Source organism: Eptesicus fuscus, chromosome 13 (assembly GCF_027574615.1).
Source record: "Eptesicus fuscus isolate TK198812 chromosome 13, DD_ASM_mEF_20220401, whole genome shotgun sequence".
Lineage (NCBI taxonomy): Eukaryota > Metazoa > Chordata > Mammalia > Chiroptera > Vespertilionidae > Eptesicus > Eptesicus fuscus.
The window spans coordinates 41,142,667-41,384,427 of record NC_072485.1 but is presented as its reverse complement, the minus strand read 5'-3'; the positions used below and the strand labels follow the sequence as shown (position 1 = coordinate 41,384,427).

General features: G+C 41.8%; 2 protein-coding genes and 1 long non-coding RNA gene across 3 annotated transcripts; 2 read left to right on the top strand and 1 right to left on the bottom strand.

Annotated features, from left to right (window-relative positions):
- The first annotated feature begins 7,575 nt into the window (after nucleotides 1–7,575).
- Nucleotides 7,576–16,354, top strand: LOC129151141 (uncharacterized). Its single transcript, XR_008557914.1, has 2 exons — nucleotides 7,576–7,889; nucleotides 16,011–16,354. It is a non-coding gene; the product is annotated as an uncharacterized LOC129151141 (long non-coding RNA).
- A 3,115-nt stretch (nucleotides 16,355–19,469) lies between these two features.
- ATG16L2 (autophagy related 16 like 2) lies at nucleotides 19,470–33,818 on the top strand. The gene is made up of 18 exons (XM_028158235.2): nucleotides 19,470–19,618; nucleotides 21,236–21,335; nucleotides 22,338–22,440; nucleotides 26,369–26,442; nucleotides 26,718–26,969; nucleotides 27,105–27,170; nucleotides 27,497–27,613; nucleotides 28,668–28,730; nucleotides 29,305–29,413; nucleotides 29,785–29,890; nucleotides 30,822–30,892; nucleotides 31,161–31,232; nucleotides 31,349–31,469; nucleotides 31,771–31,876; nucleotides 32,651–32,800; nucleotides 32,989–33,036; nucleotides 33,161–33,262; nucleotides 33,577–33,818. The coding sequence occupies exons 1-18, from the start codon at nucleotides 19,501–19,503 to the stop codon at nucleotides 33,662–33,664; spliced, it is 1,866 nt and encodes a 621-aa protein (XP_028014036.2). The 5' UTR covers nucleotides 19,470–19,500; the 3' UTR covers nucleotides 33,665–33,818.
- Nucleotides 33,819–40,390: 6,572 nt separating this feature from the next.
- Nucleotides 40,391–241,473, bottom strand: FCHSD2 (FCH and double SH3 domains 2). Its single transcript, XM_054724870.1, has 20 exons — nucleotides 241,245–241,473; nucleotides 239,211–239,308; nucleotides 204,597–204,642; nucleotides 161,950–162,026; nucleotides 152,698–152,842; nucleotides 146,558–146,691; nucleotides 141,709–141,763; nucleotides 140,731–140,859; nucleotides 98,077–98,199; nucleotides 90,800–90,895; nucleotides 86,677–86,793; nucleotides 78,881–78,985; nucleotides 65,098–65,259; nucleotides 53,571–53,702; nucleotides 47,376–47,459; nucleotides 47,078–47,255; nucleotides 46,554–46,774; nucleotides 44,892–45,021; nucleotides 44,455–44,537; nucleotides 40,391–42,471 (listed from the first exon to the last, which is right to left on the bottom strand). The coding sequence occupies exons 1-20, from the start codon at nucleotides 241,263–241,265 to the stop codon at nucleotides 42,388–42,390; spliced, it is 2,220 nt and encodes a 739-aa protein (XP_054580845.1). The 5' UTR covers nucleotides 241,266–241,473; the 3' UTR covers nucleotides 40,391–42,387.
- Between the last annotated feature and the right edge of the window lie 288 nt (nucleotides 241,474–241,761).

Below are 241,761 nucleotides of genomic sequence, written 5' to 3'. Positions count from 1 at the left end.
AGGAAGTTGTGTGGGCTGCCAGGAAAGGGGCCTGGTCTGTCCCGTTGCTGGCGTCCTGGCCCTGGTTGAAGGGCCAGGCAACCTCATCCTTCTGAGGGGAGGGCCTAGAGTCAGGCAGATGGATCAGGGACATGTGACAGGAAACTCCATGGCTTTCAGAAGGCTGCATTGACCCAGCAATCGAACTGCCCAATAAACATCAGCAGCAGGGAGACCCAGTCTTGCGGGAAGGGACATGGGGGTTCATCTGGGCCTGAGAACCTCCCAAAGGGGGAGTCTCCATGGTTCTGCTGGGGGCCTTGCCCAAGGTAGCCTGTTTTTCTGTCAAATGGTGATGCTCAAGATGCCGCCCCACTGGGCTGAGGCAGGTAGGAGGTCTCTTTAATTATAAAGTCCTGCACTGGTGGTGGTGGGGTTATTATTAGACTAGAGGCCCGGTGCATGAAATTTGTGCAAGGGGGGGAGGGCCCTCAGCCCAGCCTGCACCCTCTCCAACCTGGGACCCCTCAGGGGGTGTCCGACTGCCAGTTTAGGCCCGATCCCTGTGGGACATCACTCTCATAATCCGGGACTACTGGCTCCCAACTGCTTGCTTGCCTGCCTGCCTGCCTGAATGCCCCTAACCGCTTCTGCCTGCCAGCCTGATCACCCCCTAACCACTCCCCTGTCAGCCTGATCAATGCCTAACTGCTCCCCTGCCGGACCAATTGCCCCCAACTGCCCTCCCCTGGCAGCCCGGTCAACTTTCAACTGCCCTCCCCTGCCAGCCCAGTCGCCCCCAACTGCCCTCCCCTACAGGCCCAGTCCCCCCCAATTGCACTCCCCTACAGGCCCAGTCCCCTCCAATTGCCCTCCCCTGCAGGCCCGGTCCCCCCCAATTGCCCTCCCCTGCAGGCCTGGTCCCCCCCAACTGCCCTCCCTCCCCTGCAGGCCTGGTCCCCCCCAATTGCCCTCCCCTGCAGGCCTGGTCCCCCCCAATTGCCCTCCCCTGCAGGTCTGGTCACCCCCCAACTGCCTTCCCCTGCTGGCCTGGTCACCCCTAACTGCCCTCCCCTGCAGGCCTGGTCTCCCCCAACTGCCCTCCATCCCCTGCAGGCCCGGTCGCCCCCAATTGCCCTCCCCTGTAGGCTTGGTCCCCCCGAACTGCCCTCCCTTGCTGGCCTGGTCACCCACAACTGCCCTCCCTTGCCGGCCTGGTCACCCACAACTGCCCTCCCTTGCCAGCCATCTTGTGGTGGCCATCTTGTGACCACATGGGGGCAGCCATCTTGTGACCACATGGGGATGGCCATCTTGTGACCACATGGGGGGCGGTCATCTTGTGCGAGGGCTTGATGGTCAATTTGCATATTACCTTTTTATTATATAGGATTCCTCCTTCCCCCTCAGCCCGGTTGCCTGGGCAGTAGGACCCTGCAGGCCCAGAGGGCAGCTCCCAGGACTCTAGCATTAGGGACTGGAGGGCATGGGGTGGGGGAAGGATGGGACAGATGTGGTGAAATCCCTTCTCAGCAGTCTAGCATAATGGCTAAGAGGTTGGCCAGAGAGACAAACTGTCTGGGTAGAACCTCTTACTGTGTGATCTAGAACAATTTACTGAATCTCTCTGTGTCTCAGTTTTCCCATTTCTAAAACAGGTAGACTAGTGTGGATTTACATCATTGCAACAGGGATGAAGTGAGTTCATGCACATGTGGTGTTCAGGCCCTGACTGGCACACAATGAGTGCTCAGTAAATGCCACAGCTGTTATCAGCTCTTTTCTTTTTTAAATGTGTTTTCTTTAAAAAAAAAAAATTGATTGATTTGAGAGAGACATCGACTTGTTGTTCCACTTATTTATGCATTCATTATTAGATTCTTTTTAAAAAAATATATTTTTTTATTGATTTCAGAGAGGAAGGGAGAGGGAGAGAGAGATAGAACCATCTCATCATTGATCGGCTGCCTCCTGCACGCCCCACACTAGGGATCGAGTCCACAACCCGGGCTTGTGTTCTTGACCAGAATTGAACCTGTTTCAGTCCACAGGTTGACACTCTATCCACTGAGCCAAACCAGCTAGGGCTCATTAGTTGATTCTTGTATGTACCCTTACCAGTGGTCAAACCCGAAACCTTTGTATATCAGAATTACGCTCTAACCAACTAAGCTACCTATCAGCTCTTGTCTCCTGAGCCCCTTATTCCTGTCTGGCATTGTTGTTGGGTTGTGCCACCATATTAGTAATCTTTAAACTTCCATTAATTTTCATGTATTCTCCCCAACATATCCTCTGACATAAGCAGGTTGAACTTGTCAAGAGAAGACAGCAATTCCAAGCTGGCTAGCTAAGCCTGCCGCCAGGAACCAGATAAGAAACCCAAGGACCACAACTAAGAAACCGGTTTGCTCCAGAAAGATCCAAGATGGATTCTGAAACCCCTTTCCAAAGGACCGTTTGAGGAAATTTCATTAGCATGCTAAAAAATCACACCCAGGGGTGGAGATTTAACATTAAAATGAGATGTGATATATGGCTAGGCATGTTCCAAGCATGTTTGGGGACAGCGCATGCTCCCTTGGAAATCTGGGAACTCCGTTGTTTCAGAAATCTCTGCCCCTGAGACTTCCTAACTCCCCCTCAGACCCTTTAAGACTTTCATAAGTCCCCAGAATCAGGAAGAAGGCATCATTAGAGCACAAGATCATCCTACTCCATTCCTGGGCCAAAGAATAAAGTTTCTGATCTGCTTTACTGAACACGGTTTTGGTCTATTTGGTGTGAGCAACAATGGGCAGAATGACCATGATTTCAAGTCCTTGACCCACAGGGATTGGTGACAACATCTGTGTCCAAGGCATGGCCTCTTTCCTATGTCTCTGATGCTCGACCTGAAGGCAGTACCTCCCTCTTCTCCTGAACTGGAGGAAACAAAACAGCCTGGGTTCACCCTGGCCAGTGTGGCTCAGGTGGTTGGGCATAGTCCTGTGCACTGAAAGGTTGCCAGAGTGATTGGTCAGGGCACATGCCCGGGTTTCAGACTCAATCCCCAGTAGGGGGCGTGCAGGAGGCAGCTGATCAATGATTGTCTCTCATCATTGATGTTTCTCTCCCTTCGTCTCTCTGAAATCAATAAAAAAATATATATTAAAAAACAACAACAACAACAAAAAAAGCCTGGGTTCACCTGGAGCCTGGGGGTTGAACAAAAAGCAGAGGAGGGCACTGTGACATGTTGTCCCCCTCCTTTACCCCCAATTCCAAACAGTTGTCAAAGGCCTGAGTCCCCTTTAAGAATTCTACACTCAGTGGCTCCTTGCATCCCCAGAGCACCCTCCTCAATGTCTGACAACTGGTTGCTAGGACAGCAGCAGGACACCGGGAGCTTGGCCATGCCCAGGCAGTGGGCTAGACAGGACTGAAATGTCCATACTCCAGAGGCTGGTTCACAGCTGGTATGAGGAAGGTTCGATAGGGGCTCTGAGAATGGGGCTAAAAGCTCTGCCCTAGGCCAGGGTTCATTCTGGGGCAAAGCCCACCACCTGGAATGGGCCTAAGCCAGGCTCCACTTTCCACAGGGCACGTGTTGGAAACCTCAGAGCTGGTGTATTAAGAATATGCAGATTATGGCCTGTTGAATGAGGGAACACAAGCCACCCACACTGGCGTCAGAGCTCCCACTTTGGAGAAGTGAAAACCCAGGGGCCCTTTTGATTGAAGGCCCAGTTTCAATACATTAACACTAAGGAAGTAGTCACAAGATTTATTACTTACAGATCCCAGACGTGAGGGAGCACAGTGAGGGGGAGGGAGGAAGGGCCGTTCTCTGTCCCAGGTCACGAGGGAGCAAGAGATAAAGAACCAGATAGCAAGAAGCACCCATTATCTATGAGGTGGTTGAAGCAAAGGCACTAATTTTTTCACAGGTTCAACTCTGAGTGGTCATTTAAAAATGTGCGTGGGAAAAGCAAGACAGGAACTTGTGGCAGGATCCTAAGCTCCAGGCCCTTATTTAAATGTCCAGACTCTGGGTGTGAGCAGGGTTGACATACTGTCAAATGCCTAGGCGGCAACACAAAATGACTGTTTTCTCATCACAAGGCACTGAGGTGCAGGCACCGCCTGCCAGCCACTGCCCCCTGCCCCGAGGCTCTGGGTCAGCAGCATCTCCACAGGGTTCCCCAGGGGAGGCTGCCTCCTTCAGCACCTTCTAAATTTAGGGCTCGGGCTCTGTGACTCATTCTTGAATCTGCTTTGCTCCCTCCTCCAGGATTGTGCTCCCACGGTATTTTCATCCTCTGCGGCCTCAGACGGATTAATAAGGCCCTAGAAATCCTGCAGCAGCCACCACACCCCAGTCCCCCACTCTCCCAACCCACCCCCACCCCCGCCCTGGATCCCTCAGGTCAGCTCTGGGCTTCTCTCTGACCAGATCTGTCTGCCTCCCTTTACCTTTCCAAACACTCACCTCCACCCTGCCACTCCCCAGCCAGAACCTACCCAGGGGGCCATATTGGGGGCTGACTCCCAGCAGGACTGTGGTGGCAGTGCGGAAGGAGAGAGGGAGCCAAGACCTGCCTCCCCCAAATTAGTTGCCAGGTAGAGTCTCACTCCCACCTTGGAGGCTCTTGGCGAGTTCTTGGCCTCTCTAGGTTTCTCTTTCCTCCTCTCTAAATAAGGGGTTTGAACCAGACCTCCATCACGGAGGTTTGGGCCGCAGTTGAAATGAGCACTGAGCCAGATCTCCACCTTCAAACAGGGTGGGGCAGGGGCAGGATATCTGACATTAGGCCCTGTATCCTGTCTAGGCTCCCCCCCTAGCCCTCCTCCCCTTTTGCTCTGGGGACACAGGCCAAGCCCCTGCCAGTAGCCTTTTTTTAAAAAATTCTTCATTGTTGAAAGTATTACATACGTCTCCTTTTTCCCCCATTGAACTCTCCCAGCCCACTCCCGCCCCCCAGCACAGGCCCTAACCCCCCTATTGTCTGTGTCCGTTAGTTATGCTTATATGTATGCATACAAGTCCTTTGGTTGATCTCTCACCCCTCCTCCCCCCGCCCTTCCCCTGCCTTCCCTCTGAGGTTTGATGGTCTGGTCCATGCTTCTGTCTCTGGATCTATTTTTGTAATCAGTTTATGTTGGCAGCCTTTTTTTTTTTTTTTTTTTCTTTACTTCTGCCCTGCCTGGAGGAAGGGTTGTGGATGACCCACACCCTGAAGGGGCTGGGAAGAGTATAGGGTCTGGTCCTGGTCTGACTGACCGGGGCTGTAATGACCAGCTTAACTCTAGACCTCAGGTTGTGGGGAAGGGAATCATGCTGCATGAGGAGGTGTAGACAGTGTAAACACTTGAGGTGCCGGTTCCCTGCCAGGTTACCGGTGCTAGAGGGTGCAATGGGGATGTGGGTTTCCCCCTTGACCCCAGACACATAGGCTCTCAGGGCACGGAGTGTAGGTGTCTGAGAGATGAGCATACCTGGGCTGCAGCATCTCTGCCCCTGCTTGGCTCCTGAAGAACTTTGTCTGCAGCTAGCCTCCACCCCGTGTTCATCAGTAACAACGGTGGCTAATGTTCACTGAGCTTGTAACATGTGCCTGGTGCTGTTGTATGCACTTAACACGTCTTAACTTCTTTAATTCACAGTTATACCTCGAGACAGCCCTGGATAAGGTTTCCTACCCCTCACCAACCCCCCCCCCCACCCCCTGCCCAGGACACTCTACAGACATTTCAATATTCAGAGAAGGGTAGTGACTGACACGAGGCCACAGCGTTAAGTCACTGGGAAGGCTGGTTATGAGCCAGGTTTGACTACAATCTTGGCTTCTGCTTGCTACCCCAAGGTGGCTCTGCCCCGAGTATACATTAGAGACTCTATAAATGTTTGATGAAGATGTTTGATCGCTGCCATGTAATGGAAAGAACCCTATCCTAGTTCAGTTGTACCCCCAACAACTGAACTTAAGAGAGTCCTTTCCTCCTTTAGCCTCAGTTCCCCCCCTCCCCCCAATGAAAACAGAGATTAGTGAAGACCCACAGAATTAGATACTTGGATGTGAGGAGGATCTTGGATTTCCATTTCTGCAAACACTTGCCTTTCATGACTTGCCGGAGGAGGAGGCCCCTTCTGCAACCAGACCTCAGGGTCTCCCAGCCCCTCCCCCCACCTACCTCCAGAACCTCTAAGTGCACTCCAGAGAGGAACACCTAGGTATAGCCCAGCTCTACCACTTCAGAGACAGAGAAAAGTTCACTTCCCTGCTGGGCATCTGCCTGATCCTGGGGGTGGTATGGTGTGTCCATGGTGCCACCTGGCTATTCCACCTGCCTGGGAGAGTGGTTCCTACAGCCTCAGTTCAATGTGCATCACTTTCTCTCCTCATGACTCAAGCCAGCCCGGGTATCAACTTCAGCCGCTGCTGGCCCCTCCTGGCGCCACCTGAGTGCCCAGTTCCTCCCATGTTCAGAAATAGAGCCCAGTACCCTCCTATTCCTCTCCACTCAGAGTCTGACCCCTTAGAACTACCCCCACATCTGTCCCACCTGGGCTCTTTCCCTTACCTGGGCCACTATCCTGAGAAGCAGGGTCTGTACAGATCCAGCTACACTGTTCTCTTTCTCCAGGATTCTCCAGATCTTTCTTAGTTTCCTGCTTCTTGTAGCCAGCTCAACAGAGCAGGGCCCTCTTCCATTAGACTTAGGTTGGGTAGAAGGATTGGAACTAGAGTCTCCTCCAGGCCCTCAGAGTAGTCTGTGTCTCTAAAACCGTATTCAACAATAACACTCATCCTTGGTGCAGGGAAAGGCTCCAGGACCAAAGGCAGGAGGGCTGGGCTGTAGCCCTTGCTCACAGACTGCTGAGACCTGTAGGGCAAGCTCCTGCCCCTTTGAGGCCCTCGGTTTTGCAATTTGTAGGAAGAGGAAATGGGCCCCTCAATCAGCAATCACCTGACTAATAATCTTTTGCCTTTATAGACTGCTTGGGAATTTAGTTTCACTCCTGCATCCGATTTGATCCTCCCAACAACCTACTTCCATTTACAAATGAGAAGGCTTAGGTTCCCAAGGGACCAGAATTACCCAAGGTCACACAGTAAGTCAGAGGCAGAGCCTGGGCTAGAGTCTGTGAATCCTGAACCATCCATCTCTGGTCCTTCGAACTCTGGCTATGTGACTTTCTCTGACCCGTTGCCTAATCTACAACAGGGCTGCTGTGAGGATCAAACTAAGGCAATGAAGGAAGCTGTGCTTTGCAAACCATAAGGAGAGGACAACAAAAAAAGACGGACAGTTACTAATTCTGTTATCTTGGCTAAGGCGCCCCCAGGTGTCCATCCCGGGTCGCTCTGCTTGCGCAGGCGCCCTTTGGTGTTTACAGAAGCCGCCAGGTCCTGCATTTGCGCCTGCGCTTCCAGCCGGGGCTGCCAAATGTCCTTAAGCTGCACGCTGTCGGCCGCGGCCGCAAGTACTGCAGTGAGCTCCCTGGGGCCCCTGTCAGCTCCGAGGCGTCCCCAAAGCCCAGCAGCAGCGGCGAGCTGAGAAATGGCAGGAAGAAGCAACAGCTCGGTCTCTAACCTCCTCTCCTGGGACTCCAGCATCTCCGTCACCGGTTCACTAAACCTCGGGTGCCGATTCTGGCGCCCCCTGACGGCAGACATGGCGGCTGCGGTGAATTAGACCAGAATGGCCCAAGCACTGCCTCGTGGGAGCCTTAGTTCAGGGCTAAAACCTTTTGGCGTTGGAACGCTGTAAAAACTACATTTCCCAGAAGCCCAAGAGACAGAGACGCGAAAGTCCCGGGGCATGGCGGGAGATGGAGTTTGGGGACAGCAGTGGGTTTGTGCTGGCGGAGAAACGAGTCAGAGCAGTTGAACTGCGTGCTCTGGTCTTCCGCTTGCGTGTTCAAGGTACGTAATACACAGTAGCTGTCATAGGAGGAGAGGAGTGTTGTTAGAGCCGAGTTTAGAAAGAATACTACTCATTACCAGTGTGCACATCCTCAGGGCTTTCACCCCCATAACTTCTTGGAGACTCCTCTCAACAGGCACCAACATCGCCGAGGGCTCTCAGTTCTCCTACTGAGGGTTGAATAGAACGTTTTTGGGGTGATCGAAATGTTCTCTATCTGTAATAATACAATAGGGACTAGTCTGTGGCTACCGAACACTTGACATGTGGCTAAGTGCCATGGAGAAATAGAAATACTTTATTTAGTTAACTTTATTCTTTAAATAATTTAAATTTAATTAACCACTTTTAATTAAATTTAAATAGCCACCTGTGGCTCGTGCCTACCCTATTGGACAGTGTCGCAGTAAACTAGACCTCTTGGCATTCAACACCAACAATCATCTTCCTGCTTTGTGAGACTTACACTCCAGTTTTCTTCCTGCCTACTCACTACTCTTTTATTTTGAAATTTTTGTTAAATTTATTGGGGTGACATTGGGTAATAGGATCATATAGGTTTCAAGTGCACAATTCTATTTACAAGATCTGTATATTGCACTGTGTGCCCACCACCCCAAGTCAAACCATCTTCCCTGGCCATATATTAGGCCCTACTCACTATTAATCTTTGCAGATTCCTTAGCTGTAAAATTTTTCCAGCTAAAATGTCATAGCACACTATCTGTTGAGTGACTACTTCTTTCTTACTCACTGAACAACTTGGTTTTCTAAAATCATAGACTATCAGAAACTTTGCTGTTTGAAATTATATAAGTAAGACTGAAACTCCAACCTGGAGGATCTAAATCACTAAGCAGACAGAGCTTACAACCCAGGAACAGAGATTCAGATAAGATTTCTGAACATAATATGCCACATTTACCTTAACTTTATTCTTTCCAGGCAAACAGTACTCTAGGTTCACTTAGCCATCCAGACCTGATGTTGGCCTCTTTACATACAGCTATTTGCTTTGAGCCATCAAAATACTGCTTTATTTAAAGGTCACCTAGCTTTTCCGTGCTGATAGCACTCTCGCAAACATGGTGAACATTCCTAAAACCTGCCGGACTTCCTGTAAGATGTGTGGCAAGCATCAGCCCCACAAAGTTACCCAGCTGGGCAAGGACTCTCTCTGCCCAGGGGAAGCGGCATCATGACAGGAAGCAGAGTGGCTATGGTGGGCAGACTAAGCCCATTTTCTGCAAAATGGCTAAAACTACAAAGATTGTGCTGAGGCTTAAATGTGGTGAGCCCAACTGCAGGTCTAAGAGAATGCTGGCTACTGAGAGATGCAAGCATTTTGAACTGGGAGATAAGAAGAGAAAGCGCCAAGTGATCCAGTTCTAAGCTTCATTTTTTTTTTCTTTTCTAAAGAATATATTTTTATAATAAAAATAAAATAAATATTTTTATTGATTTCAGAGAGAGGAAGGGAGAGGGAGAGAGAGATAGAAACGTCAATGAGAGAGAATCAATTGGCTGCCTCCTGCACGCCCCCTACTGGGGGATCAAGCCCGAAACCTGGGCAGGTGCCCTGACTGGGAAATCTGGTTCACGGGTCAATCAATGCTCAACCACCGAGCCACACCCGCCGGGCTAAGCTTCATATTTTGTTTTATTATGTGACAATACAATCTTGAGAATAAAAACAAACAAACAAACAAATAATAAATATCGCCTACCCTTCCCCTCTCTTAAGTCCTATGACTTACTTTTCCTTTGCGTTCAGTGGGACAGCACATGGTTCTTCTGGTGTGTTGTCTTCCTCATCGCAATGGATCAATAAACCTGGACTATGGGTTTGTCCCTGCGATCTTTGGCTGATTGGGCTGGAGCAGTCTGGACTACTGGTACCCTCCAGGTTCAGCCACTCCACATACTCTCTTTAGATAACCTAATTCACTTTCCTCCATATGCTGACGATTCCCCAGCTTCTAGCTCAGGCTTTTCTGCTGCCTCTGGGACACCTTCTGGTTGACTCACAGGTTCCTTAAACTCAGTGTGTTCAAAACTGAACTTTTTTTCGGGGGGGGGGGCTTGTAAGGGGGAGAGCAACCACTCTTACAACCACTCTTCACTACTGTGTTCCAAGTAAGAACTAGGCACTGACCACCTCTGACCGTGAGATGAGTGGGGACACTCCTCACCTGGGCCAGGCGCCACTTCACCCACTGTCCTCAAACTGCATCACACGGAACCAACTTTTTCACATACGTCAGTGTCCTAAGACCTTAGAGAGTTGGGAGGAGTCTGGGGTGGGGGCAGGAGGAGTGGGCAAGGACAGGTAGAAACTGGACCTGAATTTTTCTGCCCCTTCCTTGGCCCTTCAACCAGAGGGCAGAGCCTCGAGGAGGAGGCTGCGGAGGAGATTCCACCCGTCTCCTCTTTCTTTCTCTGTATCTCTCATGGTCCTCCTCCCTTGAAGCCCTTCCCGTCCGGATCCCTCCCCATCCAGTCCCCAGTCCCTTCTAGTGCCTTAGGAATTTCACCACCATCTGCCTTCACAGAGCCTGGGCCAGTGACGGACAACCTTTTGAGCTTGGTGTGTCAAACTTCACCAAAAAACTGAGCATAGAGGGAGGATAGGGGAGGTTGGGGGGAGAGGGGAGAGATCAACCAAAGGACTTGTGTGCATGCATATGAGCCTATCCAACGGTTAAGTTCAACAGGGGGTTGGGACATCCGTGGGGAGGGGTGTGGGATGGGAATGGGGGGATGAGGACAAATATGTGACACCTTAATCAATAAAGAAATTAAAAAAAAAAAAACTGAGCATAACTCGGGTAGTGTGTCCCTTTGAGGAAAAAACATTATTTCGCAATATTTATAGTTTAAAGAACATAAATGTATAATTGTTATATACAATTGTATTTAATAAACCTCAGCGGCCGCGTGTCATCAGAAATGGCTACGCGTGTCAGTGCTGACACGCGTGTCATGGGTTCGCCATCACTGGCCTAGGCCTTCCCCTTGAAGAGCTCTGTGGGGAGGCGGGTGTTTGGGGATGTGTGGTCTCTCTGCTGCTGGGAGGGAGGGAGGGAGGGTGAGTGCTGTAGGAGGAAGTTCCTTTGGGCTGTGCCTGGTTTTCTCCAGGCTGGAACCAAACACACTTCTACATCTTGAGGTTTTAACTTCTTTGTGAAGAACCCTCTTGCTACTTCACCCCCCATCCACTCTGCTACATCTCATCTTCCAAAGAAGACTGCGTTTCTCTTATTCACTTATAACTTTGACCTAACCTAGGAAATAAAAGGGTCCATCTTCCCCTTTTCTGCCATATCAAAGCATTTTTCACATCGGCCCATATGGAAGAATGCCCAAATCACAGGTTTCTCCCCGTGGTGGGTGCAGAATAGTAAGTGCCTGTGGCATGTAGGAAAGACCAGGGGTCCCAAGACCCCATTAATGACAGATGAACTCATTTCCCTCAAACCCTAAGTATTTTAACCATTTCACACTTTTAAGCTGTCTAATTTTTAGTTCTATATAATTTAATTTATAATCTTTGGTGGACCACTGGTTATAGACACAAATAACTAATTAAAGAAAGCATAAAAAATAAACCTGTAAATTTGCCTCAATGTGATTGTGACCTCAGATTCTTGCATTTATCTGAGAATAATGGGGGAGGGTGGATGGGTGGGAGGTAATCAACCAAGGACCTTGTATATGTATATGTATGGCCCATGGACACAGACAATGGGGTGGTGAGGGCTTGGGGGAGGATCAGGGGCGGGGTTTAGGGGATTTAAAAGGAACATGTAATACTTTAAACAATAAATAATTATTTTTTAAAAAGAAAAAAATATTGTTTTAACAGCTACTCTATTATTAAAATAACAGCAGCTCTGTAGGAACAATATGGCAGAAATACCCAAGGAAGCCAAATACTTTAGGTTTTATTTAAGCAGCTGTAATTTCTCTGGACAATTAAAAACTTCTGTTAAGGTATCTAGTGAGCATCTGTAAGGCCTTAATAAAATGAAAATTAAAAAAAAATTTTTTAAAAACTGATACAAAGCATATCCAGATGTCACCAAGACTGCAAAGCATGAATAGGAAAAAGAAAAAAGAAAAGTGATAATCATATCTTTTGGCTGTTCATGTACCGGGAATAAAAGGTAACCCACTCCCACAGGTGTCATTTGTGAAAACTGTTTGCAAACAGCAGTCTGAACCTTTTAGATAATAAATTAGAAACAAAAACTAAACATGTTAAAAAGAAACAAAAATAAATAAATGTGTTGGATTTCAAGAAATATTAGAAAGTATTTCAGCCATATGTTTCCAATGTTAGGACACACAGATCTAGCTCCTTTGTATTTCATTGAATTCCATCTTGTGGATGTACCATGACATATGCAACTATTTGTCCTGTCATACACTGCAGAGCAACTGCTGAGTCCAAGGGTGTGTGTGTGTGTGTGTGTGTGTGTGTGTGTGTGTGTGTGTGAGAGAGAGAGAGAGAGAGAGAGAGAGAGAGAGAGAGAGAGTCAAAGTGCTCTCCCAAAAAGTTAGACCTATTTATACTCCCACCAGGAGGAATGATGGATTCCACTTCCTCACATCCTAACCAACTCTGAATATTATTCCATTTCTTTTTTTAATTTTTAATTTTGAGAGTATGTCTATTAAAGCTGGGAACAGTGAAATGGAAAGTCTTGGGATAGAAGAGGCAACAGGAGAGCTGAGGTATGGCTGCGTTGGCTCACTGGCAAGTCACAGAAAAGAGGGCCTTGGGGATAGGTTCAGGGGGTAAGCCTGGGATGAGCTGCTGCTGCCTATTGCTCCCCTAGTTGCAAGTCTTGTGGGGAGCCTTAGAGTTGAGGAGATGCATGCCTGGGAGGGAAGAAAGGTATGGGTGTGCTCCTGAGAGGGACAGCTCGCCTTCAATTTCTTAATTTTTGCCAGTCTGATGAGTGAAAAAATGACCTCTTATTCATACTTTAACTTGCACTTCACTAATAATGCATAGTTTTATTTTTGTGGGCATTGTTTTATTTCTTTTGATAAAAGTCATGGTCCGTTTTTACAGGGGTTTTCTGTTCTTTAGTTGGCTGGTGGAAGTTCTTTATATCTTCTGGATTTTACTAATTGGCTATACAGTAGTCTTCCCTTATCTGAGGGGATACAATCCAAGACCCCCAGTGAATGCCTGGATAGTACTGAATTCACAATATACTATGTTTTTTCCTATACATACACAACCATGATAAAGTTTATGGCTTCTCTTTGGCATATCCAAATTGCTGCCATCATTACTCTCGTACTTCGGGGAAACTATTAAGGAAAATAAAGGTTATTTGAACATAAGCACTGTGATACCTTGACAGTTGGTCTGATAACCAAGATAGCTACTAAATAATTAATGGGGGGGAGCATATACAGCATGGATACCCTGGACAAAGAATGATGTACATCCTGGTGGGAAAGAGCAGGAAGGTGCAAGATTTATCATACTACTCAGAGGGTGTGTAATTTAAAACTTACGAATTGTTGTTTATTTCTGGAACTTTTCATTTAATATTTTTGGGTAACTGAAGCCATGGAAAGCAAAATGGTGGATGGGGGACTACTGTATATGTTCCAAGTATTTTCTCCTCAGTTATTGCTTCTCTTTTTACTTTTTATATAGTGTCTTTCTCTTTTTTTTTGAATGAGTTTTTGTTATGTGGTGGTAAAATATATATAACATAAAATGGCCATCTTAACCATTTTTAAGTGTACAATTCAGTGGCATTAATTGTATTCACAATGTTATGTAACTATCACTACTATTTCCAAAACTCTTTCATCAGCCCAAACAGAAATTATGTAAAAATTAAGCAATAACTTCTCATTTCTCCCTCCTCCCAGCGCCTGACAACCTCAATTTACTTTCTGTTTCCATTAATATGCCTATTGTATATATTTGATAAAGTGAAACCATATAATATTTGTCTTATTGTCTGTCTGACCTATTTCACATAGAATTTGTTTTTAAGTTTCATATATATTGTAGCATGTATCTAAATTTCATTCCTTTTTGTGGCTGAATAATATTCCATTATATGTACATATATACCACATTTTGTTTATCTGTTCATCATTTGAGTTGTTTCTATCTTTTGACTATTGTAAATAATGTTATGATGAACATGGGTATGCAAATATCTTTCTGAGTCCTTGCTTTCAATTTTTTTTTTTTTAATCCTGACCCAAGGACATGCTTAGAGAGAGGAAGGGAGGGAGAGAGAAACACTGATGTGAGAGAAATGATCTGTTGCTTTCCATACATGCCCAGGTATGTGCCCTGACCGGGAAGTGAACCAGCAACCTCTTGGTACACAGGACAATGCTCAACCAACTGAGCCACTCAGGGCAGGCCCTGTTTTCCGTTCTGGTGGATATATACCTAGGAGTGGAAATGCTGGGTCATATGGTAGTCCTACATTCAGCCTTTTGAGATACCACCTTCATCATAAATTAAATTCCTCCACAGGAGGGTACTTCTGGTCTCTATTCTGTTATGAGTCTTGCTTATTTCTGACTCAACAGCACACCATTTTCATTATAATAGTTTTTCCCTCATTCTTAAAAACATTTTTCTTGAGTATTCTTTTTGAGATGAATTTTAGAGACAACTTGTCAAGTTCCACAAAAAAAGATATCAATTGGTATATATTTAATTCATGATTTGTGTAAATTACAATTTTATTTTTAGTCTTCCCAACACCAAACATGTTATATATTCTCTTTCATTAGGTATTCTTTTATAACCTTCAGTTATTTTAATTGATCACATTATGATACAAACATTCAAGTTAATTTGTGTTGTTCATTTGTACTTTCCCCCCCCCTTGGGTATATTCCTAAGTATACTAGAGGCCTGGTGCACAAAATTCATGCATGGCGGGGCGGTCCCTCAGCCCGTCCTGCACCCTCTCGCAATCTGGGACCCCTCGGGGGATGTCTGACTGCCAGTTTAGGCCTGATCCCGCAGGGATCCTTGCAGAATCAGTCCTAAACTGGCAGTTGGATGTCCCCCTCGTAATCCGGGAGTGCTGGCTCCTAACTGCTCACTTGCCTGCCTGCCTGATTGGCCCTAACCACTCTGCTGCCTGCCTGCCTGATTGCCCCTAACTGCTTGCCTGCCTGCCTAATCACTCCTAACCACCTCTGCCTCTGCCCCCACTGCCTCCGCTTCGTCCGGAAGGATGTCCAGAATGACATCTGGAAGGTCGTTCCGCTGTCCCGGTCTAATTAGCATATTATGCTTTTATTGTTATAGATTAGTTTTAGTTGCTGTTGTGAATGACTTCATTTTTACTACCTTTTCTAATTGGATATCCCTGAGTTATATGTTAACACTGAATATATATATTATTCTAAATACTATTTATTGAAATTTTCCTACACGTTCACTAACACAGTTAAGCAGAGATCTAAGTATAAGACTGTAATATCACATAGTAAGAGCAAATAATTAGAAATAGTCTAAATGTTTATCAATAGAGGACTGATTAGGTAAACTATAGTCCATCCACACAATGAAATGCTTTATAGGCATAAAAGGAATAAAGTAGATCTATTTATTCTGATATGGAATGTTCTCTAAGATATTTTGAAAATATATTGTTATGTACAGAAGCAACATGTGCAACAGTGTATAAATGCTACATTTATGTTTTTTGTTGTTGTTAATCCTCACCTGAAGATATTTTTCCATTGATTTTTTAGGGAGAGTGGAAGAGAGAGGGAAAGACAGAGAGAAACATCGATGTGAGAGAAACACACCGATGGGTTGTCTCCTACATGATCCCTGACCAAGACCCAGGCGGCGAGGAGCCTGCAGCCAAGGTACATGCCCCTTGACTGGAATCATACCCGGGACCCTTTGGTCCTCAGGCCGATGCTCTATCCACTGAGCCACACCGGCTAGGGCTACATTTATGTTTTTAAATGTTTGTATATGCATACATATTTCTGGAAGGATACACACTGAATTATTAATGGTGATTATTCTAGAGAAGGAGACTGGGAAATTAGTGTGTGTCAGCAACAATGATGTGTTTACACCCATCTTTCTTTTCCAGGGAACACGGGAAGGCTACATTTCCCAACCTTCCTAGGTGATATGATCTCACCAGTGGGGATGGGGACAGAGGAATGTGTCACTTCGGCTCCAAGGCAATTAAGTGTCAGTGTGACTCTTTTCCCCACTCTCCTAACTCCCAACCTCTCTCTCATCTGAGAACTTTGATGGAGATACTGGCGGGAAGCCCCTTGGATCTGAGTACTGCTGGGGGAGAAGAGCACCCCAGCATTGTCTACCTCACATTGCGATGTATTGAGAAACCAGCCTTTGTTATGTTAAGCCACTGAAGTGTGAAGGTTTATTTGGTACAATATGCGGTGGATTAAAGATGGCCACACATTTTTTGACACGCCTTTCATTGGAAGCTGGAGTCTCTGTCTCCTGTCCTTGAATCTGGGCTGGCTGTGACTGTTTGATCAATGGAATGTTTGCTTTGAATGCTCCCTCTCAGAATGTAGCCACCATGCCCTGAGAAACCTAAGCCACCTGGAGGCCCAGCTCTAATTCTCCTTCTAGCTAACTGCCAACCTCTCTGGCCAGACAGATGAGAGAGCTGTCATTAGCAACCAAATCAGCTGTCTTCAGATGACTCCACTGCTGGTTGTGACTGCAACCACATTAGAGACGCCCAGCTGAGCTCTGCCAACACTCAGAATCATGAGATAGTAAGAAGTGGTCGCATTAAGTAATAGATGACCAAAAGACCACAGAACAGCCTGTCCTCTCCCAACAAGTATGAAAGTGTGGCAAAGGGCCTCACTCTTACGCTATTTGAATTTTCAGCTATGTCCATGTGATTTATTTTCAGTCAAAAATAGCTACAATTTTGAACTTAAAACTTCTAAGCACTGGGCCATGAAAACTGGTTTGGTATATTTTTGAAATCACAGCAACAGCAATAGTTACTGATCACCTACTCAGCTGGTGCCAGGGTCCATGATAGATGCTGAAGAAAGAGCTGTGATCAAGGCTGGCTTGATGCTGGCTCTCCTGAAACTTCCAGCCTGTTAGGAGATACAAATCATAAACAACTGAACAAACACAGAAACAAGATCCTTTTGGGGAGTGTTAATTGCTTTGGAAAGAAGAGCAACTCGATGATGTTGTAGGCCTTGGTTGGGATGGGGCTACTTCAGATTGGGTGAACAGGGAAGGTCCTCTGAAAGAAGGGGTAATGCCAGCTCCTAAAAGTTCTGGAGGGAAAGCGCCAGGAATAGGGGCAACCAGGGTGGTGCTGCCATGAGTTTGGCAGTGCTTTTAGCATTGTGAATAAAGCTTTCTAAACAGTAAAAAGAGAGGTCAGATATAAAGGCAGAAGCCAGATCAAGCAGGGTCTTGAAGGCCCCAGCCAGATGTTGTAGTTTGCTTTGAATATGCTGGGAAGTCTTAGGAGGGTTTTAAGTAATGATAACACAAACCGATTCAGGATTTTAAACAATCACTCTGGCTGCTGAAGATGTCTAACCCAAGTGCAAGTTTCCAACTATGTTCTTAAGAACATTAGGTCTCTAAAGCATGATATAATCACTTTTTATATTTATTGGTCATAGAATCATGGTTTTCGAACAAAATTAAATATAAACATCATGATAAATGTGAAAAATAGAAATTTGTCTTCATGTATTATGACTGTTATTTAAAATTCTATTTTAAGTGAACTTTATAATACAATATTTTATAGTCTAAAGATAGAAGATATTTGTAATCAAAATCTTTATTGCATACTATCAAAAAAATGACAAAATTATTTAAAATATCCCAGGAATGTTTTCTGAGTCAAAAAAGGGTTAGGAACCCCTGGCCCCAATGTGACCCCTCCCCTGAGAAGAGCACCTTTGCACCTCACAACTAGGCAGAGCCCTGTTAACCTTCCCTTCCAAGCCCACAGCCCCAGCTCCTCTGATGGTGTCCCTGGGCACCTCGAGTTAGTCAGTCCTAAATGGAATTCCTCACTGTTGCCAACTGGCTTTGGCCTCCATGGGTACCGTGCCCTTCCCCTGGGCATGCCTTCTAGTGAATGTTACCACCAGCCACCCACTCCTTCAACAGACAAGTTAGGTTTGGGCTGAGGCTGAGGACAGTGAAGCCTTAACTCCTTGCAGGGGCAGGGACGTTTTACTGGAGGAAGTGACCCATGAGCAGGAGCCAGGCTGACTAAGGAAAAGGTGTATTTTATTTTATTTTTATTTTAACATACTGATTTCAGAGAGAGAGAGAGGAGAGAGGAGAGAGAGAGAGAGAGAGAAACACCAATGATGAGAGAGTATCATCCATCACCTGCCTCCTGCACACCCCACACTGGGGATTGAGCCCACAATCCGGGCATGTGCCCTGACCAGGAATCAAACCGTGACCTCCTGGTTCTTAGGTCAAGGCTCAACCACTGAGCCACGCCTGCTGGACAGGAGGTGTTATACTACTCTCCGGGGCTATCACTGGCATTTACTGCTTTCCAAGTCCTGTGATGCATCATCTGCATCTCAACAAACCTGTCACCTCCAAGGCCTGTCTGGATCCTCAACGTTGCTCAGTTTCTCTAATTTCCCGGGAATGGAGAGGTCTGCATTCACTCACGGAGAGAGAGCAGGGCCTGCAGGGGCCTTACACAATGTACCTTGGGATGAACCTGGGCCCAATGAATTCCTCTTTTATTCTTCACACCAGCCTGTGTCTGCAGAGCTCTGGACAGGAGTCTTGCTGGACATAATTTTATTATAGTTCCCTGCAGTCCGTGATTTACTATCAAGTGTACCTGGAAGAGATGCTGCCATTCCAGAGGCCAATCAAATAAACTCCCGAATCCACTGAGAGTTTTTATGCCATGGAACCTTTATGCCAAGGCAGCACTTGTTCTTCCTGCTGCCTGTTCTTCCTCCTGGCCAACTATTTCATCCCTCACAACCCAACCCAAATGCCACCACCTCCAGAAAGCAGGGCCTCTTCCCTTCAGTTCCTTCCTCTGTGCTTTCTTACCCACTGTCTTACGGTGCGTGCCTGGTGTCTGTGTCGCCTCTGCTCGCAGACCTTGAGTGCCTCGAGGGCCAGGGCGGGCGTGAGGAGGCCTCCAGGTCCTGGCCCCGGAGCGCAGCCTGGCGCAGAGGGGGCGAGGGGGCGCGGGCAAGCATCTGCCGCTGTGAGCTCCGCAGCTGCTGTGGGGTTAAGGAGCTCGGGCCCTGGAGGCCCCGCCTGCGGACGCGCCCACAGGCATGGGGAGGCCGCCCCGGAGGCTCCATCCTCGAGTCCCGCTTACTACCTCGGGCAGCAATAGGAGCTCCGATTTAGGTGAGGAATTTTTAGGGGTCTCCTGACACTGGGGCGGCTTCCCCCACGATTGCGTCTCCCCCTCCAATATGCCCTTGGTACAGCCCGGGGATTCCCCGCCGCGGCCCTCCCCTTGTCGTCACGGAGTCCCCTGGAGGCCCCGCCCCAGCCCACCCGAGCCTTCGGAGGAGCCGTTGCCCGCGCGGGACAGGCGGGAGGGAGCGGCCATGGCGGGGCCCTGCGGCACCGGAGCGCCCGCCGCCCGCTGGAAAAGCCACATCGTGCGGCAGCTGCGGCAGCGGGACCGCACGCAGAAGGCACTCTTCCTGGAGCTGGTGCCGGCCTGTGAGTGCGCCCGCGGGGCGTGGATGATGGCTGTGGAGGGGATGGAGCTGCGGGAAAAGTGTGTCTGGTTTCTCCAGCGGTGACGCAAGTGCACCGATGCCTTCTGGTCTCCGAAGCCCGGGGCCTGCTGCGCTCCCATCTGTGACGCCCTGTCTCCGCACGGCCACATCCCTGCCCTTTCCAGTCCGGGCGCTGCGCAGAGCGCAGTCCTGGACGCAGCTCCTCCTCGTGCCGCTCGCTGCTCTCCTCGCCCCTCTGGGCCCGGCTCCGCTCCATGAGCTGTGCTTCCTAGGCACCGGTCAGCCAGTGTTGATTTTGTAGGGTCTCTTGTGCTTCCCCCTGCCGGGCGGTCCCTAAGGTAGAGCCTGGTCAGTCCATTTGGTCCCCACAGCCCAGTGAGAGAAGGTGGGACTGTCCAGAGCAACTACTTTTTAGCTGATTGAGGAAAGGAGTGAAACTGAATCTCTAGGGAGGAAGCTCCGAGTCTCGGGCTTTGCCACTGGTAGATGGTCCTGGCTCAGGTTTTTGGAGTGCCTCTGTGCCCAGCCAACCCTGGCCGGAGGGAGAAACGGAGGCCCCAGGCTGCAGGAGGGAGCTAGCTGAGCCCTGGAATCAGATGGTCAGAGTTGTTTCTGGGTCGCTGGTCAGGAAGGGGTAGGTAGATCAAGAGAGATAAACAGGCGTGCATCTGTGTGTAGGGCTTCTGGTCACTTCTCTAGCTCCATCACTGGGCCTAACCTTGGCTGAAGCTTCACCAACCCTCCCCCTCCAACCCTCCCCCCACCGGCTGCAAATGTGTGGGCCTGGGGAGACTCCAGAGGGCTGAAATCAGACACACTTCAAGTCCAGTCTTCTCTGTGGTCTTGGGCAGATCATATTCCTAAGCCTCAGATTTCCCACCCATAAGCTGGGCAAAACGGCATCTTTATTTAGACTTGCTGGGGGCCAGGGCAGTGCCCTGAGGGCTGGGCTGGGGTTTGGAGGTGAGACTTGGGGAGGGAAAGTTCTGTGGAGCTAGGCCTGGGCTTGTCACCTCCACCTTATCCTGGAATTGGTGAAAAAAGAGGAAGTGGCCTCGGTGGGGGTGGAGGAGGTGTGTTTCAGGGTCTGTAGCAGAAACTACCAAACTTGAGGAGGTCTGCTGGATGGGTGTGGGGGGAGGGAGGAGAGGAACCTTCCACCCACCAGGGGAAGTCAGGATTGTTTTTTCATCCAGAAAGTTAGAGCCCCTGGAGGGGAAGTAAGTCCATAGGCAGGTGGAGCTGTGTGTGTCATCACTCTCTGCGGCCAGGCCCTGCCCTGGGGCTGGGGGTTCAACCCTGGCCCCATCCTTTCTCAGGACCCTTCCCCAGTGGTGGTCCTCGTTCTTTGTCCCTGGGAGAGCAGGTCTTCTCCTGGGAGGGTCTGGAGGCTAGTGCTGTGAGGATGCTGTGCCAAGGCTGAAGGTCCTGGTGGAGCTGTATAAACACCCCTTAAAGGGGCAGAACCCGATCTGCCAGCAGCTCTCCCATTGGCACCCCTGGGCTCCTGCAGCCTTCCCAGCCAGGAAGGGAACCTTTATGCCTGGAGTCTGCTGGTAAGTGTCTTTGCCCCAGGTTCACCCTCTTGCACCCCTAGATAACCGTCTCCTAGAGAAGGCTGAACTGCTGGCCCGGTTCTCAGACAAGCTGCAGCCAGAGCCAAACGATGTCACTCCTGTTCCCTCCCAGGGCCCTTGGTGAGTGTATGGGTGTTTGTGGTTGTGGTCACAATGGGCTGCCTGTGCCTAGACCCTGCCCCCACTGCCCGTGCTGGGTTCATTCTCTCCCTGGCACCTCATTGGCCCCTGTCTGCTGCCCGGGGGAGGGGTATGTAAGCTCTTCAGCCTTCCCCAGGCAGCTGCTTTGAATGTTCTTCTCTCCTACCCATCTCAGTCCATCTCTGCATTTGTCCCATCTCTTTCCCTTCCCACCCCCACACTCATCTTTTCCCCTTTTCTGTCTTTATCTCTCTTGTCTTTTTTAAAAAATATATATTTTATTGATTTTTACAGAGAGGAGGGGAGAGGGATAGTTAGTTAGAAACATCGATGAGAGAGAAACATTGATCAGCTGCCTCCTGCACACCCCCTACTGGGGATGTGCCCGGCAACCAAGGTACATGCCCTTGACCAGAATTGAACCTGGGACCCTTCAGTCCACAGGCCGAGGCTCTATCCACTGAGCCAAACCGGTCAGGGCTCTCTTGTCTTTTTAAAAAATATATGTTTTTATTGATTTCAGAGAGAGGAAGGAAGAGGGAGAGAGAGAAACATCAACGATGATAGAAAATCATTGATTGGCTGCCTCCTGCACGCCCCCTACTGGGGATTGAACCCGGCCTAACCAACTGAGCCTCCCCAGCCAGGACTGGATCCCTATTCTTTACCCGATGCCTACAGAAAGGGTCTTGCTACCTATTCCAAAGAGGGAGTGAAGATGAGAATCAAGAATGGGTTGGGGCTCAGTGTTGGGAGGTGCTTCTTAAGAAGGGTCCTGACCATGGAAACCAAGGCTGGGGGGCTCCCGGAGCCGAGGAGTCATGGACAGCTCCAATTGCTGGAGATGTGCTCTTTCCTCTACTGGCTTTCTGGCTTCCACCTTCCTAGGAAAAAGTTCCTGATTCTGGTCTCAGGCTTTTCGTGCACGTCGCCCGGGTGAATGGAGGGACAATGAGCACCACTCTCTTGATTGGTTGGCAGGGAGGAGGAGTCGCGGTCTAACTCAGACCAAGTCCCATCACCAGACATTCTGAGGGTGAAATGGCAAGAGGAGAAGGAGGGACTTCGGCTGGTCTGTGGTGAGGTAGGCTGGGCAAGGGTCTGAGAAACAATGTAGTGGGGCCAGGATCTAGGATTTTGGGGGAAGGAAGATGCAGTCCAAGGGAGCCAGCAAAAGGGGGACAGTCCCCACGTCCAGTGCCTTGAGGCCAGACAGTCCGATGCTCTCTCGCTTGGCTCTGGCAGCCCAGGATGAAGTGGGCTCCAACAGCAGTTGGAGGAAGTGAGGTGAGAGTTCAGCCCTCTTGGTTCATAGGTTGACGTTCAACCACTGAGCCACGCTGGCCGGGTACTCTCCATTCTTTCAACACATATTTATTGACAATTGCTACATGCAAGGCACAGGAATGCAGTATAAACAAGACCCGGCCTTATGGAGGTTCAAGTCCACTGGAGGAGACTGATAGACCAGTAAACTCATGTCCAGTCAGCATGCCAAGTCACCTGCCTAACTAGTATGGGAATGGGGCTATGAATCCAGTGAGAGCCTCTTCCTCAGAGTCTTGTAGTTACAACTTGACATTGGAGAAGTGGTTCTCAAACATCTGAACCCCCTTCTGGGCTGTGAGCACCCCAAGGCCTGGAATGCTTTTTGTCTGCCTCCATTGTGTCCCTGGGGCTTGTCTCCACAGTCCATGCTAATGAATATCTGTAGACTGAGTGATGAATGAGGTAGATCATGCACCCCTCCATTAGCAGTCACAGGGCTGGAAACCTGGGGGCACCCCTGACCCTTCCCAGCCCTCTGTTCTGAGCTAGTCACCAGGTCATGGATCCTGCCTCGGAATCTATCAACTTGTTCCCTATTCCATATCTGGCCTGGTCCAAATTAACCTCATTCCACCTGGATGACTCCTCTCTTGGCATCCCCATCCATTCTTCATACAGCTCTCAGAGTGATATATTTTAATAATAAAAATGACTTCCATTAGTGAAAAAGTAATATATAATATGTTTGTTTTGAACATTTCAAGAGAACTGAAATCCATAGAATACAAAAAAAGAGCCTTTCATCACCTCTCCCCATTATCAGTTTGATACACACACACACACACACACACACACACACACACACACACACTAGATGCCCGGTGCACGAAATTCATGCACTCAGAAGGTGGTCCCTCAGCTGAGCCTGTGCCCTCTCGTAGTCTGGGAGCTTTTGGGGAATGTCCGACTGCCGGCTTAAGCTGTCAGTTGGACATCCTTAGCACTGCTGTGGAGGTGGGAGAGGCTCCCACCACCACCGCTGCACTCGCCAGCCATGAGTGTGACTTCTGGCTGAGCAGCGCTCCCCTTGTGGGTGCATACTGACCACCAGGGGTCAGCTTCTGCATTGAGCATCTGCCGCCTAGTGGTCAGTGCGCGTCATAGTGACCAGTTGTTCCACCGTTCAGTCTATTTGCACATTAGCCTTTTATTATATAGGATATTAGAGGCCCGGTGCATGAAAATTCATGCACTGGAGGGAGGGGTCCCTCAGCCTGGCCTGCCCCCTCTCACAGCCCGGGAGCCCTCAGGGGAGGGAGATAACCCGGTGATCAGGGGAAGGCGACGCCCCCATCACACCTCTGCTGCTGCCGCTGCTGGCAGCACAAGCCTCGGCTGGCCCTGGGTGGCCGGGCAGCCAACATTCGAGGCTTGCCTGCACCTTGGGCCGGCCCTGTGTGGCTGGGGGGCTGAGGGGATTGGGGGACTCTGGAGGCAGGTGCGTGGAGTGGCCAGGCTGAGGGGACTGGGTGCCATCATCTTGTGGCTGTGGGCGCCGCCATCTTTGAGGGCGTGACAGTCAATTAGCATATTCCCTCCTTATTGGCTGTGGGCACCTCCACTCTTTGTGAGGGTGTGATGGTCAATTAGCACCTTCCCTCTTTATTAGATAGGAGATACACACACACACACACACACACACACACACACACACACACATACACATCCTGCCACTCTCTTATCTCTGAGTTCATAGTTCCCTGTGTATGGGATACCTCCCACACCTCTTGCCCTCAGCACTCCCTCTCCTTCATTTCCTTAGTCACACACCAGTCAGCTCCCATCGGATATACCAAGGGTTGAGGAGGGGCTTTTTCTTTGTACTGTTTCACATTATCACAACAAACATGAATTATTACTATTATTTTAACTTTTTATTTTGAAATAATTATAGACTCACAGGAAGCTGCAGTGACAGTACAGAGAGGACCTGTGTGCCCTTTACCCAGTTTCCCCCATCGGTTATCTTCTGTAACTATAGCACACACAACCAGGGAGTTGATATTGGTATGAACTGTATGTAATTCTTTGTGATTTTGTCACGTGTAGATTTGTGTGAACATTAAGGTACGGCTCTATTTCATGATCAGAGATCTCTCTCTACCCTATTTTAGTCACAACTTATCCCTCTGCCCCAACCAGTCCTAACTCCTGTTAGCAACTAATCTGTTTTCCATCTCTATTATTTGAATTTTGAAAAGCATAAAAAAACCCCACAAAAACAAAACAAAACTGAGTACCAAGACATCAATGCGAGTAAATGACAGGTGAGGAAGTGGGAGCGGTGGTCAGATTGCTTAGTGGTGAAAGGAATTATGTTATAAACTGGGCCAGCCAGGCATGAAAGCAGGTCTCCCTGCCTGTGTGTGCTGGGCCCCTCCCCCAGGCCCACGCAGAGAGGGAGTGATGTCAGTGCAGGTGGACAGCACCAACCTTGCTCCTCAATCCGTCCCTCACCAGGCCCGCCCATGTGAGAACACAGGAACAGGTTACCAACAGAGCCCCAGCCTAGGCCACTTCCTCAGGTTCCTCTTGCCACACTGGTGGCAACTGCTTTTTCTGGAGCCTGTCTCTCCCACTGATCCCTCAGCTCCAAAAGGTGGGAGTTGAACTTGATCTCTGTGGCTTCCCCAGCTCCTGGCTCTGTTGAAGGACTGTTCAGTGAGGCAGATAAGATAACCCTCACCCCCACACTTGGGCTGTGGGAAAGCTCCAGTATTTATGCTGGGCCTGGTGCTCTTATAGTCCATTCCTGTTCTTAGCCTGTGTGCCTCTGCTCAGGGCTCCTTCTTACTCTGGGGGATCTGTTCAGAAGGCCAGGGGGACAGAATCCACAACCCTTAAAGCCATCCTGTAGACCAGCCCTTCACTTGGAGCATAATGTTAGGTGGCCTGGGTTCCAATATCAGCTCTGCCATTTATTATTATTTTTTATTTTTTATTTTTTTAAATATATATATTTTATTGATTTTTTACAGAGAGGAAGGGAGAGGGATAGAGAGTTAGAAACATCGATGAGAGGGAAACATCGATCAGCTGCCTCCTGCACACCCCCTACTGGGGATGTGCCCGCAACCCATGTACATGCCCTTGACCGGAATCGAACCTGGGACCTTTTGGTCCGCAGACCGATGCTCTATCCACTGAGCCAAACCGGTCTCGGCTCAGCTCTGCCATTTAGCTGTGTGACTTTGGGCAAGACACTTAACTTCTCTGTGTCAATGTCCTTCTCTGTAAAATGTGGAGAATGGCATCACCTACCTCATAGTGATGTTATGGGGATTAAGAGTTAATATGTGTAGAATGCTCAGCACAAGGCATGGAACACATAAGAGCTATATTAAAAAAATTTGCCATTATTTGAAAAATGATTTCTCATAATAATTCCGTATTACGCTATAAGGCAAGCACTATCATTCCCATTTTATAGGTGAGATAACAGAAGGTTGGGGTTAAATGACTACCCCAGGGTCACAGAGAAAATAAATGGCCATGCCAAGACTGACACGCAGGGATTAGACTTCAGAGCCCAAGTCCCTTCCATCGCTCCACGAAACAGCAGCGCATTCCATGCCAGATCCCAAGTCTACCTGCGCCCCAGCTTGCTTTTCAGTAAGGGAGCGGGTGGGTGGAGGAGCAGACCCTGGCTGACGCTCTACAAAGAGGCCTTTCACCGCCCCCAGATGGCCTACCAGGTGGTGGAAAAGACCGCAGCCCTGGGCGCCCTGGAGACCGAGCTGGAGGAGCGGCAGAGCAGGTGAGGCGCCGGCGGGCGAGCGCAGGGGAACCGCGCCCACCTCTGGGGGGGGGGCTCCGAGCCCGGGAGGGGGGACGGGTGACCCCGTGTGTCTCCAGCAGGGCCCGACAGCTTTCCCCTCGTCCCCAAACGCCCGGAGCCGCGGGACTCTGAGCGGGGAAGGCTGGGTGGGAGACTTGCCTTAGCTGCTTGGCTGGCGCGTGGCCGCGGGCAAGTCTGCCCCAGCTGAGACCCGGTCCCCCCGGGCACTGACGCTGGCTCGCCCCCTGCTCCAGGCTGGCGGCCCTGGAGGCTCAGGTGGTGCAGCTGCAGGAGGAGCGGGCCCAGCAAGTGAGGCAGGTGGACGTGCGGCGGGCGCGGAACGTGGCGCAGCGGGCGGCCTACGAGGCGCTGCGCCTGCAAGCCCGGCTCCAGGAGGCGGCACTGCGCAGGCTCGAGGAGGAGGCGCGCGACCTGCTGGAGCGGTTGGTGCAGCGCAAGGCGCGCGCGGCCGCCGAGCGCAACCTGCGCAACGAGCGCCGCGAGAGGTCAGAGGGCTGGGTCCCGTCCCCCGTCCCCCGTAAGGGAACCCCTTGCCCCTTCCCCAGGAAGGAGGACCCACGCACTCTGGGGAAGGGGGCAGCGTCCGGCGCCTGTGTACCAGGAAGTTTTTATACCCCCAGGGCCAAGCAGGCGCTGGTGTCCCAGGAGCTGAAGAAGGCTGCCAAGCGGACAGTGAGCATTAGCGAGTAAGAGCCTCAGATGCTGGCTCTGCCCCGTGCGATCTGGAGTGCCCTGCTCTTGTGCCGCTGCCTCCACTGATACCTTGCCCCACACCTGCCTGCGGCTACCCATATACGTGTGTACAGCCACGGTGGGGAGGGGGCACACAGACTGAGGCCGCAGGACGCGTGCAGACACGTGTGGTCGTAGAAGCCAGCGCGCGGCCCTGTCACGTGTGCGCCCACCCTGACCCCGTATCACGGGGTCTGCACATCTTCACCATGTGGGGCTCTGGGACAGGGAGGGGCTGGCCTGGTCCCTTGGCCTTTCTGAGCTCCATCTGCTCTCCCAGGAACCCAGACACCTTAGGCAATGGGATCAGGGAGAAGGCTGAGATGACTCTCACGCTGCCTGCTGAACCCGAGTTTCTAGAGAGGGAAGCTGGTGAGAAGAGGGAGAAGCCCTTCAGGTGAGGACTGGCCCAGAACTCTGAGCTGAGCCCCAGCCCGGATCTTCCAGTAGGACCTTGAGCCTACTCTTGGATTGGGAGGGGGCCTTGGAGAGACACTGGGGTACATACAGCTCAGACCTCCTAGGACAGGTCTGACCTCCAGTGCCACCTCAGGGACCCCAACCCTGTCCTCACTCCTTTCTTTCCTCCCCAGGACCAGACCTCTGGGGGTGGGGTGTCAGGCTGGTGAAAGGGTGTCACCAGGAGGGAACCTGTGGGCAGGGCCCGGGGCTCAGCTGTTGAAGGCATGTGTGTGCATACACAGGGATATGAGAGCACACGAGTGTGCAAGCCTGGGTGAGCATACTTGAATGCGTGTGAGACTCTGAGCACGTGTAGATAGATGTGAGCTCACACAGTGGGACCTGATTGGGGTTTCAGTCCTCTGGCCCCTCCCCTCAGTTTCCTCATTTGTCTGGATTTGCCTGGCATTGAGGCTGCCCTTCCCTGCCCCATTCCCCAGGCTGAAAGCTCTCCTGCAGCTCCTCCTTACAGGTCACTGGTGCCCAGGCCTCAGGGCAGCGAAGGAACGTTGGGGAGGGGCATGCGATCCTGGTCCCCAAAGCCCTTGGCAGTCCTGGAGAGCCAAGTCATCCCAGGACACTCCCTCTCCTTTAGCATTTTTGAGGCCTCAGCACATCTAGGTCCTCACATCGCCCTGCCCTCAGCCTTATGCTATTCCAGCCTGGAGACACCTTCACCCCCCCCCCCCCATAGGCCCCGCTCAGCCTCCCAGGAACTTTGGTTGGGGAACACTTGGGTGCTGAGGCAGTTCTTACCATCATGGTGAAAACTTTGGGAGACGTCATTGCCAACTCCCTGTCTGCCTCCATCTTCATGGGACTGCTCTGGGTCATGCCACTCTCTGGATCTTTGAGGAGCCAAGTTCTCATTGTGGGCTCCAGAAGCTATGAGCCCCAGAGCCCCGCAGAGAAGGGTCGAATAACTGCTGGTCGAATAAGGGACATCCCCCGGCCAGTCCCTTAGCACGTCTCTCTCGATTCTGCCCCAGGTCTGCCTCCGCCACCTCCCTGACGCTGTCCCGCTGTGTGGATGTGGTAAAGGGGCTCCTGCAGTAAGTGTGCGTGTGCACCGATGTGTGTGTGAAGGGATAGGGCCTCTTGGAGCCTTGTATGCAGCTTTTCAGACTTGGTCTGCGTGTGTACCTCAGTCTGTCCATCTGTGTTGCCCAGCAATCTGTGTGAGTCTCTGCTGAGCCCCGCAGGCAGAGCTGGGTGCATGGCCTCATCTTCAGCCCCTGCTCAGCTACCCTCCAGGCTGTCCCTCATTGCATTTCCTCACAGGGGACCAAGAGTTCCAGCCTGAGACTGCACAGGAGCTACCACTCAGTTGGGAAACTGAGGTTCAGAAATCTCAGGGACTCGTTAAGGGTCACAGAACCAAGGAGTGACAAGACCAGGGCTGAAACCCCAGCCCCAAGGTTTCTCTGCATCCATCCACTCTGCCGTCTCTGTGCATTTCTCTGTGCCCCTGCCATCTCCACACTGACCCCTGGGGTCAGAGGCCAGGTTGGGGACAGCGCTCCCTACGCCTCCTGGCCACGTTCTGCTGCCTTCTGTGTCTGCTTCCTGTTGTTACTGCCTCAGAGGAACTTACTGAATGCCCTCCTGACCCTCCTCTCCCCCCAGTTTCAAGAAGAGGAGAGGACACTCAATTGGGGGAGCGTTTGAGCAGCAATATCACAGCATCCCTGTGTGCGTGGCTGCCCGACTTCCTACCTGGGCTCAGGATGTGCTGGTGAGGAGGAGCTGGGCCACATGCGTAAGGTGCTGATATGGGGAGTGTGGGCCCCAGGAGTGGTCCAGGGAGGCCAGGGAAGCAGGGCTGGGCTCTTCAGCAGGAGCAGTTTTTCTGCCACAGCTTGTGGTGGGAGCCCCTCAGCCATTTATAATAGGGGCATGGGCTGGAGAGGGAGAGAGGAGGCTGGGAGCCCAAGAGGCTAGTCAGGAAGTATGGGGTATCAGCCAGGGGAGGCTGTTGGAGGGATCTAGGCAGGGATTATGAGACCCTACTGTGTGCACTAGTGCATGTGAGAGAGCCTGTGAGCATGCACAAAGAGGCCTGTGTGGCAAGGATCAGGGGCACCAATCTTTCCTTTTTTCCTACAGGATGCCCACCTTTCTGAGGTCAATGCAGTTCGTTTCGGTCCCAATGGCAGCCTCCTGGCCACTGGAGGGGCCGACCACCTCATTCACCTCTGGAATGTTGTGGGAGGTGAGGGTTCCTCCCCTGCAGGCCAACCCTATGCTTTCTCTCCAGACCACACCCTCAGCTTGTTTCTTGGACCTCTTCATGTTTCCTCATGTGGAATATTCTTATGGGCAGTGGCCAGATGATTCCTTGGCAAGAGTATTGAGCTTGCTTTTCTGAAGAAAGATAGAGTCTTCCAGCTTCTGGGGTCCAGGCCTGCAGGATGAGGAGGGCTGAGCTCACATGGTCCCTGTTAGGAGATGAGGGGTTCTCTAGGCCACTTCTTTTATTTCTTATTGATTTCAGAGAGGAAGGGGGTGGGGAGAGAGAGAGAGGTGGGGTGGGGTGGGGAGAAACATCAATGAATAGAGAGAATCATTGATCGGCCGCCTCCTGTATACCCCACACTGAGGACTGAGCCTGCAACCTGGGCATGTGCCCTGGCCAGGAATCTAACTGACTTCCTGGTTCAGAGATTGATGCTCAACCACTGAGACACACCACTGGGTACTAGGCCACTTCTGTTATCATTGGAACGCTCAGAACTCAGTAAGAAACCAATGTTAGTTACCTACCTTGGGCTCTGTGTGTGTGTGTGTGTGAGCGTGTGTGTGTGGGGAGAGGGGGGGGAGGGAGGGGGGGTGGGTATTGGGAAGTTAGAGCCAGCTCCTGGGGGCTTCCTTGAGGAGTCAGATCTCCAGCTGGCCTGGCCCTTGGCTTGCTGTGTGACCTAGGGACAGTCCCTTTTCTCTAGTCCTCTTTAGTGCTGTGAAATGACCAGCTATCCTCTGGCGCCCCCTGCTGGCAGATTGGGAAGGTGCAGCCCAGGCCCCCAGAACAGACCCAATTCTGTCCCTAAATTGGGAAAGATTGATTTTCTCATTCTCCATCTCAGCTCCTTGTTTTCGTGAGGTTAGTGACCTCATTGCACTGTATCTTCCCCTGGTTCCCCCAGGTCGCCTGGAGGCCAACCAAACTCTTGAAGGAGCTGGTAGCAGCATCACCAGTGTGGACTTTGACCCCTCGGTGAGAGGGCTTTGCCCCAGTAGCATGGGATGTTTCCTTCCCCCCAGTCTCTACCCTAGGCACCTGGGGGATCTTGGACTTAGAAGTACATGGGTATCATAGAACTGGGCCCTCAAGTCCTCCTCCTTGGGCCAGAGGCTCCTCTGCCTGCCTGGGGGACCTGGGTTGTGAGACGCCTCAAGGCGGCTCTGTCCCGGCTCTCTGGCCGGAGGGATGTTGCCTCTGGCCAGGCCCAGGTCTATGACCTCTCCTCCTCTCACCTCTCCAGGGCTCCCAGGTATTGGCAGCTACTTACAGTCAGGCTGCTCAGCTCTGGAAGGTGGGAGAGGCACAGTCCAAGGTGAGGTCTGACTGGGGAGGCCGCCTGGGGGTCAGGGTCATGCCTTGGGCCTAGAGGGGGGTGTTATGGACTCTTGGCCATGCCCTTGATCCATATTTGGGATGGGGGAGGGGTAGGAGACACTAACTGGACACACAGACAAGGTGACGGCTGCTAAATTCAAGCTAACGAGGCACCAGGCGGTGACTGGGAGCCGAGACCGGACGGTGAAGGAGTGGGACCTCGGCCGTGCCTACTGTGAGGCCCAGCCCCCCAACCCCCTGCCCACACCCTCCTCACCCCCAGGCTGGTCAATGAGGGACCCTGACCTGCTCTGGGAGTGTTTCCAAGAAGCACAGGCATTTGGTGTGACACCTCCCGAGGCCCCTCCTCCATCCCCCATTGGTGCTGTCAGTTTCTTGGTGACCCTGGGTTTTGGGCTGGGAAGCAGGGGGCCCGGGTTCTAGTTTGGGGAGGCTCCAGGGCTTCAGCTTCCCATATGTCTGTGGCTGGCTCCTGACTCTTCTCTGAGGCTGGGGCTCTGCTCCTTGTCCCCTAGGCTCGAGGACCATCGATGTCTTTTCCTACTGCAACGACGTGGTGTGTGGGGACCATATCATCATTAGTGGCCACAATGACCAGAAGATCCGGTTCTGGGACAGCAGGTGACAGGCTGTGCCTGGCGGAGGCGCAGGGGCAGGGCTCCCGTGTTCTCTTTCCTTTCTTTGGCCGTGGAGCCCTGGTGCTGGGCTTGGCCCCGGGAAGGCTTAGCTGCTGGACCTCTGCCACTCAGGGGTCCTCCTTCCACCCACAGGACTCTGCCTGGGCCTTGGCAGCCAAGACCTAGAAACCCCTTTTCCTATAGTCACCACTTTTTAATCAAAAGGAACAAAAGTTTTAGTTGTATTTTAAACCTAAGAGCCCAACACTGGGCTCGAATGGTAATAAAAGCCAGTGCCAGGCCTGCCCCAGGCTGCTCCTTACTGGTCTGCAGTGATTGCCCTTACTGGTCTGCCGTTGGACACCCTTGCTGTCTTTCGCGCGTGTTTCCTTTGGCCTTTTAAAAAAATAAATTGATTTCAGAGAGGAAGGGAGAGGGAAAGAGAGAAACATCAATGATGAGAGGGAATCATTGATTGGCTGCCTCCTGCACGCCCCACACTGGGCATGTGCCCTGACCGGGAACTGAACCATGACCTCTTGGTTCATAGGTTGACACTCAACCACTGAGCCATGCCAGCTGGGCCCCTCTGACCTTATTTTGGTGACCCACGGGCTTCAGGGGCTCTCCGGTCCCCGTTGGAGGGGGCTGGCTGCAGTGGGAGATGAGTCACTGTCAGCCGTGGCCCCAGTGCTCTGAGACCTGGGTGCCTCTGGACCAGGAGTGGCCCTGTCAGGGTGGGCTGCTCCTCATCCCCATCTCTGTCCTTGCTCCTTAGGGGGCCCCGCTGCACACAGGTCATCCCTGTGCAGGGCCGGGTCACCTCCCTGAGCCTCAGCCACGATCAGCTGCATCTGCTCAGCTGTTCCCGTGACAACACACTCAAGGTCATCGACCTGCGATTCAGCAATATCCGCCAGGTGTTCAGGTACCTGCCTCATGGCCTTGGCCTGTGGCTTTGGTTGGGGCAGTTCGGCCTCTTGTCCCCTATGAAAGGCTCCCCAGGGCCTGTCAACGGGGGCCCTCCCTTGAGGCCCTTCTGGACCAGGGCCTGCTGAGAGGTACCCGATCCCTTGACGGCCACCTCCATTCTGACCCAACTCTGTCTGTTCTCAGAGCTGATGGCTTCAAGTGCGGTTCTGACTGGACCAAAGCCGTGTTCAGGTGTGTATGTGAGAGCACATGCCTATGCCCAAGTGTGCCCCATCCGACTGTGTCTGTGTGTCAGTGTGCGTGGGTCCTCACCTCTGACCTCCTCTTCTCTCTTGCTGTGCCGGGGCCACTGCAGCCCAGACAGAAGCTTTGCGCTGGCCGGTTCCTGGGACGGAGCCCTGTATATCTGGGACGTAGACACTGGGAAACTGGAGAGTAGCCTGCGCGGACCCCACTGGTGAGCATGGCCACCACACCCACCTGCCTACGCTAGCCTCAGGACCCCTGCCGCCCCGGCTCCAGTCCCACCGAGCCCAGTTCAGGTTCTGACATGCTTGGGCCCTGGAGTCCCCAGCCCTTGTGTCCCTATCTTCCACCTCCCAGAGCCCTTTACTGTTCACAAGGTAACTTCTCACATGCACTTGGGTCCATCTTCACCGTAGTCCTGTGAGCCTCTTATAGGGAAGGAAATGGGGGCTCAGTAATGAGGGGCAGCGCCAGGCTGCAGGTCCACCTGGCACCCCCCTGAAGCCTGGCCCTCCCTCTCCTCAGCGCTGCTGTCAACGCCGTGGCCTGGTGCTGCTCTGGGAACCACGTGGTGAGCGTGGACCAGGCCAGGAAGGTTGTGCTCTGGCACTAGTGCCATGGCTTCCCCTGCCGGGGCTGGAGCTCTCATCTCAAGCCTGAAGCCAGAGAACAGCTTCCCCTTCTCCACTGAGCTCCAGGGCCAGTGGGCCAGTGAGGTGTGGGCGGGGTGCGGGCAGGGCGGGGTGGTCTCAGGGCATTTCGTAGGGAGGAAGGCCTGGCAGGACCTGGCCTGTTTGTTTAAAAACAAAGTGTGGGTTGGGGGGAGGGGGTATTACAGTACATTTTGTTTATCTCTGTCTCTTCACTTTCTCCGCCAAAAGTGGAAAAAAATTACATCTAAACTGGTGTCAGCTTGCCTCTTTGCAGCATTCAGGGAACAGAGAGGCCTTTGGGCTGGTGGCTCCAGGAAACCCAGGCTTGGCCCCCTTTCCTCCTTGGGCACAGGACTGGGCAGAGCTGGCCCGGCCTCCGTGCTACTCAAGTCTGAGAGGAGCCAGCATGAAGAAAGGCCAGAGGCAGCAAAGGGCAGTGATTCTTGGAGCCGTGGGAACTTCACCCTTGGTCCATGCTGGTCCCGAGGCCCAGCCAACACCCTGGGCCTTCCTTGGGGTACTCAGAGTAGACTGAGGCTGAGGAGGGGCCGTGGGAGTCCGAGGAGGGAGTAAGGGAGGCAGTCCGGAAGGGCCCTGGTAGAAAGGGTCCTAACGAATTTGAGAATGATGCCAAGTACTTGGGACACAGGCCTGCCTTTAGACCAGGCAAGTTCTTGCTCCAGAGGCAGAGCCCGAGTGGATGGGGAATGGTCTCTGTGTGTCTGGGAGGGTAGCAGTGGATTGGGCTTGCGCTTACATCGGCATCTGATTTAATCTTCACAATATGCTGGTGAAGTGCAAGGCAGACCCAACAGGGTAGAGCCTGGGGACCCCCTTTCCTTCATCCTCCTGGGGCATGGCGGAGGGGCCAGCAGGACAGCCACTGTCCGGAGTGATGAGGGCTGACCTGCGGGGATCTGCTCAGCTGAGAGTCAAAGGCTTCACTCTAGAACCTAAGTCTCCTCCCTTATCATCTTACAGAGTTTCCCTTGGGGATCTTTGCCTGTCCCAGGGTTTTGGAAACCATTTCCAGAATGGACAGCAGAGAGCTAAGGGCCTGGACTCCAGCCAGACTGTCTGGGTGGGAATCTCAGCTCCACTGTTGAGCAGTTGAATGATTTTGAGCAAGTTACTTAGCGACTTTGTGCCTTAGTTTCCTTCTCTGTAAAATGGGATGATCAAGGATTGTTGTAAGGCCCCAGTGTGCTGGTACTGGTATTTGTAGAGCTCCTGGCATATGTCAAAGACTGTGTGTTGGTTAAATACCCAAATCTGCTGACTCCCAGATCACTCACTGCTCTTGGCCGCCCAGCTGTCCCCTGAACTCTAGGTGAGATACCCAGCTGCCTCCTGGGCCTCGTCTCCCCCCACGTAAGCTCCTCTTCCCCTCACACTGCATATCCTCTGGCACCGAGGCCTGGGGCCACCGTGTCTCTTTCCTCCCCAACCCGGCTGCCACTGCAGGCCACCTTCTAGACCTGCTGTCACCCCACCAGCCCCCTCCTTGCCATGGTGACATTCTAAGGTGTCATGGCCACATGTTCAACCATTTGGAGTTCCCCTGCTGCCTGCAGAGAAACTCTTGGCCTGAATTTCAAAGCCCTTGAATCTACCCTGCTGGCCTCAGCTGCATCTTCATTTCCTTGCTACTCTGAATGTGTCTTACATGTGATTTTCTCTCTATTCAGACTTCTCTCCCCTCCAGTCCCCAATTCAAATTTGCCTCACTTGCCAGGCTGGCCAGGGGCCCGCCTCTGGTTTGTGCTCCAGTCTGTGTTTGCCTCCCTTGATCTTTAGCAGAGAACTCTTGGAAGAGACCAGGATGGGAAGTATTCCCTGGGGCCAGACCTGGCACAGAGAAAGCCTCAGGAAATGTTAAGTGGCTAAATTCTACTCATGGACTGCAAATCCAACAGTTGAAGACACTTGGAGTCCAGCATTCTTCGAATCTAAAATTCCCAGAGGCCCAGCCCGCATGCCCTGGCTCCAGGTGGCCAGCAGGAGTCACCAGCTGCCTAGTGTCTGCTGAGGCCACGCTGCCTCCTGGGATTCATGGCCAGAAAGACCAGCGCTTCCAGGAGCCACCATTGCCCAGTGCTTAAGTGTCAGGCCCTGTGCTCTGCACTTTCCCTGCGGTATCATTTTTTTAATCCTCACTCGAGTATATTTTTCCATTGATTTTAGAGAGAGTGGAAGAGAGAGGGAAAGATAGAGAAAATATCGATATGTGAGAAAAACATTGATTGGTTGCCTCCTGCATGCGCCCCGACCAGGGCCCAGGCCAGGGAAGAGCCTGCAACCCAGGTACGTGCCCTTGACCGGAATCGAACCCGGGACCCTTCAGTCCACAGGCCGACGCTCTATCCACGGAGCAAACCAGCTAGGGCATCCTGTGGTATCTTATTTGTTCCTCCCAACCACCTTGTGATGTAGGTATTTTACAGATAAGAAAATCGAGGCTCAGAGAGGTTACGTGATGTGAGGTCACACAGCTAGCACAGCTGGATTGTGACTATTATACTTAAAAAAACCCACCCAAAACCCAGAGAATTTGGGCTCCAGTTAGGCAGAGCTGCATGGCATCCCCCCATGCAGCTCTGCCATGTCCCAGTGGTGTACCCCCTGCCAGGGGGTGATTCCTCCCTGCATCTTCTTTTCCATTCTGGGCCCTGGGCCTGAGCTTGGAGGGTTAGTGTCTTTTGAAGTGAGGGACATGCAGGGCCACAGGAGTGAGGTAAACAGGAGGTTATCAGCTATCCCGTTTGGGGCAAGTCCCTCACAGGATTGCAGCGAAGACTGCTTAGATAACAGAAAAGGCGCTCAGGAAATGATCTGACTCAACCCCTGGGACAGCAACCCCTCCGCTCCCCTTAAGCCTCCTCTCCGTGGGCCAAACTGACAGCACACCCTTGGGGTACAGTGGCCTCACCTGAGGGAGCACACACACCTTCACTTACTTGGAAGGAATGCTTCCTGGAGGAGCCAGAGACGTTCCGGGAATGAGGTGGGCCTGGAGGAAGACCGGCTGGCAAAGGCCGAGTGGGGCAAATGCTCCCAGGGGGATGCGGCTGGGAAGGCTGCACCTGGTCTTTGCAGCCCCTGCTCGGTGGAGGTGGGGGTAGAGCCCTGGTGCTGAACACTGATCCAGGCTTTCAGTAGTTGGTCCTCAGGTTTTCAGTACTGAGTACTGTCCAGGTAGTACTCAGATGTTCAGGCTGCTTCCCAAGGAGGGGGCAGGGCCTTGTGCAGGGTAAGAACTCAGGCCTGTCCCTCTTTTCTGGAAACTGGACTCAGGTTCTGCAGAGGGGCTGGCCTGGTCTCCTGGGAAACCTCGGGCAAATCAGTGTCTTCCAGGGCATGCAGTGTCCTAGCTGAGTCCTCCCGCCCCACAACTCTGGGCCTCACCACAGGTGACCTCACCGAACAGCTCCTCCCTGGGCTGTCCTGCTGGTGTGAGTACTGCGTCCTCTGTCTGCCCTGCCCAATCTCAGACCTCATGAGCCTGAGACCCGAGAGGCAGAGACCCTAGTTTGGGGCTCCTACTGCCCCCTGGTCATCTTCCTGTCTGGGGAGACACTTGGCTCCAGTCTGCCATTTCTGAGTTTCCCCCTGGGTAACTGGAGCAGCCAGTTTGCTGACAGGACAAATAGCAGTTGGATAGATGTTCTCTGGAGGAATCCTGGCGGCCCCAGGCACGGACCCACCTGAGACTCAGACCACGTCAGTGCAAGGCTGTTTTCTTTCTCAGGATGCACATCCACTAGTCAAAATTATCATCAGCTTATCTGTACATCATCTTACTTGATCCTCCTGGATCTTAGGGCGTTTGTATTACCTTTTCATTCTCACTCTATAGGTGAGGAAAGCAAGCCTCAGCAAGGTGACGGGAGGAGCCTAGGTCCACAGCTCCGCGGGCGGCTCAGGGACTTGAATACGGGACGTTTGACTCGTCTTCCTTGCCCCTCACAGGAGCAAGTGGGTGATAAGAACGAAAAGAATGCTTAGGCGTTTAGCACACAGTGTGGAGGGGCTGTAGGTTCCCTTCTGTTCCGTTTCAGGATCGGATTCCAGGGAAACATTCCGCAGAAGTGCATTTGTTCTTTGGCCAGTGGGACCAGGAAAAGGGTCCAGGAACAAGACGCTCTTTGGCATCCACAGGGTTCTTGGCAGGTCAAGCAGTAACAGAGCAAACACAGGGAGAGTCTAGGGAGAGACATACCGGTTGTGTCAAGTTGTAGGACTTTGGGACACATGATAATTCTCCCCCTTAACTAACATTTCTGTAACGTGGCTCTATTTTTGTCATGAAAAACAACTTCAAAATGAGCAAAATAAATGCAAAGAGTCCAAGCAGCCAGACTCTGTCATAAGGCCACTCCGAGAGGTCCAGGCAGTTACTGGCCCCACGAGGAAAGCTGCAGCTGGGCTCCTTGGGCAGCCAGTGGAGCCTGGGATGCGATCCCAACCTGGAAACTGAGGGGTTGCTTTGTCTCAGGGGACAGTGCAGTGGCTTGGATTTTCCCATTTCTGGCCATCCGGAGAAGTCTCTGTGTGAGAGTCTGTTCTCAAATACTGCAGCCTTTTGGTGCGATATTCTCACTCTGCGTCTACAAAGAAAACGTATCTAGAACATTGAGAGTTGGATGAAGTCCTTGGAAATCACCTGTTTTCATGCCTTTTATAGCTGGGGGATGCAGCAGCTTGGAGGGAAAGGGCATCCACCGGATAACGCCCTCTCACTTGCGTCTGTGTCCGGCTTGTGGACGTGGGCTGTGGTGGAGGGTCAGAGAAGAAAGGGATCCAGGTGATGTGCTGTGAATCCAACCTGACTGCATTACAGTTAGTTCCTGTGATGCACGAGGCCAAAATGTAGCTCTGACATTAGGGTGGGGCAATTAGCTTAACTCTGTTCCTGAGTCACAGACTGATCCTCTGATGCCAACAGCAGTCTCAAAGGTGAGCAGCTTTCCATTAGCAGGTGAAGGCAGAAGATGGAAATGGCATTTAATGTGCACAACCCTTCTCATATTTACGGTAAAGCACTTTCACACACACCTCCCCTTGGGCCTTATGGCAACCTTGTGTTATCATGAGGCTGGAGGAGGAGCAAGCACTCTGAAGGAGAGGACGCTGAATGTGGAAGAGGTTAATGAGGAACGTTTGTGGTGACCACTGTGCTGCTCACTTTATGCGTCCTTCTTGGGTCCATAGTATTCCTCTCAGATGTCTGATGAGTATGCTGAGGCTCAGTTCCCACAGCGGTCAAAGAGGAGCCAGAATTTCACTCAGACCTTCTGACTCCAAAGTCCATGTTGTCACCTCCAATGCTGTTGTTGGACGTGTCAATGGATGCAATCATTTTGGAAGCCAATTTGGCAAAGTCTAAAAAAATTAGGTCTGGCCAGTGTGGTTAGAGCGTCAGCCCATGAACTGAAGGGTCATTGGTTCGATTCCAGTCAACCGGTTGGGGCTTGTGTGTGAGGCAACCAATTGATGGGCTCTCTCACACTGATGATTCTCTCCTCTCACTCCCTCTCTCTCTAAAATCAATGCTCTCTCTAAAAATCAATGGAAAAAATATCCTCCAGTGAGAAGTAACAACAAAAACATCTAAAAAAATTAAAAAACACAATACTTTTTTGACTCTCAAGTTACATATTTAGAAATTTACCCAATATTTTTACTGGAACAAATTTTAAAGAATTATGTACAAAGATGTTAATTTTAACTTTCTAATAGCAAATGGATGGATACAACCTAAACACTCATCACTATAGGAATGTTTAAATTATGACTAGACAGCTCTGGGCAGTGTGGCTTAGTTGGTTTGGCGTCATCCCATGCACCGGGAGGTTGCTGGTTCAATTCCTGGTCAAGGGCACACGCCTGGGTTGCAGGCTCAATTCCCTGTAGGGGGCGTGCAGGAGGCAGCCGATCTATGTTGCACTCTCACATTCATGTTTCTCTAAGAAAAATCAATAAAGTACTCTTAAAAAAAGTTATGCTCAGGTAATGGATTATAATGTAGCCTTCAAAAAGAATGAGGTAAACCTAAATGTATTATATAATCCCACATATATAAAAAGGCAATGTGTATAGGGGTATGAGTTTTATGGCCAGAAAATATCTGGGAGAATACATATCACGTGTGTGCAGCTCTGGAAAGAGGAGAGCTGTAGGCCTCTTCCCAAACATGCCGAGTCCTGACCCTCAATGTGGCCGGCTGGGAGCCAGAGGGCCTCAGCCTTTAACCAGGAATCCACCCATCCCTGCTTGATTCATTACTCCTTAGGGTGGAGGTTGAGGAGAGCGCAGAGGAGTTCAGAATTCCCACTTCCTAGAAGCCCGCAGTTACATCCTCTGAGAGGACTTCAGTGCTTTCTTGTTCTGCAGCTGCAGAATCAGCTCCATGCTCAGCTCCCTGAGCACACTGTCCTCCCCTCCCTTCTAGCACATGTCACACAGTACCGTCACGTGTGTACCTGTCCCCCACTCCCTGAGAAGGACCTTGAAAGCAAGATCACAACTTATTTGTTACTGTCTCTAGTATCCATGTTATACCTCACAGGTGGGTGTCATCAGGAACTGCTTGTCCCACGGATGGGTTAACAGATACCTCTATCTGTCACATGGTTAAAGAAGGGCCTAGGAGTGGGTCTTTAAAAGTAAACTTAGAAAACTTACTTCCATTTTTTTATTATTCAACATTTTATACATAATAAATACAAACTTTTTACAGCCACTTTACGTAAAGAAAGCACATCTGCACAGAGGCACTCCCTCTGAGCCGGGCCTGTGCACGGTGATGCTGGGTTACATGTCCTGGAGGGAGGAGTTCTTCTTAAAAAGGAGGCTTATTTTTACAACTTTGATTTTTTAAAATAAAATTAGCAGCTCTTCCAGAAAATATTTAAAATATAACAAAATTTCAAATAACCCTCTGAGAATGTGGAAAACCCAGATTCAAGGACAATTTGGCTAACTAGAGAGAGAATATAAGACTGGGTGGCAAGAACTGCCTTATTTAAGCACTTTGAAGATTTTTAAAGTGCTTTGAAGACATTTAACATGTAGGCAAAAATCTTAAAAAACCCACCCTTTTATTTTTTAAACTTAAGAATAAGTTTGATAACACAAAAAGACCTCAAATAGATCAACAGATTAAGAAATGCGAAAACAACAACAACAAAAAAACACAAAAAAAGAAACAAACCCCAAATCATGGAGAAAATTCAACAGTTGGTATTGTCACTGAAATGATCAAATGGCAGACTGAAATTTTCTTCAGCTATGACCTTAAAAATTCCCATGGGGACATTTGGCGAGCATTTCAAGTTCCTAGAGTCTTAGGAGTTTTCAAAGCATAATACAACTTTTAGATTAAATTTTGCAAATTTGATTGCTAAAAAAAAAAAAAAAAAAAAGCACCTGGCAAATATCCCTTCGTCCCTAGGTAACACACCCTACCTTCCATAGGAAGTGGAGAGCCGGCGGAGGGCTCTGGGACACCTGCTCTGTGGGCTTGTTGGCCCGTGGAGGAATTCCCCGTGGCTCTCCTCGTGATGCGGAGAACTTGTCTTTTCCTTGTCAATTTGCACTTGTGCAGGGTGTGCAGTCCTTTAGTCCTTTTTCATAGAAAGCTGGTTTCCTCCATGAGCCACAGGTTCTTCCTCCCAAGGAAATGTCAGTGGGACCTGGGAAGCGGCATTTTCTGTCAGGGTGACCGCTGGGCTGGGCCAGTCACAACCTGGCTGGCTGGGCCAGTACACTGACTTGGGAATAAAAACGATGCCAGCGGCTCTCCAGCAGAGAAGCTCAACAAGGCAAGTGTGTGTCCCCAATTTACCTAGACATTCAGATTCTAAGGATACTGGTCAGAAGAGTACGTGCTGCAAAAATTAAGATGAAAAATACCCAAATGCAAAAAGAACATTAAATCGGCTCATTTCAGATCTGGAAGCTCCATTTCTGCCTTAGCCGCAGCCTCCTTTCTACTACCCTATGTGATGGACAAGATTTGGCTGCTAGTTCAGCCCCTCCATATTAGCTCCACTAATACTAAATGAATGGCATAAATATTAATACAAAAGACACTGTTATTGTTTAAATCCATTAGTTGTGGTAGAGATGTGCATTAATGCAATTGGCGCTAGACTCAGGGCAGTCCACTTGTTTCTCAGTCTGGGGACTAACTGCGGGGAGGAGCCAGCCTCCCTGGAATCCCTCCTGCTTCCTTAGGTAGCCAACATGATCTGATTAAACTTTAACCAGACGAGCGAGAGCCACTTGAAGATGAGAATCTTTGCCACCTCCTGTGGCCACAGTAATATACTGTACGAGTGCACACCATCAGCATCTCTGTGACTGGGCCTGAACGAGGCCTGGTCCTGAGTCTCATATAAAAATGGACGCTGTTAGGCACGAGGGCTGTCCCTCTCTGTTTGGAGGGCCCGCTAGGATTTGTGCTATGGTTGGAGAGATGACATAGAAAATGACCAAAAAAAAGGCACAAAATATTCAACATGTGGGAGGAGTCCACCAGGCCACCCAGTCACATACAATCCTCCTGGTTTTTGCTCTGTTCAAGAGTCATCATCATCATGCAAAGGTGCCTAAAAAACAAGACTGGCCAAACTCCAAGCCTGACCTTGATTGTAGCAGTAATAGCCGGGCAAACCCATCATCACACCAGTGTGATTTCCACATCCTCCATCTTCTCTGCTGGCCTTCGGTGGTTCTGTGTAGGCGGAGGGGGAGCTGCCCGGACCTGAGCAGGAAACAATTACACAAACTGTCCATCAGCTTCTGGATTCAGTGCCTGAATGAAGCATCTAAACCCCAACCAGTCATTTATCCAAGGACATGGGCCCCCAGGGGGGGTCTCAGAAATGTTCTGAACTTATTCTGTCAACCTAATCTTCACTCTTTCCCACTGAGGAGGAGTTGTTCTGGATTACATGTGAAACCCGTGGATCAGGGTCTTGCCTAGCTGAAAGCCTCATGGGCACAAGAGTGACTGAGGCCCGAAAAGGCTCGTCCACAGCACAGGCTGGAGCGGGAAGTAAGAGCAGTGCCTGGAGAACTGAAAACCTTGGAGCATGTCCTTAGCAGGAGAGTTGCAAGAGAGAATACTGAAGAAGTAGCTGAGGTTAAGTCGTGAAATCTGAGCTTTACTCTGTAGGCAAAGAGGAGTCCTTGGTGGACTTTAAACAGCATTAGCAGAGTGTGGAAAGATGAGTTTGGTAACAGTTTGGAGAAAAGAGTGGAGGAGGGCAAAGGTATAATGTAGTCATCTGAATGAGAGTTGCTGTTAGCCTGAACTGCGCCAGCAGTGGGGAGTAGAGAAGTGGAAAGACTGACAGCTGTCTCTGAGGGAAACTTGGCACGATTTGGTGATGACTATTTGTGGGAGACCAGAGTACTTTTGGTATAGACACTCTGAGATGTCCACAAGTCTGAAGCTCAGGAAAGAGATCGGATTGGCAGTTATAAATCGGGGAGTTGTCAGTAAATAAACAGTTGTCAAAGCTGTGGCAGTAGATGACATTACCCAAGGAGAGTGAGTTTAATGACTTCCAGAGGATTCATGGACAGAATCCTAAGAAGCATCAGCAGAGATCAATGAAAAGGAAGGGCCAGAGAGGCAGAAAGCAAAGCAGGAAAGGGTGGTGCAACACATCAGCCCACTTCTCTCCAGTCTATATCTGCCGGCCCCTCCAGCCTCCTAATGGCTCCCCATGTCCATTCTGCCACCTTCCTCATTCCCTACTTAGCTGCCATAGGAGTGTTTTAAAAATGTAAAACCGGTCATATCACTGTCCTGCTTACAACCTTACAATTGGCTGCCTAGCACATTTAGGATCAAGAACCAAGTCCTTTACAAGACACTCAACAGAGCCAAAGGAAGCGAGTGGTTCAAGGAATACTGCCAAATGCTGACAAGGGGGTCCAGGAAAATAAAACTGCAAAGTATGTAGTGGACTAGCATGTGAAAGTCATGACCTGGGAAGAGCTGCTTCACAGTGAGGTGGGGGGTGGTGATGGCAGGCAGAGAGTGAGGAGTAAACAGAGGTGGTTATTTAAGAGTAGATTCTTTTGAACACAAGCTCTCAAACCTCAAAGGGCATGAAGTATATCTTATTTCATCTCAGTGCCCCTCAAAGTTGCAAATATAGGCCTGGAAGATAGGTTCTCAATAAATGCTTGCTGGAAAAAAAGTGCTTCTGTGTCACAATTAGACCATGTTGATGCTCACAGACCCTGTTACAATCTAAATACACTTTCACAGCCATCATCCTGAATCTCACCATGGCTCAGAAAAAAGTGCCAATGTAGACTGGACCTTCTAAGATGTGTTGATTTAAAAAAATATATATTTTTATTGATTTCAGAGAGAAAGGGAGAGGGAGAGAGAGATAGAAACATCAATGATGAGAGAGATCATTGATCGTTTGCCTCCTGCACCCCCCACACTGGGGATAAAGTCCGCAACCCAGGCATGTGCCCTGATTGGGAATCGAACCGTGACCCCCTGGTTCATAGGTCAACACTCTACCACTGAGCCACACCAGCCGGGCAGTGTGTTGATTTTTATACTCTTCCCTTTCAAGACCTTTTTACCTTCCCAAACCCTTCTTACCTTCATATGGGGGAATTAGTAACAAAACAAGGACCATGGGGAAACACTGATTTCTAATGTTCAGTTTGGAAGAACTATGCACTCTATAGCCCTCCCCGATAAGAGACTTACAGGTCGCAGCTTGCCATATGAGGTCTCAGGAGTTTGCCTTGGTGCCTGTGAGAAGCCCGGTGATTCGGCATGGACGCTATTTTCTAAGGGAAGGAACCAAAGAAGCTCATTTTATTTTTTCTTATTGATTTCAGAGAGGAAGGGAGAGGGAAAGTGAGATAGAAACATCAATAATGAGAGAGTATCACTGATTGGCTACCTCCTGCACACCCCCTACTGGGGATCCAGCCCCAAAACTGGGCATGTGCCCTTGACTGGAATCGAACCCGGGACCCTTCGGTCCGCAGGCCAACGCTCCATCCACTGAGCCAACCCGGCTAGGGCTATTTGTGGTTTTGAGCAATGAGAATGCTAATATAGATCTGTTTGCCCTTCAGGTGAACAAGTGAATTTCTGAATGAAAACCCATTTCAACCAGTGTCCAGGAGAACCCTTACCATTTGCTGAAGGAGAGCGGGGGAAGTACTGGGAGCTCCTCTTGTCTGGGCTGGGGTAGGGGCTGCTGGGAGGCTGGTCATACAGTGGTAGTGGCGGCAGGGAGCCGGGCGGCTTGGGGGATGGAGAGATCTGCCATGAAGGGAAGGGAGGTTACAAGTGCTTACTCAGGAAGGACAGACTAGCTTCTCTGACTGACTACTTCAGACAAATTACTTTTCTCTGGAGCTGAGTTATGACTGTTGATTTCTTTTGGTCAGATTCATGAGAAGCACATGAACCTGGACTAAACACCCCAAACCCCAATTTTGTGTTGCTTAAATCTTTTTCCTCTCATAGATCTCATCATACCATTGATTAGTTTATCTTAAATAGTTATCAAGTCAAATCATTCTCTAGAGTTCCATTAAAAACATACCAAATTAGTCAAGTCAGTAAATTCAATGAAGAACAAAAAAGGGGACAAGTTATATTTTTTTATATGTGTAAAAAATAAAATAACTGGCAGAGTTTCTGACTGCCCCAGGTTTCGTAGATGTCAGGCTAAGTGGTCATCCTATCTGATAAAGAGGGAATATGCTAACTGACCATCATGCCCTCACAAAGATGGCAGTGCCCCCAGCCAATAAGGAGGGAATATGCTAATTGGCTGCCACGCCCTCAAAGATGGTGGTGCCCACAGCCACAAGATGGTGATGCCATCCCCTCAGCCCCACCGGGGCGACAGGTGCGCGGCATGGCCGGGCCCACCCGCAGGCAGGTCCAGCCGCTCCGCACGCCTGTCTCCGGAGTCCCCCAGTCCCCTCAGCCCCCAAGCTGCCCAGGGCTGGCCCAAGGTGCAGGGTAGCCTTGGATGGTGGCTGCACAGCCGCCCAGGGCCGCCTGAGGCTCAGGTAACCAGGGCCCGCTGAGGCTTGCGCTGCCTGCAATGGCAGCAGCAGGGGTGTGATGGGGGTGTCACCTTCCCCTGATTGCCGGGTTGCCTCCCACCCCTGAGGGCTCCCGGACTGTGAGAGGGGGCAGGCTGGGCTGAGGGACACCCCCTCCAGTGCATGAATTTTCATGCATCGGGGCTCTAGTTATATCATGTGAACAAGACATGTTCCTTATGGTCCTGGACCTGCCAGGCTGCCATGATAGATCCAAATTAGGGGTTTCCTGTAAAGGCAAGTTTTGCTATAACGAGCTAAGCTTAGGGCCACATGAGTATAATGGGGCTTTGGCAGGCTCATCAATTCTCTGAAATGGACTGACAACCTGGGCTGGCAGGAGGCTCTGACAGCGAGGGAGAGAAAAAGCAAGCTAATATTTTTACTACATAAACCAACCACAGAGAGAATACAATCCCTCTCTGGTTTGTTTCTGTTTCTCCTCAAAACCATTCTTTTGTGTGTCACATACAATTTAGCATTTTGGTTAATGGATTCAGAGAATAGAATGTGGGAGCGGAGAGGTGTGACACAGCCTTTACAGAAGGGCCTTTACAGAAGGGCCTGACTGGTAAGTCCAACTTTCCCAAATTTGGTTTTGCAGAAACCTGACAACTGAGGACTGGAGTGGTGAGGGTGAGGCTGAGACCACAGCCCACTCCTGCATGGGTCCACAGACCCCGTGGGAGTCATTTTCTTTAAATATCTTACTCAGCTTTCTCTCTTCTCATGTACCTGAATCTCTCTCATCCCTGGAGTGTCACCATTTTCTGAGGCTGAAAGTTCTTCCACTAGCACCGATGGGAAAACTCCAATCCGCCCATTGAATTCTCCTTCCCAGAAGCCGTCGTCATCTTGGTTTTCTTTGTTCAAGATTCGGATAATTGCTCCCTCAGGAAAAGATAATTCGTCATCTGTCTGACCCTCGTAGTCATAAAGTGCTTTCACGAAACAGACTAGGTGGCAAGAGAGAGAAAAATGCAGTGAGAATGATGACAGCCAGGTTACTTGCGACCTCCCCTATGCTCATGTGAGGACTGAGAAAGAGCATCGTGCAGAGTAGGAGTAAAGCTGTAATTTTTACCCACTGAAGATCAACTTTAGGGTGCGACAATAAAGAATAAAAGTGGCCAAATAAAGGAAAACATGTTAGAGAATAGGAATGGAGTTGTGCTTTTAAATCTGCTGACGGTTGACTCCGGGGAAATACAGTCTAGGCCAAATGAGACAGATAAAGAGTGCCTTATTTCAGTCTTTACCACTGGCGTCTCCGTTGAGGCTGCCTGAAACGAGCTCGGCCTCCGTGGAGTTGCTGGATGTGTGTGACCGACTGTCCAAGGCAGCCAGGGACTGCAGCATGCTCAGGAGACTGCTGGAGGTGGGGAACTGGAGGTACTTTTCTGGCACATACCCCACTTGACCGACTTTGTTTCGAGCCTGAGTGAAAGACATGTGACAGAACAGGTTTGCACACACAATCTGGACAGAGCATAGCAAGAACCGAAACACACTCCTAAAAATGTCACAAGAAGGGGTGATATGAGCAAAGGAATATACCTTTACCCAGTCTTCCATATCTCCATCTTCAATCACTTCTAACACCTCATGTTCCTCAATGGTCAACTCATCTGGTTGAGAAGCCTGCAATTGTAGGATGGTCATGGACAAAATAAAAAAGGTTAGATAAAGAGAAGATGTGCGCTGATCATAACAAAAACTGGGGATCAAAATACTGAAATGATTTTGAAAACGTATCAAACACAAAAATTTAAGTGTTGTAAAACTATCATAATGAGGTGAAGTTTTACTTAAAAACAAACAAACAACTAAACAAAATAAAGCCATAACCAAAACTGGAGGAAGGGAGTCCTGCAGAGGCAAGAGGCTCAGTGAACACTGCGGTCTCGGGAAGTAGGGGAGCAGGGTTCCAGCTCCGGCTTCTGCATCTACGGTGAGTTATTCAACTTCTTGGTGTCTCCATTTCTTCAGTGACAATCCTGCCATTCTCAGGAGGATTGGGGAGGAATAAGCACAGAGCCACGATGGCTTGGGACACACAGGCAAAGGAGAAAGCACTGCATCAGAAACCAGAGGGCTACATGGAGGTGCATGCTGGGAAATGCGAGGAGCTATGTACATGGATTGGATGACAGCTTGAGCAGCACCTAGAGTTCATCTGGAATCACTGGCGAACTGTGGCCAAGAAAAGAAAGTTGTAGAAAAGGAAATGATTGAGATCTGTCAAAATTTGGATTTATGATGCTCCAACTTAACTGTGGGGACTGGGCTGACCCACTCAGGTGCTTCTGCACGAGCTGCTGACGGTGCCGGCTTCATTACCCCGACAGCAGGAGTTCCCTAGCACCAGCCACCCAGATGCTGACGGCCCCTGAGGCTGCAGAACCCGAGCACAAACCTCAGGGGCTCTGCAGAAGGGCTGGAGAGAGACTACGTGGCTTTGTTCCCTAAAGAGACTTGTCCGTCACCTGTTCACTGGGAGGGGGCTGCTGGCCTTTTCTGACTCTCCAGGGAACAATCTTAAAAGCTTCCCTCAAGTCCCAAGATCAGTTAAAACTATCACCTGAGACCACAGTCTCAAAGTGTGAAAAATCTCCAAATTACACAAGCAAAAACAAGACAAGAAAATGGGTCACTTCCTTAAGATTCATTTTCTATTTCATGTACATTAAAACATTTCATCAAACCCAGATTCTGAACATTGCTTGAGATGGAAAAATAGTATTGACAATAGCTGACCAATCACATAAGTATTTACTCCAGGACCAGAATGTTAAGTAAATTACCTCTGATCTCAAAATATGAGGGAAAAAAGCTCACTGGGTCGTCTTTTTTTTAATCCTCACCTGAAGACATGCTTAGAGAGAGGAAGGGAGACAGAGAGGGAGAGAGGAAGAGAGGGGAGAGAGGGAGAGAGGGGGAGAGAGAGAGAAAGAGACAAGGGGAGGGGGAGAGAGAGAGGGGGGAGAGGGGAGAGAGAGAGAGAGAGAGAGAGGGAGAGAGATCGATCGGTTGCCTTCCATACATGCCCTGACCTGGAATCGAACCGGCAACCTTCTGGTGCACAGGACTACTGAGCCACTCTAGCCAGGCCTCACTGGTTCTTGACAGCTTTCCCAAAGGAATTTCTTTGCTAACCTGAAACCACATTATACCTTGAATATACCAGCAAAAGGCACCTATATAACAAAGATATTTTTCCTAATTCCACGGCAAGACTTAAAAAGAGCCAACATGCTCCAGCTGGTGTTGCTAAGTGGTTAGAGTGTCAACCCATGCACCGAAGGGTCACAGGTTGGATTTCTGCTCAAGGATGTGTACCTGGGTTGCAGGTTCTATCCCCACCCAAGTTGGTGCATGTGCGGGAGGCAACCAATCCATGCTTCTCTCTCCACTCCACCCCCCCAACCCCCACCCCCCGCCCCACGCTCTCTAAAAACAAACAGAAAAAATGTCCTTGGGCGAGGATTAAAAATAACAACAACAACAACAAGTACCAAGAGCCAATCATAAGAACACCTTTAAATATACTGCTGTCACCCTGGCTGGGTAGCTCAGTTGGTTAGAGCGTCCAATATACCAAAGTTGAGAGTATGAGCCTCAGTCAGGGCACGTACAAGAATCAACCAATGGCCCTGGCTGGTGTGGCTCAGTTGGTTGGAGTGTTGTCCCATGCACCAGAAGGTCTATTCCCGGTCAGGGCATATACCTCGGTTGTGGGTTTGGTTGGGGCTTGAGGCACGTACAGGAGGCAACTGATTGATGTGTCTCTTCTACATCGATGCTTCTCTCTCTCTCTCTCTCTCAAAAAAAAAAAAATCAAGAATAATAATAAAAAGACTTTTATTGCTGTCCTTGTAAAAAAGTCATGGAGGTCCATGCAAGTTGTCCAACATTGTTATATAAGCAGACACCTTCTTGATCATACCACCTCCAAGAAGTGACCAATTCTTCTACCTGACAAGGTCAGGTGCTCTGCATGGCACCAAGGACCCTAGAGAGTCTGGTCTCCAGGTCTCTTGATGCTCTGGCCCTAGCACACTGGTCCTATTCCCTGAACACACCAGGTACCCTTGCCGCTATGCTTTTACCAGGCTGTTCCTTATTTCCAGCAGTCGCTGCTCCCTCTTTCCCATCCAGTGAATGGGTTTAGATTACTATGAGTCCAAGTCCAACTTCAGTCTGTAATTTTCAATTAGCTTCAGAATTTAGGCAAGTGACCATAAGACCTCTCTGAGCCTCAGTTTTCTTTTTATTCTTATTAGAATGTAAGCTCCATGAGAGCAAAGATTTTGTCTGTGTTGATCAATGCTAGATCCTTGAACTTAGTTTTTTAGGTACATGGAAGGTGCTCAAGTCATATTTGTTGGATTAATGGCTTGGGAAGGGATTAGAAAAAAATACTTATGGTGCCAGGCACACAGTTCTTCATAAACGGCAGCCACCATTATTACTCATGATCTGAGGCCCAGCTCATGTTTTCCCAGACTACCCACAAGGAGCTGGTTGCTTCTTCCGCCTGCTCTCATAAGGCTTTGCACATCCCTCTAACACCGACTACCATGGCATCATAGCTAGCTGTTCGCCCTTGTGGGCTTCCCACTAGAATGACTTACTTAAAGCAGGGAAGGTAATCTCCTCAACCCAACTAAAGACAGCAAATTGGTCGGTAAATGGTTATTAGTAAAGACATGGTCTCACACTGCCACCTAAAGTCCTAATATACAGTGACAGCCAAAACTCCAGAAGCAGCCATGCCCTCAATTACCCCCACTCTCTCTCTAAATTTCCTGTTTTCTTTTAAAACAATATGCTTTTTTCCCCCTGAAGACAAAAGTAATGTATGTCATTGTAAAAAAGCTGAAAATATGCATAATTGAGATGTTAAGGTATATACAATTTGGTATCTTCCTTGACATAGCATTTCTTATTACACAAAAAACTCATATTGAAATTTTCAATTATTTTCATAATATTGTTACATTATATCAGTAGTTAATATATTTAACTATTCCCTTATTGGATTGCCAACTTTGAGCTATTATAAAGTAGATGCTTTATAAAATGATGAAAGAACATTGTGTATCCAAAACATATTTCTATATTGTGGGTCATTTCCTTAGGATTTATGCTAGTAGGTTCAAAAGCTATGAGCATTTTATTTTCATTTTAAGTTTTTAATGAAAGTTGTATGTAATATTTATTCCTGCATCTTCTCAATTGTTTCTTCCTTGTATTATCCCTTTTCCTTTCCTACTTGGCAAGATTTAGCTTTACGTTTAAGGATCTTTTTGCGGTCTTTGTCCAGCTTTAGTCTAGTGATAACCACCTTGCTGGGGAGAATCATCCTTTCGGATGGGCATGGATCAAACATTGTACTTCTCTCTCAGCTCTTTGGAAAGAGGAGAAGACATAATCTTCCTTCGAATGCGGGAAGGTGCATTGAAATGCCTTTTACGGTTCTTGCTCCGGTCAGAAGTCACAAAGGGACTGAACTTCATTTTGACCGCTGGCGCTCCTAGGAAGGCCGAAAGAGGGAAGAGACCCACACGCTGTTTCCGGTTCTCTAGGAGCATTTTTAAAGTTTTTGAATCTGGTTCTTAAATACAGCTTTTCTTTATTTTCACAAGGTTAATCCAGGCCTTTTTGCTATTCTGGACTATAGGAATCACTATTGGGCTTATATTTAATCTCCATTCTAGCCTGTCCTCTATAGTTATCTATATCAGGATCAGGGTTACCGTCTTAAAAGCCCAGTCTGACTTTAGGACATCCAATGGCTCCTCCCAGGCAGGATAAAAGGCAAACCTAGGACCCTTCTCCACTTAAGGATCTCAAATTTTAATTCTGAAACTTCAAAGTAAATACAATATTGAGACACGGTGAGATGGGGAAACATTCTCAAAGCTAGTTTTATAATCTCTATAACAACTCTCCAAGTATCTCAGAAGATGATTTCAAATTTTCAAAAGATAATCTAAACAGTTTACATAAGAAAAAAACCCCCACCCCAACTCTTTCAGAAAAGAGGAAGTATTTTTAATTTAAATATACAATGAAAGGTTGTTAAAGTAAAAAGTCTGGAAATCACTGATATCGAGGAGTAAATACTGCCAACTTTTGGCTTATCCAGGGATGGGGATGGTGGGAGTGAGACTATCGCGTATATGATTGCTGAAGATTCTCTCCAGACCCTTCCTCTGTTGTTGTCCTCTAAGCACTGGGTTTCCATCAGCATGAAAGCCAGAGGAGGGTTCATTTGTTCATGCCTTTCTTACATCATTTATTTATTCCACAATTTTTTACTGAGTACCTACTATGTGCCAGGCACAGTCCTACATGCTGAAGACACATAGACAAGGTATACAGACACAGACCGGTTTCTGCCTCCATGAACTTTTAGTGGGGAGTCAGACAAAGAAGTGTAAAAACAAATAAGCTTAAGTGTAGTTGATGACAAATGCTATACAGTAGATAAAAGAGGGCAGAGGGCAAAGGGATAGAGAGGAGTGACTGAGCAGTCAGTTATGTATTTACGTGGTCAAGGGGAGACCTGAGGAGGCACTATTTGAACTGAGCCTCACTGAATAGCAGAGGGCAGTTAAACAAGATTTGGGAAAAGACAGTTCTAGGTAGAGGAACAGCAAGTGCAACGTTATCAAGACAGGAAGGAGCCTGGAGCCTTTGAAGACGGAAAGGCAGCCAGAGTGGCCAACGTATAGTGAGTGAGGGGTTAGGAGGGGGAAGGGTCTGGCGTGAAGCTAGGGAGACCGGCAGGGGCCAGACCAATCTAGTGAAGAGCTTGTTTTTCTAAATGTGATGGGAAGCTTAAAAGGGTTTCAGGCAGGGGAACAAAATAATCTCCTTTATGTGTTGAAGATAATTCTGGCTGCAGAATGGAAAATGGACTATTGGGAGGCAAGTATGAAGAAGGGATACCAATTACGAGTGGTTTTTTTCCATTTACTGTAATCAAAGCAATGACCTAGACCAAGATGGTGAAAAGGGAATGGATTCAGGATACATTTTGAAAGTGGACTCAATAGGACTGACTGATGGACTGGATGAGCGGAGTGAGGCAAAGAGAAAACGAGGGGAACTGAAACCCAGTTTACTGAGTAAAAACTTAATGTGCAAGCAGGGCAGGGGTGAGTGAGATTGAGAACTATTATACTAAACCAAGTTTGGATATTCTGGCATCTATTTATCCAGGTCCTTGCTTAATATGGAAACAAGAGTTGGTTATATCAAGATTAGGAAAGGTAAAGATGAACCACCTGCTTTGTAAAGAAATTTTATTTTAATACCAATTTGAGGATCACCTTAATAAAGGGTCTAGTGTTAAGCAGGCAACTGATAACAAGAGTTAAGAGTTCTATGTACTGAAAGTTTATCAGATGCCAGGCACTATGACAAGTGCTTTGCTATAAAAGTGTTATTTAATTTCAACTAGCCTTATAATATCACCCCCATACAATAGATAAGAAAACTGAGGCTCACAGAGACTAAGGGACTAGTGTGGTCATATAGCTCCTTAAGAGGCTGATACAGGATTTTAACCCAGGCAAATGACATCAGAGCCTAGACTCTTCACCATTATGTTATGTTGCCTCTAATATTAACTGAACACCAATTTTATGTTAAACACAGTATGAGAGGCTGGGCAGATACAGTTACATGTATCTTCAGAGCTGTTACAATTTAGTATGAGCAATGTGTTAGAGAAATACAAACCTTGTACGAATAAACAACTTTGCAGGTGAGTGGATAATTTCTTAAGGTGCCAGAGGGACTGGAACTGCTGTCATCAAAAACATCCATGTTGTCTTCAAACTCTTCTTCTTCTCTTTCAGTATCTGCATTAAGCTAGGAAAAATCAGAAGCCATTGGCTACCTTGAAAACTTCAAGAAAGTGGTTGAAAGCAAGAGAAATACTTAAAACCTGATTATTTCAAAATATTAACTTATTCAACTGCATCCTATAAATAAAAGCCTAATATGCTAAGTGTCTGGTCGTCCGTTCAACCAATCAAAGCGTAAAATGCTAATGATATGCTAAGGCTGCTCAACCACTCGCTATGATGTGCACTGACCACCAGGGGGCAGATGCTCTGACTGGTAGGTTAGCTTGCTGCTGGGGCCTGGCTGATCAGGCCTGAGTGAGCTGGGCCGGACATGCCCTAGAGCCTTCCTGCAGTCCCTCCCGGGCTGGCCAACCTCCCGCATCCCTCCCTGGCCCTGATCGTGCACTGGTGGGGACCCTCGGCCTGGTCTGTGCCCTCTCGCAATCTGGGACCCCTTGGGGGATGTCAGAGAGCTGGTTTTGGCCTGATCCCGCAGGCCAGGCTGAGGGACCCCACTGGTGCACAAATTCGTGCACCAGGACTCTAGAATAGAAATAAAAGTATCTATTCTCACTCGCATTTTTCATGTTATGAAAGGTCACAGGTTTTTAAAAACCAAGAGTAAATGTCTTTCAAATTTTTATCAGCATCCTTTCACTTTTCACTGTTAAACACCAACTAATAAAGACCTCTTACCATTTTAAACTGATCATATTGGGGAACATCAAAAAGATTTCTAAATGCTACCAAGGATGTAGAGAAACAGGCTTTCTTCTATGGATGATAAAAATGTAATTTGATATATTCCTTAAGAAAAATAACCTACCTACTGAAATAAAAATTAAACATACCACTGATCTAGCAATTTTACTTCTGTAAATCCATTAGAAATAAAAGCATTAGGATGTGGGACTATATAATCTAGGATGTTTACTGCAACATTGCATGTAGTATCAAAAGCCTGAACACAATCTATATGGTCATCAATAGAGGAATGTCCGGATAAACTGTGATGTGTCTATATTATAGATCAATAACACCAATTAAAAATGAGTTAGGGAATAGAAAGCCCAGAAATACACCCTCCCATATATGATTTGCTTTTCTACAAGGGTTCCAACACTATTCAATGGGGAAAGGACAGTCTTTTCAACAAATGGTACTGGGAAAATGAGATATCTACATGTGAAAGAGTGAAGTAGACCCTTACCTTATAAAAATTAACTCAAATTGATCAAAAACCTAAATGTAAGAGCTAAAACTATAAATCCCTAGAAGAAAACACAGGGGAAAAGCTTCATGACACTGGATTTGGCGATGATTGCTTGGATATGACACCAAAAGCACAAGTAATAAAAGAAAAAAAGATAGATTGGACTTGATCAAATAAAACACTTTTATGCATCAAAGGTCAGAGTAAAAAGGCAACCTACAAAATGGGAGAAAATATTTGCAAATCATATATCTGATAAGGGATTAATATCCAGAATAGTATATAAAGAATGCCTAAAACTCAACAGTAAAAAAACAACCCAATTCAAAATGGATAAAGGACCTAAAAAAACATTTCTCCAAAGAAGATATCCGAATGGGCAATAAGCACATGAAAAGATGTTCAACTTCACTAACCATTGGGGAAATGCAAATAAACACGTTACAACAAGGTATCACTTCACACCCATTAGGATGGCCATTATCAAAAGACAGGAAATAAGTGGAAAAACTGAAGCACCTGTGTACTGCTGTTAGGAATGTAAAATGGTGCAGTGCTGTGAAAAATGGTATGGAAGTTCCACAAAAAACGTAACATAGTATTACCATATGATCCAGCAATTTCACTTCTAGGTATATACCCCAAAGAATTTGAAAGCAGGGACTCGAATAGATATTTGTATGCCAATGTCAATAGCAGCATTATTTACAGTAGCCAAAAGGTGGAAGCAATCCAAGATGAATGGACAGACATACCAATGGAATATTATTCAGCTTTGAAAAGGAAGGGAATTATGACACATGCTACAATATGGGTGAACCTTGAGGACATTAATATTAAGTTAAATAAGCCAGCCACAAAAAGATAAAAACAGTACAATTCTACTTATATGAAGTACTTAGAATAGTCAAATTCACAGAGACATAAAGTAGAATTTTGGTTGCCAGAAATTGGGGTTTGGGGGGGGGGGAGGTGGAGTTTTACTTTTGAAAGATGAAAAGAGTTCTGGAGATGGATGATGGTTATGTCTGCACAACAACATGACTGTACTTAATGCAACTAAACTGTACACTTAAAAATGGTTTAAGTGGTCAATTTTATGTTATGTATATTTTACCACAAAAGGGGCATTTTTCCTTTTGAAATACAGCATGAGGAAAACAATTTTTAACGAAGTTTAAAAGTGTATTAGTCACCACAGCTAAAAGGCACATATTAATTAAAATGGTACAACATATAAAAAATGTATTTACCTAGAGTGCTGTCCATGATATTAAAGTGTAAATAATATTTATATAATCATAACTATCTGACAGGGGAAAGTAGAGTAAAAAGAGTAATGACTGGAGAACAGAGAGGTGACTGACTTGTTTTTTATATACTGTACTATCTGAACTATTAGAACAAGCATGTTTTACTTTTTAAACTAAAAATCCAATAAAGATGAAACAAAACCAGGCTTAAAGGTTTCTTTGTTTGTAGCTACATATAAGCACTTATTTGGCTACATTTTCCCGTTTAAACATTCAATGGCACCAAATGTTTGCACATTAAGGATATAAGGAATGAACAGTCAGAACTGGGCCTCACAGTAGAACAATTAATTAAAATATCAAATACCGACTATATGTTGAACACTATGCTAGGCTCTTAAATATGAAACGGAGGGCACCATCCATGCTTTGCAGGAGCTCACAATCCAAGTGGAAAACTACTGCAACTAAATGCTAAGTGCGTAGGGAAGTATGAATATGGAAGAGGTCACTGGAGAAGGTCAGAGATTTCCTGGATTTAATGAGTCAAAAAGGAGAGGCTGCCTTTATTGTTAAGTTCTACTTTTTAATAAATTAAAATGACTTCTCTTAAGTAATTATCACTAACGGACTCTCCTTTTAACTGCATTTCTCTAACAATATTCTACAGAATTTTTTTTTTTGTATGTGTGGGTTTCAGAAGATTAAATCATGCATATTTTCCATCCCATTTATTGGTTCCATTTCAAAATCCCTGTATATTCTCATTTATAACTACTATTGAAAATCTTCACAACCGAGTGAGGTAACTGTCCACCTCATCTTACAAACAATTCATCTACGGTCAGTCAGGTCGATGACCAAGTAGGCTCAAATCTTGACCTTTCAAATCACCTCAGGCTTATGATTCTACTATTTCCCAACAAGGCACTGTGTCTGTCATAGAGATGAGGATCATATGCTAGAAATTGCTTTCATATTCTAGTAAAGGTTATAGACATTAAAAAAACTGTTGCCATTACAAAACAAAACAAAACAACAAAAAACACACATACATCTTTAAAAACTAAAATTAAAGCCAATGTGGGTAGAACAAGTTTCCAAAAATATATAAGGAATGTTAATATGTACTGTGCTCTGGCACTGGGAATCAATCCAAAACATTTTATCTTGGCAACACTGTTTGATACTAAACATTCCGTCCTTCCCCTTTATATTCTGAGTTCACTTTTTGATTCTCATGAAAGGGAACGAAAGGTTGTAGCGACAGCAGTAAGGGTCACTGCCACGTGCCTTTTGCATTGCTCTGTTTCATAACAACTGCTCTCTTACCCTTTCCCCTTCCTGTCACCTGACAGAACTTCAATCACTATTCTTTCTAGCTGTACTAATATTTTCCCTTTCTTTGAAGTTGTAAAATGCTTACTCTTATTGCAAGGGCAGATAAGGACCTTTCTGAGTTGGTTTCAGTAGCCATCTTCTTGTACTTGGCAAAACAAGCTCTGAAAGGGCTTTAAGGTCCTATAATGAACTAGAAAGCAATGGGTCCTCTAGGTTCGACACACATGGGTTTGGATGCTGACTATGCCATTTACTTGTTGTGTGACTTTGGGAAAATTATTTAACTTCTCAGCTTAATCTCTATAATGGCGATAATACTTCTTCATATGAAAAGGTGTTCAACATTATTAATGAAATGCAAATTAACACTATAATGACATACTACCGAATACCTATTAGAATGTCTAAAATTAAAAAGACTGACCATACCAAGTGCTGGCAAGATTGTGGAACCACCGGTAACACCAGCATCCTACTGATGGGAATGTAAAATGGTACAACCACTCTGGAAAACAGTTTGGCAGCTTCTTAAAATGTTAACTATGTACCCACTATAATGTTGTCATCATAATTAGCTAGTTAATAATAGGAAGAGAGCAAAGGGGAGGCCAGGCGTGATAAGCATGGCCATCTGGGCAGCTTTACCAGGAAGCTACAGCTTCACGCTCCCCAGGAGCCACCGTCCACACCCTGTAGATCTCGGAGGAAAGGGCTCGAACAAAGCGGGAGACGGGTACATGCACAGCGAAGTTGGCGTGATGTAGGGAAGATGCTTGCCTGTCAGTCCAGCCTGGGGGGACAATGGATTGGGTAGACGGTGGCCCCCATCAGACATGCATGACATTTTGGAAAGTTAAGATCCTCAAAGCGTTCCCTCTCTCTTATTCACCTCTCAATCGTTCTTGCCCTCTCTTGCTCTGTGACCTGCACTGGCCCATGCACTTGCCTCTTCTCTCTCCATAGCCATGTGCCCTTAAGCAGCCACACGGCCAACGGCATGCAGACCCCACATGCAATGGACTACCGCTGGGAACACAAACTAAGCTAGCCAGATGCTGGACTTTAACATGGAGCAGAAACTGTGGGCAGTGGCCTTAACTCTGGCCCTGCTGAAGACAAGATTGGACTTCTCCCAGGAGGAGACAGACAGAGATGGGACCTTGGAGGGAACCCCCTTAATTTTACATCATCGATAAGGCTTTCCACAAAACCCCATCCTCCCGTGGGGGCCTCAGGAGATTCTTTTCCTCGGGGCACCTCAAGAGCTCCACTTCCACCGATAACATAACCCACTCAAAACATACGTTCAATGCAGTTTTTCTTGTCATAGCCCCATAACCCAAATGTCCATCATCATCAGGTGAATGGATAAACAAACTGTGGTATATTCATACAATGGAACACTACCCAGCAATGAAAAGATGGAACTACTGTACATGCATCATCATGGGATGATCCTCAAAATTATCATGCTGAGTGAAAGAAGCCAGACACCCCCCCCCCCAAAAAAAGTGTACACATTGTATGATTCTGTTTATATAAAATTCTAGGAAATTCAAACTAATCTATAGTGGCAGGGAGAAGATCAGTGGCTGATTGAGGTGCTGGAAGGAGCGTGAGGAAACAAAGTTCTCACTGGTGCATTCATATGTCAAAATGTACCTAACTGTATGCTTTAGATATGTACAGTCTATTTATGTCAATTATACCTCAGCAAAGCTGTTAAAAATATCAGTAAAGCTTCGAAATTTTAATGACAATTGGCCACATAGTACTTGAAAACGCTAGAAGACCACCAGCTATATTGAAAATAGGATGTTCTGCCCTAACCGGTTTGGCTCAGTGGATAGAGCCTCGGCCTGCGGACTGAAGGGTCCCAGGTTCGATTCCGGTCAGGGGCATGTACCTTGGTTGCGGGCACATCCCCAGTAGGGGGTGTGCAGGAGGCACCTGATCCATGTTTCTCTCTCATCGATGTTTCTAACTATCCCTCTCTCTTCCTCTCTGTAAAAGTCAATAAAATATATTAAAAAAAAAGAAAGAAAATAGGATGTTCAATGATGATTCAACAAATGCTTAAAAAAAAAGAAAAACAGGAATGCACAGCAATTAAAATGACTCATGATAACAGGTAGAGGGATAAAGGGTTAGCCACAGGGTCAGAAAGGACGGAAAAGAGCAGGGCTTTAGAGGCAGACACATCTGGGCTCAAATTCCTGCTCTCTCCACTTACTAGCTGTGTGCTCCTGGGTGAGATGTTTAACTCTTCTAAGTCCACCTCCTTGTCGGCAAACGCATTCAGAATTGTTGTGATCATTAACTGAAATAATGTAGGAATGGGCCTGACATAGTACCTGTTACAGAACAGATACTTTAATGATGTACAGTGAGCTCCCTACTTTTAGCAGTATTTTAAGCTTAGTTGGTACACCTGGATGGAGTAAACTGCTTATCTCCAGGTTCAGATGAATATTTTGAACAGGTACTACGTATAAGGATCTGTGTCAGGCACTTACAGCTAGGCAGAAAACCAAAGGACACAATACAGCTGGAGACACTTCTCTTAGAAGAGAAAGTCTCTACATCTTTTCAATGTCCACCGCTTGGTGTTAACGGTCACGAGACTGGTTCTCTCCATCTGTGGATACCACCTCAACAGACATACTCAGCTTGTGAATTCCCAGCAGCTAGCAAAGCATTTCATAAGCATTGCAGGCTCAATACACACTTACTGAATTAAACAAAGCTGATCCCAACTGGGAATTTGAAATGTCAGTTTCACTAAGAAAGGTGGGCTGTTTAAGTATAGAGTTTAATTTAGTCCAACAAAAAGACCACTGCCCATCTGGAAATAATGTAAACAAAAGTGACAGAAGATTTTTTCAGGTGTATTTTACAATATTCTACAGTCTACACTTATCACGTTACAAAAATCCATCATTTATTTTCTTTGGGATTAGCTCAGGTCAACAGATTTTCATATTTCAAAAACAAAGCCCATTGCACTGCAAGGACGATTAGGCATTGTTGAGGCAGATGGGAACCAAACTATCATCCTGAAGGCTAAACATATTTAATCTCTTTGCCTTTCAGAAACGTTATTATAGTCTACAGAGTGAGCGGAGTCAGAATTTACGTCGATGCCACGGTGCAAAATGCCTGGATTCCTAGAGAGGCTGCACAACTAAGCAGATGTCAGGATGCCCATGTTCAGTAGCCGGGAGAAGGGGCTGAAGACAAGAAAGTCACGTAAACAGTGTTAGCTACAGTTTGAGAATCTAAAGAAAAAATTAATAAAAGGAACAACAGGGCCCGGCTGGCGTGGCTCAGTAGTTGAGCGTCGACCTGTGAACCAGGAGGTCGTGGGTTCGATTCCCAGTCAGGGCACATGCCCAGGTTGCGGACTCAATCCCCAGTAGGGGTCGTGCAGGAGGCAGCCGATCCATCCATGATTCTCTCTCATCACTGATCTCTCTCTCTCTCTCTCTCTCTCTCTCTCTCTCTCTCTCCCTTCCTCTCTGAAATCAATTAAAATACATTAAAAAAAAAAAAGGAACAACAACAATAATAAACACCCAAGCTCAAACTGAAACAAAGAACTATAGACATCTGACCCAATAAATCTACTTCTAAGAATCTACATTACAGAAAAAATAAACCCAGCATGAAAAAAAGAAATATGTACACAAATGTTTTTTTAGAGTATTATTTAGACTACCTGGAGGCAATCTAAATATTGAACCTACATGGAACAGTTAAATGAATTACAGCACGCTTTCCTGATGGAATACTATACAGACGTAAAAAGGATGGTTATGAAGACCATTCAGCAATCTGGAATGTTAGTTGGAAAAATATGCAAAATTAACATTATTATGATAAATATGTTAAAAAAAAAGAATAGCAGAAAGAGAAAGAAATTACATCAAGTTGCTAACAGTAGTGTTATAAAGATGAGCTTTAGGTAATGTTTTTCACTATTATATTTTCTAATTATAGTCTAGTTATCTAACTTTTTCTATTCTAAAGTTAAGATAATTTCAAAATTAGGCTGTAAACTGGGTTTATGAGTAAGAGAAGGCAGGAAAATAAGAGAAGGGAGGGATGAGTGAAGGCTGACTGGGTCACTGGTAGCGATCCAATCATATGAAGCTGTGTGTAGGCTCCAGTTAACCATCAGTTGAATATAACAGTAGACTGCTCTCCTTTTAAAAAATGGTGCTATATTCTGTGAATCTTTGTCTCCCCCCCCCCACCCCCGCCGCCAAATCCTATATTCTGTACTACAGGATAACACAGAAGGCAAAGAGTTAATACCCAACTAAGTATAGTTCCTTCCTTATTTTATAAGGTAAATAGGCACGTAACCACCTTAACATCCATAAGGCACTTTACACTGCTGATGTCTAACAGCAGTATTTACCATGTTTTCCAGATGGAAGGGAATTCTAAACTTGATGACTAATGTTTCTGTTGGCATCTATAATGGAAGAAACAATTTAGTCCCCAGACTGTGCATTTGTGATTTATGCTCCTAGCCAGCTAGCTGTCAGTGTGAAGAGATAACTCCCTGTGAATAATTGCTGTCATTTAAAAGCAGGTTAAATAAATATTGAGGCTTCATTAAGCTATTTTGTGACTACATCTCTTCCTTATTTGTATTGTTAGTAGAGTTTCCACAAAATATATCCTTCAGCTGAAAGCGTGAAGACACAAGCTCCCCAAGACTGACCAGAGGAAAGGAAGAGTGAAAAGGGATTGATTGCAACAAGCTCCTTTCACAGGAGCTATGGTCTGTCTCTAAATGAGCTGGTGTCTTCGGACAGTTCTCAAAATACCCCATTTAATCACCACTCACTGCCCGACTGCACCCCTCACTGCCAGACACTGCACTAGGCACATCTTCATTTTCTTCCTTCACACTCAGAAGCCTTTTTAAAAAATCTCATTTTAAAGTTCTTCAAGGACTATCTCAAATGACATCTCCTTCTTGGACAAATGTCTTTCCTATTTTTCTGGTTGGTATTGAGCTTTACTGACGACTCTTTTACAAAATCACGAGATTTTGGAGTTAGAGGAGATCTTAGAATCATTTAACTTAACTTTCTTCCTGAAACCCAGAGAGAAGTGACTTTTTCCCAGGTGTGCAGATGAGTTAGGAGTAAGCAATTAAAAAAAAAATCTTTATTGTTGAAAGCATTACATAGGTCCCCCTTTTCACTTCCACTGACCCCTTCTAGCCCACCCCCAAAGCCCCTCTAGGCCTTCACCACCCTACTGTCTGTGTCCATGGGTTATGCATATATGCATACAAGTTCTCTGATTGATCTCTTCCCCCTCACCCCCCACCTCCACCTTCCCTCAGGAGTAAGCAATTTTGAGTTTGCCATACGGTCGCCCAGTCACACACTAGATCTATAAAAGCCTGTCTGCTCTTTGAGGAGAGAGACCACGTCTTGTTCATTTCTGATTTGCTCAGGAAGCAAGCACACAGTTAGGTGGTAAGCGCCAGCCCAGGTGATGTACTTAGAAAAGGTGCCAGTCCAAGGAAAAGCATGGGCTTGATTGGCTGCCAACAGAGCTGCTGATGAGGCCAAAAGCCAATCTGTGCCTGGAGTTAGCGGTCATCACAGCTCCTGTACAACAGAATAACCTGACGTAGACGGGAGTTTGGCTTTTAAAAGATGCAAGCTCTTCTAACCCCAAAGTCAAGTGGACGATGTGTGCTTATTTTCCCCCGCTGGGTTGCCAATAACAGTGAAATAAAAATAAACCTTCAATAGGTTATTTTTCCTTAAAATGCACATGCACACACAATCCTTTTTAAATGTGCAAGCAGAATGGTATGTAAAAAAATTGAGAAAACTTCTAGGAATGTTCTTAAATTTTGGCCAATTTCTCTAGCAAGGATGCCTTTTTAAATCTGAAGGGCACAAGCATTTAAATATGAAGGGCACTATGGCTATAGTGGGAAGTTGGAAGATTATAATTTTATTTTTTAGTTTGCCACTATTCCTTCCTTCCTTCCTTCCTTCCTTCCTTCCTTCCTTCCTTCCATCCATCCATCCATTTCTTCCTTCAACAGATGTTTACTGAATAGCTACTATGTGCCAGGCACTTTGCTCATGAATCAGGCAGGCATGGAGATTACATTCTAGAGAGAAAGACAGATAATAAAATCCAGTCAGCCGTTCAACCAATCAAAGCATAATGTGCTAATGATATGCTAAGGCTGCTCAACCACTTGCAATGACATGCACTGACCACTGGGGGCAGTCAGTTGACCACCGACCAGTTGCTATGATGTACACTAACCACCAGGGGCAGACGCTCTGACTGGTAGGTTAGCTTGCTGCTGGGGTCCAGCTGATTGGGACTGAGCGAGACAGGCAGGACATGCCCTGGAGCCCTCCTGCAGTCCTTCCCTGGCTGGCCAACCTCCTGCGTCCCTCCCCGGCCCAGATTGTGAACTGGTGGGGTCCCTTGGCCTGGCCTACGCCCTCTTGCAATCCGGGACCCCTTGGGGGATGTTGGAGAGCCGGTTTTGGCCCGATGGCAGAATGACCGGTTGCTATGATGTGCACTGACCACCAGGGGGCAGACACCCAATGCAGGAGCTGCCCCCTGGTAGTCAGTGGGCTCCCACAGGGGGAGTGCCACTCAGCCAGAAGCTGGGCTCACAGCTGGCCAAGCGGGGAGCAGGCCTAAGCTGTCAGTCGGATATCCCCTGAAGGCTCACGGACTGCGAGAGGGCAAAGGCTGGGCTGAGGGGCTCCCCAACCCCCAAGTACACGAATTTCATGCATCGGGCCTTTAGTAGATTGTAATAAATGCCACAAGGAAATAAACAGAAAGAGAATAATGGATGGGGAGGTATCAACAGGGATTACTTTAGTTTGGCCAGCCAGGTATCATTATGCCTACCTATATAATATCAGGCAAATCAGTGAACTCTTCTGGGATTCAGATCTCCAAAGTGAAAAACTAAGGTTTAACTTTAACTGAATGACATTGAGTGGAGCAAGCCCTGGACTTGAAAGTTTAAGCCTGAGTTCTGGCCTTGTTTTTAAGATACCGTCCTCCTGTGAAAGGCTCTGTGAGCAGAGGGTGAAAGCCCTTGTGAACTGAACAGACAAAGCCACAGATTCAGAGTGTTCCTATCCCTTCTTTAAGATTGTTTCCAACTCTCTGGATGTCTATTTTCATTTACACTAGAAAAGACTTCCGAGAACTTCAGAAATCCTAGATCAAAATTTTTACTTTGCTACTTCCAGACAAGAAGCATATCTATTTCATGAAATGGGATAATGACTATGGCAAAGCGACACTGATAAACCAACTAGGGAGAATATATTCTTCACTGAACATTTTTTAAGAGCACTATTCCCCTCCACCCCCACCCCCCTTTCTTTCTTACACTAAAGTTTAACTCAATCAGTGATAGGTTAAAGAAAAAAACAAAACAACAAACAAACAAAAACCAAACCACCAGCAAAACCATTATTTTTTTTTCTTTAAAATTTTGGCCATTATCAGGTTTGGCTACATAGTCAAAGAATATCCTCCTTCAGTGAAAGTTAGCCTATCAGATCCAAGAAGAGAAACCATACCGAGTGTAAAGTGCCATTATTGGTCACTGCAGGCAGGCGGGCCCATCGCTCGTTTTCCAGTTCTTCCATTACTTGGTTCATTGCACTCTTCAGCCACGTGTCCACAGAAATACCGATCTGCTTTAGCAGGTCCAGCCGGGCTTCAGCTTTTAACTTAATTATCTAAGAAAACCAAGAAAATGGTCAGAAATCAAGGCATTTTTTCTCTCAAGTTGATTTTGTTATTTCTGACATTAACTAGTACAATATTGACATTCACCAGCAATTCTGCCTTGGCACAGTTGTTAATTTTTCAACTGGAGAGACGGAGAGAGGGAAAGGTAGAAAGGCGGTGTGCAGGGGAGGGAACACAAGAACAGGAATCCGGCTGCTGACAATAGCAAAGGGCACACCTGCATCAACAAGGAACATCAAATATAACTTACGAATAGGAAGATACTGATGTGCTATAAAGTCTGCGTCCTTTTCTTCTTAATAAGGCTATGCCTCAGAACATCCTAAAATCTAGCATCTTCAACAGCCTTCTTCTATCCACCTCTTGGACTTTTTCTTCTCCTCTCTAATCCATTTTTTACAAGTCTGCAAATGATCTCATCATGTCACTCCTTGCCTAAAAATTTTTATGACTCCTGACTGCCTAGTGAGTAAAGATTTTAAATTAATTTATTATGCAGCTGTCAAAAATAGCAGAAATTGAGAATAAAACGTTCCTATTCTCCAAATTAAAGGGAAAGACTGCCTGTTTTGGCTCTTGTTCCAAGAGGTAAGCAAGGAATCATTGAACCAGTTTAAACCTGTCCCTGTAAAATGGCAATTTCTTTGCTCTAATAGCCATGCCTCTGAGAGGAGTCAGTCAGTGACAGGCAGCCAATCAACCAGAGCCTCACTCCAGTCGTCATCACCCCTGCGAATCTCTCTATCCACCACAGCTAAAAGTGAGCAATCTGTAAAACACTCCCTGTTTTGAAAATATGCCAATCTCTGAAATCCATACTTCTCAAAACCCTATATGTCAGTTCTACTTTGTTCAGAGAGATTGTATTTTGTAAGTATCATTCTCCTCTGCTTTAGCAAGTAGTACATTTAGCTTCATTGCTCCACAAATTATAGTGGTAGTCTCTTCCTCCAACCGTTGGAGGCTCCACTAAGGTAATTTTAAGGACCCTTACTTGATGGCCTTCTGTGGGACTCTTGGACAAACAAGTGTGCTCACTGAGCCCTTCTGGCACAAAATTTGATGGGGGAGTTGGTATCAAAAAGGATCTGAGCTCTGACTTATTTCACTGAGTTCTCATTGCTGAATTTATTTTGTATTCCAAAGATTTTTAGGCACATGTATTTTAAAGACTTGAGATCATTCCTATATCTTCTTTAAAAAAACGTTTAATTAGATCCTTTGCCCACTTTAAAATTAGGTTGTCTATTTATTATTTATTTATTTATTTACTTACTAGAGGTCCGGTGCACGAATTTCGTGCACCGCTGGCTCCTAACTGCTCGCCTGCCTGCCTGCCTGACCTCCCCTAACCCCTCTGCCTGCTGGCCTGATTGCCCCTAACTGCTCCCCTGCTGGCCTGATCATCCCTAACCACCTCTGCCTTGGCTCCTGCACCCGGGACCGTGGGCGTTTGCCTCGGCCAGCCGCAGGTGCTCGGGACCAGGGGTGGCTTCACCTGGGCTGGCCGCAGCTGCAGGTGCCCAGGCCCGGTTTTGTCAGGAAGGATGTCCAGAAGACGTCTGGTCTAATTAGCATATAACCCTTTTATTAGTATAGATGGCTTTTAATATATTTTTATTGATTTCAGAAAGGAAGGGAGAGGGAGAGAAACATCAATGATGAGAGAGAACCATTGATTGGCTGCTTCCTGCACACCCCTTACTGGGGACCGAGCCCATAAACTGGGCATGTGCCCTGACCAGGAATTGAACCATGACCTCCTGGTTCATAGGTCGATGCTCAACCACTGAGCCACACTGGCCAGGCTGGGTTGTCTTTTTATTTTGTCTCTGTCTTTTAATTGTAAGAGTTTTTATGTATTCTAAAGAAAAGTCTCTTATCAGATACATACTTTCCAAATATTCCCCCCCCCCACATCCTGTGGGTTTTTTACTTTCTTAATAGTGTCTTTTGAAGCACAAAAGTTTTCAGTTTTGATTAAGTCCAAGTTATATTGCTTTGGCTTTCAGTGCCATATCTAATACACTAATCCAAGGTCACAAAGATTTATCCCTATGGTTTCTTTTTCTTTTAATTTCTTTATTGATTAAGGTGTCACATATTTGTCCTCATCCCCCCATTCACATCCCACACCCCTCCCCACGGATGCCCCCACCCCCCTGTTGTCCTTAACCATTGGTTAGGCTCATATGCATGCACACAAGTCCTTTGGTTGATCTCTCCCCCCTACCCCCACTTCCCCTACCCTCCCTCTGAGGCCCGACAGTCCGATCGATGCCTCCTTGTTTCTGGGTCTGTTCTTGTTCATCAGTTTATGTTGTTCATCATTTCCCCTAGATGAGTGAGATCATGTGTTACTAGAAATATACTTATAAGAACCGAATGTGAGACAAGCAATAATAGTTATGCTGACAGGCAAATGAATCAGTCTGTAGTGAGTTTCTTTCTGGACCAACAGTTCTTTTGAGACCCAATTTCAATGTCCACCAGTTCCTTATGTGTACATGTCAGCACTGACCCTTCAGCTCTGGATGGTGGACAAATGGTGGTAATGCAGGTCCGACTCCCTCTGGTTTGGTCTCGCCCGGACCCAGGGGCACGGCTTCACCCGGACTCAGGGGCGCGTGGCCTCACCCGGACTCAGGGGCACGGCTTCACCCGGACCCAGGGGCACGTGGGCTCTCCCGGGCCCGGGACCCAGCCTCATCCGGACCCAGGGGCGCGTGGCCTCTCCTGTCCCTATGGTTTCTTGTAAGAGTTTTCTAGATTTAGCTGTTACACTTAGGTATTTGATAATTTGGGGTTAATTTTGGTATATGGTGTAAGATACAGGTCCAACTTCATTCTTTTGCATGTGTATATTCTGTTGTTTCAGCACCATTCCAGTATGTATTTTAAACCGATATAGGCACTGAAATGTTTAAAACAAACAAACAAACAATAAACAAAACAGAGTACCCTGCCTGGTGTGGCTAGGTTGGTTGAGCATTGTCCTGTGCACCAAAAGGTGGCCAGATAGGTTGTTGGTTTGATTCCTGGTCAGAGCACATGGCCAGGTTTTGGGTTCCATCTTAGTTGGGGTGCTTGTGGAAGGCAGTCGATCAATGTTTCTCTCTCTCTCTCTCTCTCTCTCTCTCTCCCCCCCTCCTTCTCCCTCTCCCTAAAAATCAATAAAAACATACTTAAAAAAAAAAGAGTGAACCAACAAACCCTTTCTTGGAAATCATAAATGTAAGCCATTCAGCTGCTAAAAAAAAGAAAGAGAAAATGAGAGAGAGAGAGAGAGATTAGTTTATTCTATTTTCTCAATAACAAGAAACCTAGTTTTTATAAGATTTATTTTTGCCAGTACTTTACCAAATAACTGACTACAGTTCCAGAATAAACATTACTATCTTTCTTTTAGAGTTTCAACTGTTTATATTTTAACAACTGTTCAAAAGCAGAATTTTCCAGTGTTTTCAAATGAATTTTGATGCTTTGCCAATGGATTACAATTTTGCAGAGTATAGCTGTCTGTAACTTGATGGCACTCTAGATACAACTTGACCAACTAATTTTTAGAACTTTAAAGAGACAGAGCTTTTTTAAATGATGTTTTGTAAAGCCAGATCCTTTAGGATACAATATCATGGTGTATGAACACTGCCAATTAACTGATTTTAATATAAAATGTAATATAAGCATATCTAAGTATCAAGCCATAGTTGAGTTTATAAAACTTTGATAGTTATAAAGTCTGTATATCTCATTTCATTTAATCCACACAACAATTCTGGGGATGAATATTATAACCTCTAGTTTACAGGTGAGAAAAACGATTTAACCAAGGTCATATTAATTGTGGTAAATTGTTATCCTCAATGAATCATGCCTCCTAGTGTCCATGTAGTCCCCTCCACATTAATTCTGGGCTTGTCCATCTGGTATGCTTTGGCTAATGGAACAAATGCAAATTTGATGCAAACAGAGGTTTGATGAGTGCTCTTAGGACTTCGTTTTTTTGGGAATGTGCTTCCATCATGTGAGGAAGCCCAGTGTTAGCCTATTTGAGGATGAAAGACCATATGGAAAACAAACACCTAGTCCTCTAGCAGACCCTCTAGCTGAATGCAGCTCAATGAGGAATCTCAAGCAAAACCTGCAAAACACACACACACACACATACACACACACACACAAACAAACACACAAAACAAAACAAAACAAAACAACACAAACAAAAAAACACACACAATCAACAGCCAGAATGGTGAGAGATAATAAATCATTGTTGTTTTGGTCATAAAGTTGGGTGTTTTCTTTTAAGATAGCAACAGATTATGGTGCTTGAATAGTTTAATTTCTAAATATCTGGGGATTTTCCAGCTATATTTTTGTTATTGATTTTTAATTTAATTCTGATGGGTCAGAGAACATATTTTGCTTGATAACAATTCTTTTAAACTTATTGACAGTGGTTTATGGTGTAGTATTTGAGCTTGTTGAATATTCCACATATACTTTAGAAGTGTGGTGGAGTGGTCTATAAATAGCAATTAGGTAAATTTTATTGACAGTATTGTTCAAGACTTCTATTTTCTTTACGAATTTTCTAGCTCCTTGTTCTATCAATTACAGAAGGGGATATTGTAGAATTGTCTATTTCTTTTTTCAGTTCTGTCCATTTTTGCTTCACATATTTTATAGCTCTATCATCAGTTACATACACATCTAGGATTGTTATGTCTTCTTAATAAACTGATCTTATTTTTAATCATTATGAATTATCACTCTTAATATTTCTTGTTCTGTAGTCCATTTTGTCTGATATTAATATAATCACTCCAATCCTATCTAATAAAGAGGGAATATGCTAATTGACCATCACGCCCTCACAAAGATGGAGGCACCCACAGCCAATAAGGAGGGAATATGCTAATTGACTGCCACGCCCAGTCCCCTCAGCCCCCCAGTGCCCAGGGCTGGCCTGAGGTGCAGGCAAGCCTCGGATGGCAGCTGCCCAGCCGCCCAGGGCTGGCCCGAGGTGCAGGCAAGTCTCGGATGGCAGCTGCCCAGCCGCCCAGGGCCGCCCGAGGCTCAGATAACCAAGGCCGGTCGAGGCTTGTGCTGCCGGCAGTGGCAGCAGCAGAGATGTGATGGGGGTGTCACCTTCCCCTGATCACCAGGTCACCTCCCACCCCTGAGGGCTCCTGGACTGTGAGAGGGGGCAGGCCGGGAGGAGAGACCCCTCTTCCAGTGCATGAATTTTCATGTACCGGGCCTCTAGTTTTCTAATAATTAGAATAACAGCTGAAATTTCTGCTCAGTTTTTTGTTTTCCAGCTCTTGCTTCTTGCCAAGCTCCTGGGAATTTCTGCTCTACATGTGTTTGGCTAAGGATTTGGGTGTTACTTATATTCAAATTTGAGGCCTCCCTGACATTCATCCTCAAACCAATAAGACTCTCTACTAGAATTCTAGTGTGCAGCCTTCAAAAAGAGCTGTATATGTCTAAGTATAGTCCCATTCTGTTAAGGATCAAGTCCTCTCCAGTTTGTTTGTTTTTTAAATTTATTTCAGAGAGAGGAAGAGAGAGGAATAGAAACATCAATGATGAGAGAAAGTCATTGATTGGCTGCCTCCTGCACACCCTCTCATGGGGAGCGAATCTTCAAACCCAGGCATATGCTCTGACTGGGAATCCTATATAATAAAGAGGTAATATGCAAATTGACTGTCAAGCCCTCGCACAAGATGGCCACCCCCATGTGGACATAAGATGGCCAGCAGGGGAGGGCAGTTGTGGGTGATCAGGCCAGCAGAGGAGGGCAGTTAGGGGTGATCGGGCCTGCAGGGGAGGGAGGACAGTTGCGGGGGGACCAGGCCTGCAGGGGAAGGCAGTTGAGGGCGACTGGGCCAGCAGGGGAGCAGTTAGATGTCGATCAGGCTGGCAGGGAGTGGTTAGGGGGTGATCAAGCTGGCAGGCAAAAGCGGTTAGGGGCAATCAGGCAGGCAGGCAGGCGAGCGGTTGGGAGCCAGGAGTCCTGGATTGTGAGAGGGATGTCCGACTGCAGGATCGCGCCTAAACCGGCAGTCGGACATCCCCTGAGCGGTCCCAGATTGGAGAGGGTGCAGGCTGGGCTGAGGGACACCCTCCCTTCCTCCCCCAGTGCACGAATTTTGTGCACCTGGCCTCTAGTTGAACTATAACTTTCTGGTTCATAAGTCATTGCTCAACCACTGAGCCACACCTGCCCGGCTCCTGTCCAGTTTTTATTTATTTAAAAAAATATTTTTTTAATTGATTTCAGAGAGGAAGGGAGAGATAGAAACATCAATGATGAGAGAGAATCACTGATCAGCTTGCCTCTTGCATGCCCCCTACAGAGGATGTAGCCCACAACTCAGGCATGTGCCCTTGACCGGAATCAAACCTGGGACCCTTTAGTCCTCAGGCCGACACTCTATCCACTGAACAAAACAAGCTAAGGCTCCTCTCCAGTTTTTATATGCTCTGGGTAATTTTCCAGTTCTACCAAATAAGTATTTTAAATATTTTTACTCCAGATTAATAATTACCTAAAAGAGGATATAAGCTATCCATTATTACCATAAGCAGAAATTCTTATAGAGATAGATTCTACATCCAAAGAGAACTACTAAGAAATCTTAAATTACACTCAGTAGTTTACTATCAGTAAATATTTACATTGTCATTTTGAAATTATTTAATATGTACTGCAGGATAAAGCAAATAAAATATTATGATAATATTATCAGGAACTAAGATTTTGTTTTTTGTTTTTGTTGATCCTCACCTGAGGATATTTTTCCATTGATTTTTAGAGAGTGGGAGGGAGAGGAAGAGCTAGAGAGAGACACACTGATTGGTTGCCTCCTGCATGCACCCCAACCACAGCCAGGTGTGGAGCCTGCAACCGAGGTATGTGCCCTTACCTGGGACCCTTCAGTCTGCAGGCCGACACTCTATCCACTGAGCCAAACCGGCTAGGGCTTAAATTTTAACTGGAAATATCAATCTGAATACATTATTTTTAAAAATTCCTAGTTGAAAACAACAAAGGGCCAAGAAACAAATACCACCCATAACAATAAGAACCTTTACAGTCTAGATGTTGGTGTCTAACTCCTAATCTCTATTAGAAGAAATCAGAACTCCTCGAAGAAGGAAAAATATAAGGTGAGCCTATGTCAGCTTGTCCTAAAAAGCAAGAATATGTTGGTAAACAGGAGATCCTGGGTTCGAATCCCAGCGGTGCCTCCAAAAAGAAAAAAAAAAAAAAGCAAGAATATGTTCAAAGGCTAATGGGAGTAATGGACATGGAAGTCAGCTTAACTGGACTCCCACTGGCCAAATTTAGATAATATGGGGCTTAAAAAAGCCCCAATGACAACTGTAATTGAAAGTATTCTAAATGAATAAATATCCATAATAAATTTAGACCCCATGAGAAGCAAAGAATAACTACAAGAGAAAGAACATCTACCGTGGAGCTGTAAACTGAAAAATTCCCAGAGCTTGTACAGGGCTGACAGATGTTATAGTTCTATCCAGTCAGAGTTTAGAGATCTTGTTGGATACCCATGGCATAAAAAGAAACTGCACGAAAAAAATGCATTAGTAATTGGGCTAAATTAACCTACTGGAAAGGCTACTGGAACCCAACCCAAACAAAGCTTAAAAACAAAAATCAATAGTTTTCAAAAGAAAAAGGAGAATCCAGACCTCAATAGCTAATTTTTCACAATTTCTAATATTCAGTAAAAAATGACTAAGTATTTGAATAGCAGAAAACATATAAGCCACAACCAAAGGAAAAATTAGCCAACAGAAAGAAAGCCAGATCACAGATATGATGTAATGGGCACACAAGGACTTTAAAGTTGCTTTTAGAAATATACTTAAAGATTTAAAGGAAAATATGAAGATAAACAGGAGTAAAGTGGAAGCTATAAGAAACCAAATAGAACTTATAGAGCTGAAAATATAATGTCTGAAATCAAAGTATACAGGATGTCCCTAACAGGTTATTCACTACTGAAGAAAAGATCAGTGAGCTTGAGTACATAGTAATAGTAACTCATCAAACTGAGATGAAGAGAGAAAATAAGGTTAGATAAACAATGTATGTGGGATCTTTGTGTGTGATGTCTAGAACTGTATCAAGTAATCTAATATACATGTTACTGGAGTTGAACTAATCTATGTGTCCAAAGGCAGATCAGTTGTGGCCTGGTCACAAGAGAACTTTTGGGGGTAATAGAAATATATATATTTTTTAGAAATATTTTTTATCTTGATTGTGGTGGTAGATATTTAGAGAGATGTATTTGTCAAAGCTTATCAAACTGTTTACTTGAAATGGTTACATTGTTTTAATATGTACATTATACCTCAACAGAATTAATTTTTAAAATTCCATGATACCATAATGATATTTAAGAGAGAAAAATGTCCACTTGCCACTACTGGAGGTGACTAGTACTTGCTAATTGCAATGGTAAAAAAAACAAAAAAAAACCTTAATTGTGGAAAGATCTAGTAGCACCACCTTAATTAAGTGACCACTCTTAGTTATCATTAATAGTGAGATAACTTGATAAAACATACGGTGATAAACAACACAGCATTTCTAGAAACCATTCTTGCCTAAACGGCCGGACTCTAATCCGGCCATTTTACAGACAGAATTAACTTCAATTACAGAGGATTACAGAATTAACTTCCATTTTACAGAATAGAAATAAACACATAAAGCCAATATTGTAAAATGTTAATAGCTGAATTTATCATGTTGGGAAATATATATTTACTTTTGATCTTTTTCTGTGTTTTGAAAAATTTTACAATAAAAACTGAAGAAAGTGATTAGCCAAGAGTCTGCTAACATACCATATTATAAGAGTACAGTGAAATCCCACAATAACAGGCCCTGAGGTAATGGGACTTTGGATATAATGTCAGTGGAAATTTTGTTTTAACAGCAGGCTCACCTTAGCATTTCATTAACCTTGCCGTAATGAAGCCTCACATTTTACACAACAAAACTTTTTAGACTTCTCTTAGAGCATTATGGCAAGGGTCTTACCATTTTGAGTTATTGAGGTATAAGGATGACATAATAATTTTCTTTGGAGGGGGGAACTGTATTATGATGATTTCATTGTTAAAGAATACACTTCGATGACTGTCATGAAGTCCTGGCTGGGCAAACAGTGGCATGTTCTAGAGGTAACTACACCCTACTCTGGACTTACTGGTTATAACCACTGTCTTGTCTACCTCAGCTGAAAACCCAGACACACGAGGCCTCAATCCCTGCTCTTCAATTCGTGGAAGATGCCAAAGCAAACTATGTAGGAGGCTTTCTCAGAGGAGAAGATGACTCTGTCTTCTCTGGAGACAAACCCTCTGCTTTGCTTTATGAGGCAGACAGCAACCCCAGACCACGGTCCGGTCGGGCCCTGCGCAGGCCTCAATGACTTAGTAATTTTGAATTCACAGTGTGCAACAGAACCTTATGAAATAATTTAAGAAAAAATGGTTGTCTTTGAAAATGTGTTTATATAGACAATAATTGATATTTTTGTTTTGTTAATTCATTTGATAACATGTACTTTGGCTTTCAAATGTACCTTCAATTCAGATCATAGACTATCGTTAACATCTTGGAGAAAGAATCATATAGTCTGTAGTTCCTCCTGCAGACCTTACACTAAATGTGAGTTACTAACAATTTCTGGGTATCTTTAACTTCTTACATCAACTTTTCCTCTTTGTGTTAAACATTTCACTGTCATAAGGAGAGAGAACTGCTTTCAAGCCAAATAAAAGGTACAATTTAAACATAAAAGTAATTGTGTTCTGGAACAACATAAGTTATGTACAGCTTCCAAAAAGATGGCTTTTAAAAAACTCTTGGCTTCTTGGTAAGCTGCTTTTAAAATAGGTATGATATGTCAGATGAAGAATGTGTGTGTGTCTGTATGACAAAGGAATTTCAAAAATTCAAATACCTAAATACCAGGTTAGGAAAACTGTTATTAAAGTGTAATTTAACCACTATTGCCACATTTCAATTCTTGAATTAATCAGGGGCCACCAACAGTAGCATTTCTAGTATGAATATTCTTGTGACCGCCAGAGAGATCATAACAATGACAATAGTTTGTTCATCACTGTATGTCTAACATACTCATCAGATCCTGGCTGGTTTGGCTCAGTGGATAGAGCATTGGCCTGCAGACTGAAGGGTCCTGGGTTCGATTCCGGTCAAGGGCACATGCCCCGGTTGTGGGACCGATCCCCAGTAGGGGGTGTGCAGGAGGTAACCAATCAATGATTCCTTCTCATCATTGATGTTTCTATCTCTCTCTCCCCTCTCGCTGCCTCTCTGAAATCAATAAAGATATGCCTAAAAAATAAAATAAAATACTCATCAGTATCTGGCACAGAGCAAGAACTGATTAAGTATTTGCCAAACTAATCAATTAGTGAATCTGCTCCCCAATTGATCAGCCAGTAATTAATTATATATAAAATAGAGAAATATGCTAATTAACCAGGATGCCATAACAGGTCGACTGGACAGGAGGAGGTTGCGCACGCAGCGGCGGGGCAGGGTGGCAGGGGCCTCTGTGCACCTGTGCTGGGGGAGGGCCTGATCAGCAGTGGCCGCGGCTGCTTCAAGGGCCGGAGAGGGAGGCAGGGCTAGACCAGCAGCGGCCGTGGCTGCTGCGGGGCCTGGGGATCGAGGCAGGGCAGGACCGGCAACTCGAGGGTGGGTGGTGCTGCGTGACTGGGCTCCTAGTTCACTATATAACTCCTATTCTTTTGAAAAGCACAAACCATTTATATTTTCAATTTCTTATGAATGGAAAAAATTTCTTTAATCTATTACTGAGCATCACAGAGGTTTTTATTCTAATGAGTAACGCTGAATGAAAACACAATGTAGAAAACACTGGATGAAGCAAATGAACCAACAGGGGAGGATAACACGCATGCTAGTAGGAGTTAAAAACAAACATGAAGGATATAATAGAATCTTATAGCTTTCTCCCTTTGGTGCAGGTACTTATAATAAATAAAGTAAATAACTACTGAATGAAAAGAGAAAATCCAATGCAAATATTATATAGGCAGAAGAAAGAAGGGGGGTATATCCAAAAATTGCATTAGGACAATCCTCTGAGTACTATCCCAGCACTACCCTCATAGTTGCCATCTAATTTTAGCTGAGTTATTCTCTGTATCTGACAAGTGGAAATCAAGTTAAGATAGCAAGATTAACTACATTTCACAGACATTCAAAACTGAGATAATGAACCTGGCGAAGACCATAATGAACTCATGGTCTTTTGCATGTTTCATATTTTGGTAAGAAAATTATTTTTGAGAATGCAGACTTAAATACTGGTATTGGGAGAGACATTTTGTTGTGGGAATCTCACTTCATATTTTTACCTTTAAGCTAACAAACACAGGGGAGTTTAGCATATTCATGGAAATAAAAGGTCATTCAGGCTAAATGTAGACTCCGTGTGACTGATACCTACTACCACTCTACGGGGAGGTTTGGTGGAGCTAGGATAGCAGACGGTGACACCAGGGATGGAGTCTGGAAATGGAAAATACAGGAGAGAACACACCCTTCAGAAAACTTCTGAGACTTGTTCCACCAAAGCTCAGAAAACTGGCTTCACCCAGAGTTTGAAGAAACAAACAAGAAAAGCTCTTCTACACAAGCCAATGTTTCTCAAACTAGGAAAGGACCTGCCAACAGCACTTGGCCAGCCCACGAGGGTAGTGGTTCAGTCCTGACCCTGAAGTCAGAGAGGAAAATGGCTATTTATTGGACGCCCTGCCCTCTTCACTATGGAGGCTGCAGATCGCCTGCCAGGAAAAAAGGCGAGTTGTGGTTACTCGGGCTTCTCTAGACCAGGCAGATGGCAAGCCGTTTCTGGTTCAGGTCACTTCCATGGGCTCGTGCCAGAAACATGCTCATATTTTCTATGTTTGCCTATGCTACCTCTCCACCACACCCTCCGCCCCCACCACTGGAACACGTCCTCAAAGCCTCTAGACCCTGAGGGGGTCTATGAAAACACTGGTTTAAACGAAGAATTCCGGGTACAGAGTCCAGGAGATGTTGGCCCAGAATCGTAAAGCTGCGCTGTGTCCCAGAGGAGCTTACTTTGTCACTGGGAAGATCTGACTGTTAGAAGGTGTTTCCCAATACCAAGCTCCGATCGGCCTCCTTCCTGTCTTCTTGTTTTGGTGCAAGTTCTGCCTTTTGAGGTGGCATGGCATAAATCTGTGCTATCCCCTTTCCCTGACTAATGAACTATTACTAATCTGTTAATACTCATCTTAAGTCCTTCTTCTTCTGTATTACCTGCCCCAACAACTCCTCCCAGTGACCCGTTTCTTCTGCATTTCTTAAGTGTTAAGTATGCTTCAGTGGACCACTCCTCGGCACTTGTGCTTTACAGCCTTGGTTATCTTTGGCATCCTTTATGCCTTCCTAACAAGACTGGAAATCCTCAGTTTTTCTTAAATATCTACTTCCACATCCCATCCATGGTGCACTGGGTAGATAGCTATATCCAAGTGTGCACAGGTCCTCCAGGAACTGGTCCTAACCACAATTAATTTATTTACTGTCTACCACATTTCCTTATAAAACTCTAATCAAATCTAACTGCCAAACTATAGCCTATGTCTTCCTCCTTTTCAAACAGGTTTTTTCTTTCCATCTTACCCTTTTCCCCTTGAAGTCAGGGAATATTAGCCCAGGGTACATGAACTTCTGGAAACTGTACATAAAAATGTTCCTTTATTTTTGGTGGGAGAGGGGGTTTCACATTTTCATACAACACTTAAAGGGTCCCATGACAAACCCCCCCCCGCCAATTAAAATCCACTGTTATAATTTTTTAAAAAATTCCCACCTGAGGATATGTTTATTGATTTTAGAGAGGGAGGGAAGGTGAGAGGGAGGGAGAAATATCGATGTGAGAGAGAAACATCGATTGGTTGCCCCCTGTAAGCACCCTGACTGGGGATGGAACCTGCAACCTGGGTATGTGCCCTGACCAGGAATTGAACCCACAACCTTTTGGTGTACAGGATGATGTTCCAACCAACGGAGCCACACCGGCCAAAGCTGTTGTAACTTTTTTGTCTTGTCTGCTTTTCTCTTCTTAAAAGCGCAGCTTATGCCCCTAGGTCCATGATTCCAGAGGACTTCCATATAGGGGAGGCTTTTCTAGGCTCTGAACTTATACATATTAACTTTCTATACCGTGAATTCGATTGATTTATTACATACATTGTGAAACCTTAAAATTAGTATCTTCATTGTGACTTTTTAAAATTTTATTTAATGTTTCATGACTGTAAACTTTTCTTAGCGGGTTTAGTGTCCTTTTGTTGTGTGTACCACCTCATATGAAGCAGTTACTAAAAAAATAATACTCTTGATACAGATGAAGATGGTGAATCATATTCAATATAATCAGTGTCTAGAAACTGAATTCTAAAGGTACATAGCACAGCTGAGACATTGATGAGGATGGGCAAAATGAGCTATCACCTCACCTCTGCTTTACGAATATTTTCTCTAGCTTCATCTATTTTCTGTTCCAGCTCTACTCGGCTTTGTTCTGATGCTGGAGCTCCATGACATTCCAGATCATCTAGAACCTGTTAAAGCAACAACAAAATAATGACTGATTTTTCTTAAAAGATTATTTAGATTATTTATTTATTTAAATATATTTTATTGATTTTACAGAGAGAAAGGGAGAAGAGTTAGAAACTTCGATGAGAGAGAAACACTTATCAACTGCCTCCTGTACGCCCCCTACTGGGGGTCAAGCCTGCAACCGAGGTACATGCCCTTGACCAGAATCGAACCCGGAACCCTTCAGTCAGGCCGACGCTCTATCTACTGAGCCAAATCGGCTAGGGCAGTATTTATATAATTTAAAACACTTTAGTGATGAGTGCGACTAGCTTTTTTTTTTTTTTTTTTTTTTGCGACTAGCTTTTTTAACCTTTAATTTTTTTCAGTTTTTATTTGTTAATTTTAAAAAAATCGAAAGAATTATAGATCCAAAAGAAGCTGCAAAAGTAGAACAGAGAGTACCTTCCCAGCCTCCCAAAATGGCAACAACTTGCATAAGTACAGTACAATATAAAAACCAGGAAATTCACATTGGTACAATCTATAAACCCTATTTGAACTACACATTTTGATATGCATACCTTTAATTTTTAAAAACTACACAAAGTGTTGTTGCTAAACAACTAATAAAAAATGGCAAAAACTGTTATACCTGCACACCTAACCATGTATCCGACTCCCCAAGATAACCACTGTCCCATCAATTTAAATGTATTTTTCAAACCATTTTCTATGTATTGCCTATATACTTGAATAGTTTGTTTTAAAAAAAAATTAAATGAGCTCTATTATCCTCTCAATTTGTCTAAAAAACCTTTTTATGTTTTTAAAAATAGACAGACTTCCTTCTCTAATCCATAGATTCAATAGTTTAACTGTACCATGCTCTTACTCTATTGCTATTTAAATTTGCAAATTTCTCAATACTATAAATAGTACCGTACAACCTAGTCAATGTACAAACAACCTGGTCAATGACTTCTTGAATACATATAGGAATCTTTATTTAAGATAAAAACAGAGGTGGAAATTGTACACCTTAATATTAACAGACATTACCAAATTGCCTACTCTTCTACATGTAGTATGTGAGATCATGTTCTTCGTATCTCACCAACACTGGATATGGTCAATTTTTGAAATGTTTGTCAATAAGCTATATAAATAAAGATCTCATTGTTTCAATTTTCATTTTTCTGTAATAGAGAGCATCATCTCAGATATTGCTAGCCATCTGTTATTTCTACTTTTATGAAGTTCATATCCTCTACACATTTTTCTGATTTTTATCATTATTTAAATATATTTCTTTCTAGGTATCAGTCTCTTTTTTGTTATTTATGTTACAAATATTTCCTCCTATTCCCTTTCTTTTAACTTTTCAAAGTTCTTTTGTTTTACAAAAGTTTTTAGTTTTTATGTTGTTGAGTTATCAGTCTTTTCCTTTATGGGTCCTGGGTTTTCTGTCTTGCTTAAGAAGCCATTTGTACTATACAAAAAAATTCTATATTTTTCCAGTTTTCAGTAATCTTTTGTTTAGCACTTAGGTCTTTAATTTTTCCAAAATTTATTTTGTATTTGGTGGAAAAGAAGAATCTAACCCCCCCCTCAAATACACAGACAATTACTCTAACACCATTTACTGAATAACCCTTTCTCCAAAGCTTTGAAATATCATTAACATGTTTTTTATTATAAAAAATTTCAAATATACTCAAAAGTAGAGAGACTAGTATGATGAACTCCCATATACTGATCACCATCATTCAATAGTTAAGAAGATTTTTCCACGTTAGTTTTATCTATTCTTTTTTTCTTAACTAAAGCATTTTAAATAAAATCGCAGATATCATATCATTTCACTCCTACATGCTTTTTTGGTAAGTCTCTAAAAGTATGAACTTTAAGACAAAAAAATATATATACCCACAATATTATTTCAAAAGTAATATTTCCTTGGTAGGCTCAATATGCTGTTCATTAAATTTCCCTGCTTGCTTCAATATGACTATTTACGATTGGTTGGTTCGAATCAGTATCTAAAGGTACACACACACACACACACACACACACACACACACATCATTTTCTTTGATATATTTTTTAACTCTTGGATGATGCCACAGTTTTAATTACTATGGTCATTACTGGAATATGTTAGTATGTGCTAAGTAAGGCACACAAGTCTCATTAATGTTGTTTTGTCTATTTTGTACATTAAAATAATCCAGATACATTTCAGAACCATTTTTTTCAAGTTTCTTTAAAAATATCTTTTATGGAGAAACCAAGATGGCAGCATAGGTAAACATCTGAAATTGCTGCCTCGCACAACCACTTCAAAACTACAACTAAAAGACAAAACGGACATCATCCAGAACCACAGAAAGGCTGGCTGAGTGGAAATTCTACAACTAGAAGGAAAGAGAAAAGCACACTGAGACTCAGAGGAGGTGCGGAAGTAAAGTGCAGACGTATGGAGGCGCATGTACGGAAATGGCTGGCGACTGAGGACGCGGTTGTCTTGTTCAAGTGGGAGGGAGACAAGCTCCCGACTGCTCTGAATTCCAGTACCTGGCAAGACTCTGGGGACCCAGAATCATACGGGGAGAAACTGGACTGCCTGGCATCGGGCAGAACTCGAGGGCGGCTTTCTCTCAGAGGTGCTTGCAGCGATTACCGAGGGACACTGAGACCAGAGGGCCTCTTAAGGCAAGGCTGAGGATCAGCCATAGCTGTTTGCTCTGCCCTGTTAATTCCCTGAGACCCTGTCCCACCCAAGCTGTGCGCAGAGGCTTTTGCATATGAATGGCCTGGCCCTTTGCAATCTAAAATTACCTAAAGAACTGCAGCTGGGTCAGAGAGACCCAGAACATCCAAAAGAAGGGCCAAGGCCCCACAGCTGCTTGCATTGCTTCACAGCTGGGCCTCATCTGGGCACCTCCAAACCCCAAACAAAGAAGAGGAATCTGCAGATCTCTCTGTAGCTCCTGCTGAGTGGCCTCAGGCAGAGGCTAAATTAGCACCTCCTTAGAGATCCAAGAGCCAGTGTACCCAGTGGTCAGAGTGGGACCATCCAGATTACAATTCCTCAGATCCATAAGAGACACACTCAGGGGGCAGACTCAGTGAGCACCAAAGCCCCACTGAAGCAAGTCTTGCCCCATAAGGGTGTCTCCAGCACAGAAGTTCTCCTATTGTAGACACAGCTGATACTCACAGCCAATTGGCCAGGAGGTCAATTCCTCCCAGTGGTACCAACAACAATCAAGGCTTAACTACAACAAGACTGTGCACACAGCCCACAAAGGGGTGCACCAAGAGTGTCCACCTCAGGTAATTGGGGAGGCTGAGCCACTGGGCCCTATAGGACACCTAGCACACAAAGCCACTCTATCAACACAGGGAAGCAGCCAAAATGTGGAGACAAAGAAACAGGTCACAAATGACAGAAATGGAGGAAAGCAAACTACTGGATATAGAGTTCAAAACCACAGTTATAAGGTTTTTTAAGAATTTTGTAGAAATGATACAGAGACAGTAAAGCATCAAACAGACTTTCAAATTACAGGGGGAAAGTTAGGGAGAGGTGGGGGAGATATGAAATCAAACGAAGGACTTGTATGCATGCATATAAGCATAAACAATGGACGCAAAACTCTGGGGGGTGAGGGCATGTATGGGTGTGGGGTGTGGGGGTAATGGTAAGATATGTACACATATAATACCTCAATAAAAAAAAAAAGAATTTTCTAGAAATGGCTGAGAAATTTAGTGAGACCCTCGAGGATATGAAAAAGGACCAACAGGAAATTAAGCATACACTGACTGAAATAAAGAATAATATACAGAGATCCAACAGCAGACTAGAGGAATGCAAGAATCAAGTCAAAGATTTGAAATATGAAGAAGCAAAAAACACCCAACCAGGAAAGCAAAAAGAATCCAAAAATATGAAGATAGTCTAAGGAGCCTCTTGGACAACTTCAAGCGTACTAACATCCGAATTATGGGGGTGCCAGAAGAAGAGAGAGAGCAAGATATTGAAAACCTATTTGAAGAAATAATGACAGAAAACTTCCCCTACGTGGTGAAAGAAATAGACTTATAAGTCCAGGAATCGCAGAGAATCCCAAACAAGAATCCAAAGAGGACCACACCAAGACACATCATAATTAAAATGCCAAGAGCAAAAGACAAAGAGAGAATATTAAAAGCAGCAAGAGAAAAACAGTCAATTACCTACAAGGGAGTACCCATACGATTGTCAGCTGATTTCTCAACAGAAACTATGCAGGCCAGAAGGGAGTGGCAAGAAATATTCAAAGTGATGAATAGCAAGAACCTACAACCAAGATTACTCTACCCAGCAAAGCTATCATTCAGAATTGAAGGTCAGATAAAGAGCTTCATAGATAAGAAAAAGCTAAAGGAGTTCATCACCGCCAAACCAGTATTATATGAAATGCTGAAAGGTATTCTTTAAGAAGAGGAAGAAGAAGAAAAAAGGTAAAGATAAAAATTATGAACAACAAATACATATCTATCAACAAGTGAATCTAAAAATGAAGTGAATTAAAAATCTGAGGAACAGAATAAACTGGTGAATATAATAGAATCAGGGGCATAGGAAAGGGAGTGGACTGACAATTCTCTGGGGGGAAAGGGGTGTGGGGGTGTGGGAAGAGACTGGACAAAAATCGTATACCTATGGATGAGGACAGTGTGTGTGGGGGGGTAAGGGCAGAGAGTGGGGTGGGAACTGGGTGGAGGGGAGCTATGGGGGGAAAAAGAGGAACAACTGTAATAATCTGAGCAATAAAGATTTATTTTAAAAATATCTTTTATTTTCAAATATCTTCTCCCATTCAGCTGATTGCCTTTCTGTTTTGTTGGCAGTTTCTTTCTCTGTGCAAAAGCTTTTTAGTTTGATATAGTCCCATTCATATATTTTTGCCTTTATGTCCTTGCCTTTGAGGTCAAATTAATAAAATCTTCCCTAAAACTAAGGTCTAAAAGTTTAGTACCCATGTTTTCTTCTATGTAATTTATTGTTTCAGGTCTTATATTTAGGTCTTTGATCCATTTTGAGTTAATTTTTGTATATGGGGACAAGCAGTTTCATTCTTTTGCATGGGACTCTTCAGTCTGCAGGCTGATGATCTATCCACTGAGCCAAACCGGCTAGGGCAGTGGTCGGCAAACTGCGGCTCGCGAGCCACATGCGGCTCTTTGGCCCCTTGAGTTTTTAGCAAAGGCCAGCTTAGGAGTACCCTAATTAAGTTAATTACAATGTACCTACCTATATAGTTTAAGCTCATGCAATTTGTTGTCAAAACCCAATTCCTTATAACTGAAACTGAGGTCCCTGTTTCCTCCCTGGCTATCAGCTGGGGGCTACATTTAGCTCCTAACTCTTATACTTAGGCCAGTTTTTCTGGTCCTGGTGCATGGGCTTAGAATCTGACTTCCTTTTGGCTCACCTCACTGCAGCCAAAGAAAGTTTTCTGCTTGTAAGGAGTCATGTGATTAGATTGAGCTCACTCAGATAATCCAGAATAACCTCCCTATTTTAAGATCTATAACTAATATATCTGTGAATTATCTTTCATATACATAGTTTCAGGGACTAGGGTGTAGACATCTTTGGTAACCTTTCTGTCTGCTACAATGATAATTACAGTACCCATCATTACCACTACTTTTCAGTTTCATAAGAGAATTTAGGCAGTGGTTAATAAATGAAAAATAAGGTGTTTAAATTTTAGGAAAAGGTACATCTGTCATTATTTATAGATTATGTGGTATGTACCTCCAAAAGTATGAGACCCAACTGTCAAACTATTAGAACTAATAGGAGTTCAGTGAGGTGCCCTAGCCCAGTGGTCAGCAAACTCCTTAGTCAACAGAGCCAAATATCAACAGTATAACGATTGAAATTTCTTTTGATAGCCAAATTTTTTAAACTTAAACTATATAGGTAGGTACATGTTATTAACTTAATTAGGGTACTCCTAAGCTGGCCTTTGCTAAAAACTCAAGGGGCCAAAGAGCCGCATGTGGCTCAAGAGCCGCAGTTTGCCAACCACTGGACTAAGGGATATTGAATTTTATCAGATGCTATTTTTGGTCAACTAAGAAAATAATCATAGAATTTTCATCTTTATTCTATAAATACAGGCTATTATATTGCTAAATTATCTCATGTTGAATCATGTTTGCACCCTAATTAGTCATGTGTTTAAAACACAACTGGATTCCTTTTTTATTAAAAATTTTTCAGCATTTGTTTGTTTATTTATTGATGAGGTGATATTTCATTGTGGTTTTAATTTGTATTTCTCTGATGATTAGTGACATTGAGCATCTTTTCATATGTCTATTGACCATCTGTATGTCCTCTTTGGAGAAGTGTTAATTCATATCCTTTGCCCATATTTTGATTGGATCATTTGTTTTTTTGGTGTTGAGTTGTATGAATTCTTTATAAATTTTGGATATGAATACCTTATTGGATGTATCAGTTGGCGAATAACTTCTCCCATTTAGTAAGTTGTCTTTTTGTCTTATTGGTTTCCTTTGCTGTGCAAAATGTTTTCAGTTTCATGTAGTACCATTTGTTTATTTTTTTTCTTAGATTATCTTGCCCAAGAAGAAATGTCAGAAAAAATATTGCTCAGTTTACTGCCTTTTTTTTTCTAGGAGTTTTATGATTTGAGTCTTACATTTAAGTATTGAATCCATTTTGAGTTTATTATAGTATACAGTATAAGATGTATGGATACACAGAAGAAAGGCCTAATATTGAAGATATTAATATATCATTTGTTGGTAAGTGAAACCATGGAAGAGCTCAAGACTGTCTATAATGAAATAAAGAAGAAGAAAAGAAGAAAGCCTAGTACAGAATCTAAGGAATTTGAATATTTAAGTGTGAGGTAGAGAAAAAACCTGTGAGAGAACCCAGGAATGGCAGAAGGAAAACCAGGCAGTTATGCCATAGATGACTAGAGAAGAGAATGTTTCAAGAGGAAGGGTGTTGTCAATTGTGACGAAGTTGACAATAGGTTAAGACAGAAATCAAAGTGTCCATTTTGTATTTAGCAACACAGACATCATTGGTGATTTTCACAAGTGCAGTCTTTGGGAAGCAGGGAAAGAAGGAAAAACTGGATGTGAAGGTTAAGAGTATAATGAAGATATAAATAAATGGAAATTGAGGAAAAATTTACTATATCTAATATAATTTCTTTGCGCTTTTAGTTCAGTCTTAATACATTTTCATGGAATCTACAATTGTGCCTTCAAAAAATTTGCTTGGAGATGAGAAGCCAAATTAAATTAAGCCCAAGCTGGTTTGGCTCAGTGGATAGAGCGTCGGCTGTGGACCAAAGGATCCCAGGTTCGGTTCTGGTCAAGGGCATCTACCTTGGTTGCAGGCTCCTCCCCGGCCCGGGCCTTGGTTGGAATACGTGCAGGAGGCAACCAATCGATGTGTTTCTCTCACATTGATATTTTTCTCGGTCTTTCCCTCTCTCTTCCACTCTCTAAAAATCAATGGAAAAATATCCTCAGGTGAGGATTAAAAAAACACACACCAAATTATGAAACACATATAGGATATTTCTCACCTTAATAAAAGTCAACTCTTTAAATTGGTTAGACATTTGGCGTAAGTTAAGTGTAGCCTGAACTCCATCACACTTACTCGCTGCTGGTGAACAATGTTCTTGTGCTCACGGGCCACACGTGTGGCCCATTTCCGAGCCTCCTTGTTTAGACTGTGCTCCTCGGTGGTGCCCGTTTCTGATTCTAATTGTCGGCTCTACAACACAGGAGGGAACAGAAAGAAAAGTACTGTTATTCTTACTGAAATCACAACCATTCTGTAGGTAGATCTGAGGGCCTCCACTTAATCAGCGGCACTCAAAACAGGAGCCGTGCTCCACTACCATAAACATTAACGGAAGACTAAGAGGAAAGTATGAAACCATAAATGACCACAGTATTTTGTCTTACATTGCTGAACATTAAAGCTTCATCTCTTAATACTACGGACTGATCCATTGGGGATGTGAAGAAAGCTGGTAAAGCAAAGAAAAGGAAAGGATTCATGCCAACCTACTATGGCACTAAAATAGTTGCACAGATGAAAATAGAAACAGCTCAATAGTTTTTTTTTTTTTTAATATATTTTATTGATTTTTCACAGAGAGAAAGGGAGAGGGATAGAGAGCCAGAAACATCGATGAGAGAGATACATCGACCAGCTGCCTCCTGCACACCCCCCACCGGGGATGTGCCCGCAACCAATGTACATGGCCTTGACCGGAATCGAACCTGGGACCCTTCAGTCCGCAGACCGACGCTCTAGCCACTGAGCCAAACCGGTTTCGGCGAAACAGCTCAATAGTTTTAATGGGATTATAGAAAGGTTCATTGGAAAAAGCGAAAAGAAACAATAATAACATCACAGACTCTCTGTCCCCGGAAGACACTGGGTTTAATTTAGTTTCAGGTCCATTACCAACTTACCACCAAACCTCAAACTAGCTTTTACCCTTCCTCTGGACTTTAGTGTCATGTGAAAGTTAGTGGTGCTAAATCAAATGATCACTAAGGGTTTCTTCTAGTCTTAAAATGCTGTGATTATGTTTCACAAAGAACAAACTGCAAAATCTAAATAAACAATAGTAATAGTTAACTCCTACTATTCAAGGCACTGTGGAAAGCGTTTCATATAAGGGTGGGACAAAAGTAGGTTTACAATTGTGAGTATGCAAAACACAGATTTTACTCTGTAAACCTACTTTTGCCCCACCCTGTCCTTTTACTTATTTTTATTAATATATTTTTATTGATTTCAGAGAGGAAGGGAGAGAGAGATGAAAACATTACTGATGAGAGAGGATCACTGACTGGCTGCTTCCTGCATGCCACCTACTGGGGATCGAGCCCGCAACCTGGATATGTGCCTTGACCGAGAATTGAGCCATGACCTTCTGGTTCATAGGTTGATGCTCAATCACTGAATAACACTGGCAGGGCCACCCTGTACTTTTATAACAACCTAATGAGATGGGTCATAAGCCAAAGCTCAGGGAGATTTAAGTAAAATTTCCAGTGTCTACCAGATATTAAATGTTAGAACTCTGATTATACAAATCTGGTTCCAGACTCAGCATTCTGAACCATTAAACTATTTTAACTTTCTCTAAACTTTTAAGAACTCATGAAAAAAATCTTTATTAAAATAATTAAGAAAAATTTTTTTCTTAACTATGAATTACCCAAAGAAAATTTTAATACAAAAAGAAGCGACATTGTAGAGTGGGAAGATAGTGCGCTCTCTGCACGCCAAGGAGGCTTAATGCTACCAACTCCAGGAGGAAACCAGAAAGCAAGTAAACAACCGCTCCATGCTCACGTGAAAGAACAGCACCAGTCCAAACCGAGTAAAAGGATTGTATTATTTGTGGGCAGTAAGAGTACTTAATTTACAACAAAACAAAAAGTACACACAAGAATATTTTGCAGTTAAAAACATTAAAAAATGATTATTCTAAAGACTTTTTCAATGGCTGACAATCTGGGATGACTTTTATAAAAGCATGGGCATTTGTCTTTTTCCGTTATGAAAAAAATAATTGCTCCCCAAGGGCTCAACATTTCTTCTCAGAAAACAGTAGCATGCAGAAGGAACATAAAAATTGCAATCAAGACAGTAATGTGCCACTAATTCACTGTCTGACTCTGGACAAGTCGCTTTTCCTTTCTAGGCTTCTGTTTCCCTTTTAATCAAGGCAAGATTAGCTCTAAGGTTCTTTTCAGCACTCCTGTTGAGGAATAAGGTGCTTCAAATAAGATGAAAATGAGAAGCTCAGTCTTCTCACTATAAACAGGAAATGAAATCCCTAAGGGAAAATGGAAAGCTCATCTTATGCATTCAGTGGCTCCTTACATATATAAGTTTCATCCCAATAGCATGCAAACCCACACATCCCATCGCTCCTATCCATGACCTACACCCCCATATACCTCGGCTATGGTCATTCCCAGAGCACTGACAGGGGAGAGCTCAATATCCACCACTTGGGAGGCTTTTAACCTCTGCCCAGTGAAGATTGCACAAGGACAGAAAACAGCAGTTAGAATAGGGCAAATGGGGACACAGCTAAGTGTCTAGAAACAAAAAAGAATTTAGTGTTGCAGTTAGGACAAGTAAGATGAGTGTCAATGTTATTCTGATTTCCTGAGGAAAATGAGCAAAGATAAAATAATCTCAAATTAGGCACAATTTTAAGTCAAGCTTGGCAAACTTGTCCATACTCTCTATCTTCCAGTGCTCTGCTTCATTCCTCCCAGGCTTCAAAGAAGGCAAATTATAGAACAATGTTACTGAATTAAGCAAAAGCTGATTGACTGAAAAAACAAAACAGCCCATCCAGTGTGGCTCAGTTGGTTGAGCATCATCCCATGCACCAAGAGGTCTCCGGTTAGATTCTGGGTGTCATTTTGGGCTTGGTCCCAGTGGGGGACATGCAGGAGGCAGCCAATTGACCATTCTCTCTCATTGATGTTCCTATCTCTCTCCCTCTCCTTCCTCTCTCTATACAACCAATAAAAACAACACCCCCCCCTCCCCAAAACAAGACCTACTACTATAAATGCAAGGGCTATGATCTAGAGGAAAATGCTTTTTTCCCTACATTTCTTTTATACAGCCACTAACAGGGCTACTTAAATTTTAGTAAGAAAAGTAATGAAGCCCTAGCCAATTTGGCTCAGTGGATAGAGCATCGGCCTGTGGACTGAAGGATCCTGGGTTCAAGTCTGGTCAAGGGCACATGCCTGGGTTGTTGGATCGATCCCCAGTAGGGGGCATGCAGGAGGCAACAGATCAATGATTCTCTCTCATCATTGATGTTTCTATCTCTCCCTCTCCCTTCCTCTCTGAAATCAATATAAATATACTTGGGGAAAAAAAAGAAAGAAAAGTAATGAAGAAACCTCTAGCACAGGTTTCTATTAAATGGATACCATTCAACTCTGATATAACTCCCCTGGTTTGATTCTAGGTTTACCAACTGATGTAAGCTGACTTGCGTTGTGGCCTGCTGACATTGAGATCATGTGCTAGAGATGCTGGCACATAAATATTTGCTGGATATGTGCTTTCTCACCTTGTAGAAGTTAAATTTTTATTTTTGGTTATCAAATTAGCTTTTCAGTGGTTTTTTTAAAATTCAAAAATGGAATTTTTCATAGATTAAACTCAAGAATAAAAAAGGATGATTGTCAGCTTTTTAAAAATTGCCAATTTGGCATCTATTGTTAATACCTTAACATTCTAAGAATTCTGAAAGACATTATAAAGGGCCTATAATTTTGTGCAAAACCAATAAAATATTTGCATGCATATATTCATTATTCTATTTATTAATTCTATTCTGGTTAAAATTTGACCACTGGAGTCTATGAAAGGATATATATGCAAAGAATTTCATGGATAGAAAGTATAATTTATATTTCAATTGAAAACCCCCCCAACCCTTTATTGAATATTTTTTCTTCTTCCCTAAGTTCAATTTTCAGCAATAACATCTCTTACAATTTAATCCAATTTAGTAGAAAGTTGTTAGCATAGTACTAGGTGTGTTAGTCACATTTGACAAAGAAGAAATGCCACAGTTTCTCTGCATCCTCACAGTTTGTTATAAAATTAATGAGACATATTCAACTTTTTCTGTCTGTCTTTTCCAAGGATAACAGTTATTTGAGCATGAACATAGCTTCAAAATGAATAATATGAAAATCTGGAATTTCCTTACAGTATCACTGTCACAAGGCTGGAACTGGAAGGGCTGGGGTTTGTGAAAAACAGCATTCTCTTGTAGAAACAGCTGAAAATTATAGTCCCGTACCACCTACAGAGAAAATAAAATACCTTTAAGTCTTTAATAAGGTTAAAATGATCAGTAATTACATTTTAAAGTTTAAGATTTATTCTTCTGGGTTTTCAAAAAATAAGAAATCCAACACTACATGATCAAAAAGAAATGATAATTACACTTTTTTTTTTCCATTTTAGGTAACAGTTGTTCCAACACTACATGATCAAAAAGAAATGATAATTACACTTTTTTTTTTTCCATTTTAGGTAACAGTTGTTCCTCAACTGTCCTATTTTCCCCAGAATCTAAATTTGGAAAGTACTAGTTTAGAAACTAGCCCAGATATTGAGACTAGACAATAATACTAATACCTGCCTATCTTTACTTTTGTCAATCTCATTGGTATAAAATAGAATCTTGCGGTTTTAATTTCCATTTCTTTGATTAATGATGAGGGTAAGCATCTGTATTAGTCTGCTAGGGCTGCCATAATGAAGTATCACTGGTGGCTTAAACAAGAGGAATTTATTTCCTCACAGTTCGGAGGCTATAAGTCCAAGATCAAGGTGTTTTCAGGGTTGGTTCCTACTGAGGCCTCTCTGCTTGCTGCGGATGGCCATCGTTTTCTGCCTGTTTATGTCCTAATCTACTCTTATAAGGCCACCATCTCCAGTCATGTTGGATTAGAGCCCACTCACATGACCTCATTTTACCTTAACAACCTCTTAAAGGCCCTAGCTCCAAATACAGTCACATACTGAGGTAATAGGCATTAAGACTGCAACATATGGATTTTAAGGGGACACAATTCAGCCCATAACAGCATCTTATTATATGACTAGAGGCCCGGTGCACAAAATTCGTGCACTTGGGGTGTCCCTCAGCCCGGCCTGTGCCCTCTTGCAGTCCGGGAGCCCTTGGGGGATGTCCATCAGTCAGACATCCTTAGTGCTGCCACAGAGGCAGAAGAGGCTCCCACCACCACTGCTGCACTTGCCAGCCGTGAGCCTGGCTTTTGGCTGAGTGGCGCCCCCCCCCCCCCCCCCCCCGTGGGAGCATACTGATCACTAGGGGGCAGCTCCTGCATTGAGTGTCTGCCCGCTGGTGGTCAATGCGCATCATTGCGACTGGTCGTTCCACCATTTGGTTGATCTGCATATTAGCCTTTTGTTATATAGGATAATAGCTATTTATATATTTTTTTTCTGTGGGATGCATGTTGTATGATGTATCAGTAGTTCACTCCTTTTTATGCACAATAATATTCCATTGTATGGATATATCATATTTTATTTATCTAATCATCAGTTGATGAGCATTTGGGTTGTTTCCATTTATTGGCTAGTATGAATAATGCAGAAGTGAAAACTAATGTACAAATTTTTGTTTGAACACTTGTCTTCAATTTTCTCGAAGTAGAAGTTCCAAGTCATATGGTAACTCTGTTTCACTCTTTTGAGGAACTGCCAAACTAGTTTCCACAGTGATTGCACCATTTTACATTTACTACAACGTAGAGGGTTCTAATTTCTCCACACCACTGGCAGTAATAGTTATTTTCTGAGTGTATTTGGTGTTTTTGTTTTAATTATTAAAGCCATCCTAGGAGGTGGGAAGTGGTATTTCATTGTGGTTTTGATTTGCATTTTTCTAAAAACGAATAATGTCAAGTATCTGCTTATTGTCCATTTGTATATATTCTTTGGAGAAATGTCTATTCAAGTGCTTTGCCCATTTTTAAATTGGTTCTTTTGTCTTTCTTGAATGCACAACAGCTATTAACTTGATGAAGTCCAATTATCTATTTTTTTCTTTTGTTCATGGTTTGATGTCAAATCTAAGAACACAATGCCAGATCCAAGGTTCTACAGATTTACCTCTGTGTTTTACTCTGTAGTTTTATAGGTCTAGGTCACAGATACACTTGGAGTTCATTTTTGTATATGGAGGTGGGTTTTCGATTTAATTCTTTGCATGTGGTTGTTGTCCCAGCACCTTTGTGGAAGAGGCTATTCTTTCTTCATCAAATGGCCTTGGAAACCTTGTCAAAAATCAACTGCCATAAATGTAGTGGTTTATTTCTGGAATCTCAATTCTATTTCATGGATCTATATGTCTATCCTTACGCCAGTACCACACTATCCTGATTCGTAACTTTGCAGTGAGTTTTGAAATACTGCCCCCAAAAGAGGCCATTGGAATTTTGATAGGGATTGTATTACTGAATCTGTAGATCACTTTGCGGAATATTGCAATATTAGCAATATAAAATCTAATCCATAAACATTTATTATTTCTATTTATTTAGGTCTTCTTTAATTAATTTCAGCAATATTTGGTAGTTTGCAATGTACAAGTCTTTCATGCTCTTGGTTAAATTTATTTCTAGGTATTTTATTTTCCAGATATGATTATAGCTGAAATTGTTTTCTTAATTTTTTTTGGTTCATTCATTAATGGAGTATAGAAACACAACTGATTTTTATGTTTTGATCTTGTCCCTGCAACTTTTGCTGAATTCGTTTATCAGTTCTAATACCTTTTTTTGGCTTCTATAGGATTTTCTATATAAATTATTTCACCTACAAACAGATAATTCTACTTCTTCCTTTTCAGATCAGATTGGGCATGTTCAGGATGGTATGGCAGTAGACTTCTTCCTTTTCAATCTGGATGCCTTCTATTTTTTTTTCTTGGCTAAGTCCCCTAATACCCCCAGTACGATGGTGAACAGCAATAGTAAAAGTGGGCATCCCTTATCTTGTTCCTGATATCAGCAGGAAAGCTTTCCACCTTTCACCAATGAGTATGATATTGGCTGGAGGTTCTTCCTAAATGCCTTTTATCATGTTAAGGAGGTTCCCTTTTACTCCTAATTTGCTGAGTGTTGTTTTTCTTAACCATAAAAGAGTGTTAAATTTTGTCAAAATCTCCTGTCTTTTTTGGTTGTTGATAATCCTCACCTCAGGTTATTTTTTCTGTTGATTTTTTACAGAGAGTGGAAGAGAGAGTAGAGATAGAGAGAGAGAAACATTGATGTGAGAGAGACACATCGATTAGTTGCCTCCCACACATGCCCCAACCAAGGCTGGGGATCCAGCAGTCAGAGGGCTGATGCTCTAACCACTTAGCAAACTGGCTAGGGCATTCCTGTGTCTTTTGAAATGATCATGTAGTTTTCCCCCGTACCTTTTATTAGGTTTACTTTTTTGGCGAGTCTTCAAGATATTAAGAATGGCAATATTAGACAATTTAATTTTAAAAGAAATATAGAATAACATTGTTATTTTCTGAATTGTTAAAAGAGCTACATTATTAATTAGTTTCCTGAAGGAGTTTCCTTAAGCAGACAGAAAGCGAGCACCCGTAAACAAACAAGAAAGGCCAGCAGAACTGTCTTTAGAGGTTACTATTCTAGAGAAAATATCTATGACAACATCTGCTTCAGTTACATATACAAAGCATTTCATAAAATATTAAGGAGAAAAGCAAGCTTCATAAATAATTAAAATTAAACACAAGCTCCTAGGGCTAGCTGTTTCCCTTTTGGAGATGGAAGATACAGGGTTCCACAACATGTATAGTGTGTCACTAGGAATAACCCCAAATAATGAAATAACTGTATATTTCAGAACATATACAGTCACAATTTAGATATGTGGGGAAGAATGGATTTCCTCCTCAAACGACAAAGGAATAATGATGTAGAATAAAAACCTAAAGGGTTTCTAAGTTCTTTCTGGATTATCAAATCACTGAATTGGTGGCTTTCAGCAGTACAACAAGAGCAGCATAACAGCTCTTTGTAACAGAAAAGTACATGGAATAGGTGTGAGCTCTTCTGGTACTTGGAACAAAAGGGCATATCTCCTAGCTACATCATTCTTATTAAATTTTTATTACTAGCATTTTCAATCTAAATATAAGAGCATCTCATTTATTTCTTATCCGTGGGGAGCAAGATACTCATATGAATAAATGTAGAGGAAAATAGAAGTTGATCTCTTTATGTCCAAATCAGGTTATACATTTTTAATTCATTTTCTATGAAAATAATATAAGCTAAAGACAGCAAATAGGATAGTAGTAGAGCATGGAAAAATACTGTGTGTGAGTGTGTGACCTCAGGCAAGCCATATAAACTTCCTGAGTCTGTTTTCCTCTTTATAAAATAGGCACGATAATGCCAATTTCAGAGGGTGTGCTAAAAACTGTTAAGTGCTATGTAAACTATTAGCTGTTTTTTAAGACTATACATTTACCTGTTTTATAAACTCAGGTAGTGTATCTAACCTAACTTATTCTTGAAAAAAGAGATTTTAATGAATTTGGTCAGAGGACAATCTCTCAGACAAATTTAGAATAAATGTAATAAAATAAAAATAAGATACAATTTCTAATAAAATTAGAAATAAATAATGTTACCCCACTACATGCTCACTGAATGGAAACTGGAAAAATTCACTTCTAGGTAACTCCTGGGTAAATGGGGGTGGGGTGGAGAACACAATAGGGTTGGGGGGCTGGTAAAAAAATAAAAAAGTACAAATTAGTAGTTACAAAAGTCATGGGGATGTAAAGTACAGTATAAGGAATATAGTTAATAATATTGTAATAACTAAGTATGATGCCAGCTGGGTACTGAAAATATTGGGGACATACTTTGTAAAGTGTATGATTGTCTAACCACTATGTTATACACCTCAAAATAATACAAAGTTGAATGTAAACTGTAATTGAAAAATAAAATATAAAAAAAAGAAAAACCAAAGAACCCTATATATTATAGAATGCTATTAAAGTAGAAAGATAAATTTTTTAGCCTTATGTGGATTTATTTAAAAACAAGGTTGAAAATATAGGACCCCAATATAAAAATAAGCCTTAAAAAGGATAAGATCATAAACTCTATAAAGTAGAAAGAAATAATGAATATAGAAGCAGACATTAAGGACACAGAAAACAATACTGAGAAGCAGAACAAAAGCTGGCCCTTGAAAAAAATTAAAAAGACTGTTAAGTCTGATCAAAATAAGAGAGAATGCAAACAATATTAAACACAAAAAGGGAGACAATTGTAGAAGCAAACAAGTTTATACACAAATTTATGCCATCAAATTTGATAAACGAAATGGACAATTATCTAGGAAAGTGTAAGTTACCAAAATGTACAAAAGAAAAAACAGAAAACCTGAGTGTACCAATAAATATAAACAATTTGATCACTAGTCAAAATTAACCACTCCACAAAAAGGAACAAAGCCAAGATGTTTTTATAGATTTTTTTTACTAATATTTTCTTATGCAAAATTTCAAATATACACACATTAAAATAAATGTATTAAAACATCCATGTACCCACTACCTAGATTTTTCAATTAATATTTTCCACATTTGCTTTCACATAACTATCTACCTATCCATCCATTCTTCTTTCAGTCTTTTATATCAGTCTTTTTATATCTTTTATTGGGTCCTGGGGAGGGAAAATATAGGAAAATAGAAATATGACAGGATTTCAAAGCAATAGACTAGTAACTTTACAGTTCCTTATCAACTTAACATTTTAAATGTTTTTCTTAAAACAGAATTAAAGCAATAGTACATGGAAAACAAGAATAAATACAAAAGGAGGTGTTCAAGAAGAAGAATCTGTGGCCCTCTTCTTTCCTATCTTTGGACATTAGCTCGTGAGATGGATACGATTGCTTTCCAAACAATTTCTTATGGTATTAGCTAATTCCCACTCTCCTTTCTAAAAAAGAGAATTGAACTGGCTCTTTTATTTTTATTAAAATTTGTTGATTTTAGAAAGTAAGAGAGAGAGAAATATCTGTCTGTTGTTCCACCTATTGGTTGCATGCATTGGTTGATTCTTGTATATGTCCTGACCAAAGATCGAAATCACAATACTGGAGGATCAGGTAATGCTCTAACCAATGGAGCAATCCAGCTATGGCTGATCTGTCTCTTAAAATAGCAGTTATAAAGTGAGTATCTGTTGACAAAGGCATGCATTCAATTAGAAAACATTTACTAGTTACAGGAACAATTTATCTTCCAAAGGACAGTTTCTCTTCTGCAAGAAATTTTAATCTGTCAGATCCTAAAGAAAAGCAGTTTCATTTATTTTCTCTGTACACAAGGTGACATGCCAGCAAAGTTGAGGGATCTCAATACTTTTGAATGGAAAGATTACCAAAGAATGACCATGCCCTGGCCAGTGTGGCTCAGTTGGTTGAAGTGTTGTCCTGTATTCTCCAGTTCAATTTCTGGTCAGAGCATATACCCAGGTTGCTGGTTCAATCCTCAGCTGGGTTGCGTGTGGAAGGTGGCCGATAGATGTTTCTCTCTCCGCAAATTTTATTTTTTTAACTGATTTTAGAGAGGGGAAGGAGGGAGGCCAGCGGTGGGGGTGGGGAGGGAGGAAGACAGAGAGAGAGAGAGAGAGAGAGAGAGAGAGAGAGAGAGAGAGAGAGAGAGAGAGAGACAGAGAGAGAGAGAGAGAGACAGAGAGACAGAGAGAGACAGAGAGAACATCAATTGGCTGCCTTGCCCCAACCAGGGATCAAACCCGCAACCTGGGTATATGCCCTGACCTAGAATGGAACCTTCTACCTTTCGGTATATGGGATGAGGCTCCAACCAATTGAGCCACAGAGGCTAGGGTTCGATGCTTCTCTCTCACATCAATGTTTCTCTCTCTCTCCCTCTTCCCTCCTTCTCTCTCTAAAAATAAATAAAATAAAAAAGAATGACAGCATTTAGATATAAGATTAATTTTGAAAACAAAACAAAACAGGATATTATAGTATTCATTCTTTATTGATTGTAAGATGCTTTTCCCCCTTAGTGCACCTTTATTATTCTTTGTACTGACACATGACCTTGTTTCCTCATATGCATGAATTGAGTGCATTCAATATTTGAGTGGAAGATAAATCTTTTTAAACCATTCTTCTCAAAAGCTATGTACATGGCAATGGACTGATGTCTTGAGCTAGACCATATCATCACTTCCCCTTTTGACCTTTGTGTCACCTCTTCAAGGAGAACAAAATACCCTCCAACTTTATTAGAAGGAATACTGTTTCCAGGAAATTTGTCTTTAAAGCATTCTTCAAATGTCATCTGTACCTTCATTTAGTTTGTATGTAAAAATATTTTAGATTCTAATATGGATAACATCACATATTGTACTAAAGGTAACTTACCTTGCTAGAGGTTTCTAATAAAAACTGGAATGTGTTCTGCACAGCTTGACATGCTTCTAGCTCAGTCCGGCTGAAGGCTATTAAATAATCCTTCAGGTGATCATAGACATTTCCATCAAGAGCCTGTAAAACAGGAATAAACAAAAACAAAAATTATGATAAAGCTTTGACACATAATGTTTACTGTCTATAAGGTAAGTTCAGTTTAAAATCTATTAATAGTAAATGAACAAAAGATACAGATTATTATGTATGAGTAAATGTAAGTGAACAATCATTTGGGAAAATGTTGAATCTCTCTAACAAGCAGAAACTAAAAAGGTAAAATCCAATATTGGTAAAGCCGTGGGAAAAGGATAAAACTTGAAGACAAAATGCTCGGGTTCTGACTTTTGCTCATCTGCCATTAGCTGTGTCAACTTCTGTTGCCACTTAGTGGGAAGAGGTGTGGGAGTTGAATGAAATTATGGACACGAGCCCAACTAAATGGCTCAGTGGTTGAGCATCGACCTACGAACCAGGAGGTCACAGTTCGATTCTGGTCAGGGCACATGCCTGGGTTGCGGGCTTGATCCCCAGTGGGGGGTGTGCAGGAGGCAGCCTATCAATGATTCTCTCTCATCATTGATGTTTCTATCTCTCTCTCCCCCTCCCTTCCTCTGAAATCAATAAAAACATATGTTAAAAAAAAAGTAATAATGGATGTGAAAGGATCCAGGCACAGTGCCTGAAACAGAGTAGACACTCAAAAACATTCATCTCCTCTTTTTTTCCTCAGCCATTATTGGCAGGATTATAAATTAGCATGTTCTTACTATAGAGCAGCCAGAGAGAAGACAATTGAAATAGTAAAAAAAGAAAAAGTGATTCAATTCCTGTTTTGGGAAAGAAACATTAGTGTAATGTCTATGAAGAGTTTATATTTGTTTAAGCATAGAAAAGGATTCTTTAAAACTAAAAAAAGGAGAGAAAACCACCAAATATGTGATAAATGATTAAGCTATGATATATATAGTGACTAAAATATATACAGCCACCAAAATAAAAACTATGTAAATTGTATAGATGAAAAAGTATGTATCAAATAATTTTAGGTTAAGGGAAAAGAACATATAGAATACATACATATAGCACCAACTATGGGAAAAATATTCAATAATTAAATCTTGCCAATCAATGGAAGTTTTCTTAAAAATTGAGGTAAAAACCACATACCATAAAAGTCACCATTTAAACTATTTTAAATAGTTAAATTCAGTGGTTTTTAGTACATTCACAATATTGTCTAACCATTACTACTATTTAATTTCAAGACATTTGCACCAACCACCCCCCGCCTCAGAAAAAAAATCCCATACCCATTAAGTGGTCACTCCCATTCGTCCTTTCCCCTAGCCTCTGGCAACCACTGATCTACTCCTTCTCTCTACTCATTTGCCTATTCTGAACATTTCATATACTATGTGGCCTTTTATGCCTGCCTCTGTCACTTAACATAATGTTCTAAAGGTTCATTGATGTACTTCTTTTTATGGCTGAGTAATATTCCATTAGATGGAGCCCCATATTTTACTTATTCATTCATTAGTTGGGGAACATTTGGGTTGTTTCCACTTTTTGGCTAATATGGATATTACTGCTATGATCATTTGTGTACAAGTTTTTGTTTGAACACCTGTTTCAAATTTTCTTCAGTATATACCTAGTAGTGAAATTGCTGGGTTCTATGGTAATTCTATACATCCCCACCAGCAATGTATAAAACTTCCAATTTCTCCACATCCTCGTCAACACTTATTTTTTAAAATTATTCATGCCATCCATTGTGGTTTTAACCTGCATTTATCTAATAACTAATACTGTTAAACATCTTTTCATGTGTTTACTGGCCATTGGTATATCAACTTTGGAAAAAGGTCTATTCAAGTCCTTTACTCATTTTTAAACTTGGTTGTTTGGTCTTTTGTTGATGAGTTGTAAGAGTTCTTTATATATTTGAATACTATTAATATATTTGGACACATGAATCTTATTAGATACTAGAGGTCCAATGCACAAAATTCATGCACTGGGCGGGGGGGGGGGGGTGCGTGGTCCCCTCAGCCGGCCTGCACCCTCTCACATTCCAGGAGCCCTCGGGGGATGTCTGACTGACGGCTTAGGCCTGTTCCCTGTCTCTGCCACCACCGCTGCGCTCGCCAGCCATGAGCCCGGCTTTTGGCTGAGTGGCGTTCCCCCTATGGGAGCGCACTGACCGGTCGTTCTGCCATTGGGCCGAAACCAGTTCTCTAACATCCCCCGAGGGGTCCCAGATTGTGAGAGGGTGCAGGCCAGGCCAAGGACCCCAACGGTGCATGATCAGGGACGGGGAGGGACGTGGGAGGTTGGCCAGTCAGGGAGGGACCACGGGAGGGTTCCAGGGTGTGTCCGGCCTGTGTTGCTCAGTCCTGAACAGCTGGACCCCAGCAGCAAACTAACCTACCAGTCGGAGCGTATGCCCCCTGCTGGTCAGTGCACATCATAGTGTCTGGTCGACCAGTGGACTGTATGCCCCTGGTGGTGAGTGCACGTCATAGCGAGCAGTTGAGCAGCCTTAGCATATCATTAGCATATTACGCTTTGATTGGTTGAATGGACGACTGGACACTTAGCATATTAGGCTTTTATTAGAGAGGATATGACTTTCTAATATATTCTCCCATTTTGTGAGCTATCTTTTCACTTTCTTTTTTTTTTTTCCTTACCCCCCACCCTCCCCTACCTTCCCTCTGAGGTTTAATCTTCACTTTCTTAATAGTGTCTAATATGCAAATTTTTTTATTTTGATGAAGTCTAATTTAGCTATTTTAATTTTGTTACTTGTGACTTGGTGGCATATCTAGAATCCTCAATGGAAGTTTTAGAGTAAAGAAATTCTTTCTACATCTTGTGTTTGGCTATTCCATTAAACTTTTACTATAAAACTGATTTTTTTAAAAATATACAAATTCTGTCCCGGAAGCCCTGAGCAATAAAGCTGCATGTACATTCTATAGAGCTTAAACCACTAGGTGGCACCATCAAGCACTTTAAATATAAGTAGTGCAAACTCCTTAAGATTCCTTTCCATGTAGTTACATAATATCCCCAGAGAGACTCCCAGTGTTAAGTCTGAATAAAAATTCTTGCCTTAGGACATGCTTTTCATGAATTTGCTATATATATAAAAGTATCTTCTGATACTTTTGCCTTAGAAATGCTCGTGGTAGGTGGTCATAACCTTGGGTTTGCAGGAAACCACTAGAGTATTTTATTAAATACTCGTATAGCAAATGGCAATATAGGGCATCATGAGCTCCTGCCTCCAGAGTTTCTGATTCAGTAGTGGGGGTGTCACCTGATAATTTGTATTTTCTAACAACTTGCTGCTGGTCTAGAGACCATAATTTGAGAACTACTGGACTATTCAGTCATTTTGGCTGATTAAGTTGTCTGTATAGACCTAGATCCTGGTGACAGTAGAAGCAAAGTGGCTGGAGGCAGAGAATTCTACTCTCCTGAGCAAGGAGGCAGATCAACTGCTGTTTTCAGTGGGAAATTTTGCTCTACTGCAGAATTAGAGGGGCAGCATGACGCAGCACGGGAAAGAACTGGAGGTCAGAAAAAGTTGGAAGTGAGTTAGAATCCCAGAACGTTCACTTGCCTCAGCACAGGATATTGTGAAGACTAAGTAAGGTAATGGAAATGGCACAACGTTAGTCTCCCTTCTTGCCTTGCTTAAAATCTTTACTGGATTAGCCACATGTTGGTAATTGTTAAAGCTGGGTAATGAGTACGTGGGGTCATTATACAACTCTTTTCACTATAGCGTATGTTGGAAATTTTCCACAAGAAAGTAAAAAGAAAACCTGAATATCAGAGTAGGAAGAAAAAAGTGAGGCCACAAAAAATTTTTTAAAATTAACTCCCACTGTATATTTGGAAAAGTCAAAATTCTTTATTTGGTATCTGATATCTAAGGCCCTTTAAAATCTAGTCCCAAACTACCTCATTAGCACCATCTCTCAGCACCATCTCTGAATTGTACTCTACATCCCAATCACACCGAGCCATTGTGGACAGTGACATTCACGTTCATATTTCCAGTTAAGTTACTCTTGACTGGAATGCCTTTCCTCCTCTGCTCTCCCATTTAAATAGCAATAATGATGGCTAAGACAGGCAACTCACATTTACTAATGGCTTACCATGTTCCAAATGCTTTATGAAACTGACTCAACCAGTTCCTCCATAGTGATTCCACAACCCTCTGTATAATGTATGCGTAGTTATTGCAAGTTATGGATTGAGTCTTACCCAGGCACAGTGCCTGGCAGATAGCAGATACTAAAAAATATTTACAGAATAAATGATTTACGCTAGAGCTTAATATAGCAACAAATATGCCCTGAATGAGTTACCTCACAGGCAAGCTACACCTGACACATTTTTAGTTAAGAGAAAAATGTACCATTAGTCATCATGTACCAGTAAAGGCTTCTCTTGCCTTCAGCAACCTGAGGAAGGCTTAATGCAACTTCATTAGGTGGGCCAAGTGACTGGAAGCTCTTGGACAGACAGGTTAATTTTAAAATGTTTCTTTCATCCTATTCAACACCTAGAATTTCCTAAATTTCAATGACCACATTTGCAGGGTTGCAGTATTCATTAACCTGAAAATGTGAGTTTTTCTGGTGGGTAAGAATAAGCTAGCTGGAGGTCTTCTGGCTGATATGGATTATTGCTAGTGTGCACAAAGTTAATGCAGGAGGTATGAAAATTAAGAAACTGTTGGATCAAAGCACAGGAAGTGGATGATTACCCTATGACTGGCTCCAGCCTCCTGCCTCAAGTTAAATGCAATTGTCTGAACCAGTTGTAGTGCCTAGAGATGAAGTTCAAAGCAATCCTGGGTAGTACTATCTCAACATGGTTTGTGATTAGAAGGCAGATTGCATAATATTTACATGGACTTTGGCTAAAAAGCCAATAATTAAAAAAAGAAGTAGTCCCCCAAAATAGAATGAAACACTGGGAATCACAGAAGAGAGCTTGAAAATGCTTTTTATAAACCCCTCCATCATATCATCACAGAGTACTTATCGATATCACAGTACTCAGTGCCTGTCTCATCTGGATTACTACAGCAATCTCCTGCTGTACCTCCTGCCGACCCATTTCCATACTGCAGCTATGAGAATGTTTCTAAATTGCATATTGGAACCATTTATATACATCTGATTTCACCAACAGAAGATTAGCTCCTTGAGAGCAGGCAGCACCTGTCTCTTCCCTTTATCTCTAACCTTAGCAGGGAAACCTACAACAAAAAATAAATGATTACTGAACTGAGAGAATTGGGAGCTACAAAAGCAGGCCCATAACTGTACAAGAGGGAAGGCACGGAAGGGAATGAGAAAATTCATTTTATCTTAATTGGGTCAGCTTTACTTTGGTAAAAAAATATGTAATTATTCAGACTGACTTAGATTTTGACCAGACACTATTTCCCTCCTGACTTTCTCACCTAGATACTAAACTGCCTGAGGCTGAACCATTCTCTTCTCCAACTGCTCTTCTTGTGTGTGTTCTAGCTCAGTGTGTCCACTACCTACTCACCGCCTACCCAAGCACTTGGAACTAAAGGTTTACTTTCTCCTCTGCCTTTTCCCCTGACATCCAGTTAATTACTACATATTTAAAAAATATATATATTTATATTAATTTCAGAGAGGAAGGGAGATAGAGATAGAAACATCAACGATGAGAGAGAATCACTGATCAGCTGCCTCCTGCACATCCCCCACTGGGGATCGAGCCTGAAACCCTGGCACGTGCCCTTGACCGGAATCGATCCTGGGACCCTTCAGTCCACAGGCTGACGCTCTATCCACTGAGCCAAACCAGCTAAATCTTGATTCTATTTCCTGAATATTGATCAAATCCAACCCCTCCTCCATCTCCACAGCGACTACCCTCCTGCCATCCTGTCTCATCTGGATTACTGCAGCCAGCTCCTGTTGCCAACCGCTTCTATATTGTGGCTAGGAAGATGTTTCTAAAGTGCATATTTTACTTGACTGCTCAACGATGTTCACTGGTTACCCATTACATTTAAGACAAAGTTTAAAAAAAATCACGATTTCATGATCTGGACTTGCCTTACCTCTTCAGCGTCTTCCCTCATTGTTCCCATTTTCCTTCCCATCACACTTTCTGTACAATGCACATCCTTTAGTTCCTCCAATATTACCTTTGCCTCTGAGTTTTCACATAGTTTTTTCCTCTTTTTGACTATTCTCTACCTTCTCTTTCTTGACTGCTCCATAGCTTCTCCTTTTTGGTTTAGCTAACTTTTCTCCTGAAGATCTTCACTCAATCATTAGCCATTCTGGGCACCCTTTTGTCTTTTTGCTGTATAACTCCTAATCACAGCATTCATCTTGCACCGGTGATGCCAATTTTCTCTCCTTTGGTTCGCTAAATTCCATGAAGGGAGGGATCATGTCTGTCTGTTTACTGTTGTGTTGTCTGTGTCGAGTGTAGGTTGTGACATACTGGTAAGTGCTTAATAAATATTTGCTCTGTTTAACAAATAATATAGCAATCAGAATTCACTTTGTTTTTTTAAAAAAGTGAACAAGCTCACACTTAAGTCCCATGACTGAAAAGTAAGCCTATTGATGTTATTAACATTGGTAAAGTTTTATAGAAGCTAAAGAAGAAGCTATTCTCGCAAACTTTGTACAATGCAGTAGTTTTGAGTATTTTTAGTAGTGGCATCTTTTTATATGGAATCTCAAGACATAAAACATATATGTCTCTGCACACTTTCTCTTTCTACCAAAAGATCCTGCTCTCTTGACCACAGGGGTGAACTTGCAGGCCATGCTGGTATGCAAGACAGAACACTGTTACTCCTCAGAGGTGGGCACTTGACCTAAATTAACATCCCTGGGATGGTAGATGAAAGATGAGTCCAAAATGGCCTATTCTTCCCACCAAATGACTATTCTTCACAACAAGTAGGGAAGTAGGAAAGACTTAAATCAACTTATAAGAAAACGCAGTGATGAGCAGTGAAGTAGGAAAGACTTAAACTAACTTATAAGAAAACGCGGTGATGAGCAATTTGGCAGAGTGAGGCTGGGAATGGGGTCAGTGGAGAGGGACAGGGAGCATCTCTGGATTGGGTGGTTTCTGAACAAGCACTGCCTTGTCCTTTTTGTGATTGGTTTACCTGAGCCAACACATTCCCATTTTGCTCAAGCTACTTTGAGTCGACTTTGTTATTTGCAATTAAGAGACTCCTTACTAAAGGTTTTGGATGATAACTGTAGCTTATATGAGCCCGACTATCTAAATTATTTCTTATAGATAATTAACTGCAATGAATAATAATCCAATAGCTTGCCTTACTAATATTGCTGGTTCTCTTCAATTAAAAAAAGCTAAGAGCTTAAAGTAGACAATTTTTATTTCAAAACTAAATCACAAACACAATTCAAAAGCTACATGTATTTCTTATAAAGTAAAGTAAGAAGTACTTAAAGCTTACAATAAATGATAAAAGTGTCACAACTATAAGGTGGACAAGGACATGCGTGGTGAAGAGTCATCTAAGCCCCACCCAGCATTTATATGAGCAAGGTACATGAATATGTGTACATGTTTATTCAAATTCAAATGAGATGTGCACAAACTTCAATTCCTATAGAGATCTGTGTCAAGAGCCATACATTTCATAATCAATGATACACTAGAATTAGCATGTATGCTCAAAAATGTCAGGAGAAGCCTTCTTTCAAGGTTTATACAAATATGAGTTAATCTGGCTACTATATGCGCTCCTTGGTGGTCTTCGCTATGAAAAATCTGATCGGTAACTCATCCAAATGTACATTTAAAACATAGTAAAACTTTTCCACCAACTTACACCATACACAAAAATAAACTCAAAATGGATAAAGGACTTAAATGTAAGACAGGAAACCATAAAAATTTTAGAAGAAGCCACAGGCAGCAAAATATCAGACATATGTCGTAGCAATATCTTTACCAATACAGCTCCTAGGGCAATGGAAACTAAGGAGAAAATAAACAAATGGGACTGCATCAAAATAAAAAGCTTCTGCACAGCAAAAGAAACCATCAATAAAACAACAAGAAAGCCCACTGAGTGGGAGAACATATTTGCCAACATTATCTCCAATAAGGGTTTAATCTCCACAATTTACAGGGTACTCATACAACTTAACAAAAGGAAGATAAACAATCCAGTCAAAAAATGGGCAAAGGACCTAAATAGATACTTTTCGAAAGAGGACATACAGAAGGCCAAGAGACATATGAAAACATGCTCAAAGTCACTAATCACCTGAGAGGTGCAAATCAAAACAACAATGAGGTACCATCTCACACCTGTCAGAATGGCTATCATCAACAAATCAACAAACAATAAGTGCTGGAGAGGATGCAGAGAAAAAGGAACCTCTTGCACTGCTGGTGGGAATGCAGACTGGTGCAGCCACTGTGGAGAACAGTATGGAGTTTCCTCAAAAAATTAAAAATGGAACTTCCATTTGACCCAGTAATCCCACTTCTAGGAATATATACCAAGAAACTAGAAACACCAGTCAGAAAGGATATATGCACCTGTATGTTCATAGCAGCACAATTTACAATAGCTATGATTTGGAAACAGCCTAATGCCCATCAGCAGATGAGTGGATTAAAACACTGTGGTACATCTACACAATGGAATACTATGCTGATGTAAAAAAGAAGGAATTCTTACCATTTGCAACAGCATGGCTGGAACTGGAGAGCATTATGCTAAGCGAAATAAGCCAGTCGGAGGAAGATAAATATCACACAATCTCACTCATTTGTGGAATATAATGAACAACATAAACTGATGAACAAAAATAGAACCAGAATCATAGAAGCATCGAACAGACTGTCCAACCTATAAGGGGAGGCGGGGGGTGCGGGGGTAATAGATCAACCAAAGGACTTGTATGCATGCATATGAGCATAACCAATGGACACAGATGGGGGGCGAGGGGGAGGCCAGCATGGACAGGGGGTGGGGCCGACTGGGCAGTGGTCAATGGGGGAAAAAAGAGAATTATGTAATACATTAAACAATAAAGAATTTAAATTAAAAGAAAATAAATAAATAAAATGGATGAGTAAGCCCCCCCCCCCCACCAAAAAAAAAACATAGTCAAACTTTTAAAAATTATTTGATTAAAGTACTAGGGAAAGGAGTCTGTAATATCTAAATTGAGAAACCATGAGGCCTTAAAGCAGCAATGTGCTTTAAAGATCTAACAGTGTTTTGGTAAAAGTTGCATGTGAATGCCTTTAAGCAGCCACGTTCCGTTACCTATAAACCACACACTCCCTTATATATGCTCTCTGTTCTCTTTACTCATTTGATCAACTTAATCTCTAAAATAAGTTGAGTTAGGCCCTGTCGGTGTGGCTCAGTGGTTGAGCATCGACGCAGGAACCAAGAGGTCACTGGTTTGATTCTGGTCAGGGCACATGCCCCAGCTCCATCCCCAGTAGGGGGCGTAAAGGAGGCAGACAATCCATGATGTTCCTCTCTCATTGGATGTTTCTATCTCTCTATCCCTCTCCCTTCCTCTCTCTCTAAAAATCAATAAAAACATATAAAAAAAAAAGAAATAAAATAAGGTGAGTTAGAACCCAAACTCAACAGTAAATGCTCAAAATAGTAAAAAAAATTGGGATATCCTAGAGACCAATTCAGAAACTTAGAATTCTAGGATGTTCCACTAGCTAAACGTTTAACAGGAAAGTGTAAATTCCTTGGAACTTCTGAGAGGAAATTATGAGGAACTAGGAGTTAGGAGGAAGAAAATGTGTCATCTTCCTAAGCATTTGATGCAATTTCCCTTTAAAGGAGAACTTTAAACAGTGGCCGCCTTATTCAGATCCTGAAAAAGCATGGATTCTGCAGTCACAGAGTTATGCCAAAACCTCTGGAGTTTCCTTAATGTAGCCTAGAAATGCAAACTGTTCTTTTTTTTAGAGCAATGGGCATTCTGAAACAGTCTTTGGTAAAAGTCAAGGATATAAGTATTAAAGTTATGAGAAATATGAACCATCTTAAAATTAAATCATGAAATTCTACAGTCCTCCCTTGTTGATGGAGAAAACAATGATTGTCTGCCCACACGTTTACCTTCCTGAGAAGACCCCAGGATGCAAAGAGAAAGTAGATTTTTACAAATTCAAAGAGATCAAAACAAGTACTGAACTACATCTGCATCATTGTAAATATCTGAACACATGGCTTAATTTATCAATTGATATAAAGTAAAATTAAAACATGATACCTAATTTTGTACTTGACTGTTTTATTTTAAAAGGACTGAGTTACTTCAGGTTCTAAGAAAGAGAAAATAAAAAAAGTTCTGTTTGTGAATTACAAAGCCAGGAAAAGAGAACACAATACCGCTGTTCTATACAGTCTACACCAAACATGTCAAACTCAAAGGCTAACACAGGCCAAGTAAACGAGGCATGTGGCCCGCGGGCCACAAGTTTGATATGCTTGGTCTACACTGTCCTGAGTTATTTACTAGCATGTATCATCTGCTTGTGAGTGTGTTAAAACCACCTCAATATTTATGTGGCAACCCTAAAGCATATGGTCCAGTAGAAAGCCTTGAACCATCTACGCTTGCATGCAAATATAGTTCTACCATTTACTAGCAATTTCACTCTGGGAAAACTCTGAACCATCTTGATCTTTAAATTCCTGATCTGATAGAGTCAAAAGAGCATGGTACTTGTAAAAAGATGGCTATTAAAATAATAAAGCTAAACCATTTCTATGTTCTACCCAAGAATTTCATTTATTTTCCTTTGGGTAAGGGATTTTGGTAACAGACTTGGATTTGAGTCTGGATTCTATTATGTATTTAAGCAGTCTAACCTCTCCTAGCTTCAGCTTTCTCATCTATAAAATACAGAAATAATAATTGTATCTCCTCACGAGGCTTATAAAATAGATATTTTCTAGTGTACACTTTTAATTCCCTTGCTGTTTCTTTTAATATATTTTTTGGAGTTATTTCGTGGTGATTGCCTGGGGATTACAATTAACATCTTAATTTAAAGCAAACTGGTTTGGATTAATGCGACAGTAATTTCAACGATATACAAAAGCTATGCTCCACCATAACTTTATTCTTTATTCTCTCCCTCCTCAGTGACATTACTGTCATACAAATATAACTTTATACATACTGGATAATCTCACTTGTCTAATCTTTATTTATTTTATTCTTATAATTAAAAACAATATTTTTGTTTCAGAGAGAAACGGAGAGGGAGACAGAGATAGAAACATCCATGATGAGAGAGAATCATGGATCGGTTGCCTCCTACACACCCAACACTGGGGATCGAGGCTGCAACCTGGGCAGGTGCCCTGACTGGGAATCGAAACTGGGACCCTCCAGTCCGCAGGCCAACATTCTATTCACTGAGCCAAACCAGCTAGGGCTTTATTCTTTAATTGTTTAAAATCCTTACCGCCTTCCGTACTGGGAATGGAACCCGTAGCCCAGGTATGTGCCCTATCTAGGACTTGACCTGGCAACCTTTCGGTGCACACTCAACCAACTGAGCCACTCTGGCCGAACCGAATAGTCTAATCTTTGAATCCACGGATTCTTTCTTTTGCCAGTTCCCTGCTGAACTCGTCTAGTGTGTTTTTATTTCCAATACTGTACTTTTCAACTCCAGAATTTCCATTTGGTTCCTTTTTTATAATTCCTATCTCTTTGTTGACATTCTCTCTGTTTTCATACATTTCAGACACTGTTTTCATACTTTCCTTTAGTTCTTTGGACATAGTTTCCTCTAGCCCTTTGGCATTTTAGGTGATTTAAGTGGACATGATTCCTTTAGCCTTTTGGCATTTTAGGTAATTGAAATCTTTGTCTAGTAAGTCCAATATATGGGATTCGTTGGGGTTAGTTTCTTTTGACACCTTTTATTCCTGTTGTATGGGCTAAACTTTCCAGTTTCTTTGCATGTCTTATTTTTCGTTAATAACTGGACATTTAAAATAATACAATGTGACAATTCTGGCAGATTCCTCTCTTTCTCCAGAAATTGTTGTTGCTGCTGTTTATTTAGTGACCATGTTTTATCTCTGTGTTTCAGGAAATTCCAGAATTTTGCAAGGAGCTTCACAGACTCCAAAAACACTTGAACATTTTAATATGCACCAATTTGACTACTTTTTAAATATACATGAATTTATTTTAGTTCCTCAGCCATTCATTGTTTTCCAACTTACCCTATTGTTAAAGATCAATTGTAATTTCTAACAAAACCAGTAGAATTAACAATAACTAATAAACTCTAGTATAATGTTAAAATTATGTGACAAAGGTGACTGACTTGACCAGATGAACTTAAAGCAGTACACTTCAAGAAACTTGGTTAAGATCTACTGGCTTGAGTATACCGCTTTAGGAAATCTCTTTTGCTTCTTGTCCCAAGCAGCAAATCTCTTTTATTCCTCACGTATACCCTGTATAGGAAAAAATAATTAGCTTTATAGTCCATAAATTTTGTGGGAATTTAAATTTTTTGGTTTTATTTTAATACTAGAGGCCTAGTGCACAAATTTGTGCACATTGGAAGTAAATTAATTAGAAGAATAATTTTAGAAGCCGGGGAGGAACCACAGGAGGTTGGCTCCAGGGCATGTCTGGCCTGTCTCACCCAATCCTGATCAGCCGGACTCCAGCAGCAAGCTAACATACCAGTCAGAGCATCTGCCCCCTGGTGGTCAGTGCGTGTCATAGCGACTGGTCGAGCGGTCAACCGATTAGTTGGACACTTAGCATATTAGGCTTTTATACATATAGATAAAATTTTTAAATAATATAACTTAACCCAGGATTACATGGACAATCACCTTGTATTGAAGTATTGCTATGGAATTTCTATGCCTATGCTTATGTTTATAATCAATGTGTCAAGCAGTTTTACTCCAATGGTCCTAGGTTAATGAGAATAAATCTTAAACTAAAACTGACCTTGAACTTAAATGCAAATGACATAGTGGCAACATTTGGAGATCAAATGACATCAGTGAATGCCATACTAACAAAGCAAAAAGGGTAGTGAGAGCCCATAGTAATTTTTGCCCATGAAAAAGAGGGTCCTAGATTACTCAAGGTAAAGTTTCATCACTGTTCCAATTTTTTATTCTACCTCAGGACTCTTTAGAAGGGTGTTCCTGCTGTTTAGTTAAATAGCATATTTCTGCTCACCAACCATACCACCCAAAGAGCAAAGAGGGGCTCTTTCTTAGTTGTGGTCCTAATGACCGATACATAGTAGTAATATGGGCACAGTTGCATGGCTGGAAGCAAAAGAACTGGAGGGCCCAAAGGCCTGACGGAGGAACCCTAAAGGCTGCTGGAAGAAACGACAATGTAAGTTCAGACTTTTTGGATATATAAACAATAAAAACATACATATCAGACTGTAAGCAGGACTGCTGCACACAGTTCTATTTTGGGAGAATTCTGGGCATTCCAATTTAGACTGAGAATTACCTCACACTCGTCTTTGGCTGTTATGTTGTTATTTTTTGCAGGTACTTATTTTTATTTGCTAAAATATCTCTAACAACTTAAAGCGGAAATGTGATTCAGTATCACGCAGTTACCATTTATAAACCAAGAGTGGAAAAAACTAAAGGGAGAAACATCAAAGGAGAGTAACAAAAAGAATAAGACTAATTTTTGCCTTGAAAATAGGGAAATAGTTTTAGTTACGCTTAACTAAGCATATATTAGAAACAAGGTTCTGCCTATTCACAGTGTCAACTGATTCTCTCATCACACCTACAACGCAGCATCCAAAAAACATCGACAGAAAACCTGAACTATAAAGCAGTTAAATTCTGCCGAAGTCACACAATTTAATAAGTTAACATTTTTTCTTTTTATTTAAATGGCATCTTTTATGTGCATTTTTTGATATTAAAAGTATTGAAGTACCAGAAAGTATTTAGCGTGAAGAATGTAGTCTTAGTTTTAGTTCAGGAAGTAATATCCCTGATGTTGGCAATATGAAAGTTCCTTACATTAAAATTTCAGGGAAGAGTTAAAATACATTTCTTGGACATATGGGACCATTAATGGAAAGAAAAGAGTCTGCTGCCCTTAGATGTTCCCATTGCTCTCTTCTGAACTATAATTGGTGGTTGCACTGAACCTGATCTGATCCTTTACAGCCTCAAGACAGCCTCTGACAGGAACAATCTTAGACATATGGTATATTCACATGTGACAACTAAATTACTTTGCACCTGAATTTTCTATGCGATTTGGAATACTATGACAAAAAAAACACACAACACCCTGTGGTAAACATAATAATAAATTATTCAATAGTTCAAGTCAATATAATATTTCTTGAGAACTCTGTGCCAAGAACTAGGCTAAGAGTTGAGTCTGTGTTTATATGTGTGTATTTGAGTACTTGACCATAAAGTATTTGGCCAAGTATTGGAGATATGCATGTAATATGAAGGTTTTAATTACACAGGGTGCTATAAGTGAGGCACCTAGACAAATATGGAGGTTTAAGGAAGATTTTCTGGAGGGAATGATGCCTTGAGAGTGCATTTTAAAATCCTTAAGAATTATAATTAGTCACAGTTTTTATTAAGAGAATGGTTCAGTTCTTAACTACTGAAATCAGTATTTATCAAAGCTTGCCTAAGTTTAATTTATCACTTTGATTATTTTTGTTTTCCTAGTATATCAATTACTAGGGTTTTAAATGGTTTTTCTGTTGTACTTTAAAGCAGACTTAAAATTGTAAATAGTTTCTAGAAAATATGTAAGGGTAAGAGCCACAGAAGTTTTGTTCTTTACACTTAATAAAAAATGGCCTCTGAGCTAAACATGTAAAGCAGCATATTTTTAAAGTTTAATACAGTCAGCCAAATTGTACTTTTTGGCTTCAGAGCTTTCAAGTACCGAGTCTGTGAAGAAAGAATTTGGCTTTTCTCATTATAAACATTCACATAGTCATACTGAAGTCAATTTCAGCAACCTCTGCTGTGCTCAGCAGTATTTGAATCATAGAAAAACATTAGCTGAGGACATTCAGGAAGGAAGGAAGGTCAAGAAAGACAGGATTCATTTCTCAGCAGCAATGACAGTAATTCCCCTTCTAAAAAAATTAAAACTAAACACTTTTCCCCTACTTAGTAAGATTACAGTTTCAATAGATTGTGCCTCAAATACCTTTCTATTTAGCTAATGCATTTAAAATTATAAGACAAAAATTAAGATTCTATTTTCTTTTCCCAAGTTTAATGGTACCTACAATTATAATTTAATTTTCTTTAAAAGTTATATAGGTCTACTCAGATTTTTAAAAGCTGCCTATTTGGTAAAAACATTCCAGTTCCTGTTAGATTTTAATCTTAAAAAAAAAAAACAAACTTCCCAACTTATAGGAAATCTATGAGATGGTGAGTGACTCTTTCTGTAAGCAAGTCGTAATGTTCCAGGGAGCTTCTTCAACAACATCTGTGGACTGCTTGTTCAGTTCCTGGCAAAAGCCCCTAGTGTTTTGTGTGACAGTCCTATAGCCTCTCTGCAGAAAGCGCAAACAAAGCCCAATTGAAAAGGCATTAAGGTCTAACATAGATGATTCTTAGCTCAAATTTCATAGAAGCAGGACAAATAAATTTGAGCCCTAAGTGGGAATCAGCTTTGTCATCACCCTTAGCCTTTTAAACTCATCACCAAAGACTGAAAGTTTCACAACAATATTTGATGGAATGAGACTTTGTCTGCACGTGGTCACATGCTATGCTGATCACAAATGAGCACACTTTTGATACTGAAAGGCCTTTTATAAAGCATGTTAGTATTTCAGTTGATGTGAACAGGTTTGATCAGATACATGAATGTCTCCCAAATGCAGTTTCTAAATATCATTTTGCTATTAAAGAAAATAATATATGTAATGAGGTTAGTACCATGTGTGGCAAGTAATAAATAGTTAATGAATGAATAAGTCTATTTTTCTATTTTTATTACCCCTTAGGGGGCCAGAGGCCATTCGGATCTTGTTCACTATTGTGTCTTCAGTAAATGGCACATAGAAGGCACCCAGTAAATATCTGTTAACTTATGAATGCATGAATGGTCTGAAATAAAAATGTTTGCTAACAGTACTGTATCCCCCATGTCTAAAGTAGTATCTAAGAGGATAACAAGTTATGTTGGATGTCAGTTTTGCTTGGTATAAAATATAGTCTCCAACTCTATTAATATGTCATTACTATCTTCAGCATTAACTATCTTGTTCTTTTAATGATCCACACTTTTTTTCGACTTGTAACTGGTCAAAGAGTTGTATAAATAGTACAAAATGAAAATGTTCAACTTATTAGTAAGCAAAAAATTTAAAAAATAAATTATTACACATTCACCCAAATCATTGCTCATATTTATCCTATATAATAAAAGGCTAATATGCAAATTGTCCTCAGGAGTTCGACTGACTGGGAGTTCGACCGCTCACTATGACGTGTGTTGACCACTAGAGGGTGACACAGAATGAAGGAAGGCCCCAGCTGCCAGCCGGCAGCCAGCAGCCAGGGGAAGGAAGGCCCCAGCTGGCAGCTGGAAGGCCCAATCGGCCCTGATTGCTGGCCAGGCCTAGGGACCCTACCTGTGCATGAATTTCATGCGCCGGGCCTCTAGTTTAATTATAAAACTCATTTTTTATAAGGTTGCCAGGAAATAGTACTTTTATACACTGCTTTTAGGAGTATAAATTGATATAATCTTTCTAGAAGGCAATGAGTCTATATGAAAAGTATAAAGAAATCTTTATTTTGACCAGTGGATGAATTTTAAAAAGATATCTTAAGAATGTTATCAAAGGGGTGTACAAAGATTTACATAAAATAATCTTTACTACAGATCTATAAAAGCAGAAAAAAGGGGCAAGAAAATTGTTGGCATATTAATGTAATAAAATACTATGTGGTCATTAAAATCACATTTTCAAGTGATATTTAAAGGCAGGAATAGTTCACAATGTATTTTATGTGAAAAAAAGTACTTATGCAAACAAAATTATACCACTTTTTAAGTATGTTTATGTAATAATATATGCACAGAAAAGATGAGAAGGATATGCCAAAATGACAGTAAGAATGGTTTGCTGCTGCATAGTGAAGTTAGAGTTATTTTATCTTTGGGTTTCTCTGTATGTTGTACATTTTCTTTTTTAAAATGAGAGAAAAAGAGTATTGGCTCAACTACAAACATGCTATAGAATGCTATGCTATATGCTTTGCTATTCATTTTATTTTTATTATAGCCATCATAATGGGTGTGAAGTAGTATCTCTCTTTATTAGCATTTCCCTAGTGACTAATGATGGTGAACATATTTTCATGTGCTTATTGACCATTTGTATTATCTCTGGTATAGAAACCAATGCTTCAGCATGGGAAAATATTGATTATAATGAATACTCAGTCATTAGACTTTGCCCAATGAAGTTCAACAACTCTTTTAGAACTTGTCATTATTGCACTCTGCCCCTTAGTGCCAAAAGTTCACCTATGACTTGACTTAAAGCAAGCCATCTTTTCCCTTTGTAAAGTTGTTTAGCCTTTATTCTAATTAATACAGAATTATTATCAAAATAAGTATCTTACAGCGGGATGTTGCTATAACAACAACAAAAAATAATATAGGTGGCATCTGCTAAGCAGTTGAGTAGCAAAACGTGAGAAAACAGATGTTGCAGACTGGGAAGCTGGTAGTGCTCACTATACCACGGCAAAACATCAGGTGGATACTATTGCCTGTGATAACATGAAAAGCAGAAAAGGATTATAGGTTATGCAGTTCTAGGGCAAAGTTTCTCAATCTTGGCACTTTGAGTTATATGTAAAGCACTTTCTACAAGGCTTGATACTTAGTTTAATAAATGCTAGCTGTTGTTGTTATTGTATTATACATTTTTAAAATTTGGGATTGTCATATCTCTCCCCATATTCTCACAGTGTTTGCCTTTGCTAGAATACTTAAAAATCTCCTCCCATACTAAGATCAGATATGTATTTTTTCATGTTTTTCTCTATTACATGTATCTTTCACAAATCTATAACTTGGCCTAATATTATGTAGGGATCAAATTTTTTCTTTTTCTAGAGAGCCTCAACATCATTGCCTTTAAAATCTGTTATTTTCCCACTGATTTGAAATTTGGCTTTTCAGAGATTGTTTATTAGTTCTTAATACCTGGCTGAAATCAATCATACTTGCAGAGGAAATGAGGCCAGAGTTCAATGTAGGAGATAAAGTTCTTACCCCATAAAACTTAGGGAAATTCTAGTTGACAAGAATAGTATAACAAACATACTCTTTCTTTCACTTAAAAGATAACTTTCAGAATCCACACACTGTTGGCCCTCTCAACAGGCACATGTTTATTTTTGGCAGGAACCAAAAAATAAAAATAAAAAAATCCCCAAATCTTCGGTATGTCTCCTGGTCTTACCAAATGAAGATAAAATTAGGGAGGGAGAGCACCCATGAATTTAATGCCTGGAAACTCCCTCCGGCTTTCATTTATATTGGTCTTGCTTGATCACTCAGGTGAAATAACTCTCTCTTCTCTATTTTAACACCAGAAAAATATGAGATCTGTAAGGGAAAACACTAATCTAATATTAGCCTTCAGTATTTTTAGAGCAAAAACAATTGCATACTTTTTGTTTAGTTGTGGTCACCAACTTTTACTATTTTGGTAAGAAAAATTTGGTTAAGATACATAGGAGTTTATTAATATAAACAAGACATTAAATTGTGTTAATTAGTGGAAGAGCAGGAAAGGTGGAAAGAGAAGTGAATATAATATTTAAAGTATACCTACTATATGCCAACCACTTACATAATTCATGAAAAAAACATAGTATTAGTCCTAGGAAGGCTTTCTTTACTTTATATATACATATAAATATATATGTGTATGTGTGTGTGTGCACACACACACACACACACATATACATGTGTGTGTATATATATATTTATATATGTATATGTGTGTATATGTGTATATATATGTATATATGTATATTTATTGATTTCAGAGGGAAGGAAAAGGGAGAGAGAGAGAGAGAGAGAGAAACAACAATGAGAAGAGAGAACCACTGATTGGCTGCCTCCTGCACGCCCTCCATTGGGGACCCAGCCTCCAACCCAGGCATGTGCTCTTGAGTGGAATCAAACCTGGGACCCTGCAGTCCACAGGCCGATGCTCTATTCACTGAGCCGAACCAGCTAGGGCAGGAAGGTTTTTTTGATGGCATTATCTGCTTTTTCTTAAGCCCAATAGCTCACCCTCTCAAGAGCCTTAGCTTACCCTGAAAGAAATAGAACTACTTCTCTACTAGTTTTAATACACTTCAACTTTCAAAATTTTTGTTATTGGAAGTAGAAAGAATAAGAGGAACTTATGAAGTTACTGTACTTCAGTAGAAATTTAAATAAATATGGTATTAGATATTAATAAAATAAAATATGCCAGAAAACTTAAGATGCCTAACAGTCTTGAGTCAGAAAGAAAGGTTAGAGTTGGGGAAGAAGGACACTCTTTGAGAAATGGTCTTGAGAGGGTCTGCCAAGCATTGGAAACTAAGACTGTAAGGTAAACTCCAGACCTCAGAAACATGGCTGGTGATGAGCATACTCCCATCAATTCCACTAATAGGTTCTTTTTCAAAATGTCTTTAATCTCTAATTCTGTTTTCTGAAACATTTATAATCTGAAAGTGAACTTTCTCTCTTAAAGCCAGATAACAGTTTATTTGACACTAATTTCCTTGTAAAACAAGCAAAACATCTATCTAATTTATAGCTATATAAAACAGATATCACTAATATATCACCCACATCAATGTATCAGACATGAAGGCACAAAAAATCATTCAACAAATGTTTATCAAGACTCTACTATGTGGCCCGGCCGGCATGGCTCGGTGGTTGAGCGTTGACCTATGAACCAGGAGGTCACACAGTTCGATTCCTGGTCAGGGCACATGCCCAGGTTGCAGGCTCAATCCCCAGTGTGGGGCGTGCAGGAGACTGCCCGATCGAAGACCTCTCTCATCATTGATGTTTCTCTCTTTCCTTCTACCTTCCTCTCTGAAATCAATAAAAATATTTTTTTAAAAAGAGTCTACTATTTGTTTGACATTATTCTAGGTGATGGGGATACTACATGAGAAACAAAACAGGAGAAACCAAGATGGCGGCATAGGTTAAACACCTAACCTGCAGCCGGGCACAACAATTTCAAAAATACAACTAGAGGTCAGAACGGACATCGTCCAGAACCACAGGAAAGTTGGTGGACTGAAATGCCCACAGCTGGAGGGAAGGAGAAGGCCACGGGGACAGTCGGGGAAGCCGTAAAAGCCTGAGGTATGGAGAAACGGGTGGAGACACGAGCACACGCGCCTGCGGGGAGGATGGAACCGGAGAGGAAGGGGCGGCTGATGACCTGGCCGGAGTTCACTGGCAGGAAGGAGATAAAGGCTCCGGAGTGCGCTGAGCACCGGCTCCGATTGCACTGAACCCCATTCCGGGCGAAACCCTGGGAAACTCACTCACTTTCGCAACTCCGCCGCCCCCGCCGGCCGCCCGGCCCGGGACGCTGGGGACGCCGCCACCGCGGCGGCGCCCGGAGCCCGGCGGCCTCCCAGCACCCGTCCCCGCCACGCAGCCCCCGCGCGCCTGGTGCCGCGGGCCGTGCGCCCCGCACACCGGACGGAGGCCCGGGCGCCCTCTCCGTGCACCTCCCGGCGACGCTAGACTTCAGTAGAGTTGACTCAATTCAAGGGATTAAGAAGTATAAATTGGGGGGACGCCGCGGCGGCGACGTCCGGACCACGGCGATGGCGGTGCCTGGAGCTCGGCGGCCGCCCAGCGCCCGTCCCAGCCGCGCGGCCCTCGCGTGCCTCGTTCCGCGGGACGTGTGCACCGCGCACCGGACGGAGGCCCGGGCGCCCTTTCCGTGCACCTCCCGGCGGCGCTAGACTTCAGTAGAGTTGACTGAAATGAAGGGATTAAGAAGTACAAATTGAGAAGTTTGAAAAAGATGGCGGCGGAGGTTAAAGGCTGTTCTGTTGCCTCGCACCCAGCGAAATCGGAGGGGATGAGGTGTGCCCAGCAATCAGTGTTTGCTGCGCTGGAGTGCGGAACGAAGGGACTTAGATACATGGAAGGCAGAAGGACCAGACTCACAGCCATCGAGGCTCGCAGCACCATGGCCTGTTGGTGCCCTGAGACCCCGCCCCGCCCTGGGACCCGCCCCGCACGTTTTGAAGACCTGCCCCACAAGTCTTGCAGGCACACCTGCGCCCCAAGCAACGGCTTAAGCATGTGGGTGGCCTGCCCTCTGGCAGCGGACCAGATGATCTGCTGTTCTAGTCGGACTGCTCCAGGGCCACTCAGACAGGAGGAAGAAACTACAGTTTTTACTGTAATCCTTGCTGAGTGCCTAAGGCAGTAGCTGATCTACACCCCATTGGAGACCCAGAAACGAGGGCATCTAGTGGTCTGTGGGAGATGACACCAGATTTCAACCACGTGCATAAGGGACACATTCAACGGGAATATTCAGTGAGCGCCAAAGCTTTGCTGCACCAAGACCCGGCCCATAAACGTGTCTCCTGCACAGCAACTCTTCCTTTATAGACAAAGAGCGCCCCCCCAGTGACACCAACAACAATCAAGACTTAACTATACAAAGGAGGACCAAGATGGAGGCATAGGGCGGAAGCCTGATTGTTGCCTACCACAACAACTTTGAGACTACGACAAGAGAGCAGAGCAGACACCATCCAAGACCACCATAGGGCTGGCTGAGTAGATGCTCTACAACTAGAATAAAAGAGGGGTATGTGGGATGATGCTGATGCCGGTGACCCAAAGACCACACTTTAAGAACTACAGCTCAGGCGACACAAAAGAACTATGGCTCAGGCGATACAACAGCGGCCTGGAACGTGCTCGGCGCAGTTCCCCCGGCAGTCTCCGGCTGAGGGGACGGCTCCACTGGCAGCCAAGTACGGACAGACGAGCCCCTATGAGACATAGGGTGGGAGACTCCGCGCTTGCTGACCTCTGAGTCCGTCAAGAATCTCAACGCCCCAGAAGCAGCCAGATGCGCATGCTCGGCGACCGGCCACCGATGCAGACCCAAGGGCCGACGCAGCGACGCCAGACTGGCCCACCGCCATGCACCGGGTGCACCGGAGCTTCGCCGAGCTGCCGCCCGACGAGTTCTGCAGCAGCCATACTGGAGCTCTGGAAGGATGGCCAGGGGAATTGCTGAGGGGGGATTGACCGGCAGGAATTGGGATCGGGAAGACGGGGCCCCGCTGAGACCCGGGTGCGGGCGGGGTTGCGCGCCTCTGGGCTCGGGTGTGGTCACACGCCTCTGGGTATAAGTGAGGCCTCACGTCCCTGGGTCTAGGTGAGGCCACATGCCCCTGGGTCCAGGTGAGGCCGGACTCCGGGTCCGGGTGAGGCCAAGTGCCCCTGGACCCGGATGACGCTGGATCCCGTGCCCGGGCGAGGCCAAGTGCCCCTGGGTCTGGGAGAGCCCACACACCCCTGGGTCCAGGCGAGACCATGTGTCCCTGGATCCGGGTAGGCCGCGTGCACCTAGGCCGGGTGAGCCCAAGTGGCCCTGGGTCTGGGAGAGGCCAAGCGTCCCTGGGTCCGGGTGAGACCATGTGTCCCTGGATCCGGGTGAGGCCTCGTGCACCTAGGCCCGGGTGAGGCCACGTGCCCCTGGGTCTGGGAGAGGCCAAGCGTCCCTGGGTCCGGGCGAGACCATGCGTCCCTGTATCCGGATGAGGCCTCGTGCACCTAGGCCCGGGTGAGCCCAAGTGGCCCTGGGTCTGGGAGAGGCCAAGCGTCCCTGGGTCCGGGTGAGACCATGTGTCCCTGGATCCGGGTGAGGCCTCGTGCACCTAGGCCCGGGTGAGCCCAAGTGGCCCTGGGTCTGGGAGAGGCCAAGCGTCCCTGGGTCCGGGTGAGACCATGTGTCCCTGGATCCGGATGAGGCCTCGTGCACCTAGGCCCGGGTGAGCCCAAGTGGCCCTGGGTCTGGGAGAGGCCAAGCGTCCCTGGGTCCGGGTGAGACCATGCGTCCCTGGATCCGGATGAGGCCTCGTGCACCTAGGCCCGGGTGAGCCCAAGTGGCCCTGGGTCTGGGAGAGGCCAAGTGTCCCTGGGTCCGGGTGAGACCATGTGTCCCAGGATCCGGGTGAGGCCTCGTGCACCTAGGCCCGGGTGAGCCCAAGTGGCCCTGGGTCTGGGAGAGGCCAAGCATCCCTAGGTCCGGATGAGACCATGTGTCCCAGGATCCGGGTGAGGCCTCGTGCACCTAGGCCCGGGTGAGCCCAAGTGGCCCTGGGTCTGGGAGAGGCCAAGCGTCCCTGGGTCCGGGTGAGACCATGTGTCCCTGGATCCGGGTGAGGCCTCGTGCACCTAGGCCCGGGTGAGCCCAAGTGGCCCTGGGTCTGGGAGAGGCCAAGCATCCCTGGGTCCGGGTGAGACCATGTGTCCCAGGATCCGGGTGAGGCCTCGTGCACCTAGGCCCGGGTGAGCCCAAGTGGCCCTGGGTCTGGGAGAGACCAAGCGTCCCTGGGTCCGGGTGAGACCATGTGTCCCAGGATCTGGGTGAGGCCTCGTGCACCTAGGCCCGGGTGAGCCCAAGTGGCCCTGGGTCTGGGAGAGGCCAAGCATCCCTAGGTCCGGGTGAGACCATGTGTCCCAGGATCCGGGTGAGGCCTTGTGCACCTAGGCCCGGGTGAGCCCAAGTGGCCCTGGGTCTGGGAGAGGCCAAGCGTCCCTGGGTCCGGGTGAGACCATGTGTCCCTGGATCCGGGTGAGGCCTCGTGCACCTAGGCCCGGGTGAGCCCAAGTGGCCCTGGGTCGGGGAGAGGCCAAGCGTCCCTGGGTCCGGGTGAGACCATGTGTCCCTGGATCCGGGTGAGGCCTCGTGCACCTAGGCCCGGGTGAGCCCAAGTGGCCCTGGGTCTGGGAGAGGCCAAGCGTCCCTGGGTCCGGGTGAGACCATGTGTCCCTGGATCCGGGTGAGGCCTCGTGCACCTAGGCCCGGGTGAGGCCACGTGCCCCTGGGTCTGGGAGAGGCCAAGCGTCCCTGGGTCCGGGCGAGACCATGCGTCCCTGTATCCGGATGAGGCCTCGTGCACCTAGGCCCGGGTGAGCCCAAGTGGCCCTGGGTCTGGGAGAGGCCAAGCGTCCCTGGGTCCGGGTGAGACCATGTGTCCCTGGATCCGGGTGAGGCCTCGTGCACCTAGGCCCGGGTGAGCCCAAGTGGCCCTGGGTCTGGGAGAGGCCAAGCGTCCCTGGGTCCGGGTGAGACCATGAGTCCCTGGATCCGGATGAGGCCTCGTGCACCTAGGCCCGGGTGAGCCCAAGTGGCCCTGGGTCTGGGAGAGGCCAAGCGTCCCTGGGTCCGGGTGAGACCATGCGTCCCTGGATCCGGATGAGGCCTCGTGCACCTAGGCCCGGGTGAGCCCAAGTGGCCCTGGGTCTGGGAGAGGCCAAGTGTCCCTGGGTCCGGGTGAGACCATGTGTCCCAGGATCCGGGTGAGGCCTCGTGCACCTAGGCCCGGGTGAGCCCAAGTGGCCCTGGGTCTGGGAGAGGCCAAGCATCCCTAGGTCCGGATGAGACCATGTGTCCCAGGATCCGGGTGAGGCCTCGTGCACCTAGGCCCGGGTGAGCCCAAGTGGCCCTGGGTCTGGGAGAGGCCAAGCGTCCCTGGGTCCGGGTGAGACCATGTGTCCCTGGATCCGGGTGAGGCCTCGTGCACCTAGGCCCGGGTGAGCCCAAGTGGCCCTGGGTCTGGGAGAGGCCAAGCATCCCTGGGTCCGGGTGAGACCATGTGTCCCAGGATCCAGGTGAGGCCTCGTGCACCTAGGCCCGGGTGAGCCCAAGTGGCCCTGGGTCTGGGAGAGACCAAGCGTCCCTGGGTCTGGGTGAGACCATGTGTCCCAGGATCTGGGTGAGGCCTCGTGCACCTAGGCCCGGGTGAGCCCAAGTGGCCCTGGGTCTGGGAGAGGCCAAGCATCCCTAGGTCCGGGTGAGACCATGTGTCCCAGGATCCGGGTGAGGCCTTGTGCACCTAGGCCCGGGTGAGCCCAAGTGGCCCTGGGTCTGGGAGAGGCCAAGCGTCCCTGGGTCCGGGTGAGACCATGTGTCCCTGGATCCGGGTGAGGCCTCGTGCACCTAGGCCCGGGTGAGCCCAAGTGGCCCTGGGTCGGGGAGAGGCCAAGCGTCCCTGGGTCCGGGTGAGACCATGTGTCCCTGGATCCGGGTGAGGCCTCGTGCACCTAGGCCCGGGTGAGCCCAAGTGGCCCTGGGTCTGGGAGAGGCCAAGCATCCCTGGGTCCGGGTGAGACCATGTGTCCCAGAATCCGGGTGAGGCCTCGTGCACCTAGGCCCGGGTGAGCCCAAGTGGCCCTGGGTCTGGGAGAGGCCAAGCGTCCCTGGATCCGGGTGAGACCATGCGTCCCTGGATTTGGGTGAGGCCTCGTGCACCTAGGCCCGGGTGAGCCCAAGTGGCCCTGGGTCTGGGAGTGGCCAAACGTTCCTGGGTCTGGGTGAGACCATGTGTCCCTGGATCCGGGTGAGGCCTCGTGCACCTAGGCCGGGGTGAGCCCAAGTGGCCCTGGGTCGGGGAGAGGCCAAGCGTCCCTGGGTCCGGGTGAGACCATGTGTCCCTGGATCCGGGTGAGGCCTCGTGCACCTAGGCCCGGGTGAGCCCAAGTGGCCCTGGGTCTGGGAGAGGCCAAGCGTCCCTGGGTCCGGGTGAGACCATGTGTCCCTGGATCCGGGTGAGGCCTCATGCACCTAGGCCCGGGTGAGCCCAAGTGGCCCTGGGTCTGGGAGAGGCCAAGCGTCCCTGGGTCCGGGTGAGACCATGTGTCCCTGGATCCGGATGAGGCCTCGTGCACCTAGGCCCGGGTGAGCCCAAGTGGCCCTGGGTCTGGGAGAGGCCAAGCGTCCCTGGGTCCGGGTGAGACCATGTGTCCCTGGATCCGGATGAGGCCTCGTGCACCTAGGCCCGGGTGAGCCCAAGTGGCCCTGGGTCTGGGAGTGGCCAAACGTTCCTGGGTCTGGGTGAGACCATGTGTCCCTGGATCCGAGTGAGGCCTCGTGAACCTAGGCCCGGGTGAGGCCACGTGCCCCTGGGTCTGGGAGAGGCCAAGCGTCCCTGGGTCCGGGTGAGACCATGCGTCCCTGGATCCGGATGAGGCCTCGTGCACCTAGGCCCGGGTGAGCCCAAGTGGCCCTGGGTCGGGGAGAGGCCAAGCGTCCCTGGGTCCGGGAGAGACCATGTGTCCCTGGATCCAGGTGAGGCCTTGTGCAACTAAGCCCGGGTGAGGCCACGTGCCCCTGGGTCTGGGAGAGGCCAAGCGTCCCTGGGTACGGGTGAAGCCAGATCCTGGGTCCGGGTGAGGCCGTGCGCCCCTGGATCCATCCGGGTGAGGCTGGGTCCCAGGCCCGGGTGAGACCACGCGCCCCTTGGGTATGGGTGAGGCCACGTGCCCCTTAGTCCAGGTGACGCCGTGCCCCTGTGTTCGGCCGAGACCAAGCCAGAGGGAGTCGGACCTCCATTACCACCATTTGTCCACCATCCAGAGCTGAGGGGTCAGTGCTGACATGTACACATAAGGAACTACTGGACATCGAAATTGGGTCTCAAAAGAACTGTTGGTCCAGGGGGAAGCTCGCTACAGATTGATTCATTTGCCTGTCAGCATAAATATTATTGCTCGTCTCACATTCAGTTCTTATTAGTATATATCTAGTGACATTTGATCTCGTTCATCTAGAGGAAATGATGAACAACATAGACTGAGGAACAAGAACAGAACCAGAAGCAAGGAGGCATCGATCGGACTATCGGGCCTCAGAGGGAGGATAGGGGAGGGTAGGGGGAGGGTGGGGGGAGGGGGAGAGTTCAACCAAAGGACCTGTATGCATGCATATAAGCCTATCCAACGGTTAAGTTCAACAGGGGATTGGGGCATGCGTGGGGAGAGGGGTGGGATGGGAATGGGGGGATGAGGACAAATATGTGACACCTTAATCAATAAAGAAATTAAAAAAATAAAAAAAATAAAAAAAAAAAAAAAAACAAAAAAAAAGAAACACACAAAAAAAAAAAAAAAAAAAAAAAAAAAAAAGAAACAAAACAAAAAAAACCGCAACAGACCCAAACCCCTGCTCTTAAATATAATGTCCGGTTGTAATAAGTGCAATAAACATAACCAAAGATGCCACCTTACATAGGGTCGTCTGGGAAAGCCTTACTAATAAAATCACATTTAACAAAGACCTGAATGAAGTAGGGAGTGGTGAGTTATGTGGATATCTGGGGGAACATCTTGCTCAGGAAATAACAAGGGCAAAGGTCCTCGGGTGAAGTTGCTGCAGAATGGTAATAAGACTAACATGGCAGAATTACAGTGAGGGAAAAGTGATAGACCTTAATAAGAATTCTGACTTTTAAACTGAGTGAGAAGAGAAGCTACCAGTAGGTTTTGAGCAAAGGAATGACATAATCTGAGATTTACATTCTAAAAGAATCACTTTAGCTATTGTGTACAGAACAGATATTGAAGGGTGGAAGCAGAGAGTTAGAAGACTCTTGCTACTGTGCACCTAAGATATAACAATGGTGGCTTGATTTAGAATAGCAGTGGTGGAGGTGTGGGCAAATACTTCTATTTAAAGGTAGAGATGAAGGAATTTACTTGACGGGATGGGTGTGGGGTTTGGAGAGGGGCGAAAAGGATGACACTATGGCTTTTTTCTGGCCTAAGCAATTGCAAGGATGTAGTTGCCATTACTGAGATTAGGAAGATTCAAAAGTAGTAAATTGGGAGGGAAAAATCAAAGGCTGAGTAGGTGGCCAGAGAATCAGGACATGAGTGATATACAAAGAGATTGACCAAGTAAGTAAATATGTTGAAGATAATGGGAGCCAAATCTCTCACTGTCAAAGAAGGGATTTACATACAAATATAGAAAAGAGAAGACTAGAAAGAATCCTGAGGTACTGGACTGGATTGGGACATCTCAATGTGCATTTATGTATATATAGATAGATGAGTAGATACAGAAATATAGCTATATATGTATACACACACACACACACACACACACACACACACACTAGAGGCCCAGTGCACAAAATTCATGCACGGGTAGGGTCCCTAGGCCTGGCCGACGATCAGGGCCAAAAGGGGCCTTCCTTCGTTCGGCGCCGCCCCCTGGTGGTCAGCGCACGTCGTAGCGAGCGATAGAACTCCTAGTCTCCCAGTCAAACTCCCATGGGGACACTTTGCATATTAGCCCCATATATATATATTTCCTAGCTCTGTCCACTGAGAGGGATGAGAAGCAATAATACCCAGCAGCAATGAGCACATCAAGTGCCCAGCTTTCAGTTTCTAAATACTAACTTCCACTAAGATGAAACAGGGATTCTTGAGGAAATGCTTGATTCCAGAATTGCGGTGAGGAAAGTAAATAAAAAGCCTGGAACATATTGCACCAGAGAGGAAATACTCCTAGAATGATGGGAACATTTGTGAAGGACAGGAGCCAATGTGAAGGGACTCCTACTGGTCAAATATAAAGAAATTTGAGCATCATAATAAAAAATAAAAGCAATAAATTTCAATCCAGTGACTAAAATAGAAATCCATAACCATGACAATATAAATAAATGAATGAAAAAATAGGGAAGACTAAAAACTTATTCCTTATCATAGAATGACAACTAATAAATGTAAAAGAAATGATGAAAATATTTCATGATTTGGCAGCCATCATAAAGAATTTCATCAAAGTATGCTAAGGCTGGGAAGGTTTGATGAGGAACAAGATATTCTCATAGTCTCTCCCCGCCCCCCCCCCCCAAATACTTACTATTGCATAAGAAAGAATGATGACTTTACAGTGGAAAAAACCTATTATACACAAAATTGACTAAGATTAACATCACCAGTGGCAGGACAAATTGACATCATGTGCCTCTTGATACAATGTACTGAGAAGAGCACAGCATCATTTCTGAGGTATCTCTGCCAAGAATGCATGACCTGAGATTGGACATGTAGCAATATTGCACAAACCCAGCCTGAGGAATAGCCTACAGCATCAAAGGCTCTTTAAAACTGTCAGTCATGAAAGACAGGAAAAAATGGAAAATCTCTTTCAGACTGAAGGAGACTAAAGAGAAATGACAACTAAATGTTCCTGGACAGGATCTCCAATCAGAAATGTATGGCGTTGGATGGGTACTAGATTTACTGGGGTAATCACTTTATAAGTTACATAAATGTGTAATCACTATATTGTACACACAAAATCAATATAATATTGTATGTCAACTGTAACTGATAAAAAAGATAATGTGCCCAAGCCGGTTTGGCCCATTGGATAGAACATTGGCCTGAAGATTAAAGGGTCCTAGGTTCGATTCTAGTCAAGGGTACATGCCTGGGTTGTGGGCTCGATCTCCAGTAGGGGGCGTGCAGGAGGCAGCCAATCAATGATTCTCTCTCATCATTGATGTTTCTATCTCTATCTCCATCTCCTTTCCTCTCTGAAATCAATAAAATAAAGAAAGAGAGATAATGTTTGAACAGCTGGTAAAATTTGGATTGTGTCTATGGCCTGGATGGTAGTGTTGCACTGATGTTGATTTCCTGATTTGGATGGCTGTAGGTTTGGATGGTTAGGTAGGAGAGTAGCTTTATTTGGGGGACATAAATTCTGGAGCAAAATAATAAAAACATTATAGTGTATAAATATAACTGACTTGTTTCCATCTTTGGAAATAAGAGCACTGGACTAGTCAGTTTCTCAGTTATTTTCCTGCTCTGACACACCTAAACATGACACTGCTTATCAGTATTAGTACCCTTGTACTTGGTGTGTGCATCATGGGTCTCTCTACATATTAGAATCTTGAGGGTGAGCAGATGGAGCACTAGAGCTCACTGAGATTTGAAGGACTAGATGGTCTCTAAGGTTCTGTCAAGACTCTTCACCCACTTCAGTAATTTTAATCTAGTTCAACTGTTACTCTTTCTCTTCCACTTCAAATATTCGGCAGTCCTTGTTCATCAGGAAGGCTCAGTCCCTTCTGAGATTAGCAATGCAGAGTGTCAGTGTAGATCTGTTTCTACAGTTGGTCAGGTGCCACACGAAATGATGAGTCTCCACACAAGGTGGGCCTGGTTTTAACATACTGCAAAGATGGCCACTTCAGAGTACATGCTCCCAATAGCCTTCAGTGTGTTTACTGAAATGAGCAATAAAAGTCTTTAATATTGTATGTCAGACACTGGTTCAAGTGAGATCCAGACAGGTTATGTAAATCAAATGTTGACTGGTAGAGGCAGAACTGTAATTCAAGTTCCTTTGATTCTAAGTTTCCAGGGATGGTTTTTTGTTTTGTTTTGTTTGGTGTCATCATACACCATGACCAAATGGGATTTATTCCTGGGATGCAAGGATGGTGCAATATCCGCAAATCAATAAATGTGATACATCACATAAACAAATTGAGAGATAAAAATCACATAATCATATCAATTGATGAAAAATAAGCATTTGACAAAATTTGAAACCCTTTCTTGATAAAAACTCTCAGCAAAGTGGGAATAAAGGGATCATTCCTCAATATAATAAAAGCCTTATATGACAAACCTACAGCCAATATCATATTCAATGGGCAAAAACTAAACCCATTTCCCCTAAGAACAGACACAAGACAGGGATGCCCACTCTCACCACTCCTGTTCAACATAGTACTGGAAGTGCTAGCCTTAGCAATCAAACAACAAGAAGAAATAAAAGGCATCAAATTGGAAAAGAAGAAGTAAAACTATCATTATTCGCAGGTGACATGACATTGTACATAGAAAACCCTAAAGACTCCATCAAAAAACCACTAGATTTAATAAGTGAATTTGGCAACATAGCAGGATACAAAATTAACACACAGAAATCTATGGGTTTTTTTTATAGATCAATAAGGAATTCACAGAAAGAGAAATAACAAAAACAATCCCATTTACCACTGCACCAAAAAAATTAAGACACCTAGGAATAAAGTTAACTGAGGTAAAAGACCTGTACTCGAAAACTACAGGACATTGAAAAAAGAGATAGAGGAAGACATAAACAAATGAAAGACTATACCGTGTTCATGGATTGGTAGAATCAACATCATTAAAATGTCCATACTACCCAAAGCAACCTATAGATTTAATGCAATCCCCATTAAAATACCAATGGCATATTTCACAGACCTAGAACAAACTCTCCAAAAATTCATATGGAACAAAAAAGACCCCAAGTAGCTGCAGTAATTTTGAGAAAGAAGAACAGAGTTGGAGGGATCACAATACCAGATATCAAGCTATATTACAAAGCCACTGTTCTCAAAATTGCCTGGTACTGGCACAAGAACAGACATATAGACCTAGAAATGGAACAGAACAGAGAACCCAGAAATCGACCCAAGCCATTAAGGTAAGAGCATACAATGGAATCAAGACAGTCTCTTCAATAAAGGGTGCTGGGAAAATTGGACAGATACATGCAAAAGATAAAACTAGACCACTACCTTCACCATACACAAAAATAAACTCAAAATGGATAAAGGACTTAAACGTAAAACGGGAAGCCATAAAAATCTTAGAAGAAGCCATAGGCAGCAAAATAGCAGACATATGTCCTAGCATATCTTTACTATAAAGCTCCTAGGGCAACGGAAACTAAGGAGAAAATAAATCTATGGGACTACATCAAAATGAAAAGTTCCTGGACAGCGAAAGAAACCATAAAAAAAAAAAAAAAAAAAAAAACAAGAAATCCCACTGTATGGAAGAACATATTTGCCAATGTTATATCGATAAAGGCTTAATATCCAAAATTTATAGGGAACTCGCACATCTTAACAAAAGGAAGATAAACAACCCAATAAAAAAAATGGGCAAAGGACTTAGACACTTCTCGAAAGTGGCCATACAGAAGGCCAAGAGACATATGAAAACATGCTCAAAGTCACTAATCATCTGAGAGATGCAAATCAAAACTACAATGAGATACCATCTCACATCTGTCAGAATGGCTATCATCAACAAATCAACAAAGGACAAGGGCTGTCGAGGATGTGGAGAAAAAGGAACCCTCGTGCACTGCTGTTGGGAATGCAGACTGGGGCAGCCACTGTGGAGAACAGTATGGAGTTTCCTCAAACAACTAAAAATGGAACTCCCATTTGACCCAGTAATCCCACTCCTAGGAATATATCCCAAGAAAACAGAAACACCAATCAGAAAGGACATATGCACCCTTACATTCATAGCAGCACAATTTACAATAGCTAAGATCTGGAAACAGCTTAAGTGCCTATCAGCAGATGAGTGGATTAAAAAACTGTGGTACATCTACAAAATGGAATACTATCTATAATAATAAAAGTGTAATATGCTAATTAGTCCTTCAGGATGAAGCTGGGGCTGCAAGGGAAGCCCGGGTCCCGAGAAAAGCCAGTGTTGGCAGCCAAGGGAAGGAAGTCCTACTCTTGCATGAATTTTGTGCATCGGGCCTCTAGTGCTGCTATAAAAAGAAAGAACATTTACCATTTGAAACAGCATGGATGGACATGGAGAGCATTATGCTAAGTGAAATAACCCAGTCGGAGAAAGATAAATATCACATGATCTCACTCATTTGTGGAATTTAATGAACAACATAAATTTATGAACAAAAATAGAGCCAGAGACATAGAAGCATCAATCAGACTGTCAAAAACTTCAGAGGAAAGGCAGGGGAGGGTGGAGGTGGGAGGTAAGAGATCAATCAAAGGACTTGTATGCATGTATCTACACCAGTGGTTGTCAACCTTTCTAATGCCGCGACCTTTTAATACAGTTCCTCATGTTGTGGTGACCCCCAACCATAAAATTATTTTCTTTGCTACTTCATAACTGTAATTTTGCTACTGTTAATGAATCATAATGTAAAATCAAATAAACGTATCCTTGGTAAGGATTAAAAAAATAATAAAAAAATAAAATACACTCTAGATGAAGGTAAGAAAGGCTGTAATAAAAAGAATTTCCAAGATATAAGAAGGCTGAGCCAGAAATTTGGGGCTAAGGCTAAAGAGAGTAAATTGTGGTTAGGGAGAAAGGCACACCTCTCACTTACAATGCGTTCTTACCTTTGATCTAAAGTACTTTGGTAAATTTGCTGTTAATTTTTCCTAATACTTACTTGTGTCAAGAGAATCACAAGTAGCCAAGCATGCTTTATGGAATTATAAACTTAGTTTATAAATTGCCATGGTCAGTTCAGTTTAGTTCACTACTGAGACAGAGCATGTCACATCACTTTCTACTCTATTTCAACTTGGTCTGTAAATGCTGTTTCTCTCTAAGAAGACTAAGCTCTTTGAGGGAAGAGGCTGCATCTGCTTCATCTCTACATCCTAAAGTATCTCATCCATTTAGACAGTCCCTAACAAGTATAATTACTGAAACCCAAGCATTCCATTCAATTACAGACCTTCAATTTTAGTCTAAGAGTTTCTTTTAACTGAAGGTAAAATCAAGGGACCACTGAGGGGTCTCTGAGACTCTTTTAAGGGTCTTGTAAGGGCAAAATTACTTGCATAATAATATTAAGACATTACCTGTCTTTTCCATCCCCATTCACTCAGAACTATAAGATAGTTTTCCAAAGGCCTTGAGAATGCAATTAGTCTATTTGCACTAATTGAGAATGCAATTAGTCTATTTGCACTTATGTATTCTCATGTCCTAAAATTTTCTCAGTTTAAATTTCTAACATAGTAACTATCAATAACTCTTTGGGTCTTTAATAATTTTTTAGAGTAAAAGGGGTTCTGAGAACAAACGTTTGAGAACCATTGGTATAAGCTCCTGATATTCAAAAAAAAGAATGGGAACAATTTATTAAAAAATATATTATATAAACTAAATGATGACTAGATTTATATTTTGACATGTTTTTCTTTAATAATTGTCAAATAAGTACATAAACTTTGAGGATTTTTACATTATTATTTTTTACTAAAAATGTACTTTAATTACATTAAAAACAACAGAGAAATAAACTTAATGTGCCTTCCTACCTGGAAAAGATTATTAAATAAATAGATTTATAATTTAAAAAGATAAAGACAATCACCAGGAACTAAAACACAAATCACACCAGGATGAAGTCATAACAGATCTTCTTATATTATTAATTTATTTTTTAATACTAGAGTTGCTAGATTGTAGAACTGCCATTATACTGGAATATCCTGATTTCAGCAGGCATTGCTGGAAGTGACTCTAGATGAGAGGCCATGTTACATAATGGTTTAAAGAAAGCACACAGGCTGAGTTCAAATTCCAGCTCTATTGCTCACTGCCTACCTGTGTGAACTGGGCAGTTTACTTAACCTTTTTGTGTCTCACTTATCTCTTCTGTAAAATAGAGATATTAACAGTATTTACCATAGAGAGTTGGTAGGTTAGTGAAAGGAGATCATTTAGATCAGTGCCTAGCATATACTAAGTGTTTTATAAGTACTTTTAATTATTATTGTCCTTTTTTATCACTTATAATATTTCCAATACTTAGAACAGTACTAGGCAAAAAGCAAACATGCAATAAAATTTCTTGAATTAATAAATGAATAATCATTTTTATTAATAGTGATAATGATAACCACTTTCCCATTTACTGTATGCTTGCTATATGTTAGGCAAAGTAGTAAGTATTTAATATACATTTACCGCATTTACTATTCCCTAAAGCAATTTGGGACACTTAGCAGTCCCATTTTACAGATGAGTTAATTGAGACTTACAAAAGGGAAATAATTTGCTCAAGGTTTCAAACTATTAAATGATAGAGCCAACAGTATGACTTACTCTAAAAGATTTGCTTACTCTAAAACTTCTCCTCTTTAACCATTATGTTATACTTACTTGTGAATAAGACTGAAAAAATGCAGATGAAAAAACTGTGTGGTTAACGATTTCTCAGTTGTTGAATAACAGTGGTTAATTAAAAGACGGGTAAACTTGGAAGTAAATTTTAGTAGCCAAGAAAGCACACACAGGGTTCTATCCATTTCAATGATTTTATCTAATCCATGGAAAAATAAATAGAAGGAAAGATTATCAAGTTTATAAATGATAAAAGATGGAGAGCACGCTCAATATTGTGAAGGACAGAATCAGGATTCAAATATATATTTCCAAAGATTGGAATGATGGAACAGAAATTAGTACTGGCATAAGAAATACAAAATATTCCTTGGGGAATCTATCTAAATACTTGTATTTAAATACTGACCCAATCTTGCTTTTTAGAATAATTAAAACAGGAGAATTTTTCATTGTGAATTTTACTTTACAAATAAATTCTCTCAGAATTTATGACATTCACTTTATTTTTTTTCTTTTCTTTTTTTAAATTTTTAATAAATCTTTATTGTTCAGATTATTACAGTTGTTCCTCTTCCCTACCCTCCCATAGCTCCCCTCCACCCGGTTCCCCCCCCAGCCCCCCCCCCCCCCCGCACTGTCCTCATCCATAGGTATACGATTTTTGTCGTCTCTTCCCTCACCCCCCACACTCCTTTCCCCCGAGAATTGTCAATCCACTCCTTTTCTATGCCCCTGATTCTATTATATTCACCAGTTTATTCTGTTCATCAGAATTTTTATTCACTTGATTTTTAGATTCACTTGTTGATAGATATGTATTTGTTGTTCATAATTTTTATCTTTACCTTTTTCTTCTTCTTCCTCTTCTTAAAGAATACCTTTCAGCATTTCATATAATACTGGTTTGGTGGTGATGAACTCCTTTAGCTTTTTCTTATCTGTGAAGCTCTTTATCTGACCTTCAATTCTGAATGATAGCTTTGCTGGGTAAAGTAATCTTGGTTGTAGGTTCTTGCTATTCATCACTTTGAATATCTCTTGCCACTCCCTTCTGGCCTGCATAGTTTCTGTTGAGCAATCAGCTGACAGTCATATGGGTACTCCCTTGTAGGTAACTAACTTTTTCTCTTGCTGCTTTTAATATTCTCTTGTCTTTTGCTCTTGGCATTTTAATTATGATGTGTCTTGGTGTGGGCCTCTTTGGATTCTTCTTGTTTGGGGTTTTCTGCGATTCCTGGACTTATAAGTCTATTTCTTTCACCAGGTAGGGGAAGTTTTCTGTCATTATTTCTTCAAATAGGTTTTCAATATCTTGCTCTCTCTCTCTTCTGGCACCCCCATAATTCGGATGTTGGTACGTTTGAAGTTGTCCCAGAGGCTCCTTACACTATCTTCATATTTTTGGATTCTTTTTGCTTTTCTGGTTTTTTGCTTCTTCGTATTTCAAATCTTTGACTTGATTCTTGCGTTCCTCTAGTCTGCTGTTGGATCTCTGAATATTATTCTTTATTTCAGTCAGTGTATGCTTAATTTCCTGTTGGTCCTTTTTCATATCCTCAAGGGTCTTGCTAAATTTCTCAGCCATTTCTAGAAAATTCTTGAAAAACCTTATAACCGTGGTTTTGAAATCCATATCCAGTAGTTTGCTTTCCTCCATTTCTGTCATTTGTGACCTGTTTCTTTGTTTCCACATTTTGGCTGCTTCCCTGTGTTGATGGAGTGGCTTTGTGTGCTAGGTGTCCTATAGGGCCTAGTGGCTCAGCCTCCCCAATTACCTGAGGTGGACACTCTTGGTGCACCCCTTTGTGGGCTGTGTGCACAGTCTTGTTGTAGTTAAGCCTTGATTGTTGTTGGTATCACTGGGAGGAATTGACCTCTGGGCCAATTGGCTGTGAGTATCAGCTGTGTCTACGATGGGAGTACTTCTGTGCTGGAGACACCCTTATGGGGAAAGACTTGCTTTAGTGGGGCTTTGGTGCTCACTGAGTCTGCCCCCTGAGTGTGTCCCTTATGGATCTGAGGAGTTGTAATCTGGATGGTTCCACTCTGACTACTGGGTACACTGGCTTTTGGATCTCTATGGAGGTGCTAATTTAGCCTCTGCCTGAGGCTACCCTGAAGGAGCTACGGAGAGATCTGCAGATTCCTCTTCTTTGTTTGGGGTTTGGAGGTGCCCAGACGAGGCCCAGCTGTGAAGCAATGCAAGCTGCTGTGGGGCCTTGGCCCTTCTTTTGGATGTTCTGGGTCTCTCTGACCCAGCTGCAGTTTTTAGGTAATTTTAGATTGCAAAGGGCCAGGCCATTCATATGCAAAAGCCTCTGCACACAGCTTGGGTGGGACGGGGTCTCAGGGTATCAACAGGGCAGAGCAAACAGCTATGGCTGATCCTCAGCCCTGCCCTAAGAGGCCCCAGGTCTCAGTGTCCCACGGTAATCGCTGCAAGCACCTCTGAGAGAAATCCGCCCTCGAGTTCTGCCCAATGCCAGACAGTCCAGTTTCTCCCAGTATGAGTCTGGGTCCCCAGAGTCTCACCCAGAACTGGAGTACAGAGCAGTCGGGAGCTTGTCTCCCACCCAATTGCGTCCTCAGTCGCCAGCCATTTCCGCGCATGTGCCTCCGTACCTCTGCACTTTACTTCCGCACCTCCTCTAAGTCTCAGTGTGCTTTTCTCTTTCCTTCTAGTTGTAGAATTTCCACTCAGCCAGCCTTCCTGTGGTTCTGGATGATGTCTGTTTTGCCTTTTAGTTGTAGTTTTGAAGTGGTTGTGAGAGGCAGCAATTTCAGGTGTTTACCTAAGCCGCCATCTTGGTTTCTCACCGACATTCACTTTATACTACTGCTTATTATATTATCTTTTACTATCAAGAAAATTGGAGTGCTATGAAAAGAACACAGCGTGATATCTAGGAAAGAACACAGGCTTTAAAGTCACAGAGACCTGGACATAAGTCCTGGCTATTACACATATTAGCTGAATCTCACTAAACATCTGCTATCTGATCTGTATAAAAACAGGGCTAGTATTTAGCTTAAAAGATATCATAAAAACTAAATAAAATAATGTATTTAAATCAAGGAAATAACATATTTAAAAGTACCTAACAAGTTAGATACCTAAACAGTTGCTCCACTCACACTCCCAAGCATTTAAGGCCTCTTCTACACTCTTCCCCCAACTCTAAAAAACACACACTATTTATTTAAAATATCAATAGAATTTCTGTTATGTAAAAAGACAATGTATAACATACTATATACCAAGCTTCAAAATTAACAAAAACACTTTTTTGTTAATTACTTCATTTGCTCCTCACAGAACCCAAAGGAGACAAAATAGTGCCGAATTATTCCCCATTTAACAAGGGAAGAGGAAACAGGCCTGACAAGCTAGTTCACATAAAGAGCTAATGGCACTGGCTCTGATGGCAGAGTCCTGCCAGAGTTAAATCCAGGCTTTGTCATAATTTCCTCATTTGTAAAATGGGAATAATTCATCCTGTGAAGATTAAAATAAGTTTGGTTATTCGTTCATTCATTCGTTCAATAATAGTAAAGACATTTAACACACATTATACAAGGTAGCTAGGATAAATTCTCAAATGACATAGACACAATCACTGTTCACATGGAATGTGTACAGTTAAGTGGGAGATAAGGTATCTGTCACATAATCACACAGATACACATAAAACTACAACTGTGTTAAGCACTTCAATTTATTAGATGATCGGACTGTGTGGGAGATAGAACCAGGTTAAGGAGCTCCATGGGAGTCTTCCTCAGAGAATGACACAAGAGGAGACCTGGAGAAGTAATGAAGGGAGCAAAGAGGGGGTTTGACCAGCCTAAGAGGACAGAGTTAAGGATACTGACATTAGGGTTTTCCCTACAAAGGTCCACCAGAACACCCTATTATGAAGCTTAAAGTTGCTAAAAACAGTCTAAAACAGAGATTATGCAGGGAGAAGAAAAATTTTAAAATAAATCCCTTTATTGATACTATCAGAATTAAAAAGATAAGATAAAGCACAAAAACCTGCTTTATATACAAAAGGAATATTCAAGAAACAAAAAACAACAACAACTGGATATTAAAACCATGTAGACAAAACCTAAAACACTTACGAAGAGTTGCACCAAGTTGAAGTCTCCAAGATAGTAGTGCACAATGACAAAGAAGGAAAATAAGAGAAAAAAGAAATATAAAGAATTAGGCCAGGATATCCCACATCTTAATAACAGGAGTTTCAGAAAAAGAAAACAAAAAGGGAGAATTAATAAAAGAATCAAAGGTCATACTGAGGATATTTCATAAGCTTCTAAAAAAAATTCATCAGATACAAAGAATCAAGAACCAGATGGTTTTGGATTCTCAATACCTAAACAGGAAACAAGAAAACAACAGAGTATTGACTTAAATATCTGAATAAAAATGGTTTTCAATCTTTAATTCTATACCCAAGTATTAGCAGAAAGTAATTACATTTTCATTAACATAGTATCTCAAAAACTTAGCTCTCATGTTCACTCTCTCAAGAAGGTACTGGAGGAGATATTCCCCAAAATAGAGTAAACCCAAGAGAAAAGAAGACACGTGATACAGAAAACTGAAGAGCCAACAGAGGAAAGAGGCAAAGGAAGACCTGAGAATAATTCCATTGCAGTGGACACAGGAGGGCAATTAATCCAGATTAGGGAAGCGCAACACAAAAGACAGACCTAATGAGGGCCATCATCACCAAATTCTCATCAACTGTTAACCTAAAAATAAAGAAAGATAAGGAGAAAATAGAATTATCAATTGTTTTTATTCTGAGAGGGCAAGAGGGGACGAGATATTATCCAAAAGATCATCTTTGAAAAGGAGGAATAACTGCTATTGTGACTCTTTGGAGTCTTGAACACAGATGGAGGCAGGTAATGAGACAATAATGGAGTTCTTCCTTTTAATGGCTTCTAGTTTCTCTGTAAACTAGAGTCCTGGTGCACGAAATACGTGCACAGGGGGGGGGTGTCCCTCAGCTCGGGCTGCACACTCTCGCAATCCAAGACCCCTTGGGGGATGTCTGACTGCCAGTTTAGGCCCAATCCTGCAGGGAGGATTGGGTTTAAACTGCCAGTCGGACATCCCTCTCACAATCCAGGACTGCTGGCTCCTAACCGCTCTTCTACCTGCCTGCCTGATTGCCCCTAACCACTCTGCCTGCCTGCCTGATTGCCCCTAACCACTTTGCCTGCCTGCCTGATCGCCCCTAACTGCCTCTGCCTTGGCCCCCTGCTGCCAAGGCTTCATCCAGAAGGACATCTGGAATGACATCCAGAAGGTCGTTTGGCTGTCTGGTCTAATTAGCATATTACGCTTTTATTATTATAGATTAGGAAGAAAGACCACATGCTACATGTGAAAGAAAGGGTAAGTTTGAGGTTTGAAGAGAAGGAAAAAGGCTGAAATAACTGTTAAAAATAGGAGGGAAAGTTAACTAGGGAAATATAGTAGGAAATCTGAGCAGTGTTAAGGGTCCATTTGAGACGGGTTCCACATTAATTTATGATCATGAATCTGTTGTCAAAAGATCTTCTTCAGTAGTATTTAGCTACTTAGAGGCAGATACAAAGAGGTTATCTGAGTTCATCTAGAGTTGGGATTTCATTTCATTTCACTTATAAGCTAGAGTGTTATTTAAATAATGTATTATGAACTCTAATCAGGAAAACGAGAAAGGATAATATACCTAAAGTGATTAAGATAATTCCGGGGTGACATCAAGCATTATAAAAAGAAAGATAGCTATTATTATTACTAACCAAGGTCCTCTAGCTGTAAGTGATTTTATTATTCTAATTGGTAATCATTTCTATCTCTCTCTTACCAGATTGAGCTCTTTGAGGATAAGGAGAGTGTCTTACTCATCTTTGCTTCTTCCCAAAGTCTAGTTCAGTAGCTACCATACTATAAACGAATATTAAATGTGTATGATTAAATTAATGAATCAAATCTTGGGCATCCAAGCTATTCACATAAATTTTTTTAAAAAGATTCTAGCTAGGGCAGTGGTCGGCAAACTCATTAGTCAACAGAGCCAAATATCAACAGTGCAACGATTGAAATTTCTTTTGAGAGCCAAATTTTTTAAACTTAAACTTCTTCTAATGCCACTTCTTCAAAATAGACTCACCCAGGCGGTGGTATTTTGTGGAAGAGCCACACTCAAGCGGCCAAAGAGCCACATGTGGCTCGCGAGCCGCGGTTTGCCGACCATGGAGCTAGGGCATTATAACCTTAACAACAATTCAAAAACTAGACATTTTCAAGAAAGGCACTAAAGGGCCAGCCACTCCACTGTCACTTCAATGACAGAAACTTACTAAGAGGCTAACAGCATGATTAATGGGAGTTTTCCAATACTGCAGACGATAGAATTAGCATGAGAAAGAAAATGAATTAACATGCACAACATGAAAATTAAGATATACTTTCTTATTTTTTTAGGAATAAGAACTGCCTCTATTTTTATCACTTCAGTACCCTATAACATTTCATGGAATGAATAATCTGAAGCAAAACCTACCCAAATGCTGATCAAATACATACATGCATGAGAGCAGACTGGGCCCATTAACCCTTTTTTTTTTTTTTTTTTTTGGCAGAGAGCAAATACCTAAAATAATACTGTACCTTTCTTTCCTGGTTTATCAAAGGCCATACATAGGATTTTAAGTAAGAGAACTTTTTTGGCTGTAGATTCAATTTAAAGAATCATAAAAGATTTTGTTTTTGCTTAAACTAATATAATGTTCATTTTAAAGTATTCAAAAAGGAAAAATACAGTTAACAGCTTTGATTTAATAGTAAAAGGATACAGAAAATCATAATCTTAAGTGAAACCTGTACTATATAATAAAAAGCTAATATGCAAATTGTTCCCTTGACTGGGAGTTTGACTGGGAGTTTGACCAGGGGACAGGGCGGCCCCTCCCCCCGGCCGGTCCGGCTGGATTGGCGAGGGCCAGCAGGACCCCACCCGTGCATGAATTCGTGCACCGGGCCAATGGTCTTTAATAAATAGGTTGTTTGAACCATATTATAATGGGAGGCCAAATCTCCAGTTGGTCCTTGTACGTCTGAAGCACTATGTAAGATACTAAAGCACCCAATAAGATACTAAAATGCCTAAACCTCTAGGTACATTTCATGGAATAATTTATATATTAATAACCTTTATACAGTAAATATCTGCTACTACTAGGGAATAATACAATCCTTTACTATGATTTTGCTTTAAACATGTTCATACACTAAAAATTAATTCAGAATTACCTAAAACAGAGATTACCCAAACAATATCAAGTATATTCCAACAAAATGCAAAGCAGCCTGGATGCTATTCTACAGACTCAATCCCATGTATTAAACACCCAATTCATCAGTTATTTTTGTCTTTAATGAAACCAATTACCACAGATATTAAGGCTGTTTTACCTTCATAATGTTAACTAAATCTGTTTGATAGTAGCGATCCTGGTGTGCATTTGCTGCTGCTAATGTAAGAAGATAATCATTCCTTGCGTGGGTAGCTTTGGAATTACACTCAGATCGCCGGGCTTTTAACTAAAACATAATACAAGAACAAAAATCAGTGCAAACTGGTATTACAGTGCAAAACATTACGTCTCTTAGTTGGCAATTAATGGCTCCTCAACAAGAGTAAAGGTCACGTGCAGAAACATTTATATGCATACAAAACTGTTCAACACTATTGAGGAAATAAGCAGAACTGTTGCATATGGTAAGAGTGTTGTTCAAATATTTGTTATTTACACTTAACATACTTCCAAAGCTTTTTAGAGAACTTTAAAGTATTTTGTGTGTTTTATCCAAATGGGAAAATAAAGGTTCCCAAATTAAGTACCTTATTGTTATTGTCAAAGACATGAGTAACTCTGTTGGAGTTAGAAAATTGTTTTTAAAAATTCAATACTACTACTGTGCCAAAAGAACTGCATGCCCGATGGGAGCCTGGCCACTAAGCTTACCTATCAAGTACTTCACCCCTGAGGGTCCCACAGGAAAAAAACCACTTGCATGTGGCCCAGAATTTCTGCTCAGGGTATACATATCAATGAAGTGGATTTTATAGAGCTTTCTAAAGCCCGTGGACTAAGTCTCTTGTACTAAGAATTAAAAACAAGGATGCCTAAGCAGATCAAGTACCTATCTGTAAAGCAATCTTGAGAAGCAAACACTGTCCAAAGTGTTGACACCTGGGTGAAATCCGCCCCCGCCCCCCCACCCCCCGACTGAACTGGGAAGAAAAGCTTTTCCCAAAGTTAATGACTTTAAAACACTTCCCTAAATTAGTTGAAAATAATTGACCTCCATCATCAAAAGACACAATTCTTTCATTTTATTTTTAAGATAAGGTTTCTCAATTGTGAAATACAGTTTTCAAAAACTCACCTTCACACTTGCCTTCTGTAAACTGATTCTTGATTGGAAAAGACTAAGTTTAGATCTGTTATAAAAAACAGAAAAGTATGGTTAATAAAATTATCAAATTTTATCATAAAGTGATTAAATATTATAACTACTAAATTTTTAAAAGTTACCCTTTTCCACAACACTATTTTAAAAGAGAACTAAAAAAATGGAAAACCAAGATCAGTGATTATTTTCCTTTATTTTACTACAGGAAGAATGTAATGTTACGGTGAAACAGGAAATAATGAGATTAATAAAATGAAATATCCTGAATGACAAAAAATCAACTAGATAAGTCCAATATAATGGTATTTGATAAAAAACAAGAGTCATCAAACTATAGGTAATGCCCATATTTTACAATTACTCATACTTTAGTTCCTACAAGGAAGCTTAAACCCAGGAATAACCAACCTATGGAGGCAAAGATTATCGGCTTTCAGGGCACTGTGTGATAGGCTGCAACAATGCCACGATGCAATCTAATATAATAAAATAGTAATACGCAAATTGACCGCACCTTCGCTACGCCCAAGCCATGCCCACCATCCAAAGCCACGCCCACCAGCCAATCAGGGTGAGTATGCAAATTACCCAACAAAGATGGCGGTTAATCTGCATACGCTGAGGGAGGGAGGAGTGAAGACTGAAGACAACTTAGAAGGAAGATGGAGGAAAAGCGGAAAGCAAGATGGCTGCCAGAGGGAAAGCCCGGGCGGGGCGGGGCGGGGCAGAACGCGGGTCGGGGCGGGGCAGAACGGGGCGGAGTGGGGTGGAGGGGCGGGGCGGGTGGCATCGGCGCGCGGGTGCAGGCGCGGCAGCTGCAACAGCGGCGGAAGCGGCAGCGCATGCGGCCGCTTGCAGGATTTTTCCTGCAAATGGGCTACTAGTCTACAGTATAATAGTGACCAGACTCTAGCAAGTCCTTAATTCCATTATTTCTCACATTAAAAGTTCTTGTTTGGGTGCCTGCCTATGTGCCCTCTTCACTCTTAATATAGCATTTGCAACACAATGAGAAAGTCCCTGGACTCTCTGCCCTATATGTTTGTTTGTTTTTATTAGTGCATGGATGTGCAATACTTTATTTTATAATCTCCTATTCTTGAACAGTTGGGTTATTTCCAACTTTTTGCTTTTATTTATTTATTTATTTATTTACACACACACACACACACACACACACACACAACACATATATTTTTTTCTTTATTGATTACGATATTACATATGTGTCCTTATCCCCCTATTGCCCCCCAACTCCCCCAACTCATGCCCTCACCACCCTGGTGTCTGTGTCCATTGGTTAAGCTTATATGCGTGCATAAAAGTCCTTTGGTTGATCTCTCCCCCTTACCCCCGCCATCCCCTAGCTTCCCTCTGAGATTTGACGGTCTGATCGATGCTTCTCTGTCTCTGGATCTGTTTTTGTTCATCAGTGTATGTTGCCCTATATGCGTTTTGTTCTGTTTTGTCTTCTCCCAACCTGGTGTCATGATTTCCCTCAATCCCTTTTAGTATGGGAGAGGAACCATAATCTAACAATTAGTAGTAAAAATATGTTGGCTTTACCCAAACAACCAGAGATAACAAGAAGAAAGTCAATAGACAACTGCTAAGAAACAATTAATACTCCTACAATCAGTAAAATGTGAAGCTGCAAAGTTTGTCTTGAATGCAGTGTCATGGTGATTGCCATGGAGAATTCAACACATGTGTTTGCAGCTTTGCCATGATATGAAGTACAGACCACAGGGCAAGCCAGTCCCTGCAGAACAAATGCGACGAGGATAGCAAAAGCAGCCTCTCACTTTTCTAATAAGAGAGAAACATTTAAAAAAAATTGGGTCCAAGATATTCCTGCTATTTTCTACCTTGCCATATTCATACTTCATGGGGGTTTGGTTTTTATCAATTATATTCGTATTCATTTTTATCTAGAAAAGCAAAGGCCACACACTTTAAAATTTTAGAGGGCCCATTCAGGTTTAAGAAAGACTGTTTTGGGGGTTCTCAATTATCCTTTTTTGTAGCCATTATCCAAATAGTCTGAGTTGTGTGTGGATTTTCCAATATAAGGTTTTAAATTTCTGGCTTCTGCTTCATTTATGAACCCTCATATAATTCTTGTATGGTACTAAAGTAGGTAATCGATAGAATAATACAGTCCCTGTCCTCAATGATTACTATCTAGAACAAATAAGTTATATATAATGAAATCTTCCTCATCTACCTTTTCAAATGTTAACATCACTTAGGGTTCCAACTCAACCTCCCATCTCATTTTATATATGATTTCATCTCTATACCTATCATCTGAAAGGCAATTAACCCCCAGATTCTCATCTGAGAATGAGTTATATGACTCCCTACCAAATACATTCACACCAATGGTCCCCAGGTTTTATAGAACCTTCATATCCAAATCGGAACTCACCTTTGCCTTCAAATGGTATCCCTCTTCCTTTGAGGTGCATATCTCTCCTAAAGTACACATCTCACCAACAGTCAAATTCATTTATCAAATTACATATAGTCCAGTTTTCACATCCCCATTCCTGATCTTCCTTTTCATCTTTACTTAGAAAAACCATATTCATTCTCCAAGACTCTGTCCAAACATCACTTCTATAAAGGTTTCCTTTTACATTAGGCAAAATGAATCTACTTTCCATGCTTACGTATTATCATACTAGAGGCCCGGTGCATGAAATTTGTGTACTGGGGGGGTGGGGGTGGGGAGGGTCTCTCAGCCCTGCTTGTGCCCGTCTCGCAGTCCAGCAGCCGTCAGTTGGACACCTTCAGCACTGCCACGGAGGTGGGAGAAGCTACCGCCACTGCCGCTGTGAGCCCAGCTTCTGGCTGAGCGGTGCTCCCCATGTAAGAGTGTCTGCCCCTCTGGTGGTCAGTGTGCATCATAGCAACCAGCTGTTCTGCCGTTCAGTCAATTTGCATATTAGCTTTTTATTATATAGGACAACTACTACAAATAAATTAGTTACTAGGTAAGTGACTTTAGGCACTTAGTTTCTTTAAGTTTACTGGGAATAAACAAATCATAAAATCACTTTTAAATATATTTGTCTTTAATTATAGGCTTTAAACTTCTTCAGGGCACAAAATTTAATCTTACTCATATCTGTACCCATAGCACCCAATATAAAGTAATTATTCAATAAACAAGTAGTGAGTGAGTAAAGATGAAAAGGCATTTCTTACTCTGAAGTTAATTTTCTAGAAAAGTTACACTCTGAACTAAAATGTCCAATTTCTGCCCTGGCTGGTTTGGCTCAATGGATAGAGTGTCGGCCTGCGGACAGAGGAGTCCTGGGTTCGATTCCGGTCAAGGGCACATGCCTGGGTTGCAGGCTTGATCCCCACTGGAGGAGGCACAGAAGGCAGCCAATCAATGATTCTCTTTCATCATTGATGTTTCTGTCTCTCTTTCCCTCTCCCTTCCTCTCTGAAATCAATAAAGATATTTTGGAAAGAAAAAAAAAAAGTCCAATTTGTATCCCCTTTGAATTTGGGCCATGTCAGAAGGCAGTTCCTTTCGATCAGCATCTGTGACCATTTGACCATGTCAAACCCACACTTCTCAGGAACAGCCTTCAACTATCCTCATTTTCACCCTGTAGGCCCTGCCTACAGGTATATAGGTATTTCTGTATGTGCTACAAATCAGTCAACTCTTTGTTCTAGAATCCCTTTGAATTTTAACAAACAAGTTCCATAACAGGATATTCCTAATGGAGATCACTTGATCTACAAAATTTTGATTCTTGTTGGGAAGATGGGTTCATTCCCTCTACAGGAAATATTTGTATGCTGACAAAAATAAAATAAGAAAGACAATACTTTAAATCAGGGAAACAGTAAATAGTAAATATATTTCCCATACTTTATGACTATTCAATTACCATCCCTCGGTAGTACATATACTTCCCAGGAGTCCTTAAATTTTCACAAGATACTTAGGAGACTGTTTAATTTCTTGCAGATAAAAACATATTAGGAAGACACCCCCCACACCTTACTAGTCTATACAAGTGTTCATAGCCTTTCTGATTTCATGACTCAGAGTTCAGACCCCTAGATTTTGCATCAGTGAGCACTGAGTGGGAGTCTTAGCTCTCCTCACAGACCTCTTCAGAGTCCCATTCTAGGATACAGGCTTATTTTTTCTTAAAAACTATCTTTTCTCAAGTTGTCATTGCAACTCTACTGCTTGCTTCATTAGCTCTTGCTATTACCAAATGCCAGTTCCTTCTTTTCCTAATTATTCTCAAAAGAATGAATTTGTAAATCACAAATACGGATGTAAAATTCACAAAGTTGCTGAAGCAGACATAAAAAAAAGTATACATATTAGAATTTCACATAAGAGGAAAACTGTGCCAGAGGCAGGGTCTCTACACTGAGGTCAGTGTCCGTGTTCACGTGATGTGTCCATGGTCCCTCCCTCAATGACATGCTGAGGACCAGGGATTTCCAACTACAACTGACTTAGAGTCTAGCATGAGAAAAATAAGGCTCTGAAACCCTGATATTCAGACACCATACCAACTTTAACTAGACTTTTGCTAAGATTTCAATACAATATTCATCTTCTTTAGTGTAAAAAGTGACTAATCAAATCTTCTCATTTGGCTATATGAAGTAAAATCAGCTAATATAAAAGAAAATTTTGATCTGAAGTACTCTTATAGGTCAGATGAAACCAACATAACCTAAGAATGAGTCTATGCCCAGTATTAATAGAAAACAAAGGATTGGCAAAAATAACATTTATTTGCATAATCACTTTTTCACAAATTCTAAAACATACTTTGCCTCGATGTCAGCTTTCTCTCGTACTGCATGAGCCATCTGTTCAGTCTCAAAGTACTTCTTTTTGCCTTTAGCTAAATCTTTCACTGTCTCTTGTAATTCAGTTTGGATCTTTGTCAACTGGTCCACACACTGTAAAATAAAGAGTTCAATTATTACGATTTTATTTTCAGGCTTACATAAATTAGTTTGTCCCAAGGACTGTGCACTATCCCCTTAGGATGGAAACCCAGGAGAAGAATCAGCACTCCTGGACTCCCTCAAATTGCAAATCAAGATCCAGTGAACAGCTGCTGACACTCCCACTTAAAGCAATGTATGATACAGTGTCACAGTTTGCTGAACAACTTTGTCCTGGAAAATAACCTCTGAGTGCTGATGACTGACAATGCATTATGCTTAGCACTTTATGGGCATTTTTACATTTAGTCCTTGAAACAACTCAGTGATCAAATTATTCATATGATTAGTCCCATTTTAAGATGGGGATACAAATAGGTTAAATAATTTACCCTAAGTCATACAGTGAGGAAGTAATTATACCATTTACCATATAAACTATTATGGTATCTATTCCAGTTTTGTGATAACCACGTTTTTAAGGTCTAATATAGAGATACTTTATCTTAAAATAGTAAGCTTTTAAAAATGTTGACATATCATTTACTTAATATATAACTCACCTTTTTAAAAGTATATAATGCAGTGGTTTTTAGTATATCCACAAGGATGTAAAACCATTATCACTAGTTCCAGAACATTTTAAACAACCAAAAACAAAAAAACAACAACAAAAAAAACTCGATACATTTACAAGTAACTCCCCATTTCCCCCTACCATAGCCCCTGCAACCACTAATCTACTTTCTGTTTCTATGAATTTCCTATTCCGGATATTTCTTATCAATGGGATCATAAAATATATGGCCTTATATGTCTCATTTCTTTCACTTAGCATAATGTTTTTAGGGTTCATCTATGTAATACCAAGCATTGATGCTTCTACACTTTTAATGGCTGAATAATATTTCATTGTAAAGATATAGTACTTAAATAGTAAGGTTTTTTTATCTTGCAGAAAAATCTTTCTTTCTCCTTAATTTTAAGTTCTTATCACATACAAACCTCTTGTTTAATAAATAATACCATGACAACCTGACAATCCCAGAGAGAAGTAATAAACATTCCAATAATGCCATGTTTGCAGGTGTGAAGAGCTGAGAGAATGCTCCATGGCTACAATTAGATATTAAGAACACAAACTGAAGCATGGTCTGAAAGATACAATTGTGTTTCATGGGAAAATGAAATCAATTATTTAAAAGAGGAACCAGGAGTAAGGCATATATGTCTATAATGTTCATCCAAACAAGCTTGGTCTCAGAAAAACTAATCAATGAAGGGAAGCCCAAGAGTCCTATAGTGATATATACACAACGAAAGGGTCTGCTAATCTATTTTGAGAGGAAACTAAACATAGTAGGTCAAAGGTTTTCCAGGGGACTACAACCATGGGGATAGGGTCTCAGTATATCCACACAAATTGAATACCATGGGTACCTATACATGAGCACATATGCACACGCACACACACACATGCGCGTGCACACACACACACACACACACAGCCACTCCTTACTTCCAATCCTTTGAAGAACAAGACAGCTCTCCTCAGTCATGGGTGACTAAACATCTAATGAAGATTACTTAATTCATTTTCATCTACCGTATAAAAGGGTATTAATTAGAGCTACCATATAACCCAATAATCCCTTCTCTGGGTATCTACCTGAAAAATTTGAAAATATTTATTTGTAAAGATATATGTAACCCTATGTTCACTGCAGCATTACTCACAGTAGACAATACGCGGAAACAACCTAAGTGTCCTTCGATGGATGACTGGATAAACCTGATGTGGTACATATGTATAATGGGATATACTCAGCCATAACAAAGGATAAAATACTAACATTTGAGATAATCTGGATGGATTTTGAGAGTATCACACTAAGTGAAATAAGCCAGGAAGAACAGTACAAGAACCATATGATTTCATTCATATGTGGGATATAAAAGAAAGCAACAAATGAACAAATAAAATAAGCTAACTCGTAGACACAGACAAGAGTATGGTGGTTACCAGAGGGGAAGAGGCTGGGTGAAGAGGGTAAAGGAGATCAAATATATGGTGACAGAAGGAGACTAGACTTTGGGTGGTGAGCACACAATGCGATATGCAGATGATGCACCAAGAACTGTACACTTGAAACTTACCTAAATATTACTGAACAATGCCACCCAAAAGGCTACTATTTTCTATATGTACCACAGTATCAGATGCACTGTGATAGTTCATATCTTTAAAAAGATTCTCAAAACTCTTACAAAACTCTGGTTGATTCTATTCCTACTTGCTTTTTCCCCTTTACATATGTTTCTAAGATACTAGTTATTAAACTACTAGTGATAGCCTATGTTTACACTGAAGAGATCGCTTGTAATCCTTTCTTCCCCTACAACCAAATGTTCTCCATCACCCAAGTGAACTATTTCAAGTCAGAGTAATTAGGGTTCTTCTTCAAAGGAAAGTGCTCTCTATGTAGCAAAATACCAAAAATATTTATTTTTTTAAAAAGTCATCAAACTTAATTTGCAAATGAAAAGATTACCTAGGGTTTTCTTTCCAACTTCTAAAATAAATTTCGTCTGTGGGAATCCATTTTTCTGGGGTGGACTAAGTTATATACTTAAAAAGAAGCTTAATGTTGCCTATGTTAAGGAAAGCCCAGCTCTCCCCCAAGAGTTATCAGCACTGAGCAGACAGAATTGAGTGTATAAGTTTACATTAAGGCTAAGGGATCATATAAAATGACGACAAACTTGGATATTATAATTTAGATCGTAGTAAAAAATTTTTTAAAAGTATGACCTCTGAGTATGACACAGAAAGAATATGACACAGAAGGATTACAAGCGATCTCTTAGATGGAGATAGGACAGGTGGGCTTGCTAATAACTTGAAAGCAGAAATAAAAATTAAAGTAACTTGGGCCAATACATCCAAGTCCTACAAACTAATAGGTTCTCTGACCTAGTAGTCATGTCCTGGAAATTTACCCTAAAAAAATAACTTAAAAGAACAAAGTTAACGTTTATTGCAGATTATTGGTATGATTAAACAGAGGAAATAAAGTAGCATAAATGAAAAATTCATTCAGAAATAATAAAAAATAAGCATAAAGGTTGTATAGAAATATGAGGAGTTTCAGTCAAGATGGAGGCATGGGTTAACACGATACTAGGAACCTCCATAATTACATCAAAATTACAACTAAATTAGAGAACAACCCTCATTCAGAACACCTGAAATATGGCTGAACAGAAGTCCTACAACTAAGAATATAAAGGAAAAGCCATATCAAGATGGGTAGGAGGGGCAGGGATACCGAATGGGCTGGTCCTACACCATGTGTGGTGGTTAAAAATCAGGAGAAATATCTCAACTTCAGAGGTCCTCCGCTAAGGAGCGAAGGGTCCCTGGGGCCCCACATCAGAACCTCCAACCTGGGGAAAAGTTTCAGCGCCAGGAAGAAAAGTCCCTATAACTTCTAGCTGTAAAAGCCAGTGGGGATTGAGGCTGAGGCAGACAAAGGTTGGCTGGAGTCCCAGGCAGTTCCTCTTAAAGGGCCCAGACTCACTTGCTCTGAGCTCCAGTGCTGGGGCAGCAGCTCCAAAGGCACCAGGGGAAGAACTGAATTGTCTGACTTCAGGGCAAGGGCTCAGGGGCAGCTTTCTCCCAGACAGCAGTGCTGGAAGAGGCCATTGTTCCTTTTCTGAGCCCTAACTCCACAGAGCCACCCGGCAGGCCCCATATCTGAGTATCCATCAACTAGGCTTACAATCAATGTTCACCCCAACCTGGTGATTCCCTGAGACCCTGACCCACCCAACTTGTGGGCCCACCCAAGCTATTACTAGTGGCTTTGCCATACAAACAGCTTCTCTTGGCTCATGCTTCAGACTTTTCTAAAATCTCCCAAATTAGCAGCATCTGGCCTCTGTGTGCTCCTAATTCCTGCTAAGTGGCCTCAGGCCTAGCACTAGTGGTAGCCAGCCTGAGAAGAAAAAGAAAATGTAGATGGTTTAGTTGTTCCTATATGGAGTTAGTTGTCATAAAGTTTGGGAGGTACAACTGGAGAAGCCAATTGCAGTGGCCATCTGCTGCTTTTGTTTGTGAATGTTCTTTGGGAATCCATCTCCATTTTCCTTTGGAGAATCTCTCTCCCCATTTTTAGTCCATGTAGTTTATATGAGGATTGTAACTCCTGACTGGAGTGGGTGGGCTGTGAGCCAAGATAACCCAATGAGTTTCAATTCTGGTGGTTTTGTTGGAACTACTAGGAAAATGGAAAACATGGAATGGCTAGCTATAAGATTTTAAAATCTGGCACTTTGGGGGCCACCTTGTGGAGAGAGTTGCTAAAGAATGAAGCCATTGGAAAAAGCAGAGCTAATGGATGGGAAGAAAAACTAAATTCTAATATCATTATTTGAGCACCTGGATCCACCCCACCTGGATTCCATCGATGTTGAAATTTATAAGCGAATACATTTTCATCTTGGCTTAAACCAGTTTGAAGTTGGTTTGTGTCATTTATAATCTCAGTCCTGACAGTTATGCCTAATATGTACCTAATGTTTAACAATTGCTTACATGAAACATAACATGATTATCAGCTATAATATAAAACAAGTTAATTCACATATAAGGGCTTGTCAAATCTCACTAAACATTCTTTGCTAAGGAATGTTGGTTACATTCAGGTCAGAGACTATTCTACCAATGGAAGAAAAAAAAGTAAAAGAGGTAAACTCTTTCAAAATATTCTGGTAGTGAAAAAGGTGGAACATTCCAGTAATTCAATTAGATTTGTTGAGTGCACTGGCTATTTGAAACATGGTATTGCCAGTTAGGAAGTTACAAGAGTATTCATTTTCTGTCTTTTCTCAGCATGCACAAATGGATATATATATATATATATATATATATATATATATATATATATATATATATATATATACACATTCAAAATATTTACTTTAAAATCAAAAGCACTGTTTGGTCAGTGGTTATATAATTTATTCACCATATTGTTGTAAAAAAGGTCTTTGATCAAAGATAAAACAAATGCATTCTTATAACATCTGTTAAGATCAACTGATATTATCTGACTGCTCAAAAGAGATTAAAATTTTATATACACACAACATACACTTAACATAGTTATTATGCTTTGACAAAAAGGAAGAATAGTTTTTGTTGCTTTTTGTTTGTACAAAAGTTCTGAAAATCCAACTGACAATTAGAATCAAAATACTGGATGGCTTTAAAACATTATATTCTTTTTTTTTTTAAACATTATATTCTTAAATAATTACCTTAATATTTTCTAAAGTACTGATATTTTCATTAGAAAAATTTAATTTCTTAGGTATCATGATAATCCCTATTTTTATAACTCTATTTCCAAAAATGACACAATTCAATCATCTATTTTCAATAGCAAGCCTTTCATAAAAATCACATTTAATAATGATTTTTCTGTGAATTTTTAATTTCTGCATAATCAAAGAAAGATCTATTCGAAAACTTTTACTTTTACATAATCTATATAATTAAACTTTAGAGCATATCATTTTTGGTAATAACTTTATATTTTGTCAAAAAGTGTCAACTTCTTTTAAATCATTATGCAAAATGGCTTTAATTGAAACTATGTTGAATTTTTTTAAGACTCAGTGAGATTAATAAATTTTAACTATTTTAATATACACCAAACTATACCAATGTTGTAAAACTAAGATCTATTTACTTAAGCTAAGTTGAAAATTAATATTTAAGTATTTACAGAACTTTAAGAATGTCCAGATTAAATTTACACTCACCATTGTCAGTTAATAAAACACAGTAGTTAGAAAGTACTTGTTGTAATCAGAAAACCGTGTTGAAATCAGAATCGTGACCAAATAGGAAAGCTCCAAGTATTAAATGCAATTTAATATAATCTTGCAGATTACAAATATAACACTGAGATATTAAAATGCATATAATAAAAGAACAAATAGAAACAATACCCTTTTTAGTTGCTGTTCTTTTAAGCTTCTCACTGTCCTTGCAGGCTCAGAAATGAAGTTTTTATAGTTTTCACATATATTGATCCGAGACTGGGCTACCTGCATTGTTCCCTCGAGAAAAGATTTCCAAACAGGATACATGCTCCTAAGTTCAAAGAGGGACAGAAAAGCATTAGGTAGGGAAGAGAAAAGTTGTCTAACCTTTTTCTTACGGGTTAACACTGACAAACAGAAAGAATGTTGTCTTTATAGTTAAAAGTGTATTTATACTGGTTTATAGGGAGCACTATTTTTAGAATACGTAAGTAGAAACACCGCATATACTCTATCTCTCTATGGCTTAACAATTGGCTGCTTTTACTAGTTATTCAGATTACTGGTGTAAAGTGATACAAGGATTGCAATTCCAGACAAAGCTAACACTATAAAAATCAGTCAATAATTCAGCCTGTAGGACTTTCATAGTCTCAGGGTCATCATTATGAATATCAAGTGTCATTATTTCAACAAGGTATTTTCTTAATTTTATAGATGAAGTAACTGAGACTCAGATTTAGAGAATTAAATCACACAAGAATGCAGCAGTACTGAAATACAGATGAAGGTTAGGTACATTCTATTTGAACTACATCATTATTACTCTCTCACACAAACTGATGCAGCTAGTGGGGGTGGAGAACAACTGCTCGTGTGCTGGAGAAGTCTATCTGTCTGACAAAAGAAGTCTATGGTATCATTGCTTAACATCTATTTCTCTGTTGTAATAATGCGTAGCCAGCATCACACTGTGGCTTGGCGTCATTTCAAGCAAATCCCATTACCTTTGCTTGATAAATGTGCTCAGCAATCTCTTGGTAAAGTCAAATAATTATTCACCTGTGTTTTTTTTTTTAGCCAACTTCCTTTTCAAACCTTCTCTTCTCCTTTGCTAAATGCCTTAGCCAGTTCTAGTATGACCTTACACTATCAACATATTTTATAACATATCAGAATAATGGATGGTAATTTGTTTTATAAAATGAGATACATGCACTGATAGACTACAACATTCATCTCCTCAGATTTCCTTTCCTATGCCACGTGGATTTTCGACTACAGCAATGTATAGGGCCATATGCTACATAAAATGCTAGCTGGGGAGGGTCCAATGGATGATTTGTGAAAACAAAAGAAATATTAGCTGGGCCCCTATCGTAATTAGAACTAAAAAAAACTTGAAACTATTTTTCAACCAAGGAAACAATTAATTTGTGTAAAGAATTAGTTTTTGTAACATGTCAAATGAATCGGTTTAGATGGAAATATTCATTTATTTAGATAAAAAATAAATAAATGAATCTTTGGAAGAAAGATTCAGTGTAACGTGCTAGCAAAAACTATCAGCATAAAAGCACTGATGGAGTTAAAGAACAGCAAAATCAATTTCCTCTAAGGCCTTACTGCATGACAATCAATGCAACCTGGGTGTGAACTCACACAGGACCTCCAAAGCAGTCCAAATAACTGATTTCCTCAAAGAATCAAAAGCTCAGCACTATGTTTTTATAATCTATTAATTTATATTAAAATACATTTTAAAATCCTAATAAAAATGAGAAAACACATATTTTGTTAATCTCACACAAAAATAGGTATAATTTTAATTCATTCACACCAGACTGCTATTGTGTTGGCTGTTGTCACTTTTTAAATTTAACAATCTAAGGGAAAAGCGGTCAGTGCCCCTGACTAAATAGTCAGGCACTGCATGTTTTAAAATTTTTTGCGGCGCATCCGTGTGCTGCAGCACACCAGTTGAAAAACGCTGACCTAGATGACTGTTGTTCATCCTTCAAATCTTGGCTTAAATGCAGCTTCCTTAGGAAAGTCTTTTATGATCACCACCAAGCCGACCCACAAACTCAGTCACTAAGACCCTCTCTGTTATTTGTTCACTTGTCTTGAGCATTTTTCCTTCAATTATAAACAGTGTTATGTCATTGTTTAAAGTCTGTCCTTCTCACTATAGTGAAAATTTCATGAAGGCAGGGGTGTATGTCTTTTTCACTATTATATTCCTAGGACCTAGCACATGGCCTACCATTTAGAAAGATTATAATAATTATGCAATGAATGAAAAAAAGAAATGGATGAATATATAAATTCATTTTATAATACTGTACAATGAGGCCTATACAATAAAAAAAATCTTTTCATTATACAGTTTAAAAGGAGATCTTTATAGAGTAACAGATCTACAGGAGGCAATCATATTCTCAACAATGAGATACCATGGGAAACACAGAATTCAGTTACTAGTCTGTCAGAAGACTTGGGTTCAAGTTCTAGTTTAAGCAATATAATCATATGTAACTTTTCACTTTACTTTCAGTTCCCCAACTGGCAAACAAAGCAATAACAAAAATACCTGCACAATGTAACTCACAGGGCTATTTTAACAATTAAATGCAAACGATGTGGCACACAGATTCTTTTAAATGAATAAATAGCAACAGTAGCAGAATTGTAAAAGAGAAGCACTTCTTGTTAACACAGTAGTGGTAGTTCTAAGCTAGTGGTGTTTTTCATTCTGATTGGGGAAAAATAATAATGGCTTGTAGAGTGATTTAAATTTTTTTATCTTATTTCACTATACGTTATGTTCACTTATACCACTTCATATAAGTAATTGTGAAGCAGAAGGAAAAGTATCAAGCATGTATGGTATTTTACTATTCTGCTCAGGTCAGGAAATGAGGCTCAAAATTACAAAAGAAAGGAAAGAAATTATTTTAAGAACCTATCACATGCTAGTCACTAAGTCATGTAGTTTACATTTATCATACCATTTAATCAGCATGATAACTTCGTAAGATAGGCATTATCTCCATTTTGCAGGAACATTTTGCAGGAAAAAAAAGTAAGACTTAGAAAGGTTGTGAAATTTTTCTAAGGCTATCCACTTGGAAATTGCACTCCCATGGTCATAACCTAGACTTTGCCATTACCAACAACTACCTCTTTGCTCTAACTCCAATTTAATTATCTATTTGCTGACCAATAACTCCTGTTAGCCCTCATTCCCTTTAGGATTTTGACTCTTAACAATTACTCAACCCCATCAGAACACCCACAATCCATTTGATCCTACCCCCTTCCCACAGTCTCTCAAACCTGTCATGATCTCCTTTCTCAGCTCCTTAACCTGCCTGGCTTCATGTCCACCATTACAATTACTTCCTCATGTACACTCTTACTGCCCTCGACCCCTCTTTTTTTCATCATTATAATCCACAAGTTCCAACACTGGTTAAATCCAAAATCCTGTTTATATCATATCGATGTCTGTGCAGCAGAACGTTGCTGAGAAAACCATAATCATGCTGCTTGTTCTCACTATAAATTGATGTCAATAAATTCTACTAGCGCCTCAGTGCACCCAGCAATCCTCTATTCCTCTAATCCACTTATTATCTCACTCTTCTAGATAACTATTTTCTACCTTCTCCTCTCATCTCAAACCCAGGCACAGAAATATAGCACCACACATCAAGCAGATTCTAGAAATGTGATAAGTTCATAATCTAAGATTAATTTATACAGTAACTGATAACAAGGAAAAAGCATGGTGTTTAATAAATAAGTATTCATCCTGGCCGGTGTGGCTCAGTGATTGAGCATCGGTCCATGAAGAAGGTCACGGCTTGATTCTTAGTGGGGGCTCATGCCTGGGTTATGGTCTCAACCCCTAGTGGGGGGCGTGCAGGGAGCAGCCGATTAAATGATTCCCTCGCATCACTGATGTTTCTATCTCTCTCTCCCTTACTCTCTGAAATCAACAAAAACATATTTTAAATAAATAAATAAATAAATAAATAAATAAATAAATAAATAGCATTCGGGTATTGTTGTTCTCGGTAGGAGGGGAGAGTATCCTGAGCCTAGGCAACCAGGAAGGCAGGGAGGATGACTGACTGAAGTTCAGCTGAGGTGTGATATGAACTGCAATACAACTGCAGCTTGATGTGCCCAAGGGTTGGGAACCAAGGATGAATGGAGAAATGGCAGACAAGGACAGAAAGGTAATTTGGAGCCAGGTTTCTCCATGGCTTTGAATATTTAAAAATTTTTATTTTATTTTATTTTATCCTATTGGGAAGGAGAAACAATAGAAGATTTTCAAGCCAGGGAGTAACAGTAGGCCTACAGATAGTTAGTGGTATTGTAACAAATGAAATTGTGAAAAGCAACGATCAAGCAGAGAAGCAGCAACTTAACATTCTTAAAAACAACAACAATATAAAAAGATCTAGAAAGAAGTGAAAGTTGGAGGCAGCTGACGTTTTGGTTCCCAAGATTGAAGACTTGATAAAGCATATGATCATTACTAGTTTATAGGCAATATTTAGAGATAGGGATATAAAGAGTACTTAAAGCCGTCACTAGAGAACTGAGGGAACTTTAAGAAACATTTACGTAGAAAGGACTTGCTATGGTTTGAATGTTTGTAAACTCTCCCACCCTCACCCCCGCAATTCATATGTGGAAATCCTAACCCCCAAAGGTGATGTTATTAGGAGATAAGGCTTTTGGGGACTGATTAGGTCATAAAGCAGATTCGTGTCCTGATAAGAGAGACCCCACAGAGCTCCCAAACCCTTCCCCCCATGTGAGAACAAACCAGAAGTTGGGAGGTTTGCAATTCAGAAAAGAGACTTCACTAGAACCTGACCATGTCTCGAACTTCCAGCCCGCAGAACTGTGAGAAATAGACTTCTGCTATTTATAAGCCACCCCGTCTGTGGAATTTTGTTATAGCAGCCTGGACAGACAAAGACAGAATGAAAACCTGTCCTCAAAGATTTAAAAAAAAAGAACCAAGAAAAAGTAGTGTTCCAGAAGTTCAGTTTCTAGGCAAATGGAGGTAGTTTAATGGCATTAAATGGTGCATGTATTATCAGGCTGGCAGTTTTTAAAAAAGACTTATCACATACCCTATTGGTAAAAATGAAAAGGAACAGGCAATTTGAAATCAAATATGAAGAAATGTAATATAGGGGGGGTGCAAAAATAGGTTTACAGTTGTTTGTATGGAAAAATAATACAGTAATTAACAAATAATAATACAAAATAAATTCTGTGTTTTGCATACTCACAACTGTAAACCTACTTTTGCCCCATCCCGTATATTGACACAGAGTTTATGAAGGATAATTTACAATACTAACATTTTAAATATATAACCCCTTTGACCCAGCATTTCCCCCTCTACAAATTTACCCTAAAAATACTTTCATAGTCCACAAAGACATAACTGTGTGCATACATGAGTTATCCACTGCAGCATTATTTTCAATAGTAATAAACTAAATAACCACCAACAGAGAAATGAATAACGAAACTACAATTTACTCATACTATGGCACCAGCACAGCCTGAATGTACTGGCAGAAAATCTCCTTAAGTGAGTGTATAAGCAGGGGAAAGGTAACGGAAACATCCTATATAATACAGAGCTAATATGCTAATTAGACCAGACAGCAGAACGACCTTCCTGAACGACCAGTGGGCAGGGGGCGGGGCCACCAGGCAGCCTGGGCCTCAAGGGCCAAGCCCCTTGTACATATTTTGTGCAGCGGGCCTCTAGTATGTATATAATGATTCCAGTTCTGTTAAAAACAGCAAAACTGTGTATGTTCATGTATGTATCACACCAGAAAATATGGAAGAAAAGACCACATGCTTTTAGCAGCAATTACTCTGGGGGAGTATAAATATGAGTGGAAGAAGCTTGGGAAAAGCGGAGATTACACTTTATACTGTTATACATGCTACAAACATGCATTTTTTGGGCAAGAATTTGTAAACTACCAATACAAATATAAAAAAAAGTTAAAAGGAAAATTTTAAATGACTAGAATGAAAACAAACTCTAATAAACACACAAAAAATTGGCAATTGCCATTCTCACTCTTGATCCTGATTTCTCTCTACTGTTTTTTCATAACAGTACAACCATCCTCTCAGATGCCTAAGTTAAAAAACCGAGGAGTCATTCTATAGTCCTTCCTCTTTCTCTTTTTCCCTCTACTGCATTCTTCAGCCAGCAGATACTGATCAAGTGCTTTCTATATTCCAAGAGCTATTTTAGATATTGAGAAACTACTTTATAGTTTCCTAACTATAGAAAATATTTTATAGTTTGTCTCAAAACAAATTAGACACACACACACACACACACACACACACACACACACACACACACACAAAACCCTCTGCCAAATCAATTCCAAATTCTCTAGCTTCAGTTTTCTAAGTATATCTGAAATTTCCCCCACAATCTACTTTCTACTATAATTTCCAGGGTTCAAGTACGAGACAAGGGATTAAATTCTTGCAATTCTATTCTTTACAAATTCTTCTTCACATCCCTCTAATCCACTTTCATACTATTACTAAGTGAGGCTGAACATGTGATTCCTCTTGTGGAAATTCTTCAATGGTTCTAAGAAACTGTGATATGTAAAGTCCGTCATGATGCCTATTTTTGTATCCTCCCCAAACTCCTCTCACCCTCCAACCCACGTACTTCACACCAGCCACACATAACTGCTCACTGTTACCTAACATTTATATTTTCTCATGCCTCCATGCTTTTAAGGAATTTTTCCTGCTTAGAATTCCTTTTGCACAACCCTGGCAAACTCCTGCACATCCTTTAAAATTCAGCTCTAGAAGCCTCATTTTCCTCTGCCGTTGCAATGCACCTATACTACTACTGAATACTACAACTGTTTATAGTGCCTGCTTCCTGTAAGCTCCTTCAGCACAGGCACCATTTCTTCTAGTCCAACCCTAAAATCTACTTCCACAGCTAGCATGTAACAGATATCTCACATCTATCTTATGGATAAAGAATGAATGAATGCATGTTTAAGTAGCTGTGTGACCATGAGTAATGCATATAACCTGACACTTAGTTTCACAGTATATAAAAAGACTATATAGTTTTTATGTATGTCATCGTCTCTATTTTTGTTTATTTCCCTGTCTTCCTTTATTATTCTACTAGAGGCTCAGTACACGAAATTCGTGCACAGTTGGGGTCCCTAGGCCTGGCCGGCGATCAAGACCAATCAGGTTCCCTGCCTTCCCCCCTCTCCTTCTTCCCTCGCTGCCTGTGTCTGCTGCCACCCACCCCCAGTTCCCTGTCCCAGCATGGGGCCCGGCCCTGATCGAATGATCAGGACCTGCCAGCTGAGGGGAGGGACCAGGAGAGTGGCCAGCAGGCCCCATTGGCAATCGGGGCCTGTGGATTGGGGGCAGCACCTGCATTGGGCATCTGCCCCCTGATGGTCAGTGCATATCATAGCAACTGGTCATTCCATCCTACGGTCGCTTAGACTTTTATATATATAGATGTAGCAACTATATGGATCTATTACTTATAGTATCACTAGAGGCCCGGTGTACAAAATTCGTGCATGGGGGGGGGGGGGGGAAGGTAGGTCCCTCAGCCTGACCTGCACCCTCTCCAATTCAGGAGCCCTCAGGGAATGTCCTGCTGATGGCTTAGGCCTGCTCCCCATGGTTCTCTGCTCTCTGCGGGGCCTGCCTGCTCCACACCACGGCGATGGCCAAGCAGGCCCTGCTGGGTGCTGTCTGCAGGCCATGCTTGCCTGCTCCTGGGTCCCTGCAGCAACGGCCAAGCAGGCCCTGCTGGGTGCTGCCTGCGGGCCACACTTGCCTGCTCCTGGGTTGCCCTGGCGATGGCCAAGCAGGCCCTGCTGGGTGCTGTCTGCGGGCCGCACTTGCCTGCTCCCGGGTTGCCCTGGCAACAGCCAAGCAGGCCCTGCTGGGTGCTGCCTGCGGGCCCGCTTGCCTGCTCATGGGTCGCCATGGCTACGGCCAAGTAGGCCCTGCTGTCTGCTGTCAAGCTGCGCAGCCGCCCTCGCCTCCCGGGGCCGGCGATGGTCCCAGGAGCCTGCGGGCGTGGCTTGGCATGGCTGCCCTCGCCTCCTGGGGCGGCGATGGTCCCGGAAGGGTGCGGGCTTGGCGCCCGTCCCCGGGACCCAGGCCACTTGGCACCTGTGTATGCAAATTAACCCACCATCTTTGTTGGGTTAATTTGCATACTCACTCCTGGTTGGCTGGTGGGCATCGCGGAGGTACGGTCAATTTGCATCTTTCTCTTCTATTAGTGTAGATGCTACCTTCTAAGTTATCAGTCATTCCTGCAATTGTGAAGAACTATTAGGGTTTCTCCTGTACTTTCAGTTTTCTAGCCCCATTAATAAATTATCTGAGGTTAAGATAATTATCTGATGATTTCATATACAGACTCAACCACACACTTTAATATGAGTTCTTAGTTACTCTGATTTTTCTGTTATTGTTTCATGGGCATTAGTCTTAACTCCAGCCAGACAGCAAACTCTGAAATCTATCTTTGACTTCTAGTTCCCACAACACTAAGTCTTGAGCACAAACGCCAATAAATACTTCTAAATTAATCTAAAAAAATATTAACTTCTAAACAAAATTATAAATACTTTAAAGATATCTATAGGTTACTGAGGACAGAATTTACGCTCTATTGTCATCTACCTTCTTTAAAACGTGTATGTGGGATATTGATTAGCCAATTTCTGGATACTTGTTTTTTAAATCAAACAATCAGTCAATTTGTTTTTAAGTAACAAACAAACTTAGAAACTCTTTTCTCTTAAACTCACAAAATCCCATCTTTCCAAATTTAGAATTTGTTTCAAAATAAAGAATCAGTGATCATGGTAGAACATTACTTGTTTCATTATTTCAATCTTGTTTCATTATTGTTGCAATGTGTTTCATCTATAGGTTGCTGAGGAAATAATGCCTCATTATCCTTTACTCTCTTAAATTCAATATGTGGGTATTAATTAATTTTAAAAATGTAATATTAGTCTAAGACATAAAAGATCTCTTTTATATAGATTACATATGTTGTGAAAGATTAACATTTTTGATAATTTTGAAATTACATCTAAAAACAGCAGAAAAAATAAGTTTTTTTTAAACTGGAATCTACATTACCCTCAAGTGACATGGCTCTCAGTGAAACCATTTTTTAAAAAACAACGGGCAAGGGTGTTGAAGGCCTGGAGCAGGGCAGAAACTGAGTAGAGGGGGGCAATGAGGGGGAAAGGGGGCACATCTGTAATACTCTCAACAATAAAGTCTTTAAAAAATAATAAATAAATAAAAACAATGGGCAAGAGCTACTTAAGTTACCTGTAATCATTCCGATCATCAGCTTTTATTCCAGGCCAATCTCTCTTCAGATATTGACTAGCCAACTTCTGGATACCCTGTTTAAAAAATACACATATTTTATAAAATAAGTATTGTGCCAAAAGGAGACTCTTTTCCTAAAATACAGTACTTAGCAAACCCCATCTTTCCAAATATAAATTCAATTCTGAAGTAAAGAATCAATGTTGAATGGTAGAACACTATAACTTATTTCATTATTGTTACAGTCTTCCCATCTTTATTTTAAGAAAAACAGTGAGTATAATTATGAGAAAACTGAAAATTGATATGCTTTTTACTTCACCAGCCATTGATACAAACTAGCTCTGGTATATCACAGGGAACACAACTGTCCACCTCCACAAAGCTCTGATTACACAGCTTGACATCTCAATTTCCTACCAGTCCTCTGCTGTCACATGTACTGCGTTTCTAAATTCCAGCAGCCAAATTTTCAAATACCAGGAAAGGTAGCAATACATTAAACTTGGAGCACACAAATACACATTGGCTTATAAAATAAACAAATATTCTAGACCAATACTTCTCAAGAGAGATTTAAAGGGGTTTTACTTTTTAAATAATACCATGGCACAAACCACTTCAACTGAAAAAGAAAATTGGCTTTACAAAGAAATATACCCAATTACTGTTATCAACACAACATGAACCTGAACAAAACAGGGTATTTATCTATAATGGGTATGGTGGGTATCAAGATTTGAACAGAGAAGACTATTTTGTTGGCAAGTGAGGTTAAACTACTCACTTTAAATACAGAATATATTACCTTTAGATGGGAACATACGTGGTCCTCTAACACTATACCAGGGACTGATGTAATGGATTAGAAATCATTAACTTTGGGATGCTCATCTCTATACATACAACTTTAAAAAGAATAGATAAAATGCTGAGATGAAGAACAATCACATTAATAGACTGCATACTCTAAGCAGAGGTTGCCCAAGAAAAATTAATGCTGCTCTCTCTCTATGGTACCTTTTCACTAAGGTCTGCTGCCAAATCAGTTTGGCTTCATTAAATCCATTGTTGGATTCTTCTTTTTACTATATCAATAGCCAAAGGGCAGTAGGAAATGTAGAGAAGCTCCTTGAATCTCAAGTTCCTCCTGAACTTGGTAAGAGTCTGGTTTCACTATTTCTAGGAACTGTGAATTCTGAGAAGTCACATAAAACTGCATATCCACAATACCAACACTTACATAACTTGTACTTTGGGAAACCCAATTAAGTCTTCCCTGAACATGTACAGTATTTTTTCACTTCTGCATCTTGTTCATACTGTTCCCTATTTTCAGAAAACATCTTTCCACCACTCCCATTCCTACTGGCTGAATTCTCACTGCCCCTCCTTTAAATTGATTTAAAAATTTTCAAAAGCATATATGAAAATGGGAGAAGTTTCATTGCCTATTATCTTTCTTTCTGCATTTACTAGCTTGAATTCTTTTTAAAGAACCATATCTCGTTGAACAATTTGGTTATCTCAGAGGAATGGCAAGATAAATATTTGATTGTCCAGTTTTGGTCCTAAGGTGAACAATGAATTTTTAAAGTAACATTATGAACTCATATACTTTGAGTAAAAGATGTGTTTGAATTTATTGTAGTCGTTACTCTTTTCATGCGCTAACTGTTACATCTGTGGTCAGTGGGAGTCCCCTCACGTTGGCTCCCATATCATGACCCCACCAGACTTTGAGAGTTTCTTTTATAGTTCTTATTATAGATCTTTAGTTAAGCTAGTTTTCCAAGGAATTCAGAGTCCTTTTAGGGAGAAACCACATTTAACCCTTTGCACTCGCTTGCTTTTTTCTCGATTCCTTTATTCTACTCGGGATTTAATTTTTTAAATACCCCAGATTTTACAAAGCGCGGCAGTAGAATAAAAAACTGGAGTTTCTTTTCATACAAACTTACTTATTTGGATTTTTTCATATTTCAAATTATTGATACATTCAAAGAGTAATTTTAATCTCGACATCCGAGTGCAAAAGGTTAAAGACCACAATTTAGGCACTTCCTTATCCTTTGGGTCTTACTTTGTACTTTTCTCTTAAGAGGCCTTTTCTAATCACTGTATACAAAGTAGCTCACCTTTCAGCCAGTTACTTTCTCATACTACCCTAATCATTCATAATCCTTATTACACTGTTACTGTCTGGTTTAAATCAACATTATACATCAGTGATGCTCAGATAAACATAAATACATATTATATGTCTACTGCACCAGTTTTTGTCTGTTTACTGACTATAAACTCCATCAGATAGAAATCTTGTCTTTTTAGAAAAAATCACTGTCTCTAGGCTATAGCAGCAAAGAGCCTAACATTTAGTAGATGGCAATAATATTCACTGACTGCATGAATAAATGCCACCTACATTATTTTATTTCTAATGTATAATGCCCAAACTCCTTTTGTGTTTTTGCCATTCTCAGTTAGAAATGTTTGGATCAAAATTTCCCTGGAGAAAAAATTTCCCTGGATCCTAATTTTCATATGCTCAAAGGGGGCGGGGTTGGGGGAGCAGGGAACTACATCAGATTTCTAAGCTTATGACCAGGTAGTTTTAATATAATAAATAATTTCCATAGTAAAATTAGAGTCAAATTTGACCTTCTCCACTATTGGAGGAAAACACGTATGTATACTAAAGAGCAATGAAAAAAACAACAACAGAAGTTTACTCCATACTTAGCACTACACATTACATTTTGTGAAGGTTCAAATGAGTCAAGTTCCCTGAATTCAAAGAACTCATAATATGTCAACAGATGTAAGAAGTAGATAAGGTAAAATGGGAGGCAATACATAGGTTACTGCCAAATAAATGGCAATATGTGCTATAAGTTCATAGATGAAGAAAAGATCATCTGAAATTTATTTAACAAATTACATCTAAATGATATGATAGTGACTTTCTCAGTTTAATCACTGCTAAAGTTGTTACAGAATACTTAATACAGAATATGAGATATAATGAGGACTGAATTATATAAAACAAATAAACCTAACAAGCATTTCAAAACATTTATTCCGAATGCAGACTGGTGCAGCCACTGTGGAGAACAGTATGGAGTTTCCTCAAAAAACTGAAAATGGAACTCCCATTTGACCCAGTAATCCCACTCCTGGGAATATATCCGAAGAAACTAGAAACACCAATCAGAAAGGATATATGCACCCCTATGTTCATAGCAGCACAATTCACCATAGCTAAGTGTTGGAAACAGATGACTGGATCAGAAAACTATGGTACATCTACACAATGGAATACTATGCTGCCATAAAAAAGAAGGAATTCTCATCATTTGCAGCAACCTGGTTGGAATTGGAGAACATTATGTTAAGTGAAATAAGCCAGTCAATGAAAGAAAAATACCACATGATCTCACTCATTTATGGGTAATAAAGAACATTATAAACTTGAACAAAAAGATAGATACAGAGACAGTAAAGCATCAAACAGACTGTCAAATTACAGGGGGAAAGTTAGGGAGAGGTGGGGGAGATAAGAGATCAATCAAAGGACTTGTATGCATGCATATAAGCATAACCAACGGATGCAAAACTCTGGGGGCTGAGGGCATATATGGGAGTGGGGTGGGGGGTGGCAATGGTAAGATATGTACACATATAATACCTTAATAAAAAATAAATAAATAAAAAATAAAAACAAAAAAAACATTTATTCCTCTGAACTCTGTTAGGCTTTGTTATAACCACAGGGAAATTTGACACTAAGAGTATACAGAATTTACTTAAGATCACATAATTAGTTAAATTTGAATTAGAATCCCTAGTTATTCTAAATCTTTGCCCTCTTTTCCCCAAATCCCACCATTTTAGCTTGGATTTTATCTAATTCTTTAAAGAATTCTTAAATTACTTTAACTTATCTTTTTTGTGCATTATAAGTCACAACAGCGAAGACTAGAGCTCTCCCCTACAAAGTTGAACTGTATTAAACTGAATGAGCCCTTCAGAGATGAGATGAGGGATTCATGAAATAGACAAACAGTGAGACCTTTAGATGAAAGACTTTATTCAAGTTAGTTCACAGAGGCAGGAATCAGAACTTCTGTGTGCTTCATGCAGCTGTTCAAGATCTCATCTGCATGGAAGCTCAAGAAATACTCCGTGGCCATTATAGGAAAAGTCCTAAATAACATTTCATGCCTCAGAAAGCATTCTATAGTTGTTTCCTTTTTATGTTACGCTTAAAGCTACATCTTATAAATAAAAGGTTTATTTATATAGAAATAAAATCTACCTCAATTAAGTGTCTAAGGAAAATAAAGGTATGACTGTTTTAAAAAGTGGGTTTTTTAAAAAATCACTCCCCCAGCCCACAACATTACTCTTTAAAACTGGTGCACTAGACACATAATATGTATTTATGTTCACCTGAGCATCACTGATATATAATGTTGATTTGATTTCCAAATACAGTTTACTCTGGAGCAGTGGTTTCCATAAAAAGTTACTATAAATATACTCTTTGGAACATCCAATAACATCCCATTTCAACTTTTTAAAAAGCCATCAGTGTCTGATGTAAGACTTGCTTTGTTTTATCTCTCAATATTGCTCTAACAAGTGAAGCAACACAAAGAAAGCCACTATTCAGTAGACACTAGGAAATGGACTGATAGCTTAACCTTCTGACCACTTACATCAGCAAGCTGAGCAGGAGTGTGCTCCATGGCTCTCGTGCAGGTTATTTTGTATCTATTTCTTCCCAACATACAGATGGCTCCACAAAATTATAGGAAACTATGATATCTATATACTATAACTTTCTGTCATAAAATTGCCAACATTATGCAAATTATGTTTAAGAATTAACAAGTCTACATAAGTTGGGTACTTCTCAAACTGATGTAAATTATACAATTACTAGAGGCCCGGTGCACAAAATTCATGCACGGGGGGGGGGGGGGGGCCCTCAGCCCAGCCTGCACCCTCTCCAATCTGGGATACCTCTCACAATCCAGGACTGCTGGCTCCCAACTGCTCACCTGCTTGCCTTCCTGATTGCCCCTAACCGCTTCTGCCTGCCAGCCTGATAACCACTCCCCTGCCAGCCTAATGCCTAACTGCTCCCCTGCCAGCCTGTTTGCCCCTAACTGCCGTCCCCTGCAGACCTGGTCACCCCTAACTGCCCTCCCCTGCAGACCTGGTCACCCCTAACTGCCCTCCCCTGCAGGCCTGGTCCCCCCCAACTGCTCTCCCCTGCAGGCCTGGGTCCCCCCCCCCCAACTGCCCTTCCCTGCAGGCCTGGTCGCCCCCAACTTCCCTCCTCTGCTGGCCTGGTCACCCCTAACTGCCCTCCCCTGCAGGCTTGATTGCCCCCAACTGCCCTCCCTTGCAGGCCTAGTCCCTCCCAACTGCCCTCCCCTGCTGGCCATCTTGTGGAGGCCATCTTGTGTCCACATGGGGGCAGGATCTTTGACCACATAGGGGCAGCCATCTTGTGTGTTGGAGTGATGGTCAATCTGCATATTACTCTTTTATTAGATAGGATAGAGGCCTGGTACAGGGGTGGGGGGCCAGCTGGTTTGCCCTGAAGGGCGTCCTGGATCAGGGTGGGGGTTCCCTTGGGGCATGGGGCAGCCTGGGCGAGGGGCCTGTGGTGGTGTGCAGGCTGGCCATGCCCCCCGGCAACCCAAGCAGAGGCCCTGGTATCTGGGATTTATTTATCTTCTACAATTGAAACTTTGAAGCCTTAAGCGGAGGCCAAGGCAGGCCAGGGTGTGCAGAAAGCTTGGCTTCCTCCATCGCCGGGGGTAACCCTAGCCTCCTGCTCTCTCCAGCTCCGTGGCCACAGCCATTTTTGTTGGGATTTATTTATCTTCTATAATTGAAACTTTGTAGCCTGGAGTGGAGGCTTGTGCCGGCAAGGGTGTGCGGAAAACTTGACTTCCTTCATCGCCAGAGAAACCCAAGCCTCCCTCCTGCTCTCTCCATGGCTGTAGCCATCTTGATTGGGTTAATTTGCATACTCGCTCCTGATTGGCTGGTGGGCGTGGCATGTGGGTGTAGTGGAGGTATGGTCAATTTGCATATTACTCTTTTATTAGATAGGATTGTCTTTATTATTCTTAAGTTACTTTAATAGTAATAGAGAACTTCACTCCCACCCTTGAGGAAACTTCTGAAATATTTTTTATTGTCCTATTTTTCATCCCACCTGCTTGTTTTTTAGTTATATCCCCAATTAGAAGATTACTGCTTGAGAAGATCCTGGGAAGACAGTGGCGTAAGAAGCACCAGGAATTTATCTCCTAAGCCAGACTCAGTAGCAGAATTTGTCTCATATAACAATTGGAACTCTGAGGAAGTTCATTTTGGCCTATCACTGTATTTAGCTTAGAAGTAGTTACCTCCCATCTCCCAGCCCAGTGGCAGGCAGCACTTGTTCCTGGAGCAGCCTATATGTAGGGTGAGCAATAAGGGCCCCATCCTCCAAATATTCGGGATCTGCACTCTGATCGCTGATTCTGATCAAGGAGGTGGAGACAGAGAGGTGGGCAGCCATTGTAGCACCCCTATTTGCCACTGAAGAAAAGTAAACAGAGCCTAAGGAACCTTTGGGACACCATCAAATGGACCAACACACACACTGAGGGGAGTACTAGAAGAAGAGGGAGGGGAAGGTACAGGGAGATTATATGAAGAAATAATGACAGAAATGTCCCCAACTTGACAAAAGATCATATAAAAAGCCAAGAAACTCAATGAATTCCAAGTAGGATGAACCCAGAGACCTACAGTGAGACACATTATAATCCCAGTGTCAAAAGCTAAGGACAAAGAGAAACACTTGAAAGCAGTAAGAAAGAAGCAAATTGCCATATAAGGGCTTGCCAATAAGATTATCAGCAGATTTCTCAACAGAAACTGGGAGGGCAGAAGACAGTGGGTCCAGATATTGAAAGTGCTAAAAGAAAGTGCCAATTAAAAATATTATATCCAGCAAAACAATCCTTCAAAAGTGAAGGGGAAATTAACTGACATGATTGTCTAGTGATGAAAAAGCTAAAAAAGGAGACAACAAAAGTGATCCTTTGGATTTTGACTTTATATAAGTGATTGGATGATGGTATCTCCCCCAGGGATTAATATACTGGTAGGCTATTTAATTACAGAAAGGGTCGTTGTATTATAATACAAACAATACTAGGTTTAGCAAAAGTATAAGAACAGAGAAAAAGCCACTATCTCTCCTAAAGTGAGATATGTCAGGAAATCTATGTAAACTTAAGTGCATTAGAATTAGATCTGAAAGAACAAATAGGAATTTGATCAACCGAAAAACGAAGAAGGGCTTGGCATAACTCAGGTAAAAACAAACAAACTGGTGATGTAAAAAATAGTAGGGGAAATGTGGGAGATGGGTTGGTGGAGTAAATTTTTACTTGTGAGCATCCAACTTGTTCTTTGAAACTTATGCTGACACACAGTGAATTCCTTTTGTAGTGCCCAGAGATATCTACTCTCAAAGCAGCTTTACATAAAGTTATTCTCTTTCTCTAAGAAAGATTCTCAATGTCTTTCTTTTCCTCATTTTAAAATAAAAGCGCCATTAATATCGTAATGCTTATAATAGAATCATAAAAATACATTTAAAAAGATATTTCCTTGGAACTGGGATGTATCATCTTGAGTTAATGCACTACACTTACATAAAACACATAGCGTCGCCTTCAATATACAGAAGAGACATAAAAGTCACCTGCCTGAAATATGGTTAGTTCTCTACTGAATATTATGATAATTTCATAAGAGAAAGTATGTGTATAAATCCTGTTGGACTTTAACAGAAAGGAAATGTTAAATGTTCAGTTTAGATAATGCTGTTGCTAACATGTGTATATAACTTGGAAGTTTGTTTAAAAGGTATACTCCCTTCAGGAGGCATAAGCTCAAATCTACCAGATGCCAGTTATTTAATCATTTTCTAGTTTACGTCAATGATCCCCCCTCCAGTCTTGTTTTCTCCTATAGAGTCCCTCCATTTATTCCCAAAGAAATTTGCCTGCAAGCTTTAACTAAGAGAAAACCTTATTAATTAAAAAGCACTGACTTAGCTTATCTCTACTATTTCGATAGTTTTTACTTCACGTTCCATTTTTCAGACCTAGATTGTTTAACCAAGAAATGACGGTTACACTTTTATGAATGTTTTTCCTTTCCCCCACATTTTGTGAATTTTTCTGTCCAAACTGCCGGAAGATACTAGTAAGAAAAAGCAAAATTTTTTCACTGTGTGTTACAGTCATCTTTTAATTAAGATTAATATTACTTGTTAGCAAAACTGACTTTGGCGGAATTAATTTTATAATATTTAACCATTATCAGCTGGAAAAGAAATTATGGCTTATCAAATTTTAGAGCAAAATGCATGTAACTTAAGCTTATTTAAATCATTAAGAAGTCACTATACATCATAAAATTTGTAATTTTAAAAATTTTTTTTGTTAAAGTCATATTTCAAGGCTTAGATTAATTGATACCTATTTGTATGACATGTATACCTCTCTGACATGAAGGTTTTAATTGGGGGAGAGGGGAAACAACCTAGTTGCTGGTGTTTTTAACAATAAGAAAAGTGTTAGATTAGTCAGCATGATTGAACTGCCCACTTGATCTCAAAGACAGCTGTAAAAGCAGTTCCTTCTTCAAAGCAGAACTGGAATGTATCAAATCAGCAAGCAAATAATTTCATGTGCTTGACCCTTAGTCATCTCAAAATAGTTTACTTTAGAGAATATCATCTGCAAATCAACTTAATCAGATGAAAACTGCTGTATAGTACAACACACAAAGGCAAACAGTAGAGTGCTGCTAAAAACCCCTTCATGTATATATGATCATTTTGTACACCCCCAAGAGTGTGAACAACCTACTCTAGAGACCACTGATTAGATCATGGGTTTTGGTCTCAGACATGACGTGTATTATCTGATCTCACCTTTTGTCTCATCATCTGTAAAATAAGGATAATACTTTTGTAGGTGAATAGATAAACCGCAGCACATCCAGACAATGGAATATTCTTCAGCACTAAAAAGAAATGAGCTATCAAGTTATAAGAAGACATGGAGGAAAATTAAGCACATGTTACTGTGTGAAAGAAGCTGGTCTGAAAGGCTACCTAATGTGCAATTCCAAAAAAGCAGAACTATGGAGACAGTAAAAGGATCAGTGGTTTCCCTGGGTTAGGTGGGTAGGAAGAAACAAATGGGGGAGTACAGAAGATTTTTAAGGCAGTGAAACTATTCTGTACGATGTAACAATGCTGGGCACATGTTGTTATACATTTGCCAAAACTCACATAATGTACAACATCAAAAGTTATCCCAATGGACTACATCAAAACAAAAAGTTTCTGCACAGCAAAAACAAACAAAACATCAACAACAACAAAAAACACATCAATAAAACAAAAAGGGAGCCCACTGTATGGGAGCCCATAGTTGACAATGATACATCTGATAAGGGGTTAATATCCAAAATATATAAGGAACTCATACAACTTAACAAAAGGAAGATAAACAATCCAATTAAAAAGTGGGCAAAGGACCTAAATAGACACTTCTCCAAAGTGGACATACAGATGGCCAGGAGACATATGAAAAAATGCTCAAAGTCACTGATCATCAGAGAGATGCAAATTAAAACGACAATGAGGTATCACCTCACACCTGTCAGAATGGCTACCATCAACAAATCAACAAATGGTAAGTGCTGGCGAGAATGTGGAGAAAAGGGAACCCTAGTACACTGCTGGTGGGAACGCAAACTGGTGCAGCCATTATAAAAAACAGTATGGCGTTTTCTCAAAAAATTAAATATGGAACTCGCGTCTGACCCAGTGATACCACTTGTAGGAATATATCCTAAGAAACCCGAAACACCAATCAGAAAGAATGTATGCACCGATGAGATCTGGAAACAGCCCGAGTGCGCATCAGTAGATGTGTGGATAAAAAAGCTGTGGTACATTTATACCATGGAAAACTATGAACCAGTAAAAAAGAAGAATCTCTTACCCTTTGAGACAGGATGGAGGGACCTGAGAGTATCATGCTAAGTGATATAAGTCAGTCAGAGAAAATAAGTATCACATGATCTCACTCATATGTGGAATCTAAGTTACAAAATAAACTGATGAACGAACATGGAAGCATGGAACAGAGTGCAGAATCTCAGAGGGAAGGCAGCGGAGGGTGGGTGGGTGGGTGAGAGGAAAGATCTTGTATGCATATATGCATAACCCATGAACACAGACATAAGATGGTGAAGGCCTGGGGCGTAATGGGAGAAAAAGGGTGACATATGTAATACTTTCAACAACAAAGAATTATTTTTTAAAAAGTTACCCCAATGTTGGTTTTGAGTGACAATGATGTGTCGATGTATATTCATTGGCTGTAACAAATGTACCACTCTGGTGTAGGTTGATAGTGGGGGCAGCTGTGCATGTGTGGGGACAGAGGATATATGGGAACTCTGTACTTCCTGCTCAAAATTACTGTAAAATTAAAACTGCTAAAAATTAAAGTAGATGTAAAACGTACAATACTATTTATCTCAAAAGATAGTTATGATAATCAAAGGAAATTAAATATACACAGTACCAGATATGCATATATAGGTACTAAATGTTTCCTAGCAGTATTCAATCTTTCATTCATTACTCTATATTTAATGAGAACTAAGAGAAGTGATCATTGTCACAACCATGTAAATTTTCCCCCAAAATAACTCTGGTAATTTTTTCAAATGTTACTAACTCACTGACCACTTATTTGATATTGAGACTTTTCTTATATAGTATGATTACAGGATCTTTCAATTACAAGTTAATTCTAACATGAAAAATTCAATTCAGTTGGTCATTATGTACAAGAAATACCAACACTATCACATGTAAGTTTTTAAAAAACTGAGAAATTTCCCATCATAGGCTGAATGTCGATGATTAACAAAATTAGTTAACATAGCAATGTGTGCATTATTAGGACAAAAACTTCCTAAGTGAGTAATGAGCCTAATTATCAAGGATAATTAATAATTATTCACTTATTTCAAGACCTTAGAAATTTTTTTCCTTTGTTAATTTTAAAATTTTAATTAATTATTCCACATAAGTGAATTGGACTCCTAGAAAACAGACAACATTTCATTTATAATTTATAGGATGACTACAAATCATTTTGAAGTTTCTTTTTAAATTCTCACATTCCTAATTAATATTCATGAGGATAATTTCACAAAAGCAGATACAAAACTATGCCAGAGGGGACATGGAAATATATACTTGTGCCAGTGAAATAGGCAGAAAATTTATCTCTCCCCAAAATGGAAGATTTAAGTTCAACACCAATATTTCCTAAATAGTTTTATAATATTTAATCAAATTATTCATTACTCAGAAATAACACTGGAGAAACAGATAATAATGTTGCACAAAGGCTGAGTTCATTTGTTCTGGACAGGTGGCCAGTCTGTAGCTCTGTGTCAGCAGCCCAAACCCGCCCACAATAGCCCTAAAGACGATTATGCAAATACCAGCCAACCCAGCTATTTTCCCAGGAACAGGAGAAGGGCTCCTAGAAGCTATAATTGTTCTGCAGTCATGTGGAAAAACAAGCAGGTTTTTTTCCTTTTTCTTTTTTTTCTGGAAGCAGAGTGTTTTCATTAAGGGCACAACTACAATATGTGTGAGATATACAAACTCACACATACACATACAAATACATCATGAAAAGACCTGGAAGAACCCTAAGTGTATATTTACTAAATGAAAGAAGGCTACATACTGGGCGGGGGGGCAGGGGGGGTATTATTAGTCTGTGCATGTATGTGTGTTAGTGTTTGAGGTATGCAGGATGCCTCCCAAAAAGTATACGTACTAACAGCTGATAGCACAATTTAAAAAAATGAAGTGTATTTTAATAAACACTACCTTTATAATTATTCAAAGTGTGTGTACACATATTTGGAGGACAGCCTATATCTCTCAAACACCAAACACAGCTTATTCCATGCTCTCCCCAAGCTCTCCTTGCTAGGTGGCTCTGCCTTCTTCACAACACCAAGTCTCCTCTGATGATTACACCTTTCCCCACCAATAAGATAGATACAGTAATGCACTGACTTTGAGCGCTGTATGAAACAAATATTCTCTGGCTAAGCTGAGGTAAAAACCATTCTTACTCCGCATATGTAATGGATTTTTCTTTTTCATCCAGGGGCAAAAGGAAACAGGATGAAGATAGAAACCCATCAGGTTTGAAGTGCAACATTGACGAGGGAACGCTGTTCCCTAGCATTTATTAATTAATGCTATCTCATCAAAGTTTTTGTTTTTGATTTTAATGAAAGTCATCAGAATCCTTAGTTTCTAAATAGCAGTTTTTAAAGTTACTCGTTTTAAAACGTGATTTTACAATTCCCTCTGGAATTAGTTATTTCAAATATTATTGCTGTTGGATTTTTGATTCTACAAGATTCAAAACCAGTATTTTTTCCCTTTTTCTTATCTATCTTGTCCCTCACTCCATAATCCTCTCCTCTATAAAATAAAGGGACATTACCTGCTTTATTTAGTAAGAAGCTAAGATGCTACTTCTTCATATATGGCACTTAATAGTTTCTAGAAATCATGTTATACTATTTAAGGGAGGATTTTTCTCAAATGCTTATAAACAGAGATTATAATATGCTTCATAGGTGTCAAATATATTATTTTAAAATAAGATACTACCAATTTTTAAGTGTTTAAGAATACATGTACTGTTAAGGTTAAACCAACCATAAGTAGATAACTTCTTTCACCTCCCTAGCATTACAGATATGAGATTTTAGGTAATATAAAAACACCACTGTCCATGACACAAATTCATACCCAAAACTATTTTTAAAATGACTTTGCTCCAGTTTTGAAATTATTATTCCTTGTGGTAAACTTACACAAAGTGTTTTGTTTACATTTCTTACAGCATTTATCATATCCTTACTTTAAAACACTCATTCATTCAATCATTCATTCCTTGGCCCTAAATTCAAACAGATGAGTAAGTCTGAGTAAGTCACAGTTTCTATATTCAAGGAACTTACACTCTAGTGAGAGAAAAACCTAATTGTTTAAAAATGTTTTCAGGCTGAGACCGGTTTGGCTCAGTGGATGGAGCGTCGGCCTGCGGATTCAGGGGTCCTGGGTTCGATTCTGGTCAGGGGCATGTGCCTTGGTTGTGGGCACATCCCCAGTGGGGTGTGTGCGGGAGGCAGCTGATCGATGTTTCTCTCTCATCAATGTTTCTGACTCTCTATAAAAAATCAATAAAATATATTTTAAAAAATTAAAAAAAAAATGTTTTCAGTGGTGGCCAATGTAACTCAATGATTAGATTGTCGGCCCTGGCACCAAAGGGTCTCGGGTTTGATTCCCAGTCAAGGGCACGTACTTGGGTTATAGGTTTAATCCCCAGTCCCAGTCAGGGCGTATGGAAGGCAACCAATTGATGTGTCTCTCTCTCTCTCTCTCTCTCTCTCTCTCTTCCACTCTCTCTCTAAAAATCAATGGAAAAAATATCCTTGGGTGAGGATTAACAAAAAAAAATGTTTTCAATACATTCTGATGCAGGTAAAGAATAGATACACAAAAGTGAATGTGGTATACTATATTTACTGTTCAAAAAATTTATAGGGAACTCATACATCTTAACCAAAGGAAGATAAAAAATCCAATTAAAAAGATGGGCAAGGAATTAAATAGACACTTTTCTAAAGTGGACATACAGAAGGCCAAGAGACACATGAAAACATGCTCAAAGTCACTAATCATCCGAGAGATGCAAATCAACAATGAGATACCATCTCACACCTGTCAGAATGGCTATCATCAACAAATCGACAAACGACAAGTGCTGGCAAAGATGCGGAGAAAAAGGAACCCTCGTGCACTGCTGGTGGGAATGCAGACTAGTGTAGCCATTGGCGTTTCCTCAAAAAATTAAAAATGGAACTGCCATTTGACCCACTAATCCCACTTCTAGGAATATATCCCAAGAAAACAGAAACACCAATCAGAAAGGATATATGCACCCTTATGTTCATAGCAGCACAATTTACAATAGCTAAGAACTGGAAACAGCCTAAGTGCCCATCAGCAGATGAGTGAATTAGAAAACTGTGGTACATCTATACAATGGAATACTACACTGCTGTAAAAAAAAAAAAAAAAGGAATTCTTACCATTTGCAACAGCATGGCTGGAACTGGAGAGCATTATGCTAAGTGAAATAAGCCAGTCAGAGAAAGATAAATATCACATGATCTCACTCATTTGTAGAATATAATGAACAACATAAACTGATGAACAAAAATAGAACCAGAGTCATAGAAGCATCGAACAGGCTGTCCAACCTATGAGGGAAGGCGGGGGATGAGGAGGTAAGAGATCAACCAAAGGACTTGTATGCATGCACATGAGCACAGCCAATGGACACAGATAACAGGGGGATGAGGGCATGTGTTGGGGGGTGGGGGTGGTCAGTGAAAGGTCAATGAGGAAAAAAGGAGACTCATGTAATACTTTAAACAATAAAGAATTTAAATTAAAAAAATTTACACGAGACTCATCGATCATACTGCCATTAAAGAAAATAAATAATCCTATATAATAAAGTGCTAATATGCAAATTGACCCCCATGCCCTCACAAGATGGCCACCCCATATCATCATAAGATGGCTGCCCCACATCACAAGATGGCCGCCACAAGATGGCTGCCCCCACGTTGTCACAAGATGGCCAGCAGGGGAGGGCAGTTGGGGAGGACCAGGCCTGCAGGGGAGGATAGTTGGGGGGGGGGAGACTAGGCCTGCAGGGGAGGACAGTTGGGGGCGACCGGGCCTACAGGGAAGGGCAGTTGGGGGCGATCAGGCCAGCAGGGGAGGGCAGTTGGGGGCAATCGGGCTGGCAGGGGAGCAGTCAGGTGTCAATCAGGCCGGCAGGGGAGCGGTTAGGGGGTGATCAGGCTGGCAGGCAGAAGCGGGTTAGGGGCAATCAGGCAGGCAGGCAGGTGAGTGGTTAGGATCCAGCAGTCCTGGATTGTGAGGGGGATGTTGGACTGCCGGTTTAGGACATCCGGCAGTCGGACATCCCCCAAGGGGTCCCAGACTGGAGAGGGTGCAGGCTGGGCTGAGGGACAACCCCTCCCTGCCAAGTGCATGAATTTCATGCACCAGGCCTCTAGTTTTAAATATTCACACAAGAAAACTCCAGGCCACATATGGCTTCACTATAAAAAACTTCCTAACAATGAAGAAACTTAGAGAAAGTCTTTAAGAAAGGGAAAGAGAATATTTCAACTCATTTTATAAAGCCTTGATATCAAAATTCAAGAAGAGCCGAAACCGGTTTGGCTCGGTGGATAGAGCGTCGGTCTGCGGACTGAAAGGTCCCAGGTTCGATTCCGGTCAAGGGCATGTACATTGGTTGTGGGCACATCCCCGGAAGGGGGTGTGCAGGAGGCAGCTGGTCGATGTTTCTCTCTCATCGATGTTTCTAACTCTCTATCCCTCTCCCTTCCTCTCTGTAAAAAATCAATAAAATGTATTTAAAAAAAAAAATTCAAGAAGAAAACATATCAGAAGAAAAATTACAGTCTTCACTCATGAACAAATGGCATCCAACAATATATTAAAAAGATAAAACATCAAGACTAAGTGAGTTTCACCCCAAGAATGCAAACTTGACTTAGCATTGGAAAAATCAATTAATATTATTTGCCACAAATTGAAAGTTAATCATGTAACTGTCTCAATAGATAAAACAATTGATAAATCCAAAATCACTCATGATAAAAATTCTTAGCAAACTAAGAATAGATGGGAATACCATAAGTTGATATTTAAAAAACTTTACAGCAAACATCACAGTAACTGATGAAGGGTTAAAAGATCTTCCTTTGAGGCCAGAAACAAGACGAGGATGTTGCTTTTACCACCTTCATTCAACACTGTACTGGAGGCCCTTGACAGTGAGATAAAGCTAGAAAAATAAATAAAAAGGTGCAGGCAGTCCTCACTTTCATGGTTCCAATATGCATAAATTTCAGTTACTTACAGGTTAGTTAAATTATCACTCCTCCAACAACAGTTTTGAATTCTAGTTACTCATATATTAAACTTGAGTAACTACATAGAGTACAGACTTGACTGCTAGCTCTTTGGTCCACAATTCACTGCAAATTACAGACGTGAATCATGATCAGTGACCAATCACTTCACTTCTTTCAGAGGCTGTCAGTGACTCCTCACTGTGCATCTGTTATTCAGTTCCCACACAGACAGCAAGGATGTAACTATGTTGCCTCTTTGTCTTACAGCGATAAACTCACATGACACTTTAGAAAAATGTATAATCAAAAGAGGGAGTTAGCCAACAAAGATGAAACTGCTGCAAAGAAACAAAGTGATAATGTTGGAGGGAAATTCTAACCAGATATAAATACAGCTATAGAAGAAATAGCTGACTATGGGCATGTTGATACCACTGCCATTTTAGAGATTGTAGCCAGGAAGTCAGAGGGTGAAGGTGAACATATTGACATAAATGAAAAAAAAAATGAGTGTGATGAAAAGGATGGACTTATCCCAGATGAATGCTGGTGGCAAAAAAAAAAAAATAAAAAAAATAACATTATAGAAACTCTCAGAAATATTTGAGGACATTGAAAGTGCAAAGGATAAAGTTGGAAGCTAACCCAAATATAGAAAAGACAATAACAATTCGCCAAGGCACATGATGCGAGAAAGGCAATCACTGATCCTTGCGTGGGGCTGCCAGTTTCTGGTTCTGCACTTAAGGAGCTTGCACATCACCACTCCACCCTAACAACAAGTAAAAAGCTGAAGAGACTGAAAAATCAACAACTCTTGATGGAGAGGTAAACTGCTGCCCCCTAGATTAGAGAGGGAGACAGGTGACTTAACAGGTGCAGAGACTCAAGAGCAGAAACCTCTTTGGGAACCGGAGCCAGGGTAGGAAGACATGAACTGTAATTGACCAATTGCGGGAGGCTCTATGTGAACAACTAAGAGTTAAACACTCCAGGGGGGCACAGTCATAGGGGGAACCCCACAATATTGTGAGAATTACCTCCAGGAGCTCTGATCAACTCCTGGTATAGCATACAACCACTTTGGGAAATTATCTAGTAAAATTTAAGACACAATTTAACCCTATGATTCGGCAATTCTACTCATAATACATGACATAGGAAAACTATTGCATATGTGCAACAGGAGTCATGTACAGAAACGATCACTTCTCATAAAAATCAATACATGGAAACAACTCAAATGTCTATCAACTGTGGTTTATACATACAACAGAAAGCTATGCAGTTGTGGAAATAAACAAATTATAGCAACATAAAATAAGATAGCTTGAATCTTATACACATACCGGGCCCTCTTGCAATCTGGGACCCCTCGGGGGATGTCGGAGAGCTGGTGTCAGCCTGATCCCCGCAGGCCAGGCTGAGGGACCCCACCGGTGCACAAATCCGTGCACCAGGCCTCTAGTAATTATGTACTAGTATTTAGTATACATTTCTATTGCTGGCATTTTAAAATTACACCCATTATGTTTCATAATTTAAAAAATTTCCTCATTATAAGTGACTATATCATTAAATCCTTTAAGAGATTAGATGGAATATATAAATTTATACATTTACACTAATATGCTAAATGGGAAGAATCTTATTTCCTAATTATGGTATTTTTCCACTTCCTTTCTTCCGTTGGTATATACATAGTAGACATTCAGTAAGAGCTTAATTAACTCAGAAAATGACACCACAGTACCAAAGCACAAGGTCACATGGATCACTTAAAAGGATCACTTTATAATAACATTAGATAAATTTAAGAATATAGGCTAGTGTCACAAGTCTTTAAAAAGATACAGCAGATTAATATTTAACATCTATATCAAATTTTACCTCTCTGCATCAAAGGTTCAATCACTAAAAGGCTCTATTCAGTAGTGAAAGCAAATATTATTAGTTTTCATAAGAAAGTATTCATCATTCTATCCAGTTTTCTGGGTAACTGACAAGTAATATATAATTTAAATTTTCTATTTGTTTAATTGCTCCTTCCTATCTTGGTTACCAGATCCACCAACCATTTATGTAATTAAAGGAATTAATCAGCTAAATTACACACAACTTTCATTGTTCTCTTAAAACAATGACCTAATGTACACAGTATGGAGAGATTAAATAATATTTTCTGATTAAAAAAAACTATTTCTGTATTTTTTTTCAATCAAACATGTGTCAGAGACTGCTAGCTTTACTGGAAAGTGAAAAAGGTCTCTTGCCTGAATTTCTGGAAGAACTTTTGAGAAGTCCCTCTGAATTGATTTTAAAAAGAAAAACAACCAATAAAAAGAATATGTGAATGGCAAATACAACGAAGTGCATTGCAAACAGCTATAAACATGAGAATATGCATAGATACGAGTGTTCAGAGAAATGAAACTTAAAATTATACAGTATTTCTGACCCAGCCTGGCAAAAAAAAATGTATGACTGGCAATATCTACTCCTGGTAAGGGTGAGATGCACCGGATTCTCCTGCTCAGTAGTCTTCCCTCATCCGATGTTCACATTCAGTAGTTTCAGTTACCCCTACCCACCGATCAGTCACTTAGTAGCCATGTAGGTCATCAGATCGACCTTTGACATATCACAGTACTTGTGTTAAAGTAACCCTTATTTTACTTAATAATGGCTTCAAAGCTCAAGTGTAGTGATGCTACCAATTCGGATTTGCCAAAGAGAATCCATAAAGTGCTTCCTTCAAGTGAAAAGTGGAAGTTCTTGACTTACTGGTAATAAGGAAAGAAAAAAAAGTCATATGCTGATGTGAGATAGAAAGACGGAATTTTCTATCTGTGAAACTGTGAAAAATGAAAAAGAAATTCATGCTAGTTTTGCTGAAAGATACCACATTCACATAACTTTTATTACAGTATAGTTATTCAATTTTATTATTATTGTTGTTAATCTCATACTGTGCCTAATTTATAAATTAAACTTTATCCTAGGTATGCATGTACAGTAGGTCCCCTTGTCTATGGCGATAAGGTTGAAGACCGCCAGTGGATGCATGAAACAGCGGACAGTACCAAACTCCATATATACTATGTATTTTTCCCTATATATGCATACCTTTTCAGTCAAAGGAAGCACTTTACAAGCGGCTTCTCTTTGGCATCATCACTACTCTTTTGTTTTGGGGCCATTATGAAGCAAAATAAGGGTCACTTGAACACAAGCACAGTGATACCACGACAGTCAGTCTGATAACCAGATGGGTACTAAGGGACTAACAGGAGGGTAGTGTGCACAGCACGGATACACTGGACAAAGGGATGATTCACACCCTGGAAGGGACGTAGCAGGGCTGCATGAGATTACCTCGTGCTACTCAGAATGGTGAGCAATTTAAAACTTAAGAATTGTTTATTTCTGCAATTTTCCATTTAATATTTTCAGATCACAGTTGACTGCGGGTAACTGAAACCACGGAAAGTGAAACCACAAATAATGAGGGCTATTGCATAGGAAAAAATGTATACATAGGGTTCGATATCTGCAGTTTCAGGAATCCACATGGGATCTTGGAACATATCCCCTGCACATACTGTAAAAGGGGACACTACTATGAATCATTAGTGGAAATATAAATTGCTGGGGTATTTAATAAGTTTTTAGAAAAAAGTTTTTAATTGTCTAATCTATTAATATCTATTAAAATTTTAATGCACATATGCTTTTCTGCAGGGATGTCATTTTTTAGAATTATTAAAAATGCTACCAATTCGGATTTGCCAAAGAGAATCCATAAAGTGCTTCCTTCAAGTGAAAAGGAATTATTAAAAACAAGTATAACAAGATAAATGAAAATGTTTATCGCAGTATTATTTTTTAACAATTTAAATCAATGTGGATGTTAAATAATTATACCCATAATATGAACTATGATACCACCAATAAAATTGAGATCTTTATTCACTTGAGAAAAATATCAAAAATAAAAATACTATTAAATATGAAAGACAAAATGTAGAATAAGTTTAAGTATGATGCTATGTTTTATAAAGAATAAAAAACTACATATTAGGTTAGGGAGAGGTGGGGAAGATAAGAGATCAATCAAAAGACTTGTATGCATGCATATAAGCATAACCAATGGACGCAAAACTCTGGGGGGTGAGGGCATATATGGGAGTGGGGTGAGGGGGCAATGGTAAGATATGTACACATATAATACCTTAATAGAAAAAATTGAAAAAAACAAAACAAAACAAAAACTACATATTAAATGAGTACACATAAAAGGAAAAGATTCATACCAAACATAAGGTGAATTTGAAAAGAAATTTAAAAAGACAACTCATTTTACCTGATATACTTCTATATTATTTGAATTATTAAAACCAAATTTTTAAAATTAAAAAAATTCTTATGAGCCTGGCCGGTCTGGCTCTGTGATTGAGCATCGTTGGCCCGTAAACCAAGAGGTCACGGTTTATTTCCAACTCAGGGTATGTGACTGGGTTGCAGGCTCGAGCCCCCAGTGGGGGGCATGCAGGAGGCAGACAGCCTAGTAATGATTCTCCCATCATTGATGTTTCTATCTCTCCTTTCCTCTCTCTGAAATCAATAAAAATACATTTTAAAAAATTCTTATGAAACACAGTTTAAATGTCTGACATGTGCCCAAATAATGGGACAGAAAGTTGTTATCTCATTTACTGTATTTTATCCAAGGTTATAAGAAAAGAATTCAATCATCCATAATATTAAATGACATGATATATACTTAAATTTATTTTCTGAGTGTAACTAGAAGAGGAAACGGAACACAAGCAATCTTATATTCTGCCTTGGATTCTTATCTTCAGATACAATAAAAAATACCAGCTATTGAGAGTACATATTCACTGCCAAAAATAATACAAAAAGTCCTGCAATAAAGTATTAAGCTATGAAGTAACATATAACTTATCTATAAAATTGTTCCATGATTTCTAGTGCAAATATTTATGTACCTTCCTCTATAAATAGAAATGGAACTCTTTTCTTTTCACTTGGCATCAATGTGATACCTACGAGTACTTTGTAGGAGCATGCTTTTCAAAATGCCATAAAACGTGTTGACTTTTTCATAACATGCAAAGCACTGAGCCTCTCAGAATTCACTCAGTATTTGCTAAATGATTGTATATACAAATGACACGGATGATGTAATCTCATTTCTGCTTAGCAACAACTGTTAGTTACTTATTAAGCCCACTATGTAGAGGAGGAAACGGTTTAAGTAACTTATTTAGGGTGTTTGAGTTAACAAATGATAGACCCAGAATTAGAATCCCAATATACTGGCACAGTGCATTAAACTCAATACCATGAAGCCGCACAGGAGTAAAATCGTGCTGTGGGTTCAGTATAGAATGGAGATCAGATTTAATGGCAATATATGTAAAAGAATTACTGGTTTTTTAGTTTAAGCTACCTAAAAGGATAATGCAACTTAGCCTATATTAACAGAAACCATAATATCACTGAGTGACCAATACATATGAAATACATTAGTAAAATTAAAAAAATAAAAACACATTAGAAACATTCTGCTCTTCTGAGCCAATCACATCTACAGGATCATTAAATTGGATTGTGATCTGAGTATCAATATCTGAGGAATAATGACAGAAAACAAGATAGATAAAAGGTTTAAAACAGGGTTGCACAGTCCATTCAAGTATAAATTGAATATAGAATTTCAGGACCAGAAAGACTATGAGTGGGACACACACCTACAGAAAGAGGTAAGAACAAGCATAAAAGTTGTCTTCAAATTCCTAAAAGACTATCATATATCCATGAAGCTGACCTGGAAGGGAAGATTTTTGCTCAATATAAATAGGAAATTTCTAACTAAATGATAAATGCTTTGAGATACAGTGAATTATGATCACTGAATTCAGAAAGAGGCTGCAAGGCCTGCAGTGGTTGGCAAATTTTTACTGTAAAGTGTCAGAGAGTAAGTACTTTTGGCTTTGCAGGCCATATGATCCCTGTGTCCATTCTGCCAACATAGCAAGAAAGCAACCACACGTAACCTGTAAACAAAGGAGTGTGATGACTACGGTTCAAGAGAACTTTACTTAAAAAACAGTGTCAGGCCAAGTGGCTATGGTTTGCCAACCCCTCCTCTATAGTAAAAAGAAAGAATAAATGTAAAGAGGTTGGAACACACAGTCTTTACACCACTTCCAACTCCAACTCCAAAGACCCATTAAAAGTCATTAAAGCAATTCAATGATATACAGAAATAGGTGAGACAAAAGGGATATTTTTATGTATACTGAGATATCACATACATATGTATAAGTATTTATAAACAATATACAGAAACAAGGTTGATAGTAACATAAATGGGATAGTCACCTTCATTAACACAGATTTGAGAGATAGTGGCTGGACATGCAAGACTCTTGAACAGGTCCTATTATGACAGGGCATTGACTAATCATAAAATGGACATAGGAACCCAGGCACCACCTTAATAATTTTTCAGTGTCAAGAACACATAAGGTATTAACATTAACTACGACCACAGTCCTTAAACAAGCTTTTCATGTCTACACAGGGAGACAAGAAGGACATATATGCAAACGACCTGCTTAAAATCCCTTTATGTTTGCTGGATATTATGTTTCCATACACAGACATGGGAAGAAATTTATTCTAATATATCTCAAACAAGGCAAAATCAACTTATAATTGGGTTTCACCAACAGCCCAGAATTTGTACCCTAGGAAGAGTAATAAAAAAGTCAGAACATCCCCCAATGGCCCCCAGTAATCCCTAGATCAAAGGTCCTCCAACTGTTTCTTACTGGTCCACAGCAGCATAAATACCAAAATGAAATACAGGTATTCAGATACTTTTATAACAATTTGATAGTGGTTAGTTTGTCAACCATAAGTCAAAAGATAAAACAACCTGAGAAAGTATAAACATTTATTTCCATAATATGTCATTTTATAATAAATTTAATATTTTCAGCTAAATTAAGTAGGTAAATAAGTATTTTCACCTGTAATTTACAGATAGCAAAAAACTTAACAGATCTTTTTCGACAAGGAAAGATACACCTTCTCTGAATGAGGCAGGAGTAGTAAATCAAATGGTAACAATGGAAGTTATTTGGAAACAAGAAAGAGCAAAAGTTCATTCTAATTTTACTTGTAAAATAAAACCATAAAACTGAAGTGGCATTTATATAGAAAACATAAAGAAGTTCAAAACAAACAAATTAATTTGAAAATGAAGAGTATTAAATTATAAAGCCAGAAAAAGCAGATGTTCCTTCTTTCACATATAAACCTTAGTGCTTTCTAAGCTTCTTATACTAGCTCTTCAGGAAACTAAAACTTAAAAAACAAAAACAAAAATCACCATGTATCTTGACATTAGGAAAACACTCCTTCAAAGATGTTTGTTTGGAAATATTCAGTGAATCTACAACAAAGAACCAATTAATTTTTTTAAAAAATATTTTATTTTATTTATTTTAGAGAGGAAGGGAGAGGGATAGAGAGATAGAAACATTGATGAGAGAAAAACATTGATTGGCTGCCTCCTGCACATCCCCTACTGGGGATCAAGCCCACAACCCATGCATGTGCCCTGACCAGGAATCAAACTGGTGACCTCTTGGTTCATGGGTCAATGCTCAACCACTGAACCACACTGGCCAGGCCAACAAATCAATTTCTTTTTTAAAAAAATATATTTTATTGATTTTTTACAGAGAGGAAGAGAGAGGGATAGAGAGTTAGAAACATCGATGAGAGAGAAACATCGATCAGCTGCCTCTTGCACACCCCCCACTGGGGATGTGCCCGCAACCAAGGCACATGCCCTTGACCAGAATCGAACCTGGGACCCTTGAGTCCGCAGGCCGACACTCTATCCACTGAGCCACACTGGCCAGGCCAACAAATCAATTTCTAATGATATTATAGTTTGATGCATTCAGGAGTTGGCTAATCATATGAAACCATAATTAATAGAACACACAAACCTAGCAAAGTATTTCTTATTGGACTTTCATAAGTGCAGAGAAAATATGGCAATTCCTTTAGTATATGCCAGATTTTAATATGATGGTGTTATACAGAATTTTAGTTTCATTGCTAAACATAACTAACTCTGAATTGTATAAATTTATGAAGGATTATGTAGTCAAAATGTGTTTTAGCGTTTAAATTTTGTGTAACAGTATATTCTGATGGTGCCAATGTAATGACAGAGACAGATTCTGCCCAGTAAGTCAGATTAGGGATTTTACTCCAGAGTGTAAATCAATGCACTGCTTTCTTCACCGAGAAACTCTTGGTATGATTAAAAAAACAACAACTCACCTGTCTAAACAGTATGCACAGTGACACAGATAATTGTGGATTACTTAAAGGTTAATACAATATATTAGAGAGTATTCTCCTCATTCACTGATCACATGGAAACTGATCATATAGTACTATTACTATATGCTGAGGTTCCATGATTATCAAGGAGAAATGTTCTGTTGAATATGAACAATGAAATGAACTCTTAGTGTTTCCACAAGATAAAAAAAATTTGGTACCAATGTTTTAAAGATGTGAATTGGGCAGCCAGACTTAATTTGTTTCACATATTTGATATTTTTAATGGTCTTCATGCTCCCATGTAAGGAAGGCATACACATGTTTCTCAATGGCCAACAAGATTAAAACAAAAAACTAAGTTAATAGGATGAAAGATCAGAGTTTCTACAGATACTTATGACATGTTCCTAATTTAACAATACGTTTCAATGAAGCATGTGTGATCAGATCTTATATATTTTTTGAAAGATTTTCACTATACACCTTACAAATTTTATAGAGCATTTCAATCTTTTTCTAATTAAAAAAATCCATATGTTGGAAATTTATGGATCAAAGATCCATTTATTTAATTGAAAGGCAATTTAAATTTTACTGTAACTCTATAGGATAAATTATATCAAATAATAAAAGACTGAAAAATGAATTCTGAAAATAAAAATTTACTTGCTTCAGCTTGGGAAAGGTTAGAAATGAATATCATGAGTTGGCTGAAATTCCTTTTAAATCTCTTCTTCAGTTCTCATGAACGTATCTCTGGTGAGTCTGGTTTCTCTACTTTGAATGTTGTTAAAGCATAGAAATAATTTACATATATATTATCTCATCAGTAATACTGTTGTTAATCCAACCTAGAAAAGATATATTAACTACAAGCAAATTTATTTGTTACATTACATTTTTATTTATATATACATTGTTTGTTTAGAGTGTACATACAAGCATTTAATAAATGGGAGTTGCAATCACTCAACTTTGTGTGTAGTCAGTACTGTGGAACGACCAAAAGTCATGACTGTACAGCAACTCTCTATTAATAGGCTAGAAAAGAATTTCAAGTAACAACATTTAGTTTTTCTAATTCTTTTCTTTTTCCTTATGTAACATAGTTTTAATTGTATTTGTTAAAATGTAACTTGTTATCCATTCTATCTAAAAATTTAACCTTGTATTTTGTCTTTTTAAATTTCATTTTTCCAGTAATCCATTTTTATTGTACTTTAGAAGTGTCCATCTACAAATTATTTGAAAGAAAAAAAGTCCTCACAATAGGTATTTTAAGAAGCGCAACTCTAGTACACAAGTTGGCAAATTATATCCTACTGTCTGTTTCTCTAAATGAAGTTTGTTTGAAACACAGTCTCATCTTTTTGCTTACCAATTGTCTATGGCAAAGTAGAGTAACTGTGGCAGAGACCATATGGTCTTCAATGCCTAAAATATTTATTATTTGGTCCTTTGCAAAAAAAGTGATTGCCAACCTTTGCTTTAGGTGGCCGAACATAATGTTGGGAAGGACTCTGTATTTTCCTCCCCCAATCATTCAGAAAACAGAGACATCACTGGAGCTCAGGACTCTTAAGATGATTAAGCATTTCTACCTGCAGACAGAGGGCTAGAAGACTGACGTTCAGACACTCTAGGTATTATCATTGATAGGGAATTAAAGGCCTGTGAACACCTTTACATCGTCTCTGTATCTTGGTATCCAGAATTGTAATTTGCATGTCTAATTTTGATTTAAAAGAATCAAAATCTGATCCACATAGAAGAAATACTATATCTGGAAGACCCAAATGGGTCTTCAAGCCAGACACACAAGAGTTCCAACTACAGGTGTGTGTGTGCGTGTGTGTGTGTGTGTGTGTGTGTGTGTGTACCTTCTCTGACTATAATTTTTATCTAACTGTACTTTCAAAACCTTTTATCCTATATAGATTTTAAGAAGTAACAATAATAACAGTAGAAAATATCATTTTAGTTTGATGTGCTTTGGACTTTGCTAGTTAGGTTCCAAACTTAAAATAACATTAAATCTATAATGGTTATCTAATTCAATGTCCATGATTTAATTATTTTAAGATAATAAAACTATTTTTGTAAAAAGTTATGCATAGAGTAGATCATTATATTCTTTCATGGGCTGGAAATGCAAAGTCTATAAAATAGAAGGATATCCTGTTATTCTGAGAACAATACCTCACTATTACACACCTCTCAAATAATTTCCTATTATGATTTTTTTGAATTCCATACAATATAAACCATATATACAATGAATACAAATTATTGAAAGCTGCTGAAAATATAAGTTGGGATTTGTTTTTAAACTTCCAACTTTATAACAATAAATAGTGCCCAAAATATTTTGAGCACTGATATCAAAGAGCCTATATATCAAGTATTTGAGTTCTTCTTTTCAAAAAGTTATGACCTATAAGAAATTATCCTATCTAATAAGAGTAATATGCAAATTACCCATCATTCCGCTACACCCACAAGCCACACCCACAAGCCAATCAGGAGCAAGTATGCAAATTAACCCCAACCAAGATGGCTGCAGCCATGGAGCGAGCAGGAGGGAGGCTTGGGTTTCCCCAGCGATGGAGTAAGCCAAGCTTTCCACACACCCTGGCGGGCCCAGGCCTCCACTCAAGGCTACAAAGTTTCAATTATAGAAGATAAATAAATCCCAACAAAAATGGCGGCATCCACGGAGCTGGAGAGAGCAGGAGGCTAGGGTTGCCCCCGGCGATGGAGGAAGCCAAGCTTCTGTAGCCCTGGCCTGTCTTGGCCTCTGCTTAAGGCTACAAAGTTTCAATTACAGAAAATAAATAAATCCCAACAGAAATGGCTGCCACCACGGAGCGAGCAGGAGGCTTGGCTCCACTCCAGGCTACAAAGTTTCAATTGTAGAAGATAAATAAATCCCAGATACCAGGGCCTCTGCTTGGGTCGCCAGGGGGCATGGCCAGCCTGCAAACCACCACAGGTCCCTCGCCCAGGCTGCCCCATGCCCCAAGGGACCTCCCACCCTGATCCAGGACACCCTTCAGGGCAAACCAGCCGACCCCCACCCGTGCACCAGGCCTCTATCCTATCTAGTAAAAGAATAATATGCAAATCGACCATCACTCCAACACACAAGATGGATGCCCCCATGTGGTCAAAGATGACTGCCCCCATGTGGACACAAGATGGCCTCCACAAGATGGCCAGCAGGGGAGGGCAGTTGTGGGCGATCAGGCCAGCAGGGGCGGGCAGTTGGGAGGGACCAGGCCTGCAAGGGAGGGCAGTTGGGGGGGGACCAGGCCTGCAGGGGAGGGTAGTTAGGGGTGACCAGGCTGGCAGAGGAGGAAAGTTGGGGGTGACCAGGCCTGCAGGGAAGGGCAGTTGTGGGGGGAGGGAACCCAGGCCTGCAGGGGAGAGCAGTTGAGGGGGACAGGCCTGCAGGAGAGGGCAGTTAGGGGTGACCAGGTCTGCAGGGGAGGGCAGTTAGGGGTGACAAGGCCTGCAGGGGAGGGCAGTTAGGGGCAAATAGGCTGGCAGGGGAGCAGTTAGGCATCAATCAGGCTGGCAGGGGAGTGGTTAGGGGGTGATCAGGCTGACAGGCAGAAGCGGTTAGGGGCAATCAGGCAGAGGCAGGCGAGCAGTTGGTAACCAGCAGTCCTGGATTGTGAGAGGGATGTCCAACTGCCCGTTTAGGCCCAATCCCACCTAACGGGCGGTTGGACATCCCTCAAGGGGTCCTAGATTGGAGAGGGTGCAGGCTGGGCTGAGGCCCCCCCCTGCACGAATTTTATGCACCGGGCCTCTAGTGTATATATAAAATGCTTTAAAATGTAAGAAAGTAAATGTCATTAAATGTATAGAAAAGTCTAATCCGCCCTAACCGGTTTGGCTCAGTGGATAGAGCGTCGGCCTGTGGAATCAAGGGTCCCAGGTTTGATTCCTGTCAAGGGCATGTACCTTGGTTGTGGGCACATCCCCAATAGGGGGTGTGCAGGAGGCATGATTGATGTTTCTAACTCTCTACCCCTCTCCCTTCCTCTCTGTAAAAAATCAATAAAATATATATTTTTTTTAAAAAGTCTAATCCTACTACCAGAAATATATAAAGTTTTTGCAAACTATTTTAATGCAAACTTCATAATGATTAATTTCTGAGAATATAAAGGAGTAGTTTACACTACAGGAGCTCTCAATTATTGGTAAAAAAAAAAAAAAAAAAAAAAGCTGAAATTTTAATTTCCAACACAGCAGACATGAAAAGAACATTCTTCATTTCACATATCAAATGTTACTTAAGCACTTATGATGTGCCAAATATTCTAAGAACTAGACATAAATCACGAGGGAAATATTATTCTGTATGGACATATTTATAGATGGGGAAGTGAGGTGTGGATGCTATCATGGAATGGTTCTTGGATAGTTGTTAATGGTTCCCTCTTTTAAAGTAAAAGCATTAGAACACCTCCTTCTTTCTCAGAAAAGTCAGGAAGCAAGCCAACTTTAGAGAATTAGAAAGGAAATAAGGTTAGGCTAGAGCCCTGGTCGGCAAACTGCGGCTCACGAGTCACATGCGGTTCTTTGGCCCCTTGAGTGTGGCTCTTCCACAAAATACCACGGCCTGGGCGAGTCTATTTTGAAGAAGTGGCGTTAGAAGAAGTTTACGTTTAAAAAATTTGGCACTCAAAAGAAATTTCAATCATTGTACTGTTGATATTTGGCTCTGTTGACTAATGAGTTTGCCGACCACTGGGCTAGAGTAATGTTGGTTTATAAAGCAAAATTTCTGTTCATTAACTTTTTCCCATACATCACAATAAAGGGTTGGATTGAGTTTTATTCAATTGGACATTATGGTTGGGACCAGCTGATTTAAAATACAGTCTAGCACTGGCTGGGTGGCTCAGTTGGCTGGAGTATCATCCTGTATACTAAAAGGTTGCAGGTTCAATTCCTCAGTCAGGGACATACCCAGGTTGCAGGTTCGATCCCCAGTCACAGTGCATACGGCAGCCAACCAATTGACATTTCTCTCTCCTTCTCTTTCCCTAACTCTCTCTAAAATCAATAAAAAACATATCAATACATACAATACAGTCTATGTGGCTTAAACAAAATTTACTCTGGCATGTTGTAGGGAGTGCATGAAAGATATAGGCAGTCCTACAATAGAACAACTGATTCTAAGATACAACAAACAAGAGATCTATGGGATTGTTGATTATAAATGACCTAACATACATATTAACAGGAAGAAGTAATTTCAGATATGAATCCCAAATTCAAACTCACCTGAACTAATGATTTAAAGTGCAGAAGTTTACCTCTATAGGCAATACTATGAAGCAGCATTCTAATGAGAAGCACTAAATGTGCCTTTGTTTAATAATGGATAATAATTATCCTAGGCAAAATCAGATGAGCTAGCTTTATTTGTTTATAGAGCTATTTCTCGATTAGATTAAGATTTACTGTGACACTAACCACATTCTTTTTACTTTTAAAAATATTAATTTTTATTGAATTTACTGAGGTGACATTCTATATAATAAAAGGATAATATGCGAATTGACCCTAACGGCAGAATGACGTTCAATGAGCTGCCCCCTGGTGGTCAGTGTGCGTCCACAAGGGGAGCGCTGCTCAGCCAGAAGCCGGCTCATGGCTAGCCAGCGCAGCGGCCGTGGCAGGAGCCTCTCCTGCCTCCGTGGCAGCACTAAGGATGTCCGACTAACGACTCAAGAAGCCATTAGTCAGACTTCCCCCGAAGGCTCCCAGGCTGCCATAGGGATGTCCAACTGCCAGCTTAGGCCTGATCCCCCGGGAAGCAGGCTTAAGCCATCAGTTGGACATCCCCTGAGGGGTCCCAGACTGCGAGAGGGCGCAGGCTGGGCTGAGGGGCACCCCCCCCCCCCCCCCGAGTGCACGAATTTTCATGCACCAGGCCTCTAGTTGCTTAATAAAATTATATAGGTTTCATCTGTATATTATAATCTGTGTTCATCACTCCAAGTCTTCTTCCTTCACCATTTATCCCCCCTATACCCTCTTCTACCTCCCTGTACCTTCCCTCCTCTAATGATTACCATACTGTTGTCTGTGTCTATGAGTTTGTTGGGTTTTGTGGCTTTGTTTTGTTTTTCTTATTGCCTCACTGCAATCCCCCTCTCCTCCGACAGCTGTCAGTCTATTCTCTCTCTCTGAGTCTATTTTTATTTTGTTTGTTAGTTTATTTTGTTCATTCGATTCCACATATAAGTGAAATCTTATGTTATTTGTCTTTCTCTGACTGGCTTATTTCACTTAGCATAATGCTCTCCAGGTCCATCCATGCTGTCCCAAAGGGTAAAATTTCCCTCTTTTTCACAGCTGCATAATATTCCATTGTGTAAATATACCACAGCTTTTTAAACATTTATCTGCTGATGGATGCTTGGGCTGCTTCCAAATCTTGGCTATTATAAATAACACTGCGATGAATGAACACAGGGGTGCATATATTCTTTCGAATTCGTGTTTCAGGTTCCTTCGAATATATTCCCAGAAGTGGAATTACTGGGTCATAAGGCGGTTCCATTTTTAATTTTTTATTCACTCCACAGTGCTTTTCACAGTGGCTGCACCAGTCTACATCCCACCAACAGTGCATGAGGGTTTCCTTTTTTCCACATCCTCATCAATGCTTATTTGTTGATTTATTAGTGATAGCCATTCTGGCAGGCAAGTGTGAGGTGATATCTCACTGGGGTTTTAGTTTGCATTTCTCTGATGATTCGTGATTGAGCACCTTTTCATATGTCTGTTGACCATCTGTAGGTCCTCTTTGGAGAAGTGTTGTCTATTCAGGTCCTTCGCCCATTTTTTAATTAGATTGTTTGTCTTCCTGGTGTTGAGTTGTCTAAGTTCTTTATATATTTTGGAAATTAACCCCTTATTAGATGTATTATTGGCAAATATGTGCTCCCATACAATGATACTACCCAAAGTAATTTATAGATTCAATGCAATTCCTATTAAAATACCAATGGCATATTTCACAGACCTAGAAAAAATATTCCAAGAATTTATATGGAACCAAAAATAGACCCGACTAGCCACAGAAATCATGAGAAAGAAGAACAAAGTTGGAGTTATCACAATACTGGATATCAAACTATACTACAAGGCCACTGTGATAAAAACATTCTGGTACTGGCATAAAAACAGGCATATAAACCAATGGAACCCCACAGAAAGGCCACCCTTTTATGGTCAATTAATATTTGACAAAGGAGGCAAAAGCAAACAATGGAGTAAAGTCTCTTCAATAAATGGTGCTGGGAAAATTGAACAGGTACGTGCAAAAAAATAACACTAGACCACCAACTCACACCATACACAAGAATGAACTCAAAATGTATAAAAGACTTAAATGTAGGACACAAGACCATAAAAATCCTAAAAGAAAAATAGGATTAAAACCGCTGACTCCCCATCCCTGGGTGCTGTTGCCATTTGGGGACTCAGCCCATCTGGTTTGCAGATGACCAATACATGTATAATCCTGTACCACTTTTGGCCTCGTGCGTTCCTCCTTCGGTGACCCTAACAAAAGGTTCTTTTTAAAAACGATGTGGAATATACTCATTCAAAGATTATCTAACACCACTACAAGCTTAACCCTAACCTCTATCTATGTTAATGAAAAAGGAGTTAATTTTTTTGTGATAAATTCATTAAATGAATGCAAATGTAACTACTAGTTTAAAGTTAAACCTCAAGAAAAATAACAACTGTTCAAGAAAGAATTTTAAACAAATGTCTAATTGTATAAGATTTAGTCATTCAGAAAGTTGAAGCATTTATTCATGTCTTCATATCTGCATATTTCTTACTATTGTCTGTCATAAGCAAATTCAAATGTAATATCATAAGAACTCATGATTTATTTTAAGATATCCTATATCATTTCATTCAATCTTCCTAATACCAAGAGTGTGGAAAATATCCAGGATAAGAAGGTTTTGTTTTTCCCTGTGCTCTGACCCAGAGGCAATGAAGGAATACATTTTAGTCAGTATTTTACAGGAGAAAGTCTAAGAAAGGCTTTGAGAAAAAAAAAAAATCAAACAATAAGTTCATGTTTCAAATGCACTGTCCACCCACCCTATTCAAAACCTATATGAATGAGATAAAAAAATTAAAACGAAACCTCAGAGGGAAGGTAGGGGAGGGTGGTGGTAAATTGCCCATACTTAGAAAGAAGGTTCAGATACTCTAAAGCAAAAGCAAAATAAGATTATTCTACGCTATAGGAAAACTTGCTCTACCTTTTAATTCAAGCTTTATAATCTTCATAAGTGTATACTGCACTACTCAACAAAGAGTAAAGTTTATTGTCTTAGTTTTGTGAATAGAAATTGCCAGGATATATGTCAAGGGAACTAAAATGGAGCCAGGAGGTCATGAAGAGGGTTGCCTTATGCTCATTCCACCTGTGAACTTTTGAACCAGCTGTAAGACCACATGCTGAACTTTAACTTCCGCCTCATGGGGGCATCTGCACTCTTCATCTTGGAAGGAGCCAATCCATTTCATTAGCCAGTATCCTTCCTTTGCATAAATGAGGTTATAACTCTTGAACTTTCATGCTTGCTGTAGAATCACATCCTGGAACTCAGTTACTCCAGAGTCTCGTCACCCAGACCTGAACAATCCTTTTTGAACTAGTCATCACAACGTGCTACTTCCACTCTCTCTAAAAATCACCAATGGAAAAGTATCTTCAGGTGAGGAAGAAGAAGGAGGAGGTGGAGGAGAAGGAGGAGGTAGAGGAGGAGGAGGAGGTAGAGGAGGAGGAGGAGCAGGAGGAGGGGGGGGAAGGAGGAGGAGGAGGAGGAGGAGGAGGAGGAGGGGGAGGGGGAGATTACATAAAGATCTACCAATTACTTTACTTCAACACTTCTGGAAGACACAGTTCCTTCCATTCTGGATCTGCTCTAAATAGAAAACATCTTTTGTTATCCTGATCTCTCTACCCCTTGTTCCTAGTTTTACACTTCAGAGTGACAAGAAATTAGTCATAGTCAATTCAACACATACACGAAGTTATAAATGCAGGCTGTTGAAAATCTGCAGTCCTTCAACCATTTTCACAAATAGCATGATTTCCAGACCTATACCATCCTTGGTCTTGTTCTGGATGCCCTTCAGTTTGCCAAGGTCTCTTTCAAAATGTGGTCAGAACTAAATTATTTAAGGGAAGGGGAGAAGACTCTGAGGAAGTTACTTTACTCGCACATCTATAAAATAAGAGTAACAGTTATTAGCCCAAAGGGTTATTGAAAAAAACGTAAATGAGTTAATGCACATAAAGTGCTTAGAACAGTGCCTGACACAAAACACCTCACGTATGTTGTTTAACCTATAATACAGAGGAAGTTAGAGTCCATAAGATATCCTGAAACTTATAGAGAGAGACTGAGACAGGGGAAGTATTAAAAAAAAAATCTTGGCTTTTGATCAATGGTTGGAACAGGGGATCCAAACTCAACCAGTGAATGAAGACATGTGCAGACCACTCTGTCCTATGTAAAGTGGGGGAGGGGGGAACATTAGCATAAAAAAAGGTTCAAAACCACAGCTCGAGTTTGAATTCTCCCCTCTACATACTCCGTGTTATCCTGGCTTAACACTAAATTAATACAAATGATATTTGGAGAGGAAAAGAATAAGGGACAGCATAAGCAATAATTTCCTTTCACTCATTTAAGATGTGTGCTGCAGAAGAGCTACGAAAAGACAAAACTTACTAGCAATTTTATGTACCCAAGAACACGAATATTTACTCATAGTCAGCATTTCTTCTTTTAATACAGTTTTTAAAATTTTAGAAACCAAACTATATCAAGTATTTTGAGAAAAAAAAATAGTCTTCTCTTCAAATGTATTTCTAACCATCACTGCAAGCTGAGGCACACAAAAATAAAATAATTTTTAAAAATAAGTATCAACATGAAGCCAGAAAATAACCCTCCATTTTCTCTCAAGATAGTTATCCTTATTGTTCTACATGACAAGGCTGGCAGAACAGCAAGCTCCAAGTATATAGTCCACCGTTTCCAATAAGTTTACCAATAATCCTTTAATAGCAATAGCCAGAGAGCTAACTGCACAAAGCTGAGTTAAGCTACATTTTAAACTTCTATGCTGACGAAATTTACCAAAAAAGAACCCTACCACATACACATAACACTAACTTTATGGGTAGTGTGCCCAACTCTTTATAAATGTATTTCTTAAAATAATAAAAACAGCAAAAACTTTAAGTGCACGAGTGTGATACCACAGGCTATTTGACAGGGTGTCCGTGCTTGCTCTGTGTTTGTCCTCAGGCAAGGAGCCGCCCTTAAAGTCCACAATCTTTTCCTGCTCTTTCTCTCCAGCCACAGTAACCTTTTGTATCCTTCCTTCACTAGAAGCATTCTGCCAAAGACTACAGGAAGTATATTAATACACAGAACTTGCCTTTAGCAGTTTCAGCTTGAGTACTGCAAATGATTGTACCAACACCTCAGTGGTTAGCTAACTGCCGTCAAAAGCCAGAGTTGATTTTACCCTAAAATTTAATTTTGTTTAGTGACATACATGACTCCTATACTTTCAGATATTCATTTGTTCTGTTTGTATAAATAGATATGCAACACATCTGTTATTTCTGGAGAATTACTAAATGAACTTCACAAACTATGCTTAAAAATAAACATTAATACTCTTTTAGGAAATGGAAAGTACCAAGAGACTTGAAAAAATTCAGGGCTCAAGTCCTTCAAGTGTAAATATTAGGTTACGTAATATTATTTTACTTTATTCTTGAGGTACTATTTCTCAAATTGCTGTCATATAAACAATCCCCCGTAAATTCTTTTTCTTTATAATATTTGTCTATTGGGCTGGCTCTCTAAATTTCACAAATAATACTCAACCTTTTTTTAAAAAAATATATTTTATTGATTTTTTACAGGGAGGAAGGGAGAGGGAGAGAGAGTTAGAAACATCGATGAGAGAGAAACATCCATCAGCTGCCTCTTGCACACCTCCCACTGGGGATGTGCCTGCAACCAAGGTACATGCCCTTGACCGGAATCGAACCTGGAGTCCGCAGGCCAATGCTCTATCCACTGAGCCAAACCGGTCAGGGCAATACTCAACCTTTTTGGCCAATCAATCCTTTGTATAGAGAATGACAACATAGACTACTAGCAATCTATACTAATAAAAGGATAATATGCTAATTTGACCAGGTCGACCAGCCATCTTCCAGATGTCCGACTTCCTTCCAGACAAAGCCATGGTGGTGGGGGCCGAGGCAGAGGCAGTTAGGGGCGAGATCAGGCCGGCAGGAGAGGACAGTTGGGGGCAAGATCAGACCAGCAGGGGAGGGCAGTTGGGGGCAAGATCAGGCTGGCAGAGGAGGGCACTTGGGGGTGAGATCAGGCCAGCAGGGGGGCAAGGTAGTGGTGATCAGGCCGGCAGGCAGAGGGGTTAGGGGCAATCAGGCAGGCGAGTGGTTGGGAGCCAGTCATCCCGGATTGTGAGAGGGATGTCTGACTGCTGGTTCGGGCCTAAACCGGCAGTCAGACATCCCCTGAGGGGTCCCAGATTGGAGAGGGTGCAGGCTGGGCTGAGGAACCCCCTCCATGCACAAATTTCGTGCACCAGGCCTCTAGTAATTCTATAAAGGTCATTTTTCTCAATTGACTATAATGCTATCAGTGGCTTTGAAGAGAAAGAAGTTAATATATTTAATCAAAAGATAACACACAACTATAGAATATAAACTCTATGAGTGCTAGGGCTTTTTTCTTTCTTTTTTGGGCACTGCTATAGTCATAGTACCTAGAAGAGTGCTCAATAAATATTCTCAACACATGAAAACTAGTCGATCTTAAAATAAACTTCTAACTTTAAAATAATCCTATCTAATAAAGACGGAATGTGATAATTGACCCTCACGCCATCACAAAGATGGTGGGCCCACAGCCAATAAGGAGGGAATATGCTAACTGACTGCCCTGCCCTCAAAGATGGCGATGCCCACAGCCAATAAGGAGGGAATATGCTAATTGACTGCCACGCCCTCAAAGATGGTGGCACCCACAGCCACAAGATGGCAGTGTCCAGTCCCCTCAGCCCCACCTTGCCGCACGCCTGCCTCCCGAGTCCCCCAGTCCCCGAACCCCCCAGCCACTCAGGGCCAGCCTGAGGTGCAGGCAAGCCTCGGATGGCAGCTGCCCAGCCATCCAGGGCCGTCCAAGTTTCAGGTAACCAGGGCCAGCCGAGGCTTGCGCTGCTGGCAGTGGAAGCAGCAGAAGTGTGATGGGGGCGTTGCCTCCCGCCCCTGAGGGCTCCTCGACTTTGAGAGGGGGCAGGCCGGGCTGAGAGACCCACCCCCTCCAGTGCATGAATTTTCATGCACTGGGCCTCTAATACTTTATAAAAAAAATTAAATGTAGTAAATCTTTTCAGAGCACAGATTCCCATTCATCTTAGCTATTGTAAATGAACTATATTGAGAATCAACCTATGAACCAGAAAGCCACAGTTCAATTATAGTCAGGGCACATGCCGATTACAGGCTAGCTCCCCAGTAGGGGGCATGCAGGAGGCAGATGATCAATGATTCTCTCCCTCTTCCTTTCTCTGTGAAATAAATTGGAAAAAAAAAGAAAAAAAAGAACCAAAACACATCACCATATTTTTAAAGACCATTTTAAAATTGACAGGGGAAATAAAAATTCCACAGCAGTTGCTCATATAAGTTGCAATTCAATTTTTTTGAAGTATTTGAATATTCTTGACTATTTAGATGATGTACCAATGACAAATAATAGCCAAACATATGAAACTTCCTGAAAAGAAAGCTTATCATGTAATTACCAAACATTATTATTAGATAACCAGTGGTCCAGTGCACGGATTCGTGCACACTGAAAGGAAATTAATTAGAAGAAATATTTTAATATCGTTATTCGCCCTTTCTCTATAACAGAAGTATCAACCAAATTCATGATTGACAATGACAGATCAAAACACACGTGTGCGATTGGCGCCAGCGAGAGCTTTATATGTATCGTACATGCATGTCAACTTAGCCTTTTATATGTATAGAATATAAATTAGACCTGCTTTCTGATGTAGCTAAACTTTTTTCAGTTCAGTGAAGCACCCCAACTTCTCTTTCAGCTAATTGTCAGCAACACAGCAGTAAACATCAACATGAAGCAGATTATCATTGTAGATCACACAGGGAGAACAAAGGGTAAAATACTTAACTGTAGCAGTGTTTGACTATATTCTACGCAGTGAGAAAACCTGAATTCATTCTCAAGGTCCACCATTTCTTACTTCTTTTCAGTCGGGTCAAGTTTCTAAACTTTCTAAATCTCCATTTTCCGGCTAGTGAAAAGAAAATAGAATTCCACCAAGTCTCGTATCTACCTACTCCAGGACTTTTGTGAGGATCAAATGAGAAGAGGCACAGGAAAATGCTTCACAGACATTCGGTTAAAGTGTAAAATGTTTGCACCTGGCTATAAAGCAAGTCCTGTTCCTGGGCTGAAGAAACTCCAAGGAGGCTAGTCACTAGGAAGAGGAAGCCGGGTGTTGCTATGTGATGCCATTACCCGGCGCCCACAGCCACTGTTTCCGGGCTGGGCTGTTGGCCGCATTTTGCGCCATTGGGTCTCAGAAGCTCTGGCTGTGATTTGGTGGGCTGTCGCTCCAGGGTGGTGGCGGGGCCTGTGTCCCACTTGGGGGAAGCCAAGTATTGGTTTGTCGGCGCAAGGTCTGTGGTGCCATTTATTTTTAAATGGTCAGTGTTCATCATGGCAGCTCCTACGTTGAGCGTCTACCCCCTGGTGGTCAGTGCGCGCCACAGCTACCAGTCAGATGGACACTTAGCCTTTCATATATATAGATAGGACTTAAAAAACACTGACTATAAAAAATAAGTTAGATTTCATTAAAATTAAGAACTTGTTTTCATCAAAAGAAACGGATAAAAAACAAACCACAAAACATAACATTTCTTCATGAGATTGAAGAGATATCTATAATACATACAAGGTAGGCAAAATTAGGTTTACAGTTCTAATACTAATAAATAATAATACAAGAATAAATTGTAGCCACTGTTCTCAAAACTGCCTAGTTTGGGCCAATTTCTGGGTTCTCTGTCCTAGACCAATGGAATAGGACAGAGAACCCAGAAATCAGCCCAAACTACTATGCTCAATTAATATTTGACAAAAGAGGCAAGAGCATACAATGGAGTCAAGATAGTCTCTTCAATAAATGGTGTTGGGAAAACTAGACAGATACATGCAAAAAAAAAAAAAAATGACACTAGATCACCTACTTACACCATACACAAAAATAAACTCAAAATGGATAAAGGACTTAAATGTAAGACTGGAAACCATAAAAATCTTAGAGGAACCCACAGGCAGCAAAATCTCAGACATATGCCGAAGCAGTATCTTCACCAATACAGCTCCTAGGGCAATGGAAACTAAAGAGAAAATAAACAAATGGGACTATATCAAAATAAAAAGCTTCTGCACAGCAAAAGAAACCATCAATAAAACAACAAGAAAGCCCACTGCATGGGAGAACATATTTGCCAATGTTATATCCGATAAGGATTTAATGTCCAAAATTTACAGGGAACTCATACAAATTAACAAAAGGAAGATAAACAACCCAGTCAAAAAATGGGCAAAGGGCCTAAATAGACACTTTTTGAAAGAGGACATACAAAAGGCCAAGAGACATATGAAACCATGCTCAAAGTCACTAATCATCCGAGAGATGCAAATGAAAACAACAATGAGGTACCATCTCACACCTGTCAGAATGGCTATCAACAACAAATCAACAAATGACAAGTGCTGGCGAGGATGTGGAGAAAAAGGAGCCCTCATGCACTGCTGGTGGGAATGCAGACTGGTGCAGCCACTGTGGAAAACAGTATGAAGTTTCCTCAAAAAAACTAAAAATGGAACTCCCATTTGACCCAGTGATCCCACTGCTAGGAATATATCCCAAGAAACTAGAAACACCAATCAGAAAGGGTATATGTACTCCTATGTTCATAGCAGCACAATTTACAATAGCTAAGATTTGGAAACAGCCTAAGTGCCCATCAGCAGATGAGTGGATTAGAAAACTGTGGTACATCTACACAATGGAATACTACGCTGCTATAAAAAGGAAGAAACTGCTACCATTTGCAACAGCATGGATGGACCTGGAGAGCATTATGCTAAGCGAAATAAGCCAGTCAGAGAAAGATAAATGTCATGTGATGTCACTCATTTGTGAGATATAATGAACAACATAAACTGATGAACAAAAACAGATCCAGAGACAGAGAAGCATCGATCAGACCGTCAAACCTCAGAGGGAAGTCAGGGGAAGGGGGTGGGAAGGGTAAGAGATCAATCAAAGGACTTGTATGCATGCATAAGCATAACCAATAGACACAGACACTAGGGGGGTGAGCGCACGAGCAGGGGCGGGGAGGGGAGAGGCAATGGGGGGATAAGGACACATATAATACCTTAATCAATAAAGAAAAAAAAAGAATAAATTGTGTTTCGTGTACTCACAACAGTAAACCTACTTTTGCCCACTCCTGTACATCTGACAAAGGATTCAAATGCAGAACATATAAACCAGTGATGGTGAACCTATGACACGCGTGTCAGCACCGACACGCGTAGACATTTCTGATGACACGCGGCCGCATGCTGAGGATGAAACATTTGCTGCTCCTGAGGATGAAACATTTGCGACTAGAGTCTTGGAGTTAGTTTTTTCCTCAAAGTGACACACTACCCAAGTTATGCTCAGTTTTTTGGCGAAGTTTGACACACCAACCTCAAAAGGTTGCCCATCACTGATATAAACACTATAAATCAATAAGAAAAAGGCCAATAAGTTCATTCTTCTCTAAATGAACCACCCAAATGTCCAATTAACATATGAAAAGTTCCTCAGCTTCATTAGTCATCTAGAAAATGCTCATCAAATCCACAATTCTTTACCCCAATTTACACCAGACAGGCTAAAATAAAAAACATGACAAGCCGAGACCGGTTTGGCTCAGTGGATAGAGTGTCGGCCTGCGGACTCAGGGGTCCCGGGTTCGATTCCGGTCAAGGGCATGTACCTTGGTTGCGGGCACATCCCCGGTGGGGGGTGTGCAGGAGGCAGCTGATCGATGTTTCTCTCTCATCGATGTTTCTGGCTTTCTGTCCCTCTCTCTTCCTCTCTGTAAAAAATCAATAAAATATATTTTTAAAAAAAAAAAAAAAAAAAAAAAAAAAAAACATGACAAAACCAAGGGTTTAAAGCAACTACAACTCTCATTCATTGCTGGTAGTTATTGCAACAATCACTTTGAAACCATTGCATAATATCTTCCAAAGCTGAACATATACCTTATGACACAGCAAATCCTCTCCTTAGAAATATACCCATTAGACAACATTCATAGTCTCCCAAAGACACATACAAGAATGTTCACAGAGGCACTATTCATAATGATTTCAGTCACAACAATAGCTATAATTAGAAAGACAGACAATGGTAGTACATGGTGTCCCCAAAAAATGTATACACACTTTAACAGCTGATAGCTCAATTTTGAAAATGAAATGTATTTTAATAAAACACTGCCTTTATAATTATTCAAAGTGTGTGTATACATTTGGGGGGGGGACGCCCTATATTTATGAGGATATAGAACAACTGGAACCTCCATACATTGCTGGTGAGAATGCAAAACTGTACCAGCAATTTGAAAAACAATTTGGTCATTTCTTAAAAAGTTAAACATAAACTTACCTAAGGACCTGGTAATTCCAATCCTAGGTATACACTCAAGATCCTAAGAACATATGTCCAAATAAAGACTAACATGTGAATGTCTACAGCAGCTTTATATATAACTAGAGGCCCAGTACATTAAATTCATTCACTGGGGAGGGGCTAGGGGGGGAGAGGAGTCCCTCAGCCCAGCCTGTGCCCTCTTGCAGTCCAGGACCCCTCGGGGGACGAAGGAGGTTGGCCAGCCAGGGAGGGACTGCGGGAAGGCTCCAGGGCGTGTCCGGCCCATCTCGCTCAGTCCCGATCAGCCAGACCCAGCCGTCGGAGCATCTGCTCCCTGGTGGTCAGTGCATGTCATAGCAAGCAGTTGAGTAGCCTTAGTATATCATTAGCATATTATGCTTTGATTGAACGGATGACAAGACACTTAGCATATTAGGCTTTTATTATGTAGGCTATCAATAGCAGCAGTAGCAATATTGGTTAGCATGTACAGCATTTCCTGGGTATTCATTTTTCCTTCTAATATTCTCCAGTATTTTTAAATGTTGTTATAAATACTAATTTTTTGAAGGGGGGATCACATTTTTTTGGGGGGTGGGGTCGATCAATTTTAGAATTCTACTTCACATAGAAAGTAATTGCTTACAAGGGCCAAATTTCCAAATTATGTTAAGTTGTTTTTGTCCAAGGAAGGGTGAGTTATTAATTTTTACATATCCATAAAATGATATATCAATATAATTTTTCTTGGCACATTTAGCTGTCAGATTCTAATTTAAAAAAAATTTTTAATGCTTAAATTTTCTGTGCCATACCATCCACTGAAAGCACACCATTCTCTATCAACAAGGACCTACTGAGAAAAAATACCTGATTGTACAAAAATAACAATTAACCTTTCATAAAACTGCAGAGAATTGGATATATATGGGAGAATAAATTATTATTCTTATTTATATTTATAAATACTTTAAGTGTTATCTTCATCCAAAAGGTTCAATTCATGGCCTTCTTTGTAGTCATGAAGATTCAAATGGTGTAAAAGGGGTTAGCCAGAAATATGAAGAAAAGGAGAATGCAGGGATACTAAGGCTTCTCTCCAACAAACATATCTGCCCTTGTACCTTAGAAAGAACAGGTATACCTAGGATGGGGACCTCCATATCCAAGCTTACCTGTGCATACTCTCTTTCAATAGCAGCCTTCTTCTGACTGAATGTCCTAAAAACACAAATAAAAATTCATTACCAAAAGTATTATAATAATGTCATGTAAATTTACCACCACACCCTCAAATTGTACCTGCTAAGCTGTGTTAAGAAAAGGAACAGTTTTCATTCATCTATGTGCCTAGGAATACTGCTGACATCACAGACTCTGGAGTCAGACAATCTACATTCAAATCCTAGCTCTACCACTTACTAGCTGTATGAACCTGGTCAAGTCACTTGACTTCTCTGTGCCTCAGTTTCCTCTTTGTAAAATGGGGATAGTAACAATACCCACCTTGCAGGGATAATGTAAAATTTAGTTAATTAAAATATATAAAGTGCTCAAAACAGTGTCTAGCACATAATAAATGCTATATAAATGTTAGCTACTGCTATTAGAATGGCTAGTGCATAGGAGGCACTAAAATAAAATTTACTAACTTAACCAATGTAGAGGGAACTATAGAAAACAAGTTTAAAATCAAATTCAGAGCAGCTTCTCATCATGAAAAAATAGTCAAATCATTTCCTTCTAACCAATTTTTTACAAGGGTTACAAAACAAAGTACGAGGCTACTACATGTGTGGTATGATGGGAGCACCCTTTCCATACCCGTATATTTCATAGATTCTACAGCAAACACTTTTCACATTTTAACATTTATTACATTGGGGTTCATCTTTTAATAATTATCGGTAGTATTTTCTTCTATGGTAACAGTAACGAAATAACAGTGTACCTTATAAACCATAGACAAGGTAGAGTCAATGATATATATATATAATATGCACAATTTACCTTGAATAGTCTGAGTAAAGACTTTCCTATGTGTGCCAGATATGTATGCTCTTAAAAGAACTTCATTAAGGCTGAGATATGAGAGCAAAAAGTGAAAAAATATAAAGAAAAGAGATTGAATAAGAAAAAAAGCAATAAGCCAAAATTCCCACTTTTAATTCAAATTATTTAAATGTACCAAAATGACTATTCATTTCTTATCTAAGAAATATAACTATTTAAGATCTTACTACATTTGTTTTGGGTGAATAACTATTATTTAGCCTTAAAAAGGTAGAAAACTGCCCGATTGGGTGGCTCCGTTGGTTGGAGCGTCGTCCTGTACACAACAAAAAAGTTGCAGGTTTGATTCCCAGGCAGGGCACATACCTGGGTTGAAGGTCTGACCCCCAGTTGGGGCGTATTGGGGAGGCAACTGATCGATGTTTCTCACTCTCTCCCTTCCTCTCTAAAGTCAGTGAACATATCCTAAGGTGAGGATTAAAAAAAAAAAAGGACAGAAACCCTCACAAATGCTATAATATGAAAACCTTGAGGATAGTATGCTAAGTGAAATAATTTAATCCAAAAAGACACTGTATGATTTATATGCGTTACTTGGAGTAGGGAAAAATCATATAGACAGAAAATAGAATACTGGTTGCCAAAGGCTTGGAGGGGGGTATCAGAGGAGTTATTATTTAATAGGCATAGAGTTTCAGTTTTGTAAGATAAAAAGTTCTGGAGATGAATGGTGAAGGGTGCAAAACAATATGAATGTCTTTAATACCATTAAACTGTACACTTAAAAACGGTTAAGGAAATAAATTTTATATTATGTGTATTTTGCCACTATAAAAAAAAAACATTTTCATTATGGGGTACTACACATTATAAAGCATTTAATAGCTCTTTAACCCTTTGCACTCGCTTGCTTTTTCTCGATTTCTGGTACTAATGCTAAACGTGTCGAGTCACACTCGACATCCGAGTGCAAAAGGTTAAAATACAATCAGTATAGTCTCCTTAAGAAGAAACACATAAACAATATTATATATATAAGTGTATATATACACACACACTGTATATATATCTTGTATTTTATATATATATATATATATAGATACACGGACATTTGTGGGTATTTGGGATTATATGTCTCTGTTTATATATATACTAGAGACCCGGTGCACGAATTTGTGCATGGGTGGGGTCCCTTGGCCTGGCCGGAGATTAGCAGCCGGGGGAAGGGACCACGGGAGGTTGGCTGGCTGGGGAAGGTTGACTGTGGGAGCGCACTGACCACCAGGGGGCAGCTCCTACATTGAGCGCCTTCCCCCTGGTGGTCAGTGTGCACCTGCCCCCTGGTTGTCCGGTCATAACCGTTGCTTAGGCTTTTATATATATAGATATATACAGAGAGAGAGAGATATCAAAATAATAATGCAAGTTTTGTCTGGGTAGTGGGATTACAGACTTTCACTTTCTTCTTTTCATTTTGCTTTCTATATTTTCTGATGTTTTACTAAAAATCTGTATTGTGTTTGAAGAAAATAGTGTCATGTTTACTTTTATTTTTTGTTCCACTGATTTTTAGAAAGAGTGGAAGAGAGAGGGAAAGACAGAGAGAAATATCGACGTGAGAAAAACACATCGACTGGTTGCCTCCTATATGCGCCCCGACCAGGGAGGAGCCTGAAACCGAGATACATGCCCTTGACCGAATCGAACCTGGGACCCTTTGGTCCACAGGCCGATGCTCTATCTACTGAGCCAAACCAGCTGGGGCTACTGTCCTTGTTTTTAAATAAATAAATGAACACTCACAAGCATATGCACACACCTTTTGATACCCATGTTATTTTACTAAAATTGGATTTAGATAACATGGTCATTTTAACAACATTAATAATTCCAATCCATGAACATGAAATATCATTCCATTTCTTTATGTCCTCTTCAATTTCTTTCAACGTCTTGCAGTTTTCAGTGTATTTCACTTCCTTTGTTAAGTTTATTCCTATATATTTTATCCTTTTTGTTGCACTTATAAATGGGATTATTTACTTCATTTCTCTGATTTTTCATTGTTAGTGAATAGATATGCAACTTATTTTTGTATATTGATTTTATATCCTACAACTTTATTGTATTTTTATTGTTTCTAATAGTCTTTTGGTGAAATCTTAACTGTTTTCTATATATAGAATCATGTCATGTGCAAATGGTAACAGTTTGGATGCCTTATATTTCATTCTCTAGCCTGACTGCTCAGGCTAGGACTTCCAGCACTACGTTGGATAACAGTGTGGATAGTGGGCATCTTGTCTTGTTCCTGATCTTAGAGTAAAAGCTTTCAATTCTTCACCACTGAATATGATATTAGCTGAGGCTTTGTCATATATGACCTTTATAATGTTGAGGTACTTTCCTCCTACACTCATTTCATTGAGTGTTTTAATCATAAATGGGTGTTGTATCTTGTCAAATTTTTTTTCTGCATCCACATATGATTTTTATCTTTTAGTTTGTTAAAGTGGTGCATCAACATTGATTGATTGGTATATGTTGAACCATCCTCGTGTCCCTGGAATACACCCCACTTGGTCACGTGTAGAGGGCTCCCTGGGAAGGCACATGGGCATTTCTTTAATTATTGTCAGCTGAACTCAGGGCGACAGGCAGAGCCGCACCCTGGGAACACGCTTTGCCAAAAAGGCAAGAGTGTTATCAGCTTGGCCTTCATTTCAGCCCAGGTGTCGGGGAGTGTGACTTTGATATGTAAATCCAGTCAAGCATCAGGAATGCTCAGGGCCTACTCAAGAATGCAAATAATCTCCTTTGATCCTAACTTTTGGTGAAACTTCCTGGTATTTGGGGGTATAAATAAACACACTGCCTCGGCTCTGGGTCCCTGTCCCTCCATCAGAGAGGATGGTGGTCCCACCCGGTCCCAGCTTTTTTTCTCCTATTGTCTCTTTCTTTCTTTTATTTCTCAATCCCCAGCCGCCTCCACTCAGAACCGGTTCATCTCTCTTTCCGTGCTGGACGCGGAAAAGGGAGATCCCCGCCATATCTGGCCCCCTGCCACAGTCATAATGTATTATCTTTTTAATGGACTGTTGTATTCGATTTCCTAATATTTTGTTTAGGATTTTAACATCTATGTTCATCAAAGATATTAGCCTGTAATTTTCTTTGTGTGTGTGTGTCCTGCCTAGTTTTGGAATCAGGAAAATGCTGGCCTCATGAAATAAGTTAGGAAAGTATGCCCTCTTCTTCAATTTTTGGAAGAATTTGAGAAGAATAGGTATCAAGTCTTCTTTGAATGTTTTGCAGAATTCACTGGAGAAGCCATCTTTTGTTTTTGGAAGGTTTTTGATTGATGTTGCATTTTCCTAACTACTGATTGCTTTATTTAGGTTGTCCAATTCTTCATGGTTCAGTCTACAAAAGTTATATATTTCTAAGAATTTGTTCATTTATTCTATATAATCGAATTTGGTGGCAATTAGCCTCTAATAGTATTATTATATAACCTTCAGTATTTCTGTGGTGTCCACTATAATTTCTCATCTTTCATTTGTGATTCTACTTACATTAGTTGAGTCTTTTTACCTAAAGCAATATATAAATTTAATGCAACCCCCATCAAAATCCAATGGCATTTTTCACAGAAATAGAAAAAAATCCTCAAATTTATATGGAACCACAAAAGACCCCAAAGAGCCAAAGCAATCCTGAAGAAAAAAGAGCAAGCCCGAAGATATCACACTCCCTGACTTCAAATTATACTATAAAGCTACAATAATCAAAACAGTATAGTATTGGCAGAAAAACAGACACACAGACCAATGGAACGGAATTGAGAGTCCAGAAATAAACCCAAACATATATGGGCAACTATTTTCAACAAAGGAGTCAAAAACATACAATCATCAAGAAAAGTCTCTTCAATAAATGGTGCTGGGAAAATTGGAAAGCCACATGCAAAAATATGAAACTAAATTGCTATCTGACACCATACACAAAAATTAACTCAAAATGGATTAAACGCTTAAATATAAAACCTAAAAGAGGAGAACCAAGATGGCAGCATAAGTAAACACTGGTACTTGGTACTCGCCACCTCCCACAACCACATCAAAATTACAACTACAATACAGAATCATCATTCAGAACCGCCTGAATGGAAGTCCTACAACTAGAGAATTAAACAAGAAAGCACATTGAGACTGGTAGGAGGGGCGGAGGTGTGGAATGGGATGGTCCAACCCCCACGTGTGGCATTTTTTTAATCAGGAGGGATATCTCTAAGGCCTCCTATGAGAAACAAGGGGCCCAGCTCCACACCAGACCCACATCCCAGGGTTGCAGAACTAGGAATAGAAGTCCCCATACCTTTGGGCTATAAAAACCAGCATGGATTGTGGCTGAGTGACACAAAGATTGCTGGAGTCCCAGGTATTCCTCTTAAAGAGCCCATGCATGAACTTACACAGTCCTGCTCCCTCTAAGCTCCGGTACCAGGCGGTGGCTTTGGGGGAATCCAGGGACATACAGGGAGGAACTGGACTTTCTGGAATCCGGGCAGGAACCTGGGGGTGGCTATCTCTCAGAAAGGGATGCTCGCTGGGGTCATTGTTCCTGTGCTAGGATCTCCTCTACTGCAGAGCTGACTGGCAGCCATATCTAAGTTTCCATCAGCATGGCCCTCACAGTTTGCTCTGTCTTGGTGATTCCGAGAATCCAATTTGCAGCCCCACCAAGCTGTATGCAGCGGCTTTTCCATGTGAATAGCCTATTTTGGCTCAGGCTTCAGACTTTGCTAAAATCTCTCAAACAAGCAGCTGCTGGTGTCAGCGTGTGCCAAACCTATCAATAAAAGACCCAACACTCAGCACTAGCACCAGCCTGCCTTGTTTCACTGCTGGGCCTTGCCTGGGCACCTCCTAGCCCAATACAAGTAGCAGCCATCTGCAGATCTCTCTGTAGCTCCTGCTGGAGTTGGATGGCCCCAGGCAGTGGCTGACTTTGCACCTCCTGTGAGGCTCCAGAGCAAGTATACCTGGTGGACAGCTTCAGACCATACCAGATTACAATTCTACACATCCACAAGTGACACACTCAAGGGGAAGACTCAATGAGCATGAAAGCCCCACTGAAGCAAGTCCTGCTCCATAGGGGTGTCTCCTGGACAGCAGTTCTTCCATTGCAGATGCTAACCCTCACAGCAAATTGGCCTAGAGGTCAATTCCTCCCAGTGACACCAACAACAATCAAGGTTCAACTACAATAAGACTGTGTACACAGCCCACACAGGGGCACACCTAGAGTGCCCAGCTCAGGTGATTGGGGAGGCTGAGCCCTATAGGACATCTACTACACAAGGCCACTCTACCAATTCCAGGAGACATAACAGCTCTACCTAATACAAAGAAACAAATATAGAGAAGCAGCCAAAATGCAGAGACAAAGAAACATATCACAAATGAAAGAAATGGAATCAAGCAAACTACTGGATACAGAGTTCAAATCAATGGTTAGAAGGTTACTCAAGGATCTTAATGAGAGCTTCAAGGGACTTAGTGAGACTTTCAAGGATCTCAGTGTGAATGTCAAAAGCATGAAAAAGGACCAGTCAGAAATTAAGCATACACTAACTGAAATAAAGAACAATTTACAGGGGAGGAATCAACAGTAGAGTAGAAGATTCCAAGAATCAAATCAACAATTTGGAATATGAGGAAGTAAAAAAACACCCAATCAGAAGAGCAAAAAGAAAAAAAGAATTAAAAAATATGAAGATAGTTACTGTAAGGAACCTCTGAGACAATTTCAAGCATACTGACATTCGCAATATGGGGGTGCCAGAAGGAAAAGAAAGATCAAGATATTGAAAACCGATTTGAAGAAATAATGACAACTTCTTCTATGTGGTGAAAGAAATGTTGAAGGGTATTCTTTAAGAAGAGGAAGGAGGAGGAGGAGGAAGAGGAAGAGGAGGAGGGAGAGGAGGTCGAGAAGGAGAAGGAGAAAAAGATTAAAAAAATATGAACAATAAAATGGCAATAAGTACCTATCTATCAACAATTGAATCTAAAAATCAAAATAAATGAAGAAGAAATCTAATGAACAAAATAAACTGATGAATAAATAGAATCAGATGCATGGAAACATGGAACAGACTGATGAATTTCAGAGGGAAGAGGTGAGGGGAGGTGGGAAGAGCTTAACCAAAGATCTTATATGCATGTATGCATTACCTATGGACACAGACAATAGGGTGGTGAAGGCCTGGAATGGGGCAGGAACCGGGTAAAGGGGGGCAATGGGGAAAAAATGGGGGACATCGGTAATACTCTCAACAATAAAGATTAAAAAAAAAAAAAAACTAAAACAAGAAAACATAGGTACTAAACTTACAGACCTTGTTCTCAGAGGAGTTGGTTTTTGTGAACTTGACCCCAAAGGTAAAGGAAGGAAAAGCAAAAATAAATGAGACTACTTCAAACTAAAAAGCTTCTACACAGCAAAGAAACCATCCACAAAATAAAAGGCAACTAATCGAAGGGAAGATGTCTGCAAAGCATACCTCAGATAAGGATCTAATATCCAAAATATATTAAGAACTCGTACAATTGAAACCATTTAAAAAATCCAATTATAACATGAAAAGAGGACCTGAACAGATACTTTTCCCAAGGAGAAATACAGATGGCCAACAGATACATGAAAAGATGCTCAACTTCACTAGCTATAAGGGAAATGCAACTCAAAGTCACAGTGAGATGCTTCACACCTGTTAGAATGGCTATTATCAACAAGACAGGAAATAACAAGTGCCGAAGAGGATGTGGTGAAAGGGAACCCTTGTACACCTCTGGTAGAAATGTAAATTGGTACCACCTCTATGGAAAACAGCATGGAGGCTCTTCAAAAAATTAAGAATATAGAGCTACTATATGACCCAGCAATGGCTCTTCTGGGTATCTACTTGAAAACATTATTCATAAAGATATATGTACCTCTATGTTCATTGTTGCATTATTCATAATAGCCAAGACATGAAAACAACCTAAGTGTCCTTCAACCAATGTCTGGGTCAAAAAGATGTGGTACATATATAAAATGGGCTACTCAGCCTAAAAAAAGATGAAATACTGGCATTTATGACAACATGAATGGATCTTGAGAATATATGCTAAGTGAAATAAGTCAGATGGAAAAGAACAAGAACCATATAATTTCACTCATATGTGGAATATAAAAAAGCAACAGATAAACAAAACAAACTCATAGACACAGATAACAGTTTGGTGGTTATCAGAAGGGAATAGGGTGGGGGAGGATTAAGAGGATAGAGGGGATCAAATATATGGTGACAGAAGGAAACTAGAATTTGGATGGTGAGAAAACAATGAAATATACAGATGATGTATTATAAAGTGGTATATCTGAAACATACAGTATTATAAACCAATGTTACCCCAATAAATTTAATTTTAAAAAGCAAAAACTAAAATTGGACTTAGAAATTATAATGACTAGTACTATCAAATATGTTATCTACCCATCCAATGTAAATACTCAGGCAAAAGAAACTAAAATGAAGTAGCTTACATTTTTTACCATTAAAAAAATCGGAAAATTTACCTATATTTTGAAGGAGATATACTTTTAACATTTTACAAAAAATAAAAGTAAATATTTAAGCTATTTATTTAGTACCCTTTTAAGCTTATGTAACTCATCTTGAAATAAGAATGAGACAAGCCCTAACCGGTTTGGCTCCTAAGTGAATAGAACGTCAGCCCGTGGACTGAAGGGTCTAAGGTTCGATTGTGGTCAAGGGCACATGTCCAGATTGTGGGCTCGATCTCCAGTGTGGGGCATGCAGGAGGCAGCCAATCAGTGATTCTCTCTCATCACTGATGTTTCTATCTCTTTCTCCCTCTCCCTTCTTCTCTGAAATCAATTAAAAAAAATTTTTTTTTAAAAGAATGAAACAGGTAAAGTCTGCAAGAAAATGGGAACAAACTCTTACTCTGAGCATGCCTATAAACTAATTTTAAATTTCTCAAATGAATTTTTAGTTGTTATTAAACAATTTCATGTCTAGTAACTAATTTCCTGTTCTAAAGAAAGAAAACAAACCCAAGAAGACAACTACTCAAAATCAACATCATCAATATTAGGAAATAAATTATGATTCACCATATTAAGAGAGCAGAACAAAAAAAATCTTCTGATAATCTCCATATAAGATACAAAGGTATTTGTTAAAATTCACCATCAGTTTCTCATAAAACCGCTTTTAAGATATTTATGGGTGCTATAATTAAACAGATGGACAAGAACAAGTGTTGGCAAAGATGTGGAGAAATTAGAAATCTCATGTGGTGCTGGAGAGAATGCAAAATGGTGCAGCTGCTTTAGAAAACAGTCTGGGAATTCCTTAAGTGGTTCAACATAGAGTTACCATATGATCCAGCAATCCTATTTGTAGGTATACAGTAGTCCTCCCCCTTAGGTACAGATAATACATTTCAAGACCCCCAGTGGATGCCTAAAACTGTTGATAGTACCAAACCCTACGTACATTATTTTTTCCTATCCTATATAATAAAAGCCTAATATGCTAAGTGTCCAGTCATCTGATCATCTGTTCAACCAATCAAAGAGTAATATGCTAATGATATGCTAAGGCCACTCAACTGCTCACTATGACGTGCACTGACCAACAGGGGGCAGACGCACCAACCGGTAGGTTAGCTTGCTGCTGGGGTCCGGCCGATTGGGACTGAGCAAGACGTGCCAGACACACCGTGGAGCCCTCTCATGGTCCCTCCCTCCCTGGCCCTGATTCTGCACCGGTGGGGTCCCTTGGCCTGGCCTGTGCCCTCTCACAATCTGGGACCCCTCGGGGGATGTCAGAGAGCCGGTTTCAGCTCAATCCCGCAGGCCAGGTGGAGGGACCCCACTGGTGCACGAATTTGTGCACCGGGCCTCTAGTCTATGTATATAAAAGCCATGCCCGAACGACTGGAATGACCAGTCGACCAGTCGCTATGTTGCACATTGACCACCAGGGGGCAGACGCTCGACGCAGGAACTGCCCCCTGGTGGTTAGTGCACTCCTACAGTGGGAGCACCACTCAGCTGACCGACGCATCCTGGAGGCCCACCACCCTGGAGGCCCACCACCCTGGAGGCCCACCAGCCCGGCAGCAGCCACTCACTCCCTCAGTAGTCCTGCAAATCCAATCTCCGGAGAGCAGGCCAGGTACTGATGGACCAGCGCCGCTGGCACCATCCCGACGCACCACCGGCCTCCTGGAAGTCAGCCTTGGGCACCATGGCTGCTTCTCCTCCCTAGACGCTCCACAAAAGGAAGGATATAAAAGCGGCCGCCAGGTGGCTCCCAACAACTGGCGCGAACATCAGTGGGACGGATCTGGATCCCAGGCCGGCAAGGGCGTCCCACTGCCCACCTGGAGGGCTAATCACATCCTGGCCCCCCTCGTACCTCCCTTGGGACCCCACCCGTGCACAAATTTGTGCACCGGGCCTCTAGTGAATATATACTTTTCACTTAAGGAAGTACTTTATGGCTTCTCATTGGCATAACCAAACTGCCAGAATTACTACTCTTGCTTTTTGGGGTCATTATTAAGTAAAATAAGGGTTATTTAAATGCAAGTACTGTGATACCATGACAATCTATCTCATAACTGAGAAGACTAAGTGACGAATGGACAGATAGCGCATGCAGTGTGGATATGCTGGACAAAGGGATGATTCATGACCTGGGCGGGACAGAGCAGGAATGTGCAAGACTTCAACATATTGCTCAGAATGGCATGCAATTTCAAACATAAATTGTTTATTTCTGAAATTTTCCATTTAGTATTTTTAGACCACAGTTGACTGTAACTAAAACCGTGGAAAACAAAACAACAGGTAAGGGGCAACTACTGTATACCCAAGAACACTTAAAACATATCTATACTAATAAAAGGGTAATATGCTAATTAGACCAGAAGACCTTCCGGGAGACCTTCTGGATGTCCTTCCGGACAAAGCCAAGATGGCAGGGCTGAGGTAGAGGCGGTTAGGGGAGAGCAGGCCAGCAGGTGGGGGCAGTTGGGGACAAGCAGGCCGGCAGGGGGGGCAATTGGGGGCAAGATGGCCAGCAGGGGGAGGCAGTTGGGGGTGATTAGGCCGGCAGGGCAGGGCAGGGCAGTTGGGGGCGATCAGGCCGGCAGGCAGAGTGGTTAGGGGAGATCAGGCAGGCAGGAAGGTGAGCGGTTAGGAGCCAGCGGTCCTGGATTGCGAGGGAGATGTCCAACTGCTGGTTTAGGCCCGATCCCTGTGGGTTAGTTCCAGACTGGAGGGCGTTCAGGCCAGGCTGAGGGACACGCCCCCCTGTGCACGAATTTCATGTACCAGGCCACTAGTCTATATATATAAAAGGCTAATATGCAAAGTGTACCCTTGGGAGTTTGACCGCTCGCTATGACATGTGCTGACCACCAGGGGGCAGCATGGAATGAAGGAAGGCCCCGGCCGGCAGCCAGCAGCCAAGGAAGGAAGGCCCCTGCCCCAATCACCCCTGATTGCTGGCCAGGCCTAGGGACCCTACCCGTACACTAATTTCGTGCACCAGGCCTCTAGTGTCTACATAAAACCTGTAAAGGAATCTTCATAGCAACATTATTCATAATACCCCAAAAAGTATAAACCCAAATGTCCTTCAAATAATGAACATATAAATAAGATGTGTCATATTCATATGATCTATAATAATAAAAGCATAATATGCTAATTAGACCAGACGTCCTCCCAGACAAAGCTGGGGCTGCTAAGGAAGCCCTGGTCCCGGGTGCCTGCCAGCGGCCGGAGGGAAGCCCAGGTCCCGGGTGCCAGAGGGAAGCCAGTTCCGGCAGCTGGAGGAAGGAAGGCCTACTCTTGCACGAATTTTGTGCATTGGGCCTCTAGTATAACCATAAAAAGGAATGAAGTACTGATACATGCTACAATATAGATGCACCTCAAGAACACTATGCTATCTGAAGGAAGCCAGATCTAAAGACCACATATTATATGATTCCATTTATAAAAAATGTTCAGAATAGCGCAGCTGGCGTGGCTCAATGGATGAGAGTTGACCTATAAACCAGGAGGTCACAGTTCAATTCCCTGTCAGGGCACATGCTCAGGTTGCGGGCTCGATCCCCAGTCAGGGGTGTGCAGGAGGCAGCCAATCAATGATTCTCATCATTAATGTTTCTATCTCTCTCTCTCTCCCTTCCTCTCTGAAATCAATACACACACACACACACACACATATATGCATATACATACATACACACAAACATAGACACTAGAGGCCCAGTGCACGAAATTCATGCACAGGTAGGGTCCCTAGGCCTGGCCAGCAATCAGGGCCGATCAGCTGGGGCCTTCCTTCATTCTGCGCCTCCCCCTGGTGGTCAGTGCACAACATAGCGAGGGATCGGACTCCCAGTCAAACTCCCGAGGGGACAATTTTCATATTAGGCTCATATACATATATATATATGTATATATGTGTGTGTGTGTGTTTTTTTAAACACACACACACACAAAACAAGCAGGGTATATAAGGGTACAGAAAAGGATTAACCTTGCCCAAAGAGAGGCTTTTGCCCTTGGCTTCTGGGAGGTTAATCTCGGAATATTTGGAATGTCATGCCTGATAAAAGTGTTTTTGTTTACCTGGGACCTTAGGCCATGCCCAATAGTCTATGCTAACAATGTGATTTATTTGGGGGCAGGGACTGGGGGGAGAATGGAGGTTGGGCCACCTCTAAAGGAGCTGAAGACTAAGACAAGCCAATGTGCAGTCAATCGTACCTAAGCAAGACCTCTTCCCTTGGCTGATTAAATATATCCTTTCATTATAATAAGCCATAATCTTAAGTAAACTTTCAATAAGTTCCGTAAGCCCTTCTTACAAATGATCAAATCTGAGGGTGATTTTGGGGACCCCCCAATCTTACAAATCATGTCAGAAATGAGGAGGGTCTTGGGAGACCTCCAAACTTGAAGTTGGTGTCAAAGTGAGAGTTGTCTTGGGGACTCTTGAACTCTGTAATTCATTACCAGGATAAGCAGAACACCTAATGTTCAAATTATTAATGGTGGTAGTCGATATGGTATATCAATAACCATAATGATTAATGTTGGTAGTTGAAAATTAAAATAGCCCAGCCGGTGTTGCTAAAAAATATTTAGTTATATTTAAACAGTATCATTTGTCTACTGGGGTAAGGAAACTAGTTCTTATATTAGCAGCACACTGAGGCTCTTTTATAAAGAAACTTTTATAATTTCCTTCTGGAATACAATGGCTATTTTTAGAGGTATTATTACAGAAAATATGGCAATAGCTTTAAAATGATGACATGAGAAAACAAGTATTTTTTGCTCAAACAAGGCAAGTAGAATGAACAACTGAAGCTATGTAAGTCTGGCAAGAGAAGCAATTATTTGGCTCCTAATAAAGGATATTAATTCACCAACAACATTCTTTATCTTCTGAATTACAGGTATTCTACTAAATATGCACTGGGACTATAAAGACGAAATGAGACTTAGATGGACTCTGGCTCTCAAGGATTCATTAGTATAAGGTATAGATGATGCCAAGAACCACAAATGCTAGTCACAGGAAGAAAAGTAGTGTTCTTACTTCCTGTTAGTTAGGTAACCTTGGCCAAGTTAATTTTCCTGACTGTGCTTCATTTTCCTACCGATTAAATGGGAATAAAAAGAACACCTACTACACAGAATTATTATAAGGATTAAATGAATACATATTTGCAAAGCACTTGTAACAGACTTGGCACATTGTAAATACTAAAAAAAAAAAATATTTGGTAAATAAGTGAAAATATCACATTCTACAGTTTATAATTATAAATTTTAATCCAGCTTAAATATTTATAACTAAATGAATATGCAATGTACTAACAAAAAAATAATTTTAAGTACTTCTGCTCTTAAATGGCAGAACAAAGTCAGAATCTCCCTTCTCTCAAATTACCCAAAAGCAACAAAACAAAAAACATAAATGCAAACATGACCGCCAATAAAACTAGGAAACATGTAAAATATAAGTGGAATATAGGCCAAAAGAGACAACTGAACTGAAGAATGAGGGTAAAAATATAAGGAATGAGGCTCCAAAACGCAAAGGGGGGCGGGGGGGAGGGAGGGAGAGCACATTTCTCCACATACACTCCCTGAAGTGTAAAATTTAAACCACATTTGCAACAACAGAAACAGGGGACGTGGGCTGGTAGAGGGAGTTTTGCTGTTCCTAGTTTGAAGGAGTAGAGGAGACAGTTGTAAAGAATCACACAGTCCAGCGACGCTGTCAGAAATGAGGCTGCTGGTGTGGCAGAAAGATAGGGAGGCAACTGCACTGTGAACGGCCCGGCGGCATCCCATCTTCTCTGGCCGAGGAGAAAAAAATTATACACACAATCCTGGTCATAAAGAAAATTACTGCGAATTTGGAAAACAACAGCTTACCCTGAGATACCTACTTCCGGTATCCCAAAAAGTAGTACAGGAAAAAATCCTCTTCCCTCAAAAAGTAGTCACTGCAAAGGCAGCAGGTACAGAAACTCTACAAATATGGAATTTAAGAAAGAAGAAAGAAACAGAACAGGAAAAACATAGCGGCTAAAGGACGCTCATGAGAAAAATGCTGCTGTGGGGCAGATGAAATACGTAATCAAACACTTCAAATAAAAATTTAAACCTAAAATAAAATAAAAAAAAACTAACGAAGCAAATAACACTTCCGAATAAAATTACAGTGTCAAACTAAACTACAGAGTGATAGTAATCAAAACAGTGTGATACTGGCATAAAACACGTCACATAGACCAACAAAGCAGAATAATCAGCCCAGAAATAAACCCGTGCATATACGCTCCGCTGATATGGACAAGAGAGCCAAGAGCACTCGGGAGGGAAAGGAGAGACGCTTCGATAAATGGTGCTGGGAAAACTAAACATTCACACACAGAAGGATTAAACTAGAGCCCTTATCTTATACCACACACAAAAATTATCCTGAAATGAATTAAAGACTTACATGTAAGAGCTTAAACTGTAAAAGTCCTGAAGAGAACATAGGGCAAAAAACTCCTCAACACTGGTCTCGGCAGCAATTTTTTGGATATGATACAAAAGCACAAACAACAAACGCAAAACCAAGTAAGAGGGACCACATCAAACTAAAAACTCCTACACAGCAAAAGAAACGATCAACAAAATGAAAAGGCAATCTATAGGTTGGAAGGAAATATTTGTAAATCATATATCTGATAAGGAGTTAATATCCAAAATATATAAGGACCTCATATAACTCAACAGCAAAACCAACAACAAGTAATGCTATTAATGATAGGCAGAGGGCCTAAAAAAATAAAAAAGGCAGTTTTCCAAAGAAGATATACAATGGCCAACAAGTATATGAAAAGGTGCTCAACATCACTAGTCATCTAGAAAATACAAACCAAAACCACAATGAGAGACTACTTTCACACCTATTCAAATGGCTATGAGGTAATGGCTATCACCTGAAGACAAATAGAAGTGTTGGTCAATGTGCACTGTTGGCGTGAAAGTAAACTGGTTAGAGCCATTATGAATACAGTATGCAGGTTCCTCAAAAATTAAAAAGAGAACTACAATATGATTCAGTAATTCCACTTCTGGGTATACATCTTAAGGAAGTGAAATCACCACCTGTAAGAGAGATCTGCACATCTATGTTCATTGCAGCATTATTCACAATAGCTAAGATATGGACTAAGCGTCCAGTCCTTTCCCCAAATCTACCAACTCTGAATCTTAAGAGTAGGACCGAAGCATCTGTAATATTGTAAAGTTTCACAGGTGACTCTTACTAATACAATGTGTAGTTGGCACCTACATTTGAATAAGCTATTTTTACTTCTGGGAATTAAAAATATTTCAAAGACAATGACATCACACTGTGATAGCAATATTCAGGAATTTGAAAAAGCTCTATGATCTTCCTCATCACATAACCATACTTCCCCAGCTCCTTCCCCTACTCAATACTTCCCAATGTCAAAGTGGTTTCAAAGTGGTTGGGAGCATCACCTCTCAGATTTACCAAATGCAGCCTAACTAAAGCTGCTTTGCCTGGCCTGGTTGCTCAGTTGGCTGGAGCATCATCCCGTACACCGAAAGCTTGTGGGTTCCATTCCCTGTTGGGGCACTATGGGAGGCAACTGATCAATGTTTCCCTCTCACATTGTTTTTCTCTCTCCCTCTTCCTTCCTCTCTCTCTAAACTCAATTTAAGAACATTTTTAAAATCCCTTTCTTTAGTAAATAAATAATTACATAAATACATAAATAACTAAATAGCGCTTTTTTTTTCCTAGTTGCATGTGTTGACCAACTGACTTGTTTTAATTGGACATCTTTAATCTTATTTTCCTTTCAGCTCTTGATGCACCATAAATTTAAAAAAAAAAATGTCATCAAACTGAGTTACCTGAAAAGAGATAATTTTATCACAAAGAAATCAAAGTCCAAGTTTGTCATGAATAGCCCAGGGCCTAACATGAAGAGAGTCACAAGAAATCTTCCAATGCTTTCTAACATTGCATCCTTTGAATAGTATTCAGGTCATTTTGGTAAAAACTACATGATAGGAGATTAGTATGTCCCCTTATTTTTCAAAAGTGCTGATATCATGACCCACACACACACAAAAGAACCGAGGAAAAAGGGGTTAAACACTCCCAACTAAAACTACATTTTTAAAAAATTCTTTATTGTTTAAAATATTACATGAGTCTCCTTTTCCCCCCATTGACCGCTCCCTGGCCGTCCCCAACCCCCCAGCACATGCCCTCAACCCCCTACTGTCTGTGTCCATTGGTTATGCTCATGTGCATGCATACAAGTCCTTTGGTTGATCTCTTATCCCCTCACCCGCCGCCTTCCCTCATAGGTTGGACAGCCTGTTCGATGCTTCTATGACTCTGGCTCTATTTTTGTTCATCAGTTTATGTTGTTCATTATATTCCACAAATGAGTGAGATCATGTGATATTTATCTTTCTCTGACTGGCTTATTTCGCTTACCATGCTGTTGCAAATGGTAAGAATTCCTTCTTTTTTACAGCACTGTAGTATTCCATTATGTAGATATACCACATAAAATTGCATTTTTAAGTACCATTATGCACCCCTTAACAGGAACACATTCTGAGAAAAGTGCCATTAGGCAATGTTGTCATTGTATGAACACCATTGAGTGCACTTGCATAAACCTAGATAGTATAGTCTACTACACACTTTGGGGCGATCAATGATTAAACCCATTGTTCCTAACCTACAAGCCTATACAGCATGTTACTGTACAGAATAACACAAGATTAAATCAAACACAAGAGAAAAATAATGCAATCAAGAGATATGGTAAACACAAGTTCTATGAGGCAGCTATGTGTAATACCACATCCTCTTTTACAACAAACTATTTTTATAAGAAGAAAGATTGCACTCTAAAGTGAAGATTAAAAGTATAGGATAGTATAGTAAATACATAAACTAATAACACAGTTGTTTATTATAATTGTTAAGTATTATGTACTGTACATAATTATATGTGCTATACTTTTATACCACTGGCAGTGCAGTAGGTTTGTTTACACCAGCATCATCCCAAATATGTAAGCAATGTGTTGTGCCACATCATTACAACATCGCTAGGCAATAGAAAATTGTCAGCTCCATTATATCTTACTAGAGGCCTGGTGCACGAAATTTGTGCACTCGGGGGCGGGGGGGTGCTCAGCCTGGCCTATGCCCTCTCATAGTCCGGGAGCCCTGCGATCGACCGCCCCAGAGAAGTAGGCCCCACCCACGTTGGCCAGGGCTTCATGATGGATCACCTCTACAGAGGGAGGCCCAGGCTAACCACTAAAGCACAGCTGGCAGGGTAGCCTGGGCCTCCCTCCTTGAGGCAATCGATTGCAGGGCTCCGCCATTGATCGCCCCAAAGAGGTAGGCCCTGCCCACCCGGCCTGGGCCCCACGATAGGTCGCCCCGCAGTGTCAGCGATAAATAGCACCCCAAAGAGGGAGGCCCCACCCACCGGCCACAGCCCACCAGTCAGTGGCCTGAGCCTCCCTCTTTGGAGCGATCGTGGAGCGCCCGCCCCACCCCCCGACTGATCGATCGCCCTGCCGGCCGGTGGCCTGGGCCTCCCTCTGCAGGGTGATCATGCGATCAATCGCGCCCCCAGAGGGAGGCCCCACCCATCAGCCAGAGCCCACCAGTCGGTGGCCTGGGCCTCCCTCTTTGGGATGATGGTGAAGCCCCCCCGATTGATCGATCGCTCTGCAGGGCCTGGGCCTGGGCCTCCCTCTGCAGGGCGATCATGGGGCGATGGCCGGGCCCACAACCAATCGTATTGCACCCTCCTTGGCTGGCCTGGCGCCAGTGGGTGTCATAGCATGGTCGTCCAGAAGGTTGTCCGGACCGTCGTTCTGCTTTTCAGTTTTTCAGTCGATTTGCATATTACACTTTTATTATTATAGATGGGACCATCTTCATATATGCGGTCTGGCGTTGACCCAAATTTTGTTATGTGGCGCATGACTATAAACACATTAATTTCCATTAAGATTTATCAATACTAACCAAGTTGCCAAAACCATCTTGTCAGGAGATTCATAATCAAGCTCAGCTTTGAACACCATGACTTTAAATGTTTTCATCTATGATATATCATTCAAGACCCAATTTAAGATGCCAAGTTTTCTTTGCCAGGGAAAGAGTGGACGGCATGCATTAGTCAGATAATCTTTGATTAAAGTGGAACACACATTCCTTTCAGATCATAGCAGAGAAATCATTGTAATCAAATGAAAATTTCTGACATTTAAGATAACACAATCTTTTACTACATGATTTGCCTTTAACTATATTTACTGCAAGATATATCTTACTCCTTATCCATGAATTACATTGTACATTTAAAAGATACATCATAAACCTTTCAGAGCCTTCAGCCTGGCAGTTATTCACATAAAATTAAACACTGAAGTCTTTTTCCTTGCTTTCTCCTTCCTTAAAATGATACAAATGTGTAATGGATAGGAGTTTTGAAGACTTACTTTCAATACATGTGACCTAATATATAAAGACTAGACCCAGATCGATGACAAAAGACATATTAACAAAATAGACCATTGTCAAAACCATTTAAAAATTTTAACAAAGTTTTACAATTTGTTATTATTCATTTATATTTTTTTTATAAACTAATGGAACTTGGAAATCTGGTCACTTTCCTGAAAGCAAATTTAGGATTATGATGTCTCCTCAGAAGAATATTTGTTTTCATGCATATAGCTATACAAAATGAAACATTGTAATGGGCTAACAGCAATTTATATTCTAGGTAAGAAATATTTCAATAACTTTTATAACCTACTGGTTTCTAACATGTTAAGAATTTTTTCCATTAAAGTGAGTTTACTAATACAAAGTATCATAAGATTATATACATATCTACCACCCAATATGATCTGACTATAAGCTATTTGTGGAGTATTTTTATTTTATGTACATTGCCAAAAAGTTGAAAATAAACATAATTAAGTAGCCAAAAACAAAAAACACCTTGCTACATAATAAGTTATGTGGTGCATGACTATAAAAACATCAATTTCCATTAAGATTTATCAATACTAACCAAGTTGCCAAAACCATTTTGTCAGGAGATTCATAATCAAGTTCACCTTTGAACACCGTGTTCACCTTTAGTTCATTCAGAAATTTTGTCTGCTTCACTCAGTCACCACAAAACTGTCTGGTCTTAACTTACAGCAAAAAAAAAAGACAGGTAAGGGCATTTTCAACTATGGAAATATCTCAAAATCTAACCTAAACCCCATATATAATTATCAGAAGAGCCAAACGATCCCTAAAAGTTCAGTGTTTCACACAATCTTTCAACAATCCTGGATCTGAAAAAACAAAAACATGAAACCCCAAACAATGATCTTCTTCCACTCCTGTACTACTCAGCCAGACTGAAAGTTATGCAAGGCACTGAATCTTACACCTCTGCTTTGGTGTCTATGCTACATGGCAGTTCTTGAAACAAGATACTACATCCTCCATCTACAATGTCTGGACATGGTGGTCACTGAAAATGATGTGCCCCCAATTATTTAAAATAATCCTGAGGAAAAGACAACTGTCTTCTATTTTCAAGAAAACAGCTATCAAAACCAGGGAAAAGATGTTCTAGGTTCAATGGATTTCTGCCAAGATCCAATAAAGGCTGAGAAAATATCTACATAGGCTCTCTCACTGCTTGGAATACTATGAAAATATCACTTGATTTTAACAGCTACAGCTGTAGAGATAGTTTTCAATAAGAGGAAGAACTTAAAATTTAAAGTTGCATATACCCAGGTTAAAACCCAGTTCTTCCATTTCTTAGTTCTATGATCCTATATAATAAAAGCCTAATATGCTATGTGTCCAACCGTTCAAAAAATTGCTATGATGCATACTGACCACCAGGGGGCAGATGCCCCACCCAGTAGGTTAGCTTGCTGCTGGGGTATGGCTGATTAAGACTGGGTGAGATGGGCCGGACATGCCCTGGAGCCCTCCCGCGGTCCCTCCCCGGCCCCAATTGTGCACCGGTGCGGTACCTCGGCCTGGCCTGCACCCTCTCGCAATCCGGGACCCCTCGGGGGATGTAAGAGAGCTGGTTTCAGCCTGATCCCCACAGGCCAGGCCAAGGGACCCCACTGGTGCACAAATCCATGCACCAGGCCTCTAGTCTAATAAGTTCCTAGGAGGCTTTGATATACTAGTATAAATAATGTTCAAAAGCAAATGTGACAGGATATGGAGAAATCGGAACCCTCATACATTGCTGGTGGGAATGTAAAATGGACTAGTTCCTTTGAAAAACAGTCTGTCAGTTGCTAAAATAGTAAAACATAGAGTTAACAGATTACTCAGCAATTGTACTCTTAGGCATAACCCAAGAGAAATGAAAACAGGTATACATGAAAAAAACTTACACATGAATGTTCATAGAAGTGTTATGCACAATAGGCAAAAGCAAAACAATCCAAATGTTCATCAACTGATAAATGGATTAATAAAATGTGATTTATACAAACAATGGAATATTATTTAGCAATAAAAAGGAATTAAGTACTGATAGATGCTACATTAATGAACCTTGAAAACATTATGCTGAGTGAAAGAACCCAATTACAACAGACCACATATTGTACCATTTCATGTATATGAAATGTCTATAACAAATAAATCTATAGAAAGTACATTAGTGGTTGCTTAGGGCTGGGCAAATGGAGGGAGAGGGGAAGGATAAGGCTAAGGGATGTGGGGTTTTTTTGTGTGTGTGGTAAAGCAAATGTTCTAAAGTTGATGTGGTAATGGATGAATATACCAAAAGCCACCAAATTATACATTTTAAATGAGTGAATTACATAGTATATGAATTATATCTTAATAAAGCTGTTAAAAAAACTCCTATGCTACAGTATACATACATGTAGATATGGAATATCTAAACTCATATATCCAAAAGCAGAGGATTAAGATTATTATATAGATATTAAATATGTATAAATACATAATTTTACTTATGTATTTAAAGACAGTTAAATATCTTCCTCCAATACATCTGAGAAGTAGACTTCCATTTCTAGCCATGATGAGGTAACTGGCACCAGACTAGCCTTCTAAGTACTATCTATAAAACTGGATAAAATATATAACTCTATTCTTTTCAAGTATGAAACAGCCAGCACACAGGAGGTGTGAATCACAATCGCTCCAGCTTTCTGCTTGGGACACTTTCCCAACTGTATCACAGGGAAGTGGAGCCTAAGCCAAGCACGACGGTCTCTCGGAACTGAGATGCAGAGATCCCAGTTCTAGGCTACTGGAGTGGGCTAGAATTGATAGGACAGATACTAGAAAGGAAGCAACAATGCAAAAGGGATGGCCCCAGAAGTCTGCATGGGGGGTTCCTTAACCACCCTTTTCTGAGTACTGAGAGCTACAAATAAGCCAGGGAGAGATTCCATGAGGTGTAGTAAAGTCACGCCTGAGAGCTGAACAAATACCAGAAGCTGCACATTTCTGCAAAACAGTGGAATTCATTCAGCCAGTGTGGCTCAGTGGTGGAGTGTTGACCTGGGAACCAAGAGGTCATAGGTTCCATTCTCAGTTGGGACACATGCCCGGATCTATCCCTCTCCTGTTCTCTCTAAAAATCAATAAAAACATTTTTTTTAAAGTGGAATTCCAGTTCAGCCAGGGTGGAGACATAGCTGTACACCCTGGGCATTCAGGCTTTCAGTTGAAACCTGCAAATTCAACACTCTCTAAAGAGAGACAAAACAACAGAGACTTCTTATGATGTGTCATCCACATGCCCAATTAATAAAAAATTACTAAATATGCAAATAAGCAGGAAAACTTGACCCATAATCACAGAAGCATTTAATAGAAACAGACCATGGCATGACTGCAATGTTGGAAACAGCAGGCAAGAGCTTTAAAACAGCTTTTATAAATATTATAAATATTCTAGCACTTAAAGGTACAATAGCAGAAATATGAACTGTATTGGATGGGCTTAAAGGTCGATTTTAAACTACAGAAGAGAGACAAACAGAAATTAGCCAATCCAAAGAACACAGATTAAAATCAGTTTAACATATGTGTACTTGGAGTCCAAAAAGCAAAGAACAGAGAATGGGTCAGAAAAAAATATTTGAAGAAATAATGACCCTAAAACCCCCCATTTTTGTTGAAAAACATCACCTACAGATTTTTTTAAAAAATCAGTACAGTCCAAGTGAAGATACCCCATTGCTTACATCACATTCAAAGTGCAGAAAACCGAACATAATGAAGAAAAGGCTATGGGGGCTGGGGGAGACATTACACAGAAGAGAACAAGTAAATAAATAATTGCTAACTTCCATCAGAAACAGTAAAGGCCAGAAGGCAATGGAGTGGCCAACTGTCAACCCAGAATTCTATATCCAGCAAAAATTATCTTCCAAAAACAGGGTGAAGTAAAGACACTTTCAGATAAGTGAAAGCTAAGAGAATTGTCACCAGCAAACTGCACTAGAAACTGAAGGAAGTTCTTCAGCCCAAAAGGAAACGATACCAGATTGAAACTCTAAACTATGTGCTGGTCTTGGGAAGGAAAGAAGAGAGCTAAAATTGGTAAACATAAAAGACCCTTTTCCTTCTCTTAATCTCTGTAAAAGATAACTGTGTTTGAAGCACAACTAACATTGTATTATAAGGTTTATAAAGTATGCAGCACAAAGTCTGGGATGGAGTAATTAAATTGTTTGTAAGCATCTTATGTGGAGTGGTATAATATTAACTCTAAGTATACAGTGATAAATTAAAGATGCGTGGTGTAACAACTAGAACCACTTGAAAAACAGAAAGAGGTAGAGCTAAAAATGCACGAGTTGAAAATAGAATACTAAAAATATTCAATTAGCTCAATATAGCTGAGAAAACTATTTATATAGAATACCTCTATAGTAACACAGACTAAACAGTTCCCCATGGAGAAAGCTGGCTAATAATACAAAATATATCTTACCACAGAAACAGTATTTTAAATGACTGTAATGTAAAACCTTTGGATAAAGTCAGATAAAATAAAATTTGAGACTAGAGAGGAATCTGAACACCTTAAATGTTTGCCTCTTCGGGGACAAAACAATTCCATAATACAGGAGGAAAGGAAAGTAGCACAGCCTGTTTCCCCAACTCCAAGCTACAACCAGCTAAAGACCAGTCATTTTATGAGGAAAAGTTTATGTCATGGCCAGTGTGGCTCAATGGACAGAGTGGTGACCTGCCCACTGAAGGGTCTTGGGTTCGATTCCTAGGCAAGGGCATATCTGGGTTGCAGGTTCCATCTCTGCCCCAATGGGGCATATGGGAGGCACCCAATAGATGTGTCTTTCTTACCTCGATGTTTCTCTCTCTCTCTCTCTCTCTCTCTCTCTCTCTCTCTCTCTCTCCCTCTCACCCTCCCACCCTCCTTCCTTCCCTCCCATCCCCTTCCATTCTCTCTAAAAATCAATGGAAAAAATATCCTCGGGTGAGGATTAACATAATTTTTTTAATAAAAGAAAAAGAGAAGTTTGTGAATCAAGTATTCTTAATACTTGTACATATTAGAAATATACTGTAAAGTCTATTAATAGTAAAAATAACTTCACTAAAAACTAATTAAAAGCCTAAAATCATATTTTTATCATCAACTAATATGAATTTTTACAACAGTTATATTAACAGACATGCAGAAAAATGTTACCAATACAAAATCACTTAATTTTAGTTTTGAGAGTAGGGAATATTTAGTTCAATCATTCAAAACATACCAAAAAAAAGATATATAATAAAAAGTCTCTGCCTCTCACCCCCATTCTCCAGCCACCAATGGGGGAAAACAAATACTGCTAAAATATAATCAAGGAACATAGACTCCCAGTTGTTTCCTGTGGGACCATGGACATGCTAATACTTTTCCTAACACCAGAAATAACATTTTCTTTTTGAATTGGGATTATTGCAAAGTTTACAAAACAGAAAACATCTGGATGACAAGACACTCATACATGAATGCCAAAAAGGGGGTCAAATGAAATGTTAAAATAAAGCATGGCCAAGGGATACTTCGAGGACACAATAAAATGAAATAAAAATACCAGCCAAGTTCTGTTAACTTAGTCCTGACCAGCACATGACAGGAAATCTGCAGCAATGGAACAAAGCAGCGGGTTACAAGTTTCTGTGCCTAGTTGCCAAATTAATCACTGCAGAGCCAACAGCACAAACCAGACTTAGAAACTAACTCCTGCTCATGCAGCAGATCGTTCCTGAACACTGACACCAACAAAACATCTGTGGGATTCACGTGGACATTCGAAGAATTTACAAAGAAAGACACTGACTTCCACCACAGGGCTCCTTAGGTAAAAGGCTTTATACGTTATACTTTCAAGACTAAATTGCCAATCCTCAGTTAAGGGGGAAATTATTCAGCTAGGAGTATTTCTGCTCTTATTTGTCCTTCCTTGCTTTCAGATTAACCACTTCACTACAACTTAATGCTTTCACCTGAGAAGTAAAAGGAATGCAGCAAAAATACAACTGCCTGGTGGGCCCTTCGGCACCATTTCTCCCAATTATCAGAAGACCAAAAGTGACAAGATACTTAACCGCTCCGGCATTCCTAAAAGGAGAATCCTAGGAGACTCCTGGCCGACTGGCCTACCTATGGCAATACAAAACCCTACTCCTGACTTAAGACATTTAATTCAAAAGTAGTTGGGAGGAGGAGATACAAGGTTTCTAAAGAGTTCCTTATTCCCAATCTGTCTGGGACAACTGGAATTCTAGCCGTCTTTCACAATCTAACCCCAACATGTTTTTTACACTTTTACGGCCAGCACTAGGAGTAAATGAGAAATGAGTCCCTGTGGCAAACTGGCAAAACAGTAATGTGGCAAAAGCCATATTACTGGTAACCAACACCTATTTCTTGCTGGCAAAAACCACCTCTACAGGAAGATAATCGCATCCCCAGCCTCCTTTGCAGCTAAGCATGCACGGGCATACGAAGCAAACTCAGCCAATGAGATATAAGGGAAAGTCTACTGGGATAATTTCTCATAGAAATTGTCTTCACTAATAGACGGAAAGGAGGAGGGGAGGAAGGAAGGGAAATTTTGCATAAGGAGACACTGTCCCTCCCTCCTCCTCTTCCACCTCACGTTGTTGCATGAGAATATCATGCTTGGAGTTGCAGAACCCATCCAGCAATAGGGAGAATCATTACCAACACACAGAGCGATGGGTGGTACCTAGGACTGCTGAATTTGGTGAAGGAAATTCTTCAGAATTACTTGAACAGTTTATTTTTGAGGTCCATTACATTTTTTTAATCCATAGGTTAATTCCTTAGGGGATGACAAGTCACAGACCGTAATTTCTAAGTTGATGTTCACAATTACTTAAAATCACAGTCCCCATGCAGTTACTGAGCATCTATTATGTTCCAGACACCATGCAAGAGAGCTTTTATATGCATTACTGTGTTTCATTATAAAAATAACCCCATAAAATATAATTATTACCATTTTACTGATGAGAAACATGAAGCTCGGAGAAATTTAGGTGACTTGTGGCCAAGGTCGCACAGTTAATAAGAGATTAAGAACTAGAATTCAAGCCAGGTTGTATGCCTCTAAGCTAGTGTTAGTTGCAGCATATCACAGCTACCCTACCACACACATCACCTTCACCATCTCTCCTACTTAGATACCTGGGTGGGGCTATAAAGACCAAATCAAGGAAGGGTGCACACAGACATTCTTCAACACCTCTATTCTTAACCCAGGTGGTAGGTAACACTCATCATTAGTCCCTAGTTAAATTCCATCTGGTTCATGAAAGTATCCTCCATTCAAGTCTATAAACCATAAAGCCACTTCTCCCCAAAGTGGGCTGCAATGGCTATCCCGTTCAGAACCAAATCTTCACATTTCAGGAGTACATGAGGATCTGTGAACAATGGTTTATGAGTTCATAAATTATTAAATAGCAATAGGAAGAGGTATTAGTAAAACCCCGACTCTTTCAGATGAAGTAAGCACTGGTCTGTGACAAGTTTTATTAACTAGACCCTCTCAAACTCTATTTCCCTGTTTCTTCCTCTGCCTCATTTGTATCTCCTATTCTCAGTCTCCTCCACAACTGACCATAATGTGGAAGTATATATTTAAAATTTAAATTCATTTAGTCAGTTGAAGTTTCATGTTTTCTTTTAATTTTAAAATCAGGTCATCTTTTTTTTTTTTTTTTTCCCTCTCTCTCAAAGAAACATTTATGGTCCTACTTATCTTTTTCTTTGTAACCCTGTTTTTTAAAAATTCTCCATCTCATGATTTGCATCACTTTTAAGTTCTACTCTGAAAGGACACTACATTGCAAAGCAATAATGATTGCTGAGTAAGTGAAGAAGAGTCCAGTACCTGATCTGCTGCTTCCAGTTTTTATCATATTTAAAATACCACTAGTTGCAAGATACATTATGTTCCACTATGGAAAAATGCTGCCAATTAAATTGAAAGAATAGCCTGACACTATTTCTATTTTTTATTAAAATAACTTTTAAACTTATATTTTTAACATGTATTATTCTTGTGCATAATTTCTAAAAGATAAAATAAATTGGTGCATAAACTGGCCACATTCAGACTTGAACTCTTTTGAATTAGTCATTAATACCCATGTTTCCCCACACAATATCATATGTTGTTGTGTTAATTTATTTTAGAGAGAGAAGAAGGGAGAGGAAAAAGGGAGACAGTAACATCGATGTGAGAGAGAAACATCAATTGGATACCTCCCACATGCACCTCAACTGGGGATCAAGTCCACAACCTGGGCATGTGCCCTGACCGGGAATCAAATCGGCAACCTTTTTTTAAAAAATATTTTTTTATTGATTTCAGAGAGGAAGGGAGAGAGAGAAAAACATCAATGATGAGAGAGGATCATTGACTGGCTGCCTCCTGCATGCCCCCTACTGGGGATTGAGCCTGCAGCCCGAGCATGTGCCCTTGACTGGAATCAAACCCGGGACCCTTCAGTCTGCAGGTCCATGCTCTATCCACTGAGCCAAACCAGCGAGGGCGCGAACCAGCAACCTTTTGATACATGGGACAACATTCAACCAACTGAGCCACACTGGCCAGGGCTCCACACAATATCATAACCTGTGCCACCAAAAGCCCAGGTGCTCCAAGATTTGTATTCCAACCTTTATCTCTGGGATTTTCTTCCAAGCCTGCTGATACCAATTCTGCAAGTTCTAATCATAAAGAGACAATGACAACTGCATCATGGCCAAAAGCAACTGTAAGAAGTATCTGGATTTCAAAAGTGTAAAAATGTAAAAACAGTGCTTCTCTTAGAATGAAACAATGACTTTTTCTGTTACCTTGAATAAGACAACATCCTTCCCAGCCTTCAATTTCCACTAATAGTAGTTTCCAATGCTAAATACCTACCACACTGGGCATTTCACATATCTCATTTAACTCTTACAGAAAAGCAAAAAGGTGGGCATTCACCTTGCTTTATATACATAAAATATGAGGCTCAGAGAACCTTAGTCACTTGCCCAAGATAACCCAGCTAGTAAGTGGCAGAACTGGGTTTCAATCTCTGGTCTACCTTCAAAGTACTTCTTTCCATCACTTCAGTGGTTCTCAAAATTCAGTGAATGTAAAAATCACCTCAGGTGATTCTTCCACAGAGTGGGAAAATACTGCAAATACTGTATACGTTTGCAAATCATAAAGCTGATTATACTACTATATATTTATATATATGTTTATATATACATGTATTTATATACATATATATGCATATATATTTTATATGTATATATGTATACATACAGAACTCTCACAACTCAATAAGAAAACAACAAATAACTCAATTAAAAAATGGGCAAAGGATTTGGATAGACATTTCTCCTAAGAAGATATACAAATGGCCAATAAGCACATGAAAAAGTGCTCAAAGTCATAAGCTATTAGGGAAATACAAATCAAAGGCACAATATGATACCATTCACAAACTAGAATTCTACAATCAAAAGACAGACAACAAGCATTGGCAAAGATGTGGAGAAATTGGAACCTTCATACATTATTGCTAGTAGGAATATAAAATGGTACAGCCACCTTGGAAAACATTAAAAGATCCTCACAGAGTTACTATATGATCCAGAAATTTCATCACTAGGTATATACCCAAGATAAATAAAAACATTCCGCACAAAAATTTGTACATGAATGTTCAAAGAAGCATTATTAATAATAGCCAAACAACCCATCAATTAATGAATAGATTAATAAACTGTGGTATCTATAATAATCTATAATAATAAAAGCATAATGTGCTAATTAGACGGGACAACCTTCTGGACGAAGCCACGGCGGCAGGGACTGAGCCCCTTGCATGAATTTTGTGCATCAGGCCTCTAGTATCCACATAATGCAATATTATTTGGCAACAGAAAAGAATGAAGTGCTGATGTTATAACATGGATGAACCTTGAAAACATTATGCCAAGTAAAAGCCAGTCAAAAAAGACCACATATTGTATGATTTCATTTATATAGATTCCATTCCTATATAGAGAGCAAGTAATTGCTTAGGGCTAGAGAAGTACAGCGTTTTTTGTGGTTTCCTTTAATTTTTATTTTATTTGATTGATTTTTAGAGAGAAGAAGGGGGAGGGAGAGAAACAGAAACATCAGTGAGAGAGAAACATCAATCTGCTGTCTCCTGCAGGACCCCCCTACTAGGAATTATACCTGCAACCTGGGCATATGCCCTGACCAGGAATCAACCGCTGAACCACACTAACCGGACCAGAGGTTCTTTTAGGCAGGACAAAAATGTTCTAAAGTTCAAGTGTAGTGGTGGCTGTACAGCCCTATGAATATACTAAAAAACTTTAAATGGATTAATTGTATGTTATGTGAATTATATCTCAATAAACCTGTTTTTAAAAATTCCTCTAGACCAGATTACCGCTAAAGTTCCTTTCTAGACAAGAAAGTCTCAGAGCATCCATGAGCAGACTTCAGAATCCAATCCCCAGTGATTCCCACGAAACTACAGTTTAGAGAAAGTATCTTACAGTACAGTAATTCCTTACTTGACGTCATTAGACCTCCAGGTGTCAGTCAACAAAGGAAGGACAGGTGCTTCTTGAGCCAGTTTCAGTTTTTCAGAACATCTGAGAGAAACCATACACTCAGCCTTCTCTGAGGTAAAGTTTTAGCTATCTGCCTTCTGGCTAGTTTCATATTAGTAGTTTTAAAATATGATTCAAAGCTGATTGACAGCTTAAGGTATGAAAAAAATAAAAAAAAATAGGAAAACAAACTATTAATTAAAATGTACTTTTTGAAAGGCAAAATGTTTCCAAAAAATGAGATCATGATGAGTTCTTTGGTTAAAAGACTTGGGAAATACAGGTAAGTGCACTAGTCTAGAAATTAGGACAAACATCTTAGGGTCCTCCTTAATATGATTCATTTCATCTCACTGTGCCTCAGTTTCCATTTTCATCTATAAAAATCAACAAATGTGATAGTATCCACCTGACTCTAAAATTCCATGATTTTTCCGTATTATATAATGACACCCTAAAAATGTCTGCTAAAAGGGTATTTCTTCACATTGTGGGTGCTTGCAAAGAATTTTCTTTACTGACAGCACATCATAGTAATAAATAATACTAAATACATAACACTAATAAACAATACATACTACAGCATTTAGAAACTTACTTATAAGTGGCCTTAGAAAGCAAAGAGAGGAAAAAAAATAATTAAAAAGAGAGTGAAGTGTGCTTGTCTACTGCTGACAGCAAAAGTCAACAGGAAACACTTTAGAATAGAATCTCGCCAAAGCATGGGATGTCCCTGATTAATAACAAATGAGTTATCTCTCCTTCCAATACTTTACTCCCAACACACCAGCTTCCAAATGTATCCCTGAAACAAATGAACTGAAAAAGGGGAAGAGAGCAAAGGAAAAAATAGATTATAATTGGTTTTCTCCCTTCAAAATTCCAGAAGATGAGCAGAGGGGAGAGGGATAAGAACTAGCAATAATCAAGCATAAAATTCTATTTACAGCTTAATGTGTTGTGGTCTTTTCTTATTTTTTAACTTTTTTTTTAAGTCATAAAAACGTTTCTACTACTAATTTCTTTATATTAAGAATAATATGCTATTTGCACCTTTTTGAGTAAATTCATACTAACTTAAATTGAGGAATAACACTGTTTGGGGGGCCATGGGTTAAAAGGAGTGCTGTCTGCAGGGTTGGGGAGAGGAGGGAGGTGAGAGCCTCAAAAAGGGAAAAGCAGGCAAGATCCTTTTCAAAATAACATACAAAAACCCCAGTTCAGAGATTTCTAATGTTTATAAGGTCATTCCACTTGTTACAACAGACAAGAAACGCCAGACCTCCTCCCTCCTCAGGCAACGAAAGTTATCATGAATACTAAAGAGCAGGCAATTTTCAACTTCCAATTCAGTATTATCATTGAAAACAAAAACAAAAATGCCTGGCTGGGGTTACTCAGTAGTAGAGCTTCAACCTCGGAGCCAAAAGGTCACGGTTTAGTCCCTGGTCTTGATTCCTGGTTGGGGCATGTGCCCAGGTTGAGGGCTTGCTCCCCAGTGGGAGGTACGCAGGAGGCAGCCGATAGATGATTCTCTCTCATCATTGATGTTGCTATCTCTCCCTCTCCCTTCCTCTCTCTAAAATCAATTTTTAAAAAAGGCAAATCAGCCCTGACCGGTTTGGCTCAGTGGATAGAGCGTCGAACTGCGGACTGAAGGGTCCCAGGTTCAATTCCAGTCAAGGACATGTACCTTGGTTGCAGGCACATCCCCAGGAGGGGGTGTGCAGGAAGCAGCTGATCGATGTTTCTCTCTCATGGATGTTTCTAACTCTCTATCCCTCTCCCTTCCTTCTCTGTAAAAAAATCAATAAAATATATATTTTTTAAAAAAGGCAAATCAGAACTCAATTTTTAAAGAAGACAAACCTAAACTCATATTTTAGTAAGTAATATAGTATTCTGCTCACAGCTACATAGGAGTGAAGGAGTTCATTCTATTAATTTACTATAAAAGAAGAACGCACTAACTCCTTCAAAATAATGAAGAACCCATTAATTCTTGGAGCACCAATAATCTCTGTATTTACACGATGTATATAAATACAGATATACTCTACATCAAATAGCACAGTACTTTTTTTTTTTTGTATAGCAAAGATGGAGATTTATTGAAGAACAAGTACAGACTCTCACGTAGGGAGGGGGAGAAGGGTCCCACAGAATGGACTCCCAAGTAGGGAGGGGGAGAAGGGTCCCACTGGGTTCTTCTTCCCAATGGCTTATATAGGCTACAGATCCTGGTGCCTTGATATCCCCTCTGATTGGTCACTATTTCCTTAGACTGGTTACTATAGTAACTCCTGGGCTCAAAGGTTGAACCTCACATGGGACAAGTGAGGTTCTCCCCGCCTCCTTCCTTCGGAATGGCTTCCTTCTCTTTATTTTGTAAATGTGACCTTTCTTGGCTACTTCCAGTTCCCTTGTCTTACGTAAATATACCTGTTGCTGCCTCCTTGTCTTACGGAGATGTAACTGCACCTGGCTTCCTTGTAGCACAGTACATTTTAAAGTGCTCATGTGAATCAAAGTATAACACAAGCTCAACAGACTATAGCCCCTACAAATGAGCTTATAAAATACAGCACTTAAAAACAATTAAGGTGCAGCCTGGTGGTGTGGCTCAGTTGGTTGAAGTGTCATCCCACACACCAAAGGATGGCAGGTTGAATTCCCAGTATGGGAGGCAACCAATTGATGTTTCTCTCTCAGATCTATGTCTGTCTGTCTGTCTGTCTGTCTGTCTGTCTCTCTCTCTCTCTCTTCCTCTTTCCCTTCCTCTCTCTAAAAATCAAAACAAAACAAAAAATAAACCAACAAAAATATGGTGCAATTGAAGTTATCAATTCTGCCAGCCTACATATAGGGTACAAAGACACAAAACAAGTAATTTAGACAATAACTTCAAGGAATTCTCATGAAGAGGAGAGCCAGAAGCATGTACAAAATCAAAATTCTTTGAGATCACAGAGAACAACAAACTTATAAATGTAATGATAACCAGAATTTGCCAGGTGAAAAGCAGGAGGAACGACCCAGCAGGCAAAGAGAACAGCACAACAAAGGCATGAATGTAGAAAACACAATTAGATAACCGAAAGTCCTGAGGGGCTAGGGCAGGGAGATTGAGGAGGAAGGATGCACGGGAATGAAATGGTAGTAAGTAAGTTAAGAAAGGAAACTTGTAGCTGGGTTGCAGAAGGCCATGACAAGGTGTTTGGTCCTTCTCCAGAAGGCCACAGAGAACCGGATATATAATAAGCAATGTTTTTCGAAAGCTAACTGGTGATAATGGGGAAGACAGACTTCAAGGGAGGGATTGGGGGCGGGGGAGGGGTTGGAAGATAGGAAAACATTACTATAATAATTAGGATATTACTGCAATAATGCAAGTAAAATGTGATGGGGTCAGCAAATAATACAAACAACAACCTACATCAAGTTGACAGTGATTCTGTATCCATATATTTGACCATAAGCTCCAGTGCTCCGGTACCAAGGTACAGGCAATGAAGGAAAAAATTTTTTTAAATGCAAGCAATAAGTCTTTATAGGATACAATCAACAGGACTTAATGACCACTGACCATCCCAAACCCAAAGAGTATCTTTACTTTCACACTAATTTTACCTTCCTAAAGTGCTTCTGAAAATTTACTTTCTTCATTTAGAGATTTCTACTAAAATACCTTAGTTCACTTAATAAATGTTAAAGACTTTACATTTTTAACCATATGAAGACTTTCAGGTATCTTGAACAGGAATTATTTAAGTCTAAAAATTTCCTTGTGGCCACAAGAAAAGTAAAAGAAAGAAATACAGACTTTAAAAAGAACAATGATCTTGGTACATCCAAGACTGGAGACTATATGTCTTAGTTAGAAACCCTGTAAATGTAGGTATACAGTAGAAATACTCATAAGTAGTACCTAATAAATTAAACATGGGGGAGAAAAAGGAACCCTTTAAATCAAAAATTTTGGGGCTATAAACAATTCAGCTACCCAAACACATATAATTTTATTGTAACAACATACAATTAATACTTTTCATGAAACCCACATAAAGCTGTGCATCACAGGAAAAATAGGCAACTGATAAGGCTTAGACCCAGTTCCAATCTGACAAACATATTGCTAAAGGGAAATAAGAATTGTAGCCATTCTGTTTCAACATGCAAGTCATTTTCCACCCTTTACCAAGGTACGGTGGTTAAACTGTCGGTGTGTATTATGGGACCGTGAAATAAAATGGTGTTTCTTTCAATAAAATGAGTTATACTTCCCTCTATAAAGAAAGATACTGATTTTCACTATGCTGGCACAATGTCTCATCTATTAAATTCAAAGTTACCGTGATTATGAAACAAGGTTAACTTTAATGATAACAAAAAAAAATACATTTTCCACTGAATTTAATGTTCAAAGACAAAGTGATATTTGTCATGTTCTAACCAATACTGCCAGTATATAATCATCTGAGGTTGACTGGCTCACCCCCAGATATTAACCATTAACCAGAGGTGTTACTCTAAAAATCTGTGTGAAATTGTAAAGGTCAATAAATGTTACAGTTCAGTAGAAAGATTATTTAAATAAGAATTTCTACTTCAATAACTATATTTTGACAGGTAAATTTTAAGACCCTTGGTTCTTTTCATAATAGTATGTGTACGTTATAGGTTCCCCCACTAAAAGAAAAAAAGCTTGTATTGTGTTAGTTCCAGTAATAATTTCTAGCTGAGTCAAAGCTCTAACAGCCTTAAAGCAGGAAATCCAAAAGGAAATTCCATCATCAGTTCCTGGGGTTTGGTAACTAAAAGGTTCTTTGAAACAGATATAGACGGTCAAACTATTTACTATAACCTTACCTCATATCTTCAAGTAAGTCACATTCTGCTTGATGTTTGGCTTGAAGTTTTGTCATCTGTTCAACTTGAATGTTTTTCAGTTCTTGTGTAACTTTCACCTAAAATACACCATGTATTTATGAAGACCTTACTGCAACTTTAACAACAACAAAAACTACTTAAGGAAAATACGAAATACTTGTCAGAATATGTACCTCTTGCTCACCTCTCCCCTGAAGACCATAAATCCATTATTAGTCACCTAATTTTGTTAACTGAAGGTATTTAATGAAAATTCTAGCCAGATAACCGGAAATAGGTTAAGTATATGTACACAAATATAAAAACTACAGGTTAAAGAGGTGAAAAATAATCTGCCAATCGTCCTACTTCATGCACGAGCTCAGTAGATATCTAGGTCTTCTTAAAGTTTTAAGAGTCTGTCTTCTATTTATTCCAAAAAGGATTCAAAGACATTAACCACCAGAAATGGTGAGCAGAGTGTAACCGGGAGAAAGGAGTAAATAAGAAAGTCGAAATATAGGATGACTGAAATGTACACAATAATGAAGTTACATGCTTGAATCAACTACATAAATTATTCCATAATGGCTGCGAGAAAGCACACTGTCTCAGGATGATGCCCTCCACTTGCTGACAGCGCATCAAATCACAATCTCTTTCTCACAAAGGAGAAAGCAAAAGTGACCTTCCAGTATATGCAATGCTTTTAAGCCACCCCAGCAAGCCGGTTCCTGTGGCGGCTCCACTTCAAACAGCAAGAACAGCAAATGCAAGCTGGCCAGTGCCTCGCCCGCCAGGCCCGCACCCCAGGGTTCCAGGTCCAGTGGGCCTGGAATTCCCACCGTGGCAGCGGGACTACCAGGAGGGTGGGGGTACATGTGTGAAAGAAAAAAAGACTCATAACTGGAGAAATCCGGATTGAGAAGGGAAGGAAAGGGAAGGAAAGGGAGGGGAGAGAAGAGAAGAGAAGAGAAGAGAAGAGAAGAGAAGAGAAGAGAAGAGAAGAGAAGAGAAGAGAAGAAGAGAAGAGAGAAGAGAGAAGAGAGAAGGGAAGAGAAGAGGAGAAAAGAAAACAAAGAAAAAAAGACACAAGTGAGGCATTCAGTAAATGTTTGCCCACGAGGGGAGGATAGAACAGCTTCCTCCACCCAGAGCCCAGAGTAGACACTGAGTAACCATCTGCAGGATTAAAAAGACAAGAACACAGCCTCAGCCCTTGGGAAAGCTGGAGACGAGGGCAGAGAGGCAGTTCTCAAAGGGGCGCAGCAGGGAAGCTTGCTGACAACCCCGGAGACCCTTCACTCCCACCCCAAGCCCAGATCGCAATACACGCCGTGCACTGCCGGATTCTCATTCTCCCGGGGGCATTGCCACCGCCTCCAAGGTCCCCTACCGGAGGATCGGAACAGGAAGGGGGGGTGGGTGGTGAGAATGGCAAGACTGGTCAGTGCTTAAAACCTTGTTTATCCCTAGGATGGGGGGCGATGACTATTCCAACTTCTTTTCGGCCCGCCCCGTGGGAAAAGCAGGCCAAACCTTAAGGCCAGGCTGCAAACAAATTCCCTGCAAATGTGCAAATGGGCGAGGATGGCGACAAGCGGCTGGAGGGCTCAAACCTGGTGCAGACTAAACAATCACACAAGCACAAGGCTCTGCAAAGCTGCAGGGGCTCCCCCGCCTCCCCTCAGTGCAGCCCCGAGAATGCACTTTGCAGCGAGCAGCACTGCCATGCGCGCGCGCGCGCGCACGCACACACACACACACACACACACACACACACACAAATGTGCACCCGAAACTCTTGCGAGATGCCTGGGGGGTCTACCGCGGTGGAGAGGACGAACCCCGGCCGCCCCTTCATCGGACAGGCACCTCACCCGTCTGGAACCGGCAGCAACTCGGTGACAAGCCAGAGGCTACGGCGGTCACGGCCCGTTGCGGAAAGGGGGAGGGGTCGCAGCGATCGCCCGAGCCGCGTTCCTTGGACGCATCCCCCCAAAGCCCTAAAAGCCTCCCTTCCAGCACCCTCACCTTCCTCGGCGGCGGCTGCATGATGCTGAAGGGACATCAATCCTCCCCCGACGGCGGCGTTAGCTAGGACCAGAGGAAGGAGAAGGGCCGAGCAGAGGGACCGACCCAGCAAGCGTGTGTGTTTGAAAGGAGAGCTTGAGGACGAGGACTCGCCCGGGAGGGAGCCAGGCGGGCGGGCGGCAGGAGGACCCGGTCACGGGCGAGAGTGAAGAGAAGGAGGAGCCGGGCAGGCCTGGGGATCCAGCGGCCCGGGGGGTGTGTGAGCGAAGGAGGCGGAGACCGCGAGGGGGCGGGGGCCAGGAGCCGGGGCGCACGGGCTCCCAGCTCGCCCGAGCGGCTCTCGAGGAGCAGCTGTGTCTTCCGGCTCCCCGCCCGCCGCCGGCTCGGGCTCCTCGCAGACTCGGTCTCCCTCGGCCCCAACTCGGACGGCCCGGCCCTCGCTGGGCCCGACGCCCCCGCCCAGCGCGGGGAGGTGGAAGGCGGCGCCACGCTCTCGGCCCCGACTCCTCCACTTGGG

What these genes read in the sequence shown, in the direction of transcription:
- FCHSD2 (XM_054724870.1), bottom strand. Translation starts at nt 241,265, where the DNA reads ATGCAGCCGCCGCCGAGGAAG. An exon ending in ATTTAGTTAACATTATGAAG is followed by an intron (nt 98,200 to 140,730) that starts GTAAAACAGCCT and finishes CCTGTTTTACAG; the next exon opens with GCTCTTGATGGAAATGTCTA. An exon ending in CCTCAACGGAGACGCCAGTG is followed by an intron (nt 46,775 to 47,077) that starts GTAAAGACTGAA and finishes CTTGCCACCTAG; the next exon opens with TCTGTTTCGTGAAAGCACTT.
- ATG16L2 (XM_028158235.2), top strand. Translation starts at nt 19,501, where the DNA reads ATGGCGGGGCCCTGCGGCACCGGAGCGCCCGCCGCCCGCTGGAAAAGC. An exon ending in CCTGGAGCTGGTGCCGGCCT is followed by an intron (nt 19,619 to 21,235) that starts GTGAGTGCGCCC and finishes TTGCACCCCTAG; the next exon opens with ATAACCGTCTCCTAGAGAAG. An exon ending in AAGAGGGAGAAGCCCTTCAG is followed by an intron (nt 27,614 to 28,667) that starts GTGAGGACTGGC and finishes ATTCTGCCCCAG; the next exon opens with GTCTGCCTCCGCCACCTCCC.